Source organism: Canis lupus, chromosome 3 (genome assembly GCF_011100685.1).
Source record: "Canis lupus familiaris isolate Mischka breed German Shepherd chromosome 3, alternate assembly UU_Cfam_GSD_1.0, whole genome shotgun sequence".
Lineage (NCBI taxonomy): Eukaryota > Metazoa > Chordata > Mammalia > Carnivora > Canidae > Canis > Canis lupus.
The window spans coordinates 30,437,469-30,725,826 of record NC_049224.1 but is presented as its reverse complement, the minus strand read 5'-3'; the positions used below and the strand labels follow the sequence as shown (position 1 = coordinate 30,725,826).

The 288,358-nt window shown below is 42.1% G+C and overlaps 1 protein-coding gene, 2 long non-coding RNA genes and 1 pseudogene across 12 annotated transcripts; 3 read left to right on the top strand and 1 right to left on the bottom strand.

Moving 5' to 3' along the window:
- Positions 1 to 55,986: 55,986 nt before the first annotated feature.
- On the bottom strand, positions 55,987 to 72,077 carry LOC102154938. Of its 8 annotated transcripts, none has more exons than XR_005356863.1 (5): positions 71,069 to 71,193; positions 61,347 to 61,462; positions 58,792 to 58,999; positions 57,403 to 57,557; positions 55,987 to 56,196 (listed from the first exon to the last, which is right to left on the bottom strand). It is a non-coding gene; the product is annotated as an uncharacterized LOC102154938 (long non-coding RNA). The 8 variants fall into 8 exon arrangements; XR_005356865.1 differs by having other exon boundaries at positions 58,792 to 58,914; XR_005356867.1 differs by having other exon boundaries at positions 58,792 to 58,904.
- On the top strand, positions 71,282 to 78,952 carry LOC102154892. 2 transcript variants are annotated; one of them, XR_005356872.1, is made up of 3 exons: positions 71,282 to 74,739; positions 75,211 to 75,366; positions 78,705 to 78,952. It is a non-coding gene; the product is annotated as an uncharacterized LOC102154892 (long non-coding RNA). The 2 variants fall into 2 exon arrangements; XR_005356871.1 differs by lacking the exon at positions 78,705 to 78,952 and adding an exon at positions 75,649 to 76,095 and having other exon boundaries at positions 71,291 to 74,739.
- A 978-nt stretch (positions 78,953 to 79,930) lies between these two features.
- On the top strand, positions 79,931 to 288,149 carry SV2C (synaptic vesicle glycoprotein 2C). 2 transcript variants are annotated; one of them, XM_038532517.1, is made up of 13 exons: positions 79,931 to 80,060; positions 132,731 to 133,406; positions 182,971 to 183,151; positions 197,330 to 197,481; positions 257,214 to 257,347; positions 257,807 to 257,896; positions 261,434 to 261,544; positions 261,984 to 262,072; positions 266,161 to 266,319; positions 268,622 to 268,755; positions 270,886 to 271,089; positions 271,562 to 271,721; positions 287,329 to 287,512. In XM_038532517.1, the coding sequence occupies exons 2-13, from the start codon at positions 132,830 to 132,832 to the stop codon at positions 287,510 to 287,512; spliced, it is 2,175 nt and encodes a 724-aa protein (XP_038388445.1). In that variant the 5' UTR covers positions 79,931 to 80,060; positions 132,731 to 132,829. The 2 variants fall into 2 exon arrangements, with proteins under 2 accessions (XP_038388445.1, XP_038388446.1); XM_038532518.1 differs by lacking the exon at positions 79,931 to 80,060 and having other exon boundaries at positions 132,830 to 133,406; positions 287,329 to 288,149.
- On the top strand, positions 112,520 to 113,660 carry LOC100682641 (annotated as a pseudogene).
- Positions 288,150 to 288,358: the final 209 nt, after the last annotated feature.

Here is a 288,358-nt window from a genome sequence, read left to right as displayed (position 1 = left end):
AACAGAAGGCAGAGTGGGCAATAGTAAGTTGAGTGAAAATCCCCCAGCTCAGAGCAGATGGCAGGAAAAGGAAAGGCTGTTCACCCTGCTAAGAAAATAATGCCCACGAGACTGGCACTGGCCTAGAGGATGGATGTGTTACTACAGAGTTATGTGGGGACACTTCCCCCTCAAGAAGTTCCTTCCAGAAATGAAAATCACTATGACAAAGAGCTATCTGCACCACCATGTTCATTGCAGCCTTATTTACAACAGCCAGACATGGAAACAACCTACCTGTTCATCCACAGATGAATGGATAAAGAAAAGGAGTATTTATATAATGGAGTAGTAAAAAGAAGGTAAAAAGAAGGCAATCCTACCATTTGTGACAACATGAATGGACCTTGAGGGCATTATGCTAAGTGAAGTAAGCCAGCCACAGAATGACAAATACCGTAGGGTCTCACTTATATGTGCAGCCTAAAAAACAAACAAACAAACAAACAAACAAAAACAGAGCAAAACTGAACTCCCACTCATAAATACAGAGAACAGATTGTGACACCCAAGGTAGAGGGTAGAGGAGATGGAGGAAGGTGGTCAAAAGGTGCAAACTTCCAGTTTTACCTTCCAGTAAGGTAAATAAATACTAGGAGTATAATATACAACATGGTGACTGTAGTGAACACTGCCACATATGTGAAATTCACTAAGAAGTATAAATCCTAAAAGTTCTCATCATTAGGTAATTTTTTCCTTTTGTGTATATATGAGATGATGGATGTTAAATAAATTTATTGTGCAAATTATTTCACAGTGTATGTAAGTCCACTCATTATGTTGTACACCTCAAACTTATACAGCATTGTCTGTCAATTACATTACAATAAATGTGAAAGAAAAAAAAAAAGAACATTCTTCCCAATGATCAGTTTATTTAAATACAGTGCTTCTCTAAAGCTTTTGTTTATAAGAGTAGAAGGAATTTCTGGCCCTGATTTCCTGAGCGCACGTCCTTGCTTCCTTTCCTTCAGGAGTCAAGACTGTCCAGGTCAAAAATGTCTACTGTCTTAGTTGCGGTGTCAGGGAGGGTGATAGCTCTTATTCTAGTTCTTTCATATGAAGTCATCCTGGCCACTTAATCTTCCAGTGCCCTGACACAATGAAACCCTCTCAGCCTGATAGGTTCAAGCACATCTTTCCTGGGCTGATAGCCAGGAATGAATTGATGTGCAGGTTTGAAAGGAGAAGGAAAGCACAAAGAATTTTTCAAGCTAAGGAAGAAACCAGAGAAAGAAAGAAATACAGTTTCTGTCAATGGCCTTAAGTGAGGATTTTGCCTTAAAATCCCAATGATGCTCTACAACGCTGTGAGTGATTTATAAGGCCAGCAAGGACTGGCTGTGCTTAATGGGGTCATTGGATTTTAATACCTCAGATGGGACTGCTGCTACTTTTGGCCCAATAAATGAGTCTGCAGTGGTACACATGAGCACATTTTAAAAAGTAAATCACGTTTGTACTGTGATCAATTTAGAGGGAGAGAGTCTAAAGAAGAAAGCAGGACAGACAGTGAGATGTGAGATGTAATCTTAGATGAAATGTTTAACATTCCCTCATCTCTGGGGTACAGGTACACAAAAGACAGAGGCATCTGTATTTATAGATGGTCTGACGTCAGCTCTGAGATGTAATTTAAGTAATTCAAAGACCTGTCTCATTATATATATGTCCTTGCTAAGTTCCTGGACTTCTTCCTGCCTTTATCTCGACCTCTTAAGTCTTTATGGATCTACCTTTGCTTAGCAGTATGATCTTGAGCGAAGTATCTTTTCCAGCCTCACCCTCTTCACCTGTAAAGCAAGAGGATGGAAAGAGAAATCTACAGTGTCTTTCAGTTCGATAGCTTTGCGACTCTCTAAAGCTCTTCATGAGAAATAATTTTAATTGCAGGGGCAGTTTCTGTTAATAAATTAATTTTTAAATATGAATTAAACCCAGCCTTAGTCTACAGAGGATTTAAGGTGACTTGCTGTCACTTTATTTCTCTGGCTTGCATATATGGGGAAGTTCCTGTTCTTCCCAGCCCCACACATGGCTACCTTCAACTAAACTAAGGCATGGTCTGTGGTTTCAGAGGTTTTCAAGCAATATTTTGTTTAATTAATTAATTAATTAATTTTAAATATTTTATTTATTTATTCATGAGAGACACAGAGAGAGGCAGACACCTAGGCAGAGGGTGAAGTAGGCTCCCTGCAGAGAGCCCGATGTGGGACTCTGTCCTAGGCCCCTGGGATTATGACCTGATCCAAAGGCAGATGCTTAACCACTGAGCCCCCCAGGTACCCCTCAAGCAATATTTTATAGTACTTCTTAGACTGATTGGCAACACAAATTAGCACATTACTTTAGGCTATTAAGATTTCCCTATAAAAATGAATGATATTAAAAATATGGCATTATTCATACAATAGACAGTTAGAAATGCTATAAAGTAATTTTGTAACAAAATATGAAGAAATAGGGCAGTTGGGGTGGCTCAGTGGTTTAACACCGCCTTCGGCCCAGGGCCTGATCCTGGAGTTCCGGGACTGAGTCCCACGTCAGGCTCCCTGCGTAAAGCCTGCTTCTCCCTCTGCCTGCGTCTCTCTCTCTCTCTCTCTCTCTCTCTCTCTCTCTCTCTCTCCCTGCGTTTCTCATGAACAAATAAATAAAATCTTTTTTAAAAACGTGAAGAAATATACACACTTAGATACAATTTTATCTTTGTGCTCATTTTAAGAACATCAAGCACTGCCTATCTATCCTTTATTTTGATCTCTGATGTAGGTAAAAAACAAGTTTTGACCCATTGTAAATATCTTCTTATAATGAAAGTGAATTGATTACCTTCATAGCTTATATCTGGCTCAAAGACCTAGAGGCTTTAAGAACACCTGACATTATAAGCTCATTCAGGCTTTCCAAATTCTTGTAAAATAATGACTCCTTTAAGAACACCTGACATTATAAGCTCATTCAGGATTTCCAAATTCTTGTAAAATAATGACAAGACTCTCCATGTATATCACAAGGAGAATAAATGCAATAATCTGTAATTCAAGTCTACAACAATATGGGGTGACAAAAAATAATACAGTGTTCTTCAATTAATATGTAGTGGAGAAATGAAAACACAGCACAGCTAACTGGTGAGCTATGCCGAAGCAGTGAGTCGGGCAGAGACTAGCAGTAGAGGAATGAGGTCCACTCCTTCCAAAAGGATGTCTTCTAGTGAGTGGAGAAATACTAAGAACAATGTATGGCATCATGCCAGCACCTTTCATGTGATTGCCTTGCATTTTATGCCCCCTGAAGTCATGAAAGGAGGGTACTCAAAATCAGCTATGAGGCATCTTTGCTGTAAATGTTTGACCTCAATTGAATTCCAGGAAAGAGAAGAATCCAGAACACAGGATATTCTACAGACAACTGACCTGTGCTCTAAAGAGGACTCAACATCATGAAGAACCAAGGGAAGTAGAAAGATGGTTTCAGATTGGGGGGATAATGAGACATAATAACCAAACACAGTATGGGAATCCTACCTGCACCTTGGATGGGTACGCAGTTACACAGGCCCCTTAGCCCACGGGAGGGGAATTGCAGTACAACTGCATGTTGTGTGATGTTACTGAATGAATGTTGGTTTTTCAGATGTGGTAATGGTGATGTGGTTGTGTAGGAGAAAGTGCTTGTTCATGAGAGATGCACATTGGAGAATTTAGGGGTGAACTGTGCTGAGGTCTGGAGTTTACTTTCAATAGTTTGACCAAAGGGGAGTGCTTCTACATGCATGGAGGGGTGAGGTGGATGTGATGAGATCCTAGCAGCTGGTGGGCCTAGCAAGGGATATACTGTGGTCACCCGCTTTCTGTGGGCATAAATTTTTCCAAAAGAAAAAGAAAATTTTGGGCAGTTTTGTTTAAGCCTTTGAGACATTTAGTTATGTCCTGCACACTTTTGGTGATGTTTCCCAGGGACCTCTCCCTCTGTGTGTTTTTATCCTCCCCATGGCACACAGAGAAGAAAAAGACAAGGGGAGCTCCTATAGCCTGCAAGTTCCCAGTGACACCATACAACTGTTAGGTCTATCTGGAGTTTCTCTGGCCTGCTGTCTCTCAAAGTGTGGGAGTCTGCATTACACCGGGCCTGCCCCAGACCTGCTGGAGCTCTAGAGGTGGGCTTTGAGAATCAGATTTTAGCAGATTTCCTGTGATTCTTTTGCACTCTTAAGTTTGAGAAGCCTTGACCTAGCATCTGACTCTACCCTTATCACCACCAAACCCATCCCAATGGCCATTTAGTATGAACAGCACTTAGAATTGAAAATTATTTTTAGCAGGCTATGTTAGAATTTGAAAAATAAGACATTCAGAAAGCAATAGACAGGGATCCCTGGGTGGCGCAGCGGTTTGGCGCCTGCCTTTGGCCCAGGGCGCGATCCTGGAGACCCGGGATCGAATCCCACGTCAGGCTCCCGGTGCATGGAGCCTGCTTCTCCCTCTGCCTGTGTCTCTGCCTCATTCTCTCTCTCTCTCTGTGACTGTCACAAATAAATAAAAAAAAAAAAAATTTAAAAAAAAGAAAGCAATAGACAGCACATCCAAAGAGGTGATACTTTTTGATAAGGGAGTTGTTTCATGCACTGCTCTTCCCCAGATGTGCACTGTGGCCTCTGACGCAGATCTCTGACTCAAATATATTTAATTCCTAAAAGAATCACAGCTTCCTTCTCTTTCTCTACCTACTATCATTCCCCCAATACAATACAATTATTCAGAACATTGATTGTCATGTTTAAATAGAACAACAGCTCTCTTGACACTGAGTTAAGATTTTAAGTTAACAAGGAAGAGGACATATTAACCTTATACCATCCACTGCAATTTGACAAAACTAGTGCCTAGAGGAGATAAGAGAAGGGACTGTTAAGCTCTGATGGGGGTTGAGAATGGACAGGCAGAAAGAACCTAGTGGAAGTGGGGAATTATGTCTGAGTTTGGTGGCACACTAAAGTTGGACCCTCATCAGCTGGGGCCATGAGAGGGTCCAGCGTTTTGAAAGAGGCAACATTGGGACGCCTGAGTGGCTCAGCGGTGGAGTGTCTGCCTCCAGCTCAGGGGGTGGCCCCGGGATCCAGGATCAAGTCCCACATCAGGTTTCCCACAGGGAACCTGCTTCTCCCTCTGCCTGTGTCTCTGCCTCTCTCTCTCTCTCTCTCTCTTTCTCTGTGTATGTGTCTCTCGTGAATAAATACATAAAATCTTAAAAAGAAAAAAAGAAAGAGTGCAGCACTTTGAGAGAGCTAAAAGGGAAGAAGGGGTGCCAAGGATGGGCCAGAGGGTCGTGTCCTGGGAAAATTTTGTACAGAATTTTGGCAAGGAATTTGAACAAACAAAAAACCCCCCACCTCTTTTCCAGTTCAGAAATGGTTCCTGTAAAAAAGAAAAGTTTTTAATACTCTAGCTCCAAGAAATTGTGTCCATAAAGACAAGGTCTTGGTTACGGATCATGGTTGTGGCTACTGAAATGTCACCCTTAGCCATTTCACTAGAACTCCTCCTGATGCAGTTCCTTTGAGCCTCTTAGAAGAGAGCACTGCTCTCCCAACCCAATCAGGAGATTTGGGATTGAAAGCTGAACGAAATGCTAATCAAAGGTACAATACCATTTCCATAATTTCTGCTGTTCACTTAGGACAGGTGAGTTCCACTGGGAAGAAGAAGGGGAGGGAGTGACAATGGATGTGGGGTGTCTCTAGGAGTTAACAAAAGCTCTACAGTTGATTGTGGTGCTGGCTGCACAACCCTGTAAATATACTAAAAAACCAATCAGTTGTACCCTTTAAATGGGCAAATTGTATGGTATATAAATTATATCTTGGGCACCTGGATGGCTTAGTGGTTGAGCATCTGCCTTTGCCTCAGATCATGATCCCAGGGTTCTGGGATAGATTCCCACACTTACTATTTTTTTTAAGAATACAATGTATTTCAAGAGCTATTGGATTGAATTGAGTGGGATTGTTCATATACTATTATTATAATAATTGAATTTTCAGAAACAGAAATTCATAGGCAACCATGACTGCTAGCCAATATCCCATGCTGCTAGTTAATGTTTTAGAGAACTTAAAACCTTCTATGTTTGTTTGTTTGTGCTTGTAGGGCTGGGAGAGTAATGTCTTCTGTCTAAGCCTATCACCCAAACACTTCAGGGCTTAGAGGGTGGGAGAAGGAGTTAGAACAACAACAGAACGCCACTATCAAGTATGAACCTATTGGCCCTGCAAGCCTCAGAAATTGGAGCATGTAGTAAGCAAACCTTAGTGAAAAGTGGGGGCCAGCTGGGGTATGAAGTATGGGCAGCTGGGTCAGTATGTTCCATTTCTCAGGGCTGTGGGTGTAGAGGTGAAAGAACTGTGGGATGCCTTGGGAGAAAGCAAAGCAAAAATTGAGCAGAGTATTTAAGCGAGTTGCCCATCAGAAAAGGCCAGACCAAGAGAGAGAATTAAATGGCTCTCAAGAGAAACTACATGAGACAAGAGGGTTGAATTAGAATTGGAGGTGGGGCTAAAAGGCCATCTCAGTGGACCCATGGAGTACTGTAGGCTCCTACAGGTGGGATGAAGAGAGACAAAGAGGGGGAAGGAACTGTTAATGGCACTGCTATTCCTTGTTCCATCTCAACTCTTACGAGGGCTGGATCAAAGAATTACAGAACCTGGTAATTCCATCCACCACCCAAGCAGTCAGCAAAACCTCTAAGGATAAGAGTGTTTATGTTTAAGGACCTCCAGAGTGGTTGCCAGGTCCATTGTGAAACTCTCCTTACTACCAAAAAGTTGTGCCTTGCATCAAAATGCACAGTTGCCGCAAGGAGAACCCATTTCATACCTTGGCCGCTTATTGGCTGGGCATCAACCCGCGGCTGGTGAATGTGCGGGAAGCCATAGGCTCTCTAAGGGTTAGCCTCCTCATTTATAAAATTGGCATAATGATAGGGGCTGCCTTACAGGGTCGTTATGGAGATTGAATGAGCCGGCATTTATAAAGCACACAGATTAGTCTTGGCACAGGGGGTGCATTGCTTTCAGCATCATAATCAGTCTTGCTGTTAGTATTTGTCTTGCTCTTAGTACTATTAAGGCACATGTCCTGTGCTAATCAAAAAAGGCTCCTGTCTGACAAATAACAGTATCTGGAAGTTTCTTTAAAATGCTGGTAATCAAGAAATGTAGTTATTGGCTTATTGACTGCTCACTGTGTGATAGGCCTTCTGGTGTGTTTTGTTTAGGTGATCTCTTTTTATCTGCAGGATGACCCTGTGAATAAAAAGAACCTCATTTTACACATTAGAGAACAAGCTTGGAAAATTAAGTGACTTGCTCAAGATCTCCCAACTAGGAAGTTTGGAAGTGGAACTTGAATCTAGTTCTCTGTAACTCCAATGCCTCTTCTTAGAGTGACAGCAACCACAGGGGCATGAGGTCAATGTTTTGGTCTCACAGTAACATTGACAGCACCTTGTTAGGGCCTGAATAGTACAACCTAAATCTCAAGGTTAGGGCTGTACCAGTAATTCCTTCACTTTCCTTATAATCTGTCATAGGGTCTATAGGTTCGCCCTTAATGACTTCCAAAATCTTCTGGAAGCCTTTTGTTTTTGGTGTGTACTGGCCTTTATATTAACAAAGTCTCCAAGCCAGTAGGTTTTTAAATAGTGTGGGGTTTTTCTGAAGTGACCTGGGGCTGACACAGCCTCAGAGGAGGAGAAGACCAAGTAGGTGCCCTTTCTAGTCACACACCCTGTCCACTCCACTCTGAGTTGTTTCACTTTCATCTGCTTTGTACTTTAGGGTTCCACATAAGAAGATATCTTCGAAGGGAAAAACATGTTCTGCTGCTAAAAATATAAATGTTTGAAAACCAGAGCCTTAAAATAGTTTGGTAATACCTGTATTTGTCTGAAAACAGATTGTTCAAACATTTTCTTTTTTAAGACTTCAGGAATAATTGTCTTGTTTCTGCTATATATACCCTTCATGGTTTCCTAGATTTGTAGTAATTTCTGCATTAGGCATGTCGATTCTTTCCAGACTAATATGCTTTCTCTCTAATAATACAATGTACTTCTATGAGGGCTCCTTACCCAGCCTTGGCTGGTCATGCATCCCATCCCATAGGCAAACTGACTCATCCGGGAATCGACATGTGGCTAAAACAACAAATTGGAATCTTTTCCTAGATCAGTATCCAAAGCATTACTGGAAAATGAAATTATGCAGGAATGAGCAAAGCAGAGAATGGAGGAGAAAATCAGAATCCTAATGAAAAAATTGTTTGAGCTCCTGGATCCAGTTGGACCTGAAACCATGTTCATATCTGGATTCTCCCATTTTAATGAGCCAAGACTTCACCTCTTTCCTGGGTGTCTTCCAAGATTAATCCAGTTGATCTTGATTGCTTGTATGTCTCCCTCTCTGTCATTTAAGGCTTTTCATGTTACTTGTTTGTGCACATTGAGAGTGCTATTATAAAAAACTGTCCTTAAATTATTCCAAATGTATACCTAATCTGTTTCCTCAACCAGGAAGCAAGCTCCTCAAGCAAGGAAGGGGCCATTGTCTCAACATTTGTAGCCTCTGAGTGAGTTTTAATGATTGAGCATTTGACTTTTCCAGAGGGTAGTAGTGCTTTTTGTTTAGGGAAATCTGAACATTTTGCATTTTTCTTTTTAAATATATATAGAGAAACAGAGAATGCATGCAGGTGAGGGAGAGGAGAAGGGCAAAGGGAGAGGGAGAGAAAATCCTAAGCAGGCTCCATGTTCAGTGTAGAGCCCAACATGGGGCTTGATCTCACTACCCTGAGATCATGACCTGAGCCAAAATCAAGAGTCAGATGCTTACCTGGCTGGGCCACCCAGGCCCTCCATTGCCTTTTAATAATACAAACAATGACAGTCAGCCTTTGAAACCTCTGCCCAGTGGCCAGCTTCATGGATACATGTTGTAACCATGTCCTCAGTTCTGATCCTTACCATTTGCCTTCACATATGTATTGTTTCCATGATCTATTTTTGTCCACCAGGTCCTTTAACCTGCTTTCAGTGTGAGATGCTATATAAGAGATGAAATATTTTTGTCTTTTAGTTCCAGTGTAGTTAACGTACAGTCTTATATTAATTTCAGGTGTACAGTATAGTGATTCAACAATTCTATACATTACTCAGTGCTCATCATGATAAGTGTACTCTTTATCTTCACCTATTTCACCCATCCACTTCCTCTCTAGTAACCATCAGTTTTTTCTGTATAGTTAAGAGTCTGTTTTTTGGTTTGTATTTTTCCTTTGTTCATTTGTTTTGTTTCTTAAATTCCACCTATGAATGAAATCATACAGTATTTGTCTTTCTCTGACTTCCTTCACTTAGGATTATGCTCTCTAGATCTATCCATATTATTGCAAATGGCAAGATCTCATTCTTTCTTATGGCTGATGAATATTCCATTGTATATATACCACATGTTCTTTATCCATTCTTCCATCAGTGGACAATTGGACTGCTTCCATAATTTGGCTGTTGCAAATAATGTTGCAATAAGCTTAGGGATGCATATATCATGTTTTCATATTCTGGAGGTAAATATCTAGTAATGGAATTACTGGATCATATGGTAATTCTATTTTAAATTTTTTGACAAACCTCCATAGTGTTTTTCACAGTGGCCACACCAGTTTGTATTCCCACCAACGGTGCACAAGAGTTCCTTTATCTTCACAACCTTGCCAATATTTGTTGTTTCTTGTGTTTTTGATTCTAGGAATCCTGACAGGTGTGAAGTGATATCTCCTTGTGATTTTGATTTGCATTTCTCTGCATGATTAGTGATGGTGAGCATCTTTTCATGTGTCTGTTGGCTGACTCTGTCTTTAGAGGAATGTCTGTTAATGTCTTCTGGCCATTTTTTAGCTGGATTATTTGTTTTTTGGTGTTGAACTCTATAAATTCTTCATATGTTTTGTATGTCAACACTTTGTCAGTATGCCATTTGCAAATATCTTCTGTCATTCAGAAGGTTGTCTCGTAGTTTTGTTTAATGTTTCCTTTGTTGTGCAAAAGATTTTTATTTTGACATAGTCCCAATAGTTTATTTTTGCTTTTGTTTTCCTTCTTCAGGAGACATATATCAAAAAAGGTTGCTATGAGCAAAGTCAGAGAAATTACTGCCTGACCTGTCTTTTAGGATTTTTATGGTTTTAGGTTTCACATTTAGGTCCTGAATCCATTTTGAGTTTATTTTTATGTATGGTGTAACAAACTGTCCAGTTTCCTACTTTTGTGTGTAGCTGTCCAGTTTTCCCAATATGATTTGTTGAAGGGATTGTCTCTTTCTCATTACATACTCTGTTTTGTCAAAGATTAATAGACCATATAATCATGAGTTTATTTCTGAGCTTTCTATTCTGTTCTTTTGATCACTGTATCTGTTTTTATGCCATTACCATACCGTTTTGATTATTACAGCTTTGTAGTATAACTTGAAATCTGGGATTGTGATATCTCTGGCTTTGTTTTTCTCTTTCAAGATTACTTTGGCTATTCGAATCTAGTTCCCTACAAATTTTAGGATTGTTTGTTCTAGTTCTGTGAAAAATACTGTTGGTATCTTGATAAGGATCACATCAAATCTGTATGTAGATTGCTTTGGGTAGTAAAGACATTTTATCAATATTTGTTCTTCTAATCTATGAGCATGGAATGTCTTTCTATTTGTTTATGTTTGTTTTCAATTTCTTTCATCAGTGTTGTAGTTTCCAGAATTCAGATCTTTCACTTCCTTGGTTAAGTTTATTCCCTAGGTATTTTATGATTTTTTGTATAATTGTAAATGGGATTATTTTCTTAATTTCTTTTTCTGCTCCTTCATTATTAGTATATACAAATAAAACAGATGTCTTTACATTAATTTTGTGTCCTATAACCTTGCTGAATTCATTTATCAGTTCTAGTAGTTTTTTAGTATAGTCTTTGGGTTTTCTGTATATAGTATCATGTCATCTACAACAGTGAAAGGTTTACTCCTTCCTTACCAATTTTGATGCCTTTTATTTATTTTTCTTGTCTGATTGTTATGGCTAGGACTTGTACTATGTTGAATAAAAGTGGTAAGATTTGACATCCTTGTCTTGTTCCTGATCTTAGGGCGAAAGCTCAATTTTTCACTATTGAGTATGATGTAAACTGTGGGTTTTTCATATATGTTTCTGTTTATTGTGTTGAGGTATGTTCCTTCTAAACCTACTCTGTTGAGAGTTTTTATCATGAATGGATGCTGTACTTTTTCAAATGCTATTTCTGCATCTATTGAAATGATCATATGGTTTTTATCCTTTCTCTTGTGGTTGTGATGTAACACATCGATTGATTGCAAATATTGAATCACCCTTGCATCCTAGGAATAAATTCCAGTAGATTGTGGTGAATGATTTTTTAAAATGTATTATTAAGTCTGAGTTGCTAGTATTTTTTTTTGAGGATTTTTGCATCTACGTTCATCAGAGATATTGGCCTATACTTCTCTTTTCTCTCTCTCTCTCTCTTTTTTTTTGTAGCATCTTTATCTGGTTTTGGTATCATGTAATGCTGGACTCATAGAATGAACTTGGAAGCTTTCTTTCCTCTTCTATTTTTTTTTTTTTGGAATAGTTTGAGAAAAGGCATTAACTTTTAAAATGTTTGGTAGAATTTACCTGTGAAGCCATCTGGACCTGGACTTTTGTTTACTGAGAGTGTTTTGATTATTGATTCAATTTCATTGCTACATCAAATTTTCTATTTCTTCTTGCTTCAGTTTTGGAAGGTTATATGTTTCTAGGAGTTTATCCATTTCTGAGTTTTCCAGTTTGTTGGCATATATTTTTCATAACATTCTCTCATAATCCTTTGGTTTTCTATGGCATCAGTTATTTCTCCTCTTTCATTTCTGATTCTGTTTGAGTTCTCTGCCTCTTTCTTTCTCTCTCCCTCTCTTTTTTTTTTGGTTTCCACTTCATTTATTTCTGTTCTAATCTTTATTGTTTTCTTCCTTCTATTGGTTTGGGGGTTTTGTTTGGTTTTTTTTCTAATTCATTTTGGTGTAAGGTGAGATTGTTCAAGATTGTTTTTCTTGCAGTAGGCCTGTATTGTTATAAATTTCCCTCTTTAATTCACTTTTGCTGTGTTCCAAAGATTTTGGACTGTCATGTTTCATTTCTATTTGTCTCTATGTACTTTTTTATTTCCTCTTTGATTTCTTGGTTGACCTATTCATTATTTCATGCATGTTATTTAATTTCCATGTATTTGTGCTCTTTCCATATTTTTTCTTCTGGTTGGTTTCTAGTTTCATTACATTGTGAGCAGAAAAGTACACAGTATAGCTTCAATCTTTTTAAATTTGTTGAGACTTGTTTTGTGGCCTAATATATGATCTATTCTGGAGAATATTCCACATCCACTTGAAAGCAATGTATATTCTGCTGTTTTTGGATAGAAATTTCTGGCTATATCTGTTAGATCCATATGGCCCAATGCGTCATTCAAGAAAATGCCTATTTTCTTATTGATTTTCTGCTTAGATGATATATCCTTTGTTAAAAATGGGATATAAAGTCCCCTATTATGACTGTGTTACTATTGATTGCTTCCTTTATATTTCTTATTAGCTGCTTTATGTATTTGGGTGTATAAATATTTGCAATTGTTATATCCTCTTCTTGGATTGTTCCCTTTATGATTAGGTATGTCCTTCTTTGTCTCTTGTTACAATTTTTGTTTTAAAGTCTATTTTATCTGATATAAATATTGTTGCCTCAGTTTTCTTTTCATTTCCATTTGCACAATCTTGCAAATCACTTTCAATCTGTATGTGTCTTTAGGTCTGAAATGAGTGTCTTGTAGGCAAGATGGATCTTGCTTTTTAATCTGTTCCATCACCTATATTTCTGATTGGAGTGTTTAACCCATTTATATTCAAAATAATTATTAATAGATATGTACTTATTGCCATTGTATTACTTGCTTTGTGGGTTTTCTTTGTTGTCGTTCTCTGTTTCTTTCTTCTCTTCTTCTTTTCCTCATGATTTGTTGGCTTATTTAGTGATATACTTGAATTCCTTTTCCTTGACTTTTTGCATATCTATTACTGATTTTTTATTTGTGGTTTCCATTAGGTTTATACATAATATCTTATGCATATAGCAGTCTATATTAAGTTGATGGTTACCTAAATTGGTTTTTTTGTTGTTGTTTTCTGATAGTCACTTGAGTTTGAACCTATTCTTTACTCCTCTCCTTCCCGCCATGTTTTAAGTATATAGTATCATACTTTATAGCCTTTTATTTTGTGAATCCCTTGACTGATTTTTATAGATAGACTAATTTTTGCTGCTTTTGTGCTTCCTACTTTTCTTATTTTTACTTAGATCTTTCCTTTCCACTCAAAGAGTCCCCTTTAATATGTCTGATAGAGCTGGTTTAGTAGTCATGAATTCTTTTAACTTTTGTTCATCTGGGAAGCTATTTATCTCTCCTTCTCTTTTGAATGACGGCCTTGCTGGATAGAGTATTCTAGGCTCCAGATTTCTTCCTTTCAACTTTGCATGTATCATGTCACTTACTTCTGGCCTACAAAGTTTCTGCCAAAAAAATCAGCTGATAGCCTTATAAGATTTCCCTGGTTTGTGACTTTTTTTCTTTTTCCTTGCTGCTTTTAAAATACTGTTATTTTTTGTGATTTTAATTACTACTTGTCTTGGTGTGGATCTCCTTGGCTTGATTTTGTTGGTGGATCCCTTTGCTTCCTGGATCTGGATTTCTATTTCCTTCCCCAGATTCAGGAAGTTTTCAGATATTATTTCTTCAAATAAATTTTCTGCTCCTTTTTCTCCCTCTTCTTCTAGGATCCCTATAATGCAAATGTTGTGTTTGATGGAGTCACTGAGTTTTCTAACTTTATTATTATTATTTATTATTGTTTTTCTCTCACTTGTTCAGCTTGATTGCTTTCCATTACTCTCTCCAGCAGGTCACTAGTATGTTATTCTGTTTCCTCTGGTCTACTATTTGTCCCATTTTGTGTATTTTTAATTTCAGTTGAATTCTTCCTCTCTGACTGGTTCTCTTTTATGTTTTCTATCCCTTTGTTGAGGGTCTCACTGAGGCCCTCCACTTCTCTCAAGTCCAGTGAGTATCTTTATGACCAGTAGTTTAAATTCCCTCTCAGGCATATTCCTTATCTCCTTTTGATTTGGCTCTCTTGCTGTGATTTTGTCCTCTACTTTCCTTGGGACATATTCTTCTATCTCATCATTTTGTCTAACTCTCTGTGTTTGTTTATTTGTGTTAGGAAAGTCAACTATGTTCCCTGCTTTTGCAAGTAGTGGCCTTATGAAGAAGAGGTCCTGTAGTATCCAGCAGTGCAATGTCCCCTGTTCACCAGAACCTGGCACTTCAGGGCTGTGTTTGCCCTATGGTTGTGGCTGAGCTGCTTTTGCCTTCAGTCCAGCTATCTGCTGGCTCCCTTTGCCTTTTGTGAGTAAGGTTCGGTCCCTGTGTTGTTAGTGAGCCAGGCTAGAGCCACCTTGGGCTTGAGTTAAGTCAGCCCAGGCATCTGCCAGAGATGCAGTAGCATAAAACTACAGGGCACTTTCCCTGTGCTTTCCCCTGAGGGATTTTTATTGGTTAATGGGGCCTACAATCAAAACACATGTCTCTCCCCGCCCCAGTGCTAGGGCTGCAGTCAGATTGGTGTGAATGGTTATCTTCCCCTCTCCCAGGGCTGGAAATACTTTGTAGTGGTGCTGGCCCCTGATAAGGCTGCTTGCATGCCACCAGGCTTGTAGCACTGCTTTGGCTTGACTGTGGCCAATGGCATATTGGAGTGGACCTGCAGCTGCCCAGACAGGCCAGTCTGGCTGGAGGGGGAGTGTCTTTAGGAGAATGTGGGGGCGGGGCACACAGTTGGCAAGCTAAGAGAAGAGTGTTGGCACTCTGCTGGGTCCTGGAGGTGTCTAGGCTGGGGGGTGGGGAGAGAAAGGTGCCTTGTTCCTGGAGAAGTCTTTCAAAGTTCCCTGCCCCTCCATCACAGGTTCTGAGATTAGTAACCAAATCTCCCTCTTGTACACTGCAGGCAGTTTTCAAAATGCTTTTTCTATGCTGTATCTCTGCAGACGTCTTTGTTGTGCTGTATCTTTAAAGGTGAAGACTCCGTTTCTTCTCACTAACAACCCCCCCCTCCAACTCTCCCAGAACTGAGCTCACTGATTTTTAAAGTTCCAGGTGTTAATCCCCACCAATTGTAGGAACTCACAGAATTAGGCCCCTCTGGTTCTTGAAGCCAAATGTTTTCCCCATACAGGTACCTCAAGCCTGGGGTGCCCAGTAAGAGGATGTTTTTCTCTCCCCTCTCTACAACTGTCCCTCCAGTGGACAGCTCTCCAAGTCCCTCTTGGTGGCCTCTTCTGTATATGTAGCTGTGGACAGCATGTTCTGCCAATCTTTTGGGTCATTTTCGAGATTATTGATACTGACACAGGTGTTTTCCCGTTCTGTTGGTGGGCGGAGGCAAGCCTAGGACTTTCCCACACTGCCATCTTCCCCTCAGAATGGCTTTTGATTAAGTAATATACTTTCTTATACAATGTACAATATGAAACAGTTGATAATGTTGTTTTAGAATTGTGCATTTTCACATTTGGGAACATCTCTGATAATAGCACTCATTATCACAACTCTTCAGTAGTGAAAAGTAAGGCTCAACCCCTTGCCCTGGCATTAGGATTGCAATCTGACCCCCATCTGCCTTCCTCACTTCAGTCTCCTAATTGCTTATTCACTAGTTTTAAGAACTGGCAGTAGGGGTCACTTCCCTGGAAAGGGGCCAAATCACATCTCTGGCCTGGGGCTATAACTTAACAAAGCACACCTAGAACCCTTTATGCATGTAACTGCATGGAGATCACCACTCTGCACTCCAGTCAAACTCTGTGACTGTTTCTCCTGTGATATTCCCCAGTTTCCAAATCTTCTGTAATTCTAGTCTCTGTGTTTGGAGTTTCTCCTTAATTGTTACTAACCAAGTACTTCTTTCTTTCTTTCTTTCTTTCTTTCTTTCTTTCTTTCTTTCTTTCTTTCTTTCTTTCTTATTTTATTTATTCATGAAAGACACACAGAAAGAGACAGAGACACAGGCAGAAGGAAAAGCAGGCTCCATGCAGGGAGCCCGATGTGGGACTCAATCCCAGAACTCCAGGAACACGCTCTGGGCCAAAAGCAGGCACTAAACCATAGAGCCTCCCAGGTGGCCCAGTACTACCCTTTCTTATGTCATTTCTTCTTTGAAGCATTTCTAATACTCCTCATCATCAACAGCAACACATATATGTCACTTACTGTGTGTGTGTGTGTGTGTGTATATATACTCACTCAATTCTCACAATAACCCTACAAGTTAATTGCTATTAGTATTCCCATTTCACAAATGAGAAAATCAAAGTACAGCAAGGTTAACTAATTTTCCCAGGGCTGCACACCCAGTAAGTGGCAGAGAAAGGATTTGAATTTAAACTACTTGGCTCTAGAGTCTGTGTTCTGATTTCCTATGATTACTTGAACTTCTCATGGCTCTTCTTATACACTTATATTGTCATTATCTGTGTATTCCTTCCCTTTGCTAATCTGTAAATTCCTTGAGGATAAGGTGTAGTGAAATGTGCATAGCATTTGAAAGCAGACAGAATGAGCTTAAACATGTGATGTATGGAAATTAACTGTAATAGTACAAAGTGTAAGTATTAAGAACAGTAATGTTTTGCTTTCCTTACCTTTTGTTGGCAAAAAGATTCTGTTAAGACACGCTCATTGTTCACTTCAATGCGGAATCTAAAAAATCAAACTCATAGAAACAGATTGAATTGGTCGCTGCCAGAAGCAGAAGATGGAGTGTGGAGATTTGGTGAAGGTCGCCAAAGGTACAAACTTCTAGGTATAACACAAATACGTTCTGGGGTTGTAACGTGTAATGATGACTATAGTTCACAGTGCTATATTGTATATTTGAAAGTTGCTAAGAGAGTGGGTCTGAAGAGTTCTTATCACAATAAAACTTGGAACTATGCGAAGTGACTGATTTGATCTAAACACTGTGGTAATCATTTTATAATATATACATATATCAAATCATAGTACACATCTTAAACTTATACAATGTCATATGTCAATTATATCTCAATAAAACTGAGGAGAAAGTTACAAAAAAAAAAAAAAAGACTGCTGTTTCATGGGATATGGGGACAGGGAACCTGCCTGGTCCAGGCCAGTGAAGGAACCTCACCAGTGGCAAAAAGGTTATCCTTTAGGCAATCTTCTTGATTCTGGATTCTAGCAGGGTCAAGAGCTATCTGAATTTTCCCTACAGCAATAATGAAGAGAAACTGTCTTCTCTTAATCATATTATTTTTAAAATAATATATTTTATTTATTTATTTGAGAGAAGATAGCCACCAGTGGGGGAGGAACAGAGGAAGAAGTAGACTCCCTACTGAGCAGGGAGCCTGATGTGGGGTTCAATCCCAGGACTCCAGGATCATGACCTGAGCCCAAGGCAGACGCTTAACCAACTGAGCCACTCAGGTATCCGTCTTGGTCATATTTTTACAGAATGATTAAATGGCTTCATTTACTTCTTCTTCTTCTTCTTTTTTTTTTTTTAAAGAAAGCAGACATCTGAACTCGAATGTTCCCTTAGGGCGAAGTTGTAAAGACAATAGAGACTTCCAAGGTGAGCCCTTGTCTGTCTCAGCAGGGAAACCTGTGAAATTCAGACAGGCTGCATCCTATATAGCTGGTGTGGGACATTACTTTGTGTTGACCTGGCCTGTTGGCTCAGAAACTGTTCAACGAGCATTAGAAGCCTCTGAGGATACTGAAATATTTTTAACCTCTATCTACAGAGCCAAACGAATTCCAGGAATAACACACAAAACTGAATTGGAGACCATTCATTCTCTCAACCAGCCTAATGACTCACCGTTCCCAGCTCAAAACTTTGGAGTCATCATGGACTCTTCTATTGCACCCCATGTCCATACCATAGGAAGTCGTGCTGGCTCTACCATCAATAGAAGTCTAGATCTGAGTATCCTTCACCTCCTTCGCTGTTTTCACTCTGGTCCAAACCTCCATTATCTTCTACCTGAACTATTGTAGGAGCCTCCTGTGAGACTCCCTTCTCCCATCTTTGTCCTCATGCAAGTTGAAGATCAGAATATGCCACCCTAAAGCATGCCACTTTGGGAGGACTACTCGAAGCTAAAGGCATTGGAGAATCAACAGATGCAGAAAGAAGTCTTCCTGGAACTTTCCTTATCTGACTAAAAGAAAAGCAGAGACTCCTGAAAGAGGACTGCCCTCAATGCCCTCTCCTGGGGATGTTTTATGACCATGTAGAAGGTGGAAAATGGGCACCCAGATGGACCTTTACAAGCAAACCTCGCTAAGATAGCCCTTACCTCCCATCTCTACCATATACTACCTTCCCACAGTTTGCAACCCTGAAAAGCCTAAATAACCTTTCCCTTTGTCTTGTTATGTCTCTATGGCGTATTGATCTTTTTAAAAATGGTACATTAACTCTTAGGCTCAGCCACTTCTTTGAGTCTTCACCTTTTCCCTGTGTCTCCTAAAAATTAATATCAAGGAAAATTTGTATGCTTTTTGTCTCTTAATCTGTCTTTTGTCAGTAAAATTTGTAGGGCCAGAACCATTGAACTAAAAAAAGAATAGTGTAGAGGAAAAAGATTTTTTTTCGCTCCACTACACAGGCCATTCTCCAGCCAGAGTGATCCTTTTAAAACTTAATTCAAATCATGTCATGTCTTTAGTCAAAACTCTGCAGTGACTCCCTATCTCACTCTGAGTGAAAGCCAACATCCTTGGGATGGCCCACAGGCCCCATAGGATCTGGTGCCCAGACCTACCTGGCCTCCCCTCTACAACTCCTCTGCTTACCCCTTCTACCACACTAGACTCTGTGCTATTATTCAAACAGGTTTTCCACGGAAGCTTCCTTCTGCTTAGAATGTTCTTCCCCTAGAGATCTCCATGGTGCACAATCTCACCTCCTTCATATCTTTTTTCTGATGTCACCAACACAATGAGGCCCACCCTGTCCCTGCTACTAAGACGCATTCCACTCCCTGGCACTCCCAACAGCCTTCTTGCTTTTTCTATTAGGATTTATCATTTTCTAAAACATTATCAAATATACTAATATATTTTTCTTATTGACTGTCTTCTCCCACTGGATTATGAACTCTACCAAGGCAGGGGTTTGATTCTGTTTTGTTTTGGTTTGTATTGCTGTATCTCTAGTACCTAGAACAGTGCCTGTTATAGAGTAGATCAGTACAGATTTGTTGAAGAGACTGTTGTTCCCTCAGAAGGGATCAATTTGCAACCTAGCCTAGAGAGTGAGTGAGTTGAATCAGGCAGTCCCCAAGGTCTTCTCAGGGCTCAGAGTTCATGATCAGTGGGATCTCATCTGTGGGCTTGATCACACTTCATGCCTGCTTCTCAGGATCAGTGACCACCATATGCTCATCATTCAGGGGAAAGATGGCTGAAATATGGTATTGCTTGTAAAGTGCAGCAATTTTCTTAAAATTGGTTAATTGTGAGCATTAGAAATCTTAGAAAATGTCAGACATCATTGTTATGGGAGTTTATAGAAGAGCCTTCATGTAGAAAGAAAAATGAAATCCTAAATTCCTTTTAAAGAAATCATCTTTCTCCTCCCTCTTTTGATTTTTAAACCCTTTAATATTATGTTCGACTTCCTAGGGAAAAAATGGGAAATTAAACAAGTCAAAACAAGTGGTCAGTTTCAGTCATTTTGATGACATTGAGATTATTTGGGGGCTTTTTCTAATACTAAAATAGGATAAAAAATTAGAAGTTTCAGCTTCAATGTATTTTCTTTGGCATCAAATAGTTTCCCTTTCCTCGCTAGAGGGGAAGAATATCCCTAGGCAGTATATCTCAAGTCTGCGAAGGTCTGGGATAGGAGTTGAAAATGTCTCTTTTGGGGCATTTAACAGCCACACTGTGTAATGAAATTTAGGAATAGGTTGGAGGGGATTGTAAAGACATGGCCCAATTTAGTCTGGATAGCTAATCTTATAAAGCATATTTTACTGATGGAATCATCAACACCTTGTGTTATGTCTGACCCTAAAGCAAAGTAGAAACACATTTCCATCCTATAGGAGAACTGCCTGTTTTCAAAGAGCCAGCTCCAGAAGGCAGGTAAAAATAGAGCCATCCTTTCATACCCACCAAGATGGCAGCCTGTGTGGGTGGAAGGTGCATTGTTAGTTGATGGCATGCGCATAGATAAAGTAACTATTTGTTAAGAGGAAAAAGAAAGCAGAGAGATACTGACAAAAAAATCCAGGGGTTCCATGGAAATGCACTTTTACTGCTTCTATTTCTCAAACTGACTTGACAGGGCTTAGCTAGAAGTTGAGGAAATAGAAACCACGGCTCCGCCCCCGACCCAGGGGACTAGAGAAAAACAAAGCAAGCCATTTTGACAGTACCACGTAAGATCTCTAAGGTTCTGAGACTCAAGCTTCTGTATGTTTTATGCTGAATTTTAAACTGTATTTATAATAATAACTTAGAAATAATGGCCATAATTTATCTGTTGCTTGCTTGCTAAAGGGCAGGCAGGAAGCTAACCATCTATCTCCTTTAGCCGTCAAAATGACTAATGTAACAGGTAGTATTTCCATTCTAGAGATGAGAACCTCCTATCTGTTAAGGTTTAGAGCGGTTAGGTTATTTGCCTGAGGTTATATAATAGAACTAAGCTTGAGGGCAGATCTACTTACCTCTGAACTTCATGATTTTAAACATCATGCCATACTGCCTAACACATTGCTTCACAACCTTTTCAGATCCAATCCCTTTGTAGCAGAGAATTTAGATGTTCCTTTATTATCCTAAAATCAAATGTATAGGTATCACTACTGGCTACTTTATAATTTTGAAAAACACCCAGCCAGGAAGGGGGACCATAGCCCATCAAGTTCCTGACCTGGCTGGGCCCCTAGACTAGAGGGCAGAGGTAAATGAGTCCCTGCCCCTACCTCCAGTCCCTCCCTCACCAGCCTCGCCCAGTGGTGGGATTTTTAAGAGGATTTTAACTAGTTGTGGGGAGGGAAGAGAAGGAAGGACAGGGGTAGAGGGCATGGCATGAGGACCTCCTACCCCCTTGGCCCTCTCCCCTCCTACAGGCCTACACTCCTTCAACCCCTCCTCCCCTCCTGTGTCCCTTGTAAATAGAACCAGACCGACCTGTCTACTCCTCTTCCTTCCCTGCAACCGCTCCCCTCTGCCCCCGGTGTAAATAGATTGTTATAATTTTTTTCTTAAAAAAATGTCAATTCAAAAAAAAAAGTCAATTCACACTGTCCAACCTAGCCTGTCTCCCTTCTACAGCTGTGTCCCCCCTCCTGTCCTCTGCCCCTGAAGTCTCCTCCCTCCTCTCCCCACCCCGGAGGGCTGAGGGGGTTGGAGCAGGGAGCTCCTGATGTCTTGGTTTCCACAGTAAGGTTTGCCTGGGTACAGACCTCCATTCAATAAATTATTGGCATGAAAAAAAAAGTTACTCTTCAGGTGTCCCACTCCATCTTTCCTTACATCCAGTAAACTGAGGCAGATGAAGCAAGCATACTCATGTTCTCCTGAGACTGAGGATGGACGCTCGTGAAACACACATGCACACACACACATACACATACACACTTGCCCTTTATCAGCTTAGGCCATTCTGGCTGATTGATTAACTGACTAAAGGTATATTCACCCCAGTATAAGTTACCAGATGTAATAACTTATACTCCAGAGTCATTGATTACCTTAATGTCTACATCTGCTGCAGTCCATCTAATTGGTGTGGAAATTTGCTTTTTAAAAAGTCTAAAAGTAATAGATAAGTACAAGATAGACTTGTAAACATAATGTAGTTATAATACTAGCTAAGGGTCGAGGGAGCACCACTTCCATTCCATTCCTTTCTGTTATTGGATATCCTAGACAACATAGTTATTGCTCCTCAAATATTGTGTGTGATTCACTGTCATTTTTCAGCCTTTCTTTTAGCTAAAACTGGGGCTGTGTGACTAATTTTGCCTAAGGCTGGGAGCAGAAATGATGTACGTCACTTCTATTGTGAGTCTTGAACAACAGCTGTGAGTTCTACATTCTCTCTCTGCCGCAGCAGAGAAGGAAGCTGAGTATTCTAGATGGCTCGGCTACAAGGTGGCAGATGGAGCCTCCAACCCTGAGTGACAATGCAGCGGAGTCCCCGACCCACATTGCACATTTAGCATGAGCAAAGAAGAAAGTAGACAAAAATAAAACCTACTGAAATTTGGGATTTCGATTTTAACTTCCTGGCCCACCATGCCTGATATATGCACTTTGTTAATAATTAGAAGTAAGAAGGAGCTAGTGTCCTGGATCCCTTCTTCCCTACTGTACTTTAGTGCCTACTGCACCTTGCCTATCCTTCATATGATCTATGCTTTTGAGTCATGTTCTATGGAGAAATGTTAAAATTGACAGTAAATTTGATTTGAAATATCATCTTAAAGAAATATGTTTTATATTTATGGACTAATTATTAGTTTTACAAAGCATCTTAATTTATGCCATTTATTATTGGCTTTGATGGAAGGGGAAGGTACAATTCGTTTTTAAGAGGTTATTAATGTTTAATAGCCTGTCTTGAGAAAGGCTACAACATTTTCAAGTAATTTACCTTATGACAAAATTATTCAAGTCTCTTCAAACTCAAAATTTTTTCAGTGACTTTATTTATTTTTTTACACTTGTTTTTATTGGAGTTTGATTTGCCAACATATAACACCCAGTGCTCATCCCATCAAGTGCCCCCTTCAGTGCCCGTCACCCAGTCACCGCATCCCCCCACCCATCTCCCCTTCCACTACCTCCCAGAGGTAGGAGTCTCTCATGTTCCATCACCCTCACTGATATTTCCCACTCAGTTCCCCTCCTTTCACCTATAATTCCTTTCACTATTTTTTATATTCCCCATATGAGTGAAACCATGTGATGATGATTGTCCTTCACCGATTGACTTACTTCGCTCAGCATAATACCCTCCAGTTCCATCCACGTTGAAGCAAATGGTGAGTGTCCGTCCTTTCTGATGGTTGAGGAATATTCCACTGTATACACAGACCACAGCTTCCTTATCCATCATCTGTCGATGGACACCGAGGCTCCTTCCACCGATGCTATAAACATCGGGGTGCAGGCGTCCTGGAGTTTCACTGCATCTGTATCTTTGGGGTAAATCCCCAGCAGTGCAATCGCTGGGTGGTAGGGCAGATCTATTTTTAACTCTTCAAGGAGCCTCCGCACAGTTTTCCAGAGTGGCTTCACCAGTTCCCATTCCCACCAACAGTGCAAGAGGGTTCCCCTTTCTCCACATCCTCTCCAATACTTGATGTTTCCTGTCTTGTTAATTTTCACCCTTCTCACTGGTGTGAGGTGGGATCTCATTGTGGTTTTGGTTTGTATTTCCCTGATGGCAAGTGATGCGGAGCATTTTCTCATGTGCTCGGTGGCCATGTGTAGGTCTTCTTTGGTGAAATTTCTGTTCATCTGTTTTGCCCATTTCAGATTGGATTGTTTGTTTCCTGGGTGTTGAGTTTAATAAGTTCTTCATAGATCTTGGATACTAGCCCTTTATCTGATACGTCATTTGCAAAGATCTTCTCCCATTCTGTAGGTTGGCTTTTAGTTTTGTTGACTGTTTCTTTTGCTGTGCAGAAGCTTTTTATTTTGATTAAATCCCAATAATTCATTTTTGCTTTTGTTTCTCTTGCCTTCATAGATGTATCCTGCAAGATGTTGCTGTGGCCAAGTTCTAAAAGGGTATTGCCTGTGTTCTCCTCTAGGATTTTGATGGATTCTTGTCTCACATTTAGATCTTTCATCCATTTTGAGTTTATCTTTGTGTATGGTGTAAGAGAATGGTCTAGTTTCATTCTTCTGCATGTGGATGTCCAATTTTCCCAGCACCATTTGTTGAATATTAGTTGACTATAGAGTTGAGGGTTCATTTCTGGATTCTCTATTCTGTTCCATTGATCTATGTGTCTGTTTTGTGCCAGTACCACACCATCTTGATGATCACAGCTTCATAATATAGCTTGAATCTGGCATTGTGATGCCCCCAGCTCTGGTTTTCTTTTTCAATATTCCCCTGGCTATTCGGGGTCTTTTCTGATTCCACACAAATCTTAAGATGATTTGTTCCAACTCTCTGAAGAAAGTCCATGGTATTTTGATAGGGATTGCATTGAACGTGTAAATTGCCCTGGGTAGCATTGACATTTTCACAATATTAATTCTTCTAATCCATGAGCATGGAATATTTTTCCATCTCTTTGTGTCTTCCTCAATTTCTTTCAGAAGTGTTCTGTAGTTTTTAGGGTATAGATCCTTTACCTCTTTGTTACGTTGATTCCTAAGTATCTTATGCTTTTGGGTGCAACTGTAAATGGGATTGACTCCTTAATTTCTCTTTCTTCAATCTCATTGTTAGTGTAGAGAAATGCCACTGATTTCTGGCCATTGATTTTGTATCCTGCCACACTGCCAAATTGCTGTATGAGTTCTAGCAATCTTGGGGTGGAGTCTTTTGGGTTTTCTATGTACACTATCATGTCATCTGTGAAGAGGGAGAATTTGACTTCTTCTTTGCCAATTTGAATGCCTTCTATTTATTTTTGTTGCCTGATTGCTGAGGCTAGGACTTCTAGTATTATGGTGAATAGAGTGGTGAGAGTGGACATCCCTGTCTTGTTCCTGATCTTAGGGGAAAGGCTCTCAGTGTTTCCCCATCGAGAATGATATTGGCTGTAGGCTTTTCGTAGATGGCTTTTAAGATGCTGAGGAATGTTCCCTCTATCCCTACACTCTGAAGAGTTTTGATCAGGAATGGATGCTGTATTTTGTTAAATGCTTTCTCTGCATCTATTGAGGAGATCATATGGTTCTTGTTTTTTCTCTCGTTGATGTGCTCTATCATGTTGATTGCTTTGCAAGTGTTGAACCAACCTTGCATCCCAGGGATAAATCCTACTTGGTCATGATGAATAATCTTCTTAATGTATTGTTGCATCCTATTGGCTAGTATCTTGTTGAGAATTTTTGCATCTGTGTTCATCAGGGATATTACTCTATAATTCTCCTTTTTGGGGTCTTTGTCTGGTTTTGGAATCAAGGTAATGCTGGCCTCATAAAATGAGTTTGGGAGTATTCAATCCCTTTCTATCCTTCAGAACAGCTTTAGTAGAATAGGCATTGTTTCTTCTTTAAACGTTTGGTAGAATTCCCCTGGGAAGCCATCTGGCCCTGGACTTTTGTGTCTTGGGAGGTTTTGATGACTGCTTCAATTGCCTCCCTGGTTATCAGCCTGTTCAGGTTTTCTATTTTTTCCTGTTCCAGTTTTGGTAATTTGAGGTTTTCCAGAAATGCATTCATTTCTTCTAGATTTCCTAATTTGTTGGCATATAGCTGCTCATAATATGCTTTTAAATCTTTTGTATTTTTTTGGTTTTGGTTGTAATCTCTCCTCTTTCGTTTGTGATTTTTTTAAATTTGAGTCTTTTCTCTTTTGTTTTTAATAAGACTGTCTAGGGGTTTATTTATCTCATTACTTTTTTCAAAGAGCCAGCTCCTGGTTTTGCTGATCTGTCCTATAGTTCTTCTGGTCTCTATTTCATTGAGTTCTGCTTAAATTTTTATTGTCTCTCTTCTTCTGTTTGGTGTAGGCTTTACTTGCTGTTCTTTCTCCAGTTCCTTTAGGTTAGCTTGTGTATTTGAGTCTTTTCCAATTTTTTGAGGGAGGCTTGTACTGTGATGTATTTTCCTCTTACGGCTTTTGCCGTATCCCAAAGATTTTGAATGGTTGTGTCTTCATTTTCATTAGTTTCCATGGATCTTTTCAATTCTTCTCTACCTTCCTGGTTGGCCCATTCATCTTTTAGCAGGATGCTCTTTAACCTCCACGTGTTTGAGTTTCTTCCAAATTTCTTCTTGCGACTGAGTTCTAGTTTCAATGCATTATGGTCTGAAAATATGCAGGGGACAATCCCAATCTTTTGGTATTGGTTAAGACCTTATTTGTGACACAGTATGTGGTCTATTCTGGAGAAAGTTCCATGTGCACTTGAGAAGAATGTGTATTCAGTTGCATTGGGATGGAAAGTTCTGTAATATCTGTGAAATCCATCTTGTCCAATGTATCATTTAAGGCCTTTGTTTCTTTGGAGATATTGTGCTTAGAAGATCTGTCATTTGCAGACAGTGCAGTTTTGAAGTCTCCCAGTATAAGTGTATTATTATCTAAGTATGTCTTTATTTTGGCTATTAATTGACTGATATACTTGGCAGCTCCCACATTAGGGGCATAAATATTCATGATTGTAAGGTCCTCTTGGAGAGATCCTTTAAGTATGATATAGTGTCCCTCTTCATCTCTTACTACAGTCTTTGGGATCAACTTTAATTTATCTGATATGAGGATTGCTACCCCTGCTTTCTTTTGAGGACCTTTTGAATGGTAAATGGTTCTCCAACCTTTCGTTTTCAGGCTGGAGATGTCCTTGGGTTTAAAATGAGTCTCTTGTAGACAGCAAATAGATGGGTACTGCTTTTTTATCCAGTCCGATACCCTGGGTCTTTTGATAGGATCATTTAGCCCATTCACGTCCAGAGTTACTATTGAAAGATACGGATTTAATGTCATCGTAATACCTATTCATTCCCTGTTTTTGTGGATTATGTCTTTGGACTTTCTCTTTCTTTATGGGGTCCCCCTTAATATTTCTTACAGAGCTGGTTTGGTGGTCACATATTTTTTCAGTTTCTGCCTATCTTGGAAGCTCTTTATCTCTCCTTCCATTCTGAATGAGAACCTTGCTGGATAGAGTATTCTTGGCTGCATTTTCTTATCATTTAGGACCCGGAATATATCCTGCCAGCCCTTTCTGGCCTGCCAGGTCTCTGTGGAGAGGGCTGCTGTTAATCTAATATTTCTCCCCATGTAAGTTAGGGATCTCTTGTCTCTTGCTGCTTTAAGTATTTTCTCTTTATCTTTGGAATTTGCAAGTTTCACTATTAAATGTCGAGGTGTTGAATGGTTTTTACTGATTTTTGGGGGGATCTCTATTTCCTGGATCTGAATGCCTGTTTCCTTCCCAAATTAGGGAAGTTCTCAGCTATGATTTGTTCAAATATGCTTTCTGGTCCTCTGTCCCTCTTGGCGCCCTCTGGAGCCCCAATCAAACATAGATTTTTCCTTCTGAGGCTGTCATTTATTTCCCTTAGCCTTTCCTCATAGGCTCTTAATTGTTTTTCTCTTTTCTCCTCAGCTTCCTTCTTTGCCATCAACTTGTCTTCTATGTCACTCACTCTCTCTTCCACCTCATTAACCTTAGCAGTTAGAGCATCCAGTTTGGATTGCATCTCATTAAACCTATTTTTAATTTCGACCTGATTAGATCTCAAATCTGCTGTAACAAAGTCTCTAGCTTCCTTTATGCTTTTTTCCAGAACCACCAATAGCTTTATAATTATACTTCTGAATTGGCTTTCTGACATCGAATTGAAATCCAAATTCTGCAACTCTGTGGCAGAGAGTACTGTTTCTGGTTCTTTCTTTTGTGGTGAATTCTTCCTTCTAATCATTTTGTCCAGTGCAGAGTGGCTCTGTGAGTGGGCTGAGTCAAGAATATCAACCACTGGCCTAAGTAAATTCCACCCTAGATGATTCTGAGGAGTGTTCAGAGTCCAGAAAATAAATGAAAAAAGAAGAACAGAACAAAATAAAACAACCACTAAAGTGAAAACCAAATTTTAAAACAAAGTACTAAAAATAAAAAACCAAAATCCAAAATCAAAAAAGAAGAAAAAAGAAAAACAAAAAAATAGTAAAGAAAAATGAAAAAGAGAGAGAGAAAAAAAGAGGGGATTGGTGGTGGTGAGGAAGTGGTAGTGGAGGGAGAATGTAGTGTACCTGAGAGGTCCTGGAGGGTGATCCTCTTGGTTCTGAGTGTATTAAGTTCTGTATGTTAGAAGATCCTCAGTCCCAAATTTCTATAAACCAGCAATACTTGTAGAGAGCCCCAACAGTGACCACCAAAACATAAACAAGATAAAAGAGGGGGGCTGAATAGGAATGAAGGGAGAATATAATCTCACAGAATGGACCGGCAGGGTGTTCCACTTGGTTCGGGGTTCATGCTGGTCATGTTTTAGAAGGTATGAATTTCTGCCATTGTTGAACAAAACGACGCAGGGAAAACAACGAAAACAAAACAAAACAACAATATCTCATATATCTCCCAAAATTAAATTGAGTACATTGAAAGGAATCTAAAAGTGGAAAATATATCTAGGACCTGTAATTGTAGAAATATGGAAGTCAAAAAGGAAGAAATTTAAAAATGAAGAGGTGGTAAAATATTGTAGTTAAGGTGGGAAAAGAAAAAGAATACTAGAAATTTTTAGTCTGATATAAAAATGAGTTGCAACGGAAAAAGGGGAAAAATTTAAAAAAGAGGGGGACCCTCTAGTTCTATATACTATCAATCCCTCGACTTACCCTGGAGCTCTCCAGGGCTGCTTGGTGGAGAACTTGCTCTTCCCCTGTCCTTCCAGCCGGTCTGGGGGGAGGGGCTGCTGTGCTGATGCTCAGGTGTGTGCACCTGGGGGAGCTGCCTTGCCCACTGCTGGTGCCAGGCTCAGAGGGAGCTGTTGACCCCCTGAGGCCTCTGTCTCCTGGTGGCCCCCACTCCCAGGCAGACAGTGACACCAGGAGGAACAACAGTGGCTGCGGCCTGCTCTCCAGCCCTGGGGTCAGCTCCCCCAGTAACCACCGCAGCTCCCAGTCCACACTGGCCTGGGTGCTCCCGGGCTGCGGGGGCGCTGATCTGCACAGCCTGGGGGCGTCGGGAGGGTCCTCACCGTCCTGTGCCCTCCCCACTCCCCCTCCCCCTGGGGCGCCCTGAAGTAGGAGGGTCCTCGCTATCCGGTTCCCTCCTCCCTCTCCCCTCTCCTGGGGCGCCCCGGTGGTAGGAAGGTCCTCGCTGTCCCGAGCCCTCCCCTCTCCCCCCTCCCCTCTCCCCCCGGGGGTGTGGGGGCCGCGCAGGATCCTGGCTGTGTCCCTCGTGCCCTGGGATCCGCGGCCTGTGCTGCAGGACCCGCTCCTGGGCTGCCTCTCCGCGGGGATCGGGGCTCAGCCACCTCCGCCCGGAGGCCCCCTGACCCACCGGCTGCTCCCCGATGTTCCCGCTGAGCCCTTCTCTCTGGAGCGCGGGGCCGGCCTCCCTGCACATCACAGGTGGGAGTGGCGGGTGCCCGGGGGTGGGAGGAACCCGCTGGGCGCCAGCTTAAGCAGTATCTCTTCAGTGACTTTAATAACCAATTTTACACGTAAACTACAGAAATACCATAAAACTAGGTATATAGTTGTTTTTATGTGAGATCATTTTTATTTCCTTTTGGAGGTAGTTTTTTCTGTGATGCTTAAAACAGTGTGACCCGATGGAAAGAACATGAGCTTTGGAATCCGTATTAAATAGACGTTAGGAAGAAATAAATGAATTTTCTTTTTTAAAAGGATTTCTTTATTTATTTTAGAATGAAAGAGAGAGCATGAGCAGGAGGGTCAGAGGAAGAGGGAGACGGCCTCCAGGAGACTCTCTACACTCAGCATGGAGCCTGGTGCCAGGCCTGATCTCATGACCCTGAGATCACGACTTGAGCTAAACCAAGAGTGGCCCCTCACCTGATTGCACGCCCCAGACCCCCCTAATTTATTATATACCTGAAGAGTCCATGGGTTCTTTGGGTTCAGGGATGTCTGGATTTAGATACTTAAAGGACATCATTAAGACCAGTGTCTCCATCTCTCATCTCTGCTTTCTCCTCTGTCCAATGCCCTGTTAGTAGGCCCTCTCCTCTCGGTAGTAACAGGTTACCAGCCATTATGCCTTCAAATTCCCAGGGCAACAGAAAAGAGAAAAAAATTCCTTTTTATTTTCTCCTGGAAAAGCCATATATTTCTCTCTGATAGGCTGTGGCCATGTCATATGACGCCTCTGGCCCGCGTGCCCTGGAGGGCATGGCTGACTTGGTCAGTGTGCCTGGGTCCCTCCAGCCCCGGAGCCGCGGAGTCGGCCCAGCTACAAGAGGCACGAATGCTAGACCTGCAGTCACGTCGGAGTTTGCAGCCTCTCAGCACGTCACCATCTCACTGACCTTGGGTAAATTATTTATCTTTTCTGATCCTGAGGTTTTCCATCTGTACCCTGGGCTAAGTGGTGGAGAATGCTGGCTGTCCAGCGGCCTTGCAATGATGTACTGGACAGAACGATGCCAAATCCCTTATGCACTGGGACGGCAGAGGGGACGCAAGAAATGGCAGCCTGAATTCAGTTCTCTTGATATTAAATAACTGCGGGAAATATTGCACTGTTATGATTGCCAGTGTTGGGGAAAACCTTTAGGGCCTGGCTTTCTTCCTGCCCTGACTCTGCACACTTACAGGGAATCTCCTTGATCTTTCCGTCCCCGAGGCGATGGATGTCACTGACATTACTAACGTGCACACCTGCATTAACTGCGTCAGAGCAGCTGTGTTTATTATCATAATTCACCAACTTTTCCACAGTAATTTCTCGCTCATTATTGAGAGGTGGAGAATTCTGTTTTACTTGATTATAAATATACCTCTATAATTTCATCATGAAAAAATTAACTTGACATTAAACCCTCCAGAGCATTCACTGTCTTTCTCTCCCTCTGGCTCAACTGAAGGCTCTGTTGGCCTCCAGCTTTATCTTCAGCATTGTCTTGTTTTTCTACTGAATGTATAATTTGAGACCTAACCAGAAACTGCCATTCCACTGGGCCTGATAGTTTATTAATAATAATGAGCTAATTTTTATAAAGTTATCCCTATCACTGAATTTTTTAAAATAGGATTTTAGTAGTTCCTCTTTAATCTTCAAAGTGTAGATTAGAGTTTCTTCTGAAACTTCATAGCTATCCAATGCAAAAGCATTTAACTACATCCAACTACAGCCATTAATTTTTTTAAAAGATCTTATTTATTTATTTGAGGGAGAAAGAGCACCAGTTGGGGGGGGTTGGGGAGAGGGAGAAGCAGACTCCCTGCTGAGTGCAGAGCCTGAGGTAGGGCTCCATCCCAGGAATCGGACCTCATGACCTGAGCCCAATTCAGGTGCTTAACGTATTGGTCACCCAGGAGATACAATAACCATTCATTTTTAGGGACTTGCTTCCATCTCATCCTGCTGGGGTGGATAAGAGAACAAGGGTAAAACTACAGTCTACCTCCCTCCTATTTCCTCACAGCTAAGCTTCAAGATGTGATTCAGGTGCCAGTCAGCTGCACTCATGATTTGGGATATGGTAGTGAAGAGGATGCTACATTTCTGCTGCTTCTGATGGCAAGCTCAGGTTGGAGGGCTCATGGTCCCGGTGTCCAGTTAGAAGCTCCATGGGTTTGGGGAGGTAGGGCATGAGGCATCCATTTTTCTCACGTGCATGTGCATGGTCATGGTGGCAGCCTCACAATTTTAGATTATCATCTGATTGTGTCAGTGACAGCATTGCTCTGGAGCTGGTGGCTATCTGATTGTAGGAGAGACAGCAGATCTCGGGGGGCCCTATTGTATTGCGTGATTTGAAGAATCGCCCCTGAAAACTCATCCATGAGTCTCTTTAACCATCTCAAGGATTCTGAAGCCACTTAATAGATTGTAGTAAATTCCATCTTGCTTAAACTAGTAACAGAGGATATGTTCTCTGCAACTTAACTCTCAAATTTTATTAAAAATTTATCTTCAGTTCTCTCATTCTTTCAGCTATCATATTGCAGCTTGAGATAGGAATTGATATAGCTCTTTCTTAAAGAGTAAGAAAAATTTCTTATATAACTGTAATCACAAGTTCCCTTCTAATTTCAAAATTTCTGATCTTTGTAGAATTCTCTCTCTCTCTCTTTTTAAAGATTTTATTTATTTGAGAGAGAGTGAGAATCAGAGTATGAGCACACACAGAGGGAGAGGGAGGAGAGAAGCAGACTCCCTGCTGAGCAGGAGCCTAATGTGGGGCTTGATTCCAGTACCCTGGGATCATGACCTAAGCTGAAAGCAGATGCTTAACTGACTGAGCCACCTAGGGGCCCCTCTCTGTAGACTTCTTAATGATAATGTGAATGTATAGGAGTTTTTAAAGGAAAAAAAATAGATCAGTATGTTTGTGAAAAGGTGTTTGTGAAATGGCATTAATTAGAGGTGATCATGTCAGGTACTACTAAGATATTTGAATAAGATATTGAATTTTTAAGTCCAAATTCTACAATATTTAAATCATAAAGAATGAATCTATCATTTTTCAGTGCAATAGTTGACTTTCCAATAATGTGTCAATGGCAATAATGTGTCTAAAATTGGCAATTTTAATGATGTAACTAAACACGGCAAAGGTCAGAAGGAGGAAGTTCAGGGAAGGTTGTTGAAGAAATGTATTGATATGTATGTTTTTGCAAAAGCTCTGGGTATTAGTTCAAAGGAGAAATCCTATTTGTACATCAACCCTAAGAAGCTTTAAAACTGATAAATGATGCCCCCAAGACCAGACTAAGCTCCACACAGAAACTGGAGAGATAAAACTAATGCCATCCAATGCGTAGTCCCGTGTTGATAGTTCACCCTGAAATAGGAAAAGATTGAGGATTCTGAGCACTCTTCAGAATTTCTCATCTATAGCAAAGATCCTCTCTCATGTGGTATTAGGGGGTGTCATTTGATTATGATCTCACCCACTTGTGGGGAATTTCTCCCCACATTCATTCAGGCTAAAGAGACTAATAGAAAAGGAGAAAAGCAATTACCATTAGACAAAATCTAGTCACTAGCTGCCAACACTGTGTCAGCTCTGTAACGAGAGGAAAAGAGAGAAGCGGGATGAGGTTCTAGAAGCCAGGAAGAGAAGTGAATGCAGCAGTTCGCAGACCATTATGTGATCTTATGGGAAATTCAGTAGACATGTGAGAATCAGAAAAATAAGATGCCCTCCTTTCAAGAAGATGATAGTAAAAGCGTGATGGGGCAGTAGCTAAAGCACTGTGTTATGTAAATTTGAGCGTGTTCCTTCAGGGAGAAGAAGCAGTGAAGAAAGGGATAATAGACATACAAGTGCAATGAGGAAAAAAATTTTTCTATGAGAGTATTACTCTCTTTTTTTTTCACTCAACCTTCAGTGTCAAATGTGGGTGCGACCTGCTTCTTGTCCCTACTACTGCCACATATCTGGACCTTGTTATATAGGTTGGGCAAATTGGGTAGGAAAACTCAAGAAACTGGGGTGAGGGATTGTGTTTTGTATGCATGAATGAGAGAAAAAAGAGGGAGAAGAGAAGAAAACCATACAAATGGGGAAAACTAAAAGAATATTGGTAAAGAGCAGAGGGGAAAGGAGAAAGTTTAAAACACAGTATAGTGTGGGGGAAAGGAAGAGGGATTTCAAGAAAGATTGCCATGGATTGTATGTCCTTGCAAATTCTTTGATGGATACAAGTGAAGAGTGGAATTACTGCAAGCTTTTAGCGAAGGACTCTAGGACAGAGAATGTATGAGCCATGTCACTGAACTAAGTCTCTGGTAGTGTTCCAGTTACTAATGCAGTAAAACAGCCCGAAACTTAGTGGTATATGATAGTCAAAAATCTACTAAGGCTTTGTGGAAACTGTACTGCTGAAAAAACTATGAGCTTTGAACAAAGAAACCTTTGACTATTGCAGTTTTAAAACAACTCTGAGTCTCTAAGCTTATACTAGCTTGAAATGGGCTATCTGGCTTTCTAGGAGGGTATCATCCTTGATGCCTATTTCAGACGTGGCCATGGAAGATGATAGACAAGAAAGAACTTCCTAACTGAAAGATCCGGGGACCGTGAAGAATCATAGGTATAGGTGTGCTGATGATACTGACTTCACCTTTGGCCACGCATCTTACCCGTTTTCACTGGATGACCTCTTGGGGCTCCATGTTCCAGGCCCCTTGGAGATTAACACTGTACCTTAGAAATGTCTGCCAAGGCTGGGTTAGGGGGAGGTTTGCTCTGGCCTTCCATGAATCTATTAGAAATAACATGATCTTACCTCCACCCCACCCCCACCAACACACAGGTGGTACCATAGGCTCTAATTAAAGATTAGCTGTCAGGTGCATGCAAACCTGTTGATCTCACTAAAATGCCCTTCTGTGCATTCCCTTGTTCGATAAAATCTGTAGACAAAGGTCTGGACTTTGCAGACCTTTGAGAACAGCTGTGCAGCTGCTGTGGATCATCCTGTACCAGATGTCCCCTTAATAAGTTACCCTGAGTAACTCGTATACTGGATGGAGTAGCCTGCTTTGTTCTCTTATCTCCAAATGCCTTCTCAGTTGGCAGGGATGCCTTACTGTTCCTCCCCTACCTTCTAACAGTGGGCAAGGGAGATCCTTCCAGAATGCAGAATCTGGGTCAAATTAAGGGAAATAACCTAAGCCACAAGATATCTCACAGATATTTGTAGGATTTTATCATTGCTGTGAACCACAGACCACTGCATGTTTTCCACTCTTTTCTTTTCTGGATAGGAATTTTATTACAATTACTCTGTCCCTGATCAACTATTATATTTTGGGGAAGGGGAAATGGAGTGGCAGAAAGTCCGTCTTTTTAATTCAAAGGCAACCACCAACAAGAAAAACTAATATTGGACTGGAAAGTGAGCAAGAAATAAAATTTTAATGCGTCAGGCCACTAGAATTTTAGGATTTATTTGTTCAGCAGCTAATGTTAATTTAATTAATATAATGAGTACGGTAGACACATGAAGAAATCATTGATCTGTCTCTGTGATTGGTTTGGCTTTTCCACCTAATGGTCCAAGGCCAAAAAAAGACAGCAGTGTCTTTATATAAAATGAATATGAAGATTAATTAGATTTATTTGTTTGCAAGCTTTATTTCCCCCTGTAAACAATAATGCAACTTACATCAAATTGTTAAATTCTTAAATTCCTATATTCACATGATATACTCAATGACTTAATTTGTTCTATTTTATGAAACTTGAGTATGTGAATCATATGAGCTTAAAGCAACATTTCTAAGCACAAAATGAAGAAAATGTTTGATCATAACAAATGACTGTTCATTCTAGAAACAAATCTCATTTTGTTATTAGTAGCATCATTTCTATTCAATTACCATGATGCAGATTGATTTTTATCAATCCTTTTAGCTCCCTTCCTGGAAACTCTAATGTCCCATCTTTGGGCTGTTGCACATTTATCTACTTTTCCCGGTGCCTAACCAGACGCCTTACATATAGTAAGAGCCTAATTGATATTTTGGAAACTGAACTGATTTTGAAAGATAGGAAACTATAGGTGATATGGGACAAGAAATAGGAAAATAGAGGTAATAACAATTTTATTGCTTTCCTGGAAAAGTCATTTTAAAATTGAAAAGACATTTTTGCTGATGATTCATTTGAGACTTCTTTTCCATTTCATCCCATTAATCCGCTGGAAGTTTTTAGTTTCATAATTTAGTATTTACAAGTGCATGGATATTGAATAATGATGAAAGCTTTTAACTGGCCTTTTACTATATTAAGATCTTGTAGGTGAATAAAAGTTATTTGATTTTTAAAAATAAACATCATCATTAAAATCACTGAAAATACTAATACCACATTTTGTCTTCTTAGGCCATTTGGGGATCTTTTCTAGTCCTCATTCCTCAGAGCAGCCATTAACAATACCATTGAACAGAACAGGAAACCAAGGTTCAAATGATTTATTCCATGCCATTTTGCAGCCGCAGCAAGGTGAGGCTGAGAGATTGAGGCTCACTAGGGCAGCGTTCCTCTGCCTCCTCCTCTCCCCAGCGTCGCCTGATGCCTGACAGCTGCATTTACTCACGGGGTCTTTTAGTGCAGTGAAAGATGATTTGCATTTCTCAGCAGGCCTGGTGCATCAACAGCTGCCCTTTTGGCCTTAAAATTTCAAAGTACCTTGCAAGTACCTGCCTTCCTGTGAGCGGCAGGTGCTGGAAGAACAGAGCAGGACACATGTCTGCATTACAAGGCCCAGCCTCCCACCCACCTGCTCGGTATATTCTTTCAGCTAAGCCGTCTCCCATATTACAACAGAATGAGTCACCACTGCGGAGTGTTTTCACTATGCCCCATGCGAGGACTATCCCGTAACAATTCCTCTGTCTCTCCTTCACACAAGCTGAAATACTGTCTTCTGCCAAGAAACTTCATCTTGCCTCAAAGGGCAATCATGAAGTGACTGACCATGGCAAGGCCATTGCTGTAGACTCAGTGTTTGGGTCCTTCCCGGTTGCCAGTGTTGAAGCTCTAATCCTCAGGGTGGTGGTGGTATTTGGAGGTGGGGCTACTGAGAGGAAGTTACAGGTTAGAATGAGGTCATGGGGTGGAGCCCCTATGGTGGCTTTGGTGCCCTAGGAAGGGACGGAGGGCCTAGAGCTCGCTCATTCTGCCTTGTGAGGACCGAATGAGAATCTGTAACCTGCCTTCTGTTAGCATCATTCCCAGCGTTTAGGCTGCTGTGTTTGTCTACCAAGAGTATTATCCTGTAAAATAAGGTGATTGGGAGGGCCTCCATGGCAAGAGATACTGGGTAAGGCATTTAAATAGAAGGCAGCTCCCTCTTTTCTAAAGGATAATTTTGGAGGGAAAACTGAAAAGCTTTTGAAATTTTCAGATTCTTGGTGTTTGATGAAAGAAATCTGGAGTACGGCCAGGAAATAAAAACATTTCAAAAGCATCCCGTCTGATTCTGATCAGCCATCTGAAACCGAAGTATAGCACTCATGTGTCTCTGGTGCTCCCACTGTTACCAGTTTGGTATAACTGACTTCCAGGCTTTACACCATGCTAATGGGAATACATAGATAATTGTTTGGAGTTGTTTGTTAATATTTTTTAAAAATATAATATGATAAATTAGTCTTTTTTTAACTTAATATTTTCTCAGGGACTCACCTTCAGCATATTTACACACACACGCGCGTTTCTTAGTAGCAGCATTATTGATATTTGGGTCAGATAATTTTTTGTTTGGGGTGGCTATCCTGCGCATTGTAAGATGCTAAGTGAGCTCCTTGGCCTCTACCCACTAGATGTCAACAGTATGCAGCCTCCTGTTGTGACAATAAAAAATATCCCCAGATATTGCCCAAAGCCCTTTGGGGAACAAAATCATTCCTGGATGAAAACCAGTAATATGGACTAGTGTGTTCAACCATTCCTCCATCAGTGGCAATTCAGGTTATTTTCTGGCATGTGTCATCTCCCACTTGGCAATACAAATCCCCATACATGTGTTTTAAACAACATTGTTTATGTTTCTATAATAGGGTAGATTCCCGCAAACGAGATTACTGGCAGAGTTGATAGGCATTGTTAAATTACTTTCCTGGTTGCCTGCAGCAATTCACATTCCCACTCCAGTGTCTGCAAGTGTCCCTCTACCCTCCCCAGCACTAGATATTGCCCATTTTTTGTTTAATTTCCTATTTGCTAGTCAGACGCATAAAAACATGGTGCCCCAATGTTGCTTTGACTTTCCTGGCCACTTGTGAGCACGTTGTCACTTACTTCGTAATCTTTTGCTCTTCGTGTTCCATGAAACCTATCAAGGACTTGGACTATTTTTATGGATTATCTGTGTTTTTTTTTTTTATATTCACCAATTTGTTGGAGTTCTTTATTAAGGATAGTAGTTCTTTTCCATAAATCCCAGAATTGGTTTGTTTAGTTTGCATTTTTTTTTCCATTTCCCATTTAATGTAAGTAAAATAAAAGGTGGAAGTGCCTTGCTCAAAATAGCACCTCCAGTTCAAGGTAGAGCAGAGACAGTATAGGGATCTCCACCTGGGGTTTTCCCCTTACCCGAGTTGTTCTCAGGGAGCTCCTCTTCCCACTCTACACTTGTCCTTCCCCACTCCGTCTGTGCATGTTTACAACTAGTAGAATCAATTTGAAAACACAGGGCAGCCAAAGTATAATAAAATATCATAACACAGAAACAGCCCACGTGCCCTCAGCGCATAATAATTTTCCTAGGTTGCCCTTCTGTAGTTGTCCAAACACCTAAGCAGCATCTGGGGAGAGACTGCTCCCCCTGGCACGTGGGCAGGGTGCGAGAGCTGGAGCAGATGGCTGTGGGCATTCCTGGCTGGGAACTCCGCCAGCAAACTCTTGGGAAGGAGGCACATGGACAATCTGAGCAAGACAGCCGAGAGACTAATATGTTGGATGGCATAATGCCTTTTCACAAACTGCCGGGCTGTTTCTCCATGGCAGATGGGAGCAAGGCTTTTAGAAGCTCTGTTTACCACCTTAAGCATCATTTCATAGTGAAATCCATTCCCTGTAAGAGAATGAATGTATTAGGAAAACACTCCCTAAAATACTATCACATCTGGTAAAATTCTGTGGTTTTGAAAACCAAACAGCCAAATCTTTATTCTCTATATTGAGGCACTGAGCCTGTTCATTTCTACAGGCATTATTTGCTACACTGTTGAGTACATCCTTACAGCTGGCTACCTGGAGAGATGCAGTACGGTGACCCAGAGTTCGTGTGTTTAATGACACTTTGGGAAAAATGGAAGTCAGATGGCCCGTCTGCTGTCTCACTCCACTGGGCTTCCAGGTGGCTTTGGGGAAGCCAATCAGAATATTAATTCTTGTTCATGCCTGACTGTTAAAAACGTGTCGATACAAAAATGTATTCATTTTTGGTTGGTTATTACCAACTTTGGGAAATTTTAGTGAGAAGTGCTTCTTAGAAATTTGTGGGGATGATCAAGGCAGTGATTTCCAACCAGGATAGTGGGAGGTGGGTGGAGAAGGAATTTTAAAACCATACCTGTTGCCTGGGATTCCGATACATCCTTTTGCAAGGCATCCCACCCTCTCATCCCTTCCCCCCCACCATATAAAGTGACAATTAGGTAAGCCCGTTATGGCTGGGAATGATGAGGAACCTCAGGTGAATGGGCATGGAAAAAGATTGGTAATAATCTAAAAATTGATCTAAAAATTCAAAGATATTTCATCTAGATGTGGTCTATGTATACAATGGAATATGACTCAGCCATTAGAAACGACAAATACGCACCATTTGCTTCGACATGGATGGACCTGGAGGGTATTATGCTGAGTGAAATAAAATCAGAATAATAAATAAATAAATAAATAAATCAGAAAAGGACAAACATTATATGGTCTCATTCATTTGGGGAATATAAAAAATAGTGAAAGGGAATAAAGGGAAAGGAGAGAAAATGAGTGAAAATATCAGTGAGGATGACAAAAAATGAGAGACACCTAACTCTGGGAAACGAACAAGGGGTAGTGGAAGGGAGATGGGTGGGGGGTTGGGGTAACTGGGTGATGGGCACTGAGAGGGGCACTTGGCGGGATGAGCACTGGGTGTTATGCTTAATGTTGGCAAATTGAACTCCATTTTAAAAAATAGATATTTCTTCCAATAGGAATCAGTCTAGCAAATTCTCTCTCTCTCATACATATGCACACACACCAGTGCTACTATTAAAAGAGGTTGTAGGTGGTACTGTGCTAGGAGCAGTGAAGTGTACAAATGATTTTTTCCCATGTACATTTGTTTAAGATTTTATTTATTTATTTGAGAGAAAAAGAGAGAAATAGCACCCGAGCAGGGGTGAGCGGCAGAGGGAGAGGAAGAAGCACACTCCTTGCTGAGCAGGGAGCCGATCCCAGGACCCAGAGATCATGATCCTATCAGAAGGCAGACACTTAACCGACTGAGCCACCAGGCACTCCTCTATGTACATTTAGTCAACCTTCAGCCACAAACATTAATTAGCCCCACACAGTATCATCCCCATGCAAATAATTATTGAGGTTCTGTTAGGTGGGAGATTGTGTGCTAACGTGCTTCCTGTGCTCAAGAGGCTTACAGTCTAGTGGAGGCACTTAGCCAAGGACACAAAGAATGACAAGAGGAAGCAAACTCTGCAGCTGTATACAGAGTTTGGAATACACAAATACTGGCTAAACTGTGACAAAGAAAATATCCTTAAAGACAGCTGAATCCAAAAGAGTTGAAGAGCAATGATAGGCAGAAAAGTGAGACGAGATGGTGAAGCGATAGCAGTGCACAGATGCCTGCGGATGGGAAGGCGGGCCTGGATGCATGCTCTGGAGCCGGGGCTGGCCTTGAGGATGCGGCTGTAACAAGTACATGGGGAGGAGGAAGGTTGGTCTTGGGCCTTCCAAGGATGAAACTGTACCCAAGGCTGTTCACAGAGAGTGGGGGCCCTGGACAATGTCCCCTCAATGATAAAAAGCAATTCACATTCCACCAAGGCAGAGAAAAAGATAAGGAATTATGTCTTTTTCTAGGGCTTTCAAAGGAGAAAAAAGGTCCTGTGAGAAACCAAAACTTTAATTTTGTGTCTCAAAAAACAAAACCTCTTTCTAGGTGGATAAACCCTCTGTGGCCCTCAGCAGAATCAAAGCAAAAACTACAAAATGGAAAAACTTTCACAATTTAAATTTGACTCATAAAGAACAACAACAACAACAAAAACCCAGAAAGTGAGCTCATAAGCCAAAACTACAAACTACACAAAATAATGACCCATCAAAAGTGAGAGTCAGCGGAACAACAGATTGGAGGATTATACCCCTCAGGATCCTGGGATGAAGAAAATTTGGAAGGAGACCAGCTCAGAGAAGGGAGACATGAGGCAAAATATTGGGATGACCAGGGAAGAGCTGAGCACAGAGAAGGGGTGGCCTTGACGGGCAGAGTCAGAAAAGACAGCATTTTTTCCCATGAGAGACACAAGTGAAAGCTGGAAAATTTAGGGCATTTTAATGATGGTAATTAAGAGACGAGGTAGGATGAAGGCGGTTAGATTTAGCAAACAAGAATGCAGGACCCCCACTTGACTTTAATGTTAGGTGACATTTTCCTAGTACAAGTATATCCCATGAAATATTTGGGATGTACTTATACCAAACATTCTGTGCTTATCTGAGATCCAAACCTAACTACGTGTTCGGCCTATTAACCTGGTGGCCTAGCTAAGCGCCCCGACAAATTTCCGCTAAGAGTGAGGATCCAGGGAGGGGCTGGGGGGCTCAGTTAGTTAACTGTCTGCCTCGGGCTCAGGTCAGGATCTTGGGGTCTTTGAGTGAGCCTCATATTGTGCTCCCTGCTCGGCGGAGAGCCTGTTTCTCGCTGTCCCCCTGCCCCCCGCCCCACCCCCACTCATGCTCACTGACTTCTCAAGTAAATCAATAAATCTTTTAAGAGAGAGAGAGAGAGAGAGAGAGAAAGGGTTAGGATTCAGCTATTTGAGTTCTATTTAAGGTGTCACTCGTGTAGAACCTAAGGAAAGAACCCATCGATTGCAGCCATGGAAGAATACAAGAAGGGATAACACCAGAATGGTGACTTGTCCTGCCCAACTGGGGAATGGTGACTTGTCCTGCCCAATTGGGGAAGCAGATAAGCTTGCCAAAACGCAGATCAAGAATGGAAACTCTAGGGAAGAGACAGGGACCGGGAAAGGCCATTTAACTCTGGAGATGGGGAAGATGAGGGTAACCTTAGAGAGATTCATCAGTGGACTACGGCAGGTAGGAAATTGAGTTAGAGGCGTTTCAAGAGTAAGAGAGGGAAAGGGGTGGGGGTAAGAGTCTAAGTAATGTATTTATTCTGAAAGCTTAACATAAAGAAGATAAATAATGATGATATCTAAGAGAGACCGGAGCTGTTCATAGAAACAGCAGGAGGCCCTACAGAGGGGCTGATGGAGGTGGTGGGGTGGCAGGACCGCTGAGACGGGAGGTGGCCCAAGAGCCTGGTGGCTGCAGGGCACAGGCGGGCAGGCACTTCTTCTGGAGGCAGCGGCCCAGACACTGGCATTCAGCCCCCCTCTAAAAAAAGATTTGGGATCCCTGGGGGGCTCAGCGGTTTAGTGCCGCCTTCGGCCCAGGGTGTGATCCTGGGGTCCCCGGATCGAGTCCCACGTCAGGCTCCCTGCATGGAGCCTGCTGCTCCCTCTGTCTGTGTCTCTGCCTCTCTCTGTGTGTCTCTCTGTGTGTCTCTGCCTCTCTCTGTGTGTCTCTCAAATAAGTAAAATCTTAAAAAAAAAAAAAAAAGATATCAGTGAGACGTGACTACAGTAACCTGAACCTTTACAAAGCTTACATTTGATACATTGCAACATGTCACATCTGTGACCATCACCGCGAGATAAAGAAGAACCAATCTGTTGTCCCCCAGAATTTTGTGGTGCCCCTTTGTAATCACTCCTTCCTGCCTCTATCTGTACTACCCCTCCCCAGGCAACCTCTGATCTCCTTTTTATCTTTGTAGATTGGTTCGTATTTTTAAAATTTTGTATAAATGGAATTATATGATATTTACACCTTTTTCTAACCTGGCTTATTTCACTCAAAATAACTTAGGTTTATATACATTATCATGTTTACCCATAGTCCATTCCTTTTATTCCTTTTATTGCTGGGTGCTGTTGCGTTACATGGATGTGCTGAAGTTTGGTTATTCGTTGATGGACATGTGTTTTATTTCCAGCATTTGGCTTTTACACATAAAACTGCGATACGCATTCATGTACGAGTCTTTGCATGGCACGTACTTTCATTTCCCCAGATAAATATGAAAGAGGGGAATGACTAGATCATATGCTAAGTGTTTAACTTTTTAAAAAACTACCAACCACAAACAGACACATGGAAAGATGCTCAACATCACTCATCATCAGGGAAATGCAAATCGAAACCACAGTGAGACACCACCTTACACCGGTCAGAAGGGCTACAATCAAAAGGACAAGAAATAACAAGTGTTGGCGAGGGTGTGGAGGAAAAGGAGCCCCTGCCTCCCTTGGGAAATAAATGTCTTTATTAAAGTTTTCTTAAATCTTCTGCTCTTAGAAGAAACTGAGTTCTTTGCTTTCTTATTGAGTTTTGAAAATTCTTTGTGTATTCTAGATACACATCCTTTATGAAATATATGATTGTAAAATATTTTTTTGCCAGTTTTCTCATTTGCTTTTTCATTCTCTTGACAGTACATTTAGAAGCCTAAGTACTGAATTTTAATGAAATTCACTTTATCAATTTCTTCTTTTATGAATCATATTTTTGGTGTCATATCTAAGAAATCTTTGACCCAAGGTCACAAAAGATTTCTTGTGTTTAAGAATATTTACGACTTTAGGTTTTACATTTAGGTCTATGACCCATTTTGTGGTATTTGTTATACATGGTGTAAGATATGGGTTCATGTTCATTTTTTTGCTTACAGATATTCAATTGTTCAGATTTTCTAGGCAATTTTTTCTCCACTGATTTGCTTTTATGTCTTTTTCGAAAATGTTTTTCATATTTGGGCAACTCTATTTCTGGACTCTATTCACTGTCTTGAATACTGTGGCTTTATAATAAGTCTTATAGTCAAGTAGTGTTAGTTCTCACACTTTGGATTATACAAAATAAATACATAGATACTCTTTATGATCATGTCCTCAATGATAAAGGCGGTTTACTTCTTTTCTAATTTGAGTGCTTTTTATTTCTTTATTTTATTTATTTTTCATTCACTGGCTAGAGCCTTTATTCAGTACACTGTCAAATAGAAGTGGTGAGAATTGACTTGTTTCTGATCTTGGGGGAAATATTCATTGACTATGGTGTTAGCTGTAGGTTTTTCATAGAGGTCTTTCACATGGAGTTGAACAAGTTCCTTTCTAATCTTAGCTTGCTAAAAGTTATTTTCCTGAATACATATTGAATTTTTTTAATGATTTTGTTTGTGTGAATCGACATAATCAAATGGTTTTCATTTTAGTTTGTTAACATGGTGAATTTTGGTAATTGATTTTTCTTTTCCTTTTGTTTTTTTTTTTTTTTTTTTCAGAAAGAGGGAGCATGCCTGTGTGCATGTGAATGGGAGGGGGGTATGGGGGTGAGGAGGGGCAGAGGGAGAGAGAGAATCTTAAGCAGGCTCCATACCTAATGTGGAGCTCCATCTCACCACCTGAGATCATGACCTGAACTGAAATCAAGAGTTGGATGTTTAACCAACTAAGCCACCCAGGTGCCCCAACATTGATTGATTTTTAAATGATAAACCCACCTTGCATTTCTAAGAAAAACTATACTTGGTCATAATAACCATTCTTTTTGATATATTACTGCATAATTTCATTTATATCATCTGTAGCTCTACTTTTTGAGCATATGTGACACAATTATAGGAACTCTTTTCATTTCCTTGTCTACTCATTATCATATCTGTGTCAGTGAGTATTCTCAAACTTTGCTTGGGGATGCAGCTAAGTGCTTAGAAACCGTTTAATGCTTGTTGGAGGCTGCTTTTAAGACTTGTTAGGTGGGAGTAGTCCAGTGCTCATCCAGGGTGAATTATTCTTCAATACTGAGGAAAGATCCTCTGTATATCCGACCCTCCCTCCCATGAGGCTTTCCAGCTGACTACTGGGAACAGGCATTGTTCCATGTCAGTGTGAGCCTCAGGGGCTCTTACCTGTAATCCTCGCAGAGGGTTCTTTCCCTGGCCTCTGGTGGTTTCTCACATGCACGCGGTGATCAGTGCACAGCTCAATACTTGAGGAAATTCCTTTGCAGAGCTCTGCAGTTTCTCTGTGAGGCCTGCTCCTGTCTGGTACTCTTTCCTGCCCAGGGTAGCCACCTCGGCCTCCCTGAGCTCTGAGACCTCAATGCCAGAAGTCTGCCAGTGTCACATGCAGTTCCCTTCCCTGCATCACAGCTTAGAAACTCTCCAGGTAGCAAGCTGGAGGCAGGGTGCTCACCACATTTGTCTTTATCTCCCAGGATCACTGCCCTTTATTGCCTGATGTTCCCTGTCTTGAAACATTTTTTTTTCTTCATTTTTTCTGTGTTTTTGTTGTTCTTTCAGAAGGGAAGGTAAATCCAATTCCTGTCACGCCATCTTGGCTGTAAGTGGAAGTCCACAACATTTTTTTAAAGAAGGTGAATTGTCTATTAAATATCATCTGAACTATTGGTTATTTGAGCAATGTAGAGATAACCCAAAAACAGCTTGGCAATACATCTTTATTTGTGAAATCATGTCGTAGAGTAACCATATCATGTTGCTGGGGCCTTCTGTTGTTCACATGGAATCAGGAGTTGTTTACTTCTAGCATCTAATTATCAAGGCACACACATTTATGTTTCAGCTCCACTTTTGAATATAGATGCACATTTTTCTGCACAGTAATTTGTAGGATATGGGTTTTTGTAAAGCTTCTAGATGATTCTAATGATTGGCTGGCTAAATGAAACAGCATAGCACAAATCAGAGATTCTCACCATAAGCACTACTGACTTTTTAGGTTATAGATTATTTTTGTTTTGGCTGGGGAGAGCACTGTTCCATTCACTGTAGGATGTATGGTAGCTTCCTGGTCTCTACCCAGTAGATGCCACACCCCCATCCCCAAACAGGACAACCAAAAATGTTTCCAGAAATAGCCAACATTCCCTGGGGGGCAATATTGCCTCCAGTTGAGAAACACTAGAGCAAATTAAATCCAGACCTTAAACTACTGGAGAACATAAACTGTATTTTATTTATTTCTATATTCTTAGCACTCAGGTAAATGCATTCAGTAAATGCCTGTGGAGTGAACAAATGAGTGAATAACGTGAATGAATGAATGTTATCAGTCCCTGTCTTATAGAACAAGTATTCTCAAATCTCATTATTCTTGTTAAAAAGCAGATGTTCCAATTACACTCCCAGAGGGTCATTCGGTGTGTGGGGTGGGGCACAGGAATTTGCATTTTAACTCACATCATAGTGATTTCCCAACCAGAATCTGAGGGACCCCTGACTCTAAGTACAGTGCTAAAAGTATTTAGTAGAGGGAAATAAATCCCACACTATTTCCCTGTAATTGTGATGCCAATTACAAAGCCTCGGGCCATTTTTTTCCACCCTACTCAATAAGCATATGTAATTTCAGGGATAGGTAGACAAATATTTGGCCTTTCCACAGGTCTCAGAAGACTTTGCTTTAAAAATATTCTGCTTAACCTGTAACAATCCATTACAATGCCACTTACTATGTGATGTTTATTTTGAGATAAAAATCTGGAAGTCAGTTTAGAATTCAACCCGACATCTTTTAATGAACAAGACCATCAACCAGAGTCTTAATCAGAGCAAATTCTTGAATGGGTTCAGTCTCTGCATCTATCACTTCTGTTCAGAATCTGACCAGAACCCTTCAGTTCTAGAGACCTATTTTGATTCAGGAGACCTCAGACCCAGTTCTATGGTGATTATATCATTGGGTTGATGGGTCGGGGAAAGTACCTGAAAGGTAAGAATTCTAATGATTATCCGTTTCTTTTTAAAATTTAAGTGAATTCTAGGACATCTGGGTGGCTCAGCAGTTGAGTGGCTGCATTTGGCTCAGGCTCAGGGCGTGACACTGGGGTCCTGGGATCGAGTCCCACGTCAGGCTCCCGGCAGGGAGCCTGCTTCTCCCTCTGCTGTGTCTCTGCCTCTGTCTCTGTGTCTCTCATGAATAAATAAATAAATCTTTTAAAAAATTTCAAGTGAATTCCAACCAACTGAAAAAGGACTTTATTTCTTTTCTTTTTTTTTTTTTAAGATTTTATTTATTCATGAAAGACACAGAGAGAGAGAGAGGCAGAGACACAGGCAGAGGGAGAAGCAGGCTCCATGCAGGGAGCCCGACGTGGGACTCGATCCCGGGACCCCAGGATCAGGCCCTGGGCCAAAGGCAGCGCTAAACCACTGGGCCACCTGGGCTGCCCAGACTTTATTTCTTAATACATATGACTGTCAAGGGACCCTGTATAGGAAAGAATATGTATATATTTTGGTTTGGTTTAATAATTTTCCAGCAAGACAGACTGCTTTGGTCAGAGGCTTGGTTTCCTTTATTCCTGTAAAGTTCTTTTTGGAAAAATTTGCATCTTCCTTATCTAAGGAGTAAGATTGTTTGCCCATCCCTCCAAGAGCTTTCAGAGAAGAAAGGGGCCTTGGAGCACTTCACAGACTCGCTGGTTGCAGAGCATTCTAGAAGTAAAGGATCAAGGATTCAAAGAGGTAGCTGCCATCTGGGCATTGTTACCTTAGCAATGAAAGGGACCCATTGGAATAAGTACCGCTGATGTGCCCAAATATGACGTAATATGCATTCTTGATACATGTATGGCTCAGAGCCATCACTTTACACAATTCTAGGAGGCACCTTGCATGCGGTTAGTGCATTGGCTCTCTTGGGGCGGTCTAGCTTAGATCTGCGCCTCCTTCTGGAGTGGCGAGAGCCGCTGGACCTTTGGCTGGCCTTTCCATGGGTGTTATTCAAAATCCTCAACAATACTGAACAAGATAATATAAATTAATTAATAAATCAAACATTTAAAAAATTCTCTTGTATTCTCTAATTCATCTAAACAATATATAACTGCTCATTATGCAATTTTGCAAATTATTCTTTGAACTATTCTAATATTTTTGAAATGATTTGTTGAATTGTGAATATTTCCAGTGTGGTCTTCCATGTGACCTGTCACAGGCTAAGTGATACCCCTGAGCTACCTTTGGTGAAAGGATTACATCAAACTCTTCTGATACCTTTGCTGTTGGATTGCTCATCTTTCGGTGCCTGCGTCTGGGGCTGTCTTGCAGGCATGGTGCACATTGCCCACTCATCACTGCTAGGTTCACACTTGATGCCTGCGCTTTCCACACAATGCGGACTCAGAGAAACTGTATCTCGGATACTGCCAACAATGGCACCCCACTTCCCTTGTCACCAAAACCCCTGCCTGGGCTGCCACCCCAGTAGTGCTGGCAGGCTCTGGGGCAACAGACAAGCCCTCATCGTCCCCCACTGCCCCTGTCACCTTGATCTGCTCTGTGCCACCAGGGCTACTACTGGGCCCTGTGACTTGATTCTGCAGCTGGGCAGTGTCATTGGGTGAATCACAGTTTCGGGAAGTATGAAACTGCACTTCTCTTTCACAGTGCTGAATCCTCTGCAAGCATCTGCTGATCGAATAGCAGTTACATTCCAAAGTTGTCCAATCCATCAAAGCCGTCCTGAGATGTGAATGATGTGAATATACTCAATGTCTCTGTGTTACTTAGGTCACTCTGTAGCAGCAGGCCTGTTTGTTAGCGGTCAGAGTGACATTCAATGTCAATCGGCTTGAGTTAATGCATTGACATTAGAAATTATATTATTTAAAAAAAGAAATTATATTATTAATTATATCTGCTGCTCAGTTCAGCTGCTGTTAGATTCTTTACAGCCAGGCATAGAAGTTCTTTGGTAGTTTAGCATCTTACCCAGGCCTTTTCCCAACTCTTTGTTTCTCACCCTCCTAGAAGCTGACTTGCTGCCCTGGGTTCCCTGAGGTAGTGAGTATGTGTACTCTGTCCTCATAGTCCAGCCTGAGTAAGAAAGAAATTAGCTTATTTATCAGTTCATTAGACCCAAAGCAAATCTAGTGAAATGAGAAGTCTCTAAATAGATCTGTTGCCGGTTTTGAAGAGAGCCTTTTAAAGTCTTTCCTTTGGGATGAGATGGACTATAAGTACATATTATTAAGTTACATAATTAGTTATGAATATTTAATAAATTCAGCTATTTTATTATTAACTACTGCATAGAAGAAAATAAGGTGATTTCTCTAGGGGCAGGGACCATATCTTATTATTTATTCTTCTTCGTGCGCTGTGTATAAGACCTGATATACTACTAATTGTGCAAACCAGGTGTTTGAATGAATGGAGGAATAATAAATAAATAAAAGGCTCTTCATCACCCTGGATATAGGGGGCTTGAGGGCTATGGGAACCTTTTAGTATATGAAGGAAGACTATTTCCAATATACTCTGAACCAGTGGCCAAAAGTTGGATGGAGTGAAATCCTTTTATATTTCACATAATTCTTGGATAGCTTGTGAAATATCTGTGAGAAGATTAAAGCTTTCTGCAAGGCAGCTCAGACTACATCTGTCATCTCCCCTTTGTGTTAATGAAGAAGTCTGTAACAGCTCAGAGGAATCCCATAATTGAGTCAATATGCAGCTTTGCTTTGTAAACGCTCAGATAAGCACATGAGAAACTTCAATTAGGTTTCTTCTTTTGCAGAAGAAAAAGTAGCAGAGCTCAAGATTGTGTATGAAGCTTCATTTTTCAAGGGTTCATATTTCAGTATTTCTAAAGTGATAATGGCTATTTATTATTATTATATTATTATTATTAATTATTATTATCATCATCATCATAACTTGCTTTACACAGGGCTAGGAATTCAGGCCAGCAGAATAAATAGCCACACCCTGGAGAAAGAAATGAGACTGATGGGGCCCTAAATCTACTGCCCAGGTGTGGTCAGTACGGGCTCCTGCCTTGTCCTTCATTTCCTGATTAGCCTTCAACGATGGTGACTGGTTGTTGCCTGTGACATGGCTCACTTCTGGAGTCCTAGAGGGACTCACATCTCTTCTGTGGGGAGGTGGACCCTCCTGGAGCATGTTAGATGACCAAGCAGGAAAACCAGAGGTCCTCTCATTTACCTGCAATCTATGACCTTTCCTTGAGTAAGTTCCAGTGCATGGAATAGAAACATTATAACTGGTAGGGATCTTAGCTGGTCCAATGCCCTCCTTGTACAGATAAGCAAGCGGCTCATGTCAGTGATTAGAAGTATAGCCAGTCTCCCTGCCAGGTCATGTGGGTATATGCCTATTCTTCTATAGACTTTTAGAACTTAAAAGAAACTGAGAAAGAGAGAAAGGGTATCATTACCTAACTTATTGCTGCCAAAATTCACGCTACATATGCCCATAAAAGTTATTAATAGTGATGGCATCTTTTATACAAAAAAACAGCATAATAAAATAAGTATGTGTATACTTAGAAGTTTATTTACTTGTAATAAGCTGTATACATCTACCTTCTTGTAAAAAGAACCTAGCATTTAACACTAACGTAAAATACATATTCAATCAAATAGTTAAAAATAAAGGTGAAACTGAGCTTAGTAGCATATTGACTAAGAAACACATGAGATAATTGAATCAGGAAACTAGAACAAGGTAATTATTATGAATGTTATATTTAACTCTGAGATTCTTAGCAGCCAATATAAAAAGGAAAAATAATGGGTTAAAAAGTCAATTGTTTACAGGAATCATCCTAGTTCTTCCAAGTAAAACAAACTGTTTTCTGGTACTGAATTATGAAACACATCTGTTGCATGGGATTTTCTTCAAAGAATACTGAATAGTGCAACAGAAAAATACCTTTGACATTATCAAGTAGAATATGCAGAAATGGTATTCATGTGCAAATTTATTCACTTGCATCAAATTAAGATATTAAATTCTATGAAGGTCGGCCTGGGTGGCCCAGCAGTTTAGCGCCGCCTTCAGCCCGGGGTGTGATCCTGGGGACCCGGGATCGAGTCCCACGTCGGGCTCCCTGCATGGAGCCTGCTTCTCCCTCTGCCTCTCTCTCTCTCTCTCTCTCTCTCTGTGTCTGTCATGAATAAATAAATAAAATCTTTAAAAAAATTTTTTAAATAAATTCTATGAAGACTTTTTTTGAATTACATTTGTACGCTGATAAAGGGAGTTGGCACTAAGAAAGCACCCCTGGAGATAAAGAATGGTGTGATCCAGAGGTAACATTTTAAATTCTGGATGTTTCTTTCAAAGTGAATGGCATGAGTATGCACTTTTGCACACCTTAAGTGTGGAAGCCGTCTCCCTCAGTGCACGGTAAGTTGGAGGGGTAGGAGAGGTGTGGTGGAAACAGCAGAGTCCTTACTCAGAGTCTGTAGCCTTGCAGTGCTGGCTACCTTGAAAGGTTGCAGAGATTATCCTGAATGCTGCTGTTCTTGACATGTTTTCAAATTGAGAAACTAGGGATACAACACAGTTAAAAATCATCTGCTTTGGGACGGAGGCAAGTTACAGCAGTATAGGCTACAACATAGGCAGCATTCTACTTGTCTCCAGGCACATAGCCAAGAACTGCCATCATCAAGCCTGGGGAATTGGAGTGTGTGGTACTATCAGACAAAGCGTCCAGAAAGTCCAGCTAGATGGGAGGAGCAGGGTGGGGAAATCAGGTGTAGTCACATCCTCTTCAAGCTTGTACCAGAATCAGGATTTATAGGCCCTCTCCTGAGGCCTCTACTAAGGGTCTTGGGCAAGAATATAAATAGAGGGTCACAGTCTACAGGTCTAAATATTTAACGCTATAGACAGCTGACTGATGGTAGAGAAGATATACACCATCCTCCTACCTTTATAAGGTCAGGTTCAAATTTAGAATCTCCAATTCTGTGAGTTCTCCTCCAGGCCCTGGTCAGAACCCTTCTCTTCCTCATCTGGCTTTATCTCTCATTGCAAAGGGCCTCATGTATGTACATATGGACGCTCTAGCTTGCATATCACACTACTTCAAGATGCCCTTAAGTGGCTTGTAAAACGGCAGCTTCTTAGGCCACCCCTCAGCCCTACGGGTGCACAAAGCAGTGCCAGAGTTCACCCTAGGAAGGAAAGACCCAGATGAGATGGCTGTGGAGACCCTGAAAGTAAGCTCAGGACATCTGAGCAGGGAATTCTGGGATCCCAGATGTCCAGAGAGGGGGAATGGGTTTCAGGTGGGTACATTCTCTGGTCGGGCTCACTCCTCATCTCATGAAGAGAGGCATAGTCACAACAAGCCCTCTCATCTTGGCTTAAAAGTGGGGGGGAACAGTTAAGCACTAGCTGTAAGGACATTCTGGATGGAATACTCGTCACCGACACCTGCCTCCTGACTCCACTGGGCACCAGAGTTGATTTAGTTGATCCCGCTCTCTGATGTAGGTGTTGTCCGCCATCGGTGCTTTATACAAGTTCTTCCTAAAGCTGCATCATTAGTCAAAGCAGTTTCTGCTTTGACGTTCCCAGATAGAGGAGGGTCTAGGGTCTTCCCGCATGAGAACTCCCCTAATCTAGAGAGTTCCCCGGCTCTGCCTTCTCGTCCAGGGCCGCTCCTCAGCCCACGTGAATTCAGGCTGTGAGCCTGTGTCTCCCTCTCCCTCAGCCTGTGTGCATTCAGGTCCTCTGCCCATTTTTAAAATCAGATTATAATTTTTTTTTATGTCAAGTTGTATAAATTCCTTATATAGTTTGGATATTAACCCTTTATCAGGGATACCATTTGCTGGGTTGCCTTTTTGTTTTGATGATTGTTTCCTTTGCTGTGCAAAATCTTTTGATTGTGGTGTCATCCCAATAGTTTATTCTTGCTTTTGTTTCCTTTGCCTCAGGAGACATATCCAAAAATGTTGTTATGGCCTATGGCATGAATTATTGCCTATATTTTCTTCTAGGAGTTTAATGGTTTCAGGTCTCACCTTAGGTTTTTAATCCACTTTGAGTTTGTTTCTGTATATGGTGTGAGAAAATGGTCCAGTTTCATTCTTTTGCATGTGGCTGTCCAGTTTTCCCAACACCCTTTATTGATGAGACTGTCTTTTCCCTATTCTGTGTTCTTGTCTCCTTTGTCATAGATTAATTGACCAGATAAGCATGGGATTATTTCTTATCTAACTATTCTATTCCATTGATTGATGTGTCAGTGCCATATTGTTTTGATTACTACAGCTTTGTAGTGTATCTTGAAATCTAGGAATGTGATACCTCCAGTTTGGTTCTTCTTTTTCAGACTTGCTTTGGCCATTTGAGTCTTTTGTGGTTCCATACAAATTTTAGGATTATTTATTCCAGTTCTGTGAAAAATGTTGTTGGTATTTTGGTAGGGATTGCACTAGATATGTAAATTGCTTTGGGCAGTATGGACATTTGAACAATATTTGTTCCTTCTATCCATCAGCTTAGAATATCTCTCTGTGTTGTCTTCAATTTCTTTCTTCAATGTTTTATAGTTTTCAGAGTACAAGTCTTTTTTTTCTCTTTGGTTAAGTTTATTCTTATGTATTTTATTATTTTTGATGTAATTATAAATGGAATTGTTTTCTTAATTTCTCTTTCTGCTATTTCATTTTTAATATATAAAAATGCAACTGATTTCTATGTATTAATTTTGTATCCTACAAGTTCACTGAATTAATTTATTACTTCTAATAGTTTTTCCTTCAGCTTATGTTTGCACAGGCTTCTCTGTCCCATCTTGTGACTGTGTGACATGTACCCCACCCATTCATGGCATTGCCTGGTTCTTTCCACAGTGCTGCTCACATGGTCTTGTTGCCCTGGATGTTATGGCAGTCTTAACTCCAAAGCAGTCCCTTGGACTCACTTCAAGTCACTCTTCTTAATAACAGCCGAAAGATTTCTTTCTCTTGGAATTTTACAATGATAACACCTGAATGAATTGAGATTATGAGGTTTCAAACAGACCTGAGTTCAAAACCGATCTAGTACTTACTAGCTTTGAAAACTTTGCAAATTCCCTAAGCTTCAATTTCCTCATTTAAAAAAATGAAGAAGATAGATTTACCTTGTAGATTTGCTGTAAGAATTGGAGGGACTAATGTATGTGAAATATTAAGCCTGTGCCTGATACATGGTAAATGCTTCATAAATGTCAAGATCCTCCCCCTCAAAAGTATTCCTAAGGGCATCATTTCCTACGGAATCTATAGAGGCTCCTTCTAAGTGTAGGTTCTCAGTTTAGCATTCAGGGCCTTTTGGCAGTTGTCTCTGTCCTCATCTCTTGTCTGTCCCTGATGTGACTTTCCTATTCCTGCCAAGTAAATTTCCATACATCCCACAAGTGAGTCATACATTCTGGCCTCCATGGCTCTTCTCCTGTCATTACAACTGCATTGCATTTAGCCCCTGAATAGCTCTTGGCATCAGACCTCCTCTTTACAATCCTAGGTCTCAATTTATGTCAAAGCCTAGTTTTGTATTAACTTCTTCCAGAAAATCAATGCTACTCTTTTGTTTGCACTCTCCTTTATTACATGTGGTAGATTATTTCTAACCATACCTGTGACTGACCTCTCTGATCCAATACCCTGGGATGGGATAGAGTCTGTTTCTCCTGTCCTTGAAACTGGGTGGGCTCAGTGACTTCTTTGACCAATGAGATGTTGCCAGATGTAGTTTCCAGTATTTCTGACCCCAGGGCTTAGGAATATTGGCAGCTTCCATAGCTTACCTTAGAATGTTCATTCTGGGTAAGACAAATCATGTTGTTGGAAACCAGTCACCTTGAGACTTCCATGCAATAAGGAAGCCTAAGCTAGTTACGTGGAAGGTCCACTTGGAGACAGATACCCACAGAGCCCCCAGCTGTTTTGGCCATTTACAGTAGCCAGCCTCCAAGAGGAACCCTACCTGCCGGTGTTTATATTCTTGTGTAGTCTTCCTATATTGTACTAAGACTGGTCTGTATGGCCAATAACATATGGCAAGAAGAACTTGGCATGTCACTTTGTAGAGTAAGATTTTAAAAATTGCAGTTTCCATCTTTCTCATCACTTGCTCTGGAGAAATTTAGCTGTCATGGAGCTCAATTAAGTTGGAAAAATCACTCAAAGCTAGCAAGTGAAGGAACCCAGATTGAGGTTTGATTGCAGGATTTCAAAGCCCAGATAATTAAGAACAACCACTCTACCATCTACTTCTAGAATTCAGGAGAGCCTAGAATATACTTCTTTCTGCTTTGTAACAGTCTTCAAACCCCATCCCACTCTCGTACATAAGCCAATGCATATTTCATATTCTTTTTTTAAAGATTTTATTTATTTATTCATGACAGATACAGAGAAAGAGAGAGGCAGAGACACAGGCAGAGGGAGAAGCAGGCTCCATGCAGGGAGCCTGATGTGGGACTCGATCCCAGGTCCCCAGGATCACACCCTGGGCCAAAGGCAGGTGCTAAACTGCTGAGCCACCCAGGGATCCTGTATATTTCATATTCTAAATGAAACAGCATTAGATTAATTTTACTGTAAAACTTCATTTAGTGTTAGCCAAAATACCACAGAGTATAGTCACTTTAGTTATTTATTTTTATACTTTCCAGTACATTGTCCAAGCATTTTGTTTCATTTCTTTATATATATCTTCAGGCTATTTTACTTCTTCTGTAGTATTAAATAAGCAAACAAAGAATAAGAAGGGTTCATTTAAGAACACTAAGCAGTTCCCTCTTCTGACATTGATTTTTATGTCTTCTCTCACATTTCTATACTGATGTGTACTGAGTGGGTTGTGTGCAATCTTAAGCCAAACAACACATAATCTATTATGATCCAGAATGCTGCTTAGGCTAAGATGTTGATACTCTTTTGTGCTGTAAATGTCAAGGCTTTTTTACCCTTTATTGTTTAAATCTACTTTATATTGTTTCTACCTGTGAGTGATAATTCTATGGTAGCTTGCTGTTGACTTCTCAATAGGCTTATCCTGTTTACAAATCACTGTGTCATGTTCTGTGGAGGCTAGAAGAAGCTGCATGGAAGAGGATCCCTGCCCTTAAAAAACTTAAACCAAGAGATGGATAATAAATCTACCAGGCTTCCTGGGTGGGACAGTAGGGGTATTGAAGAGAAATTCATTCATTCATTCATTCATTCATTCATTCCCCAAATATTTTTGGAGTATTTACAGTGTTGCGGGCATTTATTTTAGGCATTTGGAATTCATCACTGAACAAAACCAACAATGAGTGTATAGAGCTTATGCTGTGATAGGTGATACAAGCTAGCAGAGACAAAAAGAGCAGGGTGAGGGGAAACGGAGCATCTTCTTTTGGATTTCTTCTATATCCCAGATATGTTACAGATGCTCTTGATCATCAAGATAACCCAGTCCTGGAAAAAATAAGAAAATCTGAACTCAGAGAAATTAGGAAACTTTGATCTTAATAATCCAAAGGCCACCATACCACTATACTATGTTATCTCCCTTTAGAAATGCTAACATAGTTCAATGGAAGAAAATGAGAAAGCAGTAAATTCTGGAGGACTTTGCAGAAGGCTTCAGGGAGGAGGTAGCATTTGAGATGGATCTTAAAAGATAAGCAGAAAGAAGAGGGGAGAAGATGATCATTGACGGAACTCCGAATACATGAGTATATATCTATTTCAGTTGGCTATTTAGCGCAAATCCATGTGACTGAAGGTTTTTGCTATCTCAAATATAAAACTCAAAAGGTTTTCCTACTAAATGAAAACTCGTTTTCTAAAAGCCAACTTGCACTCAGCATTAGAATAAAATGCAAAGACCAAAAAAAAAAAAAAAAGGTCTCTCATAATAAGGAAAGAAGCTGCCAAGTCAACATGTTAAAAAACAAAAAACAAACAAACAAACAAACAAACAAAACATAAACCAAATCTGTGGCTTTGAGTCAGAAAGACCTTTCCAGAAGAGGCAGCCAGACCCCCGGCTCCCCCAGTGGTACTATCTCAGATGGCCTCTTGCCAACTTAAGTCCTCAGAATCTTGGAAAGGTCTGAATGTGACCGTCCTTGTTCATTCATTTTATGTTGCAGTGTTCTGCCAGTGGTTTTTCCCATTACAGAAATTGGGGCTATTTTTTTTGCAGGACATATTTATTAACGGTAATGCTTTGGCTCTCTTCCATCTTCTAAACTGAGTGCTTATATGCATTCCACTGAAGGATGTGAACTGAATTTTTTCCAATATCTGACTCATGTTCTTCTTAAATCTGATGGAGTTTTTTTCTAATGTTTCTGATAATGGTTTTCTTTGTGTGGATTTTTTTCTTTGTATTTTTGATTGCAGTGTAATATACATATAGAGAAGTACAAAAATCTTGATTGTACAGCTGGATGAATTCTCACAAAGTAAACACATCCAAGTAGCCAGTATCCAGGTTAAGAAACAGAACCTCCCCAGCAGCCCAGAAGACCTCTCATGTCTCTCCCCATCACTATCCTCCAAGGGTAACCACAATCTGACTTCTAATAATAGTGATTAATTTTAACTGATTTGAACTTTACATAATTATAAATAGAATCCTGTAGTATATACTTTTTCTTGTCGGGCTGCTTTTACCTGTGAGATTCATCCATGTGATTGCTCTAAGGCATATAGAGAGAGTATCTCTACAGCATATCCATAGAGTGAACAGACTACCTTGTGTCCATCCATTCTGCTGTTGATGGTGTACCGATTATTCACAATGTGGGACCAACACATTTAGTTGATCGCTGTAAAAACAATTTATGGGACTTGCATGAGATTGATAAGAAAAAAAGAGTTATGCTTATTATATATGTTGATAGGTATGCTATCATTGCAAGCAAAATTCTAACTTAAAAAGATTGTAGTAGAGAGCAAGTTCCTTGAAAGTAAGGTGTGTATCTCAGTCCCTGGTGTATTCCCAGAGCTGGTTTCATGTTGGAATCAGATAGCAGAGGGGTTCAACAAACATTTGTTTAACATATAAATGACCTTTATAAATAGGCAAATTCTATCTTTAGGTAAGAAGACTACCACCTAAGAGGCCATCTTACTAATTGGTGAGCTATGTCAATGTGGGTATTCCATCAAGGGCTGAATGATTGTTAGCAGTACTACCGTAAAAGAATTTCTGTAGTGGGTGGGAGGCAGGTAGGACTAGATAACCTTAATTCTAAGTTGCTAGGATTCTATTTAACATGTGGTAATTACACAAATAATGTCACTCTGGGTGAAAGTCAGGAAGAATAAGGGGAAACAAATTGTTTTATTTTTTGTTTTGGGGTTATTGGTTTGGGGGGATTGTCTTTGTTTTCTGGTGGTTTGTTTGTGTGTGTGTGTTTTTCTGTATTAGATACTTTCCCAGGAGTACCAGAGGAAGCTGGTGTTTCAATAAGTAGCAGCTTTCACTGTACATTTATTTTGCTTAATTTTCATGTTTATTTTGTAACAAAGGCCTCAATAGTCATGTTACATGGCTTTAGTGGTATTATTGCTTTTATTCAAGGCAGAACAGCTTTTTTAGGCAAAACAAGACATCATACCATAAAGAGCAGAAACTCAGGAACAGACAGCTCGTGTTGAATTCTGGCTAATTCCACCATTTATTAACTGTGTAACCTTGAGCCATTTATCTAAACTTTGGTTTCCTTGTCTGCAAAATGTGGCCAGTAATGGTATCAAACTCATTGAGTCATCATCATAGGAATTAATATATGTAAGGCATTGAAATAATGCCTGACACATAGTAAGCAATCGATTAGTATTTGCTTTGTTTGTAAGAGCCATCACTCATATCATAGACATTGGTTAAATGCTACCCAACTTATTCAGTTAATATTCATTAAAATGTTTAGAGTTGATGACATGCTGTAAGTGTTATTTCTTTGGTCTTAACACAGGGCAAAGATGTGATTTCCCTTTTCTTCCATGATTAAATACATGGACCTTTGAAGCTAGAGATTCGGGAGAAGGAGTACATACATCTAGCAGGCAGACTTCATTCACAAGCAGAAGAGAGACTGTAGAAAACTCCTGGGGATCTCCACAGTGAGAGGCTTGAAGTCCCACATGAAAATAGAGTTCACCCCTGAGGACTAGAGAAGACTAAAATTTGCATAAATAAGGCAGTGTTCCTTCACTTGTTTGTTCATTAGCCATTCATCCATTTCTATACTCTTCTTTCTTTTCCCTATAAAGGAATTACAACCTTAGTATTCCTCCCCTAGTTCCTGATCAAAACCTTCCAGGGCATTTAAAACTCTGGCATTTAAATCTGTTTATGGGAAGCCTGGGTGGCTCAGTGGTTGGGCACCTTGCCTTCAGCTCCGGGCCTGATCTGGAGTCCCGGATCAAGTCCCACATCAAGTCCCACATTGGGCTCCCTACAGGGAGCCTGCTTCTCCCTCTGCCTGTGTCTCTGCATCTCTCTGTATGTCTCTCATGAATAAATAAATAAAATCTTTTTAAAAAAAATATTAAATAAATAATTTTGTTTGTATGAAAACCCTGTTCTCATCGATGGCTTTTTATTTGTATATGCTAGAACTAAAGCATCAAAAAAAGTGATCTCTAATAAATCAGAATTGTACCAAGTAGTAAATCCAAGATGAATCATAAGTTTAGAAAAAGTGATTTTCTTCCTGCTTATCAAATTTTGATAAGGTACTTTTGTAAGGAAAAGCCACTGAGAAGAAAGCATCTATACTTCCCTGCTACTTCTCTGGATTAAAAACAATAATAAACAAGCCAGATCACAGAGTGAAATATAAATACGTTTTCTACCTGCAAATTTCTACCTTAAAATGTTTGTAGTTTTAAAAATTAAAAGCATAATCAACACAAAGATAAATTAAACAATGGAAATTTGCAGCAACTATAACAAAGTATAAGTTTTTATAAAATAATCTCACAAATCATTGAGAAAAAATGTAGAAATGTTAAAAACAAAAAATCTATAAAAATCTAGGCCTCATACAAAAAGACAAATGAAATATATCGAAATAGCACATAAACAGTTGTTTCTGGGTGGTGGGACTATGTGCAAGGTTTTCTTCCTTTTGATTTATCCACAGTTGTATACATCATCCACACAATCTGCAATAAAGATGTTTATTATATTGGAAAAAATTTTGGTAATTGAAAATATAAACAAATGAGGAAAAGAAAATATGGGAACTTTCGTTTTATTTTCCCAGCAAAATAGAACAATTTGTTTTCTCTGAAAGGTGGCCACCCGTTCCGTTTGCGGAGTGTAGATGCTAAATCCGGTGTCCTGCCAGCCAAGGCTTTCTCCCTGCTATGGCATCTTGGCTTGCAAGATCAAGTCTTATAGCCATTTGAGGCACATTAAAAACTAAAAGGAAACCCCAAACATTTAGTGCTTGATTTTTTTGGAAATTTAATCTTCTTTCAGTTAAATCTGAGAAATTTTTAAAATTCTTTTTTTTAAACATTAAATCCAATTTTAATTGTATTACTGATTAAGTACCTTGTGATTTTTGAGATCACCATGCTTGTGAAAGCTTTAAACATATTCAGGGACTGTGAGCATAAGTAATACTCTCCTCCTTTCTCGTTTGTTGTGTCCTTACCAAGGACAGACTATCACCGAAAGGTAGATAAAGAAAGTACTGCAGTGTTCAAGCTTCTAAATGGCTAGTGACTCGCTTGCAGAAGGTTTCAGGCTGACCTCTATGGCATGATGGGCTCCGTGTGTCATCAAAACCTCCTAAGATTCTGAAGCCCTGGTTCCATGGCTACCAGGGACTTGGGACCCCGTATTAGGAAGAATATATATCTGTTGTGTTTTATCCTTGTGAGCCCATGTGACGGCCAGGACACTGGTCGGGTCAAGTGTCACCTGCATCCAGCACATCGTGCTGCTGACGTCTTGGACACTAAGTAGAGTTCCAAACAAGGCTGGTCTTTACCTCAAGAGGGTCCTTACTAAAGCTCAGTCCCTACAGTTTCTCCCATTTGCAGTCTTTTTTCCGATAGAGTCCAATTCTAAAGTAGCTATTACTTTAAAAGAAAATATAAGAAGTAAAAAAAAAAAAAAAAGAAAAAGAAAATATAAGAAGTAAATTTTGGCTTGTGTAATAATGCTTATTAACCTCTCTTGGAGGGTTTGTATTATTATAAATATTATACATATGCTATACTATTATAGTATTATATATTAATGCTATACTATTATAGTATTATATATTAATATCATACTGAACTATTATAATTGTGTTTAATATTATGAGAATTTTAAATATTAGTCCCAGAAAAGGAAAACATTTCAATGGAATTTCAGACATTGTTATTAACTAATGGGGGAGAGATTTTAGGAGTCTGGACTTCCCACATATTCCATATCCTACTCTAGTGATTATAAGGCTGGCTTAGGCTGAAGGCTGTAGCTGTACAAGATAATATAATTCCTAATTTTTCAACATGGGCCAAAAAAACAAAGGAACACTAAAAAATTTCAGATAACTATTGTGGATTCTAAAATCTCTAACAAGCATCCATGCCTAAAGAAAGCTGACCTTTTTTTGTCAGGTGTCATTTGTCTTTTCAGCTCAACACTTCAGGTCATGAGTATATGTCACATTGTTCAAAAAACTTCCTGATTGACAGAAGCTCTGTGAAACAATGTCAGTCTCTAGAATTGAAATGAGAAAAATATAGCTTTAGTCTGGACTGTACCAGCCATCAGATCAAAATAGCAGATATTTTGATTCTGTGGTTCAGAGGTCACATACCATTCAGCCCTCAGTTATGGACTGGGAGAAAGTTAATGGCTGGTGTATGATGGTTGGTCTCTTCCTATCTGGGCTCTTCTAGTCAAAGACCAAGTGTGGCATTTTCATTATCCAAAATCATTTTGCAGGAAATAATTTTATAATAGCTTTTTCTTTTATAATACAAAAAGAAATGGTTTCTATCTCCAGTTCTGGTCCAGAATTATCATTTTAGCAAACATCTACAGAGTATTTTGTTTTGTTTTGTAATATGTCTTAGGCAATTCAGTTGTGTTTCTTTAATATTCATTCTCTGTCAATTTTGAGAGATGCTTCAAGAAGGCAGTCTGTGTTATGGAAATATTACCTGGATGCTGTGGATCCAACTTTATAACTCTGGCAAGTCAAAATTTCTGAGCTTCAATTTCCCTTGTCCACAAAAAGAAGATCCCACCATCTGTCCTACAAATCTCTTAAGGTGTGGTGAGGATCAAATGTAATAATACAAGTTAAGGTACTGTAGAAATAGAAACTATTAATAATAATTAATTATAAAAAAAAGTTGAAGGAATTTTTTTAAAGATTTTATTTATTTATTCATGAGAGACACACACACAGAGAGAGAGAGAGAGAGAGAGAGAGAAGCAGACACAGGCAGAGGGAGAAGCAGGCTCTATGCAGGGAGCCCGATGTGGGACTCGATCCCGGGTCTCCAGGATCAGGCCCTGGGCTGAAGGTAAGGCTAAACCGCTGAGCCACCTGGGCTGCCCGAAGGAATATTTATATAAATTTATCTTTATAGTATGACCAGAGCTGCAGTCCTTCACTCATATGCTAAATATAGTAGGTTTCAATTTTGGTTCTGCTGCTAACTAGACATGTGACCTTGAACAAGCTATTTAACCTCTCAGACTCAGTTTCTTCCCCTGTAGTGCCTATTACTTAGGGTTTTTATAAGTATTATGGACTATAATGATGTCAAGTATAGAGCAATGTGTGTGACTGACTGCAATTACTATTATCACTCATCTGGGTTAAATAAAGTCTCACCAACTAGTTTAATAATTTTAATCACAGTCGACAGCCATTTTGGAAAATTATGGTAAACAAAAGTTTTTTTTAAATGTTCATGAGTAATTTGAATTATTCAGGAATTATTTTTGCTGTATCCTTTATTTGACTCGAGAAGTATTTATAAGGAGTGTTTAATGGTCATATCTTTATTTTAGAGAGAACATTTCTTTTAGGTATGACTCAAGTTTGTTCCACACAAAAGAACCATTGCAATGTATTTGATTTTTTTTCTCTTGTGTGAATTTATTTGATAAATCTCCTATGAGTCAGGCATTATGTCTGGATTAATGCCAGAAATGCAGATGCAGACTAGAAACTGGCTATGGTAGGAGGGAAGGTATCAAGGAGAGTCCTGAAACTGTCTCTTTGCCTAAGCTACTTCAGTTGATGTGACTATGAATAACTCAGGTGTAGTCTGGGTTGGAGGTGGGAATTATGCCCCGTTTGTTCCCAGGGCAGCCCATTTTAGGTCTTTGACCTCTCCAGGGGTTCCCAAACCTCCCCTCCCCCACATCATTCCAAGCTCTGCAACACTTGGGTAGCCTACTGCCAGGACGACTCCAACCTGTCTCCTGTCTGGTCCCACCTACACACCTAAAGCCAGTCCAGAATCAAGTCAGGCTTATTTGTTCCAACCATCACAGCTGATTAAATTTTCATTTCTATGGAGCAGCAGCTTAGAGTGAAGAGTAATAAATGTTGGCAAAGATGCACTTTAAAGTGCTCATTAGAATATAGACACAGACTGGGAACTTCCTAAGAACTGACGGAGAATATTCCAAGTACTGAACATTCTATTTTTTCATTATTGCAAAATTAAATTTAGAACAGAATAAATTGGGAGATGATTTGCCTCATAATGCGCGTGTGACTAGAAGTTGAAATTTGAAATTAGTATTACAAAGCAAATCTAATCAGAGTTTAAAATACAAGTAAGAATACTTCAAGATAACTTCAGAATGCTAAGATTAGTACATGTAGATTTTGTAAAACTCTACTATAATATTCTTTTATAGTAGTCTACCATGATCTTGTGCATCTATTAAAATTTGAAAGCCTGAGTGTGAATGTATTAAATCATTTCCAAAGTTTTCTAAGTGATCATACTGACGTCGGCTAAAGAATGGAATGTTGGGTTTCACTGCTTTTTATTATTAACCAAGTATTTTTCTATTGTTTCTATTACCAGACACAAATAACTAAAATCAATTCTCCATATTATTTTCTAATGATTTCTCGAAGTCTAGATCTGTCATATTTATTTCAGCAAGGAACCTAGTTTGGTTCAGGAGATAGTCCTGTAAGAAATGCGGTGATAAAGCACTGCCTACTGCCCACCTCAAATTGTATTCTGGGTAAGAGTTACATCTAAATGTGTGGAATAATAGACCAGCCCTTGTCCTTCCTATACTTTAATTTTGGGGATAGAGAATCATATATGATCATTCTTATCAGTTGATATGTACTGACGCCCTGCCATATGCAGAATTATATAAGATACAGACATAGAAACCCACCCCCTAAACTGTATGTTACTGTGTTCATTCCCTTCAAACTTTATTTCTAAAATGGGCATTTTGAAATAAATGTACATCAAGAGAATTGCAAAAAGGGCAAAGTAATCTACAGAATGATATTCATGTCAAGTGTAAGGCAAAGGTGTTATTTTCCTTACTGGGATCTGTGTACATTTTGGTTCATTTTTTTACTGTTTAATATACAAAATCAGGAAGGGATATTTAACTGAAATAGTTCAAATGTTCCTGAGTTTTCTTTATCCTTGAGGCTAGCAGCTTAGTGGTCTCTGAAATATTTATAAAAACTGCTGTCGGGATCCCTGGGTGGCGCAGCGGTTTGGCGCCTGCCTTTGGCCCAGGGCGCGATCCTGGAGACCCGGGATCGAATCCCACATCGGGCTCCCGGTGCATGGAGCCTGCTTCTCCCTCTGCCTATGTCTCTGCCTCTCTCTCTCTCTCTCTCTCTCTGTGACTATCATAAATAAATAAAAATTAAAAAAAAACTGCTGTCATCATTGCCTAATAAAAGCTGATTTTTAATTAGATACAATTTTTAGAATATGCAAAAAAAAGGAGGGAGTGAGAGATCTGATGGATAGTTATATGAATTTAGGTATTGGGATTTTATTGTACCCGAGGAAAAAAAGCTACATAATTTTCCTATGTTTGATTTCTATTATTTCTTTATAGTTCTTTACTCTGGTGAATTGGCAAAAAATACTGAGATGTAGACAAAGCTTTTTATTTAGGACCATATCATATCAATTTGAAGATAAAAGTATCAAAAGTAACATTATATTTCCTACCATGGCAGTCAAGTCATTGGAGTTTCTTTTAATCAAACCTTAATAAGCCAGAGGCCTAGGTGGCTCAGTGGTTGAGCTCTGCCTTTGGCTTAGGTCCTCAGCTCATGGATCTCGGGCTCCTGCATCGGGCTCCCTGGAGGGACCCCACCTCTCCCTCTGCCTATCTCTGCCTCTATCTGTATCTCTCATAAATAAATAAAATCTTTAGAAAAAAATAAAAAATAAACTCTAATATGCTCTTACAGAGGTACAGAGACCAAAACAATATCTCTTTTGAATTGGGTGGACTTTTTTGGCCACAAAGCAGACACGCAGATGGACACACTCAGACCCTGGACATAAAATGGAGCAAGACCATGCCTTCTGCAGGGCTCCTCCCAGGGTTCAGAAGCTTTCCTTGAAATAGAATCTTGCTGAAAACAAAACAACACACACACATACACACAAATCAACAATATGTGCATTACACCTATTATGTAAGCATCTGTTTCTTCCTGGAGTGAATCCCTTGGTTTAAGGATCTCTGCTTTAGTTTTGCACATTGCACGTCATTTTCTCCATCATCCCCCAAAGTCTATATCCAGTGCTCCTCTTCGTGGGCTATTTTGCTAGGTCCCACTCAGATCAAATCTGGAGGAAAGTGTTCCTGCCAATGAGGAGTTTACAATTCACATCTCAAGGAAGCCCCCCACCCCCCATCCCTCTCTTCTTTACCCTGATTGCTCATGGCAGAAACCCAGTTTATATTTTGTTTATATTTTGGCAAGAACTGGATCAAGATAGTCGGAGAGTTGAGAACAACCCTTCCTTAACATTTCCTTCCTTAAATACCAATGTTCTGAAAACATCAGAATGCTATTTCACTGTTAATATTTTCCTGTTGTTAATGTGATTTTAAGATGAAACTCAACAAAACTCTAAGAATAACATACATATGAATAATCAAAGGAACAACATTGAAAGCTATTTTCACCTCTTCGTTTTCCTCGTGTTAGATCTAAAAGAAACTTAAAAAGGAAAACAAACCTTGTAATTTATTACTATCTTTGATATGCAACAGATTGGTTTTGATGTTCATTGATCTAATATAATGACAAACTTTAAACTTCACTGGAAGCAAAGTTCTCTGAATGCTTTGATCCCCCAGAATTATTGCATAGAATAAAAAAAAAAAAAGATCTCAAGGAAGAACAAAATACTGATCTGAATATTCAGTCTATATAGCTTTAGAAAAATGAAAACATTTATGGATTTTAAAATATCCCTTGCCTAGTAAAATTTTCTTAGAATACATTACCTAACAGCCTGTGGCTAAAAATAGTGAACGGAATATTGTTTTTTAACAAATAGAGTGTTGAAGTGTCCTGCATCAAAACTCTAGTCCAGAGGAACAAACATCTGCCAGAAATCTTAAGAATCAAAGACTTATAATGAACATTTGTCCTATGAATTTATCTCATTTGTCCCATGAGTTCCCCACCCATGGAAATTGACAGGTATAGAGTTGGGTATACAAAACACAATCCTTCACATCTGTTTAATAAGCCATCTGTCTTCTACGAACTTTACAATTTATTCTTTCTGATTACAAAGAAATATCTCTTACTTTTTAAATGAAAAGTACAGAAAAATACAAAATAATTTGAAAATTTTAAATATTTCTTTCATGTGATTCTATTAGACATAGAGTACCTGCAGTTGAGATCAAACTGTATATACAATATTATATAATGTGTTTTTTCTTACTATAATGTAATGATTTCTCTGTGTGCGTGTCATTCTCTATGTAGTACACAAGGTACACCAGAGTGTGCTAAGCCAGTCTTCTGTCATTAGATATTTAGGTTGTTTATAGTTTATAAATAATACTGCATTGAACAGCTTTGTGGGTAAAGTTTCTGTTTTTTAGAGTTCCGCTTTAGGAAAGAGTCTGAGAAGGGATTACTGCATCAAATAGTAGGAGGCAGCCCCGGTGGCTCAGCGGTTTAGCGCACCTCCAGCCCAGGGCCTGATCCTGGAGACCCGGAATCGAGCCCCACATCCGGCTCCCTTCAGGGAGCCTGCTTCTCCCTCTGCCTGTGTCTCTGCCTGCCTCTCTCTCTCTCTCTCTCTCTCTCTCTCTCTCTCTCTCTCTCTGTGTGTCTCTAATAAATAAATAAAATCTTTAAAAATAATAGTAGGAATAGTGTCAGAGTTTTTGTCATGTACTGAAGATTCCTTCCTTACCACCCCCACCTCAAATAAATAAAATAAAATCTTTTTTAAAAGGAAAGAAAGTGAGTAATTACTTGCAATAAGTTACAAGAAAGACTGATAGCCTTACTACACAAAACTCTCTTACGAATTATCAAGGAAAAAATAAGCCTCAGGAAATAAATGGGCAAGGGAAATAAATCAGAAACTGCCAAAGTGGAACTACAAATAGTTGATAAATATTCAATAAAATACTATTTAAAGCAACAATATATATTCATCACCAGAAGATTCTTAAGTGAAAACTATTTGTATTTAATTTTTTTTAATTTATTTTAGAGAGAGAGTTGTGTGAGCAAGAGGGAGAAGCAGAGGGAGAAAGACTCTCAAGCAGACTTGTCACTGAATGCAGAGCCCGAGGCAGGACTCTATGTCACAATCCTGAGATAATGACGTGAGACAAAACCAAGAGTTGGTTGCTTACTGACTGAGCCTCTCAGGTGCCGCTTAAGTGAAAACTGTTTAATAATTAACTTAGATCACATTTATTTTCTTTAAGAATTTAAAGCAATTTGAAAATACAATTAATGACATAAACATTATTTTTAAGGTAAGAAAATAAAATCAAAGCCAAAATAAGTTCAAAGAATAAGCCTTCTAAAAAAACTACTGACACTAAATCAAAATAGATACTTCTGCACAGCAAAGAAAACAATCAACAAAACTAGAAGGCAACCTATGGAATGGGAGAAAGAATTTGCAATGTGTCTTTTGATAAAGGATTAGTATACAAAATATATAAAGAACTTATATAACTCACAAAAAAACCCCACAAATGATCCAGTTTAAAAAATGGGCAGAAGACATGAACATTTCTCTGAAGAAGGTATCCAGATGGCCAACAGACAAATGAAAAGATGCTTGATCAACATCACTCATCATCAGGGAAACAAATCAAAGCCACAATGAGATATCACCTCACAGGTGTCAGAATGACTAAAATTAAAAACAAGAAACAAGCGTTGGTGAAGATGTGGAGAAAAAGGAATTCTCTTGCACTTTTGGTGGGAATGCAAACTGGTGCAACCACTATGGATAACAGTATGGGTATTCTTCAAAAAATTAAAAATAGAAATATAATATAATCCCTCTACTGGGATTAGAGGGGCAGAGGAAGAGAGAGAAGGAGACTCCAATGAGCAGGGAGCCTGATGTGGGACTCAATCCCAGGACCCTGAGATCATGACCTGAGCAGAAGGCAGTCACTGAACCAACTGAGCCACCCAGATGCCCCACTAATTTTCTTTCTGATTTTGTATCATTTTTAACTTCATTATTTTCTTTTTATTTATTTGAGAGAAAGAGTGAGAGAGAGCACGAGCAGTGAGAGAGGGAGAGGGAGAAGCAGGATGTGGGACTTAATCCCGGGACCATGTGATCATGACTAGAGCCAAAGGCAGATGCTTAACTGACTGAGCTATGCAGGTAGGTGCCCCCATTTTTAACTTTAAAAAATTCCCTTGTTATTTCATCAGAGTCTCTACAACAGGCTTCAGAACCACGCAGTCCACAAACTATTCTATCAGTAGAATTGATAATAGTAGTATTATTTGTAATTTCTTTAAAACCACTTAAGGCCCATATTAGTCATCTGTGATACTCCATTGGCTTTACAAACTATTCTATGCCAGTGCCAAACTGAGTTAATTATTGTACCTTATTATGTTTAGAGAAGGGGTACTTAATTATTGTCCTTTTACCAAAACTACCTAAGCAATCCTTACCTTTTTATTTTTCTGGGTACACTTACAATTATTTTGATAACATCCCCCAAAATTTCTTCAGCATTATGTATTTTATTAAATCTGTAAATTGGCTTTGGAAGAATAGATAACCTTATAATATTCAGCTTTCCATCTAAGAATGTATCTCCCTGTATTCAACTTTTCTTTTAAGTATTTTAGCAAAACTTTATGATTTTATTCATATAGTTTCCACAATTCTCTGGCTAAGTTCACACTTGTGTATTTTATATCTCCTCTTGCTTTTGTGAATAGGATCTTTTGCCATTATTCTTTACAGTGATTGATGTCAATGTATAGAGTAGCTATGGCTCTATATTTAGCCATTTTTCTTAATTGTTTTCTGTTTATACATATAAAGCCTTAACAACTACATATAATAATAGTTCCTTCTACTTTTTTCCTGTGATTATTTCTCAAATATTTGGTTCATGTTTTTATTCCATTAGCCAATGCTTGTAAAGCCAAGGTAAGTGATGCTGATGATAATGGGCCTCTTTATTTCATTCCTGATTTTAATGGGATCCCCTCAAGTGTTTCCCCAATAATAATATGGCTGTTGGCTTGATATAAATGCATTTTTGAACATCCATTTTCCTATACCTAGATTTCTAATGAGTCAAGAGTGAGTGTGAAATTTTAAGGATTAACATTTCAACATATATTGGGATACAGTCATTGGACTTACTTATGTGACTGTATGATTATTATTAAAACATTTCTTAATACTAAACTATGCTTTCATCCTGATAAAACTAATGAGATGATGGTATACTCTTTTTCTTTTCATTGTGTCAAACTCAACTTGCTGGCATTTTACTCAAGATGTTTGCATCTGTATTTGGGATTGGGACTGGTCTTTAGTTTTCCTTCTTTTTGTATTACTGCACTGAGGTTTTTATATCATAGTTTTCTATCTTCATAATTAATTAGATAACTTCCAGAGTTTTATTACCCTTCAAAATAGTTAACATAGTAGCAATTATATGATCTAAAAAGATTGAAAAATAATAGTTTCTATTTATTTATATCCTGAAACAATCCAAGGAGAATGTTTTCCAAACCCTATGTAAGGGGATAAAGTATAACTAGGACAAAATAAAGCATTTGTAGAGATACTGATACTAAAAATGGAAAGAAAAATTCCCTTGAGATTACTTACAGGCTATGCTGCATGGTCTAGTCACCAAAGCCCTCACTACCACCCCACACTAATGAGGCTGTTTCTTTTTTTTAAATAATAATATCCTAATATGAAAGCTGAAGGCATAATATCAAAGTATAATTAATAAAACTGGCAATGTGAAAAAAAAAAGGAAAAGCATCTCAGGTATGTAGCAATCTCCCACATGATCTGCCACAGGTGTAACATTCAGAGTACCAAATGGATGTATTGCCTGTTCTTTGGGGCCTTCATCAATACTGTTTTAGTAACAACTGAGCTTTTTTTAAGGAATGAGCAGTAGAATGTTTGAAGTTATAATCACTCGACACCAAGAATCTAGGGTGCAGATTTTCAGTATAGACGCCATGGCTTTGAGCCTCAATGGCAGAGGAGTGGCACTGCCATCTTCTTGCAGGCCGCCTACCCGCCCGTGGCTACTCTGTGGGTCTGAGCAGTGCCCTCATTGCTGCGTCCACACACGGGATCTTCTGTGCCCCTAAGAACCTGTAGAATGACTTTTGCCTCAAATGGCCTTCTGCCTTGCACTCTCCCTTCCATTCAAGCCCTTGACACCTCTATTTGTCATTCAGCTGTGCCCTGAATTGAATATCGCTTTGCTTTGTCTTGCCCAGAACCACCCCACCCTTCCTCGGGGAGCCACGCCCTACCCTCCTGTTGCTAAGTGGCCCTTTCTCACAATCTCTGTGGTCCTGGTGGGCGTGTGCATCAGGGTGCCCTTCACCTACTCCTCCACTTGTCGTGTGCCCCAGCTGGGGCCATTCAGACTCTCTTGAGAATCCCAGGTTAGTCACACAAGGGTTAAAGGCAGAGGCAGCTGAATCATTCCAAAGACAGAGCCCTAAAACAGGCTACTCAGAGTTCAGCAATCTCCTGGCTCCTGTCTTTCCCAGGCCTGGTCTTCAGTTCTTCCTGCGGTTCTGGCTGACTCACTTTTCTTCCAGTCTCTCACCTTTTTTGGCCTTAGTCTCAGATTTATTTTCTGTTGTTTGCAGACTCTGCACTGTACAGGCTTTATAACTGGATTGAAGCTCTGTGTAGCCCCTTTGGATTGTTCTCCCAGTTGTACTGTCTGCTGGCTTGTCACCTTGGCTACATTCCTGGAATCTGTCTGTTAGGTCACACTCCATTCCTGCTTGGGATCCAGGCCCGCCCCACATCTAAGACCATCCCAGGGCCCTAAGGGCCCCAGCCCGTGCCTTTCATCCTGGCAAAGGAGACCAGGCACAGCGCCCTGAGTTTCTGGGGGATTTCACCAACCTGAACTTTTTTTTTTTTTTTTTAACTATTTATTTGGCAGAAGGTGGAGGGGGCAGGAGCAGGGCAGAGAGAGAAGCGGGCTCCCTGCTGAGGAGAAAGCCTGATGCGGGGCTCCATCTCAGGACTTTGCCTTCCTGACCTGAGCCAAAGGCAGATGCTTAACCGACAGCCACCCCGCCAACCCAAACCCCTATCACATCTCTGCTGTCCACTTGCCTGTGTTCTAAGCAGAGTTTTGCCAACTTGCTGCCCTTGCTCTAAGGATCTTCAGCAAGCACCTTGTTTATATGCAGACGTTTCCAGGTAAACGAGGAGGAGGTACCCACCACGGAGACAACTGTGCCTCTGGCCTGCTCTACCAGGAGAGTGTCTACTGGCCCTGGGACCAAGGCCCTCTGCAAGAACACATGTAGCAACTTGTGATGGTGGCACTTCAATATTATTTTTCCTGCTGAGAATCCTTTTGTTCTCTGTAAATAAGAATATGGAGCCCTGCCTTCTTTGGGACTCTGAGGTCTCCACATGACAACCTCTAAGACCACTGTCTGTACCCACTGACCTTTGTCCCAGGGGGTCTGAATCTTGTCTTCTTCTGGAAAGGTGCACGTATGGTGGCTGTTGAATTTCCATTTTGCCAAAGTGACATTAGGCCAGTGTGTTAAGTTGCAGCCATCCTCTGGTGTCTTACAAACTCTGTGTTCTGTGACTCTTAGCCTAACCTATCAGGATGATATACCAAGGAAATCTCTTCACTGAGCATTCTGAGAACCAATGATCTATGATATCGTCTACCCATTTCTGTGCGTTTTCTGCGTTGCCTCTAGGAAAACCTAAGGAAATGTGTTTTGGGAGTCTCTTTAATGGAAATTCTGGGCAACTTCTGTTCTTTGAAGGGGTCTCTGAACCTACATTCCCAGAAAGCCTTTAGAAATTAGTTCCTTCTTTTGGAAACAGGACTTTTGTGGCATTAAGGTGACCTTTGAGGTGTTGAGTCAGAGAGACAAGATGAAACCCACCATACTTTTAAGGGACCCCCTAGTAACCTGATTCTGCCTCTTGTGGGATGAATGAAAAGGAGGTGGGAGGAAGGAAAGAAGCTTCTTCCTCAGCAGGTCAGAAAGCAGACAATTACCTCACAGCCCCAAACACTGAACTTTTGGTAACCTATGGCTTAGTCCTCACGCCAAAATGAGACTTCCTACTCCCTCCCTGGGAATTCATAATAGCCTGGGATGAGCTTGAGTTTTCATCAGTAGTAGAGGTGGGAATCCACCTAAGCCTCACCTAATCCACCTGGCCCCGTTATCAAAGAACCCTTCATTCTGGGCTGCCACTCCACGTAGAAATGAGCTTAAGTTTTAGTAAGGGAGATATAGTGTCCATATAAGATGCATCATTATGCAGAAAATGGTTACTACAGCACCCAGAGAACTCTTCTTGGGACTGGGGATGGAATAAAGTCATGGATAGTTAAAATATATATATATAGCTTTAGTCTAAGTGTAAAGCAAGAGAAAACATGAATTAGACTTCTAAGACTAAATGTTTCCATCTTAACATTCATGGTGTTGCTACCTCTTCTTTTAAAAAAAAGATTTTATTTATTCATGAGACACAGAGAGAGATACACACAGACATAAGCGGAGGGAGAGGCAGGCTCTCTGCGGGGATTCTGATGTGGGACTCGATCCCAGGATCCCGGGATCACGACCTGAGCCAATTGAAGGCAGACGTTCAATCGCTGAGCCATCCAAGTGCCCCATGTTGCTACCTCTTGAAAGAAAAAGCAATTTGTGACCCAAAAGTTGGTCAGGACCAATATGTATGGATCATGCTAAAAATAGAAATAAACCTAACTTTCCGAGAGCTAACTACATGATAGTTAGATCATATGGGGAAATCAGCATGTCTATTATTAAAATAGAAAGCTGAGTGTTAGAACACAAATTTGGCACAGGTAGATCATGCAAGAAAAATTCTGAACATGAGAACAATAATTCTCCATTGAATAGGAAAATGATTTAATAGAATTTAATGTATTAACAAACCTGTAGTAGATTGTGAAAAAGGAAAATCCAGGCGGTGATAATATGAGAGACCCAATGGGAATATTCATATTTGAGCTATAAATCATTTAGATATAAATGATCCATAATACTTATTACAGAGCTTGGAGCAGCAACAGAAGTCACTGAAAGAAAAAGAGCAGGAAAAATTTCAAAGAGATTACTTTTGCCACAAAGTAGGTGTGTGTGTGTGTGTGTGTGTGTGTCTGTCTGTCTGTCTGCTTTAATCTAAATCAAATTAAAACTGTAGGAATGCTGGAGGTTTCTCAAGATGTTGTACTATTACCCCTCCAAAGAAGGCATTGCAAAATTTGAAGCTCCACATCCCTCATACAGAAACATTCTTGATAAGTCTCATTTTGGAAAGAGGAGTTCAAGAAGGAATGTAGAACATTAATTAAACGTTTGACTAAATATTCAAAATAATTCAAAATTATTCAAAACAATGGAAACCATTGTTAGAAGTCTATGGGCTTTCAAAGGCTATGGCGCTTCAGGAAATGAGGCCGGACACTGTATAACCAAGCTGATAAGTAATAAGGCCATATACAAAGTAGAACCTAAAAGCTATCAAGAGTATGGAGCTGATTATGTCTGGCTTTGCACAATGGTTGTCTCAGTTTGGGTTTAGGGTTTGATTACATGTGGTTTACTAGAGAATTGATCATGTGAGGTACAGTAAGCAGGTGAAGAAGCGAGATAAGGAAGGGAGGAAAGTCAGTAGTTTGTTGACTAAAAAATTGGTCACCACTATGGCCAAATGGGCACTATCCTATCGAAACCCCTCTGAGAGACTGTATAGAATGTTCTCAGAATTGTCCCTCCGTGGGGCAGTACATATCTACCAACTGCCATCCTTCACTGACAGTTCCCCGGGCCCACTATGCAAGCACCGGGATGGGATGGCTGAGGTCAGAGAACGGCCAAGTCATCCCATCCCGGCCACCTGGTGATTCAATGCTTCCCTTGTGAGCAGGCCGAGGCATTTACACTTTACTCAGAGACCCGACCCGGTCATCGAGAGACTGGAGCAAGTGAGACGCCTACCCACAGCCGTGCTTTCTCCCGGGCATCTCTAAACTAATGGCCAGGCACCACATGTCGCGTGAGGTGGCTCCAGTTTGCTCTGCCACCATTCAGGTGTCGGGAGCTCCTCTTCCCGGAACTGAGACCTCAGGAACACGGCGCCCCTTCTGCGTCTTATCAGTAGTCACACGCACGGAGGTTAGACATGGTCTGGATGACAAATCTACTTTCTTCTAGATACCCAGACACAGGGAGCAATCTATATAGAGAGGTATGATTATGGGCCCGCAGAGTACACCCAGGGTGCAGCCCTGAACAGATTCATTTTCTTTAATTCATCTCTCTCCTTCTTAGCAGGAAAGTTTTCCAGACATGAAATTCTGCTTCTTTTTTGCCAACGAGTGTCTCTTGTGGATATTTCTACTCCCTTCCCCATCTCTGCCCGAGCACAGACTCCCAAGTGACATGTTACCTTTCCCTCTGAGCCACCAGTGGAAGCTAGAGACCTCTTCAGATTCTTGTTTCCTGACCCTGTCTGGTGCAGTTTCTTCCCTGGCAGTTTGAGCAGAAGGATTCTTCCAGAATCTGAGTTTTCACTGAGCTTCTTTTTTTTTTTTTTTTTTTTTTTTTTTTCATTTTCAGCCTTCCATCTGGACCCTAAAAGCTTTCCTTTTGCTTACTAAGATCCTGAAGCCATTCTGGCTTTAAGAAAATATTTGCCAAACACCTTCTATGATTTCAGGACCAACAGATGAAGACATCCTTCTTGTTTTCTCAGCGGAAATGAACTCAACACACAGCTCGGTTTAAATCAGTAGACATTTGTGGAGAATCTACTATGTACCAGATACTCTTTTTAGAGTTCGTGGATAATGTACGTGGAAGAATGTGTTCAGCTGTGAGTAAAAGAAGTCTACCCAGAGGGATCCCTGGGTGGTGCAGCGGTTTGGGCGCCTGCCTTTGGCCCAGGGCGCGATCCTGGAGACCCGGGATCGAATCCCACGTCGGGCTCCCGGTGCATGGAGCCTGCTTCTCCCTCTGCCTGTGTCTCTGCCTCTCTTTCTCTCTCTCTCTCTCTATGTGACTATCAAACAAAAAAACAAAAAAACAAAAAAAAGAAGTCTACCCAGAAGCTAGAAAGAAAGGCATACACTTATATCTTATAATTGTTTTTTCATAGATCTTAAAAGACCCTGCCAGGGAGTAAAGGAGATTGATAGCATGATGTCTGGCAGCAAGGGAAGGGACTGATAATTCACAACCCTGCAGTCACAGAAGTTCCAAAGAGGACATTATTTGGACATAGCAAATACTCCTCCAAATACTGCACCTCCCTCAGGGCATATGAGATTGAATTAAACTTAATTCACTATTTCTTGAATATATTTTGCAGTCAGTAATTATTATTAATCATAATAATGATTATTGACATTAAGGCTTTAAACTCTAAACAAAATGTAATCAATCTAGTTAGGAGTTAGATTTGGTACTGCAATGACATGAATTTCAAGCCCTTCTGTAAAATATGAAGAAATGTGCTCTTAGCATTCTGTGTAAAATAATTTTGTTAAATATATGGTACAATAATAAAAAAAAGACTGATCCCTAAATAAAATCAAGGTTCTTTAAGGAGGGAGGAAGGTGTGTTATATGTGTGTGGAAGCTGGATTTGATGTTGGTAAGACAACCAGTAGAGTTGGATAGGTTGATTTGGTACCTTTTCAAATATGGTTGGTTATTCCTTATAGTTTCCTATCACCTGCAAATATTTATAAACTTGTCTCTAATTTTCTTCAAGTAAAGAAAGAATCGTGACTAGTAATTCCAACACCTGAAGTTTTTTTCTTGAGGAAGGACTGATGTTTCTTCTGTTATATCTGCTGACTCTTCTTCATGGTGTCGTCCTTCCTTGTGTGTTTAGTTGTTTTGTGTGCTTCATTTTCTAGATTTCTTTAAAAGCTTACTTGAGGGAATATTTTTTGAAGTCTAGGATAAAGGAGAGCTCTTCCAGAAAGTATTTTCTTCTGCCACAGTACTGGGAAATTACCAGCCCAAAGTTAAACTGAATTCATAGTTTCAGGGAAATTTGGGGCTGCAAACACAGCCACCAAAGGGGGACTTAAAATGTTTTAATAAGGCATTCTAAAGTCCAGGTGCAGAACCCTTCTTGCTTAGGACTAAGGGTAGTGCTGGTTGCAATGAAATCTTCATGTGCATTAAATTTGTGAGGATTAAGGTAGGGTTACTGTTTAGGAAGTGACCTTGAATTAGGAGCTAATATTGTCAGGAAAGGTGCAGGGTGCTGTGGAGGTCTGAGCATAGCAGCAACAGTATAAATCAACCCAAAGAAGGAAGATCCAAAGCTATAGGTTTTAGTGAGAAGCAATGAACAACGTCCTGAAAGCAGCACCGAGGAACAAGACACTACCTTCTTATCTCCTGATAGAGTGATACAAGAGCTGGAGAGGGAAAAACCAGCCATCATTTGCCAGGGGTGTGGAAGCAGCCTCTCTAGGGAGAGAATCAGGCTTCCATTAGAGCAGGAAGTGAAGGGAACCTTCGGAGATGAGGCTGAAGACATAGGGCATTTTGCTAATGGTGGAATGTGCCTTCCAGAAGGCCAAAACAGGAGGTTTCAGGAGCTGGATAGGGAGAAAGGGACATGTAGGATGTGTTCAGTCTTATGAGTGTTAAAATGCAAGAGATAAGAAATGCGCTTGAGATTCCCCAGCTGCTTGTGGTAACCCACATAAATAGGCATTAAGGGCTTCATGAGATTAACGTTGACTGACTCAAGATATAGAGTGTTGGGGAGGCTGTGAGCATTAGGGGTGAGAAGGGTGTCGGCCTCCTTATTAACCCTTGATGATGAAGGTGAGGAAAACTGGAGCTGTGTAGCCTTGGTCCAAGTGTATGAGGCTCCCTTGAGGTCTCTGTTCTGGAAGCCTGCTGCCAGTTACCCTGAGCTTGCAGAAACATAGGACTAGCACTCGGAGGCACAAACTTGGGAAAACCTCACTCTGGCTACTAGAAGGGGTGGGGCATTAGCATTTAATCTACGCCCACTATGTGCTAGGCTGTGCTTCTCGTGTATGTTATCAAATGTAATCACTACAGCATCTGTACTTAGCAGATGTGAAGACACATCTTTGATGCTCCATAGGTGTGTTTAATGGCTTATTTTCCAACCATGCTCAGCAGATTCTGCACTGTGGAATAGAATTCCAGATTGGTAGGAGGGTAGTGACATCAGAGCTCTAGGATTTTGTGGGAACAGTGCAGGTGTACCCTTTACCCTCCATCAGCTCCTATAAGACAAGTGTTTTTAGGACCCTAAAATGAGAGCGGTTTTGGTGGGCAGGCTGAAGAATCTATGTGTCCCATCATCATGACAAAATATTTGTTGTCCTCCAAAGGTACAGCCTTAAAATACCCTCCTCCAACACAAGCCGGTCTTAAAAAATCAGACGTTTCTCAAAAATACACAATCGGGAATTTTCCTGTAGGAGCTGTTATCTTCAAGTGCATCAAGACATGGAAACTTGGCAGCTAGAAAAATTTATATACTTTTTAAAGTATATTCCATGGACAGCACAAGGAAATGATTGAAGCAAAAGAGAGCATAGCACAGGGCACATTGATCATTTGTGGTTTTCTGAACTTCTCTTGTTGGAGAAATAATCCATTGTCATGTGACATTTGGGGGGAAGGTTCTCAGGAGGGTGTCTGTCCATTTGGGAACGCAGTGGATCACCGGCATATTTTGCAGCTGAAAGCACAAAGTTTCATATGTAATATGCAGGCAATCTGGATAAGATTTATGATTTTTTTAAAATTTCTCAATTTCATTTCCAATGCTAGATTTGTAGGCATTCCTATGGGATATATTTCTCTTCTCAATGTAACAGCACAATAATTTTAGCCTAAATAATTATTCAATTTAAATAATTTGCTTATGCAGAGGGATCGATGAAATGCAAATAAGCATGTTCCCTAATTTTCATGTTCCCTGTCCACCTTCACCTTAGGGCACTACATATAGTTGCAAACTGCAAAGCCTTTCATCGAAACAAGCCCCAAGCAGGTTTTCAAAGGTCGATGTAGTAAAGCAGGTGTAGGTTCAACAGGACGTTGGGGTGGGGGGGGGGGGATCATAACTTAGAGTTCAGGAGTGCCTGAAATGGCGACAAGGGGAAATTACAGGCAAGGACTGTTTCTATCTTCCTCTCTCCACAGTTATCCCGCAGAGTGACACAGAGCAAGCCAGGGAGCTCACGTTCCGACACCGCGCGGAACCGAACCGCCTCCTTCCCGACCCTCTTCTCTGGGCGGGAGGCCGCCTGAGCGGCCCCGTAGCTCTTCGCCGCCGCGCAAGTGCGCGTAAAGTCGTATTTCCATCTACACGCTGATCCGTTCACCCATCCAGGCGTATTTACACGGTCAGGGCACACCGGCCGAAAAGCTGTGCGCGTGTGCCTGTGCGCGGCCCCCGCTGCCCCGCGCCCCGGCGCTGCGCTGGGTCGGCTTCGGGTCCCCACGGCGGGAGCGCATCTCGGGGCGACACCTGCCGCCCGGCCGCCCCGGCCCCGCCCGGCCCGCGCGGGCGCCTCGGAGCGACCTGGGGACGCCGGCTCCTCGCGGCACCCGGGTGGCAGCACGCGGGGGGGGGGGGGGGGGGGAGGGCGGCGCCGCCAGCCGCCTCCACTGGGGGAGCTCAGCCGGGGCCTCGAGGGGGGAGACAAAATCACGGAGCCTCCCTCCCCTTTTTAGATATTCAATAGTTCCCCCTAAAAGAGCCACCTGCCCTGTCCGCCTGTGGATCCGCTGTCTGGGCGCACCTGGCCCTAGGGAGCCCTCAGACGCCCAGCAAAGTTTGCTCCCCACGTGTCCACTCGACTCGTCTGCCAGTGTGGACGGGAGGGGGGTGGCTGGTCAGCTCGGCGGCCAGGTGCGCCGCGGAGCCCGCTGGCGTCAACGGGTCGGGTCGGCCCGGGCCCGGAGGGGGCAAACCTGGGTGCCGGGCGACCGCGAGGTCAGCGCGCAGGACTCCCGGTGGTGTCGCGGGGCCACGGTGGGGCGCCGCCCCCAGGAGCACGCAGAGTTACAGCTAGGGACCAGTTAAGGAACCCCCCGCTGAGTCTTCCGAGGGTCCTGGCCACTGGTGGGGACTGCAGTCCCCCCCTCCCGGCCCCCCCGGGCCCGTCGGCCCGTCCTGCCATGCGCCCCCGGACCCGTCCCCGCCCCCACGCCCCCCGCCCCCATACCCCCCGGGCCCGCCCCTCGCCCCCCCGCCCCCCATACCCCCCCGGGCCCGCCCCTCGCCCCCCATGCCCCCCCGGGCCCGTCGGCCCGCCCCCCGCCCCCCCGCGCGGCGCCCCGACTCCCGCCCCGCGGCGGCCGGCACTGCAGCACGGCGGGGGCGGGGGCGGGAGCGGGCGGGGGGGCCGCGGCGCGCCCGCCCGAGCACTTTCCCGCCCCTCCCTTCGCCGCTGACACGCTCGGCGGAGTCGCCAGTCCGCGCGCTGCCGGCGAGAGGGGCGGACGGAGGCGGCCCGGGGAGCGAGCGGGGCCGGGATCCCGGCGGCGGGAGCGGTGAGTGGGGCCCGCGGCGGCCGTGCGGGGCGGGGAGCCGGGAGCCGGGAGCCGGGCGCCCGGCGGGAACTTCCGCAGCCTCGTGGAGCGCACGTTCGCCCGCGTGCCCCGAGGAGGCGGCTGCAGGCGCCTGGCGGGGCCCGCGGGCGCTTGCTGGGGCGGGACCGGGAGGTCGGGGTGAAGCAGAGCGGGGCCCGGGGGCCCTCCCGGGTGCTCGGCGGCCGCGGTCGCACGGGAGCCGGGGCCGGAGTCCCTTCGAGCCGCTCCAGCCCCGCCGGGCGTGCGACCGGCGTCCGCGCCGCAGCTGCGGGCTCAGCTCCCGGGCTGGATCCCGCTGCGGGCGCGCGGCCGGTGGGGAGCAGAGGCGGGCGGCCCCGCGCCCAGCCAGCCCGACCGACACCCCGGGGTCAGGGGCCGTCGCGCGTCCGCGGGGCCGCGTCCGGGGTGTGCGCGGGCCGGGGCCGGGGCCGGGGCCGGGGGCGGAGCACAGCACCGGGAGTCCCGTGGCCGGGCCGCCCCGGGACCCGGGGCTCCCTCCCGCCGAGCGCCCCCGCGTCCCTCGGGGCCGTCGGCCGCTCCCGCTCCGCCCGGGCTCTGCGGCTGGGCCCTGCGGCTCGCGGCCGTCCTGCGGGATGCGCAGCGCGCTGACGGACTTCGGCAGCGGTGCCCCCGGCCGGCGCACAACCCCGGCACCTGGGGCGCCCGCGGGCGGCGCGGGGGGGAGTCACGGGGGGCGGCGGCGGGAGGGGCGCTCGCGTCACCGCTGCGTGGGCCCGAGTGCGGGGCGGGGCGGGGCGGCGGGGGTCGGGGCGCGCGTGCGTCAGGGGCTGCGGGTGGCGGGGAGGCCCAGGGCGGCCGCGCGGTGCTCCGCGGGGGGGGCCCGGGGCAGGCCGGGGGGGGGGGGTCCGGGGGAAGCCCGGGGAGGGGTCCGGGGGCGGCCGCGCGGTGCTCTCGGGGGGGGTCCGGGGGAGGCCGTTGGGGGGGCCCGAGGGAGGCCGGAGGTCCGGGGGAAGCCGAGGGGGGCGGTCCGGGGGAGGCCGCGAGGTACTCCGCGGGGGGGGGGGGCCGGGGGAAGCCCGGGGGAGGCCGCGAGGTGCTCCGCGGGGGGGGGCCCGGGGGAGGCCGGGGGGGGGTCCGGGGGAAGCCCGAGGGGGGTCCGGGGGAGGCAGCGAGGTGCTCCGCGGGGGGGGCCCGGGGGCGGCCGCGCGGTGCTGGGGGGGCGGCGGTCCGGGGGAAGCCCGGGGGGGGGCCCGAGGGAGGCCGGGGGAAGCCCGGGGAGGGGTCCGGGGGCGGCCGCGCGGTGCTCCGCAGTGCGCAGCAGCGGGGCGCCGTGTCAGCCGCCCCCGCAGGGGCGCCGCGATGGCCTCGGCCGCGCCCCCTCCTGAGCGCCTGGCTGGCGGCTCCAGCCGAATTCCCGGTCTTATCCCGGAGCAGAGCCTGCGTGGGTCTCCCGGGCCGCCAGCTCTCTCGGCACGCCCCGAAGGGCCTCGCTCCCGGGACCCGTCTGCTGTGAAAGCTGCGGGGCTGGGGTCCCCGAGACTCGGCGGGGCGCCCCTTCCTCGCCAGGAGGCCCGCCCGGGGCGGCCAGGTGGGGCGGCCAGGTGGGCCTGCGGAGCCGGCGCTGCACGCCTCTCTCCTGCCACGAAATGTGTGCTGAGAGCGCTTCCCGGTAGAAAATAAAAAGCCCAATCCACGCGTTAGTTTTTGGAAGGAACCCCGCCTTCTGGAAGCCTCCGGGCATAGACTTCTCCATTGGCTTTGCTGAATGAGTCCAAAGCTGCATGATGTGTGGCGGAAGGATTGGAAGGGGGAGGTGGAGGGAAGGCAGGAAGGCCAGAGGGAAGGCAGTCATGGGAGAGCCCAGAGACAAAGATTCTCACCCCCCGCCCAGGCATTAGTGACTTGCCCTCTGGGGTTCATTCCCCACATTTGGCAAATGTGGAAAAGAGCTCAGACGAGTTTTTATTACAAAGTTTTTTTTTTAAATTTTTTATTGGAGTTCGATTTGCCAGCATATAGCATAACACCCAGTGCTCATCCCGCCAAGTGCCCCCCTCAGTGCCCATCACCCAGTGACCCCCAGCCCCCGCCCACCTCTCCTTCCACCACCCCTTGTTCGTGTCCCAGAGTTAGGAGTCTCATGTTTACAAAGTTGTTTTGAAGACAAAAGATGATGGTCTCAGCTTTGTGCCTACAAATTATCTATGAATGGAAAAGATTATGAAACACAGTCCCTTTAAGGGAAAAAGAAAACAGTTTTACCTTTTAAAAAATTCTGGAGACATACACCAGTGCTGTTCCTTTAATGAAATTTAGCCTTCAATGTCAGCAAATGCAGACAATAGACTTTTCCTAACAGCCTTATATAGAATCAGATGCCATTAAGCTGCTGTCTGGAGGAGGTGGGGGGGCGGGGGAAGCTCTGGATTACATCTGAGTGTTTTTGGTCATGTAGTAGAGAAAGCAAATTCATTTTTCATGACCTGATGACAGTCCAAGTTGCTTCTCTGGTGCGAGCAGCAGCCTAGCCTCAGAGCTTTTAGGTAAAAATTCTTCTCATTATTAACCCAGTCATATTCCTTAAGTGTGGAGGGTGCCTCAGAAAACAGGGTACAGTTTCCAGCCTTAAGGAGAGTACCACAAAGGGTATCATAATGTGCCAGATATCACGGGACCACTCAAGGCAGATTTGTCAAACTGCCTTGCTACCACTCAGCGTCGCTCCTCCTGCACGGTGGCAGGTAGTCTATGAATGGTTAAAGTTAGGACACCCTTTGAATCCTGTGCGGCTGTCTCAGGGGACAGCCTACCCTGCAGCCGTGCTGCTTCTCCGTGTTGCGGTGCCTTTTGTCTGACCCACGGTTCACAATAGTATATCCTTGTGCACACTTAACACGAACTCATCTAGGTCAGGTCTGCAGTAAACCTAAGAGAGACAGTCCCCTGTCTGTGTGTGGTTTTGGCACAATATTGCCAAATTGCCTTTGCTTTTGCTTTGCTTTTTCAATTCTGCCCTATGGAGCAACCAGTGTAAATGTTGTGGTGAATTGATTTTGGAGCTCCTTTCTTTATTTGACACAGATGAAAGAACAGTGGGAGGTCAAGTTACTATTTTAATTCTTGCTGGAAATATGGTCCTAGTGGTGTATAAAGGCACCACTTATTTTTATCACAAACACCCCTTGTAATTAGGGACACTTGGTACTAGTTGCGTATCATCATGGGTTCCCCTGGTGGGAAGAATTGAACCAGATGAAATAAAGGGAGGGCAATGGACTGGATGGTTTGGTACCTTCTGGTTCTAATATTCGTTCCCTCCATGAAATACAGGAATATATGATGAGCTATATTTAATTTTATTTTTTAAAATTATAATTCCAGTATAGTTCATATTCAAGGTATATTAGCTTCAGGTGTACAATATAGTGATTCAACAGTTCTATACGTTACTCAGTCTCCTCATGATAAGTGTGCTCTTTGTCTCCATCACCTTTCACTCACCTTCCACCCGCCTGTCCTCTGGTAACCACTAGTTTGTTCTAGACAAACTAGACTGTAAATTCAAATTAAACTCTGTAAATTCAAGAGTCCACTTTTTGTCTCTTTTTTTCTTTATTCGTTTTGTTTCTTAAATTCCACATATGAGTGAAATCATATGATATTTATCTTTCTCTGACTGACTTATTTAACTTAGCATTATATACTCTAGCTCCACCCACGTTGTTGCAGATGGCAAGATTTTATTCTTTTTATGGCTGCATAATATTCCATTGTATATATACTACATCTTCTTTATTCATTGATGGGTTATATTTTAAATTTGAACTTTGCTGATAGGTAGAATATAAGAAGTGTTTTTTATTAACTCATTTTGTAATTATACATGGAACTATGGGCTCTGTTTTTGTAGAATAATAGATCTGTTAGATTTTGTATTATGTCATTATGATTATGGATTGAAACATTTTTAAAAGACCAAATTTGAAAAATAATAATCTCAGTTTGCTAATCTCAGTTAAAATAGATATGCAGATGAATTTAACATGACTATTTTATTTTATAAGTTGTCATTTTTAAAATATTTTACTTACTTATTCATGAGAGACACAGAGAGAGGGGCAGAGACACAGGCAGAGGGAGAAGCAGGGTCCCTGTGGGGAGCCCTATGCAGGACTCAGTCCCAGGACCCCGGGATCATACCCTGAGCTGAAGGCGGACGCTCAGCCACTGAACCACCCAGGTGTCCCTTATAAGATGTTATTTTTAAGTAATCTCTATATCCAATGTGGGGCTCAGACTTACAACCCCAAGATCAAGAGTTGCATGGTCTACTGACTGAGCCAGACGGGTGCCTCAACCTGACAAATTTTGAATGCTTTCTGTTGAGCACCCAGTATACACCATGGCTGTTATATCATTTCCTGTGCCCAGTATGTACTGCAAATGATTAAGGCTGGAAACTAAGAACTACATTAATGGGCTTTAGTCTTCTCATAGCACTTGGGCCCTCTTATAACACAAGAGCACAGTGAGATTTATGACTAATTAGACAAAGTGCTTTTTCTTGTTATTTGTTATTCTTTGAAAATATTATGAATTAGACTCTTAGTATAGCCGAATCCTTGGATGGTTCTTAGTAGTCCTGTGTATCATACTTTCCTGGGGAGCTTATTCAAATAGAGATGTCTGAGCTTCACGCTAGGTATTCTAAATGAGTAGTTCCATGGGTGAGCCCAGAATATGCTGTTTATCAAGCTCTGCCAAGTAAGTTATATGTCATCATTAGTGGTCTACACTTGCAAGAGTACTTGAACTAGCACTTGAAGCGTGACAGGGACCCAGAACACATGAGCTCTCTAGGCTGTGTTGCTCTCTTCACTATTTATTGAGTCTCTACTTGAAGCTCTCAGAGAAGTCATCTTCCAACTGGCAAGACAGACATAACGACGACTAAGTTCTGTGGTAGGAGTCAGGGGGCCGAGTGAGTGAGATAGGTGGTTGGAAAGAACCCTGTGGAGACAGTTATGGAGATGGTATCACAGAAGGAAGGGCATAGGCAGAAGGAGCAGCATTTACAACACGTTGCTCTGGCAGCAGAAAGGCTGAAAACCTTAGCATGGCCTTCAGAGCTCTGAATGGTCTGGCCCCTGCTCACTTCTGTAGCTTCATTTTGTTTAACCTCCAAACCGTTCCCATCCTAGCAACCTTCAAACATCAGCCCTGTCCTGCTACAGCAACCTCATCACCCGCTTCACCCTACCACCACCGTATTAACTCCCGATGCTCTTTGTCCTTCGCTCATCTTCCCTTTCTGGGGCAGCTTCCCAACCCTCTGAGGTGAAAATTCTTTCTTTTCTCACAGTGTTCTTTTCTTTATAAATGAGGCTGTTGGAGAAAAATGGGATACTCCATAAACTTGAATTCAGGTTAATAAAACATTTCATAATCTATGTATGTCTCATATATTACATGGGACATACTTATATTAAAATGTTATTTGTTGTTTGTATGAAATTTAAATTTATCCAGGCATCCTGTATTTTCATTTGCTGAATGTGGAAACTCTGTTTTTAAAGCTCATTTTACCATTTTTTTAAAAAGTAAGATTGTTTCATTTCTATCTTTCTATCCTGACTGAACTAATACTCCAAGAGGCCAAGGACAGAATTAGAGATAGGTTATTGTTTTCTCTTGCTGTTTATCCCTAGTGCCTAAAACAGTACTTGGAGCATAGTAAGAGCTCAGTAAATTTCATCAGATGGATGAGCTGTTTGAGAAAAATGGTGTAACCATGGGCAAGTTTCTTAATCTCTTAGAGTCTTAATTTCTTCAGCTGTAGAAAGATGATTTTTATATCTACTTTTAAGATTATGTGAAAAGGGTAATAGAGAAATAGAGAAAACATAACATTCCTAACGTGTTGCTTTGCAGGCACTGTACTGTAAAAGATGTCTTTTCTCTTTAATCAGTATTTGTTTTATTTTTTTTTCTTTTTTTTTTCAGTATTTGTTTTATAACATGAAGGGATTCCTTCCTTAATATAAGACACCCTGCTTCCTTTTCATTATAATGCAGTCCTGTAAGTAGTCAAATGTTTCCTGAATATTTGTCAAATGCAAGGTACTCTGGAGATTGAGCTGTGTAGTCACAGAGGTCCTGTTCTCAAGGAACACCAATCTGTGGGATGATAACACTGAGGGCTGGTTCATGGGCCTTCGATGTGCACGGCCTCACCGGTCCTGACGTTTAGAAGAAAGACCTCGTGTTTGGTTTATGCCCTGCCCTCACATCTTGACATTTTTTGAGCTAAGGGGCCCCACATTTTCCTTTTGTCAGTTATTGGCGAATCCTGGGAACCTATGCATGTTTGTACATAGCGTGTGCATGTAGCTTATTATATAGTCTTTATAATGACACTAGGCCTTTCATTACTCAGAGAACTTGTGACTTTCCATTACATGGCTTATAATTGACTGAACCAAGATCAATGTCTTTTCCAGTATACCATGATGGCCTACACCTGATTACAGCCATCCAGTGTGGTCTAGATCGGGAGCTTTGAAAGAACTAGGGTTAGTTCTCCTACTCTTGGGCCATTTCCGTGGACCTTCCCTCCCTGTCACTGCTCCTGGGATTGCTGAGAGACTGCAGCTTTAAACTTCTTTGTAGGAACACCAGGAACACTAGTGATGTATTTTAGACTCTGTGCCAGTATTCTGGTTTTTAAATCTGCAGATCCACACAAGATAGTGATCTCGGGGGTGGGGGTTGAAATTTTTCTAGCAGAAATATCTGCAATGTTTGTTCTTTGCTTTAAGTTACCCAGCTGAGTCATGCAGCATAGGAACCTCTGCAGCAGGGAACAGCCATGCATTTTGGCTGTGGGTAGAGAAGGTGACCCACTTTGTCATTTCAAGCTCTGACTAGCTTGCTTTGAAATCTCATTTTAATATTACTCTTTAGTAATGCTAAGTATGCCATTTTTTCTTTTTAAAAAATCTTTGTGCTTATGTGTGTTTGCATTTAAGAAGTGACATTCCAATAATTCCATTGGGGCTTTCTCATATTTGCCTTCACACTATTATTATTTTCAACATGTGACAGTATGCTCCAGTTAATGCACACTAAACACATTATAAGCTGTATTGAACACAAAAGTAATTTAAGTATCCAGTATTATTTTTTGAAGTAACCCACTAAATTGGCAGCCAGGGTTTCCTGTTGGCCACATATGCAGACCCAGACTGGTGTCCACAGTCATTTCCCTGGTTCTGTTCCTACCTCAATTGTGGATCCCCAGTCTGCTGCTAAGATTCTTCACTATTTCTTTGAGCTTGCAGGGATAATTCCTGTGGTCCTTGCCTCTACTTCCCTGCAGCAGCATCCCACAGTGTTTTAGAGCATGCTTCCCATTGCCCAGAATGCCCCGGGCTCCAGTATTGTAGAACCTCCCTGTGCTACTGTGTGCTCTTACTGTCCCTAGAGAGTTTAGGGGATGTATGAATGTTTGGGGCTGGTGAGAATCACTTCAAGCGACACAACATCCTGTATTCACAATCATTTGTCCCTTCCGACTCTAGCCCATTATCTTAACACCATAAATAGGGGCTCTCAGATTGTCTTCTGCTTGGACTGAGCTCTTCACTGGGAGATTTCTTGGTCTCTCCCTTCCAGACATGCTCAGAAGGATCAGAATATTAAGATAAATCAGGAGAATTTTTCACAGGATGTTCTGTGCATGTTATTGGTGGTAGCAAAAAATTAAAAATAATCTAAATGTCCATCAGAGGGTAATCAGATCAATTATGGCTTATCTAAATAATGAAATACTACACAGATATTGTATGTACTGACATGGAAATATCTTGAAGGTAAGTTATTAATTAAAAATACAAAAAAATACAACATTTATTGACCAGAATATGTCATATGTCTCTATTAAAAAATTAAATTACATTAAAAAGTCTGGAAGGACAAAGACCAAACTCTTATCTTTTGAGGATAAGATGGAGAGGACCTGACACTATTTACCTTACATATTTCTGAATTATTTGAGTTTTCAACAATAATTGCATACTACTTTTATAATTAAGGCATTAGTAAATTTGGTAAAAATTAGTTTCAAGTTGCCTATGTGATGATGTTTCTCAATATGTGTAGATATGAATGTTTTAGTGGCTAAAATGCCGTGCCAGTTTTTCCCATGGATATTTTTTTAGCTCACAGCTCTGGAAGGTAATTGAGGTTGTAAGAACATAAATTATTGTGGTGCTCAATAAAGCTGTTTTCATTTTGAATGAAAAAGAAAGGAACTCACCTATAAACATCCAGTACAGCGGACCCTGAGAAGAACTGTGCATTGCTGACTTAGGTTGTTAAAGTCCAGGATCTCTTCTCCATCTCCCATCTCTGTTCTCAATAAATCTTATATGTCTAGTGGCTGTCAAAAGCCTGTATTGCTACTCAGAATGTTTTGCTTTTAGGGACATTTTTCATCCTATGGCTGTGGACTTGAGGAGATTGGAGATGGACAATTTTTATCTTCTCTTCCATTGGTCTGCAATGTTCTCCCTCCCAACACTCTTCCTCCCCCCCCCCCCCCCCCACTCTCAGCATATGCTCACTCAGGGGAAAGGCCCCTACCTGCCTGTCAAACCCCAGCTTAAAACCTCACACACCACCACAGCAGAATTTGGGCTCCTTTGTTTCCCCCAACCCCCTTGCAGCCACCACCATCATAGTGCTTCTCACACTTTGATGTTGTGGCTCTCTACACGTTTCCCCACTAGATTCTGAGTCCCTTGAGCCTTAAGGGGAAGAGGCCAAGTCACTGAGATCTTTATAACTCCCAAGTGCTGGACACATCAGGGCTGAACACGTTAAATATTTATTAAGCCTTTTTCATGGAAGTATAATATACAGAGATAAAAAGTGTACATGTTAAAAAAGGTGTAGCTGAGTTGACTTTCACAAAGTGAACACATCTCTTTAACCAACACCCAGACCATGACAGGGATTCTAGTATTCTAGAAGCACTTTTTGTGTGTCTGCTAGTCATAGCCTCCTTCTGGAGGTGCCTAACAGTTCTCCTTGTCCTGCTCAGATGCCTATTTTTTTCATGCCCAGTGTCTGGGAAACTGCTTGTCAGAGCCTCCTCACTGTTGATGGTCAGAGCATCATGACCATTCCCAGACAGGCTGCTACCTCCAGGCGGCCAAACTCTCAGTCCACACAATGCCAGGAGGAGAAAACAGTCCCCCACTCTTCTGGGTTCCACTTATGACTTGAGTCTAAGTCCCTCATGAGCAATTCTGTCATTTGACCTCCACTTTTATCAGATTGGATAAGTTTCCTTGTTTATGATTGGCTAAAATTTTTTATGAATGTGTATAGAATTTCAACCAATGCTCTTAAGTCTCTGATTCATCACAAAATAATTTATTTTTAATAAAGGCCAAGAATTTTATTTCTTCCTATGTCAATTTTAGTAAGCTGTGTTTTAAAAAAAAAAGAAATTTGTCAATTTTAATCCAGGTTGTCAAATATAATGCATAGTTATTTAAGATCACTGGTTTTTATTTTGTGAACTCTGTGATTCTTGTATTTAATTGTATTTTCTTCATTGCTTTGGATACTTAGTTCAGTCAATTTTGTATATAGATTCTAGAAACTTCAGAGTCGGGATTCCTGGGTGGCTCAGCAGTTTGGACCAGAGCCTGATCCTGGAGACCCGGGATCGAGTCCCACATCAGGCTCCCTGCATGGAACCTGCTTCTCCCTCTGCCTGTGTCTCTGCCTCTCTCTCTCTCTCTCTCTCTCTCTCTCTCTCTCTCTCTGTGTGTGTCTCTCATGAATAAATAAATAAAATCTTAAAAAAAAGAAACTTCAAAGTAATGTGGCATTATCTGTAGATCATTTAAAAATGTATATGAATTATTTAAAATGTATTCCTATCTCATTAGAATGTGGAATCATTGCCTCTGGTTATTTGCAAACTTTTAAACTCATTATTTCTTTTATTTGCCATTAAACCAGCCCTCAAAATATCAGAACATTAGTAACTAGATAGAATGACATATATTTAGTTACTTTTACAAACATCTGTATGATAGGCAGGTTTATAGAGGATTCCAGTTTCTTTGAAAGCAAGTGTCGATAAAAATGAATTACTCATGGGCTTACTGTGGATCTACTGGTTATTTAATGTATATGTGTTTGTAATCTGAACAGATAAATGAACCATGATTTGAATTTTGATGACAAGGTTTTTTTTAATAATAAATTTATTTTTTTATTGGTGTTCAATTTGCCAACATACAGAATAACACCCAGTGCTCATCCCGTCAAGTGCCCCCCTCAATGCCCATCACCCGTTCACCCCCACCCCTCGCCCTCCTCCCCTTCCACCACCCCTAGTTCATTTCCCAGAGTTAGGAGTCTTTATGTTCTGTCTCCCTTTCTGATATTTCCTACCCATTTCTTCTCCCTTCCATTCTATTCCCTTTCACTATTATTTATATTCCCCAAATGAATGAGAACATATAATGTTTGTCCTTCTCCGATTGACTCATTTCACTCAGCATAATACTCTCCAGTTCCATCCACATTGAAGCAAATGGTGGGTATTTGTCATTTCTAATGGCTGAGTAATATTCCATTGTATACATAAACCACATCTTCTTTATCCATTCATCTTTCGATGGACACCGAGGCTCCTTCCACAGTTTGGCTATTGTGGACATTGCTGCTAGAAACATCGGTGGGGGGGGCGGGCAGGTGTCCTGGCGTTTCATTGCATCTGTATCTTTGGGGTAAATCCCCAACAGTGCAATTGCTGGGTCATAGGGCAGCTCTATTTTTAACTCTTTGAGGACCCTCCACACAGTTTTCCAGAGTGGCTGCACCAGTTCACATTCCCACCAACAGTGTAAAAGGGTTCCCTTTTCTCTGCATCCTCTCCAATATTTGTGGTCCTGCCTTGTTAATTTTCCCCAATCTCACTGGTGTGAGGTGGGATCTCATTGTGGTTTTGATTTGTATTTCCCTGATGGCAAGTGATGCAGAGCATTTTCTCATGTGCTTGTTGGCCATGTCTATGTCTTCCTCTGTGAGATTTCTGTTCATGTCTTTTGCCCATTTCATGATTGGATTGTTTGTTTCTTTGGTGTTGAGTTTAATAAGTTCTTTATAGATCTTGGAAACTAGCCCTTTATCTGATACGTTATTTGCAAATGTCTTCTCCCATTCTGTAGGTTGTCTTTGAGTTTTGTTGACTGTATCCTTTGCTGTGCAAAAGCTTCTTATCTTGATGAAGTCCCAATAGTTCATTTTTGCTTTTGTTTCTTTTGCCTTCGTGGATGTGTCTTGCAAGAAGTTACTGTGGCCAAGTTCAAAAAGGGTGTTGCCTGTGTTCTCCTGTAGGATTTTGATGGAATCTTGTCTCACATTTAGATCTTTCATCCATTTTGAGTTTATCTTTGTGTATGGTGAAAGAGAGTGGTCTAGTTTCCTTCTTCTGCATGTGGATGTCCAATTTTTCCAGCACCATTTACTGAAGAGACTGTCTTTCTTCCAGTGGATAGTTTTTCCTCCTTTGTCAAATATTAGTTGACCATAAAGTTGAGGGTCCACTTCTGGATTCTCTATTCTGTTCCATTGATCTATGTGTCTGTTTTTGTGCCAGGACCACACTGGATGACAAGGGTTTTATTTTGTGAAAACCTGTGAACCTTATTCAAGTCTTATTATATCTTTGCCTGTCTTTACATGGATCTGTCAGACTATGGCAGACGTTGCAGATTCCATCCTTTAAGTTGGTTGTGGAGGAGCAAGCTCATGAAATACACACTGTCATGGTTTGTTGCAGGGCTTCTCTATACCCCGGCAACTCATAGAGCTAGTGACTTAGCATTGTTTGTTTTATAGTGCTGTTTAACTTCTAACTTCTCCCTAGATCCCACCCATTCCTTCTTTTTCATAATATCCATCCATTCCCTGTCCAACGTCATGAATTTCTTACTGATTTTTCTATTCTCCCTTTAACCATACTTGCCTGTGTTATGCTGGGAGGGAAAAAAAAAGAAAATCTCATTCGATACATCAGACGTTTATTGCTACATCGTGGTGCCTAACTGGCTACTCCAAAAGTTAGTAACCTAAAGCAATTTCTTTTTGCCCATGCATCTGTGGATTGGAAGACTAATTTACATTGAGCTTTGCTAGATTTTCTCCAAATTACAGATTAGATTCAGGTCTTTAATCCTACTTGGAATAATTGGCTACCCAGTTCATATATTTTGCATGGAGATGATAGAAATACAAGAAAAGTGGATGGACACTTAAACCTAGGCTCAAAGCCCCGTGCATGTCATTTCAGCCCATGTTCCAAAAACATATAATACATAGGACAGTTCCACATAACAAAGCATTGTCTCACACACTGCATAATTTACCCATGTCCTATTAGACATCCATTCAAGTGAAAATTTCATTTCTAATAATTTAAGTCTAGAACTACTGTTAAATACAAGTATTTTTGCATAATTTTCATATGTAACATATTTTCCTTGAAGGAAACAACTTATAAATAAATCAAGGGAAGACTGTACTTTGTTTTATTTAAAATCTTACCAAGTGTTGCTCATCATTTCCAACAGTCATGTCACCAGTGGTAACACACACTAGTTATGATGTTTAAATTGCTAATAAGTACTATTTGCCTCCATGGGTGTTTGTTACATTCATGCTGATTGTACATTTAGAAACAAGGGTTTCATGTCTTCATTTTGTATTTTAGAGTTGTTACACCAGAATATTTATATATTTAAAAATGTATTTTATTATTTCTTCTGGTTCTCCTTTTCCTCTGTTAGGGCATTATATAGGTATTCTAAGTTTAGCTGCAGATGGGTTATTTTATCTATGAAAATTATTTGACAAGACACTGAAAAATGGATGTTATTACTAGGTGGTGTTGGATTCCTCTAAATTCTACTTTTTAGTACCACGGGTAGTAAGCTGATTTATCTTTGGGGATGTGAGGGGGCAATCTGTAACACAGGGAGGGCTCTTCCATTTTGTCATTGTCTCTGAAAGGAGCATAATCTTTCTGTGAAGATTGCCACATTACTCTCTCTCTAGCAGTAGTTGCGAAGGGGGTAGTGTATGAGCTGGACTTGCTTACAGAAATAGTGTGTCTGTAGGAAATATACAAGCCTTTATCGTAATTCTACTTCCAGGGTTCACCCAAAACACAAGCAGTGTGGAAACTTGGGCAGCGACATGCTGCTCTAATCTTGATTAGTGATGGCTAAGGACAGGGCAAGCGTAGAGGACTCAAGAAACAGATATTTTCAAAGATGGATGCTCTAATAACTAGGGGAGATGCCCAGTAAGAGTCTGGTGGTTTCTTTCTAACCCTTCTTTTCAAATAACAATTTCTTGTTATTCTCTGAGGTCATTGCTAGACAATGTTCCCTAGGGATTCCCCTCCCTGTCTTCTGTGTATGAGAGTTGCAGCCATCTGACTTGCTTCCACAAGAGACTGACAAAACAGAGAATGAAAGGTTGATGATTTGTCTTGGTCTGTGGTTCAAGGATAAGAATATTTTTCTTATCAACAGAAACTGATGTAAGGGTAATTCAAAAGGAATACACCAGAAGACACTGAAGGAGTGACCCAGGAGTGAATAATGCATCCAATTTGTGTGCCTTTTAATCCAAAGTTGAAGTATTGATAAGGGCATCACTCTTTATCTATGGTGTGCAGAGGACATTTATTGGGGCAGAGCTGCAAACATCCATTACTGTGAACCTGAATATGTAATGATTGGGCCTGCCTTTTGGGATACAGGTGTATGTGCACAAGAAGGCTTGATTATATTCAAAGTCAGTGAATTAAAAAAAAAAAACCACAAAACACCCACCAAACCCATAAAGGTTAATATCTACTTCCCAGCAAGCCTGAGGAGAAAAGCCAGTGATTAATATAATTGATTGTGAGACAGGAATACAGGCCATCTTAAACTTCCAGCTTTATTTAACATCAGGAGAATGATATGATTCTCCTTTAAGGATGAGATCAGTGAAACCTAGTGGTCGTGGAAGATTTGGAGGCATTTGAACTCTACCTAAATTATATACCAACGGGATGTGAGCCAAAGTCAGAGGGATTTTATGCAGTAGACAACTAATTCATTTACTCTCAACTTTTGACCTTATGCACACCCTTATTATTACCATATTACTCAGTTGCTATGTTGATTACCACATCAGACATTTGGTGTAACATCATATTGCGTTTAATAAAGCATCTAAAAAATAATTAAGCTCCTAAATAGGATAGAAAATAAGAGTTCATGCTATGTCCAATTGTTGGCTTAGAAATTTTTTTCACTCAGTAAAAGATTTTGAAATGGGGTAACTCAAAATTTAAAAAATCATATGATGAACTATCTTTGCCTAAAATTAAAGTGCAATAAAGTGTGACTGAGCTCTTGGGACTCCCAGTGATGCTTCTGAAGTTACTTCTGTACCTCCTCCTTACCATATTAGTGCTTTCCTTTGCTGGTATGTGTGTGTTGGGCTATTCTGTGTGTGTGTGTGTGTGTGTGTGTGTGTGTGTCTTCATTTCCTCTGCTGGTAGTGATGGGTTGTGATATCTTCACTCAGGAAACAGTGATGATGTTAAATTCTTCTCAGGGTCTTTTGATTGCGTTCTGCTTCTCTGCTTGGAGGAGTTTCCTCCTTCCCTTGATGGATAACTAACCATTGATTTTGGGTCTGGCTGACATAGGTCAACACAAAATTCCTTCATAACAGTTTCCACTGTCCCTGACTGACAGCGTTGGGAATCAGGATGCCTAGCTTCTCAGTGTAACAGCTTCTCAAGTGAGCCACTGCATGTGTTCTCAGCCTGAAGGCCGTTTGGATTTATAGTCATGAGGATTCAGCCTACCTTCTGGTAATGATGAAGGAATTTATGATGATCTTGTCTAATATCAGATTTTCCTTCTTTTCGCCAAGCCAAATTTTTAATGCAAAATTCCAAATTTAATTCTCTAAGGACTAGCATGCATCTGTGTCTGTATATTCCTCAGGATAATCAATTCTTATATCAGAAGAGATAAAATTAGGAGTGGATGGTCACATGTGAATTTTCACCCTTAGTTGAATTTTGTAAATATGTCAAAAGCCTCTACATGTACAGCCCTGTCAGGGAAATGGCCAAAATATTTTATGTGTAAATTGCTCAGAGACTATGATGTTGATGAACTATAAAATTAGCAAATATTTGTTAACTTTATTAAGTATTAGGATTATAAGAAAAGGAGGTACTTTAGATGAATCATGGCACGTATTACTTGGTCCTGACTCATGTAAAGCCGCCTTTTAACTTAGCTGAGGTTCAAGGTTGGCTGCTCAATTACCTCTTTGTTTATTAGTTCAAAAGTTACAGGTATGGTAAATGAAAAAATACAGCTGCGGAGTACGTGATGAAAACTAGCATCCAAATGGCAGTTAATCCAATATAGCACCGTTATTGCCCTAAATGGACACTGTTTCCTATGAAAGCATAAAAGGTAACAGAATTTATCTTAAGGATTTAAAGATTCAGTGCACAACATGGTGTCTACCTTTTCTTTTCTTCTTAACAGGACACAGGAGAAAATAGACTTGACTAGATAATTGAAGTATTTTTTAAGAACAAAATCAAAATTTCAGTTCAATTTCAGTTCACAAATTGATTGTCTCCTTTGTGCAAGGCATAGGCTATGTTCATTAGGAAAAATGAGATTTGTAGGATTCAGCCTGTGATCTCGAGCACACAGACCTGTGAGGGAAGGCTCAGATGAATTATATAAATATTGTCCAACAGAGAGTGGGCGTGCGGTATATGCACTCCAAAACTGCAGTGGTTTGAAGGTGGCAATGGGACATTTGCTTGAGGCAGGTCTTCTGGATTCTCAGCACTATTGACATTTGGGCCAGATAATTCCTTGTTGTAGGGGGCTGTGCTGTGCATCATAGGGTAGTTAATGGCATCCCTGACTGATACCCACTAGATGCCAGTAGTATTTTCCCCTCCAGTAATCACCTCCAAAAATGTCTCCAAATATTGCCAAATGTCTCCAAGGTAGTAGAGAACATGCAAGTTCACCCCCAGCTGAGAACCACTGATTTAAGGTGTAAAGAGAAACTTCAAAAGCAATCATTTTTGAGGTGAACCTTACATTGCAGATGGGATTTTTTCAGGCAGGCAGGGAGATGTAGGGTATTTGAGGTGGAGCATACGGGGGCAGTTGGGAAATGCAAGTTATCCTGTAGATGGGGTAAGAAGTGGTGTGAGCTCTGGGACTTGGCAAGGGTGGGAGATTGAGCTGCTGCAGTGGATGGGAGTCCTTGAAGGTCAGATGTGGCGGTTTGAGCTCAGTTTGAGCAAGGAGAGGAATTTGAAATCAAGTGTGCAATGGCTATGGGTGGGGGGGGCTTGAAGTAAAGATACCAGTTAGGAGTGGCTAATTTGAGTTACTTCACATAGACGGCCCCCTGGTCTTCACTCATTCTGTGAAGTACTTAGCCCACACATATTTATTGTGCCTCTGTTAAGCACTAAGCACTGCTCCAGCTGCTGGAGAGAGAACGGAGAACAAGACAGGTAAAGTCCCTATTTTCATGGAGAGTATATTCTAGGGGCGGGGGAGACAAACAATAAACATATAAAATGAAACTATCAAAATAATTTTAAAATAGGGCTTGAGGGGCACCTGGGGGCTCAGTTAGTTAAGCATCTGACTCCTGATTTTGATCTCAGAATCTTGAGATTGAGCCTCGCATCCAGCTCCACGATCAGTGGAGTCTGCTTGAGATTCTCTTCCTCCCTCTCCCTCTGCCCCTCCCCCTGCTCATGCATGCACACACTCTTTCTAAAATAAATAATAAAATCTTGAAAAAAAATAAAACAGTATTTAAACTCCAAACAGTAAACCAGTTATGTGATCTTTACTGACTAGAGAGGTTGCTAATATTAATGATATTATTTAGTGAGCTTAATTAGTGAACTTATTGTAATTAAGACATTGAAACAATTTTGTTGCAATAAAATTGCATGTACATCAACATTTTTTTAGAAATCTCATCACTTGGTAGCCAAAAATGGAGAGGTAAAATAGATTGTATTTCTTCCCTTTTGACATATAGAAGTATTTGTTATGAAGAATATTTCTTTGTAAAGTTATTCATTGGAAAGAGGTTTTACTTGTATGGCTACTTGGGACATTTGGACAATTCCTTTTATTTTATTTTATTTTATTTTTAAAAAATATTTTATTTATTCATTCATGATAGACAGAGAGAGAGAGGCAGAGACACAGGCAGAGGGAGAAGCAGGCTCCATGCAGGGAGCCCGATGTGGGACTCGATCTCGGGACTCCAGGATCACGCCCTGGGCCAAAGGCAGGCACTGAACGCTGAGCCACCCAGGGATCCCTGGAAAATTCCTTTTAAAACAGTGGCACCGATTACAAGAGAAGAAGAACAAAGGCATCTAACATGTGCTGGGTTCCTAACACAGGCCAGCTGTTCTTCTGGGCACCTGTTCTTAGTTTTTATCACATCTGAGTCCAGGCCACCATCATCTCTCGCAACAGCCTTTACCAGGGCCTTTGACCTTCAGTTTTGTCCCTCTTCAATACACTATAGGTTTGTTAAACAAAAAGACTGTGTCTATTTTCTTAGTTAAAAATCAGCAATGGCTCCACATTGCCTTATGATCAAGGATCAATTCCTAACTAGGGCCACAGAGAATTTCTTCAGGTCCTTGATGGGACCGTGCTCTCTTCTTGCCTCCTCTGAGCCTTTCTGCCTGCCTGGAGGCTCTCCCCTTCATTCTTCACTCCACAGCTCACCTAGTTAACTCCCATTCATTCTTCAGAATTTACCTAACAGTGATTTCCTTAGGGGAGTCCTACCTGATTTTCCCAGGTCCAATTTAGACACCATTGTAATGTGCAAGTGATACACTTTCTTCTTGTACAGTGGTAACACTGGTTACTCTGTTTCATGAATGCTCACTTCTCTGTCTGGATTCTTGAAGGTTTGCCCTCATGGGCTCAGCAGGTGACACAGGGCCTAGCATAATCACGAAATATTTGTGGGGTGGATCAGTAGGCAATAATGCATTTTAGAAATTAAAAGTCTGGCGCAGAAAGAGCCTGCATTGCTTGCTCAAGGTCACAGAACTATAAATAGTGGATCTGTACCTGTGGGGCTTCAAAACCTAGGTTCTCTCTATACACCAAGGGAATCTGTGTATTCTGCGGAGCTCTGTGAGAGCATTAGAGAGACTTGACTTAGACAGTTTCCATGTAGCCTTGCTGAGAGGCGTTCGATAAATATTCATTATTTATCCAACAGGAAACAAGACCCTGACTTTAGCATTCTCTTTCATTAATGTACCTCTGTGATGATCACCAGCCTTGAATCATCAAGGCTCGAGTCCTCTCTGTTCATAGCGAATGAAGCCTTCGCATTTGCAAGATCTAGATTTTGTTTTTCACTTGCTTGCTTCATTAATATTCCATTAGACCCTTATACAAGCTTTTGGTATGCTTCACTGCCTTCCTCCACCCCCATTCTGTTATAATGTCAGTCTGCAAATCCATATAGGGATAAATAAAAAGCTATGCAGTAAGTAATAATGCATAATTGAAATTGCTAAAATATTCAGTATGTTGTTTAATGGATTTCTAAAATTACAATACCTTTTATTCATTATTTACCATTCATTTAGTCCTCATGTGTTTTTTGTAGTCACTAAAATGCAAAGTAGTTATATAGAGGAATTTTGTCCTATTATTTACCTGCATTCCTAATTTTTTTTTGAGAGAGAGAGACAGAGACAGAGAGACAGACACACACACAGAGAAAATGCATGAACAGGAGTGTGAGTGGGGTGGGGAAGAGGAACAGAGGAAGAAGGAGAGAAAATCTCAAGCAGGTTCCATGCCCAGCACAGAGCCTGACCTGAGGCTTGATCTCATGACCCTGAGATCATGACCTGAGCTGAAATCAAAAGTGGGATGCTTAACTGAGTGAGCCACCCAGGTACGCCACCTGCATTCCAAAATTTAAGCTCATTCCTAATTTTATGACTTGTAATAAATAGCAACATGGGTTTTTTTTTGCACATATAGAAATTTAAAGGACAATTATGAAACAAAATGTTTCAAATAGTATAATGCTGAAACTCTTTAAAAATATTAATGGCCCTTCACAATGGGTGTATATTGATTGTATCAAAGAAATCTAAAGTTTTTTTTCCTTCATGTCTTGGGCTTTTAATATGATCAGTTATGGCCAGTGTACCTGGGTTTGCATGCTAGTCTCTGGTGTATAATCTTCACTGGGAAGATGCATGCTCTTATACTAACTACCTATATTAAGTTGGATTAGTAGACGTAATAATAATGGCAAATATTTGTTATTGCCTGGGTTCTGCTTGTTACAGTACCTAGGCTATTTTCATACACTGTCTCATTTACTCTTCACAATTTTTAAATTAGTACAATTAAGTTTTAGTGTGTTTTCTGATGAATTTTATTAAACATTTAAGGAAGACATAATACTGATTCCACATAAGCTCTTTCAGAATATAGCAAAGATAGATACCCCTTCCAACTCATTTCATGAGAGCATAATTACCCTACTCCTAAAACTAGACAAAGATGTTACAAGAAAAGACCCTCAACCAATACCCGTCATGAACATACATGAAAATATCTTCAACACAATACTAGCAAATTGAATTAAAAAAACTTATAAAAGCCATAATACATAATAACCAACTTTATCCTGGGAATGCAAAGCTGTTTCAACATTTGCAAATCAATAAATGTAATGTATCCTATCAGTAATCTAACAGATAGAGAAAATCCATATTATAAAATTTTGCACTTACTTTTGATTTTTTACACACTCTAAGCAGTCAGAATAAAAGGGAACTTCTTATAAAGAGCATCTCCAAAAACCTTATAACTAAAATAATATTTAATGTTAAATAGTTTAATGCTTTCCCCTTAATACTGGGAACTAAGCAAGGATTTCTACTTTAACCATTCCTATTCAAAATTATTTTAGAAACCATGTCCAATGTAATAAAGCAAGAAAAAAAGTGAAAGTCTTCCATATTGAAAAGAAAAAACAGAACTGTCTTTATTAATGGATTACATAGTCACATAGTTGGAAAGTCCCAAAGAATCCACACAAAAATTTGCTAAAACTAATATACAAAAGTCAAATTCTTATGTGCTAGCAATAAATAGTTGGAATTCAAATTTTAAAAATAACCAATTTCAATAGCACACAAAAAGAAATACTTATAAATCTAGCAAAATGTACAATATTTTTATTTTGAAACCTATAAAGCACTGATGAAGGAAATGTAAAAATCTAAATAAATGGAGAGCTATCCTGTGTTCATAGATTGGAATACTCAGTATTATAATGATATCAATTTCCCTCAAACTAATTTGTGAATTCAGTGCATCCTGATCAAAATACCAGCTGATTTAAATATGTGTGTGTGTGTGTATATATGAATCAACAAGCTGACTCTAAAATGTTTATGAAAAGACAAGGAACTAGGATAGCCAGAACTCTGAAAAAGAAAAGCTGGAAGATTCACATTTACTTTATTTCAAAATTGACTCTAAAGCTACAGGAATCAAAACAAAGTCGTATTGGCAAGAAGATAAACATATAGAAGATGGAAAAGAATAAATATTCTAGAAATAGACCTATATATATATGGCCAATTGATTTTTGGAAAAGGTTCAGAGGCAACTCAATGGAGAAAGAACAGTCTTTTTCACAAATGGTACTCAGATCTTTGGATATCCAGAGCAAAAACAAAACAAATAAAAACAAAACAGTTCCCCCAAAACCAAAAAATTCTTGATCCATACCTTTATACTGTATGCAAAAATTAACTCCAAATGAATCTTAGAAGTAATTGTAAAACGTAATACTATAAATCTCCTGGAAGGAAATATAAGAGAAAATACTTGTGAAAAGATTTCTTAAATATGAAATCAAAAGAATGTTCCCTAAAAGAAAAACTTGACAAATTGTACCTTGTTAAAATTAAGACCTCATGATTAGACACCAGTAAGAAAGTGAAAATCAAGCCAAAAACTGGGAGCAAGTATTTACAAAATCCTTATTCAATAAGGGACTTGAGTGCATAATATATGGATAAGTCTCAAAACTCACAAAGTAGAAAACAACCCAGTAACAAATGGACAAGATATTTGAATAGCCACTTCATCAAAGAAGGTATATGAATGACAAATGAGCAGAAGAAAAGATACTCAACATAATTCCTTATTAGGGCAATGGAAATTAAAGCTACAAGTGTGTTTGTTGTCCATTTCACTCATGTAGATGGGAATCTATTGTATAGTGGGTTCGTTTATGGGGGATTAAAACAGGAATGGACTGAAGATTACTCCCACTAGAGTAGTAAAATAAAAAACACACTGACAATGCCAAATGCTGACAAAGATATGGAATACTGGAACTACATTGCTGGTGGAAATGCAAAATGGTACTTTGGAAGACACTTTGGCAGTTTCTTATAAAGTTTAACATCTATTCATCATTGATCTTGATCCTAGATATTTGCCCAAGTGAAGTGAAAACCCATGTTTACACAAAAACCTGTATGTGAATGTTTCTGTGGGCCTTATTCATATCTCCAAAAGTTGAAAGCATCCCAATGTCTTCCACCTGGTGAATGAATAAACAAATTGTGGTTCATTTATACAGTGGAATTATACTCAATAATAAAAAAGGAACAAACTACTGATAAATGCAACAAGGATTAATTTTAAATGCATTATGCTAAGTGAAAGCAGCCAGATACAGAAACTACATACTGTATGGTTATATTTCCATGACATCTGGAAATAGCAAAAAAAAAAAAAAAAAAAAAAAAAAAAAGTGTTGCTGGGCCTACAGTCAGGGGAAGGGTTGATGGCAGCTAGGCCTGGGGAATTTTGGGAGTGGGAGAAATTGTTCTGTATCCTGACTGTGATGTGTTGATGTTTGCCAAACTTGCAGAATTACACACCAAAAAGGGTGAATTTTACTGGACGCAAGTTAAACCTTAACAAAAGATTTTAAAAGAATTTAATGTGTTGCCTCTCCAGGTTACTTTTCCACATCATCTAGATTTGTTTCTGACTTGGTTTCCCTGCCTTGGCAACCCCTACACTTGTCTTCAGTAACTGGCTCTTCTTCAGCTCCCCCCATTGGTCTCTGAATGGGCTCTAGCTCCTAGTAATTGACTCTGGCTCCACTAGGTGCTGTCCTCCTCTGATCAAATGGGCAGAATTGACTTCCCCAGAGCCAAACACTAGCAAACCCTATGTTTTGATCTCATTATACTCTGCACCACAGCCAGTGAACGGCAGTTTCTTACATTTTTCTTGTTTACCTACAACAGGGTAGATGCCGTCCACCTTTCTTCTTGCATTTGTTTGCTTCCACAGGCTCACCCTTGCCACTGAATGATGATGTCTAGTTTTCTTGTTCTTTCTCTAGGTTTTTAGTGTACACAGTGTGCCCATTGTCCATTTGGGGCATGCAGATGGAAAGTTTATTGAGTGGTGTTTTCAATCATGGGAGACTAAAGTTGTGATTCTCTGAACAGTTCTGGTACTTGGAAGTCATGGTGCTCTTTCTGGAACGCTGTAAACATATTGATATATTAAGCTTAAGATAAATAAACATGTAGGTTTGTTCTAAGTCAGGCCCTATACCAGATTCTAGTAATGATAAACTGTATTAAATACTAGTGGTATAAGAAAAAAAAATAGTAAAAAGTTAAAATGAGAAGATTACGACCACTACTTTTTTTTCTTCTGTGACATGAAAAACCATTGCCTTGCTGTTTTAGTAGGGAATGTTTCCGTCCACTATGAAACTACTGTTTCATAGGAGCAGAATTTGGTGACTAGTGAAGCCTGAAAACCATATATTCTGACAACTGCATCTTCTTTTGGGAAAGCAGATTATGATTAGAGCCAGACTTTTTAGGTAAAAAAAAGTTATTAAAAGGTGGTGGGGTACTAATAATAACTATTCCAGGATATCAGGTATAAACTAAAACCATTCCAGGAACATAGGCTATATGATGATCCTAGTTACATGGCACAGGTAGGATATACAGATATTCAGTAATCATTCATATTCACTCTTAAAAATGTGTAAGCAGTTCATCCATTTTTCTTCATGAATTGCATGGCACACTGCTATGAGCATACATGGCCGTAATTCCTAGTCAACATCTATAATTTTGCTCTTTTTTTCCTATTCAGGCTCTAACAATGCAAATGAATATGAGTTGATACTTCTCAAGTATTTTACTGTGCATGTAAATCACCTCAGGATCCTGTTAAACTGCAAATTCTGGTTCGGTTGGTCTGGGGTGGGACCTGAGCTTCTGCATTTCTAGCAAGTTCCCAAGTAATGCCAATACCAGTCTTTGAAAAGCAAGGCTCAAGAGGAAACCTTTGAAAGTCACTGGCCAGTTTGGGAACTTGGATTGTTGGTAACACAAAGCACCTGATTGTTCATATGGCAATGGCATATGGCTAGACAAGTACTGAGGCACTAAAATAGATATCTGTTGATTTGTAATAATTATATGTTTTGATCCAACAAAGAGTGAGAAAAAATTCACTCTACATTTCTTGATATCTATGCATCCAAGGTCAGGTAAGACCATTCACTGTTTCTCTTTAGTGTAAGAAAGCTTGAAGCAAATAGTTATATTCACACACACACACACACACACACACACACACACGAAAGGAAGAAAGAATGAATGGGTTATTTTGTGAGGTTTCTCTTAGAGTAATTCTGTTTATTTATTTATTTTGAAAGATTTATTTATTTATTCATAGAGAGATAAAGAGAGAGAGGCAGAGACACAGGAAGAGGGAGAAGCAGGCTCCATTCAGGGAACTGGATGTGGGACTCAATCCTGGAACCCCAGGATCATGCCCTGAGCCAAAGGCAGATGCTCAAACACTAAGCCCAGGGCGTCCCATCTCTTAGAGCAATTTTAAAGAAAATGTTTTTCTGCTTCAGATATTAAATGAGAATATTAGTTCTAGTATAACTTTATGTTGCAGGTTGATAACTATGACCAAATGAAAATTGTGACTTTAAACACACACAGACACACATATTGACAGAGACACAAACAGACACAGACAGACAGACACACACACATATACCCTAGAACAACAGAAATATGTTCTACAGGAATTCTAGTTAGATCAAACTTCCCCGCATCTTCTGCATTTAGCACAGTGTAGAGGAAGTTCTGCTGGATGGTTTTGGAATCTGAAAAATGAATCACAAATGTAACAAGTCAAATTGCTGTACATACAGAAACCCCACACAGAGAAGTGAGGACTGTGCTAAATTACATTAATGACCTGTCCTACACTGAATTATTATGTGCATTCTTCATATTGTTATCCCCTTTTATCAGTTTTAGACACATGCAGTTATATGCTAAGTGCTTCCTGGTTCTGTTTTACTATGACTTTAGGCATACTAACTAGTTAATTCCTAAGAAAGAAGAAAAGGTAGTGATGTCAAATAAATAACAAGTAACAGTGAAAGACAGTTGAATCATTTTCTTGGAAATGTGACTTTCAGTGTCTTAGTTTCCTATCAGTTTATACATTTGCTCAGCCCTGCCACTTTTCCATTAAAATGCAAACCCTTTTATAGAAGACAAAAGGAGTGATTTAGATATTGAAGTAAAATCTTTAAACTAAATTCCACAATCAAAATTCACGGTAATTGCGCAATAACACTGGTAACCATACATGCTACGTCTAGTAGTTAGGTAAAACAAGTCCAAGGCTGACAGCTTTTTTTTTTTTTTTAAGATTTTCTTTATTTATTCATGAGAGACACACACACAGAGAGAGAGAGGCAGAGACACAGGCAGAGGGAGAAGCAGGCTCCATGCAGGGAGCCCGACGTGGGACTCGATCCCGGGTCTTCAGGATCACGCCCTGGACTGAAGGCAGCGCTAAACTGCTGAGCCACCCGGGTCCCCGGCTGATTAGTTTTTAAAGATCTTTTATGACAGATTTTTAATTAATAGATGAAAACAATAGACCAAAGCTGTTAAAATACTAGCCTAACTATAAACTAGTTAGTGACAAAGGTAGTCTTGAAATCCAAGTTTCTTCATTCCTAGTTCAATATTGTTTTTATATTGTTTCCTCGTTGTTTATATTTTACATTGCATATTTTTAACATTTTCAGAACATCAGTAAGTTTTAAAATTTTAATTTAAAGAAGAGCAGAAAATATTTTCATAATAATCAGTGAGGTACTAAGAATGCAACTAGATCTCCAAAACGTGTATTGAATTTGCTCCAGATTTACTACAACAATTTCTTTTTTTTTCTGAGTATAACATAACTCAATAATTATATACATTACAAAATGCTCACCATAGTAAGTGTAGTTACCATCTGTTACCTTACAAACTTATTACTAGATTATTCAGTATATTCCCTGTACTGTACTTCTCTCATCTTTATGATTTATTTATTGTATAAATGGAAGTTTGTAGCTTTTAATCCTCTTCACCTATTTCACTCATCCCTTCTCCCCCCCTTTCCCTTAGGTAACCACCAGTTTGTTCTCTGTATTCATGAATCTGTTTCTGTTTGCTTGTTCATTTGTACTGTTTTTTAGATTCCACACTTTAAGTGAAATTACATGGTATTTGTCTTTCTCTGACTTCTTTTATTTAGCGTAATACTCTGTAGGTTCATCTATATTTTTGTGAATGTCAAAATTTCTTTTTTTTTAGGCTGAGTAATATTTCATTTTGTGTGTGTGTGTGTGTGTGTAACCTTATCTATTCATCAATTGATGGGCATGCATGTTCTTCCATATCTTGCCTATTGTAAATAATGCTGCAATAAACATAAGGGTACATATATCTTCAAATTAATGTTTTCATTTTCTTTGGATAAATATCCAGAAATGGAATTACTGGGTCACATGGTATTTCTATTTGTAATTTTTTGAGGAACCTGCATGCTGTTTTTCATAGTGGCTGCATCAATTGACATTCCCACCAGCAGTGCATGAGGGCTCCCTTCTCTTTACATCCTCACTGACACTTGTTATTTCTTGTCTTTTTGATACTAGCCATTCTGACAAAATTGTTTCTTTCTACTACTTTGACCAGCTCTGTCACCCTCCAAAGAAATAGACTAGGGGAATATTGACACCTGCTTTCAATCGTCCATGGACTTTTTATTACAGAAGTAGAGGAAAGAGGAAAGGAGCTGAATTTTCATTTTATTGTAGATCTGTTGCCTAATTTTCTTTGAGAGGCCCTGTATGCAGTCTATGGACAACTCTAGGGATATGTTCATTTCCAAGGTGACTTTAACTCGTGTGAAAATGTTGAAATACAACTTGGCAGAGGGGAGTGACACGGTATATGGTGGCTGTGGGTAGCGCTGTGAACCTTTTGTAGATGACGGCCTGTACATGATGTATATATCACTGTTCTAATTATATTGGTCATAGTTGGCTCAACCCTATTGAAAAGGAGCTGGCCAAAGTGCTGAAAAGCCTGGCTGGTCCAACAGAAAGCTCTGGAATAGCACTTCTTGAACTTATTTGATCATGGAGCAATTAAAGCTAAATCCAGTGGACAATGATCAATTCTCATCTTTTTAGTTCCCTGTCAGCAACTTTTTGACATGATTGATCATTAGCTCCTTGTGGTAATTGCTAAGATAATTGTCTCTCAGCTCCAAGATTACTTTTCTATATTCTGCTTGTATTGATATTGATGGGACTACAAACTAGATTTCTGAGATGGCTCCATGTTAGGTTCTGCCAATAGGAGATGCTAGAGGGAGACTGAGAGTCTGGTGGAAGAAGAATGGGCTTGCTCCTCCTGAGTCACTTCCTATTGGCTTTCTGTCCACATGTGGTTCTCATGAGTGTCATGACTTAGTGAAACATCTTCACTCCAGAAGTGACCATTCCCTCCTGTTGCCACATATTATTACAGTTGGCAGTTGTTTCAATACTTGCAGGACCTGCCTATACTGGATTGAATAGTGTCCCTTTAAAATTCATGTCTTGCCAGAACCTTAGTATGTGACCTTATTTGAAAATACAGTTTTTGCAGATGTAATTAGTTGAGATGAGGTTTTACTGGTTTGGCCCTAAACCCAATGACTGCTCTCTTTATAAGAAGACCATGTGAAGATAGAGCCTGGGATCAGAATAATGTGTCTTCAGGGCCAAGGAATGCCAAGGATTCCTGGCAACAACCAGAAATTAGGAGAGAGGCATGGAATAGATCCCCTTCAGAGCCTTCATGGGGAGCATGGCCCAGCTGACCCCTTAATTTCAGGCTTCAAGTCTCCAGACTGTAAGAGGATGAATTTCTGTTGTCTTAAGCCACCAGGTTTGTGGTAATTTATATGGCAGCCCTGGGAAACCAATACACTGCCTCATCATAGCATCCTCAGAGACCTAATACCAGGTGGCTGACAGCATCTTATTAGGAAAATGTTCCCAGACCCACAAAGTCCCTCCTTTGAACTCAGAAACACTAGCACCAGTTGAGCAGCACCTGCTTATCTGGAGTCTGAGCTCAGCTCAGTGGGGCCCTGCCTCTAAGTTTATTTGAGAATTGAAACACCATTCCTTTGGTCCCCCAGACCTAGAGGTCATAGTTTTTTTCTTGCAATTCCTTATAGTTCTATTTTCCCCTTTTATTACCTGGTTAACAATTTCATACTTGATAAATATTTATCAAGAATTCAAGAATTTATCAAGAATTCAATTGAATTCTCTCAATTGAGTCTCCTCACTGGTTCTTGACTGACACATACCTCCCTGAAACTCTCCTCATTAAATCTCAGTGAAATCACTGTCTTGGGCCCCTCCTGCTTCTCCATCTACTCTACTAGTTTATCCTCTTTTCTCCAACCTCTTAACCTTTCAGTTATCCAGAGTTCAATCCCCCCCTCCCTTCTCTCCACTCTTCTTTATTCTCTTCTCTGCCTACATTAAGTCCCTTGGTGATCTCATACATGCTTATTACTTAAAAATCTCCTGTACTGTTGACTTTCAAATGTATATAACTTTGACTGAGACCTCTGGCCCCTTTACTTCAACTACATACTCAGCATCTCTATTGGATGTCTAATCAGTAGCTAAAATTTAATGTGTCCAAAACCTGAACTCTTGATCCCCCGCTATCCAAACTTGCTGCTTCTGCACCCACCCCCATTGCAGTTGATTAAAAAAAAAAAAATCCATCCTTCCCCTTCCTCTCTGCCCTCTCACACTCCACATCAGGAAGTCTTTGTGCCTCCACTTGCAAGTCCTATCTGGAATCTGATCATTTCTCACCACCTCTACTACTGCCCCCAACCCCTGTCTGAACCTCCTGATTTACTAAAGTAGTTTCCTGCCTGGTATCTGGTTCTATTCTGGTTCTCTAGGATCTATCCCAGCAGGGCAGCCGGAAAAAATATCTTAAACTGAAGTCAGATCATGTCCCTTCTCTGCTCAGATCCCTGCGCAGTTCCTCTCATACTCAGAGTAAGGCTGAAGTCCTTACTAATGTCCATGAGGCTTTACATCAACTGATCCTTGTTACACTTCTGAGTTTATCTTCCACTTTTCCCTATTACCACTCTATTACAACCATTCTGGCCTCCTTGTTTGTTGTTCCTTGAATATGCCAAGAATGATCTTGACTTGGGGATTGAGTTCTGTCTGCTGCCCCGAACATTCTTTCTCCATTTATCCTCTTGGATGATTCTCATCTCCTTTAAGTCATTGCCCCAATCTTATCTCAATGAAGCCTAACCTGAATTCCCTAATTATTAGTACAGCCCATCCCTTTCCCATTCTCTATCCTCCTTGCTTTACTATTTATCTTTCATGGCATAGATTATCTTCTAATAAACTAGGTTATTTATTTTAGTATGTTTATAATTTATTGTCTTTCTCCCCCTGCTAGCATGAAAACTCCACAAGGCAGGGATCTTGCTTGTCATTGTTGCATCTTGGGTGCCTAGAATAGTGGCTGACACATAGCCGAAAGGCTTAAAATAAATATCTTTTGTTATGTTAAAAGCATGAATGTATTTGCAGATCACTAATAGATGCTCAAGAAATGAGCTAAACACTTGAGTTAAAGTAGTTCAGAAAAATGAATACATAAAGGAATTAATACTGCCAGAGATGACCAAATAATCCAAAGGAAAAATAAACACTTATAACAGTAGGTTTCTTATGAAAATCAGTAAGTGATCCAAAAATGGAATAATTAATGTTTCAAAGTACTCTAACTTGAGTGCAACAGAATGTTGCAAAATGTGAAGATTACAAACTTTTTGCCTAATTCCAACAACTTGAGAGTAATGAGGTCTTGTTGCTTTTGTGAATTCTACATGTTTAATATACAACAACACCTATTAATATTTCTTCAACCTCTATTCCACTGAACATGGTTTATGAAATGCTGCCATCAAATAATGGGTTGGCACAGAAGTCCACTTGCTATTTAGACATAACAAGGCAAATAACACCTCAAGCACTCAGTTTTCAGTAACATTTTCATTCGCTACTATGGCAGTTAAGAATTGATTACATAAAATATGTGAGGAGTATTTGAAAATCCATAAAGGCAGCAATTTTATCAAAAGAATGAATTTTTACAGTGTTTTGTTAAGATCAGCCATTTAAAAATAATGTTTAATTCTTGAAAAACATAAAATATCTGCAGATCCCTTTAAACTTTACATCATGTGCAAAAAAAACACATTCTCAGGAAAGGTCATGCACATTTAGCCTACACAACTCAGTAGGCAAGTGTTGAAGATATTTGGTTTTCAAGATACTTTTTTGGAGGTATTTTTGTCTACATTGAATGTAGAAAGCCTTTTTTTAAATTAAAGAGCCAGTGACCCATGATCAACAGAAGGCAGGGTACTGACAGAAGATTATGTGACGTGAAAGCAGCTTAAGGATTTTTTTAAGCATTAGGAAAGCATCTTTAAGAATTCTTGCTTTTGAAAAAGTACTAAAAGACACGAAAGTAAACAACAATATGAAAATAATAAATTGACTTCTGTTCTATAATGTGGTCCATAAAGAGGGCTAACATGAGAATGAGGTCCTCTATGTTGGTACAAAGAGGGATGTAAAAAGAGGGATTGAGGCAAAAGAATTGAAAAGAGATGCATGGAAGGGCAATGAAAGGAATATGAGAACAGAGAGTGTGGTTCAGACACTAAGCTTATCGGAAATGAAAGACATGGGCAACATTTGCAGAACTTGCTCTAAAGACTTATTTTAATTTCTTTAATTTTACATGATTTTTTTTAAAGCACAGGGGCGCCTGAGTGGCTCACTTAGTTGAGCATTGGGCTCTTGCTTTTGGTTCAAGTCATGATCTCTGGGCCCTGGTATTGAGCCCCATGTCGGCTTGTGCTCAGAGGGGAGTCTGCTTAAGGATACCCTCTCTTCCTCTCCTTCTGCCCCCCTCCATGCTCGCTCGCTCTCTCTCTCTTTCTCTCTCTGCCTTTCTCTCTCTCTCTCTCTCAAATAAATAAATATTGCAAAAAAAAATTTTAAGCACAAGTGTCCTTGAAATTCTGTTTTTCACCATAGTAGAGGGAAAAACCTTTCTGCTCTGGAAGAATGATATATCTATATCCTGTAGAGTAAAAAAGGTTTCTTTTCATTGGATAACCTTAAAATCATTTAACATTTTGGGCATAAAAGGCATATTTTGATTTTAAGCTGAAGCTTTAAATCATCTGTTGCTACCTGACCTAGGGATCAACTAGAAATAAAATGTGGGTTGAGTATTCCATCTTAAAGCAAACAGAGAAAATTTGTTACCTGGGGGAATTGAAGTGAAAAAAATTCATTTGGTTGTCTGTCATTTTGTAGACAGAGAAGAGGTTGACTAACTAATGAGCTATGTGTTTGTGTTGGCTTCTTGTTTTCACCATTGTCCTGTTGACTTTAGAGACAAAGCAATTAACCCTAGGAAATTAATAGACCTTGAATCTATCGATTAGGTGTGTGTGTGTGTGTGTGTGTGTGTGGAGTTCTTAGGGTTTTCTATATCTAATATATAGGAAACAAATACAATGGTTTGTGCCTAGATATTTCAAGACAGGATGTCTATTTTCCATAGAAATAGAATAATAATTAGAGATTATAGCTTATTACTGACTATTCTTCTGGGAAACCACTGCCCACAGCATTTTAAACCACCTAACATCTGTAAATGGTGTCTCCAAGTACCAAATAGTGAAGCATTTTCTAACGTGCACACCATAAAAGACCTCCTTTTATGTTTCTCGAGATCCTTCAACAGAGAATGCTGTTGAACAGAAAGCAGCTGTGTGAGCATGTCAGTGCAGCCGGAAGGGCCAGTGGGGAGCAGAGGAGGACATCAGGGGCATGGAGTATCCCTAATAGGCCCTTTCAGAGCCTGCAGGAAGTGGGGCATGGAAGTCTGTGGCAGCACAGCTTGCATAGGAATACACGCGGGTAGAATTTCTGTGTTTGCACGCCAAGTGAGTAGGCAGGCTGCCTTTCAAGTCAAGGCATGATCCCAAAGGATCTATTAATCTAACTCAGCAGACCTTCAAGGTTTGTGAAGTTAACATTTGGGACTGGACAATAAAAAGCAGTCCTGCAAGCCTCTAGTAACCATGCTGGTGGATCAGAGAGCTGCGAGGCTGTCGTGCAGAAGTGCCCTCTGGGGGTGTGAGCAGCGCGGCAGCCCGCTGGTACTGATGCTGGTAAGGAGCTCCCTTGATCTCCATTTGCCTCTTAATATGCATTGGGTGGAGAAATAGAAACCGAGTTCAGGAATTTGGGATGGGCTGAAGCACACTGGAAAGCAGGCACAGTGTTGCCCGCTGCCATAAAGATGCCAAGACCATGAGTGTTTGGAGTTCAGCCCCACTGGGCAGCTGAAAGAGAACAGACTTCCTCAGTTTCACATGAGTTGGGACTGGCCTTCTGTGACTCTGGGCCATCCCGACACATCTCCATTTCTTTGTCTATGAAATCCGCTCTAAGCACAAGGGAGGACCCTAGGAGGTCACGTGTGTGAAATGACTTTCAAACGTTAACGTCCTCTACAGGGGACGTGGCAGGACGCGACGCCATCCGGCACGCAGGGGATGGAATCCCGCCTGTGTTGCGATTTCTGTATTCCGTACCAAGAGAGGAAACAAGCACCGAGGGAGGGACAAAGAGAACAGATAAACCTTATTGATTCCATCGACATTTAGAAAACCTTTTAGGATCTTTTAAGTCATTGGGGCCAGGTGACGTCTGGAGCCAAGATGGCGGCGCGCAGCGACCCCGGGAAACGCCGCTTCCGGCCGCGGCTCGGTGGAGCCCCCTGCGGGCCTGTGGGCGCCGCTCCCCGGATCAAGAGGTGTGCGGTCCACCGGCGGGACCCAGGCAGGGCTGCAGACACGCCTCATATGCAGACTCATGAAATGGATTGAATAAAGGTGGTCCTACGGTGTGGGGTGCTTTAACCAAGATTTAGAATGAAATTGACGCTACCTTGACCTTCCGAAGACCACGCAGAGGAGGCATCTGTGGCTCCTGTGCCACGGACACCAACGGAGGCAACACGCTGCTTGCACCCGCAGGACCCACACCAACCTCAGCAAAGTCTCCAAAATCCACCCTCTGCCGCATGTGCATGTGATAAAGGATCTCGTTCCTGACTTGAGCAACTTCTATGCTCAGCACAAATCCATTGAGCCATTTATTTATTTATTTATTTAAAATTTTTATTTATTTATGATAGTCACACACACACACACACACACACACACACACACACACACACAGAGGCAGAGACATAGGCAGAGGGAGAAGCAGGCTTCATGCACCAGGAGCCCAATGTGGGATTCTATCCGGGGTCTCCAGGATCGCGCCCTGGGCCAAAGGCAGGCGCCAAACCGCTGCGCCACCCAGGGATCCCCATTGGGCCTTATTTGAAGAAGAAGGATGAATCCCAGGAGAGCAAGCGGCAGCATCTCAGCCCGCAGAAGACCGCAGAAACTGGACGGGCTGTGCGAGTGCATCCTCTGTGCTTGCTGCAGCCCCAGCGCCCAGCTACTGGCGGATGGAGACCCACACCTGGGGCCTGCGGCTCTCAGCTCTCGCGCAGGCCCGCCGCTGGGTGACCGACCCCAGAGACGACTTAACCGAGCAGCGCCTGGCCAAGCTGCAGGGCCCGTTCTCTCTGTACCGCTGCCACACCATCATGAACTGCACAAGGACCTGCCCCAAGGGGCTGAATCCAGGCAAAGCTATTGCTGAAATGAAGAAAATGACGGCCACCTATAAGGGGAAGAAAGCGTCAGTGTGATGCTGAGCGTGAAGTAGCCGGCTCGGCTGGACACACTTTACATCCAACTTGAGTCCCTTCATAGGCCTTGATTTTCCATGAGCACAGCATGTATAATAAACATTTTAAGAAATAAATAAATGTTATTCTATTAACAACAACAACAACAAAATCATTAGGACCAAAAGCTCAATTTATAATATGAAACCATTTCAGCCAGGAGAAACATAATCCACTTTACTGCGTTTTTTGTAGTTATCATCGTTTGTCCTTGCAGACATGATGAGCTAGTCATCAAAGCCCAGATGTCCCAAATACTCTGTTAAAGCCCAAGACATTGGTCATTTCATAATGGGTCTTTCAAAATCTGGTTCAGATTGCTTCACTGGCATTGCTTCAAAATAGAATCAGCTCTAAGGGAGAGCCCACCCTCGCCCTGTGGACCTTTCTGCCTTCTAGCAGGCTAGAGAATGGACCCCTTCCCTCCTCCTCCTGCCCTGGCTCCGGATGCACACGCCATGCCCCACTGTGTATTCCAGCTAATTGTCATGAGGGTGGAGTCCCACCAGAGCGTGACTTCCGAGGGAGCAGGCTGCTCTTCCACCCGGCTCCTACCACCCGTTCTCCCACTGCTTAGCTTCTGCAGGCCATAGGCACTCAGAAATGTGGACTGGATTGAATGGTACCATGGCCCAGGAATTACTTTTTTAATTTTTTTTTTTTTTTTTTTTTTTTTTATGATAGTCACAGAGAGAGAGAGAGGCAGAGACACAGGCAGAGGGAGAAGCAGGCTCCATGCACCGGGAGCCCGACGTGGGATTCGATCCCGGGTCTCCAGGATCGCGCCCTGGGCCAAAGGCAGGCGCCAAACCGCTGTGCCACCCAGGGATCCTGGAGTTACTTTTTTAAATGGTCCTTTGAATGACAAGTTCTTTCACTATTTTTTATTTTCCTAGACCTTTCTTAAAGAATCACATGTGATTTCCTTAGGACTATAGCAGAGGTAATTATTAATGATGAATACTTAAAATGATTACATGCAAATTATATGAAAGAGATGGAGAGAGGGTAAAGTAAAGCGCATTTCCAATAAGGAAATGTATTTTGTCCTCCTTCCTCTACCCTGAATATTTCCAGTGAGTATTTCCATATGAAGAGTGGCCTGCGGGGCTGTTACAGATTCCATTCTGCTGATGGAGACAAGACAGAGGGGGCGTCTTTCTGCAGACCTAACTGGCCAGGACAGGAACAGGCGACTACTCAGTGGCAGCATCAAACTAATTTGCCTCCCCAAAATTAGACCAAGAAACATCAGAATTAATTTGCTTCTGGGTTCATACTGAGAGGCAGTGGTGTTCATCCTACTCCCGTATTGGAGGAATTGCATTGATCACAAGAGAAGGCCTCTGTCTTTCTTGAGGGAACCTTCCCTTGTGGCAACACCAGGAAAATGTTTTCACCCCTGTTGCATCTCACTCCTGGTGAGGATACCCTAATACGTGTCCTGAGAATGCTTGTCACGTAAGATATTTTGGGCTGCAGGGTCAGATAAGCATGGGTGATGTTGTTTTTTCCCCTTAATGGAGGAAAGATGCACACAAAGCATGAGTAGTATGTCAAAGGTCCTGAGAAGGCCTGTAAAAGCAGTAACAACAATCAAAAGATTCAGTTTTGCTTAATTTAGTGTTCCATTCAGGCATTTGTTTTACAGATAATTTTAGAAAGTGTCAGACATTTTTTAGAAAGTACTGGGAATTTAGCCAAGAACCAAATACGAGTTCCTTTTCTCATGGAGTTTACATTTTCTGGGGATAATCAAATGATAAACAAGTAAAAATATATATATAACATGTTATCAGATAATGGAAGATGATAATAAAAACAGCATAGAATCAGAATGTGATGATGTGGGGGCACTGTTTTAGATAGTGCGATCTAGGGCTCTGCATAGAGGTGGCATTTGTGAAGGAACCAAAAGGAAGTAAGGGAGGGCTGTCAGTTATGAGGAAGGGAGGAGAGCATTCTAAGCAGAGAGAATAGCAAGTGCAAAAGCCCTGAGGCAAAAGAGTACTGGCATGTTGTAGTAGACTGGGGTGGAATGAGGGAGTGTGGTGGAAGATGAGAGAAGAGAGGACATGGGCCAGGCGCTGTAGGGACAGAGGGGCTGGGGAGAAGCCCCTGAGTGATATTATCTGCCCTATCTTTGGAAAGGATTACTCTGCCTGCTGTTTGGAGAAGAGCCTGTAAGGTAGAGGTAGAACTGGGAAGACCACTGCAATGTCCAGGTGAGACAAGATGGTGACTTGGACCACGTGGTGAGCAGTGGAGATCGTGAGAAAGTGACATCTGTATTCCCATCTTAATCATCCATGAACTTTCTTTTTGATGAACACTTATTGATATCTCTTGGAGTGCCTTTTAGAATACACTGCTGTATGTAATCAGGTGTGATCATGTATTTCTGTCAAGTGGTGAAAGTGCATTTATACCCTCCTCCTTGGTGCTAATCTGTAGTGGATGACAATGTCAGAGAGGTGACACACCCAAAAGCTAATGGAAGAAATTGAACAATTTAACTTCAGCACGTATGGTCAAGTTTGAGTTTGACTGTTGGCTCTGGTGGTGTGACAGTTATAGAAGCCATTGGAAATCCATTCGTGTTATTGCTTTTGTTTATTTTGTTCTGATGCTGGCACAGTTGTGCCAAAGGCTCTCGTGCACTACGTGTTTATTTTTATTTCAGTGTGTACTGAGTTCCTGCTCTGGCCTTAATAAGCTAATTCCTTAGTCTATGAATGCTTTACTTGTCCACCTTTTGCCAGGTCAAGTCAGTTTAGATCCCAGTCTATCTCAGATTACCATAATAACATGTGCCAGTACATAGCTTTTATTACATTATAAAATAATTATCTGATTAGTGCTTGGATGCTCCATTGAATGGAAAATTTCTTGATGGCGAGGAACTGTGCCTTGAATTTCTGTACGCACAGAGTCTAGGGAGAGTCCTACTATTAAGTAGGTAAAAATAGCTGTTAGTTGAATGAGTGACCAAGATTACCTTGGGGACTAAGGATATGAGATGAACTCAAACCCAGTCTCTTCCTTTAAAGAACTACTAGTCTGGATGGATGAAATCTGACATCCTCGTGACTTGCTTTAGGCCCAGATCTGTTCTCATATATTGGTGGAATATTCAATAGTATACTTGGGAGGTTTTAAACCAAGAAGTCCCTCTTGTCCCCCAGTATTTAACTTATCAACCCAATTACTGAGCCTGGAATTCCACAATTTCCATGTTTTCTTGAACTAAAGAGTTAAGAGAGATCTCAGGGAAGGGAGGAATACTTTAGGAACTCCTTGGCCGTCCGTCTATGTATATGCCTGTGTGAATCATTGAGCAGCTCCTTTCCATAATGGCAGTAAAGGAGGAAAGTTTTGTTGGAAAAAAAAGGGGGAAGGGCACCCATTCTTCCATGGCTGCCTTGATTACACAGAATTATCCTGTAGTAAGAGAGCCCTAGACTCGTAACTGTAGAGAACACACCGATGGTCACCAGAGGGGAGGCAGGCAGGGCGATGGGTGAGATAGGTGATGGAGATTCAGGAATGCACTTGTGATGAGCACTGGGTGACGTATGGAAGTGTTGGGTTGGGTCCCTATATCATCCACTTGAAACCGAATACAACACTGTATGTTAACTAACTGGCATTTAGATAAAAACAAAGCAAAACTTAAAAAGAAAAAAAATAACTAGTTGGGGGGAAAAAACCCCTTATGCAGCAGCAGGTGGAACACTGAATCAATGAACACTCCATTCTTTTGCTTTGTGAGTCACACTTTGAGCCACGAAAATACTGGTCTCCAAGCTGCCCCTACATTTACCCACAGCACCAGTGGAAGCATTGAGGAAGTCTCTGGGGCCTGCCTCCTAGAGGCCACAAGCAAAGGGAACAATGAGAAGAGCATCCCTGGGGGTGATGCTCTGGGGGTTTTATCATGTGCTCAGAGGTGCTGAAGTAAACAAAGGCAGCTGCTTTTGTAGCCATTGCCCTAGGCAGTTCGCGCAGGGAAATATTTACATAGTAGAACATGGACAAAGCAAAAAGAGAAAATAAGCCATTTGCAGACATTAAGGGGAGAAGAGTGCAAGCCTGGGGGAGCCTGCTTCTTTCCCCGTTGACATCAAGGGAGTTATCTGAGGTCCAGGAGAAAGTGGGTTTCTGTTATCCGTGTAACATGAGCAACATGAATGAGGCAGGTTTGATAAACCTGGCTCTGCCTTTAAATTGCATTAAAACTGCCTAACTCTGGGAAACAAACTAGGGGTGGTGGAAGGGGAGGAGGGCGGGGGGTGAGGGTGACTGGGTGACGGGCACTGAGGGGGGCACTTGACAGGATGAGCACTGGGTGTTATTCTGTATGTTGGCAAATTGAACACCAATAAAAATAAATTTATTATTTTTAAAAAATGTGAGTATGCTAATCACATTGCCTGACTAGCTCAGAAAAGACAAGCAGCTGACTAGACATCCGCTGGGAGCCTTCCTTGCAGCCAGACCTCAGGGTGTGTATCGCAGCAACAGCCTCCACGAAGAGTGCCGTGCTTCCTGCCTCCCAGTCTGGCTCTGGCCAGGGAAGCGCACCACCAACCTATGTCTAATGATCATTTTTCCTTTCAAAGATGGAAATTGCCAGCACTATCGCTGCTGGACTGTGAATCATACTTATAAATGACATCCCTTTACACATCTTTAAGTTCACTGGCACTTACTGAGGAGGCACCAAGTGTTGTCTTTGATGTTCTTTTATGTAATCCTCTGGACAGGGCTTTTATTTCCCATTTTACAAATAATGTAATTGAGAACTGAAGACTGTAAATGATTTGCCTAGTGTTGCAAAGCTAACACATGGCAAAAAGCAGGATTGGAAGCCTGGTGCATGTCTGACTTATAAACGGGACTGCTGTTTATGTCTAATCATTTAGGTCATTTTAATATGTTGAGGACACCTGTTTGCTCAAGGGATGTTGTGAAGTTTCTATACCAATGAAGGAATAACGAGGTGTTTATTTCCCTGAGATAGTGTGTGCATTACGTGACTCTTTTAGTGTTCTCTATTTGCGTTTAAGTAATTGCCCGACACCCAGTGTTTGGCTCCTTAGCCAATTTTTAAATATGCAGGAGGTGACTATCTAAGTTATAAATTGCCTACGTCCTCTTCTTTCTCTTCTGATCCCAGTGATGGGCAAGCAGAGGAAAGGGAAACGTCTTATTTTGTAGTAGCTCTGATGTGAGATTGAGTGAATATGGAGAAGATGGGTAACTGATCACAGGTCCTTGGTAAGTGCCTATTTGGTACATTGGAGGGTTAGATTTTTCTCTTGATTGCTCTGTATGTTCTGAGGAACTTTTCTTCCAACTGTCCTCCTCCTTCTTCAAAACCTGTCTTTAAAAACATTTAATAAATGCTGCTTTTATTTTGAAGCTGTCTTATTCATTATCAGATGATTATAGTCAGAACAAAGATGGGAACATGTGTGAAAAGCAGGGCTTAATAAGATACAGTCAAAGCAAAGAAAGCATTTCCAATGTTTACATAAATAGGGTTTTATGAAGCCCTATTCTTCATTCTTTTAGATCTCCTACCTTAAACCCATCCCACTTAGAGTAAAACCAAAGCCCTTATGTGGCCCCAAAGTCCTTGATGATCTGTCCCCAGTCAGTTCCCTTGTCCCCGCCCTGCCCCCACTACTCAGTTCCCTGGCCTCCTTGCCTCTCTCCACCTGAGGCCCTTTTCTTGCTGCTCCATGTGTCTGGAAAGCTCTGAGCCCCTGGAGAGCAGTATGGCTTATGCCCTAGCCTTAATCAGGCTTCTCTCCAATTTTCCTCTATTCAGAGGCTCTCACCCAGGCCACTCCTCTTAGAATAATAGCCCCCCCTGCACACTCTAACCCTACCCTGTGCAATAGGCTAGCTACCAGCCAGGTGTGGTTATTTAGATTAAAGTTTTGCCTTCATTTTATTAGATAGCACAGATCTAGAACATGTCCATCATCACAGAGAGTTCTGTGGGACAGTGCTGCTCCAGCCTCCCACCCTGCTTTATTTGTAACACTTACCATTACATGAAATCCTGTATTTATTTGTTTTGTTCCCTGCCCCATCACTAGGAAGAAAGATCCCTTCCGCCAGGGACTTCGTGTATTTTGTTCTGTCTCTTATTTTCAGCTCCTACATGAGTGTCTGGCATATAGTAGGTGCTTAATAAATACTTCTTGAATGAATGATTGGCTATTTGGGGGGAATCTTAATCCCAGAGGAGATGAGAAGAATTGTTGAGGGAAGTTGCTCTTCCTTCCACTCATCCCAGCCTTTGAAAGGTTTTTTGTCAACCCATGTGCTTCTGGGAAGGAATTCAGTTCCTGGCTTTGTTTCTCTTCAAGTTTCCTCCTTTACATGATTCATAAGTCCTAGTGAAAGGAGCAGAACTGACCGCATTCACTCTGAGTGGTTATCACCACATCCCCAGATGGTCCCTTTCCAATCTGGCAGGCTCTGTTTGATGCCAAGGAGACTCATCTACCAGAATGTCTTTGATCATTTGGGGGAAGAAAATATCTCACTCTTATTTAAGAGTAGGAATTGGGGCAGCCCGGGTGGCTCAGCGATTTAGCACCTGCCTTCGGCCCAGGGTGTAATCTTGGAGTCCCGGGATCGAGTCTCATGTCGGGCTCCCTGCGTGGAGCCTGCTTCTCCCTCTCCACAGAGCCTGTGTCTCTGCCTCTCTCTCTCTCTCTCTCTCTCTCATGAATAAATAAATAAAATCTTAAAATAAAAAGAGTACAAATTGTGTACCACAAATTTGTAGATGATTATGTCCAATAACAGATTGTTTTGATGCTCCTTAGGCATCTGGCTTCCCCAAAGGGTGACAGCAATGTGGTAACTACTTAGGGACAGGAATCCAGGATACTGTACTCTTTCTTGGCTCCACTGAAGACACTGAGTCGACTTGCCAGTTCTTCTGCAATGTTCCTCCTTTTAACACTGGACCAGAGATGGGCCCAGGTACATAGAAAGTTCTAGAGAGGACAACTGAACTAGAACTGTCAGGATGGTTCGGAGGTTTCCCTTTCTGAAGTCTCTATAAGCAAGTTCGCCCCAGCACTTAGAGCTCATCTGCTCTACTCCATGACTGAAATTCAGTGAGTTCCCTTCCCACAAAGGCCAATGTTTTACTGTGAGGGAGAGCACACTTCCTGGCCCACTGAATGGATCTGATGGACACTAAACTTTGTGGCCAGAATATATGAGAAATATCTGAGAAACAAATATATGAGAAATAACATATATATGAAAAAACAGAATATATGAGAAATATCTGAGAAACAAATAGACAAATACACAAATGAATAAAAAATTTTAAAATATATATATTGGACAGCCCCGGTGGCGCAGCGGTTTAGCGCCGCCTGCAGCCCGGGGTGTGATCCTGGAGACCCAAGATCGAGTCCCACGTCGGGCTCCCTGCAGGGAGCCTGCTTCTCCCTCTGCCTGTGTCTCTGCCTCTCTCTTCGCTCTCTCTGAATGAATAAATAGATAAATCTTTTAAAAAAAATAAAATAAATAAAAAATATATATTTGTGTGTATGCATCCTGTTCATTAAATAACTGACACAGTATGAAAAAGATATCTAAACTTCACTGAGGGGATCCCTGGGTGGCGCAGCGGTTTGGCGCCTGCCTTTGGCCCAGGGCGCGATCCTGGAGTCCCAGGATCGAGTCCCGCGTCAGGCTCCGGGCATGGAGCCTGCTTCTCCCTCCTGTGTCTCTGCCTCTCTCTCTCTCTTTCTCTATCTTTAATAAATAAAATCTTTACAAAAAAAAAAAAAAACTTCACTGAGTTACATAAAAGAAGACTTGAATAAATATAAAGATATATTTTTGGACAGGATGACTATTTTAAGACTTTTAGTTCTCCTGAAATTGATTTGCAAACTTATTACAATTCTAGTTAAAATTCTAATAAAAATTTTCTTGGAAAATGACTAAGCAATTCTTTAAGTTCATTTACAAGACAAATTAGATGAGATGCAAATAAATATTTGCGAAGGATGAGTTCTGAGGGGTACATATACTGATAGACATTAAATTTATAACAAAGTGATAAAAATTAAAGCCAAATGGTATGAGAGCAAGAGGAGGTAAACATTATCAATGTAGCAGAATTCAAAACTGAAGAGAGACTAATATACTTAGGAATTTTTGTCTCTCATAAAAGAAGCATTTTAATAAATGTTTCTGGGACATTTGTTTATTCATTTGTAAAAATCTCTTCCTTGTACAATATAACAAAATAAATTCCAGAACTAAACATTAAACAATGAAATTAAAATGAATTAGAACAAATGTAGACGAATATTTTGGAACTTTAGGAGGGCCTTAATAAACTACTGAAGACAAAAAACATGAAAGAAGAACATTTTAAACAGTCTATAAAAATAGTTAATAAAAAAAGAGAAAAAAATAGTTAATAGCTTTATATGGCAAAAACACCATAGATGAGGCCATCTGAGAAAAGTCTTTACATCAATGACAAAAGAGTTTATATATAAATAGTTGTTAAAATTCAATAAGAAACAGATCCAGTGTTCTTTTCTTGGGGGTACTTAACAAATTATCACATTGGGTGGCTTAAAACACAGAAACTTATTTTCTCACAGTTCAAGATGTTGCAGGGCTGCACTCTCTCCAAAGGGGAGAATCCCTTCTTGTCACTTTCAGTTTCTGGTGATTCTGGGCATTCTTTAGTTGTGACTGCGTAATCTATGCCTCAGTTTTCTCATGGCTTTACCTCTATGTCTGTGTCTTCTCTCTTCTAGTTTTCAAAGGACACTTACAGTTGGATTTAGGGCCCACCCAGATAATCCAGGATGATCTCATTTCAAGATCCTAAGTTTAATTGCAATTACTCTTTTACAAAAAGGTCACATTCATGGGGCTTGGGGGTTAGGACATGGTTGTATCTTTTGGGGGTCACATTAAACCCACTGTATAAACCTCAATACAAAAATTGGCAAAAGAGGGATGTCTCGGTGGTTCGTGGTTGAGCATCTGCCTTTGGCTTAGGTTGTGATCCCAGGGTCCTGGGGTCGAGTCCCGCATTGGGCTTCCTGCAGGGAGCTGCTTCTCCCTCTGCCTATGTCTTTGCCTCTCTTTCAGTGTCTCTCGTGAATACATAAATAAATCTTCTAAAAAATGGGCAAAAGATCAAAGATTTCACAAGGAGAAAGATGCTCAATTTCACTGGTAATCACATGCAACTTAATTTTTTTTTTTTTTTATTTATTTATGATAGTCACAGAGAGAGAGAGAGAGAGAGGCAGAGACATAGGCAGAGGGAGAAGCAGGCTCCATGCACCGGGAGCCTGATGTGGGATTCGATCCCGGGTCTCCAGGATCGCGCCCTGGGCCAAAGGCAGGCGCCAAACCGCTGCGCCACCCAGGGATCCCCTCACATGCAACTTAAAATGATAAAACACCATTTTTCTGTAATTTGGCAGAAATCTCAACTACTAATTTTCAATATAGGTGGGAACACAAGGAAATAGGGGCTCTCCCTTATGCTTCTGGAAGTTACAAATTGCCACAGCCTTTCTGAAGGACAGTGTGATATTATATGTAAAAATCATTAGAACTAGGTTCTTCCTTGACCTCTTGAATTTTCAGTAAGATCTACCACGAGGGGGTGCCTCACCACATTATTAATAATACTGAAATAGTAGAAATAACCTAAATGTCCAATGACAGAAGACAGGCTAAATGAATTATGGTATATCATAAATAAAAGTGCTGGAAGAATATTTAAAAGTATGGGAAAATTTAAATATAAAATGTATGATTATAGCAGGTTATGAAAGTGCCATCCTATGGGTCAAGAGGGTAGATTGAGCATATGCTAAGCCCTATTTCATATACATGGATGATATATCAAAATATATCAAAATATTATTTTGGTAATAAATAGCTGACCTCAAAAGAAAGAAAAAGAAATTGTTGGGTCCCAGAAATGGAAAGTGCGGACATAGTAGTGTGTGGGAGATGACACTGTGCCTTTGAGTTGTGACCAGGACATGGTCAGCAGGTAAGCTGCGTGTCGGGAGCACACTGCCCATCCCCACCGGAAAGAAAAACTAGTTCAGACTTCTGTGAACCCTTTGGAGCTTAAACAGGGGCAAACCCTGCTGTAAAAAAAACTGTAAAGGAAAACCTCTACAACTCCAAATTCAAGCAAGAGAGGATTCCTTTAAAGCCATAATTCTGAATTTTGCCTGGCCTCAATGACCATTTTTCACTCTTAAAATTATCAAAAACAAAATAACTTTCATTTTAATTGGTTATATCTATTGATACTTATTACCATTTTAGAAACTAGATCCGAGGAACTTAATTTTAAGACACAAGGAATTCCAAATACACATTTCATTAACTCTTAGATCAATGATGTCACCACACATGTAGCCTCTGGAAAATGCCACTGTACGCTCATGAAAAAAATGAGAGTGAAAACCTCACATAACATTTTTTCTATTATGAAAATTATTTTGACTTCACAGATTCCTGGACTGGTTGTTGGGGTTTGCTGGTGAACCCTAGAACACTCTTCAAGAACCACTGCTATAGAAGATATGCTCGTAGCCAAGAATTACTAAACCTATAGTGAAGGCCTTTACTATTTGAGATAGTCTACTAACCCAGTGAATGGGAAAATTCACACTCAAAGACTTAGAGATAATAGAATAGTCTGAGAAAGGCTTTAAATCCAAATGTACAGCATGATCTAAAGGAGTAATATGCAGAAGCATCTGCATAGCCTAGAGATTGGAATTAGAATTGCTGATTGGTAAAAATAGGGATCTCTGTGTGGTAGAGATAATTATGGTTTCTATTTTATCCATTGTAACTTTCTGAATTTTCAATTATTTCTTAAGGATGTTTAGTTTTATAATCAGAGAGAATATTGCTATACATACAGAATATTGCTCTCTTTGACTCGCTTGAGAATAGTGTTCTAAGACTTTCAGAAAAGTTCTATGTGTAATCAGTTTTGTTATTTTAAGAAGGCCTTTAGACTTGACTTCACTGATATGAAGTTTGTAGAGATTTCAACAATTGCTGAGCCTTGGTTACCCTGGTTTAGGAGAGTTGTTCTTCATAGAGCAAATTAATTGTGCCAAAATTGCATTAAAAGAATGTTAATATACTTAAAATCAAAATTTCCAGGCTCTCTAAATGACTTACTACTTAAAAATATGCAGATATGCTAAAAACTCTTTATTTTCATAGCAAATATCTCATAAGAGATTACATTTTATAAACTTAATTTCAATTTTTGATAGACCTGAAGTATTATATTTCATTTTTTAAAAAGATTTTATTTATTTATTCATGAGAGACACACACACACACAGAGACACAGGCAGAGCGAGAAACAGGCTCCATGCAGGAAGCCCAATGTGGGACCCGATCCTGGGACTCCAGAATCATGCCCTGGGCTGAAGGCAGATGCCAAACTGCTGAGTCACCCAGGCATCCCTATATTTCATTTTTAAAATATATTTTAATGTAGAATATCTGCCTTTCATTCTGCTTCTCTCAATTAATTCTGATTAGTGAGTCTTATGGTATTTTTTAGTAGACATGTCAAAATTTGAAAGGATCTTGACATTTATTTTAATATAGGACTGCTCGTCAGTGTCCTGTTGAGAGTGGGGACATTTTTTGTTAGGAAAGTTTGGGAAATGGTTGGATAACAACCATTTCAACAAAGGTCTTTACAAAAAGCTTGAACTGTGACACTTCTAGAGAAGGACCTATATAGCATATAAATGAAGCTATAAACTTCATAAAGTTTATGCTTCATAGCATAAACTTCACAAATTTATTTGACTATAGAACTTTTCCACTCAGAGCACCTGGAGGACCACATATTACAGACTGCACTTTGGGGAAATGCCGATCAAGCAAGTCCTTCATGAAGAAAGGGGCAATCAGATGGTTGGCCCCCTTACAGTGCTTATGTCTTCCCCTCCCTTCCAAAAGCTACTTTTCAGAATGCTGTCTCACTGCAAACGTGCATTTCTGCATTTTCACTCCGATCACCTTCAAATGGTGTCTACTGTACAAGACTAGGCTATATGAAGTAGCAGGTGTAGACATTCTTATGTAGTAGTTAGAGCTCCTATGAGGCCATGCCCATTGTTTCATCTTTCTCCACCAAAGTCCAGAGCTCAGATATGCTAATCTCTTTTGTTGACAGTTAATATAAGGTTCAGAAGTTTCAAACCGGTGCTGAATAAGCATTTCAATCAATGTTTTCTGCCAGAATAAGCATCTTCATAATCTAGCTGGTGTTCTGCACCTTATCTGTTGGACTATGTTCTTTTAATAACCACCAGAGCATTTCATTCAATGTGAATTATACCTCAACAAAATTGATTTTAAGCCTTTAAAAAAATGGTCTTTAGACAGTGAAACAGCCTTAATAAAGAGGTATCTAGTTGTTTACAGTCAGCTCTACTTGCAATGTGGGTGGTAAATACTGAGTATTGCTTTTCTTTTTTATATGAATCATAGACTAAAGTGTATGTTAGTTTGGACTAATGCATTATAGAGTCCCTCAAATATTTCTGGACTTTTTGCAAATTTTAATGTTCATGTCATTGTCTTTTTATTTTAATGAAGCTCTATTTTGTGGCATTACAATAATGTCATCACAAATAATTAGTTTTATGTTCTAGTGGATAAGAGATGGAAAGTGATAAGGCTCTCATTGGGGTGGCTGGCATGCTCTATTACAGTCCTGACCAAATTGTATAGCGTCAACTTAGGGTGATGTGCTATTCCCCACTTCCCAAAGTCCGCTGTTCCCCAGGAGAGCCAGATATGGGAAAAACACTTGCAGCGGCTTGCTTTCCCACCTATGCACATACCCTCACTCCTCCCTAGGAAGGAAGGAGCAATTTCTCTGGCAAATTGGGGGAAGATCTTGGCCTGCCGGCCTCAGCCCCATGGAGGTGCTTGCCCAGATCTGCTACTCCGGCAGCATGGAAAGCTCCCTGTACAGCCTTCCTTCCAGGAAGAAGTCCTGCGTGCCGCCCAGTTCCAGGACTGGGAAGAGGTGTGGCATCAGGGATGAAGTGCGGGCAGAACTCTGCATCAGCTCTAACTGATCACCATTTATCTCCTCTGCTGAATGTCTCCTTTAGATCTAAACTTAAGAGGGAAAGGTGGTTGTTAGATAATGAGCCTCTCTCCCTAAACCCAACATGCTACAGGTCTGCAAGTACTTTTGAGGGTGTCTATCACCTAGATGTGGGAGGAGGGGCTGTCTTCTGCCCCAGCTTTGCAATTTCCGATCTCTGTTGCCCTCATGGGCTCCCATTTCTACTAGGAGCTGGTAGTTGTAGCATAAGTGATTGGGCTTTGGAGTAGGCTTAGGAAGGTGTGGATTCTTACTGGGCACGTTTTGCTTTTCCCACCCAGAAAATGGAAATTTAAAAAGCATACTACTGCTGTCAAGATTCTTGTTGTGTGATAATACCTCTGAAGTGCCTAGCACAGGGCCAATGTAATAATGGGGAAGCTATTATTATTGCTGATATTACTCTGTGTGTGCACAGTGGCTTCAGAGCTGCATAATCAGTTATTCAATTGATGAACTCTCCCAGCATCCAGAAGATTCCAGAACATATTGGTGAGGAGGACCTATCCCATATCTTTTGATAATGGTGGTGATGAGAGGTAAAGCAGAAGGGAAGACTGGAGGTTTGGAGACAGCATGGGGACATGAGAGAAACATTTGTGTGTGTGTTGGGGAGGGTTATGTGTGATGGGAACATGTATAGGATGGCTTTGATGTAGTGTGTGGTGTTAGTGAATATATACTGTGTGGCATGAATCATCAAAGAGAAAAAAAAGAACTGAACTCTCTCTTGCCAGAATAACTCTCATTTATGTGTATAAATCATTATTTGTGAAAAATGATTATCACACACATGCAAATAGAGCTGATTGTGCATGTCATTAAGTATATCAGATAAACTGTGCTGTAAATATTATTTGGTTGTAACAGCCCCTTCTATAAATATAGGTTTTAATCAGCTGTGGGTCCTACTGTCTAGCATGATTAGCAGGGCATCTAAACAAGTAATTATTAAACCCTTACTGAAGGGGATACGGTTAATGCTCTGCCTAGATACTCTTGCATCCCCTTCATTGTCTCTGCTCTCCTCTCCTGGCTCCAGGGTGCATCTGCCTCCACTAACCAGCATCTGTTCCCCTCCAAAGGACCGTCCTTGGGCCTCTAGAGCTGCCTTGCTTTTTGGTGTAGGGGGCTGGAAGTGTCTGGAGCCCAACCTCACCTTGGTGGCCCTTAGGTAATGATGGGGGTAGGATTGTGAAAGCCTTGCACCTTTGCCTTGAGTAGGAATAACTCTGAGGGGAGGCTGAAGCTCGCCCCCCACCCCCAGGACCCTGCCTAAGACTACAGTCCTGCCTCAATTGTCCTTTACCGCCGCCCTTAACAGATGATTTGCCCCTGATTCCTTATCACAGATTCTGCTTCTGGGGAACCTGAATCAAAGTCACTTACTATATGTCAAATATTCTCCTCGATACAGTGTAAATACTGCTTATTGATCCCCACAACACTTTAAGGTGATTATATCATTATCCTTATTTCATTGAGAAATATACTGTCTTAAGGAGAGCGGACAGCGGCAATTCACTGGAGGTGGTTGGAGGTTCATTGCTTTGCCTTCTTTCCTGTCCTTCTTGCCCACTGACATCTTATTTAGCATGACTACAGGATTATCTTTTGAGGTACAGCTACCATGTTAAGATGGTTTATCTGAGCAAACAAGACCAAATTTTGGAATTATCTATATAAAGCCCATCACCAATGAAGATATCACAATAATTCACCTTGTTTCAGGACTTATAAATGATGATGTAACCAAGAGGCTATAAAACATTCTTTTGCATAGGAAAAACAAGCTATCCTAATGACCAGGAGAATGCTTCTGCATTTACTAAGACCTTAGCAAGAGCACTGGGTAAAGCCCATAAGGGTAAGGGGCAAGTCTTTGGGGTCAGACACATCTGGCTGGAGTCTCAGCATCTCTGCTGACAAGCATTGTGACCCTGGGCCAGTTATTTAATCTCATTAAACCTTAATCTTCCCACATGTAAAATGGAGACTATAATACCTATTTTGGATAATTGAAATAAGGATTAAATAAAAGAATTAAAAATGTGTATAAAGTTCTTGGCACAATGTCTGGCATAGAGTACACATGAAATCAAACCTTTGGCTTTTTAGATTTTATTGATTTATTTGAGAGAGAGGGAGAGAGCAAGGGCAGGGAGAAGGGCAGAGGGAGAAGTAGGCTCCCCACTGAGCAGGGAACCCGACTTGGGGCTCCATCCCAGGACCCCAGGATCATGACCCATGCCAAAGGCAGACGCTTAACCGACTGAACCACCCAGGCACCACAGATCCTGTCTTTTCAGCAGGGATGCCTGTGCTCCCACACCATTTTACCAGTCTGTTGTCCTGATGGCACGGTTTCCCAAGCTGGATCCTGTGAAGTATTAAAGTCTTTACCAGAGGACTTTCGCTGCCTTTAATATGCAAAGTTGAGACAAATAACTCAACATTTCCAAAGTGACTCGGCTGTAAAACCCTTTATTTCATGGAGCACTTATTCATACTTCAGTGAACCACTCAGGCGCCCCTCAAACCATTTTTTATTAAAATGATGTCCGGCACATATTATGTGGCGTAACTCAGTGATTCAGCCCGAAACAGAAGTACATCATTTGCAGACCTTGATGGTGCAATAATACGCAGCTGCTCATGGACCTCCTCATAGGCCGTAGGCAGGCCACATCTTGAAAACTCTGCATTAATGCAGACTTGACCTTCTGACATAGATGCCGATATACCATTTTCCATTTACCGGAGAGAGGAATGCCATAGACAACTGTGCCCCCTGAATAATCTGCCCACTAGCCCGCTGCCTTGCACATTTCCCAAGATTGCTTAGGAAAGACGATACAGACTTGTTCTCTTGTTCAACATTTAATTTTGGGATCGATGTAAATTCACATGTAGTGGTTAGAAATAATACAGATCCCCTATACCAGTTTCCTCCAGTGGCAACATCTATAAACATCTGATTTTAAACATATTTTTTGAGTAAGTATTCATACCTTCCCTGACATAGGCAAAAACACTGAAAAATCTTCTTTGTTTTAGGGAGAATGCAAACCACAAGACCCAGTCTCTTTTGTCAAGAATCTGAAAATCAACTGGAGTCTTGATTTTTGGCATCAGGAACTTTGAGTCACAAAGGAAAACTTATATATATACACATCCTTTATTTTGCCTCAGAAATAAAACTAAAGACTTTTACATGCATTTTTTTTTCAAAACCATAATGTTTGCGAAGTTCTTTTTTCTTTTTTTCATTGCTCGCATGACTAGATTGCATAGAAGGTGAGAATTACCTATCTTGCGGTCAGAGCCGGGCCTTTCGAGGCAGCGAGCATGTTTCCTGACCGAGAGGTGGTGGCTTCCACACAAGGACCTTTAGGGGGGTTCTTCGAGCATGTGGTAAAAATATTGGGGGCTGGGAACAAAAGCAGAAAAGCCAAATACAGTCAATTTCGTTACCAGTTTCGAAAAGCAGCTATTGCAGAAACTTCCAGGCACTGACAAGCGCAGCGGCCGCGGTAGCACCCCCGGGAGCCAGGCTCGTGCCCTGCCCGCCCCGCGCCCCCCTGCCCTGCCCTGCCCTGCCTGCCCCGCACCCCCCTGCCCTGCCCTGCCCGCCCCGCGCCCCCCCTGCCCTGCCTGCCCCGCCCGCCCCGCGCCCCCTGCCCTATCCTGCCCGCCCCGCGCCCCCCTGCCCTGCCTGCCCCGCCCGCCCCGCGCCCCCCTGCCCTGCCCTGCCCACCCCGCGCCCCCTCTGCCCTGCCTGCCCCGCCCGCCCCGCGCCCCCCCTGCCCTGCCCTGCCCGCCCCGCACCCCCCTGCCCTACCTGCCCCGCCCGCCCCGCGCCCCCCTGCCCTGCCCCGCCCGCCCCGCGCCCCCCTGCCCTGCCCTGCCCGCCCCGCACCCCCCTGCCCTGCCTGCCCCGCCCGCCCCGCGCCCCCCTGCCCTGCCCTGCCCGCCCCGCGCCCGCCCACCCCCGGAGAGCAGGGCCGCAGGCCTTAGTCACCGCGTGAAGGGCGCTGGGCTTGTCCAGTTCTGCACTGGAGTTCAGTTCGCCGACACCTAGCACCTAGCATACGACCCAGCGCCCATCCCGCCGAGCGCCCCCCTCGGTGCCGGCACCCATCACCCCCACCCCCCGCGCCCCCCCTTCCGCCCCCCTTGTTCGTTTCCCAGGGTGAGGGGTCTCTCGTGTGCGGTCACCGATATTTCCCGCTCATTTCCTCTCCTTTCCCCTTTATTGTGTGAAGTGTTTCCAAGTTGCTTCTCATTTTTAAAGTGGGAAACGTCTCTGGGTCCCCACATCGTTTATCCTCCTTCCACCTCCTTCGCTCTTCTTTCCTGCTCCTCCTCGAGTCCTTGAGCCTCCATCCTCCACCTCTTTTTCAACTGCCTTCCCGTCTTTTCTTACCCAGCTCATGGATCCTCCCATCTCTCCCTCCCCCTGCCTCTCAACTCTCCAAAAAAGGAGAGCAAGCACAAAAACCCTCCATTGAGACATTTGGCAAAAAGCCTTGTAATCATATGTTTATTTTAATTTCATTTTGTCGTCTTCCAAAACAGGCCTGTGCAGAACCACGTTTCTGTTTGCCTCCTAAGCATGTGAAGTTATTCAGGGGTAACGATACACAGTCCATTTGTAAACAAACATCTTTTTGTCTTTTTTTGCTGTTTTGTGTGTGTGTGTGTGTGTGTGATATCTGAATGAGCAATTTAAGTGTATGTTTGTATAGCTACTTACCAAGTATTTTATACTGGGTTACAAAAAGGAGGAGGTATGGGTGGTTATCTTGTAACTCATGGTTTGCAACGCTGCAACAGAGTGGAGCTTGGGGAGTAAATGAGGGAGGAGTACACTCTCTCATCTTTATGTCATCTGTCTACAATGGTGGGCCGCCAGAGGAGACAGCTCAGTGGACAGGTGAAAGATCACTTGCCATGAGTTCAGCCCAAATGTGAGCCAAGACCCAGGGTGCTCTTGGTGAGAAAGAAACCCAGATGTTAGGTCATGGGAGACCCATGACTCTGATACAGCAGTTCAGATGGAGTGGCAGCAGGACAAGGGGCGTATGTGTGTCCGGGGAGGGAGAAGTTAGAGACAAAGCCTAGAGCGCATACAGGGTAGGGTTGGGAAGGGACACGGACTATGGCTTACTTGTCCCTGTTGGCCTGGGAGTGACTCCTGAAAGGACAGATCCTGACCAGACAAACTGTATGTTCTAATTCCATGTTTTTCAAAGGTATCTGTGAAATCATTTGACGAACTCTGCCCATTTTCTACCAATATGACGGTTACATTAGGGAGAAATGCCCAATTGCAGTTTTGGGTGCCATGTGAGTCTTTGTTATTTATTGGAAGGAGATATAATGAAAGTAGAAGGGCAATACATTTTACACACACACACACACACACACACACGATTCAATAGTATCATGTATAGAGCTGCCTGCCTGCCATTTTGTTTTTTTCCTTTCAATATTAGGAAATAAGGTCAGACAGGATTCTCCTCATATTCTGGTTTTGCCTTTGCAGTGTGTGCATATGTCTCTGAGCAATACTATTTTTCTCAATCAGAATGTGTTAGATGTACTTTTAGAGGTGTCAGATGTCCTGTTTTACTCTCAGGGGAATGTCTGTATATTCTATGCAAAGATCCCAGGGGACAGAGTTCCTTAAACACCAAATAATAATAATAACAAAAGTAAAACCCATAAATATTCCGAGTGCTGATCACACCTGAGCAAAGAACCAGCATCTGATGTGCATGTGGACAGTAAGATTAAAGAAAGGAAAAGCTAATTCTGTGTCTTAGTCTGAGGGGGCAGTGAAAGGAGACCGAGAAATAGATGATGAAAAAGACAAGCAAGGAATAATAAATATCTTGTGTGGTTTTTCTTCTTTCGCAGTTCTGTTTTGACCCCAAAGTGGATGATGCAGTCAGGGCTGAACCACTAATCAGAGTCTGAAAATTTCCCATCTTCGTGTTGGCCATCGGTTGAGATAAGATGGAAGATTCTTACAAGGATAGGACTTCACTGATGAAGGGTGCCAAGGACATCGCCCGAGAGGTGAAGAAACAAACAGTGAAGAAGGTGAATCAGGCCGTGGACCGGGCCCAGGATGAATACACGCAGAGGTCCTACAGTCGGTTCCAAGATGAAGAAGACGATGACGCTTACCCACCAGGAGAGACCTATGATGGGGAGGCTAATGATGATGAAGGCTCCAGTGAAGCTACTGAGGGTCATGATGAAGATGATGAAATCTATGAGGGGGAGTATCAGGGCATCCCCAGCATGAACCAAGGGAAGGACAGCATTGTGTCAGTGGGGCAGCCCAAAGGGGATGTGCACAAGGATCGGCAGGAGCTGGAGTCAGAGAGGAAAGCTGAGGAGGAGGAGCTAGCCCAGCAGTATGAGCTAATAATCCAAGAGTGTGGTCACGGGCGTTTCCAGTGGGCCCTTTTCTTTGTCCTGGGCATGGCCCTTATGGCGGATGGTGTGGAGGTGTTTGTTGTTGGCTTCGTGTTGCCCAGCGCTGAGACAGACCTGTGCATTCCAAATTCAGGATCCGGATGGCTAGGTGAGTGCACCATGTCCATGAGACAGATTCTGAACCCAGATTATTTGTGAGCATAGTCGACAACTAGAATAAATACATTTCATCTAGAATGCTATGTTAGTTAATATCTAACACCATATTTTCTCTATCATCTGTCCATCAATCAATCCAACTTACATCTTTATGCATTTCAAAGTGTTAGAGTAATATATTTTAACCTACATTATAAGTGTTTCATTGGTTTCTCCTTTATTAACTTCCAAAGATATGCCATTAGAAGTAAATAAAGCTATTACATGAAAGCCCATTTGAGTACTTCTCTAAGTATAAAGGTTAATTCTGTAAAACAGACAGATGTGATTTCAAATTTTATGTGTAATACTATGATTTGAATGCTTTGGGGACCCTGCTAATTTTATTTTTTTTGTATAATCTATGTGTATGTTTGCTTGTTTATTTCTTCAGTTAGTCTTATTCATAGAATTTTCTCTAGATGACTTTTTCTGTTTTTCAAAGTTCATGCCTTTGTGCCTACAGTGGAAAAGCTTCCTCATATGATTTAAAAATCTCTTTCAAGTGATATTAATACCTAAATTATATGTATAAAAATAATATGACCTCTCTATAAAATATCTAGATAGCAGATCTGATTTTTGTTTTAAAGTTATCATGGGGCATCTGGGTGTCTCAATCAGTTAAGCATCTGACACTTGATTTTGGCTTAGGTCATGATCTTGGGGTTGTGATATTGAGCCCCACATCGGGCTCTGTGCTGGACATGGAACCTGCTTGGGATTCTCTCCTTCTCTCTTCCTCTGCTCCTCCCCCTGCTCATGTTCCCACACACTCTCTAAAATAAATAGGTAAATAAACAAATAAAAATGCAACAAAAATAAAGTTACCATGCACTCAAGGTTCATGTTATTACAAAGTCTCAATTAACATTCCCACTTACTTCCCTTGTGGAAGGGAAAATTAGAAGGCCAAGAAGCATGCATACAGCTACATATTGCTAACAACTTAAGAGTCCACCTCAAACATTTGGCATATTAAGTCATGAGGACTTTCAAACTCCTTTGCTAATAAGCACATCTCAGAGAACATGTTCATGTGCATAAGAAATCTTTATGTGTCTCAGAGTCTGCGAGAGAGAGTAGAAATATTCGGTATCTATATTTCCAAGGGACTTCATTAAACTAAGTTTGAAAAACAAAAGTAGGCAGACAGCCTGGGTGGCTCAGCGGGTTAGTGCCACCTTCAGCTCAGGGTGTGATCCTGGAGACCCGGGATAGAGTCCCATGTCGGGCTCCCTGCATGGAGCCTGCTCCTCCCTCTGCCTGTGTCTCTGCCTCTCTCTCTCTCTCTCTCTCTCTCTGTGTGTGTCTCATGAATAAATAAATAAAATCCTTAAAAGAAAAACAAAAGGCAACTTTTTTTGTGGAAACCTAGTAACTTTATTGAGTAATGTTATAATCATGGATGCTAATGATGGGATGAGCACTGGGTGTTATTCTGTATGTTGGCAAATTGAACACCAATAAAAAATAAATTTATTTTAAAAAAGTTTTCTGTGTTGAAAAAAAGTAAATACCATTTTTTAATAATAAATTTATTTTTTATTGGTGTTCAATTTGCCAACATACAGAATAACACTCAGTGCTCATACCGTCAAGTGCCCCCCTCAGTGCCCCCATTCACCCCCACCCCACACCCTCCTCCCTTTCCATCACCTCTAGTTCGTTTCCCAGAGTTAGGAAGTCTTTATGTTCTGTCTCCCTTTCTGATATTTCCTACCCATTTCTTCTCCCTTCCCTTCTATTCTCTTTCACTATTGTTTATATTCCCCAAATAAATGAGAACATATGTTTGTCCTTCTCCTGATAATACCATTTTTTAAAAAATATTTTATTTTTAAATATTTTTTCTTTTTTATTTACATATTTTTAACTTTTTAAATATTTTTAAATGTCTATTTATTTATTTATTTATTTGAGAGAGAGAGAGAGCACGCGTAGCAGGAAGGTGGAGGCAGGGGAGAGGGAGGGAGACAATCTCAAGCAGACTCCCCACTGAGTGTAGAGCCTGGTATAAGGCTCAGTCTCACCACCCTGATCATGACCTGAGCTGAAATCAAGAGTCAGACTCTTAACCGAGTCACCCAGGTGCCCCAAAATCCCATTTTCATAACCTGCTCTGTGACATTGCAAGAGAGATAATCATGAATGAGAAAAAATTTTACATCTTATTCCTTTAACACTTGTTTCTTTATATGACTTCCTCCTAGCATCTATTTTTTTTAAATCACAACTCAAAGAGATAGATCCGTGGAAGCAGACTGTGAGGGAGAGTGGGTGGGAATGGGACATATTTTGCATGCTTTTGGTGATAAACTCATCTGTGTGTTCAGCCATCAAAATGCAAAACAGGATTCTGAGGAAGGTCCTTCTTCACTCGTCAGATTGATCATTTCAATGCATCGCTTGTGTATCTAGCTCTGTATTTTATCTTTGTTTTCTTTTCTTTTGGTGAGCAGATATATCTACTGTAAGCCTGGGCATGAAAATATTTATTAAGATTTTGCAAAAGGAATACATCAGCAGAACATTTTAAGAAGATAGATCCTTAGAAATACATCCACACACATATTTAATAATTGCAAACTTAATTTTAGTATAGAAATCTTTTCAAGTTGTGATCCTAGCTTTTATACTGGAAACATTTCAGGAAAATCTAAGCTAAGCTTGCCCTTGTGCCTTTATCTTTTCGGTGGTGAATGGAACCACAGTACCACCCATGGTACCCTGGTCTATTCCAGAAACCCATTAATGCTGATGATGTTACACACCGCAAGGTAGCATTCAGAAGTGTAGGTAATGCTGTAGAACAATCGGAGCACAGATATTTTCATCTTTTCATAAGTGTTGACTGCTTTAGCGAATTAAAAATGTGTCCCCAAGAGTGTATGGTTTCACTCAATGTTTTGAGTCCTCAGCAGAAGCATCTTAATGGTTTCATAACTGTGCCTTCCAGAGTTGCATTTCAATTATTTTGCCATCGTAATTTCACTTAGAATTTCATTCTAATGGAGTTTTTTTAGACAATCATTTAAATTGTGTTGCTATTTTCATTTCATTGAATAATAGCTTTGTAATATAATTACCACACTGAGTCACAGCAGCAGGATCAAAATGCAAAAAAGATGTATGACCCATGTTTGGTGGTACTTTGGGGATATAGAGTTGCAAAATAATTTCTCTTTTGCTACTGGGCACTGTGTCATTTTCTCAAGGAAGACTGGGAACAAAAAATATGAACCAATTTATGTCTCAATTATTTGGGAGGTAGATATCTCTTGGCATTTGCTAGGAGGTTGACTTAAAGGTACTTAAGAGCATCCTGTGTGTGCATGTGTCTATGTGTATGTCTGTGTGTATATATAACATTGTAATAGGCTGGGAAAAAGTTAGAGTAAATATTTAATTATTTAGCAAGCTGCTCTTTGAAGGAATAAGTTCAGTCACTTTAAGATAATCCATGCTTTATTGCCGAAGTCTATTTATTGAGCACACTTATTATGTGCAATGCACAGTGTTACCACAAGGGATAATTGGACAAATAAGGGCCAGCTTTTACATCCAAAGAAGTTATAGTCTGGTATGGAGAAATCGCAAATGTCTGCATGTTAGTGCATGCATGGTATATACCATATACTGCATGGTATAAAGAAGCAAGTATCAATAGCTGGAGGAGAGGCGTAAAGAGAGAGACTTGAGTCTGAGAGATCACATAAGGGGCTAGGACCTCACCAAGGCAGTGAGGAAAGGGCAAGGATTTGAGAGCTGTTCCAGGGGTAGAGTCAGCAGAAATTGGTTCTCAATTAATTTGGATGGTGAAACAAATGGATAGTTGATGAAGAGAAGACAAATCATCAAATTAAGTAATGCAGAGGACAGATTTTAACATGAGGAAGAAGGATGAAGAGTTTATTTTAGAATTTTCACTATGAGATCCTTGGGGGGAGGTGTCCGAAGAGCCCCATAGGCTACTGTTCATTTGGGTTGAAGCATGGTTGGTTTGTGAGCAATCTCATTTAAGATGACACTGCCAGTGACCTTAACCAGGGGGACGGTGGGGTTCTGCAGAATGCTGTTTATGGGGGTGGCTTTGAGGAGGACTGAGAAAGAGAAGCCGGAGCAAGAAGAGCAGCCAGGAGAGTGAGTAGACCTGGAAGTTTCTGGGAAAGGAAGAGATGTGTAACTGTCTTAGGTGCTGTCAAGACTTGCAGGAAAGGTTGCAAAGGGTCTCTCGATTCAGGCACTTAAAAAGTTCTCGGCTATGCAAACGGCTCTTTCGATGAACACAGTGAGGAGGGCTAGGTGAATAAAAGGTTCAATACCTGAAGACAACCCACATTTTTAAACAGCATATGTGGAATATCAGTGACTTCAGCTGCCACTCTGGTGTTCCAATAGATTCTGTGTTGGTAAAAAAAAAAAAAAAAAAAAAAAAAGGGATCCCTGGGTGGCGCAGCGGTTTGGCGCCTGCCTTTGGCCCAGGGCGCGATCCTGGAGACCCGGGATCGAGTCCCACGTCGGGCTCCCGGTGCATGGAGCCTGCTTCTCCCTCTGCCTGTGTCTCTGCCTCTCTCTCTCTCTCTCTGTGACTATCATAAATAAAAAAAAAAAAAAAAAAAGATTCTGTGTTGGACTAAGTGGTGTTTAAGCAGTGGCTTCAGTGTGGGGCATAGCCCAAGGCCTACGAGGGAGATTGAGATGAGTAAGGATTGGTTCCTGTTACCAAGGGAAATCATGGAATTTCCCAGCTGTTGGTGTCTTAGTGATTTAGGGAGACCCTGTCATCTTAAAAGTGAGGGGAGGAGCTTTGTGAGTGTGGGCAACTTGCCTGGTCCAGGGCTGAGTACTAAGAGAGGCAGACTGTGGAACACACATCCCATGTTCCTTTCCAGTTCTCTAACATTTTCATTTAAAGTCCTGTTGATTGAGTGTACTTCTAGGAGAATACAATAATGTCAATTACTGGCAGAAATATATCTGGTATCTCAAGGGATGGTCTAAAATCATTTTTTGTTCATGGACGCCACAGTATAACCACCAGTCGGCATTAGATCTTTTTCTTCTTTTTCCAAAACCCTAATAGAAGGTATTGTCTGATTTTGTTTTTTGTTTTCTTTTTTTTTTTTTTGTATATATAGACAGCACATTATGGCAACAGTCACAAATAAGGAATATAATTTTCTCTGAAAATTAGCATGTGAAATGAGCCCGTAGTACAAAGTCATCTTAAAGAGGCAGAGTAGTAGAAGTAAAAATAGAGGGAATGTAAGCCCCATGGGACCACGGGTTTTGGTCTGTATTGTTAACCACCGTCTTCCCCATACCCACATCAGTTCCAGTACATAATAGAATCTAACAAATATTTGAGATGACAGTCTCTGAGATCATTAACACTTTGAGACCTCATTGAAGATACTGATATATCTAAAGTAAGCATGTGTTATTTCGAATGAGACTTCATTAGCTGTGGAGGCCGATCAGGAGGGAGTCATAGATGCAGATGTTGGAGTGCCCTTCTAAATGCTGTCAGGGTTGGTATGCCCTGACCTAAAAATTTTAACCTATGTGTTTTTGGGACCATGTGTATCCCTATTATAAGGAAGGCTACATCAGCCTGGAGTCTGTGAAGACATGAATCCTGCAGCAAAGACCTTTCCTTCTAATTCCATGCACCAAAGTACTTTAAAGATTTCAGACTCAGCTTTCTTTAGAGTTTGCCCATCGGGAATGTGCTTGCCAAACAATTCCAGTCTTCTTGGCAATTATGGGGTTTTTTGTTTTGTTTTGTTTTAATTACTAATTGTCTGCTCTGTTTTGTTCTGTTTTGTTTTGTTTTTCCATCTATCTTGGCAAGGTTGACTACTTGGGATCTACTCAGAGAGATGGATCTGTTCAGGGTGTGTTGATAGGTCCAGTTTCAGAACGTAGGACCCAGGTCCAGATCAGGACTGGGTGAAGTAGCTACCACCAAGAAGGTCTATCTGGGTGGTCTCTTGGGTTTCCCAGAGAAATGTCCTAGCAGTATGTATTAGTTTTCCTTTAGAACATCTACAGTATTAGCTGGTAGATTGGCACATTGGGCAAAAACAGAGGTAGACCATGAACAACACCAAGGCATTAAGAATATATTCGTACAGGGATGCCTGGGTGGCTCAGCAGTTGAGGTCTGCCTTTGGCTCAGAGAGTGATCCCAGGATCCGGGTACTGAGTCCTGTGCTGGGCTCCCTGCAGGGAGTCTGCGTCTCCTTCTGCCTCTCTCTCTCTCTGTGTCTCTCATGAATAAATAAATAAAATCTTTTTTAAAAAAGAAGACTATATTTGTACATATGAATGGAATTTTACTTCTTTTTCATTTTTGGAAACTCTTGAAAGTTTGAAAAGGATTTGTAAATAATTCTAGAATAAATACAAATTTTTCTGAGTTTAGGATATATTTTTGACTAGAAATAGAACAATGATTTTTTATTTTACTCAATACTTGGCTATCAAGTCAGACTGTCTGGCATTCATATATCTTCTCTTGACAATTACAATGTTCACACAACAAAAATTTAGTGAGCACTTACTATGTGACAAGCATGATTTTAGACTCTAGGAATACAATGGTAAATAAAACAAACGAATCTCTAGTAGACCCAAAGCATGTCTTTTAACCTTTCTTTCTATAGTTTCTACCTAGGTGGTGGAATTCCTTGGAACACACGGAGTTTCTCTCTCTCTCTCTCTCTCTCTCTCTTTTACTTTGTTGCACTTATAAAAAAGGTGATTTCCTTGAAGGCTGAGCTGGATGGATATGACCTGAATCGTTTCTAATTTGTCTTTCTCCATTCCTCCATATGCTCCCTTATTCTTTTAGGCATTAACAAAAGAAGCTATATTCTTTTGAGATTTCTAGATCCTTTATCTTTAGCTGTTTGTATTTAAAAAACAAAACAAGCTTCAAGTTTCTGAGATATCTTTTGCTTTAGTCCTATTGACTGCTGATTGCCACTAAACTACAGGCAGAGTATAGAAACTGGCTCACTGTTCATTGAACCAGGCCTTTCATTCAGTGTGTGTCACCCACTCCCAGTGCTGCCAGGTAGACCAGTAATGTCCAGGCTGATAACAAAGTGATGCAGTCTTAGCTTTATTCTAAGTTTTGATCTTTTAGCATCTGGGTGTACCTTATATATATTTTTCATTTTTATTGGAAAATAATTGGCATGCATCACTGTATAATTTTAAGGTATACAGCATGATGGTTTGATTTACATATACTGTGAAATGATTACCACACTGGGTTCAGCTAATGTCCATCTTCTCATAGATACAATAAAAAGAAAAGAGAAAAAAAGGCAAAGATTTTTTTTCCTCATCATGAGAATTCTCAGAAATAAGAACCCTCTTAGCAACCTCCCCACTGTAGTTGACTCTTGAACAACCATGGGGATTAGGGGCACAACCCTCTACATAGTCAGAACTCCCCCTGTAAGGTTTCACTCCCCAAAAACTTAACTACTAATAGCCTGTTGTTGATAGGAAGCCCTACTGGTAACATAAACAGTCTATTGACACATAATTTGTATATTACATGTGTTATATACCATATTCTTATAATAAGGTAAGCTAGAGAAAAGAAACTCATAAGAAAGAGAAAATACATTTACTATACTGTATTTATCAAAGCAAATCTGTGTATAACCCACATGGTTTGAATCCGTATAGTTCAAACCTGTGTTGCTCAGGGGTCATCTGTATAGGTATTGTCTATAATTGTCATTTTGTACATTACATCTAGTACTTACTTACAGCTGGAGATTTGCACCATTTGACTACCGTCCTCCATTTCTCCCTAGATCACCCTCTCTCCCCTCTGCCTCTGGTAACCACAGGTTTGGTCTCTTTTTCTATGAATTTTTTTTTTGGCTTTTGGATATTTGTTTTTGTTGTTTTACATTCCACATAAGTGAGATCATACAGTGTTTCTCTTTCACCATCTGTCTTATTTCACTTAGCATAACGCCTTCAAGGTCCAAACATGTTGTTGCAAATGGTAGGATTTCCTTGTTTTTTTTAAATGGCTGAGTAATATTCCAGTGTATGCACATGTGTGCGCATTTGTGTGCACACATGCATGCATGTCCCATAACTTTTTCTTCCATTCACCCATCAATAGACATTTAGATTGTTTCCATGTCTTGGCTATTGAAATAATGCTGCTATGAACATGGGAGTATAGGTATCTTTTCAATTAGAACTTTTGTTTCCTTTGGATATATTCCCAGAAGTGGAATTGCTAGATCATATGGTAGTTCTATTTTTTTATTTTATGAGAATCCTTCATGCTATTTTCCCCAGGGGTTGTATCCATTTATAATGCTACCAACAGTGCACAAAGGTTCCCTTTTCTCTACATGCATGCTAGCACTTGTTATCTCTTGTCCTCTTGGTGATGGCCATTCTGACGGGGGTGAGGTGATAGCTTATTGTGACTTTAATTTGCATTTCCATAATGATTACTGATGTTGAGTTTCTTTTCATATCCATGTTGGCTTTTCATGTCTCTTTTTTGGAGAAATGTCTATTTGGCTCCTTTGCTCATTTTTAAATTGGGTTGTTTTTTGCTATTGAGTTGTGTAAGTTCTTTAAATATTTTGAATATTGACCCCTTATCAGATATATCATTTACCAATATTGTTTTTGCAGTCCAAAGGTATTCTTTTCACTTTGTTCTTGGCTTCTTTTGCAGTCCAAAAACTTCTGTAGTTTGATGTAGTCCCACTTGTTTATTTTTTATTTTGTTGCTTGTGCTTTAGGTGTCATATCCCAAAACTCACTACCAAAAGCCATGTCGAGGAGCTTTTATTCATATTTCTTCTAGAGTTTCATGGTTTCAGGTCTTGCATTTAAGTCTTTAATCTATTTTGAGTTCATTTTCATGAGTGTTAAAAGTTATGGGTATAGTTTTATGATTTTACATGTAAATATCCAATTATCCCAACACCATTTATTAAGAAGACTCTCTTTTCTCCATTGAGTATTCTTTGCTACCTTGTCAAATATTAGTTGGTCATATATGCTTGAGTTTATTTCTGGGCTTTTGATTCTCTTCCATCAGTTTGTCTTTTTTTATGCCAATACCATACCGTTTTTGATGACTAAAGCTGTATAGTATACCTTGAAATCAGGGAATGTGATGCCTCCTTCTTTGTTCTCCTTTCTCATTATTTATTTGGCTATTCGGGGTCTTTTATGGTTTCACATGAATTTAAGGAGTATTTTTCTTACTTCTGTAAACGTGTTCTAAATTTTTAAAATGAAGGGCTTTGTGCTCTAAAAGTGTAGGCTGCAGATTTCAGTATCAGCAGCTGTGTACCCTGTCTAATCTCTTTGTCATTGACATCTGCCTTGGTGTCTTGAAGGAGGTTTGATACCCACTCTGTGTGTGTGTGTGTGTCTGTGTGCGCGCACCCTCTGGTTCTGTTTAGCCTCTAAACTGTCACAGTGATTCTAATTGGAATTAAAAAGTTATTGGCTTCTAGAGAACATCCTGTCCACCAACACTAGCAAAATCTTATTTGGATTCATTATTGCCCAAATTGGAAAAGAAGACTCAATAATTTGTTGCCATTATATTCCTGGGTCTTATTTCCTCTGGTCATTCATATTCTCCTGAGAGAAGTGAAGTTTCTTAACATCCTTGTGGAGCTGGCCCGAAAGAAGAAAAGATTCCTCCATCCAGAGAGTCTGGGATCCATTTTCACTGGATAGGAGTAAACAGAAACTCCATGCACCATTCCTGAAACTGGCCAATAAGCAGTATTCTGGGATGATGAGAGTGTGAGAGTAAATGCCTTTCTGTTACCTGGAGGCTCTTTGGGGATTTTCCCACAATACAGCTTTGAATCTGAAGACTCATCCTTGCATCCTGACTCTCTATATCTTTACATCCTAGAATACTCCTGAAAGAGGATTCTAATTCCATTGGTGGACCTGGCCTTAGGTATCCTGATTCAGTCTGGAACTCTCCCTGAAATCACTGTAGAACTTGCTGATCTGTTGTCAGTTTAGAGAATTTGTTAATTGCAGGTTGGTTTAAATAAGGCGATCTGAAGTGTTAATCACCTAATAACTACAAATAATTTGGGTTTGTAGATTTGAATTCCAAACTTGAAGATGTAATCTCTCCCTTTCATGGGAAATATAACCTCTCATATTTTCACATAATAAGAGTTTTTATAGGACCTAAGCTTCCTGCAGAATGCTCCAGAGAGTAGGAAATGATTTGATTACATTCATCTTGAAGAGTTAATCTGATAAATTACTGAAGTAAGTATTCCCAACCCACATCTTTGCAAAATGACATTCCTACCTTAAACTTAGAAATTTCTGATTGGCCTTTTTAAGGTTGTGAGAGAAAAAGTAAAAGAGGTCCTTGGGTATAGTTCTTATCTTCAATTTCAAAATTGAGATCTCTTATCAAATATAAAATGATGAGGACACAAGGAGTTTTTCCAATTAAATTTTTTAATGTAAGTAATTTGCTTAAAAAGTGAATATGATAATCTTTAAACTATTTTCACATCTCTCTATTATCTAAATGCTGAAGATGATAAATTTTGTTATGTGTTTTGCTACATTAAAAATGCAATCTTCCAATGCATATTAGAAATGAACAAATATTTCTAAATGTTGGAATATTGCGTATTTTTTAAAGATTTTGTTTATTTATTTGACAGAGAGAGAGAGAGAGACCGACAACACAAGCAGGGGGAGGGGCACAGGGAGAGGGAGAAAAAACTCTCTACTGAACAGGGAATCTGATGTGGGGCTCAATCCCAGGACTCTGGGTTCATGACCTGAGCTGAAGGCAGACGCTTAATCGCCTGAGCCACAAAGGTGCCCCAAGAATATTGCTTATTTTTGCCATTAATTTTATTTTTGGAAAAGCCTGGAAACAGAGAAGCTGACAGCTGAGAAACTGCTCAACATCCTAGTACAAACACTTTGCGTAGCCAGCTTACAGTGTGGGGCTGCTATGTACAGTTGTGCAAGTTGTAACCTGCACAAAGGCACCTGACTGCTGCTGGAATTTAGCCCTCCTTCTACTCACCAAGCCATTCACCCTGGCTTGAGGCAGCTTCCACCTGCCTGTAGAAAAAGGCGACTTTTGCAAGTTCTTCTACTCCAAGGAGGCCCTTTTTTGTTATTCATTCACCTAGCTGAGCACCTTTCCCCAGTTAACACAGAGGAGCCTACTATGCCAAGAGGCTCCATTACTTGGGGGTCTAGGCCAGGTAGTGGGGAGCCTGAGGAGATTCAAAAGGAGGAAGGAGGTAAGAAACCAAGGTCTTACCCTTCCAAGAACATATGGCAGATTTGGATTATTCAGAAGAGGGGAAAGATGAAAGGAAAAGCATAACTGAGGTGCAAATATAATTCAGTAAATATTCACCTAAGCAGTTATAGTTGTTGGGTGCTAAGTGTAGTCAAATGGGGTTTATTTTCATACATTGTGTGCCTAGTCTCACCAGCTTAAAATACTTCCAAAATGTTGAGAAGTGAGAGACTTTGTGTTTGTAAATGCACTGCATTCTAATGACCTGGAACAACAGAAGTGGAGAGAGTAGATCTGGGACACCAGGTCTATGAAAAGTGCTTTCAGCAGAGGGCTCTAATCCCTCTCCCAGCCAGGGGCAGGCATGTATTTATTGCCTAGAAATTGCTGAGTTTTGTTTTGGGGGGAAAAATGGCATAATTTCCACCAATCAGAGATTTCATTGTCTTAAGTTTCTTGCTTTAATCATTCCAAAATCTGACATGAGGATACTTCTCTCTAAGGAATAGGGTGAAAACCCCTTTTACTGTCAGACAGTATGATTGAGTCCCTTCCACCTGGGGCTTCCGTTGGGCGCTTGGGTTCTGTAGAGCTACCATCTAGCTCCGTGTGCTGAGCTGCGTGAAAGAGCAGAAGCCTCCTCTCCTGCCCTTTGGAGGCAGGCTGGTGCCTGGGTGGAGATGAGAGAAGCCTTGAGGCTCAGAGCCCTAAGACAGTAGGAGGAGCTTTTCAGATTTGCCCTGATCTTGGTCATAGCTGAGGCTTCCTGCCAACGCTACCTATGTGTCTGGCACCTCAAGGGCAGGAAGTACAGCCAAAGCTAAAATTAGCAGAGAGGGCATATTAAAGAAGTGCCGCGGATGGAAGGTCCCCAGGCAGAGGTCAGAATGGGGTGCCCTTTGTGGTGGGGAATGGAGCATGTGACAGGCTTCATACTTTGTCCACTTTATCTACCTATCTCACAGTCTTTTGTTCACCCTGCCTCTTCTAGTAACTTTGCACCATTGTCCTTAGTAAATGACTTCAATAGAATTAACATTAAAAATAAAAGAGAAGACCTTGCTTTAGGACAATGGACTCCGCTAGTTATGCCTCTGGGGAGGGAGTTCTCAACCAAACAGAAGGCCTCCTATCCTGCACTGTGGCTAGGCCGGGGCTGGGTGGAGTGGTCAGCATGCATCTGTGCCATCAGGGCAGCCAAGCAACATCAGAGAAAGTTGGGGTGGGAGAGGAAGGAGAGAATCTTCTTTCCTGACACCCAGGGAAGAGCTCAAGAAGAGCAGGATGGAGCCACACCACCTGGGACTTCCATAGGGCAAACTGTCTTGGAGTTGCTAGGATGCACTTTGCATCCACATAGCACCCTTGGTTCATGCCTGGGAGAGTTCTGTTTAGAGGCATAGCAGAGGATTAGGCTCTTAGAGGGGAAGTTAAAGGCGCTGCTTAACATTCAGTCAGGAAGAGAAGATGAGAACGTTTGGCATTGCTCTACCTAAGATAGGATGGTAATAAGGTGCTTTCAAGTAAGTGCTGGAGCACAGATTTCTTCTAGGAGACTTAGATAAGATTTCTGTTGTTCTTCAGAGAAATAAGCATTTTGGGAATAGTTTGCAGCATATGAATTACCAAAGATCAATACACAAAAGAAATTGTATTCCTGATGTCTTTTGGCATTTAAATTTAGGTATTTGTAATGTTGAGAGAGAAGAGAAAAAGTTGTTTTAAGTAAAATCATTACCAAGAATACCTCCATCCTTGGGTGGGATTTGCATGAACCAAAGTGAGACGGGATGCCTGGGTGGCTCAGTGATTGAGCATCTGCCTTCAGCTCAGGGCATGATCCCCGTCTGGAGATCTAGTCCCACATCGGGCTCCCTGCGAGGAGCCTGCTTCTCCCTCTCTCTATGTCTTTGCCTTCCTCTGTGTCTCTCATGAATAGATAAATAAAATCTTAAAAAAAAAACAAAAAAAAAATGAGAACGAAATGTGTGGCCCCTTTTCTGCAAAGAGGCTGTGGCCAGATTAGCAGAGAGACCTGCAGTTAACCCAGTCTATATGGATATCATGTGCCTCCTGGAAGGAAAGAACCCATGGTGAGAGGCCAGGGTCGAGGCTACTGGGTAAGATTTTAGATGGGGGAGGTGGTTGGGTGCTTGAAGTTGTCTTCAGAGCTGGAGGGAGTTCACCTGTCTCCCGCATTTGAGGAGATGCCAGGATGAACAGTGAGCTCTGCACACAAACAAAAGTCTTCCCGCAGTGGCTTCTCCTGCCCTGTTTCCTGAGTTTTCCTGGGAATCAGGGCCCTGATGGGGCTCCAGGTCTTAGTAGCAGCTGCTCCTGCAGGTAGCTTTCTTCCTGACAGATTCCAGACTATTTCTGGGCATGGAGTTTGCCATAATGGCCTCTCATATAAGAATAATCTAGACTGCTGAATTCTTGTTAAGCTTCTTGGGGGATATTTGAGAATGAAGGAAGGGATTTGGGTATGGATGAATTATGCTACTTAAAAGCCAGAGGGAACAAATAATATAACCTAGAGTATTCTGTAGGCAGGTTTTTCAGTAAACTTGGAGTCAAGATAATCATTAGATTAAAATGTGTGACTTCACTATGTAACTTGTGTGAGAAGTGAGGTGTTTATTTTATGTAAATAAATAAAGTTTACCTCCTTATAAGTCAAAGCTCTTCTTATTTAAGCCAATTTCTTAAACAGAAATCAAAGGTGTTTTATATTATTTCTAAATTTATCTTATATTTTTTTAAACGTGTCCTTATGGTTCAGGATATCGATCTTTATTCTTTATGTAATACTTTAGTTTTGCTTCACCCCTTTCTATCATCCCATCTCTGCTGCCACTTTAACTGTCTCTAATTCATCCTCCGATGTTTCTGTGGATTAGGAAACTAGGTAACTAAGGTTGTTAAGAATTATTTGTTAAATAAAAGTAAATAGACAATGAGAAAGAACTGAATTATTAGGCAATTGCTTGACTTTATAAGTGAACCTTTGTACCCAATAAATGGGACGTCCACAAGCCAAGCTCAAGGTTCTGGAAGAGTAGGCATTGGAAGAACATTGGAAGTTTGACTTTTGGTGTGTTACTATATATCTTTTTTTTTTTTTTCAATTGCAAATAGCTCTGTAAATAAAGCTAGGGCTCAGCTGTGTACCAGGTATTCTGGTGAAAAGTCAAGTAGCTGGCTTAAATTATTTTATGGGTGGAATTTAAATAAATGCTTTAAGAGTTTAGAACTAATGCAAAATAAACAAGTCTTTGAAATGTTAACTTCCCTATTCTTGGTGATGTGGTCACTGGCCATGACTATGACCTCTTGATGCTCTGCATTCCCCCCCTAAATGGTTTTTGGGATGGGTACTTTTTCATATAGCAGCCTACTTGCCATTGCTCTTCAGATCATTCCTGAGGGAAGAGGGTGGAGGATTCAGGTCACATCACATCCCTGATCAAAATGTTTGCTGGTTAGTATTTAGATCGCCTGAAATTCCTGAGTATGGTGTTCAAAGCTCTCTTCATAACCTGGGCCTAATCTATTTTTCCTATCTTGTCTGCCACTCACTCCTCTCCCTCAAATATTCCAAAATCAGGATATATATAGAGTTACCAGATAAAATACAGGGTGCCTAGGTAAATTTGAATTAGAAATAAATAACAAGAAAATGATATTTTTATAAAAGTGTGTCTCATGCAACATTTGGGATACACTTAAAATATGACTTGTTTATCTGAAATTCCAATTTAACTGGTCATCATTAGTTGCCAACTGGTCATCTGGCAACCCTACTGGTAGTGGTGATAACAGCAGGAGGGATTCCAGTTTGTTCTTTGCCTTCTGTATGTCGGGCATCCCATCAGTCATTCAATTCACTACCTCATTTAATCACAATCACATCCAATCTCAGACTTTGTGAATCAGTGCTGAGGAACAGCCTCTGGGAACTGTATATATGTTTTATAAGCATCCCGAATGCTTGTCGTTCAAAGGAAAGTTTTAGAAACACTATGATCTAGGCCACTGCTTCTCAGACACTGTATGCAGCCATCACCTAAGGATGCAAGTTTTGGTACAGCAGACCTGGGGTTGGCTCGAGGTTCATCACGCTACAGCGAGCTGGGATCACCCGGGAGGCTGAAGCCGGTGGTTATGAGCCACTGTGAGTAGCACTGTCTTCAGCCCCTACGCCCAGCCAGGCGCAGCAGCATCCTCAATATTCGTGATAGTGAAGGTTCTAGTGCTGCTGTGATTTTAGACAATGGGACGTGTGATAGTGTAAGTCGGAGCGTTTTCCTTGTTCACCAATATACAACAACATGCATTACAGAAGAATCTCATGAACCATTTTTGAGGAAAAATTCTCTTTCCAAACAGTCCATCTCTTATTGAGAGCAGAGGGTTGCACCTGTTTTCTCTCCACTGAAATGGCTACTGACTTCTTTACACTGGTGGGGCATTGCTGCCTGAACAGCCCTTTTAGGGATGTGACTTAATTTGGAGCCTTTGCAGGAGAGCAGGTTCCCTGGTCCACCTTTGGAACCTCTAGGCCTGACATCGGGCTTCCTTGAGGATCAGTACAGGGTAAGGCCTTAGGCTCCGTGGGGTCCCAGAAGTCTCAGGAGGGAAGGGACTTACTCATCCCTTGCCCCTTCCACTCTGCCCTGCCTGTCCTGCCTGTGCCTGCCTAGCTCCATTTTCTGAAGTCTGGAATAAAGCTTTTGTGATCTCGGGGAGCTCTCCGTCAGAGAAATGGGGCAAAGCCCCTCCGAGTGGGAATTTTTTTTTTTTATCTTCCCTTTCGTCCAAGTGGCTTCTTTATTTTGAGGGCAGAAAGAAAAAAAAAAAACCCAACTGTCATTTGGGCAGCTGCTCCAGTTTTGTCCAAAATAATTTATTTACCAGCCTTACAAAACAATATGTTGGCAAGAGAAAAATAACAGTCCCGTAGGTACAGGCAAGCCCCTCCTGCCTTCTGGCGGCTCCCCGGAGACCCTGCCAGGGAGCTGGAAGTCGGGTGAGGGGTCCCCAAGCCCAGGGTGGCTGCAGGAGGAAAAGATCTGGAAGTGGAGGACTGTCCTGAGTCCTCCCTGCCGTGGGGCCGACCCAGCGGGCACCGAGGCACTTGTAGGCAAAGGCTGGGGGACTCCACCCCTGGGAAGGGCAGGGCTGTGTCCAGGCGGACAGATGGGAGGGACAGGATGCTGGGGGCTGTCGCTTCTTTACACTTTCTCCTACACGGTGGGGGCGCATCACAGTCCCTAACCACACTTACAGCCACGCCTCCCAGAAGGGGCCCCAAGTGTGCAGGGCATGATGTGACTCAGCTTTGTGGAAACACAGTTTCTCAGTACCAGAACGATGGCGGTAAAACTATAATATGAATCTTTCAGGTTTTTCCCACCTCCCATGTAACATGAAATTAAATGACTTTTCTGAGTGTCACTTAGTTTTCTCCTCGGAACCTAGTTAAATCAGAATCGTGAAAAGCACTACTGTGTCAAAAAAATGATTGAAAACTGGTAAGACTTAGCCAGACTGCTCACGGGCACAAAGGAAGGGCCTGCAGTGGGCCTCAGTCCAGCCGTAAGCACAGCCCCAAGAAGGGGCACATTCCGGGTGTGAGCAGTGGTTGGCTTCTCAGCGGTCTCTGTTCGTGTAGTTATCCCCTCATTTTTCTAATTAATAGGTCAGAGATGCCTTTGTGGAATGTGACCTTTCAAAATTCAGCAGTTCTCACACGGAGGACACCAGCACGGCTCCTCCAGCCATTCGTTCTTCAAATTCTTGCTGAATTTCTTTCCGTAGTCCCAGCTTACCCTCGGCACCAGCACAGAGCTTGGCTGGTACGTGGTGCCCAGGGAATTTTTGTTGAGATTGAGGTGCCAGCCAGACTCAGGAGACGCTGTCCAGGAGGGCATTTGGAAGTGGGTGCTGAGACTTCACGGAGAAGCCAGCCCGAGAGATGGGCATCGCAGGCATCTTTGAACAGAGATGCAGAGCCCACGGGAGAGGATGCGCGCTGAAGGGAAGAGCCCGAGGGGGAGACAGGGCCAGCAACTGGTCTTCCGCGAATGCTTCTGCGTTGGAGGGGAAAAGTCATGAATAAATGATAGGAGAAGCCTCAGCTGCCTAGAAGCCAAGAGCCACAGGGGTCCCGGGAGGGAGTGCTACGGGTGGGGCAGTGGCAGACGGACAACAGTGGCTGTGGTCACGAGAAAACCATTCCAGAGGATGGAAAGGATGATGTCAGGTTAATCTCTAAACTGAATTTTAATGTCTATTTTTAAAGAGAAGGAAAACAAATCGGTATTTAAAAATTGGTGCTAAGGCACTGTGGTGTATTTGTTTTGGATAATACTTCTAGCAACATAATTATATCATAGATTGGAGCAGCTGAAAAAATATTAATCCTCTTTGGCAAGGGGAAATTGCACATTTGTAGCCATTATCTAGTGCTCCTGTGTCATTATGTGCCAATAATCACATCCAGACCATATACAGGAGAGAAACTGGCAGACCTGGAAAGAAGTGCATTAGCTGCTGCAACCTCCTTTTATTTATTTTTCCAAAATCAGAACCGAGTCAGTCAGTTACCTGTACCTCTGGATTAAACAATAAAGTAAACTTTGTTGAAATGTTCATATTTGTGTAGTCAAATAGAAATGATACAGGGTAGAGAACTGCCCAGGAGCGAGGCAGCCCTGGTTGACCACTCCCTCGGGGTGAGCGCCCACTCAGGGAGAGGGTCCCCACTACAACTACGGGGGACAACTTTGCCCCCTGGCTTTCTGCTGGATCGGTGAAGAAGCCTCCTGTCCCCCACCCCTCCCCACACTGGACACACCGCATTTATAGTGGATGGTGGCTCCTGCAGACTCCTATACGTCACATCACATGGTGTGTAGGATCCCTGATCATATTTTCCCAGAGTCACACAGTGACTCATTGTTCCCCAGAAATGTGATTTCCCTCTTCTGGGAGAAATAAATTCTTATAGGTATGACACAGAAATGTATCCCGGAGGGACCAGTGTGAAGCCAGGGGAGGTGAGGAAAGCCAAGGGGTCACCAGGTTCTTCCCAGTATGGGGGAGGTGCTTCCTCTAACCCCTGGGGGCCTCCTGAGCTGTTCCTGTTTGGTAGAGACCCCAGCACTTCCCCCAACTTGGATCCTGAAAGGAGTGTCCAAGAAGAGCCTCTTCCTAGGTTTCTTCATGTCACATGAACTGAGTCTGGAGGCCAAGACTGCCTCCAGACTGCCTCCAACCCTAATAAAATGTTAACCAGCCCCCTCCTTCCTGAAATGACATCTGCCTTAGGCTCCTTCTGGAGTCTCTCCTCTCTCCTACTACTCATTCTGCATTCTTATCTCTGCTCCCTAGAGGGTCTTCCCAAGACTCAGCCCTTGAGGCTTTGTTGTCTGTGTGTGTGTTGTGATTCAATTGCCTTTCTTTATGCAATCATCCAGGCAAACACTTCCTTAGTGTCTTCTCTGCCCAGGGACCAAGACATGGTCCCTACTCTCAGGTGCTTACAGGCCAGAGAGGAAGACAGACTCCTGGCAGGTGAGGGCATCCAAATGTTATAGATGCTGTAACAGGGAGATCCCAAAAGAAGGAACGGCTAGTGCTTTGAGAGGGCAGCACTGGAAGGATTTAAGGCAATGTCAGGCATTTTCTGATGATTTCCAGACCCATGTCTTCAAATACCTAGTAATGTATTCCTACTAGGGGAAGCAGCAAAGAACCATAGGATGGACAAAGGCTTTGAGGCAGAGCTGAATTTGAATCCTAGATCTGTCATTTAGGAGTTGGGTCACTTTGGGCAAGTTTCTCTGAGATTCAGGAAACTAATCAGGAAATAGAAAATAAATAGTATCTTTAGCTTGTATATTTTTAAAAATCACTTTTCAGGAGCCTCTCATCCTTTGTTTCTGATAACCTACAGCCTGTTGTAATTAAAACATCACCTTGGAGAGTATCTGGGAGGACTAAAGACAGTGTATAAAAGCTCTTAGTAGTAGATGGGGTGCCTGGGTGGCTCAGTTAGTTAAGCGTCCAACTCTTGGTTTCTTCTCAAGTCACGGTATCAGGGTCCTGGGCTCAGTGCTTAGCGTGAGTCTAGTGATTTTTTCATTCTTCCCCTCTCTCCTCCTCTGCTCCTTACCCTGCCTGTACTCTCTCTCTTTCTCTCAAAGAAAGAAATAAAAATTTTTTTTAAAAAGTCCCTAGTCCTAAAAAAAAAAAAAAAAGTCCCTAGTCCTAGAACAGAACTAATAAATACATCGCCTGTCATCATCAATACATTTTTAGGTATGCGATATGTAACTGTGCACCGTGCCTTACAGTAGATCTCTAGGATTTACTCATCTTAGGTAAATGAAGCTGTGTACCCTTTGATCAATGCCTCTTGGTTCTTCTCTCCACAGCTGCTGGTAACCACTGGTCTACTCTCTAATTTTCATTGTTCTCTTCTCTGACTATTTTAGGTTCCTGAAATAGTGGGGTCAGGTAGTATTTGATTTTTTTGTGTGTGTCTGACTTATTTTACCTTTCAAGTAAAATGCCTTTCAAGTTCTTCCATGTTGTGGCAAATAGCATGCTTGAATTCTTTTTTAGGCTGAATAAAATTTCATGTTATGTGTACGTACCACATTTTTAAAATCCATTCATCTATCAATGGACGTATAGAGTATTCCATGACTTTGCCATATAAATAATGCTGCAGTGAACATGAGAGTGCAGATATCTCTTAGAAATACTGATTTCAGTTCTTTGGGGTATGTACCAAGAAATAGGACTCTGGATCGTATGTAGTTTTATTTTTTTTTGTTTATTTTTTTTTGAGGAATTTCCATTATGTTTATCATAGTGACCATACCAAATACATTCCCACCAACAGGGTGTAAGGCTTCCCTTTTCTCTACATCCTTACCAACATTTGTTATCTCTTGTTCTTTTGAGAATAGCCATCCTAACAAGTCTGAGACAATATCTCATTGTAGTTTTAATTTGTGCCACCATCATAATTAGTAGTGTTAAACACTATTTCATGTACCTATTTGTATGTATTTTTGGGTAAATGTCTATTCAGGTATTTTGTGCATTTTTTAAATCTGCTTACTTAATTTTGTTTTTGTCTTTTTGCTACTGAGTTGGAGCTCCTTATATGTTTTGGATATGAATGCTTTATTAGATATATGATTTGCAAACATTTGAAAAATCTTGAAAGCAGCAAAACAACCCACCACTCATAAGGAAGAAGTCACTAAGGAAATAATTTTGAAATGTAGTAAGGAATCATTAAAAAAATTTAAATTAGCTTAATGAAAAAGAAGGCAAGGAAGGTGGAATGGGGGAGACATGATATGTAAAAAACAAAAAATAAGAGTGGATGTAAATTCGACTGTATCAATGATATTAAATATTTATGAATTAAATAATCCAATCAAAAGGCAGAGATGGTGAGACTTGATAATAAAACAAGATCCATATTGGCAGCTGACTTTATATCAGAAACAGTGGAGGCCATAGACAATGGAATAATGTATTCAAAGAGCAGAAAGGAAAAAATAAAACCTATTAACCAAAAATCTTATATCCAGAAAAGCTATCTTTCAGAAATGAAAGCAAAATGATAGCCCTGGATAAACAAAACTGCACAGGGATTTATTGATAACAGGTTTGCTTTACAAGAAATACCAAAGGGAGTTCTTCAGGATGAAAACAAGTGACTTCACCCAGTAATTTGAATCCACATGAAAAAAAACAAAAAGCATTGTAAAATTTTAAGAAATAGAATAAATGGATGTGTCTTCTCCCTTCTTCTGTAAACTGACTTAGAAAGCAATTGAATTCATATATATTCATATATACAAATTGCATATATGCAATTAAATATATATTTATAATAATGTTGAGCCTATAATTTATAGGAATATAACATGTTTGCCAATAGCACAAAAGATATACACGTAGCAAAACTGTACTGGGTTAAGAAAATAACTCCAGATGGTAAACTCAAACTCACAGAAACAAACATTTTTTTACAGAATGAAATCTTTTTGTCAAAAACAAAACAAAACTCTTAAAATATTTGGTAGAATTCAGCAGTGAAGCCATCTGAGCCTGGGATTTTCCTTGTGAGTGGTTTTTTTTTTTTTATTACTAACTTAATATCTTTTGTTTTTTAGACTTCTTCATGGTGTCTTTTGCTTCTTGAGTCAGTTTTGATCACTTGGGCTAGAATTAGGTTTACATTAGCTTAACTCCTCTGAGGCAGAAATGTTACCCCTATACAGCTCTATTCCTTTCCCCATCTTGATATTCTTAAACATGTTACAAGTGTAAAAAAATCCAACATTACCTTTTTACAATTATTTATTATAGAATTTTATACTGGAGCTTCTAGCTAAGTTGATTAAATTAGAAAACGAAAAGGCATCCATATTGAAAGAAGTAAACTATTTGTAGATGATATGACCTTGTATATAGAAAATCTTAAGGACTTCACTAAAAATACTATTAAAACTAATAAGCAAACTTAGCAAATACATTAGTTTTTAAGAGCTATTGTAACAAAGTACCACAATCTGCGTGGCTTAAAATAATAGAAATATATTTTTGCACAGTTATGGAAGCTAGAAGTCCAAAATCAAAGTGTTGACAGTCCCTCTGAGACTCTGAATAGTATCCTTCCTTGCTTCTGCTTATGTTCGTCGGCAGTCTTTGGTATTTCCTGGTTTGTCAATGCATCACTCCAGTCTCTACCTTCGTCATCACATGGCCATCTTTGTCCTGTGTGTCTGTCTCCTTTTTTTTATAATGAGACTAATCATATGGGATCAAGGACCTATCCTTCTCCAGTATAATGTCACATTAACTCATTACATCTGCAATGCCCCTATTTCTAAAGAAGGTCACATTCTGAGGTATTAAGGGACTTCTGAATATCCTTTTTTCAATATATCTTTTTTTAGGAGGGAAAGGACACAATTCAATCTATAATAGCAAGGTTGCAGGATATAAAATTCATATACTAAAATTAATTTTATTTCTATACACTAGCTATGAACAATCTGAGAATGATAATTAAGAAAACAATTCCATTTATATAATTTAACCAAAATGAATAAAATAGTTAGGAAAAAATTAAGTAAATGTAAAAGTTGTACTCTAAGAACTAAAAAAAAAAAAAAAAATGCTACAAAATGAAAGAAGACCTAAAAAAATGGAAAGATATCCCATGTTCATAGATTCGAAGACACTAGTGCTGAGATGGCAGTATTTTCAAATCTATTCTACAAATTCAGCAACAAAACAATCCAGCTAGCTTCCCTATAGAAATTGGTGTACCAATTCTAGAATTTGTATGAATTTCCGGGGACCCAGAATAGACAATCTCAAAAAAGGACAAGTTAATTAATGAACTGTTATTTAAAATTTAGAAGGATTTACAATTTCAAAACTTACTACAAAGCATGCCTGATCAAAACTGGTGATACTGGCATGAAGTTAGACATACATATCAGTGAAATAGAATTAGGAGTCCAAAAATAAACATATATCTATGGTTAACTGATTTTAACAAGTGTCCAAGACCATCCAATGTGGAAAGAATGGTCTTTTCAACACATGGTGCTGGGTCAACTGGATAGCTGCATGAAATAGAGCCTACCTCATGCCAAATGCAAAATTTAACACAAAATTGATCAAAGACTTAAATGTAAGAGGTATAATTATAAAACTCTTAGAAGAAAATGAAACCTTCATGACCTTTGTTTCGACAAAGATTCTTAGACATGAGACCAAAACACAAGCAACAAAAGAAAAAAATAAACAAATTAGACTATGAAAATTAAAAACATTTGTACTTCCAGGCACATCATGAAAATGAAAAGACAACTCATAAAATGGGAGAAAATAGGGGATCCCTGGGTGGCGCAGCGGTTTGGCGCCTGCCTTTGGCCCAGGGCGCGATCCTGGAGACCCGGAATTGAATCCCACATCGGGCTCCCGGTGCATGGAGCCTGCTTCTCCCTCTGCCTGTGTCTCTGCCTCTCACTCTCTCTCTCTGACTATCATAAATAAATACAAATTTTTAAAAATGGGAGAAAATATTTTAAATCATTTATGTGTTAAAGGAATTGTGTCACAATATGTAAAGAACTCTTACAACTCAGTAATGAAAAGACAACCCAAATAATAAATGAACAAAGGATTTACATAGACATTTCTCCAAAGAAGATTTCCAAATGGCCAATAAGCACATGAAAGACTCTCAACATCATAAGTCATTAGGAAATCCACATCAAAACAAGATGAGATATCATTTCACACCCACTTAGGTTGGCTAAAAAAACTCAGATAATAAGTATTGACAAGGATTTGAGGAAATTGGAACCCTCATTACTAGGGGAGATTTTAAATGCAGACACTTTGGGGGCACCTGGGTGATTCAGTCAGTTAAGCGTCTTCCTTTGGCTCCAGTCATGATCCCAGGGTCCTGGGGATCAAGCCCCACATCAGGCTCCCTGCTTCTGCCTCTCCCTCTGCCTGCTACTCCTCCTGCTTGTGCCCTTTCGCTCTCTGTGTCAAATAAATAAATAAAAATTTTAAAAGAAGAAGAAAAAAAATGCAGACACTTGGTAAAATGTTGCAATTCCTCACATAGTTAATAAATGTGATAAATAAATATCATATGATTCAGCAATTCTACTTTTAAGGTATATGCCCAAGAGAAGTGAAAACCAAAGTCTACATGAAAGCTTGTATATGAAAGTTTATAGTAATGTTATTGGTTATAAAAGGTGGAAACAACTCAAATATCTATAAACTAATGAATGAATAAATAAAATTTGTTGTGTGCACATGATGGAGTATTATGTGACAATAAAAAGGAATGAAGTACTGTTACAAGCTACAATCTAGCTTGTACATCTAGCTAGATGAACCATGAAAATATTATGCTAAATGAATAAACCCATCACAAAGACCATATATTATAGCATTCCATTTATATAAAATGTCCAGAATAGGCAAATTTATAGGTACAGAAAGTAGATTATTTGTTGTTTAAGGCTAAAGAGGATTAGGGCAATAGCAAAAGACTACAAGGGTTTTTTGTTTTTGTTTTTGTTTTTTTGAGATGAGGACATATTCTAAAGTCAACTGTGGTGATGGTTAGTTATATAAACCTGTGAATGTACTAAAAACCATTGAGTGTTATACTTTAAATAGAAGAGTTGAATAATATGTGAATTATATCTCAATAAAGCTGTTTTTTAGAAAGAATAGACATGTAAGGTTGTTTGGCAAATTGGTTTGTCTTGTAAAGTTAGGTCAAGTATGTGTGCAGTGCCATTTTAAAGACTGTATAAAATGCAGGACCTAAACAAGGAAGTGGTGTGATCTCTTCACCTGGCTCTCCAGTTATAAATTAAATTATGTTACTCAGTTCTATTGGCTATAGCCTACATTTTCATGTCATTGATTATTTTACTTAAGCTCTTTGCAGTCTAGATGGATGCTCTTGGATAATTTGGTCTAGAAGGAAGAGAAAATATCTTTTCAGACTAATAAGCTCTATGAGCCAGTAGGTTAATAAGATTATAGCAACACTGAAGATATAAGAAAATCTCATTGACATGGCAATGGGAAGAGGCACCATCAGATAATGATATTTTTGAGGCCCTGCTGATCCTTTATCCCTAGTAATACTTTCTATCTTTTTTATCCGAAATGTTTAATGCTGGTTTCCAAGGAAATGGCTATACATTGTATTATTGCTTTTATTTTCATATAGTGGCTTAGTGATTGTTTTTTTTTTTTAGCACCCACAGTACATACCTGCTATATTGAGCACATGAAAGGCAGGTACTTATTCATTAAGACCCTTGGGCTGGGAATCAGAGCCCACAGTTTCTCCAGTGTCAGGCCACTGATTGGTTTTGTCCAGACCAATCTGTGGAATGGGAGGATTGTATCAGAGGTTTCCCAACAATCTTATCACCTCTGGCCTCCTAAGATGCTGAAATTCTATGAATGATAAATTATCTCTTTGTATCTTAAGCAAAAGAAAGTTGATAAAAATACTGCATATACATTACATGGCATCCTAGCAGATATTTGGGTAGCAGTGACATTTCTGGACAGTGAGCTGCTTATGTGGATTGAGCCTTGAAACCTTTCATGGGACACAAAGTGTGACTTGCTTGATCCTGTCTTTTTTTTTTTTTTTTTTTTTTTGAGAGAGAGAGAGAGAGAGAGAAAGCAAGAATGAGCAGTGGGGAGGAACAGAGGGAGAGGGAGAAGCAGACCTCTTGCTGAGCATGGAGCCCAACACGGGGCTCGATCCCAGGACCCCAGGATCATGACCCGAGCCTAAGGCAGACACTTAACCTACTGAGCCACCCAGGTGCCCCTGATCGTGTCTCTTTTTTGAGGTGCCATGTTTTCTTTAAATACTCTAGTCTTAGTTAGAAGTATTGAGAATTGTTTCACTGGCTTCTTTGATACTTCTCAGGAACTCCTGAATTGTCAGACAATTGCCCCGTTCCTTTTTCAGATAGTCTCAAGATCATATTCCATGCAACAGCCATGTACGCCAGGGACTGCTGTTCATGTCAAGAAGAAACTGCAATCTGCACATTAGAATAAGAACCATATTGTAGAAAATAATTGCCAGAAGAAAAAACAACCAGATTTGTTGATGCGACACATTTAATTTGCAGGTCACCTCCGTTTTACATGCCCACTGTTTGAGTTGTGCCAGCTGGAGACATATCACAGGTTAAGTCATGTGGTTTATCCAGTTTTCTTTTGTTTTTCGACACCAAGCCTTTTTAAACTTGACACTAAATTCCATATGATCTTTTTCACTAAGGATGCAATGGAAGTGAGTTATAGTTTCGGCTCTCTGCATGTCGTTTTTTGTCCTTTCTTGGGACATCCTGCAGCTGAGAATGGAAGTCACAACATTACTATTGAGGAGATATACATATTTATGAATCATTTCGAAGTTAGGTCACAATTTGTAAGAAGTTGCAAAAGTAGTACAAGTTCCTGTTTACCCTTCACCCAGTTTCCCTGAATATAACATTGTACAGAAGCTTAGTGTACTGGAAATTGATACCGCTGTGATCCTGTTAACTCAAATACAGTCCTCATTGAGACTTTACCTAGGCCTCCAGTTTGGTTTGGTTTTGTTTTTTACATCTGTTCTTTATTTTGTGTTTGTGTGAGGGTATAGTTGTAAGAAATTTTATCGCGTAGGTAGATTTGTGTGACCTCACCACACAATAGAGTCCAAGACTGTTTGTCACCCAAACTGCCTCATGCTACCCCATTCTAGTCAGTCACACCATCTCCCCTGCCCAAGTCCTGCAAACCCACGGATCTGTTCTGCATCCCGATAGTTTCATCATTTTGAGAGTGTCATAGAAATGGAATCACAAAGTATGTCTTTGGAAATTCCTTTCTTTTTTTTCCCACTCAGCATAATGCCCTTGACATCCATCACTGGTCACGTGTATTAATCACTTGTGCCTATTTATTGCTGAGTAGTAGGAGTCATACCTGTTGAGCTGGGGGGGGGGGGTGTGTTTGGGTTTTTTAGGTCAAGACCAAAGTCAGGGGTGCCTGGGTGACTCAGTCAGTCGGGAGTCTGCCTTCAGTTCAGGTCATGATCCTGGGGTCCTGGGATCGAACCCCACATCAGGCAGGCTCCCTGCACATCAGGGAGCTTGCTTCTCCCTCTCATCCCTGCTCATGCTCTCTCTCATTATCTCTGTCTCTCTCTTTCTCAAAAAGATACATAATCTTTTTTAAAAGGATTGTAGTTATTTATTCATGAGAGACAGAGAGAGAGAGAGGCAGAGACACAGGCAGAAGGAGAAGCAGAGGGAGAAGCAGGCTCTATGCAGGGAGCCTGACGTGGGACTTGATCCCCAGTCTCCAGGATCAGGCCCTGGGCTGAAGGCTGTGCTAAACCACTGAGCCACCTGGGCTACCCCTAAATACATAATTTTTAAAAAAAATTTAAAAGACCAATCCAGTAGCTGAGTAGATTCAGGGACTGAAAGCCAGTGCAGTGAGGTTAAGGCCAGGTGAGAGGCAGCAGGACTGACCAGGGCAAAAGCTGGGACAGAATCAAGGTTTACAGTGAGAGGAATAAGGCCTTGCTGCCAAGCCCTGACCAGGAAAGTGATACCTGCTGCAGAGATGTGCCAAAATCAAATCACAGTCTAGAACCAGGGGTGGCCAGAAGGAAAGATTGGTGGGGGGCAGGGTGGGAGTGGGTAATAAATGCCCTCTCTCCTCCACCTGTCCTTGGCTAACCCAGGGCCTCATGGCCACTATTCTCCCCAAGTCTCCTGATTTGGTTTCTGCTCTGAAATATCTTGTGTTAATATCATACCCAGAACAGAAATGAAGGTAAGGGGTAGGGTGCAAATACCCGCATGGGTTAGAGTTTGAGGCATTATTTCAAAATAAAGGAAATTTTTATCAGTTGACTTAGCACACAATAACACAGCAGAATTCCACATTCTTGCAGTGTGGAATCTGAGGTGTTTTGGCTCAAATTCCAAAACCTTTTAGAGGCAGGAAAGAGGAAAGAAGTAGAAACTGGGTTTCTTAACTCCAAGTTTATAATTAGAATCAACACACCCCTGTTCGAGCCATTAGATATCTTTGCTTAGTGCAGATCTGATAGTAAAGTAATGAAAGAAATGGGACTTGCAACAAATGAAAATAAAAGACACCTTTGTAGAAATCATCACTTGATATTATGGTAAATAAGTCCTGCAAGTATCTGTGAACTGGGGTCAAACCAATAGACAGCTGCTTGTATTGAATGCTGCCTTAGAAAGTGTTTCACTGAGGGGCGCCCATGTGGCTCAGTTGGTTAAGTGCCTGACTCTTGATTTCAGCTCCGGTCAAGATCTCAGGGTGCTGAGATGGAGCCCTGCGCTGGGCTCTGTGCTGGGTGCAGAGACTGCTTGGGATTCTCTCTCTGCCTCTCCCTCTGCCCCTTCCCCCTCTCTAAAAAAGAAAAGGAGAAAGTGTTTCAATGAGTTATTTTCCCTTCACCTTCAAGTTTGGGGATGTGGCAGTATGTGTACCCCCTTGTATGTTGCTTCCACAAAATGATAGAAATGATTTGGATTTTGTTGGCAAATGACAGAGCCCTTGTTTTAGGCATCCATAAACCTTAGTTTTCTTTAACACCACGGGCCAAGTCTCATCCAGTGGAGCTCTTTTCCCACGTAAATAGAATATAGGGTTCAAGGTCAAGTTTGCCAATGTAAAGGTTCTTCTAAAAGGAGATGATCAGGGATTGGGTTCATATCATAGGAAGTCTCTTCCTTACTTGCTATACATGATGCAGAATTAGTACCTTGGAAGGAAGTCAAACCGCATCGATTTTATTTGAATGAGCTGTACATCATAATATTTTGATTGTGTCCCATGCTTAGCCAACCCCTACATAATTCTGTAGTGACCTTCTCCTATAAAGCTTGAGACATTTCAAACGTTTGATCCTCCTACAAAAAGGACAACAGACGAGGCTGTCAATAAATAGTGGTAATATTGACCTGACAGGTACCTGCTATTAATATGTGAACCTATACCTTCAGAGGCTGGCAAATTTACTTTATTGAATTCTGTTCCTGGTTCTGTTGCCAAACTGACTCTTGGACCACAGAAAGTTTTAGCTGTAAGTTTTCACTTGCAAAATTAGTGTTTGGCTTAATATCTTATGTCCCTTCTAGTTCTCTGTCCTCCTAGACTTTGTGTCTTGGTGGCCTTGAATGTGACACTGATTAGTATGAGGAGAAAAGTTCCATGTCACCATGACTCTTTCAGAGTTGAATGTATGCATTGACATTATTTTTGTGAAGACAAAATAGGAAGACAGCATTAGCTTTTTTACAAATGAGGAAATAGGATATATAGCTATAATAATAGTAGCAAATACTTCTCTAGGTTTTACTATGTGCCAGAGTGTTCTGAGCACTGTACTAGATTTAACTTGTTTTATCTTATTTAGTAACCCTATGAAGAGCCTCCTATTATTATCCCTATTTTACAAACAGTGAAACTGATGCCCAGAGAAATTAGCTTGTCCAAGGTCACATGGCTAGTAAGTGTCAGAGTCTAGATAAAAGGCATGCAGTCCTTCCTGCTCCACTGAGTGGCTGAGGGTGAAGAATCTTCAGACACAGGCATTGGAATCAGAATCTGTATCAATTGAGTTATTCTTAAGTTTTATTAAAAATCACAACATAGGGGATCCCTGGGTGGCACAGCGGTTTAGCGCCTGCCTTTGGCCCAGGGCGCGATCCTGGAGACCCAGGATCGAATCCCACGTCAGGCTCCCGGTGCATGGAGCCTGCTTCTCCCTCTGCCTATGTCTCTGCCTCTCTCTCTCTCTCTCTCTCTCTCTGTGTGTGTGTGACTATAATAAATTTTTTAAAAAAAATTTTTTTAAATCACAACATAGACAATGCACTTCACACCACTTTTTGGTCCTAAAAAGATACATGGAAGATAAGAGCTCAGTGTGTAGGACAGAGGAATCTGCTTCTGTTCTGGGGACAGAATTCATGGGATCTAGACCCATTGTCTGTGTATGCCTATTATCTAGCCTCTGATTGCTTCCTCCTTGCAATGATAGGCAATCATTTGTAAGTGTCCTGGTTAGGACATTATTGGTGAAAGGGTCCCTAAGTTTCCTGCTTAAATGCATGTGTCCACATGCACTTGGCCCTCTTGACCCTGTACATAAACTGTGGACTTCTGCACTAAAATCCCTGGGTCCAGAGGCACCTACTCTCAGGTCTGACCATCTTTGCTAGAGAGTTCCTGCCAATGCAGTCATTGCTGGCTCCCCCTGACCTCCAGGACTCTATATCCCGTGGCCCTCTCTGACGCCCTCTGCTTTAGCTGACTCACCCCCTAGCATGCCCAGCTGTCAGATCCCTCCTGTCCACCAGAACTACTCACCCTGGATCTCACCCATACCTTGGATCTAGCTCAACAATGATAGGTAAAACTGTCTCACCACCTGTAATCACACTGGCCAAAAACAGAAGCAGGCACAAAAAAAGCAGGAAGTGTAAAATGATTCTATAAAATTTGGGGCATGTTCGTGTACGACAGATCCACAAACAGTAATTAAGTGAAAAAGTATTTACTAAACTCCTAATCTCATTTTGGGAATGCTATCACAGTAGGTAGTAGCACTCTCTGACCAAATGCCCTGGCGCCCTAGCGCCCCATCAGCAGGTCTCCCTAGGAAGCAACTGGCTCTATCTGTACTGCACACCACTGTTTTTGCTGTCCTGATGCCTTTAGGTGAGTATATCTCCCCTTCTTTGGCAGCCCTCACCTTTCTCTCCTAAATTACATTCTAATAGGTGTGCGTTGTAAAGTTCAGAGATCAAAGGTCCTCACAGATTTTCCCATAAAACATAAAACAATCTTCCTTTTGTGAAAATATGTAGGCTCTGGGAGTTTGGTAGTTCTGGAATGATGTTCCAGTGATGAATTTAATCTCAAAGAGAAAACCCCCTGCTATGCTCCTTTGTTGCTAAGACTACCCTAGGGACACCATTGCCTAATTTATTCTGATGTAACATTAATCTTGAGGAGATCCTTTGGTGCTAAGGTAGCTTTGGTGGGTACTCTAGCAAGCATCCCCCTATTTTTCACTATTCACTCTTTCACTATTTAAAGTATTGCTGGCTTCCCTGGGTTCCCACATCAGGTATTTCTACCAACTAGGCATGAAAAGAAACATAACAAAATAAAAGCATAAAACATTTTATTGGACAGAGTAGATGAAAAATGAACAATTGTTCCATCTGATTTTGAATGTATGGGGGAGAATTTTGAATATATGTTAAAAATGAATTAATCCAGGAACATTGGATGGCTAGTCGTTGGTGAGATTCAGTTAGTGATTCCACATAGAAGTATTGTGATCCCAGAGCAACTATGGAAACATCCTGGCTATCTCTCCGATTTACTGGTGTGACAGTACTGGCTCAGATCTCTGTGACCAGTGCACACTGTACTTTGCATTTAGACATGACATGATATTCAGAGAAACCTTCTTAGTTGTAGCTAAAAACTGTGGCAGGCGGTGAGAAACTAGGAATTAAAGGTATTACAAAGGCTTAAGTAGATGTAGTTTATCTGAGGCTTGTCAGTTAAGATTTTGTTCCTAAAGCTGAGAGGACTACTGCATCAAAGAAGATAGAACAAAAACTGATTGAATCCCTCAGTGCTAGCAGGGGTATCCATCCACTGTATCATACCATCACACAGTTAGCAAAAGTTGGCATAAATCCTGTGTCAATTGGAAGTTGCCAGTAGTAATGTTATTAGTTGGTTCCTTTACATGGAACCCGTTGATGAAGCTACTAGACAGGCTGATGCTGCTTGCAAAGCAGTCTTAGCACCAAGAGCACACAGCATTTGAGGGGCTTGAGAAAGGTGACACTAGGTGAACCTACTTGCTGGGTAGGGATACAATTTGGCTGGCTGCAAAAACCGTGCTGCTGGAATAGTGGTGCCAGCTTATGGAGAAATATCATGGTTGATGGGAAAGAAGTCATTTTCCAAAAGGGAGTCAGGGATGTGTTCTAAGGGCTGGGTGGCTGTTGGAAATCAGCTACATAAGAAGATTGCTGGTCACCAAGCCCTTGCCCACAAAGATGTTGATGTGATAATCAGTCATCATTTCAACCCCATTTTATGAAAGAAATCTACCTGCCTCTGGTATTTATGCTGGGAATGGGAGATAATAATGGAAGATAATTTCATAATGCACGTGTTCCATCAGGCCTGCCACGTGTGCCTCTAATGGAACAAGGAAGAGAAGAGAGAGATCCTGAATCCTGTGTGTGCCTACTGCTTCCCTTCCCCACTCCCTGACAGTGCCCCCAGAACGGAGGATGCTGGAGAGCAGGAATCAGCAACGTTTTTCTATGAAGGGCCAGATAACAAATACTTTAGGCTTCTTGGGCCACCTACGATCTGGTCTTCTTTATTATATTTTTCTTTATTATAATCCTTTTAAAACATAAAAACTATTCTTAACTCCACAAAAACATAATTTGTTGATCCCTTGTATAGACCTGTACACCCTTGGTTACTAGCTGAGAACATGTCTTCATATTTTGTGTCCTTAACCTGCATCCATGAGACAGATGAGGAAGTTACCATCTCAGGCAAGGTAAAATCTCAGTTCCTGAGGGAAGCTAGAGGCAGAGCAACCAGAAGGGAAGGTTGTGTTGGGGCAAGAGATGATACAAGAGCAAACTTTACATGGAATAGAGATGATCCAAATGACAAGATTATTTTCCACCCCAACTGGCCTCATTTTTAAGTCTCCAAAGTTTTCCATTTTGTCCTTCACAGAATCAGAACTCTTCCTCCTTGCTGGGTGAAAGGAGGGGGAGTCTTTGGGCTCCCTCTAGAGGTGAGAGTTGGCCAACAACAGTAGGGTCCCTAAAACACAAACCAATCTCTAGCACTCTTGAAAAACAAAAGGAAATCTGACCATGACTAGATTTTATTCACATGGCCTAGGGATTAGGTATAATTCAATTAAAAAAACAATTTACGGGCTTCCCTCAGGGAGCCTGCTTCTCCTTCTGCCTATGTCTCTGCCTCTCTCCCTGTGTCTCTATGAATAAATAAATTTTTAAAAATCTTTAAAAGACCATTTATCCTTTAAATTAGGAGGATATATATATATATGTAGTTAGATAGATATAGTTAGATATCATTTATGATTCCTAAAATATATATATATAATTTAGCATCATAACTATTATAGATAACTATGACTATCATTTATAACAAATATATAAATTTAGTTAAATATGTGCATATATAATATATATATTTAGTTACAAAGAAAAATTGATAGTGGATATAATTGTGAATGCTTAGACATTATTGGTAGTCGACAACTGTTGAAGTGTAGAGAGACCATAGGATCTAACACCCACCGGTTAAATAGTGCTGACATTCGGCCCACGGCCTTGACTGCCTTGTGCGTGCAGCTTGATTTGCTGATGGGATGTGCTTGGCCCTGGTCCTGAGTGTGCTGGACTTTAGAAAAATTATCTGTGATTCATCTTGAGATCGCTAAACAATTAACACAAGAGGTCTAGAAACCCACATAAAATCGATTATTCCCCAAAACTGAACTTGGAACTTTCGAAAGAAATCTAGCCGTCCAACTCCGAGGCCGCTGAAGCAGATGCTCCCGGGGCAGCCGGGGTGTGGCCCAAGGGGGACAAGACTGACTCCCGCCGGCCCAAGGGCCTCGTCCTTTAGGACAACCACCTGCACGCGGGCCACCCCTCCGTGCCCGTCCTAAGTCGGGGTTTAACGTGCTTAAATCAAGGTCAAATCGAGGCGGGGGTCTAGGTGCCCACCGATGTGCCATATTGTGGGGCGCCTCCAGATGGCAGAGGGGGCCTGGGTGCAGAGAACAGTCCGATGGCAAGTCTGGTGCGGGTTTCCCAGGGACAGCAGTGGCTCTGTCCCCGCGGGCAAGCTCCAGAGCACCTGCAAGTTAGGTCTCCAGGATCTTTTCTCCTGGAGTTAATGTACATATTATTGTGGGGAGAGAGAGCTCGCTGTGGGGTCATGACCCGATCTCCCATCCTAAACCAAACCACCCACAAAACCCCCTCTGCTTCAGTCCTGCTTGACATTTGCCTCAGTCCTCTCCCCCGACCCCCGCTTTAAAATTTACTCACTATAACAAAATAAAACTCCCAAAATCTTTCCTGGAAAAAGACTTGATAGGAGCCAGAAGGAGAACTTCCTATCTTCATTTCTGGTCCCTGACTCACTATTCGTGGCTGGAAGTTGGGGGGGGGGGGGGGCGGGTATTCCCTTAATAGATTTGCTTATTATGTTATTTTGAAATGATTTGCAGTAAGAAAAGAAATATTAATAATTAAACTATTTTGATCATCCTTAAAACTTTTTTTTAAGGTTTTATTTATTCATTCATGAGGGTCAGAGAGAGAGAAAGGCAGAGACACAGGCAGAGGGAGAAGCAGGCTCCATGCAGGGAGCCGGACGCAGGACTCGAACCGGATCTCCAGGATCATGCCCTGAGCCGAAGGCGGACACTCAACCACTGAGCCCCCCAGGCGTTCTGATCTTCCTTAAAACTTAAAGTAGAAAACTGTTTTCCTTATAGTCTGGGTATCCTAGTGAAGAAATGTTTTTAGAAGTGTAGGGACTGTGCTATTCCAGGTATGTGTTACTGTGTAACAAACTACCAAAAACTTAATGCCTTTAAACAATACCTATTTTATTATATCTAACATTTTAAATTATATCGTGTTTTATGGGTTAGGAATTGGATAGGGCCTGGCTGGGTGATCCTTCTGTTTTTCACGATGCCATCAGAGGTTAGTCGGTGGTGTTTAGTTGGCAGATGGACGGTTCTGGAGGGTCCCAGGTGGTTGATCCTTCGTCAGGGCCAAGCTGGACTGTAGAGGATAGAGCCAGCATGGTGTTCTCAGGGTAGTCAGACTTCTTGGGTGGTAGCTTGGGGATCCAAAAGCAAGTGTTCTAAGTAAGCAAGGGGGACGCTGCATGGCCTTTTATGACCCAGTCTTAGAAATCAAATAGCATCACTTCTGTCATAGTCTGTTGGTCAGGTGGTTGCCCAGAATCCAGGAGAGGCAACGTAGGCTCCACCTCCTCATAGGAGGAGTATTGAGAGATTTGTAGCCACGTTCTATAAATCATCTTTACATGCATGATGGGACAGTTTATGAGCCATGGTTTAGTACATTAATTTTCCTCTGTTAGCCCTTTTTCAGAGTGCAGGATTTCCAAAATATTGTTCCTACCATTTTAAGTTTTATACTAGTGACTCCCAGATTAGGGGATTTTAAAGTCCAATTTAAAAAACAATGAAGAGGATTGGCCACCTTTTTATTTTACTAAGGAAAATCATTTTGAAATAATAATTATGGAGGGAAGCCCAGGTGGCTCAGCGGTTTAGCACTGCCTTCAGCCCACGGCGTGATCCTGGAGACCCGGGATCGAGTCCTGCATCAGGCTCCCTGCGAGCAGCCTGCTTCTCCCTCTGCCTGTGTCTCTGCCTCTCTCTCTCTCCCTCTCTCTCTCTGTCTCTCATGAATAAATAAATAAAATTCTTAAAATATTTTAAATAATTGTGGAGTGCCTGGGTGGCACAGTCCATTAAGTGGCTGACTCTTGGTTTCAGCTCAGGTCATGACCTCAGGTCCTTGAATTGAGTCCTGCCTCTGGCTCCGTACTCAGCAGGGAGTCTGCTTGATGATTTCTTTTCTCCCTCTGCCCCTATCCCTGCTCTAACTAACTGCTAGCCTAACTGCTCATGCTAGACACAAATCATTTATAATCATACTAAGAATAATAAGATGCTAAATAACAGCTTCAGCTTCTCTTTCAAACAAATTTTTTAAGATTTAATAAATCTTTAAAAATAATAATAATTGCAACAAAACACACCACTCTTTATGCTCACTATCAATTCATAAACAAAAGGCAAGTTCACATTAAAATACTAGGATTATTATCCTTAGAATAAAAGATCTTTACATTAAATAAATTTATCCTGACGAAATGGCATGTATTCTTTTTCTTGTTTTTTTTTTTTTTTTTTCATTTCACTATTGGCTGGTGGAAACTTTCTCACAAAGCGTGTTCTGTAGATGTACGCATTTGGGCATCACTCTTACAGACGAAAGGTCTCAACGATGCGATTTATCACACTTACTTGGGACACTCAAGATCTTGTGGTCAGGATTTCAGATGTACATTAGTTCCCTCATCTGCATAGCTGTAATATGACTGTACTAGGGTTTAGGTTAAACCTCCTGTGTGAAATTCATATCACACTAGCTAGGTTTTTTTTTTTTTTAAAGATTTTCATTTATTTATTCATGAGAGACAGAGAGAGAGAGAGAGAGAGAGAGAAGCAGAGGCACAGGCAGAGGGAGAAACAGACTCCATGCAGGCAGCCTGATGTGGGCCTCGATCCCGAGACTCCAGGGTCACACCCTGGGCCGAAAGCAGGTGCTAAACCGCTGAGCCACCCAGGGATCCCCAGGTTTTATTGATTGTTTGAAATGTGCCTAGAACAACGTAGTCTGGTGTAGTTTCAGAATAAGCTGTCCACGATATGGTGCCTACCAGGGGTCAGATCACAAGTTGGTTGTAGAGCTAAAAAATGCATATGAAATACTGACAAAGAATGCAAATCAGACTGTGGGTGAGAATATAGAGAAGTTGCTCATGAAAACCAGAGTAGTCTGGGTGTGCTCACAAAAAATGTAGAGGTAACGTTCAAGGAACAGGTTTTGGATGACAGGCAAGAGGATGCTTCTGAGAAGGTTCACTGGGTGAGGGTTCAAAGAAAAGAATGTCTTTAAGAAACATTGAGGCATTTGGGACCAGGTCAATTTTTAGCATATCTTTCTTGGGTTCTAGATTACAAAACAAAATGAATTCAACATTGTTGTTTTGTTTTGTTTTTGAGCCATAATATAGTAATTGATTAAAGTTCCTGCTATTTTCTCTCAAAGTGGTCCCATTTTTTCCTTCCACTACTAAGCAGATGGCTAACTGCTCATGCTAGACACAAAACATTCATAATCATACTAAGAATAATAAGCCGCTAAATAACAGCTTCAGTCCTGTGGGTCAGTACCTGAATATTTGCGTGACCTTCTCTGAAATACCTAAATGTACTTCTGACAGTTTGCGATTGAGGAGCCCTTGTGTGGCATTTCATTGCTAATGACAAAATAAATCTCAAGTGTCAGGAAGTGCTGCCCTGGGTTCACCTTGGCTTGGCCAGCAGTAATGGATTAGGACCAACATCCATTTAGTGCAAGGCCGATCCTGGTATTTATTCACTCACTGCTCTGGGATGACAGCGTAGGTGTCTGCCAATTTGGGGAAACAAAAGGTCCTGTTGGAGCATCCGAGATGGATTTCTGAATTCTCTCTTTAGACATTTACTGGAATCTACTATGATCTAGTCTAGTTTTCAGTATGATATCTTGCCCCTAAACTTAAAACGAACAAACGAACAAACAAAACACCCATCAGCAACAAAGAAACTTCCACGTAGTTTTCCGAAAAGGGTCTGGAAGGACGCGTGTGATCGTTTCCCAGGCAGGCTCCATCAACCCCGGTGTGATCTTGGAATCTGTTTTCAGACGTCCTTTCCCACGCGCAGTGGCAGTGGCATCCCTGGCGTCTGGAGGTGGCCCGAGCTGAGCCGCAGAAGCCCTCCCCCGCCGCGCATTCCAGAGGCTTAAAGTGTCAAAAGGTATCCATCCTGGGACGCAGCTCGGGATCAGGTTTCTGTTCTGACCTTCTCCCGTACCCCTCCGTGGGATGTCCAGGCCTCGTGCACTGCGATCCTATCAAAGAGGCTTCTCTGGGAGAAAGAGCCTTTCATTGTTGAAGGCGGACTTGAGGAGATGAAGGCTGGTTTTGGCCCCGTTTCTGGGAGGCCCGGGAGCGCCCTGCTCTTGCCCAGCAGCCCGCTCTCCCGAGCAGAGGCCTTGCAGGGCGAGCCCGGGCTCCTGAGCCGCCTGCCCCGCGCCCGCCCCGCGCCCGCCCCGCGTCTGCGGCGGCTCGTCCAGGCCTGCGCCCCCGCCCTCCTCCCCGCCTGCGGCGCTGCCCGCTTCCAGCCCCTCCGCTTGCCCTCGCTCTCGCTCGCGCGCCTGCGGCGGCTCAAGCGTCAACCCTACGGGCCTGTCCTCCCCTTCCTTCCTCCTCGTCGAGGACCCCGCCCCGGGCGGCCGCGCACCTGCTCGCTCACACCTGCGCACACCTGCGCGCACCTGCTCGCTCACAGCCTGCGCACACCTGCGCCCGGCGCCGCACGCTTCTCCTCCGCCGAGCTTGCAGGTCACCTTGGCCAAACCGGCCGGTCCTTTGCGGCTTCTGCAAAGACTTATTAGGACACAGCCGTGCCCATTTGCTTACGTATTTTCTGCGGCTGCTTTCATGCTGCAACCGCGCAGTGGAACCGTCGTGACGGAGCCTGTAGAGCCTGCAACGTCTACACTGCAGTCTTTCCTGCCGGGCCCTTTACAGAAGAGGGTTTGCAATCTTGCTGGAAATGTGCTGGTCTTTTCGCATGACGGCTTTCATTGCCTTATTTCCCCGATCAGAAACACATCAGCGGCTCTTACTGTCTGTGCAAGTCCTTGAATTCGGAGGAGGGGGCCCCTGGGTGGCTCAGCGGCTGAGCTGCCGCCTTTGGCCCAGGGCGGGACCCCGGGGTTCAGGGATTGATTCCGCCACGGGCCCCCCGCAGGGAGCCTGCTGCTCCCTCTGCCTGTGTCTCTGCCTCTCTCTCTCTCTGTCTCTCATGGATAAATAAATAAAATCTTTAAAAATAATAATTTGGAGGAGGGGCTTGTTATTTAAGGATTCTTATCTCACTGATCCTGCTTGTGTGTACTTCTCCACACCCCCAACCCAGCTCCTCTAACCAGGTTCCATATCCTCGCTTACCTGCCCAGCCTTCCCTGCCCTTTCCCACTCCAGACCCTTCCCCTTGTTGTTGTGTATGTCTAAGGGGTTGCCAAAGGCCATCCTGCCTCTCCTCTTGCTCATGTTCTCCTTTTTCTTTTGATGCTCAACTCAAGCCCTGCTCCTTTCCTGAAGTGTTCCTGAAGTTGAGCTATCCTGGTCATGGCCTTATTGGTTTGTGTGTGTCGCCAGTACTGCCCCGTTTGGCGCTGCTTGCAGGTAGTGTAGTGAAGGTTACCGATGTGGACTTCCTCCACACCTGGTTAAGATGCCGACCTGTCAGGCCTACTCTGCTCTGTATTCCCTCTTTACGAATTTTCTTATGACCCATCCCATGCCAGTCTACTCTTCCTTGCCTCACCCTTCAGTTTCCTATGGGTTTTGCCCACTAAAAATACCTGCAGCCTTGTGAGCCTTCTAAGCCCTCTGCCGGTGTCGTAGATCAGATTGCCATCGTTCCTTCCCAGGCCTACTTCTCAGCCATATTCCTGAAGCTGGTCTTTTTTCCTGTTGGTGGGAGCACAGATGTAAGGAAGCATTCACTCTTAGGGTCACACAAGTACCGAGTCGACACCTGAGCGTTAGTATTTCCTTCTAACGCTCAGTTGTACTCCAGGACCTTCAGGCTTCAGATGTCATACTCTGGGCTGGATCTTCCCCTCCATCCTTTCCCGCTGCAGGCTGTCCTCCCTGCGGTTTCTGGAATGTTCTTTTCAGGCACCTATGATGGCCAGTCCATTTTTCAGTTTCCCAAAGGTTAAAGGCTAACTCCTTGGACTTAATCTGAATTGTCTTCCATCCTGGGCTCTTCCCCTCTTTTCCCCAAGCATGAACTCTACATTCCATCCATCCTCAACTACCAGGAGTCCTCTTCTTGTGCTGTGCTCTGACATACCCCCAGGCCTTTTACCTGAGTCTCCTTCAATCTCTTGCAACTTTCCTTGCTTACTTGGAAAATTCTTACTCACTGGTCAGAACTCAGCACGATCTACCATTATTCTTTGGGAAGTTTTCCAGAATCCTGTTGGACTAATTAAGTCGCTCCTTCCTTTTTTCCCCTTAAGCATAATGTACTCACCTTAATTACAGCATGTGTTTCATTTAATGGTAATTAATTTTCTGAATGTTTTTAATCTCTCAGGAAACCAAAGGTTCAAAGCCCCAGCTTTATATTTGAATGTTTGGGAAGTTTTTCAAAGTACTGTTGCCTAGGCCCTACCCCAGAACCAGAGTCTCTGGTGTGGCCTGAGCATCAGCATTCTTTTTCTTGAAGCTCCGCAGATGATTCTGATGTGTAGCTATCATCTGACACCACTGCACTAGGCTGTAAGCTGCTCAAGAGTGAGGACCATGCCAGTGTCATCTCTGGACCTCTCCTCTTCCCTTCCTCTGTCCTCATATCTCGAAAGATGCCTGGCTTACAGGAGAAACTCAGTGAAGAGTTGTGGGATTAGTGACCGCCTGTTCATTGTTGACTCAGTGATTGGGATCTTTTTCTCTTTAAAAAAGATTTTATTTATTTATTTATGAGAGACACAGAGAGAGAGAGAGAGAGAGAGAGAGAGAGAGAAGCAGGCTCCCTGCAGAGAGCCCAATATAGGTAGGACTCCAGGATCACAACCTGAGCTGAAGGCAGATGCTCAACCACTGAGCCACCCAGGCATCTCTAGTGATTAGGATTTTTTTAAAGATTTTATTCATTCATTCATTCATTCATTCATTCATTCATTCATTCATGAGAGGCAGAGAGAGAGAGAGAGAGGCAGAGACACAGGCAGAGGGAGAAGCAGGCTCCATGCAGGGAGCCTGACGTGGGACTCAATCCCAGGTCTCCGGGATCATGCCCTGGGCTGAGGGCGGCGCTAAACCACTGAGCCACCTGGGCTGCCCGTGAACGGGATTTTTTTTGGGGGGGGGAGGGGGGATTTTTGAAACAAGGGATCACTTAGTTACCACTTCTGTCCCTCAGCACAGGCATAGAGTGGGGGAAGTTTCCAGAGAGAGAGGCCCCATTGCTGTGGAACTGATAGGTTCAGACGTCATGGTGTACCATAAAATGACTTTCTATAATTCTCTTCATTCCTAAGACCTGTATCTTTAATGCTTTGAACACCCAAGGGGCTGTAATTGCCTTTTGGGGAGTTTCCAGAGCTATTCATGTAAAATATATTTGAAAATCTCTTCCCCTATCTGGTGGGCATGCTGCATACTAGCCATTTGAGGAAGGATATTAGAGAAGTCTGGGCCTCCTTATTAGGGTTCTGCTGCTGCACTCGGCTCTCTGGGTTCCATGAGAGTGTCTTTGGATCTTCAGAAGCTGTGTAGTGCCAGGGAGACTTAGGTGACAAGTGGTAAATGCTGCTTGATGTGGGGTTATCTGCCTATACAAGCAATGGCATCCATCTCTGCCTGGATCAGAGGACTTAAATGTCAGACTTCCCAGATGTAAAAGTCAGAGATGTGCTATAGACTACATCTGATATTTACTGTTCTTGCTAGCAAAGGTGAGCTGACTTTTGTTGCAGATGTTCTCCATTGCAAATTAGAAAGATCTAAAAAAAAAAAAAAATTAGAAAAATCTTTCTTTTTCATTTGTACATATGCCCTATATATCATCACTTTTTTCCTTGTGTTTGATTTTGAACCAATGCATTTGAACACACAATGGACCTTCCCAGTAATTGGAAAAAGTAAAAGGTTGGTTAAGAGAATTTTATTAATTATTTACTAAGTATTTAAATTAATTAAATTTAAGTAATCATTATTTTTTTCATTTGAATAGTTTCAAATTGCAAAAAAAAAAAAATAAGTCTTTGAGACTTAAAAAATTAGTTAACTCTTTCAGGACTGTTTTAGGTGGTATCTTTTCAGAACTTGAGCCCAGGGCGGCCAAAAGCTATAATTAACTTTGTACAGCAGCCCAGAGCTCCTCTTTTTTTTCCTCTTATCTCTTTTCCATCGTTTCCTTCCCTTCTTTTCTCTCCCTCCCTCATACTAATAGTAATATTAACATGTCAGTACTTTACACAAAAAGGAACCCTGCTCAAAATCCCAAAGGTTCACTCACTTTACTAGACTAGAGAAGATTCGTATGTGTCCTCCTCTTGAGATCACCATTCAGTGTTAGAGGCCATAGACACTTTCCCTTGAGTCGGTCTGGCCAGAGAGGATTCAAGGATTTTTCAGTGTAAGAAATATTAGGCCAAATCCTGTTCTATTAACATGCTCCTCTTTGGTAAGTGGTACTTTCTGGAAGATGGACTTCACCAAAAAATTAGTGTATCAGCGAGTTTATGTCTAGAGCTGTTTTTCATCCAAAGTGTGGCACCCAGAAAAAAAAAAAAAAAAGACTCTAAAACTTGTTCATAGCCTTCAGAAAAAGCCGGAATTATCTGCATAAGTATCCAAATAATAACAATCTGGAATCTTGCCCTTTCAAGTGTATCACTAGAGATCTTATCACTTGGGGGTATCTATGGCCCATCAGTCTTCCTTTCAGCATAGCTTTACATTTTTCTTTTTAATTGAAGTGTAGTTGACACACAATGTTACACTAGTTTCGGGTATACAGCATAGTGACTTGACAACTCTTTATATTTCTGCCCTGCTCACCACAAGAGTAGCTAGCATACATCACTATCCAGCACCATTACCGCACCACTGACTGTGTTCCCCGTGCTGTACCCTTCATCACCATGACTTATTCATTCCATAAGCAGAAGCCTGTGTCTTTGACGTCTCTACACCCATCTTGCCAGTCTCCCCACCTCCCTGCCCCTGGCAACCACCAGTTTGTTCTCTGTTTTATGGATCTGTTTCTGCTGCTTGTTTGTTTTATTTTGTTGATTCTACATATGAGTGAAATCATATGGTATTTGTCTTTCTCTGTTTGACTTATTTCACAGAGCATAATACCCTCTAGGTCTATCCATGTTGTTGCGAATGGTGCGATCTTATTCTTTTTATGGCTGCATAATAGACCTGTGTTTGTGTGTATCGTATCTTCCTTATCTATTTGTGTATCAATGGACATGTAGTTTGCTTCTGTATCTTGGTTATTGTGAATAATGCTGCAATAAACATAAGGGGTACATATATGAAATTAGTGCTTATTTTTATTTTTCTTTGACTTAGACATTTGTTCTATCCTACTAAAATTCCATTATAAAGGGTGAATATGATCATGACCTTATGGAGATTATTTATCATTGAATTCAGAATACTGCCACAGAATGATTTTTGTAGGAATCCAATTTGTAAATAAATGGTGCAATGAATTATAGAGTAATGCATTAGCCATGGATAACTGAAGTGTTTAAGACAAATTATAAAAACCTACTGGTTAAAATTTTCTATGAGAAAAATACTATATACATTTCTTAAAATTGTTCTGTTTAGCTTAAATGTGTTTTAAAACGGTGCTGGGGGGAAAGATGTGCCCCCTTATGTACTGTCAGAAAGAATCAGAAGCAGCTTATTAGCAAAGAAACAGAAATAGAAATGTAATATTCATCAGGGGAAATGAGAGTATGATTAAATAAATGGAATCAGCCCCCTTGTTAGAAAATACTTTAAGGAGAAAGTCACACTTGAGGCCTCTTTTGGTCTCCTGAAAGACGGAGGGGCTGGGCTCCCCAGCGCGGCCTGAGCCCGACTGTGGTAGGAAGAGTAGAGCAAGCCTTAGGTCGGGTTCAACCTCCCAAGAGCCCAGCTGAATTAGAATCTTCATTCAACTCGTGAAAGGATTTGAGAGTCCTAGCCTCACCTCTTTCAACATCAGATATCTGCCTCTAGCTAGTCCTGAGGAGACAGGTCCTAGGGGAGGCACAGAGTTTCTGCTTGCCCTTTACACATCGGGAGCTCGTGTAGGGGAGATCTTTTTTGTTCTGTGTCTTTGGAATTAAAAATATTCCATAGGCTGCATGTCCTTCCATCAAATATGTATTAGACAAATACAGACTTTAAGTAAAAAAAAATATGTATTAGAGAGATTAAGTGTTTTAGTGGAAAGCACACGGGACTAAAAGTGCTTTCAGATTCTAAGGTGCACACAGATCCGTGGGACTCTCGTTCAGATGCAGCTTCTGACTTCTGCAGGTGTGGCATGGAGCCTTCGCCTCCGAATTTCTAGCAGGTTTTCCCAGGGTGCTGGTACTTTTGTTCCAGAGGTCATAGTCTGAGGAGCAAAGATCTAGAAGACCTGATTTCAAGTACTAGTTTCTCATACTATCAGTTTTCTTGTCCCTAAAATAAGGGACTTGGGACTAACATACCTTTGAATTCTGAGCAGCAGCAGCAGCAGCAGCAGCGTGAGGAGTGGAGAGCCGAAGGCTGGTCTGTGTCAAGAACACATCCCTGCTCTGAGTTTTCCGGGAATCCCCTCAGCACACAGAGAAAACAAAATGGAAACATGGAAACAAGTCAGGAAATACAGTCTGTATTCGCACAATCCCTGAGTGTTTCCACCTTCGTTCACTCCATGCCTTTGCTAACTTTCGAAGGTTTGGTTTTAATTAGGTCACATAATCAGCAAATGAATCTTCCCACTGTGCTATTTGTCTCAAGTTATTGTGGAGGCCGAATCCTGGCCCTGGCATGCCCAGTAGGACAATCTAATCACCAGTAATACGCAATCTAGGCTCGAAAGATTGTTGTCTTTAAATCTGAAATATAGTCTTAGCCAGCATAGAGGTGAAGATACAACTTGATACTACATTTTGTTTTGCTAAACCTACACTTGTGGCAGAATTTAATACCATCTTGAAATCTTTCTTATGCTTCAGAATCCTCTCAGGTATCCCCTTCTCAGTGAAACGTTCCCAGAGGCCATTGTCAGAATTACTAGCCACTTCTTGTCCTCCTGCTTCCACTGGAGCACACGTCTCATGGCTGGGCTCCTGCTGTTTTGTGCCTGATGTCTCCCTCCCTGAATTATGAGCTCCTTAAGCCATCTTGATGGAATAGAAAGAGTTCAGGGACTTGGAACTGAGTCCCTGAGTGTGCACTTCAGTATTGTTCTTTCCTGGTCACATGTCCCCAGGAGGCTACAGGCTTTGACCTGGATGTTCCACTCGGTAGTGGCCATAATCAGATGGCTTGTTGGGCGATTGTGTGAATGGGTGTGTAACTACCTCCCTCTTCTTCTGCTAGGAGAAGGCATCAGATAAAGGCTTGCTAAGGTTTTCCTTCTGTAAGCTCGGGATCATGACTTATCAATCCTTGTATTTCCTCTGCAGGAAAAGTCAGGCAGAGTGGGTGCTCAGTAAACTCTTTACAATTGAATTTAATATTCTCTCTTTTAAAAGATTGAGCTATGTTTATTTTAGGCATATAAAAAAGTGCAAGATGGATAAATAAGTGTTTGGCTTTCCCCTAATAGCTGATAGTGTATGCTTTTCTGAAATATACGAAATGTATCTTGAAGTAATTATTAAAGTTCTGACAGATTTATTTCTGGTTTGTTAAGTTTAGAAATCCTAAACACAACCGGAGAAAAAAATAAATATTACACAGGAACAAAAAAAAAACTGTTTTTAACAGGCAATTCCTAAAGGTTACCCATTTTTCCTGGTTTATAGGTATAAATTTTCTGGAAGAATTAGAAAAATTGATAATAGCTACTTTTGGGAAGAAGGTCAAGTGCAAGGGAGAATGAGCCTTTTAGTTTCATTTCATGTATTTCCATGTGCTTTGAATTTTTGATCATGTAGGCATATTTGGATTTTAAATAGACATATATAAATATATAGAGACATACACACATATATATGCACATACATATACATATGTGTGTGTGTTAAGGATACCTGAAGGAATTGAAGGATGAGCCATTTTTATTTTACTCTTTTATATATTAAAACCTCTAATGATGTGACGAGTACTGGGTGTTATATGCAACTGATGAATTATTTAACACTACATCGGAAACTAAGCACACACTATATGTTGGATAATTGAATTTAAATTTAAAAAACACCTCTAATGAGTATTATTTTTGGCAGCTTAAGTACAAAGTGCTAATGGTAAATGGAGGTGATCTGCCCCTTGTCAAGTCACTGAGCCATCTCCATCACAGAAGTCAGGGGCAAGCTCAGCTCACTCAGCCTTTACCGAACGTTAAGAAATCCAAGGGTGAGCCTGTGTTTTCACACTACTGACATTTGGGAAAATCTAATGACCAGTTAGGAGTCCTTAAAGTTCTGGAATCATCACTTCATAAATCTATGGTCTGGCTTAGTGAAGATGAAGCTACAGGCGACTGCTCAGAATAAGGAGAAATGATAGGATATAGAGCCCTGTCCAGCAGGAGCATCATGCCTCCTACAACCAGAAACACGAAGGAGTTGCCCTCCTTTGGAACATAGCATGTTCTTTTTTTTTTTTTTTTTTCTTTTTTCTTTTCCCTAGGGCAGAGGGAGGAGCAGAAGGAGAAGAAGGGAGAGAATCTTAAGCAGGCTCTATGCCCAGCATGGGGCTCATCACGGGGCTTAAACTCACAATCCTGAGATCATGGCCTGAGCCAAAATCAAGTCGGATGCTCAACCAACTGAGCCATCCGGGCGCCTCTATAGATGTTCTTTTTAGCAAGATACTGAATTTTCATTTTTCCTTGGCACCACCAATGTATTCAACATTGACCCCCTTACCTCCCACCAGTGGTCAGGAATGTGCCCATTTGGAATGTACGCTTGGGTAGAATGAAGCAGCATTTCCCCCTGGATCTTGTCTATCGTATTCTCCTACCTTGGACTTAACTCTAATTTTGTGAGTTAAGGAGAAGACACCTCAGACGTTTCAAAGGGTGCTTTCAGGTCTGGGTGGTACTTCCACATAGGCGCCTGGACAAACTGGGATGTTTTCCTAGGAGGGCAGCTGGACTTGTTGAGGAATTGTAACCGTGTTGCACAAAGAACTGCTGATGGGCCGAAATGTCACCACTCACTTTTCTATGATCAGATCATTCACTTCTCTGCTAGTGAACTGGATTCCACAGTATTAACCTCAAAGGATTGTCATGAGGAGCAAATACCTTAATTCATGCAAACACTTAGAACTGGTAAAGGTTCAGCAATTGCTACTGGCTGGCTTTTGTCCTTGGGGCTGAAGCTGCAAGAAAGACTCCCACATCTTTAGACTGCAGCAGCCACAGGCCCCTCCTAATCTATAGAAGCTCACCTTTCGGCTTTTAAAGTTATGGATATTATTATTTTGAAAAGCTGAGCTACTGATTATCCTGAGAGGCATGTGTAGCCAACTTGAGCCCCTGATGCTATAAATAAGAGAGTTGCTGCCTATGCATTTCCCTGAGTGAATCTGTCTCCTTTGGGAATTCCTTTGCCTTGTGCTGATACATTATATATATATATATATATATATATATATATATATATATATATATTTTTTTTTTTAAAGATTTTATTTATTTATTCATAGAGATGCAGAGAGAGAGGCAGAGACACAGGCAGAGGGAGAAGCAGGCTCCATGCAGAGAGCCTGACATGGGACTCCATCCAGGGTCTCCAGATCACGCCCTGGGCTGCAGGCGGCGCTAAACCGCTGCGCCGCCGGGGCTGCCCTATGTATATATATATATATATTTGATACATTATTTAAATTGTCTTGTAACCATGCCCTGCCCTGGGCTTCATGATACGAGTCTTTTGAGTCTTTTTTTTTTTTTTTTTTTTTTGAGAAGGATGCTCTGTGTATGGTTAGCTCCGTGATACAGAGAAAAATATGTCATCCCCACCAAGGCAAAGGATATCCATTCCCCCTTTGCAGTACCCCAGTCCGAATAAAAATGCCTTCTGTTTTGTCTTATTGTACAACTGCTCCGCCATTCGCCATTCACTATAGCTGCCTGTATTCAGCTATATGCAAAGCAGCGTCCGTATGTCATTGATGTCAAGGTCATCAGACTTTGCCAGGTGTCCTCCTTCTAAGTCTCGTATTGATCCATTAGCTGTGTATTAAGCAAATGAATTCAGGGTGAGTGTTTAAATAGGATATATCCCAAACTAATCTAAAGCAATAAATCAATGTTTTGTGTTTTTTTTTAAGATTTTATTTATTTATTCAAGACACACACACACACACACACACACACACAGAGAGAAGCAGAGGTAGAGGGAGAAGCAGGCTCCCTGCAAGGAGCCCAATGTGAGACTTGATCCCGGGGCCCCAGGATCATTACCGCCCCCCCCTCTCCCCGCTGAAGGTAGCACCAAACCGCTGGGCCATGAGGGCTGCCCTTGTGTTTTTTTTTTTTAACTTGTTACTTAGATACTGCTGAGTATCTTGACTGTGCCTTTGAAAAGGAACTATTCAAGTGCTGATTTGGGGAAGCAGGGAAAAGCAGGAATGGATGAGAGATGTAGTAGTAGCTTTGTAAAATGCCACATCCAGATATAACAGATTTTCATTTATTAATTATGTCATTTCCCCTAGACGTTGCATACTCTTTTCTTTCATCCCGAGACAGATTCTGTTCAGGGCTTCTGGGGGCCTGGTTTTTTAGAAGAAGCAAGTGAGTTAGAAAATTAGAGGACTCGTGGGGCATCTGGGTGGCTCAGTCAATTAAGCATCCAACTCTCAATCTCAGTTCAGGTCATGATCTCAGAGTCATGAGTTCAAGCCCCCATCCCCTGTCCTGTTGGATTCCATGCTGGGCATGGAGCCTACTAAAAGAAAGGGAAGGAAGGAAGGAAGGAAGGAAGGAAGGAAGGAAGGAAGGAAGGAAGGAAGGAAGGAAGGAAGGAAGGAAGGAAGGAAGGAAGGAAGGAAGGAAGAAAGGAAGAAAAGAAAAATACAAATGTGTACTCATAGTGACGCCAAGAGGGACATTGATCTAACTCTTGATTTTCCATTTGTTTGCACTATGAAAGTAAAGCCACCTATGATAAGTTACTAATTCCCAAACTGCAACAGCCATTTTTCTTCTCCTTAGGCTTCTTAAGTTTCTGACTCCAAGAGAAAGTTTTTCTTTATGAGCAGAGTTTGAGCCTATTTTAAGATTAACTCTTATGATCTCTAAACCCGCCTTCCCTAGCTTCCCTTTGCTTCCCAAGGAAGGGCCAGGGCTTTTAGAAGACACTAGAGAGAAAGAACCTGTGGAATCCTCTAGAGAGTCCCTAGGAGTCCAGCCTTGGCCTAGTCATCTGCTATAGGCAGAGATTTGAAACAAGCTGGGGGATCTATTTTGACCAGGGAGCCCTTGACTCAGTCTTCCATCTTGTCACGTGGCCTTGTCATGTGCTAAGCTGGGCATTTGGACCAAAAGCAACATGCGCATGAGTCAAACTCCAGGATTGTCCTGTGTGGAGACTCCTTGTGCCTGCCCACCGTGTACCATTCTCATGAACTTAAAAAGAATGTCACTGTTTTGTCTTTTTGCCTTTATCATTGGTCATGACAGCTAAAGGTGACCCACGGAGCTTATTTTCCAACTTGAAAGGTGATTCGTATATATTGAGGAATGTATTTTTCCCCCACGCAAAATGCTGAAATGTATTTAGTCTCTTATTCATTTGTTCTTACATGTGTCATTTACTCCCAGTCTCTAATATGTTTCTTTGTCTCCTGTGTGTTGCAGGCAGCATAGTGTACCTGGGGATGATGGCAGGGGCTTTCTTCTGGGGAGGACTGGCGGACAAAATAGGAAGAAAGCAGTCTCTTCTGATTTGCATGTCTATCAACGGATTCTTCGCCTTCCTCTCTTCGTTTGTCCAAGGTTATGGGTTCTTTCTCTTCTGTCGTTTACTTTCTGGATTCGGGTAAGGTTTTTTTCCTTCATATTTCACAGTAATGTATTTATTCTTCATGACTGTCCATGTTCTCCACTCTAGAGGACCTCACTCCTGAGAAATTACCTCTTAACACACTTCTTCCCCTACCTTCATGTTGGCCTTAGAAACTGCAATGCTGGCTCTTAGAGATAAAATTATCCAGAAGACGGAACACACGTCTGTATTCTTGGGGCTGATTCTTGCAGTATTATACTTCTAGGAAATGGGTTTTATTTTAAGTGGAATCTTGTTTCTATGGCAGAAGGCATTCATAAATGTATTTTTCTTCTGAAAATTTAATTTAAGCAAGAAATAGCCCTAGTCCTACCTATTATGGGCTAGTAAAGGTTCAAACTATCCAAGCTTGCTCTTAAATCCAGGATGAGTGTGTCTCAAGAAATGTTATTTTATTGATCTATGTTGACAACATATTTAACTTGGTAGGAAGCCTACTTCTTGAGATGTAATATGTTCTTTTTTGTAAGTTCCTGATTTTTGTTGAATTAACAGAAGTTGTGCCATTGGCCATGTAAATGGAATAGTACCATACTCCCCTCCCCCTTATCTACAGGGGATGTATTCCAAAACCCCCAGTTGATGCCTGAAACTGTAGATAGTACCGAGCCCTATATAAACTACGCTTTTTCCTATGTATACATACCTATGAAAAAGTTTGATTTATAAATTAGGCACAGTAAGATATCAACAATAACTAATAATAAAATAGGACAATTATAAAAATATAATGTAATGAAAGTTATGTGAGTGCGGTCTCTCTCAAAATATCCTACTGTACTATACTCACTCCTTGTGATGATGGGTGATGATAAAATGCTTATGTGATGAGATGACATGAGATGAATGACATAGGCATAGTGACGTAGTGTTAGGTTATTACTGACCTTCTGATATTGACTTAGAAGGAGGATCATCTGCTTCTGGACCACAATTGACAGGAGAGAATTGAAACCACAGGAACTGAAACTCGGGAAAGCAGAACTGCAGAAAACAGAGGACTGCTGTATATAGCCAATGCTATAGTCATTGTCTGCAAAGAGCTTGAAGCACCTGTTACTATACTAAATGAATCCATCGCTGAGGAAAATCCAATAGCTTAATTAGGAGAGTTCAAGATACTCTGCTTTGATAAGGAAAAAATTAGTAAAAATATAAAATTTGTGTTTGAGAACTTTCTTTTCATTAGAGATGTTCTTTCTGAGGTATCATGAGATGAATCTATAGGAATAATATAACATAAAAGTAAATACATAAAGAAAGGAAAGGAAACAATCCTGGGTTATGAATTTGAGAAGCATATCAGGTGTGATTGCTGAGAGTGGTATTCACATAGCAAAACACAGTTTTGCCAGAAGGAAAGGTCAGAGAACTACAACATGCCTTCCTTAATTATATGTGGTAGTACTTTTTTTTTTAATTTTTATTTATTTATGATAATCACACACACACACACACACACAGAGAGAGAGAGAGAGAGAGGCAGAGACACAGGCAGAGGGAGAAGCAGGCTCCATGCACCGGGAGCCCGACGTGGGACTCGATCCCGGGTCTCCAGGATCGCGCCCTGGGCCAAAGGCAGGCGCTAAACCGCTGCACCACCTAGGGATCCCTGTGGTAGTACTTTAAAATCAGAACTAAGGTTAAAGGGAATCTAAGGCATCGTGGAGAAAGACTGTATAGTCTGATTACTTTAAGGGTACAAAGATTCCCGCATGCAAACTAATGGATCACTTTTATAATTCATTCAAAACATTTTTTGAAGGATGCCTGGGTGGCTCAGCTGTTGAGCGTCTGCCTTCGGCCCAGGGCCTGATCCCAGGATTTGGGATCGAGTCCTGCATCAGGCTCCCTGTGTGGAGCCTGCTTCTCCCTCTGCCTCTCTCTCTCTGTGTCTCTCATGAATAAATAAATAAAATCTTTAAAATATATATATTTTTTGAAAACTTTATTTCATTTTATGCCACAAGATGTATGTGCATACTGAGATTGGTGGACTGTCCACAGATTTTTTTCTGATGTGCTTTCTCATCTTTTTATTATAGCCCTTCATATGGAATTCATATTCCACAAACAGTGGGCACTTGGCAAATATGTGACTGAGTCGCAGAAATCAGGAGCTTTCCTTAGAGTGGAGATATTCTAGTAGACCATTCCAATAAACCAGGAAGGTCAGAAACTTTGGGAAAATGTAAAAATACTTTTTACCTGGGGAAAAAAATGATCAAAATCAATCATTTGCTTTGTAATGAATGATGGAGAAAGGAAGCTTTCCCTTGGTGCTCAAAGGGCTGCGCGAGATTGGCGAAATACACGGGAGGTAATTTGGATCATGGATTCAAGTGGCTGCAGCAGACCTAATGCTGGGCAAATTTGGGTACCGGAGGAAGAACGTGTGTTGTTTGGGCCTCTTTGTTAAAGGACCTTCTCAGGGTCCACAGGATAAGACATTCTTGCCACCAGGAAAGGCCAAGGCTTCCTTTTGCTTTCTCTTACCTACGTAATACCGCTAGCCTGTCAGGAAAAGGCTAACGGCCTGAGTTCTGAGCTTTCCTGTCCTTCCATTTACAATCTTATCAAGGAAATTTCACTGATATCCACAGATTCAAAAGTACCTGACTGTGGTCAAATTCTTATGGCAGTTTTAATCACCAGTTCTAGATTGTGATGTGGTCAACCCAATTGACTACAGAGAAAAGGGCCATTATGGTGGTTGCAGGATGCTCCAAACTAATGGACTGTCTGGAAGTTAATTCAAGGGCAGGACAGAAGTGGGGACTGCCTGGCCTATTCATGATATCATCATCCTCCTCCCTGTTGCAGACAAATCATTCTTTAGCCTATACCTCAGTGATGCTGACTTCTAAATAACAGAATTTACCTGGCAAAGCACAGGCTGTTGTATTGCTAACTCAGCTAGGCTCCATAAATCGTGATAGCAGAGGTTAATGCGCTGTGCCTTTGCCAAGTTGGCACAGGATTGAGAGTCCAGAAATCCCAGTCCACCTTACCCGTGCCCTTTACTGGGGACCCTGGGAGAGTCATTCAGGCTTTCCAGGCTGATTCTTCTTTTGTTTTTTGTTTTGTTTTTATTTTTATTTATTTTTGTTTTATTTTATTTTAGCATAATATACTCTAGTTCCATCCATGTCATTTCAAATGGCAATATTTCATTTTTCATGGCTGAGTAATACTCCATTGTATGTATATACCACATCTTCCTTATCCATTCATAAATAGATGGATATTTGGGCTCTTTCCATAATTTGGTTGTTGTTGATGCTATAAACATTGGGGTGCATGTGTCCCTTTGAATTACTATTTTTGTATCCTTTGGGTAAATACCCAGTAGTGCAGTTGCTGGGTCATAGGATAGCTCTATTTCTAACTTTTTGAGGAAGCTCCATACTATTTTCCAGAGTAGCTGCACCAGTTCCCATCAACAGTGTAAGACGGTTCCCCTTTCTCTGCACCCTCACCAACATCTGTTGTTTGATTTTAGTCATTCTGACTGGTGTAAGGTGGTATTTCATTGTGGTTTGGACTTGTATTTCCCTGATGATGGGTGATGTTGAGGATTTTTTCATGTGTCTGTTAGCCTGATTCTTCTTTTGTGAGAAGAAATGAAGATTCCCTTGGCTTGGGGTGGGGCTGAATGGGATCCCTGGCAGCAAAACAACCAGAGTTTTGTGGGATCCAGCCCCTGAGGGGGCCTGAGAAATGAAGTTATTAAGGAAAACAAAGAAAGTTATCTTTCTTTCTCCTCAGCTGAGTTTGCAGGCATGTCACCTGTATATAACATGTGAGCCACTACCTCCTTGATAGAGGGCTTTTCTCTAGAGTTCCATTTGGACACCCTGTCTCTGAATCTCTGCGTCATCTCAGTGAAGACTCTGCTTTCTCCAGAGATCTTGTTTTTTTCTGCTTTAGTTAGGAGCTCCATCTGATCAGGTTTTAAATTAAGTAAAACTAAATGACCAAGGAAATAAAGCTTCAGAGTGTTGGGATTTTTCTGTCGCGGGCCTCTGGTGCTCAGAGCCATCAATGCTCCATGTGTTTCTTAGGAGTGTTGCTCTTGCTGTCTTTTCTGCTTCCAAGGTTCTTCTCTCAGAGACCTTGGAGTTCAGGGTCTCAGAGAGGCCCATCCTGAGACCTGCCCTCCCTGCAAATAGTTGCCTTTCATGTGTTTATTCCTCTCCTTCTCCAGATAGCAAATTCCAAGAGGCTGGGGCTTGTCAGCTCAAAGCAAGGCAGGTTTGGTTACCACAAAGAACACAAGTCCTGCCAGTGGTGGAGTTTGGCATTGGCCAGTTGATCGTGGTGTTGCCACAAGTGAAATAGGTAGTTTGCTAAAGTCTTCTTGATCTGTAGAAGCAGAAATTCTAGGTCAAGTGAATGAAAGTTTAACTTGAATCATAAAAAGTCATGAGGCCCATGAAAGAGTCACGGAGCATCAGTGAATTCCCAGACCTGAGCCAGTTTGCAGATCCAGAACACCTCAAATGAAGGGGAGACTGGGTCACTTGAAGAAAGACCCCAGTACACTACTGAGACTATATACCATTAATATTCCACTCAACCTTCCCCCAAGGGATTTATATCCTTTTACTAGGGTAGCAATGCTTTCCCTGAGGGGAAAGGAGTCAAACAGACTCTGGGGGGCTTACCAGGCACTGGCTCTGAACTGACACCAATTCCAGGAGACCCAAGATGTCACTGAGGTCCACCCATGTAGGAGTTCATGGAGGTTGGGTGATTATAGAGTTGTAGCTCACACCTATCTCAAAGTGGGTCCGATGGGCCCCTGAATCCATCCTGTGATTATTTCCCAGTTCCAGAATGCATAATTGGAGTAGATATGGTTACTGATAGACTCTTCATGTTCTACCAGTTTCACACGCTAGGAATTTTAGAGGAGGAAGAGAATTTCTGGGTCACAGGCAGAGCCTTCATTTTGCAGATTAAGGTTCAGTGATGGATCCAGGAAGACACAGCTAGGATGTAAGTCAAAACTGAGTCCTTTTGAGCTAGCAACTCTGCATGCAAGTAAATTGCATTCTGAATCCAGGGTTGAGATGCCTTTGTGTCAGTTTTACTGCAAATGCCACAGGTTTCCAGCTGTTCTGTCTTGTTTCATTGCTGAAGCGTCCTTAGCAGCGCTGTGCCATATTCCTGTTTTCTGCATATAAGGGAGACTGCGAAGGAGGGCTTCATTTAGCCTGAGGTCTACCTGGGTTTATGGTTCCATTGCCTCTAAATGTGCTTTCCTCTTAATTTCCCACACCAAGCCATGAGTATATTTTGCTAGAAACATAAATATATCCAGCTGCCGTATTCTGTGGGACTTTAAATATTTATTCGGTAAATATTTTCTAAAGAATGATTTTCCAGCTGGAGACGACTGTGAGTGAGGAATAGGGGATTACCAATTATTAATCTGTTTCTCACTTTCCTAAGTGAATCTCACACCAGGGAACAGACACTTCCCTCTCCTCTTGTGTTATAGAAAATTAGAAAGATGGGAAATGGAGTTGACACCACTGATTCATTTTCATTTGCCCCAGAATTAAATTGTTTCCAGTCACTGTTAATTATGGGAATGATAATGCGTCAGATGCTGGGCAATGTCAGAGACGGGAACTTTTCACCGAGGGCCTGGCACTGCTAAGCATAAAGGTCAGGGGAAAAAAATATAACAGCAACAGAAATTAAAATGAAATTTCTATGTATCTAGGATATCATCGTGAACAAATAGTCATTTCTCCCTCTGCAGATGGAGTCTCACAAATGCATGCTTCATGGGTATTTGCCATATCCCTCTATTAACTGCGTTATACCCAGAATACCTAGGCTTTGCAGAAATGATCCCCGCTAACTGGAATTCTTCAGTGTTTTATATTTAGCATTCTTATTCCCACAACATTTTTTATAAATAAGTATGCAAAAATATTATGTCTTTCTTTTTCCTAAGTAGGATCCATGCCCACTGTGGAACCTAATGTGGGGCTTGAACTCATGACTGTGAAATCAAGACCTGAGCTGAGATCAAAAGTCAGATGCTTGACTGACTGAGCCACCCAGGTGCCCCATTATGCTTTTTATGATAGAGGCACAGATTGATTAAGTCAAATGTTGAATTGACCCTCTGGTCTTCTGAGTTTTAGTCTAACTCTGAACTATAAGGTTCTCCCTTCAAAGTAATCTTTCTTGGGCAACCGGTGACTCAGCAGTTGAGCATCTGCCTTTGGCTCAGGGTATAATCCCGGGGTCCTGGGATTGAGTCTTACATCAGACTCCCTGCATGGAGCCTGCTTCTCTCTCTGCCTATGTGTCTGCATCTTTCTTTGCACCTCTCATGAATAAATAAATTAAAAATCTTAAAAAAAAACAACAACAAAGTAGTCTTTCTCTTAGGGTATGTTTTACTTCCTTATCATATTTGAAAAATGTAGAATCATTTCAAAATCTTCAAAACTTTAAAAATATGTTTTATCCAACACCTATATATGCTTGCCCTGAGAGATGCTAAGCACCTGATGATACTGACTCCTCTAAACCTCATGATGACCCTTTAAAGATAAAGCTATTCTTTATTCTACCTATTTAATAGATGAGGAAACTGAGGCACAGAGAGGTTAGATAACTGTTCAAGGTCACATAATAAATTCTGTAGTCATACACAGACAGCCTGGTGCCAGAACCCATGCTCAGACCACCAGGCTGTGCTATCTCAGATCCAATGAGAAGTATCTCTGATTTCACAGAGATTAATTTCAATGCCCAATACATGATAGGCACTAAAGGAACATTTTGAACAGATCAATTCAGGAAGCTTCTGACCCAGAGAATCAGGATGGATAGGTCCTCAGTATGAAAGATGAGGCAACAGACTACATTATTTTTAATCCAGAAATAATCACAAACTCAAATTGTAAACAGTAGGTCATTGTTTCCTTAGGCCTGTATTGTCCAATAGGCAGCATGCAGCTACCAAGCACTTGAAATGTAGCCAATTGACATGTCCTATAAGTGCAAAATACCTAACACTGGTTTCAAAGATTTAGCACATACAAAAGAGTGCAAAATACCTCATTGATAATTTGTATATTGATTACATGTTAACATGACAATATTTTAATATATTGAGTTCAATGAATATGTATTAAAACTAACATCACTTAGGTTTTTTTGCGGTGTCTTAGTATCTTTTCTAGAAAATTTAAAGTTATACATGTGGCTCACAGGGTACTTCTATTAAAAGCACTATCCAAGACAATGCCTTTTATGAGATTTTCCAACAGAAAGGTTGACCTTTGGGGCACCCTTTATTTCCCAGTATGCCCTTTGCCAAAGGTGCTGTTGATCCCAAGAGAGAAGTTACAAAGCAAAAGATCTTACAATGTATAATTGTGGAAAAATTAGCCATATGCACCCTTTAGAAAAGACTCTGTGAGCTTCTTAAGGGCAAGAACTTCTGTTCTTCATGCCTGGACTTCCAGCAACTATGATGTGCCTCGCCCAGAGTTTGGCTGGAGAGGGCGGGGATGGGAGCTAATAGATGACTAGGTAAATGGTGGGTTGGTGAAAGGGTGAGTGGAGGAATGGATAAGTACATACATACAGCACAAGGCTGGAAAAGTCTACGGGTTTTTGTCATCTTTTCTTGCAACCCGTCTTAACAACCATCTCCATCTTTACTCATGACACCATTTAGATGCTGTGGGAATGCATTTTTCCAGCTCTCCCAAGAGCTCAATTAATTTTTTTTCAAGACAGCATTAGAATCCTGATCTGTGACTATGCTTTTTTCCTGTGGCATACTGTGCTGCTGTGGATACTACAGGTTTGGGGGCTTAGGGCACCAACCTGATTGCAAACAAGGGCTAGGGAAGTTGTATTGAAGCTCTTTTCTTAGAAACACACTTTTACCCAAATGGTATATTTACATCTCAGTATTTTTAAATAGTCAAGTTTCTACCTATTATTCAATCCATTGTTTATACAATATTGGAAAATAACAACTACCCATATCAAAGAATATGATTTTTTAATCTGTGGCTTCAGACAGTGGGAAACTAAAGCTACCCAAACAACACATCCTTTTAGCACTACCACTGGGTATAGGAGATTTGCATCTTGATTTGATGATTGGTTCAGTTACCAGTAAGTATTCTTCTATTTCTGCCTTGAGTGCTCATCATGAACAAGTACCTTCTAATCAATACAGCAATATCATTTTCTGTGCCAACCCAGCCCATTCAGAGACCATTAGATCTGTGGCCTTTTGTCTAAGCCTCTGTGATCGTGTTTGCTTCTCTGAGAAGGAAGTCACTGAAAAGTTCTTCTTTGGGACTGCTACTTTAATTGTTTATTTCGGGGTCCAATTTAAAATGTAATGAATTGGTTCTGAATTGCTATGCAATTTGCCCGGCAGTTCATTGTCCTTGATTTTCTTTTTTGTTGATTCTGAGTGAGGACTAAAATGATATGTTCATGCAACTTTTTTTGTAATTGTGATTCCCAGTATAGACTACACCATTCAGTGTTCTTTTTATAAACCCATAATACCCATCTTAATAAAAGCTGTCAGAGTCAGCTCTGGGTAGACTTGGCCCTCTGCCTATTATCAGTATAGAACACGTGACTTTACAACGCACATTCAACTTCCTTCTTAATTCTGTCCTCGTATAATGCCCCACTTCCCCATGGAAATGGGAGATGGAAGATTGATGTGAAAGACTGTTTGACAATCACATGGTGAAATAAGTTCAAATGAAAGTATTCTTTGTTACATGCTTACCAGGGAATTGTAGCAGAACAGAAATACTCAGGAGATTCCTCCTCAGGACAAGAAGTCATTAGACATTCCATAATTTCTTCTCTAAACTGTCACATTTCAAGCCATTTCAAGTACAATAATTCTTTCTGTCCAAAGCCTCCCTCTTTCATTGCAGAACCCTGAATCCTTTCCTATCTTTGCCTCAATAGCCAGCATAAATCAGTACAGTGAGGTATAGGGACAAACATAATCCACCAGAGTCACCACCTGAACTGGAGTAATGAGTAATATGAGAGGTGGCTGTGAAGTTTGTGCAGATGGTAATATTTGGCCTTCTCTTTCATCCCGCTATGCTAAACAGACCTAAACTTATGTGTCTCATGTTCCCAATAGAGAAAAATTTGTGTCTGTATAGCTGACACACCCTTTGCCTTGCACAATATTCCACTTGTGAATTTGCTTTAGATTACTGAGGCGGATAAATACGTTTCATGTTATTCAGCAGACAACTATATTGAGTCATATGTAGACCTCTTGAGGTGGCCTGGTGTGTGTGTGCACGTGCACATGTGGGTGCACATACATGTAGAATGGGGCTGGAGAGTGGTCACAACTTATTCTACAGTGTGTTTTAATACATTTTTTAGTCTCTTTATATTTCTATAATTAAATTGTAAAAATGTCACATTAATATTACTGAAGAATGACTTCAACTTTGAGATTTCAGATATCTATGTTCTATTTCAGTCGTATCAATCCAGTCATTTTGAATCGGGCTGATCTTCTATCTATATAGTGTGGATTTCAGTTATTATTCCCTCTTTGACTCCTGTTACCAAATATAACTAAAATTTGACCCTTTTGACAGTTACTGAAATAGACTTAATATCTAATCCTGAGAAAAATTCTTTACAAATCCCTCTGATCTGATTGCTTCATTTATGTAAATGTTCCATCAAAAGTGAACTTGAGAAAATTTCAACAGTAGCTGACCGATCATTATAAAATGGACAATAAAAAAGTGTCCATGTTAACTGGATTCAGAGATGTATTACCTAACAGGTAATATAAAAGATAACCATTTCATGCCTTATGTTATGGATTTTTAGTATAAAACAAGTTATATTTTCCATATTAAGTCTCCATTATTAAGTTTCTCAACCTCAGCACTATTAATATTTTGGGATGGATATTCTTTGTTGTGAGGAGCTGTCTTGTGTATTTTAGGATTTTTAGCAGCATCCCCGGCCTCCACTTACTATATGCTAGTAGCACTTCCTGAGTTGTGACAGCTAAAAATGTACCCAGGCATTGCCAAATGTCTGTTGGGAGAGGAGAACACAACTGTGTTTAAGAACCACTGATACGTGGGACTTTGAGAACTGCCGTTCAAATATTTGTTATCATATCACTTCATGTATTCTCAGAAATTTTACCTTGATACAATAAAACAAATAAGGAAACATGTCCCTCACACAAAATAATGAACTATTGATGTAAAATAATAATGAGAAATTTTCTTTTTTTTTTTTTTACTAAAAATTGGGGGACAGTGTTTTCTTGTCTTCGATACTTACAGGAACTAAATCATATTATGAGACATGAAAACTTACCTAAATTGTTATTGTTGTTGATAATTATAACATTCTGCAGCACTTTTCTGAAAGGTACCAAGATATTTTAGAAGTTCTTAGAGTGCCCAAGAGGATTGCATAGTTTCTTATAATCAAAGATTTCTCTCTTTTTTTTTGTATATTTTTTATTGGAGTTTAATTTGCCAACATATGGTATAACCCCCAGTGCTCATCCTGTCAATTCCCCCCACCTCGGCTCCCGTCACCCAGTCACCCCATCCCCCCCACCCACCTCCCCTTCCACTACCGCTGTTCATTTCCCAGTTAGGAGTCTCTCATGTTCTGTCTCCCTCTCTATTTCCCACTCATTTCCCTCCTTTCCCCTTTAATCCCTTTCACTATTTCTTATATTCCCTGAATGAATGGAACCATATCATGTTTGTCCTTCTCTGACTGACTTACTTCAGCATAATACCCTCCAGTTCTATCCACGTTGAAGCAAATGGTGGGTATTTGTCGTTTCTAATGGGATTTCAATGAACTCTTTTCACCTAGGCACCTGGTCAAGAGGTGACCATGGGAACTCAGACATAAAGTAATTTCAAGAACTCTTTGGGGGCTCTTTTGCTATCAGAACTTCCATTCCAGTACCCACGACTTCTTTTATTACACTGATCCAGAACATAAGATGTATATTTTCATTTGCAGGAGACGTTTAGGTCATTGGAACAAATTACTGCAGGGGTACCTGAGTGGATCAGTTGATTAGCCTTTGGCTCAGGTCATGATCTCAGGGTCCTGGGATGAAGCCCGTAGTCAGGGTCCCTGCTCTACGGGCAATCTGCTTCTCCCTCTGCCCCTCTTCCCACTCAGGTGCTCTCTCTGTCTCTCAAATAAATAAATAAAATCTTTAAATTAAAAAAAAAAAAGACCAACTTACTCTAGTACATTTGGAGTGGCACCTCCATCAGCAGAGAAATACAGCTCTTTTGAGGAACACTTAGTGGATGTCCAGTGGGCCAGGTAATGGGAATTCAGAGATAAATGGGATATAGTTCTCATGTTCAAGGAGCCTTCAGTCTAGTGTAAACAATGTTTAAGACCTCTGCTAGAGGATGAAACAAGTAATAGTCAATGTTATGGCATCTGTAATGTTTTTTTTTTTTGATTTAAAGTTCATCACAGTAACACAAGGAGTAATGTTTTCCCTAAAATGGATCAACAGCCCACAATAAGACATATGAATGCTTGCATTGTTTTGTAGGTCTCTGTTTCTGAAGAGCTTTGAAAGGATTTGAATAGACTCCCCCACTCATTCTTCACTGATATTGGAGTTCTTTGCAGTCTGCTTTGCAAACAGATATTGTGAGACATCCATGCAAAAATAACCACCTTGTAAAAGAGGCATTGAATCAGAACCAGCTGGATTGCTTATATGCCCCTAAAAGTTGGTATTCTCTTATGCAACAATAATTTGTTTAAGGCCAAGTCTACAGTCTTCCACTTGCCATTTTAGCCTCCCCAGAGTACATTTATCTCAGTTCTTAGTTGCCTGGCATATCTTTCATACTATTGTGCCTTCATGAAATGTATTATAGCTCTTACATAAGGAATGTCCAGAATCCTGACAAAACATTAATTAGGATGTGAAAAGTCATTAAAAACAGGGACTTTTTTTTCTGCATTTAGAAGTGAAGGCCTTGATTAGGGATCTGGGGCTTTATGGTACCGAGAAACAGATTCTTCACATCAAATGAAAAAAGCAGTAACACTAACTGATGTATGGCACGGCCATTTTATTTCCTATTAGAATTATGTGTTGTAATAAAACCACTTTAAATTTCTTCAGAACTTTGTTGAATTTTAAAATTCAGGTAGCTGTCCATGGTTTCTGGTCCTTGAGAAGCCAAGTGGAGAGTCTGATATGGTGTGCTATAGAGCCAGTTCTGACTGCCCATCACATGCATTTGTTTCTTGTGTGGGGCTTCTGCTTGATGAACTTGGACTGGTTGGCTGCCCCTAGTGTGATGGCGCCAAATCAACATGTGCTGCATCTGAAATCACGTGGAGTCTAGGAATTTTAGGTAGAACTGCTGTTCGTGGTGCAGGGAAACAGATATAGATGCTTCAAACCACTATTTTTTCAAGACTTTGAAAAGCAGTTTTTTTTAGCAGTTCCCCCAAGAAACACATTGCAATCCAATATACATTTACATACATATTTATTTGTTTATATATAAATGTATATATAGACACACATATCTACATATATGCATATGCATATGAACTCCTTACATTATAAATATGTTAGTAAAGAAGACAAAAGTTTTATGAAATCATATTTATCCTTATGACTTGAGTTGTACTTATTTCCACCTCTGTTTAATTTTTAAAATTCTGTTTATAGCTACTAGATGAATTTCATAGCCTGCAGATTAAAAAGCAATGGCCTAAAAAAAAAAAAAAAGCAGTGGCCTAGGTGATCTGCACATATCTAGCAATAAATAACATTGTATCACTTTAAGCAGGGGCAAATGCATGAGGTGGTGCTATATTTTGACCTATCATTTGATGCAAAATGACATTATGAATCCTGCAATTCGACTGGTACATCAAGTTTGCTACAGAAAAGGCCTTTCTCTAAATTTCATTTGCTAAGGTCACTGCCAATACTTCTTTATCATATTAAAGCCTCTGCGAAGCCAGTTATTGCTAACTGGATAAATACGTATTTTACTTCTTGATATGAAATGTCAGTAGCAATTTACCTTACAGAAATCTGAACATAAAGGAATTGGCACATATTTTTAAAACTGTATTGCAAAGTGTTTTCTCTGCAACTAGTTTATGTATATTGTACATTTTTCCAAAAAATATTTAAGAATTCATATACTGTTTGGAATGATAGTAAGTAATGTTTTCTCATACTCTCCTAATTTTCGAGACAGTGGTTTTTAAGACTTGGGGATCAAGACCTATTTGAAATTTGGATGAGATCTATGGCCCAGCTCCCTAGAATGAACAAAATATTTATTCCATAGACCCTCACTGGAGAACCCTTAACCTGAATGAAAGTCACTGTTCATGTCATTTCTCCAGAACTCATCAACATCTCTCATAATTACCCTACTGGAAGAAGGCATCATGCTCCATTCTATCGGTATCAAAACCAGCAGCGCCTTATTTGATTCTACCAGTGTGCATACACATGTACTCATGAAGCAATGAGATCTACTGGGTTGAAACCAGAACAGTCTAAGAAGCAACTCCGTTGGGCCTGTGTCCATCAACACAGCAGCCAGATTGGGCTGTAGGACCAGCTGCTGCAGGGTAGCAGAGAGGAAGCACAACTGCGGACAGCCTCTCACAAGTGTTTAAAGCTCTTACCAGAGTCACCATGTCATGAGTAGGGCATACCATGGTATCTCTTCTTAAAAATGTGTAAAGTAAAATATTTACTAGATTGTACCCAATGCTGTAATTTTTGCAAATACGTAGAACATTCAACACTGAGCAGAAAACCCAACAGATTCTAAAGCAAGGTAAAACACTATAAACCACACGACTAGGGCACTACTGCCACCTTTTGGTAACATCACTTAATTGCAGGTTCTGGAGAGAGAAACTTGTATTAAAGAGAGATTATAATATTAAAGTTATGAAATGATAGAGAATATACATCCCTTGATCTGCTGAGATAGAGGGCATGTGTTGTTAGAGCTTGCTTTGGTTCTGCCCTGTGCATCTCACATAGCTGTCCTGGCTTTGATTTCATGGGTTCTCTGTACCTCTTGGCAGGATCGGGGGAGCCATTCCCACTGTGTTCCCCTACTTTGCTGAAGTGCTGGCCCGAGAGAAGCGTGGTGAGCATCTGAGCTGGCTCTGCATGTTCTGGATGATTGGTGGCATCTACGCCTCTGCCATGGCCTGGGCCATCATCCCGCATTACGGTAAGAGCCTGGCTTTACACGAGCCCGGCAGTCACCTTATTTTACTTCAGCCTCCATTCTATCCCCTTCCTGTTTGTAAATGCTGGTTTGAGAACAACACTGTCATAATCTAGTTTTTCCCTTTTGTCATATCTAAGTTTTTCCCCCTAGTACAGAAATCTGTATAAGGCAAGACTGTGCCAGTGGTCTTGTAGGAAATATTATTGCATTTTGCTGTTTTTAAAAAGTGATCACTTTCATTTGCTTTTTATGTGCTATCAACTCTGGGGTCCCCACCAAGATGGACGTGAAAGACACAGATCATAATCGGCATGTGAGGCAACATGACTTACTATTGTTTTGAGGACCATTATCCACATCAGACACACACAAGAACCTCGACTCGTCCCCTCTGGGTGCCGTCCAAAACTCGCCCCCACGCCAGCCCCCCTCCTCTGGCGGCTCAGAACAGGATTAGAGCAGCAGGAAGCCTGTCTTGGCATGGGCCCTGTGTCTGCAGAACTGAGGAGGTGATTCTGCTGTCCTTGCTGCCAGGATCCCTCCTCGGTTTCTTCTATGACTTTTTGTTCCTGCCACCTCTGAACACTTAAAGGTCTCATGTTTCTGAGCAGGAAGTATTGTCCTGCTTAGAAGCCAAAAACTTCCAGTTGCTTTACCCACAAACAGTGAAATGCAGGGAGAGGTTCACAGAACCCAGACATCAAATTCGATATATAAGGGGAAGGGGAGAGAAGGTGGTGTGTGTGTGTGTGTGTGTGTGTGTGTGAGAGAGAGAGAGAGAGAGAGAGAGCGCGCAAGCAAACATGTTGAAGTTTGCAAATTATGAATTCTGTGTAAATTAGAACCACATGTGGACTTCAAAAACTCACTCTTTGTTCAACCTAAAATCTAATTGAATAGTCGGGGTGAAAAATTAGATTTCAAAAATTCACTTTTGGATCACTTTTTTTTTTTTTTCTGCTTTTGGGTTAGAACAGCAAATTTACTATAAAGCCTAGTTTTGTTAGGAAACAACCTTCAGTGAATTTGACTCGTTGCTAAAATTAAAGACAAGACGTAGACTTTAGTATTCGAAGACACTGTTACATGTTTTACCGTACTGAGTTACAAAATTCATGTTTGTCACACTCTCTTTTAATAAATCTAGAAAATGAGGTGCCTGGGTGGCTCAGTTGGTTAAGCATCTGACTCTGGGTTTCAGGTCATGTCATGACTCAGAGTCCTGAGATCCAGCCTCTCCCACCCCTGACCCCCACCCTGTAGTTGGGCTCCCTGCTCAGCAAGGAGTCTGCTTCTTCCTCTCCCTCTACCCTTCCCCCAACTCGTGCACTCTCTCTCTCCCAAATAAATAAATCTATCTTTAAAAAAATAAACGTAAAAGTTACTGCAAATCAAAATTGTATATAACAATAACAAGGAAGACATAAGGAATTGGTTACTTGGCCTAAAGGGCCAAGTTTCTTTGCCAAACACTTGAGTGGGACATGCCAAGCTCAAGTGATGGGTTTTCCTTTTTTTTAAGACTCTGGTCAGTTCAGGGCCGGAGATACCCTCACACAGGCAGTTACTCAGGCCCGCCGTAAGGCTGGTTTTGGGCCACCATCTGAGGAACTACAGGTGATTCTCCTGCTTTGTCTGGGCCCTAAGGACCTCAGCCACCCTCAGAACTTGCTCCTGCCCCCCTGGGCTGGCTGTTTTGAATGGAAATGCTACTTAGCTTCTCAGGAACACTGTAAGGAGACAAAAAGGAGAGATGCCGAGCCTGGGCAAAGTCCAGCTGTAGTCCGCATTGCTCCTGGGACTGCCCTAGTCCAGATGCAACCTTTGTACACAGTAAAATCAGGAGCCCGTCCGGGCGGACGCGGTTGCAGTTGCTGTGGCCGCTGCAGGGCAGCCCGAGTCCCCCCAGGCCAGCCTCCTTGGCTCCTGGGGCTCACCCTCTCCTTCCTGGTGCCCTTCCCATCACATGTCAGAATTTCTCCTGCTGGTCTTCCTAAGCTCCTAAATCGGATTGGCTTCTGCAGTCTGCACATTTCCACCAGGCTGGGTGTGATTGCTTTTGTTTTTGTTTTTGTTTTGGTTTTTGTTTTTCCTCACTAGGTATTTAGTTCCTCAGATTCCTGCTTCACACATCCCTACCCTCAAGCTGTGGCAGGCTCTGGATTTTGTCTCTGGACTTATCAACCGGTGGCTGACCGCCCCCCCCCCAAAAAAAAAAATGAGTGTAATTCCACCTCTAGTTCTCTCAAGCACACATAGGGTATCCTTTTTTACAGCAAAAAGGGCCGCCTCATCCATATGTCACTAGAAAGAGCTGAGGCTGTGAATCATAAACAGTACATAAAAAGTTACCAAAATACCAATAACAGTATAACAGAATAAAGTGTGTCTGAGGCTGATATTAATTTATATGTTAAAGGAACCTTGAGGAATAATGACCTGGTTAAGAAATCAGTAAGGGAATATTAAAACCTTATGCCCATGCCTTATTGAAGGCTTTCCATGGCCAGAAATGTGGCAAAAGCAACAATTATTGCAAACAAGCCTGTCTAGATATTAAAATCAATAAGGGGGGATTTTTAAATACCCTTGCCAAGTTCATTGTTATACTCTTGCAACTTGAAGAGTTTTAGTTATTTCAAAATAAAAGAAGTTAGTTTTAAAAATCCTCTCTTGAGGCTTCTAGGGGGTTATCATGTTTTGTATGTTCATGAGGGGGAGGGTGTTTTGAGGGTATTCATTTATAAAAATTCATTGAGCTGGATACTTAAAATTTGTGTATGTCACTATACAGAAGTTATACTTTTTAAATAAATAGTTTTTTAAAAAAGCTTACCACTTCCCTTACCTCCTGAAAATACACATGCTTGGGGTCTGCCCCTGGTCAATCGAATCTGGTTATCTGGGTTGAGGACTCAGCATGGATTTTTTTTAAAGATTATTTATTGGGATCCCTGGGTGGCGCAGCGGTTTGGCGCCTGCCTTTGGCCCAGGGCGCGATCCTGGAGACCTGGGATCGAATCCCACATCGGGCATCCCGGTGCATGGAGCCTGCTTATCCCTCTGCCTATGTCTCTGCCTCTCTCTCTCTCTCTCTATCATAAATAAATGAAAATTGAAAAAAAAAATTTAAAAATAAATAAATAAATAAGTAAAAATAAAGATTATTTATTTATTTACTTACTTATTTACCTATTCATTCATTCATTCATTCATTCATGAGCAACACAGAGACACAGGCAGAGGGAGAAGCAGGCTCTATGCAGGGAGCCCAATGTGGGACTCGATCCCAGGACTCCAGGATCATGCCCTGAGTGGAAGGCAGACACTCAACCACTGAGCCACTCAGGCAACCTGCATGTTTTTAAAGCCATTTAAAGCTGGTTCTCTGCAGCAAAGTTTGAGACTCCAGTTTCCTACCTCTCCCAGGGGGGCGATCTGATCTGGGAAGCCCCTGGGACTTCATCGTGTATGTATAAGGAAGGCTGTAACTGGAAGCAAAGAGAAGAGTGAGCCTGGCTGTCATGGTTGACTTATTCAGTGGGGCTTTAGCCTTCCATATTGTTGGTTTCATCCTAGCTAAAGGACTTTCCTGCTCATGTGGCTTAGAATGACTTAAAAAGTTATTTGACATCTTGCTATGTCTTCTTCTCAATGCCACATCTTTTTACTTTACTTAAGGTAGACGAGGGCTGTTAAGTCCATCCTCTTTCCGTGCAGCTTCTAAAAAAGTGAAAAGGTTTCTCTTTTCCTCTGAAATTCTGCATTGTATAAATGATGTCACAGCCCACTGACAACTGAGAGTCCTGGGTCCTGGACCCCCATCCTGTTTCATTCAAGAGGCCTCTGGGCAGGACAACCAGCACAGCCCGTGGAGTTTTCATCCAGCAGGGGAGGAATTGGGGAGCATTATGAAGTGACTCAGAGCTGGGTACTGACCCTTCTCACACCAGTAACAGGATTTGTGCTAGAGGGAAAGAATCCAGAACTGGCATCCACACTGCAAGCAAGTCAAATGGTAAGTGATGCAGAGAAGAAGGTGTTTGTGGCGTTGCCTATCGGCTTCTGTGGCACAGCAGTCAGTGCATGAAGCCTTGCGCCTAGTGCCGAGAGACTTGAATTCTGACTCCAGACAAGCTTCTTACACAAAGGAGATCATGAGGCATCACTAAGGGAGGGAAAGATCTGGAATGATCCTTACAGAATTAGGCAAAGCCAGGAAGGGAGTTTGGATGGCTGCCAGAACTCCTGAGTTAACCTGTGGGCTGTGGCCAGGGTTTGCTGATGGACGGGGATGGCTCAGCCTGCCCAGGCCTCGTTTCTGTGCTGGCCTCGGACCATGATGGCGCTTTACCTTCACAGACCATCACCAGCATCCTAAGGTGCCCAACATCACGCTACGTCGCCCTCTCTGACGAGGCCCTAGGAGGAGGCAGTTTGACTGTCGTCACCTTTCCTGCTGGCCACTGCCGCCACCTGCCCTGGGATCCCGGTGAGGGAGGAGACAGCGGGGAGGAGCGGCTTCCTTCAGCCTTCCTCCTCTCGAGACCGGTGGCTGCCCATAGCACTTCCCCTCGGGGCTGACAGCTGCCCTGGGGTCGCGGCGTCCACTCCCCTAAGCCCTCCAGTGCCATCCTGTCCTTCCAATTCACACCGCCTCGTCCCAGCCCGTGGGACCCGCTTCCTGGCCTCCATCCCCCCCCGCACACTGCCCGAGTGGGGGCACCCCGAAGCCCAGGTCTCCCCGACCCCCTTCAGCTTAAAAGCTTACATATTCCCGAGATTCCAACACCCAAGATGTCCTGCTCCCCTCGGTCCCGAGGTGTGCGACGCCGTGCACAGGCCGGCCCAGGCCCAGCGGCTGGGGGTCCAAGAAGCAAGCAGAGCCAGTCCCTTCCAAAGCGCTGGGGCCAAGGAGGGGGGGCAGTGAGTGCTGCTCTGCAGTCCCCACCGCCCCAGTCTGGGTGGGAGCTTGGCCTAGTTTTCAGTCGCCTCCCACCCCATTTTCTGACCGGCATCATGGTGGGGCTTAAGTGTGACAGGCGTGTTGGAACACATGTCTGATTAGTGCTCAAAACATGGTAGCTCCACGTGCTGCAGTTTCCTCTGAGTCAGATACCCAGGCCGTCAGCACAGCCCAGCGAGAGCTCAGAGCTACAGGGAAACAAGGAGAACGTCAGAAGGTAAACCTCACGAGAGGGTGAAGAGATCAGAGGAGTCAGAAGAAAGAAAAAACAGGAAAAAACTAAGATAATGAGAGAGATTCAAGGAAAAAAATAACACCGTAAAGCCTGGATTACCTGGAACCCAATGAATCCACATCTTCCATTCATATATTTATTGGGTGAATTAAGAGTCTAAGGGCACATACTATACAAAGACCCACCTTAAGGGCCGCGGGGCCACTCTCACCAGGTAGGAAGAACAAGAACCTGACTGCCCCAGCCTGCTGGCAGCACTGCCCACCAGCCCCGTGGGTCGCAGGGACAGCGGCAGAGCCATTTCTGTCCTGGCAGTAAGGTGTGGACATCAACACCAGCAGCGAGCAGAGTGGTTACTGGCGCGGGATTAGGTGTAAGACATGCCCTCGTTCCAAGCTGGCCCTGCCAGCCCGTTACCTTCAGGACAGTTATGTGGGCTGTCTGGTCCTCAGTTTCCCTGTCTGTAAAACAGGCATGATACCTCATAGTCCTGCTGCACTGGAGGACTGTGCACAAAAGTGGTTACACAGTGCCTGATATACATGGCCATTAAGTGCAGTCTTTTCTTTCCACAGATGGGGCTGACACTGAGGTAAGGATAGGAGGAAGGAACTAGAATAATAAGACCTTACTCCCCTTTTCCTAACTATCTTCTCCCAGCTGTGTGCTTACCATTCAAAGGTTGTGGGGGTGAATAAGAGGGGGCAGGGTGCAGGAACAGAGCTTGCAAGGCATGCCAAGCATTCTGCACCCACTCCAGGGGAGCAGGGGAGGGCTACAGTGACCGCTGGGTCCCACTTACCAGCCCAGCCAAGTGGCCTCAAACCCCGCCACCCACCTGTGTCATACTTCACCGAATGTCTCAGCACTGAAGACTTTATGTTCAAGTATCTGAGTAAGACATTGCAAGGGGAATCAACTGGGGACATCAATGTGCACCAGCATTATTTCTTAATTTGTCCATGTTAGGATCAATCTGACATTTGATTTCAACAAAATGACTCTTGGGCTCAGATTTCCTTCACTCTTCCCCAAGCATTAATAAGCTACATCAGCCCCCAAAATAATAATGACAAAGTCTTTCTTTATTTAAGGACTTAGGAAATGGATATGAGGCATGCTTCTAGTTTAGGTATGCAGCTATTTTTTTAGTGCATGTGTTTTATTGTTCATGGGTTTTGGAAGCCTCACATTCTTAGGTGGAGCCACAAGCTCTCCCACCCCTGCCCTCCTGCTGCTCCCTTCATGTTAAGTGCATCACCTGGGGAAACATGTTTGTCAGCTAGGGTGCATGTAGCTCCCCCACCTGCACCCATCTCATCCCCTGCCAGTTCTGCACAGATCTGGGAAGTGCTTTTCAGCATTCTCACTCTGATCTTCGAGGTGTGGAGGTATGCATGATGAACTCAGAGGAGCTACTTCTATTGTGCATGAAGCCAATTACCTTGGTGCTCAGGCCTTCCCACTTCCATTCTAGCTCCTCAGAAAGGGAGGGACATCAGTCACTTGTTGAGAGCTTTCTATGTCCAGACGTTGTGCCGGGCACATTGATCTTACACAGTCTAAAAATAGAGATATGACCTTTAAAAATATGGCAGTTTCCCTGCTCACATTTGTGCATGAAGAATGGCAAGTGTGTATGCTGCTGATGCTGTTGGGTGGCCCTGTAGCACTGGGCTTCTCATCCATCCCCTGGCCAGCCAGGTGAAGCCTACACACATCCACTCAGAATAATGCTTTTAAATGCAGAAAATGAAATAAGATTATAAATGAAACCAATTGTTAGCAAAACGTATTAGCATATTAAGTAACTACACCTAGTATCAGAGCTAATAGCAACCTTTATTTTTAAGTAGATATGGACATAGAAGTTGGAAGTCAACACATTCTTTCTCATGAATCCTAGGAAACCATTGGATATGAGGTTCTCCCAGAATCCCACATTCCATTCCTTACTATCTATTAGCTAAGATTAGGGTTGACTGAGGGAAAAAAAAAATTAGGGATATAAGAGGAAAAAAAACTAATTAACAGAGACATGAACAAGGTACAAGCTTATTTTATATTAAAAGAAGCCTGGATGGGGGCTGTCCAATGCTGGAATGGTACTTCCACCCATGAAAAGCCCAATTCCTTTTATCTCAAAATTCCTTTTATCCACCATTCTTAGCACATTTCAACCAGTAGGTCCACGTTCTAGGCAGGACAAAGCAGGAAGGATATATAAGGGTGTACATGCACTGCTGTTAAAAATCTCCCTGGAAGTCCCACACAAATCCACTTAAATCTCATTAGCCAGAACTTCAGCACATGACCATACCCTAGCTGCATGGGAGTCTTGGAAATTTTGTCTTCTATACCAAGCAGCAAAGAGAACACAGATCAGATAGAGTAGATATTGGGAGACAACTAGCCATCCCTGGGAAAATCTTTTAGAAATGTTCATGTGGTTCATAATCTAAAATTTAGTATGGTCCTAAGCCTGGTATTAGGTTTTGGATGCAAATAATGGAAAGCAATTCTAGCTTACTTAACCAGAACAAGCATTCATTAGAAGGCTATTAAGTGGCTCACAGAATGGCCATTTAAGGCTAGAGAACCAGGCTCAGGAAATGGCAGGAGCCAAGGGAATTCTACCTTAGATGGCTGGCATGACCTGTCAACGAACTCAAAATTTCAGCACCCAGACCCCAAAACCCCACATACAGTCTAAGAGAAATTAGCTCAAAGTACACAGCTTCAGTTTCTACTGCACCAAAGAGCTTTGGTGGTTTAATTGTTCTTCAAAGATGGTCGGGAGAGTTTTCTATGCAAGATACAATCCTCAGGGATGCCATCTGCTGTTAGAAAGTCATGATTATCAATGTGACATTATAGACCAGGTATCTTAAGGCCTTAATTAGGATAAGGCACTTAGCATACAATAATGTGTGCCAGGGAGGAGAATCTGGGTCCATATGAGGGTGAGTAGAGTTTGGGCGAGTATAGCCTTTACATGTCAGTTACAGAAAATAAGTTTCAACATTCTAGAGAGCCCTAGCCACTGTGAATCCTCTGCAGCATTTCAGCAGACCAGACATCCTCATCTCAGATTATAGCTGGCTAGACCCCTGGGTCCTTCCCAAAGCAAATGTGAATCCCAGCCTAATCACTGAATTGGATCTTCCATGAATCCTGGGGAACTTGATCTCCAGTAGAGATAAAAGTACCTATTTTACAATAAATAAAACCAGAAAATTAGCTTCAATTACTATAGATAGAGATGCCTACTCCAAGAGCTATTGACATTAAGGCTTGCCTTAAGAACCAATAGTGAAAACAATTGATAGTATACAAAATTTATTTAACAAATTAATGGCAATACCAAATACTGATTAGAATGCAAAGAAACCACATGTCTCATACATTGCTGGCTGCAAAATACTTCAGCCATTCTGGAAAATAGTTTGGCAATTTCTTAAAAAAAAAAAAAAAACTTAAATGCACCTAACATATGACCCACAATTGCACTCCTAGGCACTTACCATCACCCAGAAAAATGAAAATTTATCTCTACACAAAAATTTACACATAACTATTCATAACATCTATTTTGCAATAGCTCCAAACCAGAAACAACTAAAATGTCTTAGGGTACCACAGAATGCTATTACTCATCAACAAAAGGAATTTGATACAACAGCTTGAATAGGCCTCAAGCACATTTTGCTGAGTGAAAAAGCCAATCTCAAAAGGTATATGTACATCGTATTCTGGAAATGACAAATATCAAACTGGAGAAAAACTTAATGGTTAGCAGAGGTTGGGGGATGAAGAGAAGGGGAGCAAGTGTGACTACAGTGGGCTGGCCCCTGGGAGATCTTTGAGTTGATGGAATGGTGTCTTTTTTTTTTTTTTTTTTAAGATTTTATTTATTTTTTCATGAGAGACACACAGAGAGGCAGAGACCCAGGCAGAGGGAGAAGCAGGCTCCCTGAAGGGAGCCCGATGCAGGACTTGATCCCAGGACCCTGGGGTCACGCCCTGGGCCGAAGGCGGTGCTGAACCACTGAGACCCCTGGGCTGGCCTGTTTGTTTAAAGATTTTATTTATTCATGAGAGACACAGAGAGAGAAAGAGAGAGAGAGAGGCAGAGACACAGGCAGAGGGAGACACAGGCCCCCTGAAGGGAGCCCGATGCGGGACTCCATCCTAGGACCTGGGGATCACCACCTGAGCCGAAGGCAGATGCTCAACCACTAAGCCGAGGTGCCCCGGAATAGTGTCTGTCTTGATTATGGAGGTGGTTGCATAAATCCGCATGTAGGATGAAATGACATAGAACTGTACACACACATGATCACACTGTCAGTTTTCTACTTTTGATATATAGTTATTTAAGATCTACTCATTTCTAACCATTGAGAAAAACTGGATGAAGAGTACATGGGATCTCTGTGTATTATCTTGCAAGTGTCTGTGATCCTAGTTACTTCAAAATAAAAAGGAGAAAACAAAATTAGTAATGTCTTTTTTGAAAGGCATTTTTATATCTATCAGCTTATTTATTATAATTATGTTAACAAAAGCAGCAGTAAGTATTATTCCCATGTTTTTTGAATGGTGAACCTGTTGCATGGAAAGTTTATCATTTCCCAAAGTGACAAAGAAAATAGATTAGAAATTAGAACCAGTCTTCTGATCCTCATTTCTTCAGAATGTCCTCCAGACATGACAAAGCTAAGAAACGCTCTCAAAGAGCAGCCCACAGGGTTGTTTGGAGCCAGAAAGGGAGACCTTGGTGGTCTCTGCAGTGTGCATATACAGCCCGTATGGCAACTACTGGTCCCCTCCCCTCTCCGAATAAAGCTGTCACAGCCCTTTGGCATGCATCACAAGACTTATGCCTCCATCCTTTGCCATAGAGAAAACCACTGAAACCCAGAATTCAGTCACTTAAAAACTACCTTGCTGGGGCATCTGGGTGGCTCCGTGGTTGAGCGTCTGCCTTCAGCTTGGGTCATGATCCCAGGGTCCTGGGATTGAGTCCCGGGTCATGCTCCCCGCAGGGAGCCTGCTTCTCCCTCTGCCTATGTCTCTGCCTATCTCTTTGTGTCTCTCATGAATAAATAAATATTATCTTAAAAATAAAATAAAAACTACCTTGCTGAAAATGTCATAAAAGAAGAAGTTTTTACATCACATGTTTTATAGCCCACAACTTCATCAGTCTTTGTTTGGTATTTGGGTTCCTTTCAAAGACTACATTACATCTTCCCTCTCCCCGTCCCCCACAGCACGCGGCTTCACTGGCTGGTCTCTCTCCTTCAGGAACCTAACTGCAATGCCTCCCCACTCTCCTTGCTTATGCAGAGAAATTCAGCTCTGCCCAGCTTCTAGCTCTAAACTTACATACCCCACCTGTGTAGGTCTGCTCGGGCTACCATAGCAAAATACCACCAACTGCGTGGCTTAAACAACAGAAGTGTATTTTCTCACAGTTCTCAAGGTTGGGAAGTCTAAGATCAAGGCGGCAGTTGATTTGGTTTCTGATTGAGGGCTGTCTTCCTGGCCATCTTCTTGCTGTGTCATCAACGTGACAAAGAAACAGAGATCTGTTTTTTTTTCTTAAGTTTGATTAGGGCCCCATCTTTATGACCTCAATTACTTCCTAGAAACCTTATCTCCAGATATAGTCACATTGGGTATTAGAAATTTAACATACAAATTTTGGGGAGTCACAGTTCATTTCATGGCACCACTAACGGTGGTTTTAGCAAACGGAGGACCTTTTAGTCATCAGAAGCACACCTTTACCCACCTACACTTTGAAGGCATTGAAAATTAAGAATTTTTTCTAATCATTTTCTTGTTAGACCCTACTGCAAACTTAACTCTGAAACATTGATCTTTTTTCTCTCTTAAATAAGGTCTTAGGATATATCCTTATGATTCCATAAGAACTGCCTATCTCATTTCTCTAAACATTTGTATATTCTGAATGTGACACAATGCATGTGTGTGTGTGTGTGTGTGTGTGTGTGTGTGTGTGTTTCCTTGAAAAGAACTGTTCTGAAAATACCCTTGCTGGGCTGAATTCGTCATTAACCTAATTAGATCCTTTATCCAAAGCTTACAATTAGCATCATTACCAAGTCTTGATAACTAATTATAGTACTTCTAAATTAACTTCAAATGGAGGGACATAAAGATTGTAATCTTCTAAAATGTTCCTTATTTGAAGATGTGACCACTCCCAGATTTCCACCACTAGTACTGAACTGGCTTAGAGGGCAAGCGATATTCAGTGTTGTGGAGAGATAGAGGCTTCCCTGATATCTTAGGGTATAAGCTAGAGAACCTGGACATCACTTTTCTTCCGTATGCATAGTGAGGTCCCCAAAAGGTGTGCTCCCTCCACTTGCCCAGATGGTTAGATGAAAGATTGTAGAGCTGCCCATCTGTTTCTGAACAAGTGCAGTATTCCTTTGTTTATAAGAAGTAAACCAAACTTTAATTTTTACATCAGAGGCATTGATGCCGAATGACCTGGAAGTTCCTATTCTCTTATAGGCTAAATTAGTATCTATATTTTACATAGCTGTGTCTGTCAAAATCGAGTTTGGATTTGCTCTGAACTGCTTTTAGAGGGTCCCAAGGCAATCCCCATGAAAGACCAAGAGTGTGGCATCTTAGCAAATGTGTCCATTCAGCGCAACTGGACCACACAGAGGATACCTATATAATTAATTCCATAAGATGCACAATTGATGCCTCGAATGGAGCCATAGAAAAAAGAATGATTAAATAGGACAGAATTTGAGGTTGACAGCATGGCGGGGGGAATCTAATTATGCAAGTAAGTAATTCCTGAAGGGATCCCTCTCAAGTTTGGGAAGCGCTTCTTCTTTAGGAACTGCAGGATCTTTTATGTAACATTAGAACATATCTCCACTTGATGACAAGGAATTATATTGTCCACTGTTCCTCACTCTCATGCTCACCCCTCAGTGAGCTCTTTGGCTGTGCTGCTCATCACACTGTATAACTTATAAGACAAATGGCGGTCATGAAGCTTGAGCAGGATACCTGCAAAGAGGTTGGAAAATAGCCTGAGAACTGTGTGCAGGGAGGTGGCGGGGACCAGGCTCTAATTTGGCAAAACTAAAGGAGGCAAAATATGGCAAAAGAAAATGTGGGCAGGGCAGAGTGGGCTGGTTACCATAGATGTGAATCAAATGAACTGTCTATTAATAAGAAGATGCTCTTGCTGGTTGTGTGATTCAGTTATGAAGAGATGAGCTGTCTCAGCCATTTGTACATTCCTTTACCTAGTCTTTTCAACAACTGGAAGCATATCTTAATGAGGTGACTGGCAAGGGTTGGGAAATTGATTAAAGGTCATGGAACCAATATATTTTTTCTTAAGTCTAAATTATCCCACAAAGAAGTGGATCCTAGAAGTGGATCCTCATTACTGCTAAATTAACAGATCGAGCCTTCATTTAAATTACTTCATGAGATGTAACACTGCACTGTGGGTGTAGCAAACATTTAGGGGGCATCTACTCTGTGACTGGCCCTATGTTAGAAGCTAGAGAAGCTTCTAAGCTAAGTGGGAAACTTCTGGTCTTGGATAACAAAGAAGAACCTTGAAATCAAGCTTTGCTTCTCATCTTTCTTGTTTCAGTCAATGGGTTCAAAGCACCCCTTTCTCAGATATTTGGGAGTTCAGCCTGCCTGGGCCTCTTTGAATTCCATACGTTCTTTAACATACAGATGGTGTTACAATTTAGTTAGAGGGAACCCATCAGCCTGATGGGTTAGGTGGAAGGCTGGGGAAAACAGGCAAGAAGGGAAGATGGGTTGCAAAAAGTCAGAGTCCTGGTTTCATTTGAATCAACAGTTTAAGACTGAGGTGACCAATTTAAATATCACAGTGCCCAGGCAGGTGATGTGTAAGAATGAAGCGACCAGAAAGGGACCTGAAGCAAATGAGAGTCGATGTGGTCGGATAAGGGTCGGCAGCTACTGAGCTGCAACAGAGTTAGCCATGCAACTATTGACATCTGGTGTGGCCAGATTTACTGGAAGAAAGCAGACTCCTGGATAGTTATAGGAAGTCTTTCCAATTTTTTTTTTTTTTTTTAATTTATGATAGTCACACACAGAGAGAGAGAGAGAGAGAGGCAGAGACATAGGCAGAGGAAGAAGCAGGCTCCATGCACCGGGAGCCCGACGTGGGATTCGATCCCGGGTGTCCAGGATCGCGCCCTGGGCCAAAGGCAGGCACCAAACCGCTGCGCCACCCAGGGATCCCCTCCAATTTTTAATCTGTCATTTTTTAAAATTTATTTTTATAGAGGTATAATTTACATGCATGGTAGGCAGAATGATGGTCCCCAAAGATGTCCACACCCTAACCCTCAGAACCCATGAATGTAACAGGTTCTATGGCAAAGGCTAATTAAGGTTGCAGATGAAATTAAGGTTGCTAATCAGCCGACCCTCAAATAGGAAGATTATCCTGCATTTTTCCAGTGGGCTCAATCTAATCACAAGGGCCTTTAAAAGCAGAAGATGGGGCAGCCCCAGTGGCGCAGCGGTTTAGCGCCGCCTGCAGCCCGGGGTGTGATCCTGGAGACTCAGGATCGAGTCCCGCATCGGGCTCCCTGCATGGAGCCTGCTTCTCCCTCTGCCTGTGTCTCTGCCTCTCTCTTGGCTCTCTCTGAATGAATAAATAAATAAACCAAAAAAAAAAAAAAAAGCAGAAGATGGAGTGGGGGAAGAGAGAATCAGAGAAGTCACAGTGTGGGCAGACTCAGTTTGATTTACTTGCTTTAAAGATAGAGGAAGGGGGCCATGAGTCAAGGAATGTGGGAAGCTTCAGGAAGCTAGGCAAAGTAAGGAACCATTCCATAAAGAAGGAGTCTCCATAAAGAAGGCAGACCTGCTGAAACCTTGCTTCTCGGGCAGTGAGGTCCATTTCGGACTTCTGACCTGCAGGACTGCAAGATAATACATTCATGTGGCATTTAAGACAATGAGTATGCAGTGATTTGTTACAGAACAATAGGAAATGAATCTAACATACAATAAAATTAATCCACTTTAGGTGATGAGAGTTGACAAAGGTTTACAGTTGTGTAACTACTACCTAAATAGAGATATAAAACACTGCCATCACCAGAAAGACCCCTTGTACTCCCTTGCAGTCTAGGTCCTCACACCGTCTCTGGTAAGCAATGATATGCTTTCTGTCTTTTATAAAATTTCTTATGAATGAAATCATACAGCACATAATTTTTGTGTTTGGATTCTGCTTAAGCATATTGCCCTTGAGAGTCTTCCTTGTAGTTGGGTGTTTGGTGGTTCCTTCCTTGTTACTGAATGGTATCCCATGGTATATGGATGGCTCACAGCTGCTTCATCCTTGCCCCAGTTGATGGGCCTTTTTGGTTGTTTACAGTTTGGCTATTATGATCAATTATGTACATTTGAGTACAAGTCATTGTGTGAATGAAGTTTTTGTTTCTCTTCGGTGAATATCTGAGGGGAATTGCTGGACTCTTTTGGTAAGCGTATCTTTAAGTTGATGAAAAAATGCCAAGTTGTTTTCCTTTTTTTTTAAGATTTTATTTATTTATTCAAAAGAGAGAGAGAGAGAGAAGCAGGCTCCATGCAGGGAGCCCGATGTGGGACTCGATCCCAGGACCCCCAGGATCACACCCTGGACCAAAGGCAGACGCTTAACCACTGAGCCACCCAGGTATCCCACCAAGTTGTTTTCCTAACTGGCTTTATCACAATTACCTAATCTTTTCAAAAAGTCTTCAAAACATGGTGTGGACCAATCAACATGCTTTTAGGCTAGGTGCTAAATTTGGCACAAAAGGAGCCACTTTTACGACAAAGGGAGCTAAACTGACCAGGAGGAGAGAAGACCAATAATCAGCATTTGCTGATGGAGAAATGGTGCCTCTCTGGGAGCCAGAGTGGGAGGAAGATCTCCTCTTCAGGAGAAAGGCAGGTGGGACTCCTGGTCATCGAGTACATACAGGGCAGCCGTGCCGGTTAACCAGAAGAAATGGGGCTGTGCGTTGGGTTGGAGTCCCAGTGACCAGAGAGAGCAGTAGCTTAGTTTTGGTCATGGGTTGGACGTGAGCTAGTGCCCCCAGAAGGGCAGGGCCTCAGCAGTGGTTGCTGAAGGGCAAAGGACCTTCTGATAACCCGGGGGAGGCAACATGACTGATCGACAGGTGTCCTCCTCCTACATGAAAATTGCCCTTAGTAGTTTATGAAGATTTTTCAGCATCATCTCATAACCCAGATGAAAGTCAAGCTATGTGACAGCCTGTCCTGCACAGGAACTGGCCAGGCCCAAGACACCAGGCACGCAATGGGACCAGCTCTTTTCATGACCGTCTTCTCTCTGCTATGTGTGGTTTGTACTGAGGATGTCCCGGGCCAGTGGTAAAGTCTCCTCCTTGCAGTGGATAGAGGGGAGAGGACCACTGCAGAAGAGAAAGGAAAGACAGTAGAAGACCATTTCCCCCTTTCTGCCCCAGAGGTGGTACCCATGGAACCAAATGGGAGGAACCAGGACCCCGGCCATCACGGGGGCCTCACACACTCTTGATACCCCAGGCACAGCTCTGCTTTATTCTCAGGGCCATAATTTATAGGTTGAAGAAGAAATGATAAGTACCCTAAGCATTTTCTGGACTCTTTAAAGCCAGAGATCAAATCTTAGTCATCTTTATTATCTCCATGGTACCAGAATGCAGTGCCTGACGCAGACTGACTCACAGTGAGTGTTGTGTTGAACCGAATCACCAAATGACCTGGACAGGGATGTCAGACCCCTCCACACATCTGATCCAACATAACTGTTCCCAGTTCTAGTTAGTTTTATTTAAATAAGCTTGTGCTATGAGGTCATTTTTTTTCCTTTGTGAATCAGCATTTTTAGGAGTGAGTTCCCATCCTGGTTGATGGTTGGGGCTGATGTGGCTTAAAAGGGAGCAATTGGCTGATTTCATCTTGGCTCACTTAGCTGAAGCCTCTGCAGGAGCAACGACTTAGAACAGCAGAGTTGGAAATAGCTCTCCATTGCCTGAGGTCCTGTCATTACTGAGCCGCTGCTACCTTACTCTAATGTAAAGTGGTTCTCAAGCTTCTGGGTTGTTTGTTGGGGGGGACACCCTACTCTGTCCCTCCTTTTAACTTCTGTTCTGTGACTCCCATTTGGACTCTAAAGCTCTGTCTCAGTGGCCTTTGCCGGCTGCCCGGGGGATCTACAACGTTGCATTTATTTACAGTGTCAGGCATTCATCAGGCACTGTGCCGTCAGGGACACTTGCCCTGCTACTAACTGCACTCCAGTCAAATCAGTCCACTGGGGCACTTCCCAGAGAGAAGCCTGTGCACGCAGTAATGGTTTGAAGAGCAGGGAGTGCCTGATGGAAGAGCGGCAGGGTGGAAGATGGGCAATGCTGACCTAAGAGTTGGTGGCTCCCAGCAGAGGAAACTCACAGTGGAGAGGCTTTGGAAAATGAGAAATTGGACTGTCACACTAAGGAGAGCCATCTCGTTCTGCACCCCAGGAAGACCTGGCAGGAAGGTGGAGAGCGTGGAAAAACCCAGAACTGAGCGGCTAGAAAGTTAAGGCAGGAAGATTCTAAGTTTGCCCTCTAAATTTCCCCGGTTTTGTGTTAGAGGCTGAGACGACTGTCCAAGAGGAGGAATCAGGAGGAACTGTAGGTGGGGGAAGGAAGGAAACAGCCCCCACTCAGCCCCTAAAAATAGTTTTGTGTCTGTATCTTCAGTATCATTTATTGAGCACTTACTGTGTACCATACGCCGTTGAGAGCACGGAACATATACTAATTCTCTAATTTTTACCACTATCCCATGAATAGGTACCAGTACTTTCTAGTTCTTACAAGTGAGGGAGCTGAGACCCAGAGAAGTTAAGTGACTTGTGCACATCACCCAGCTAGTAAAATGGAGGAATTGAGAACCATGCAGCATGCCTCCAGACCCCATACTTTTAGTGGCTTCACAGTATCACTTCCCATCCTACTGGGCTGACACCTAAGAAGCCTCTTGTACCCACTCAGACCCATGCCCACTTTTCCATCTGAGACTCCAAGTTCAGGAGCAATGCCCTTCTTCCTCCTCCGGGACAGGTATAGAAAACAGGTGGGTGTCTCCTAGCCGGGAGAGCAGGGAAGGTTCTAGAACCAATGCTTGTATAAACTGGCTGAAAATAGAAACCCCACTGACACCTGCCTTGCCTACCTTCCACCCATATGTCTGCCCCATATTTTGGGAAGAGAAGGCAATTCAGCCATCCACAGGTCTCTGTACCCCATCCAACTTGGGAGAGCCACTTGTTGCTTCAGATAGATGCAACATCTCCTCTGGATAGATGAGGTTTGCTCCTGGCCAGCGGATGGTAACCACACTTACTATGGTGAGCATTGCATATTGTATACAGTTGTCGAGAGACTATGTTGTGCTCCATGATATGTCAATTATATTTCAATAATAAAGATTTATTTAAAAACCCGCAATGGCTATGGGGATGTTGGTTGATCACCAAGAGAGTGAGGAATGTTGATAAAAGGGGGAAATAAATATGCAAATGATTTGCACGATGCTGTTGATTGTGTGGTGGTTGGAGGGTAATTAATTCAACCCCCTGTACCTAAGGTTGAAAAAAATATCAAGAGCTTTATTGAAGTTTATTTAGTTAATCAATTAAAACATTTTTCTCAATGTAGGATAAGCAAGGAACAGAGCTAAAGTAGCACAGAGTCCTAGAGTAAGAATCAGGTGACGTCTTTTCTTAAACTCCCATGCCCTTCGGTTCCCCAAGCCTCAGTCCCCAACACATGTGCACTAGAAAATGTGTACTTCCTCTTAATTCCGACATGACATTCTGAGGTCCTGTGGCAAGTAATTTATAAAGGCTGAGGAATGGATAAGGAGATCTCTAAGGGAAATTTCTGTCCAGTGCAGGAATCTGCAGAATTAATTAACACCTGTGAATATAGTATAGTCAGAATTTTTGCCAAGGTTCCCAAACACCTGCCTTTAGTTCAGCTGTTTGTCTTCTGGTCGCAAATACAGAGGTGTTAATGTAGTGGCACTGTTGCAGCTCGCGGCTGATTTTCTTCTGTTCCTGGGAAGATTGTTAATGAAATCATTCTTATGTCACAACAGTGAAACTGCATTAATTCACAGTATGGAGGGACAAGTTTTATTAGGAAGGCTTCCATATGTATAATTCTTCTAAACAAATGCTGTTTTGTTTAAAGTATTGTGCATTGTTACATGCCAGTATATAAATAGGTTTGTCAGTTTGATTTGTATGACATAACAGGTTAGTCAATAAATACTTAAATTTAATGGAACTAGTAATTTGTTTTTTTTTTTAATTTATTTATGATAGTCACACAGGGGGGTGGGGGCAGAGACATAGGCAGAGGGAGAAGCAGGCTCCATGCACCAGGAGCCCGATGTGGGATTCGATCCCAGGACTCCAGGATCACACCCTGGGCCAAAGGCAGGCGCTAAACTGCTGCACCACCCAGGGATCCCTGGAACTAGTAATTTGAAGCACCTACTCTATTCTTCTAGAACTATCTAGCTAGAGTAACTCAAAATGCATCTTTTTTGCCACCAACAAAATTAAGTGTATGTATCAAAAATTCACAATAAGGGATCCCTGGGTGGCGCAGCGGTTTGGCGCCTGCCTTTGGCCCAGGGCGTGATACTGGAGACCCGGGATCGAATCCCACATCGGGCTCCCGGTGCATGGAGCCTGCTTCTCCCTCTGCCTGTGTCTCTGCCTCTCTCTCTCTCTCTCTCTCTGTAACTATCATAAATAAATAAAAAAAAGCAAAAATTCACAATAAGTGGTATAGTCACTATTATACCGGTCCATACATGTTTCTGAAGAAAATTATTCAAATTTTAAAGCACAATTCCAAATAACTCACCCATTTTATCAAACCCAGGACAGCATATTCAAGGTCTGCCTGCAGTGGTCTTATATGAAAGGTACACTACATTTTCAGAGGAAGTTATTTGGGGTTTTTAACTTCAAGAACCAAATACTTTGTGCCTGTGGTACTGTAATTTCCAAATTGGAGGGTTCCAAAGAGACAAGGCTTTATTATGATACATCATCTGGTTCCTCAGTAAAGCAGCGATTTGAGCAGCAAGTAGCAACCTCATTTCAGGCTTCTGTTTTCATTGGTTGCCTGCAGCATCACTGCCACCCCCCTCGGAAACAAGCGTCCTGGCACCTCTCTAAGAGCATTATAAATCATAGTTTCATTTTAGGGAAAAGGTTATTGATTTGCTCATTTTTTCCCTTCTCCCTCTGGTTCAGACTCGAGTGGGAAATTGAAACTTCCTTTATGCAGTATATTATAGCCAGTCCAAAGGGCAGTCTGGGCTTACCTGATTTGTAATGAAAGGTGATAACAGTGAGCGATTTCACAAGGCGCATCCTGCAGTAGCTATAATCGAGAGATAGAAGCTGAGGCAACTACACGTGCTGGCTAGACTTCATCAGAATTACTTACTGCGTTTCCTAAGACCAAGCTGTTTGATCAGTTGAGATGGAAGAACTAACATAGGTAAATGGCAAGACATTCATTTTTCATTTTTCACTTTGCTTTTAAGGCCAGCCAACATTCTCATTTTCCTATGGTTATTAATCTGGCCTTTCAGGATCAAATCACCTAAGTGAGATTAATTTAGGTGATATTTTTCCACAAAAGGATCAGAAAAAGACAAAGGGAGATTTATACAAGGAGCAAAAAGAAAAAGTAAGAAAATGGTGATGAGACATTTTATGATACTTTAAAAGACACGAAGTCAAGGAATAAATGGGTATCCTTAGTAAAATGCAGAAATGCCATGAAGTGCTTGACGAGGCAAACAAGGCTTAGATAGATTTTTTTTCCTCTTAAGGATTTGTCTAAGATGTGGTCTACATGTTTGTATCAGGAGACGCAGCACGGCTTTCTGTGTGCAGGGCTGAGAGCATTTCTAAGTTGGGACGATTGTAATATGTCAACCATATATGGAAGGGAAGATAGAAATTATAGAGAAAAATCATAAAAATCCCATCAGTATAAAATCTTATATATTAGCAGTACTACAGTGCTACTGTTTGAACATGGCAGAAACCCAGGACCTTAAAATCTTGTCCTTGAAGTGTCACTGAAGTGTCCTTGAAGTGTCATTGGAAACCTCAGACTATCAATTTCACATGGGATTTGCTTGGTGCAAAAGATGAGTAAAGATTAAAAAAATAAACATAAAATGTCATCTGATGCACTTTCAAATCCAGAGAAAAACCTTGTTTTACAAAATCTGCATGTTTCTTTTGTACTTAGCGTACAGATATATTTTGTATTATTTCATTAATTGTGTCTGCTATCGAGGACTCTTCTGGCATCTAAATGATGAAAGTGGAGAAGAAACAATCGCTGATGTGAGCTATCTCCCCCAGCCCCATCCTGTACAAAATTAAAGGATCTGTATATTTTAAAAGACAGAAAGATCTTAATCTAGAAATTGCATGCTGCAGAGTTGAGTGATAAGACCCACGTTTTCCTACAGAGAAACAAATCCCTTGTCTCAGCTGAACCGTATTTTTTTCTCTAGGATGAAAGTTTTTGTAGCAGATGTTCCACTCACCATGTCAGCAGCAAGCCCAAAAACATTTACTATAACCTAGTAATCTAGTGTAGCACACAAAAGTCACTTCCTAGCTTTAGAATACATTTTCTTTTTTAGCTAATTTTTAAAAATCAAAGTAACATTTGTCCATTGTCCTAAAAATCAAACACCACTAAAAGAACTATTTTTTATTACATAGTTGTCCTGCTGCTCCCCACCCTCCATTCCTTCCCTTCAGAAGCAACTTCTTTCAACAATTAGAGTTGTTTACTCTGTATTCGGCTCATTTTTTCTGAGATATATAAATACACTGTTTTCCCCTTAATAAGTCTATTACACATTATCTGTTGACTAGCATGGAAAGTAAGAATTGGTGTTTTTATGCCTACCCCCAAATTCTTTTTCTCCTATGCTGTCAATATAGTAAATTCATAACATTTGGTTAAATCAGTAATCAGAATTTATATCATTATGATTTCTGCAGAGCCAAGCAGTGTTCCAGATGATCTCCTTCTTATGTAACTTTTGCTTTTCCCAGAGTTAATAATTACATTGTAATTTGTCTGGCTTTCTATGTTTGAGGAAGTCTTTCTACATATACGACCTCTCGACCTCTCGATATAGTCTTCAACATAGTCAAACATATTAGATGACCTTTCATTTCCAGTACTTAATACTGAAGACCTTTCTCCTGGAGTTCTTTGGTCATTGGTTTCTGGGGTCTGCTACATACTTGTCATCCTGGGACTTGCCTTCACAGCTCTCCTGAATGGATAGTTCCTACTTCTGGGACTCATAGACTTTTTGACTTACACCATCTTTTTTCTTTCTTTCTTTTCTTTATCTTCCTTCCTCCCTACCTTCCTTCCTTCCATCTGTCCATCCGTCCAGCCACCCTTATCATACCAAGTACCAGATTGTCAGTATGGCTGGGAATAGAGTTCTTGGTTAAAAATCATTTTGCCTTAGAATTTTTGAGGACATTCCTCCATCATCATCCGGCATCCGGTGTTGCTGATAAATCTGATGTCTTTCTGATTCCCTTTGCCCTAAATACAAGCTGTATTTTCTGTCTGCAAGTTCTTTTCTTTACTCATGGTGTCATGGTCATAATATGTCTTCACTTCTCTCTCTTTTTCGCTTTTTCTCACTTTCCTAGGACTTACTGAGCCATTTCAATTTGAACACTTATGTTCTTCAGTTTGGAGAAATTCTCTCATATAATTTTCCCCCCTGTGATTACTTTCCACCACATTTTTTTTTAATTTTTAATTTTTTATTTTTTATTTATGATAGGCACACAGTGAGAGAGAGAGAGAGAGAGGCAGAGACACAGGCAGAGGGAGAAGCAGGCTCCATGCACCAGGAGCCCGACGTGGGATTCGATCCCGGGTCTCCAGGATCACGCCCTGGGCCAAAGGCAGGCGCTAAACCGCTGCGCCACCCAGGGATCCCCCACCACATTTTTCTGTTTTGACATTCTAGAATGTCTGTATATTGGGCGTGGAATTACCTAGATTGATTGTCTAATATTTTGATTTCCTCTTTTGTTCATCTTTTTGTCCTTTTATTCTACTTTCTAGGCACTTTCTTCAACTCTACCTTCCAACCATTCTATTGAGTTTTCATGTCTTCTCTTAAAAAAAAAAAAAAACAACCCTAAGAGTTCTGTGTTATTTGCCCTTTTCTATGCAACCTTTTCTTATTGCATGACTACATTATGTTCTCTTACATCTCTGAGGGCATTGGCTATGGGATTTGATGGGTTGGAGTAGGCAGTGTTTTTTTCCTTGCATTGTCTATTTTTCTGAGTTTATTTCTTCTGTTTTGATCTCTTTAATGTTGGAACTTTTCTTAAGTATCTGGAGATCTTTAGCTGTTTATATTTAAGAGTGAAGCACCAGAAATCTGACTGAAAATTTGGGGAGCAAGAGGAGCTTGTTGACAAAATGTGATGAGTGGAGGTGGCTTGGAGTAGCACTTCCTGGAAATGGGTAGTCTGTTTCATCAGAAGACCCCCCTACATGTTAGAATCTGTTTGCCTTTTTTCTTTAAGACTCTATTTTCTGCAGAGATGATTTGGTAGCTCCACCACAGCATAAAAGTGTGGCATGTGTGGGGAGGAATATGCTCTTGTTTCTGTGCCAGCCAATGTATTTCCTGGTCCTCTACCCCAAATTGAGAAATTAAGTGGCAATTGTGTGATGAATTCTGCCCGAAGCAGATGTATTTTGTTCCCTGGTGCGCATCCCCAGTACCCTTATATGACTGCAATGTAGACAGTTGTGTAGACCTCACCAGTGTTCCATCAGGCACTTGCTAAGGGGCTTTCTGATTTTGGGGGCTCAGGGCTCTTTCCAAAGACCTCTAGACCCCACACAGATTCAGCTGTAAAATGCAATGGACTTTGCTCCCAAGGGTCAACTCACAGCTTGTAGTTAAAAGGAGGTGGTGGGTAATTGCCTTAGCTTCACCTCTTATGGAGAGATCATTCTGGGATCATTCTGTGACACATTCTCCATGGTGCTTACAGAGCCCCAGTCAGCCTGTTGCCTCCAACAGAAACCACTTCAGTGGGGCATCCTTTATGCATTTCCCTCCTTCCCTCTCACTCTGCTTTTTCCTTCATACCTGTGTCCTGGGCTCACCTCCCAAAGTCTTTGTCTCAGGCTCTTTTCAGGTCACACCAAATTGTGACACTGCCTGTCAAAGTGTAGAAAGCTTTTGTGACATTCCATGTATCCCAGAAAAGTAATATATGAATATAAAAGGACTTATTTTTTAAAGTATATTAATTCTACGCTACAAGTAGATGCTAAATAAATAATATACTGATTAAATATCTGTACTGCTTGTTGAAAATGCAGACTCTAGACCAACCCCCATTTGTACTCTAATAAGGACCCCTGGAGATTTTGATATAGGTGGACCTTAGACCATACTTTAAGGAACACTGGCCTTGTGACTTCAAGTTGGACACACTTTTTTTTTTTAACTGATGGGGAAACAAAATGCTCTGAGGTTATACAGATAGTGGGTATGGAGCTGAAATTCAAATCCAGGTACTGTTCACTTGAAGTCACTCCCTGCACTGACCATCTGCAATACCTTGGACCATTTTGTTTGTTCAAGAAAATGAAGATAGTGACATCCACTCATTGGGTAATTAGTAAAATTAAATAAGATGACTCAAATAAAATGCTTGGTGCAGTGCAAGGCACCAGAGCAAGTGTTCAATAAATGGTAGCAATGTGTGTGTGTGTGTGTGTGTGTGTGTGTGTGTAGGTATGTTTGCACTACAGAAAAGCACTGAATTGAAAACAATACATGTTTTTTTAAACCATAATTAGCCTGTCAGCCACCTGCAAACGTCCAATGAAAGATCCACAGGGACTCCCAGGTCAGTTGTACAATCGATAAATACTAAAGGGTTCTTACTACGTGACATAGCTGAAATTCTTCTTCTGACATTTCCTCAGCTGAGTCTAAGACTAGGAGCAAAGAGACAGCCCTGCGCGACACACTGTGGGTTCACTTTGACACTGTTGACAAAAGAGTGACTTTTTAAAAAGATGGCTTTTTTAGGGACACTTGGGTGGCTCAATGATTGAGCGTCTGCCTTCGGCTTGGGTCATGATCCTGGGATTCTGGGATTGAGTGCCATATCGGGCTCCCTGCATGGAGCCTGCTTCTCCCTCTGCCTGTGTCTCTGCCTCTCTCTCTCTCTCTCTCTCTCTGTGTCTCTCATGAATAAATAAATAAAATCTTGAAAAAAATAAGATGGCTTTTTAAAAGATGATTGTTTTCAACTTCTAGTAAGATACTCAGGAGAGTTCCATATTTCATTTGTCCTCATTTCCTATTGCATGTACCCTGAGATGTTCAATAAATTGCTATTGATCAGTGCCAAAGCCTCCTAACTGTCTGATTCTGCCTTAGTACTCTCCAGTGTATTCTCAGTAAGGGAACCAGAATGTTCCTAAAAATGTAGGTCCATCCTGCCATTTCCTGCTTTCAGCCTGAGTGTCTTCCCATCACACTTGGAAGTCCTTGCCTTGGCCTCTCTGACCCTATGCTATTGGGTCTCCAGCTTACCTGATATCCTCATGCTCTCTCTCTCACTCATGGCACTCCAGCCACACTGGCCTTGCTCTGCTCAGTACATGCCAAACACGCTTCTTTCTCAGTGTCTTTGCATGAGTTGTCCCCATCTTCTGGGATGCTCTTCCCTCAGATAGGGACTGGCTTCTCACCACACTTAAAAGGTTTTCAGTTGAAAATAGATTCACACTCAAGTTGTTTGAGACATACTTAACAGTTTTCAAACAATGGAATCGAGCATCAGTGTCTATATGTAAATTTATTAAAATTAAGTAGATTCCTAATTCACTTCCTCAGGCACTCTAGCCACTTTCAAGAGCCCAACAGCCACATGTGGCTATTGGTGCCACATTAGCCAGCATAGGTCTAGTGGGATAGGTAAGGCATATAAACATACCACATGGTCACACTCATGAACAGTTCATATAAAGAAGAGACACCAGGGCTGAACACTATCTTGGCACATCATTTTCCTGATAAGGATATGTCATTCTCAGGACTTAATTGACATATCGACTTTTCCAGAAAGCCTTTCCTGATATTCTCCAGTGGAAATGGGCCCTTTCAGAGCACCCTAAATGCCCTCTGTCTTCAGTTTGTCATGCGTTGTTCTAACTGCTGTCTTTATAGTTATATCTGTGTATTTCCCTTATTTGTAAATTCCACATGGCTAGGAAGCTGCCATTGTTGATTCTCCAGCACTTGGCCCTCAATACATATTTGTGGAGTGAATAAATTCATTATGAATGAATTAATTGAATAGCCAAAACCTAGAATAAAAGGAGGTTACGACTAACCCTGTTGACACAGAGATGCCAGGGTGTCACAGGGGACACAGATGTCCCTGATTTAAGAATGGTATATTTTTTAAATGTTTTAAATGTTGTGAGTAGATTGGGTCTGCCTATTGCCCAGTCTTGAATGCCAGGTCAGCTGTGCTCCTTCCACTTACTGCAGTCTCCAGTAATGGCAGCTGTTAAATCTGTATGCTAATGGAAATTGTGAGCAATTCATAGCAGGCTCGGCATGCTACGTGATTTATGGGCTTCTGATCTAAAGATACTTAAAAGATGGAATTATTGGAGCCAGGAAGAGAGATGTGATTAATCAGAGCAGACACTTTACTAAATGGCCCCACTAAAACACTGCAGTGAAAAGCAGAAAAGAACTCTGGTTCCATCCATGAGGCAAGAAGGGTATGTGTGTGAATGTGTACACACAGGTGTTAAAGGATGATTTTCCAGCTTGTAAGAGATTGGAATTGAGGGATTTTTTAAAGGACGTATATTTATCTTTTAAGTTTTGTATCACCACTCACAGATGTAGAGCTTTGGACTCCTTTTTGGCATCACAAAAGCTCCTGGGTGTTTGGAGAATGGCTGCAAAAAACAACACAAAGAATTATTTATATTCTTACGGTTGCAGTGTTAGTCTAAGCCTTTCTATTTCCCTGAGGATTCCTTTACTTTTATTGCACTATAAGGGGCTGTGGTTCCCTTTGCCATGTGGCTGACACCAAGAAACCAGGATGCAGGTGAAAATATCTTAGTACTCATCTAAATAGAAAAATGACAATAACATAAGTAATTGTCTTGAATAATTGTTGATTTATTTTTTTAAGATATTTACTCATGAGACACAGAGAGGCAGAGACACAGGCAGAGGGAAAAGCAGGCTCCATGCAGGGAGCCTGACGTGGGACCTGATCCCAGGACCCCAGGATCACACCCTGGGCTGAAGGCAGGCACTACACCGCTGAGCCACCCAGGTGCTCCTAATTGATGATTTATTAACATCAGAATTAAGTGAGTCTGGTTTGTCCTACCTATTGTACTGTCTTACTTATTGTTGAACCCTTGACTCCAACAGACACCTAGACATATTTTTTCAGTCGCTACAGACTGTCAGAACAGCTGGTCAGGATCAGTCCTTTCAGGAGAAAAAGCTGTCTGACTCATTGCTGAGACCATGCAGACATCTTCCGGGTGCATGCCCCACGAATCCTAGACAGTGACACCCCCGACCCACCCCTCCATCTGCTCCTTAACTGCAATTCTGGCAGGATGGAAAAACTTCTGGAATGCAGAAGGAGCACTGCTGAAAAACTCGAGAACGAAGAGGAGGGGAGCAAGGGAGTACTTTGAAGTACTTGGTAGGAACCCCAGATACCCAGCTAAGCAAGATGTAGTGATACTGCTCCCTTCCCACTGAGACTCAACATCCGCACTGTTGCCAAGCTTCCCAGCCCCAGTAAATACACATGGATGAACAAACACTTCTATTTTCTGCTCTAATGCCACATTCTTGTACAAGCAAAATGGCTTTAAGAATTGGATCCTGAGTTAGTGAAATACTGACAGATTTAGGACCCATGGATGATGGTAAGGGCAAAGGCAGCAGGGAGAGTCACGGGAAGTCCTTGCTTTTCCTTTGAAGCTATCTAGCAAGGAAGTGATTTGAAATGATTTGCTGAGAGGTGTATCAGTGACCTCTGCTGAGTGGAATGGGAAGAACCAGACCTGAAGACTCATAAACTCAGAATCCCTAAGTGCTGCTGTCCCAGTTTCCTCACGGGGGAGGTGGGAGCCAAAGATATTGCCACACCCTGAAAAGAGATTCGCTTATAGAGTGCAGAGTGACCTAGAATGCGCTGACACTGAGAGGAAGTGGCCAGGCTGGAACAGTGATTGTGCCTATGCCCTGCCGTGTGCAGTGGTTGTGACCCGAAAAATCTGTCGGTGTATGTTTTAATGGAGTAGTGTTATTCTGTGGGCATATGCTGATTATTTTTGTGTGCTCCTGTTCCCTCACCACGTTCACTCCTTATCAGTTGGTGATTGTCACTCAAAACCAACTTTCCTTTCACAGGTAAGGATGGAAGTGGATACGTGAACTGTGCGCAGGAAGCAGAAAAAAATTACCTTTCTTGAGCACAGCTCATGTTTTCCTGTGAGGTGATTATTTATTATCTGTGTACTTATTTCAGATAATGAGGTATTACTGCTGGTAATGCCTAGTCCTTCTTCCATTTGCTGGGCACTGGCACATGGAAGTTGATCTTTAAAATTGCTCCATACCAAGGGGAGGACACGAACAGCATCTAGGAGCTAGTTCTATTCTAACAATCTATGGAGAATAAAGTACATTTGAATTTTCAATTTGAGTTTGAGTTGTACAAAATTGTGGACCTGAAGTGCTTTTTCTTTTTTTATGATAAAATTGAAAACTATTAAACTGCCCAAAGTCCCAACAAGGCCATTATCATTAGTTTGTAAAGATAAATTTGAAAGTCAAGGCACCTTGGTGGCTCAGTGGTTGAGCGTCTGCCTTCGGTTTGGGTCGTGATCCCAGGGTCCAGGGATCAAGTCCTGGTATCAGGCTCCCCAAAGGGATCCTGCTTCTTCCTCTGCCTGTGTCTCTGCCTGTCTCTGTGTCTCAAATGAATGAACGAATGAATGAATGATAAACAAATAAATAAATAAATAAATCTTTTGAAAAAGGAGCACCTTTAAAAAATAAAAAATAAAAATAAAAGTCAAAGACTACATGTCTGTTGGTACTTTATAAATAAGTAGATGATAAAGCAATAAATTCAAGGCAGGTCTCAGCCAGTCCCTCCCCACCTGCAGAGACATTTGATGCCAGTTTATTACATGCCTGGAAGAAGAGAAGAAAGGCCCTCTTAAAGAGAGAAAATGGCCCAGACCTCTAGACTTCTGAAGACCAAGTTACATACATGCTGCATTGACCTTAAAAATGCAGCAGGACAGGTGATGGTCTTAAGAACACATCATTGAGTACTTTGGCCTTCCACATTCATATTCTACGGAGTGATCATCTGCAGTCATTCAGGAGCATAGCAGTGGTCTGCTAGGGCTGCCAGAACCAAATGCCACAGACCAGGTGGCTCAAGTAACACAAGGTACTTCCTCACAGTTCTGGAGTCTGAAGCCTGAGGTCAAGGTCTTGGGATGTTTGGTTTTTCCTGAGCACTCCTTCCTTGGCTTCCAGATGGCCTTCCTCTGTGTCCTCACACCATCATCCCTCTGTGTTTTCAGCATCCCAATCTCCTTTTCCCTGAAGGACACCAATCCTATTGGATTAGGACACGCCTCAATGACTTCATTTTAACTCCATTACATCTTTAAAAGGCCCTGTATCTTAATACAGTCACATTCTAGGGTACTGGGTGTTGGGGCTTCAACATAGGAGTTTGTGGGGAACACATTTGAGCCCTGGGCAGTAAGTGTCGAATGGCTGAAATGAAGTATGAAGTGAGTGGAGGCTGCAGAGATTTATATGCCCCAAGTGCCTGTGCTGAGAGGAAGGAGTGGGTGTTAGGAGAAAAAGTAAAGCAGTGCTGTGGCTGCAACTAGATCACTCATAAAATAGCTGTCAGTTCTTTAAAATAGTTATACCATTATTAAACCTGAAGAAAAATAAAATTCTGGATCAGCTTTGAGGAGACAAGGAGATGGGACCTGGAGAGGCTCTCTTTGAGGGAGGCAGGCAATCTCTAATATGACTTCCATTGTGCGTATGACTCCAAGCTGAGGCAAGCAATTAACAGCTGTTCTGAGTTCATGAAACATTAGGTTGGAAGCCCCTGTAGTGGGTTTTGCCTACTCTGGAGTCCTTTGTTATTTTTAATGCACTCACACAAACAGGAGAGGTCTATGCCAAATGCAAAACATTTATCAATTTTATGCTCCCCTCAAGTTAAAAAGAAAACATGGGAAATAAATTGAAAAGATGCATGATGCAGTCCCATTACCCATTAAATATTCAATGTTGGTTTTGAAAAATATTGTACCATTATAACTTAAAGCCAATTTGGGTAGCATTTGAATATGATCTGGGGCTTTTAAAAAAAAAAAAACTGTCTTTTTAAAAAAGCAGCAGCTGCTTTTATTTGGTTGGAAAAGTAACTAATTTTATAAGTGATATCTTTAATGAAAATATACCGAAAAAAGATTCATCTGGTTATTAAGATGTCCATTTGTACAGATTTCTTTTTGATGTGATAAGACAGTGTGACGAAGTTACTGCCTCACTCTGCTGTTACGATACTGATGACAGGTATGTCGCTGATGCGCACAGCTGTGTTTTTGTATGGTGTCCGTGGTAGCACCACGCTAGACACTTGGGGCATATAAATCTCTGCAGCCTCCACTCACTCAACCATATAGCAGCTCAATTTCTTTTGTCACAATCCTCACAATGAGATTTTTTTCAATGGCATCGGCTTAATATTAACCCTCAGTGGTGCTACAGAACTGGAACCTTTTATTCTGAATTCCTGGTTTGTGGTGTGGTCTCTCCATTCTCTTTCAAAGTCACTTTCTCTGAAATGCAGAAATCAGCTGTGAAAACCAAATGTTTGATGATTTTGATTCTGCTTATATATCCAAGTCTCAGATATTCCCTTATGGTAAAGGAAAGTCAACAGATGCCTCATCTTTGTCTCATTTCCCATTCCATGTTATTATGGTTGTTATTTTGTTTCAGGTCCTGCTTTTCCAGAAATATTAAGAAAAATCCAAGCCTAACTAGTATTAAAAATAAAATGGTGGGACACCTGGGTGGCTCGGTCAGTTAAGCATCTGACACTTGATTTTGGCTCAAGTCCTGATCTCAGGGTGGTGGGATTGAGCCCCATATCAGCCTCTGTGCTGAGCAAGGAGCTTGCTTAAGATTCTCTCTCTGCCTCTCCCTCTGCCCCTCCCCTGCATGTTCTATCTCTAAAAAAAAATAAAATTTAAAAAAATGGCTAACAAAAAAAAATAAAAAAATAATAATAAAAAAATAATAATAAAAAAATGGCTAACATACTCTCATATTCTATAACTTGATTTTTGTTTCTTACACATGCTGACAACAGAAACACTCCTTGTATTTTAAAAGTCCTATATCTTGTTTCCCCATTGGAAAAAAACAACAGCAACAACAACCAAAAACACCTATTCAGGTCTTTCATTCCCCATCAAAAAAATTTAAAAGTAAAATAAAAGTCCTATATGAAAGTCAACCCAGGGAACCCTGGGTGGCGCAGCAGTTTAGCGCCTGCCTTTGGCCCAGGGCATGATCCTGGAGACCCGGGATCGAATCCCACGTCGGGCTCCCAGTGCATGGAGCCTGCTTCTCCCTCTGCCTATGTCTCTGTCTCTCTCTCTCTCACTCTCTCTGTGTGACTATCATAAATAAATAAAAAACTTTTAAAAAATGAAAGTCAACCCATCTGAGATACTGTGAGTGAAAGCTTGCTTCTCTTCTTGAGTACACTGTGGTTTCAGAGTTGTTGCTGCTATTTTACTTTATTTTGTTTGTGTTAAATAAGCACCCTGCGGGAACAGCGTCCAAACCCCATTAGCATCAGTAGTTCTGAACTACCTCATTCAATTTGTTTTCTAGATGCATTAAATATCCTGTATTGGGAGAAGGTTGCTATATGTCCACTTGTCCAGCCGCATTCTTCCTGTGTGAGCCATCCTGGATTGGGCCCCATCTGTGCGTGTGATTGAGGTTGTCTGACGGCAGACTTCCTTGGTCAGTGTTAGGAGCCTCGAGATGGATGGAGGAGGGCCCAGCTGTCCTGGCACAGCACTGAAATTGAACACAGTACTGTCAAGAGCAAAACGCAGTTCTTTGTAGCCAGGTGGGCACAGCTACATCGGCCGTAAAACCCCATGGCTGTTTTTCTTCTGATTCTGCTTTTTTCTTTTTAAAAGGAAAGCCAAAAGGACTTCTTGTCTTTGCCCACAAGAGAAGCAGCCATTAGCTTATGTATTTTGAGAGGTCTTAGGTTATGCTCTGAAAATCTTATTGACATCAATTCTCCTTTTCTGGTGGTCCTGGTGTTTACCTTGACCAATTGAGGCATATGCATCACCTGTAAAATGAAAGAGCACTTCCCACCTCTGTGAAATTTGGTGGCATGTTGATACAGAACTAATTCACTCTAAACGCCTCTTCCTGTCTTCTCATGCCACCCATTATTCTGGGTCATCCAGTCTGGTTCTTCACACCTAAATCATCCTGAACAGCAGTGTTCTCAGACTTTGGCATGTAACATAGTCACCTAGAGGGCTTATTAAACACAAGATGCTGGGCCCCCGCCCCAGAGTTTCTGATTCTGTGGGTCTGTGGAACTGGAGAATGTGCATCTCTAACAAGTTCTCAGATGATGCTCAGGCTGCTGGTTCAGAGACCACGCTTTGAGAACTAGTGTTAACCAGTGTTGGAACTACCCTTGCTCCGTTCATTATCATTCCAGGTTCAGGAGACAGGTGTTTTGAACTTGTTAACAAGGTTTTCTTATTTCTGGGATTGATATCACTTGTCCTTGTACGTGTATCACTTGTACATGATCCCTGGTCCTAGTTTGTTAAACTTGAATCACTGGTATGAAAAATAGTAACGAAAACAGTATCTAACATTGACGTAGAATTTTATATCTTTACTAACATTATCTCATTCGGGCCTCCAGACAACCCCAAGTCTGCTAATGATAATAATTATTATTGTTATTATTGAAAAGTGAGGTTCAGAAAGAGCAAGTGACTTCCTTAATGTCAGTGAGAGAGTAGAATTAGGACTGTTACCAAGCTAACTCCAGAGATTTTGATCTTTACAGTAGGATATGTGAATTCAGTGTCCAAGGAGGGCATAGCGGCAGTAATAGTTTTTAAAAAGCTAATTTTAAGAAGTTCCACTTTCAGAAGCAGCCCTCCCTTAAGCTGATACCTGAGAACATACTCTTCTCCTACTCTGCAAGAGAGGTGTAGTGCTCAGCACCTCATGATTCTGAATAAGGGGTAATTCAAAATGTTGGTATAGGAGGTCAAAAAATGATTCTACTGAGCAAGTAATAAATCCTTTTGCAGTCAAGTGGTTTCTAATTCTTTGCTTTGCTTTTCACAAGATTGAAGAAAGATCTAATCAAAGGAGCAGGTACGTCATTAACAATGTTTGATAAAAACTGGGAGACCTGAGAGTACCCAGAATTGAACCATGTTGCTGGAAGTCAGAATCCCTCCATTCACATTTACTTATTCACATGAAGAAGAATTAATGATAAACTCTCTCGTTGTAGCAATAAATAATATTCACCCATAGATACAGGAGCCATTTTGGCAGAAAAAAAAAAAAAAACCTTCCATTTCATGTTATTGCAAGATACACTTCCAATAAAACTTTATTTCTGAGTTTAAAAAATGTCAGATTTAGGGGTGCCTGGGTGGCTCAATGAGTTAAGTGTCTGACTCTTGGTTTCAACTTAGGTTGTGATCTCAGGGTCGTCAGGGTCTCTCTCTCCCCCCTCCCTCCTTTTGCCCCTTCCCTCCTGCCTTGCCCCCCCACCCCACCCTCTCTTTCTCTCTCTCTCTCAAATTAGCAAATCTTTTAAATAAATCAAACATGAAAACTATATTTGGTTATACTGATCAATTGTGTAATAATAGCTCAGTCAGCGTAACGTTCTTTATCATTTAAAAAGCTTGTGGTCAGGATAGTGCTTTGTATTTTAAATTTAGAACATGTGTTTGTAGAGAAGTGTAATGCTTTGGTCAGTCAAATCATAAATGCATGATTTATGCATAACTATATACTTAAATGAGGTCAGGACTCTGTGGGGTAAGTGAAATGGAATTTTCAGTTCAAGGAGAAAAGGAGATCATGTAAAATTCCCTTTTACTCAAGGACTTGATCCTGTGATGACCGTTCTAAATTGCTGTGGCATTGAGATTCCATTGGCTCCATTTTTAAGAGTGACATCTTGGTTTTATATAAGGTTTCCATTACTTACAATATGCCAGAAATTTTACCCATAGTAATAGATACATCCAGAGTTAAGATGAAAATGTAAATGTCAATTTAGAAATGTTGGTGGGAGGGGGGATGGTTTTTCAAAATTCTGTTGGCTCAAATGAGCATGATGTTTGGTTCCATGTCCAGCTCTGATTCTCTGACACAGAACCAGCTGCACACATCCCCAGAGAGATCAATGTCTCTGGGACTATTCTCTTCCTTTCCCGCCTCATCTCCCTTCACCCTCCCTGAAAATTTTACAGTTCTACAATGACGATTTCATCTCTGTGAAATAAATGTTTGTCATTCATTGAGTGATAACTGAGATTTATGATAAGAAATAGATATTTGGTCTTCCACTGGGTTCCTGGCACAGAGGTTCTGTAACCCTTAAAATGTCCTTGTTGGTGACAGTAGTGTCTTTTGTTATGTTAATGAAGCGACTTGGAAACCACTTAAGGAAAGGGGCTGGTTACCAGTAGAGCTAAACTAGTGAATAGATCTTTGAGCCCCCTGACCTCTGGGGAAGAAGGGGAAGGGATTGGAGATTGAGTTGAAACACCAAAGACTAATGATTTAACCAGTCATGCCCTGTAATGTAGCCTTTATAAAAACCTGAAAGGATGTGGCTTGGAGAGCTTCTGATTGGTGCACACATGGAGATTCAGGCTCCCACAGCCTGCCCTATGCATCTCCTCCACTGAGCTGTTCCTGAGTTGCATCCTTTACAACAAACCCATAATCCAGTGAGTAGAATGTTTCTCTGAGTTCAGTGATCCACTCTTGCAAAATATTTGAACCCAAGGAAAGGGGTCATTGGAGCCTCCAATCTCTGGCCTGGGTCAGAAGCACAGGTACAACCTGGGCTTGCAATTGGTGTCTGAAAGGGCACAAGGCAGGGGACAGACAGTATTGTGGGACTGCCCTTAACCTATGGAATTTGATGCTGTCTCCAGGTAGATAGTGTCAGAATTGAACTGAATTATAGGACACCCAGATCCTGTCAGAATTGCTCTGGTGTGTGCGGAAACACCCCCCCCCCCCCCCCCCCCCCCGTTGGAAGTGGTATCAGAATTCTTCACAGGAAGTGAAAATCTTTAAGCGTTACCTACAGGCATGATTTAATTTACAAACAGGTCTTTCCAAGTATTATAAGAGGTGAAAAAAACACTTTCTTCTTCTCTGAAGATGAGAAACCACTGCAAAATATTCTCATTGATTTTTTTTTTAAATCTGAGCTTTCCTCATCAGACTTGGCACGAGGTAGAAATGTGATTCTTCTACAAATCTAGGCAGGCAGCTGGGCAGCCTCGCACTAGAGTGCCACTCCTTCTTCTCAGGCCCTCCGAGTGGTGGTGGAAGCCGGTTTTGAGCACCTCAACTGGAATGAGACATAATGCAAGCATTACTCCAACCTCCATATTTGGCTTTATGATGTGTCTCTTGATCTCGTTCCTTCAGCCCTCATGACCTGCCTGTTCTCTACAGAAGTGTCCAGGTTATAAGGCAATTTCTGGTGCAGATAGGTCCAAATATTCATTGTGAAGTATGCAGATTGCCTCCAACAGAGTGTGAACCAAGATTCCTATATCAAAAATCCTAGTGAATGAAACTCCTCCTTTCCCCCAGACTCACGCTACATCTTCTTATGCCTTAATTAAATCCTAATAATGGTCCTAAACCCAAAATGGTAATTATATTTATCTCGGGGTGCTAAAACCCAGGTGATAGGTTTTCTTTTAAATTTTATTTCACATTGTTTGAATTGCCACATAAGGATAGATTTTTATAGCTAGAAAACAATGACAGTAAAAGACTGCTATCTGAGGGTAAAGAAAAATGATCAAAAGAATCCTAAGCAGGAGAGGTGAGTCAAGTTCACTACCTTTCCAGGTCATACCAGACAAATGAGATACTCGGGGTTGCTTTGTCTCTTCTTATAAGACCATTCCCTCACCCCAATGGATTTTATTTTGTCTACAGTTTTTAATGCTCACTGTCAGGAAATTCTCAACTAACCATAAATTTCAAGCTTTTCCCTGCTATTCTAGCCTATGGAAAGAGGAAAAACAGCTGTTTGATATAATGCTAATCATTCTTAATAGCATTAAGAGATTCTTCTTCAGTTCTGTGATATTCTATACTAATTCCTAAAAAGTCAAATTGACCAGAGGTTTTTTTTCCTTAGATACAAAAAAAAGGGTTTTTTTGGTTTGTTTTTGTTTTTGTTTTTTTGCTCCCAGGAATACTCGGAATCACTAATACTTGACCTTTTAAGATATGTTTCTAGCTCAATCTTTTCTGTGCAGACAAGGATTTGTGGATGTATTCTGCTGTCCTGTGGTTACCATCATGTCAAGTGGTTTGAACACAGGATCAGTGGGGCTTGAGACTGTCTTCCCATGTGGTCTGTTTCTCCCATGCTGGGGCTCTGCCCTCTGGCCCTGCATGTCCGTGGTGCCCCTTTCCCTCGCCCCTGGTTTTAGAGTCCTGTCCTCATAACCGTCCTCCCAGACCCCCATTGCTTTCTTTACTGTCATCCCAGAGTTGCCGTGGGCCCCAGGGTCCTAGCTTGGATCTCTGTGAAGCTAGGCGTTCCTTTGCTGTCAGACTTTTCCTTTCCAAATCCAGATAGGTTGGTTTCAGAAGACCCTTAGGTCTGCCGCCCACACCGGTTAAGAGCAAACACCCGTGTCCAATGAAACGTGTCCTCGTGGGCTTGCCAGGCCACCCCAGCGCCGCCGCAGGGCCACCGTGGGACCCACTGCCCCTGGGCCCGGCTCCGCTAGGCCGCCTCGCCCCCACACCCGAGTCCTCTGGCCCTTCCGCCCCCTTTCCACTCTGGCTCCCATCTGGGCCCTTCCAGAAGGAAAGAGTGCTCGGGTTCTCTTGTAAACTTGGTACAAGAATTCTTAGGGTTTTTTCCCCCAAATGAAGGGCGGAGAAATTAAAAAAAACGGCAGAGGCAGGCAGTAGGTTGGAGGGTGCTTTAATGGGGAGTGACGGGGAGGGGCTGGAGTCGGGGAGCCCACCCAGGTAAACGGCAGGGGGTCTAGAAAGAGTTTTGGGGGAAGATGGGGGCAGGGCGGCATTCCGATTAGGGCAAGGGTTACAGGTCTTGGTGAGCTAAGTTAGGGTAGGGAGTCAGGTGGTGTGGGCAGGAAGATGGGGGCAGGGCGGCGGTGCAGTCGGGCAAGGGTTCGGGGCTGGGGCCTGGGCGCTAAGGTGGGGCGGGCGGGGAGGCGGCCTTACGGGGGGGGGGGGGGGGGGGCGGGGCTGCCGGTCTGGGGTCGCCGTTTTGAGGTCCCCAGTCTCGCCAGCCCAACAATGAAATGCCCTATTAGGTCACTTTTCCTAATCCGTTTTTTTTTTTTTTAAACGCACACCCTAGGACACCTGGGTGGCTCGGTTGGTTAAGCCCCTGTGCTCGGCTCAGGTCAGGACCCCGGGGTCCTGGGCTCGAGACCCGCACGGGGCTCCCCGCCAGCTGGGCGCCTGCTTCTCCCTCTGCACCCCGCCCCCCTCCTGTGCTCTCTTTCTCTCAAGCGAATAGATTATATCTTAAAAAGAAAACAAAAAATCTCACAACTTTGACAAAAGGGGGCAGGTGCAGAACATGTCCCCGGGTGTTTTCGCAAAACGGTGGGCAAGGATCTCCTCTTGAAACACGCGGGATCCTCCGCCCTCGCTTCAGGGGCCGCGGCCCTGGGCCTGGGTCTCCGGGGCTGCTGGGCTGTGGCTCTTGCGCGGCGCGGAGCTGGTGGGGCCGGGAGGCGGCGTCCGAGAGGGTGGCGGGGGCCGCGGGGGCCTGCACCCTGGGGCGGGGGGACGGGGCGGGGGGCTGGTGGGGCCTGCACCCTGGGGCGGGGGGACGGGGCGGGGGCTGGCGGGGGCCTGCACCCTTGGGGGGGGCCGGGGGGCTGGTGGGGCCTGCACCCTGGGGCGGGGGGATGGGGGGAGCTGGTGGGGCCTGCACCATGGGGCGGGGGGAGCTGGCGGGGGGCCTGCACCCTGGGGCGGGGGGACTGGGGGCTGGCGGGGGCCTGCACCCTGGGGCGGGGGGACTGGGGGCTGGCGGGGGCCTGCACCCTGGGCCGGGGGGACTAGGGGCTGGCGGGGGCCTGCACCCTGGGGCGGGGGCTAGTGAGGCCTGCACCCTGGGCCGGGGGGGCCGGGGGGCTGGCGAGAGACCCGGGCCTGAGCGCGGCGGGCGGATGGCGGATGGCGGATGGCGAGCGCCTGCGCGGGGAGCCTGCGGGCCGGGTGCCCCGGGCGCGTGCCTTGGAGTCTGCGGGTTCGTGGCCGCCCTCCTTTCCCGCCAGATGCTTTTCTCGTGTTTGTCACTTCGGCAGGTTCGGCCTCTGGGGGTTCAGGAGGCGACTCGCGGGCCGACTGCGCTCCGGCCGAGGAGCGGCGGCTTCCACGGAAACTCCTCTCCTCACTGCATCTCTCCCGCTCCAAGTCTTTTTTTAACGTGCCCCCCCCCTTTTTAAATTTTTTTAAAAGATTGTATGTATTTATTCATGAGAGGCAGAGACCCAGGCCGAGGGAGCAGCAGGCTGCACGCCGGGAGCCCGAAGCAGGCCTCGATCCCTGGACCCTGGGGTCACGCCCTGGGCCGCAGGCGGCGCTCCAGTGCTGAGCCCCCCGGATCCCCCATGTGCCTCCTTTTTAAAATGTCAATGTACGATCTTCTTGAGCCATCCATAAAACTAAGCAACCAGCCAGTTCCGCCCTCTCCTTGGCTTGCAGAAGGCAATGTCCACACAGACCTGACCAACAACTTTCTTCTCCTTGATGGGAATTTTAAGTCTCTAGATGGCACTTGAACTTTTCCTACCAGCCCGCACCCAAACAAGAAGGATTTCTAAACTGCTACAGACCTTCTCCATCTTCCTTAATCTTCCACTGTGTCAAGCCTGCCTCCCATTTTGTCTAATGGGCAACGGCTGGACTTGCCAGCACACAACTCCAGGCGCCTGCACTGGTTAGGGACCCGCAGAAGGGTCCCGCACGCCGGACTTCTAGAGCCCCTGGGTTAAGAGAAGAAATTCCTTGCTTTTCCTACGTGTTCAGGAATTTTGTTAATTAAAATATGATCTTATCCATTGATCTCACAATTATTGCTGCCTCTGGGGCTAAATATTATCTCTAGCTCAAGCAGGTGTGCGTGTGTGTGTGTGTGTGTGTAAGCAGGGTGGTTGTGAGGGGTATAGTGGGAGGCAAAGAACTCATCCAGACACAAAAGTCAGAACTACCTGTTTCTGTGCCCTGAATCCTTAGAAACTAATTCTGCTGCCTCCCGCTTTTGAGCGTGTGATGCTGAAGCAGATGCAGTTTCTATCTGATTCACCTGGATGACTGCTGAAGCCCCCGTCTGGCAGCGCGACCCTGGTCAGACTGTCACAACCTCCAGAAACCTCCCTTCCGCGAGGAGGAATGGCCGAGCTTCCTTAGTTCTCTAGGGTCGGGAACTCACTCTTCAGGGATTACCTTAAGTCCAGGAAAGCTTCAGTAGGGAACCTGAGCCCTGCCTGATCTTTGTCCCCTCTGCTGTGAAAAGCAAAAAGAATGTTGTCTGTTAAAAAGCAACCCGTTGAGATAGTACTAAACCCAAAGTAATACAATTTGAATGCTTCCAAATCAGATTAGTTGATAAGGGATCTAGAGCTTTGCCTAGAGCTTTGGTATATCACCAGTACTGCAATCTTGCTGTTGTCCTGAGATGGTTCTGGTTTAAATTGAGGTTATAATTTACATACAAAAGATGCAAGAGGCTTCAATGTAGATTTTGATCATTGTATCCACCCACATAAACACCACTGGATCAAGATAACACAACATTTCCATCTCCCCAGAAAGTTGCCTCATGGCCTGCCTCTTGATGACCCAGCCTGGAGGCAACTACTGTTCTGATTTCTATCACCAAGAGTTAGTTCTTCCTGTTTTGATTTTAATATAAACACAATGTGGAACCTTCTGGCTTTTTCAGTCAACAATCCTGTTTTAAAAATACCTCCATGTTGTTGCAGGTATCAGCAGTTCATTGTTTCATTATGAAATAGTACCATTAGATAGGTACTCCACACTGTGCTCTTCCTTCTCAGGTCGGTAGACGTTTGGGTTGCTTCCAGTTTTTTGTGGGATTTTATGCGTGTGTGGAGGGAGAGGGGTCAATTTTAGTTATCTTAAAGGCTGCCTGCTGGTCTTTTTTTTTTTTTTTCAAGCTTGTATGTATTTATTCATGAGAGACACAGAGAGAGAGAGAGAGAGAGAGAGAGAGAGGCAGAGGGAGAACTGGGCTCCCCGCAGGGAGCCGGATGCAGAGAGAGGCAGAGGGAGAACTGGGCTCCCCGCAGGGAGCCGGATGCAGGCCTCAATCCCAGAGCCAAAGGCAGATGCTCAAACTAGTGAGCCACCCAGTGCCCCTTTGGCCATTCTTATACAAGTCTTTTGAGCAGTCTCAGTTCTGCTTAGGTTTTCATTTCTCTTGGGTAAATACCCAGAAGTAGGGTTTCTGGGTCATATGATAGATGTGTGTTTAACTTTATAAGAAACTGCCACTTCCCAAAGTTGTACCATTATACACTCCCACCACCCCACCACCGATGTGTGAGAGTTCTGCTGTCCCCACATCCTTGCCAGCACCGCGTGGTGCATGTGGGATGGCTATCATTGTTTTAATTTGCATTTCTCTGAAGACTAATGATGTTGAACAATGGTAATTCAAAGTTAAGGCTGTTTTTTTTTTTTTTTTAATCTTCCCTTTTTTAACCTACAGTGTGGGATGCAGCACTGGCAATGGCCGACGGGTGCCTAAGCTGAGTGTGTTATCTTGAGCACATCTGAGAGGTGGGTCCTGGTGGGCCTATAAGGACTGTAACTACCTGGGGGAGGAGGAACCACCTGGGGGAGGAGGACACGGAGTAAAAAGAGACAAACCTGGCCCAGTGGCCCAGTCAAAGACACGGACATGTAGAGATGGTGCACCTTCTGTTCCCTTAGGGTTCAGCTCATCCTTTTTCAGTATGAGCACCCATGAGAGGGAACTGCAAGTAAACTATAAAAGATGTCCTTGAAGGAGTCATTTGGGCCTAATGGAGCTCAACCGAGGAAAAGGGGGATTTTGGTACTGGGTGAAGGAGCCTTTGGATCCAGGCCTATGAGTAATGATGGCAGGAGCAAGTCTGGCCACAGAGCAGCTTTGGCACCACACAGCACTGATTGTAATCCCATCAGACTAATCCTTACAACAGCCCCATTATACAAAGAACCTGAGTCAAACAATTAAGCCAGTATGGCAGTTCCTCAAAAAACTAAACACAGAATTATCATACAGTCCAGCAATCCCACATTTGGGTCTAAACCCAAATGAACTGAAGATAGGAACTTGAGAAATATTTGTACACCAGTGCTCATGGTAGCTTTATTAACAATAGCTGAAAGATAGAAACAATTTGTGCCACTGATGTGTGAACGGATAAACAAATGTGCTATATACATACAATAGAATATCATTCAACCTCCAAAAGGAATGGAATTCTGACGTATGATATAACACGTACCGACCTTGAGGGCGTCAACGTAAGTGAAATAAACAAGATACGGGAGGACAAATAAATACTGTGAGATTCCACTTAGACCAGGTACCTATGAAGTTCATAGACAGAGAGAGTGAAATGGGAGTTGCCCGGGGCTGAGAGTGGAAGTGAGGAATGTGTGGTTACTGTTTAATGGGAATAGAACTTATGAGATGAAAAAAGTTCAGAGGATGGATGCTGATGATATTTGCACAATAATGTGTATGTGTCTAATGTCACCAAATTGTATATTAAAAATGGTTAAGGGGCTCGGTTGGAAAAGTGTGCTACTCTTGATCTCGGGTTTGTGAGCTCGAGCCCCACCTTGGGAATAGAGATTATTTAAAAATCTTTAAAAAGATAAAGAAGGTAAAAATGTTAAATTTTTATGTTGTATATATTTTACCACAATGAAAATCCATAAGAAAACAATTAAGTAGCTTGCTCAAAGCCTTACAGCTAGTAACCACAGAATGAGGATTCCAATTTAAGTGATCTGATTCCCAATCTGAATTGTCCACCCCTTTTCAGAGATGCTTCAGAGTTGGGCAGTGGCAAACGTGAGGAGGGAATCCTAGGGCTGTGTTGGATATTGAAACCCTATATATATCTGTCAGTAGATTCTCAAAAGACATTGAGGGATCCCTGGGTGGCTCAGGGGTTTAGCGCCGCCTTCTGCCCAGGGCGTGATCCTGGAGTCCCAGGATCGAGTCCCATGTCGGGCTCCCTGCATGGAGCCTGCTTCTCCCTCTGCCTGTGTCTCTGCCTCTGTGTGTGTGTGTGTGTCTCTCTCATGAATAAATAAATAAAATATTTATTAAAAAGATTCCCAAAAGACAGAAACAAAAGACATCACAGGGTGATGAGAGGGATAGCATTCATGTGTACATAGGAGATGTTCCCTGGCATCACCAGATATAGCGGCAGAGGAGCTAGACTGGTCTCAGTAACAGGTAGAGATAAGTGATTGATAAGATTACTGTAAACCAGTTTTTAAAAATCTGGTGTAACAAATAATACTTTTGGAAACAAAACTTGACAAATGTGTGATTTATAAGAGGACATATATGTGAAATCCAAGTACAGTAAGATTTTTTTAATTACTTGGAGAACTCTACTTGGCATCCCTTTCTGGCTATGGAAGTGATATCAAAATCTAAAGTACCCTTTTGTTTATTCCTTTCCGCTTCACATGATTCAACAGATTAAATGTTCAGCTTCTGAAATATGGCAGAGAACATACTATAAACAAATATGTGGAACATGTGATAATGCTGGACGAGGCAGGGCATGTAAATCACTGTAGGAATACCAGAGACAAAGCTGTTAATTCTGGGCAAGTCAGTTGCATCCATGGAAAGGTCTAGAGAGGTGATGTTGGAGTGGGCCCTGAAGTGTGGATAGGAATTTTGCAAGCAGATAGCAAGGGTGGAAAGAGAGAGCCAGGCTCTTTCTCAAAGGATGTCTGTCACAGGTTGGTGTGAGCAAGAGAAGGTAATAGGGTGAGACTGGAGTTGGTTTTCTTTCTTTCTTTGTTTTTTGTATATTTTTTTATTGAAGTTCGATTTGCCAATGCATAGTATAACACCCAGTGTTCATCCCGTCAGTGCCCCTCTCAGTGCCCGACACCCAGTCACCCCAAACCCCCGCCCACCTCCCCTTCCACGACCCCTTGTTCGTTTCCCAGAGTTAGGAGTCTCTCATGGTTTGTCTCTCCCTCTGATGTTTCCCACTCAGTTCCCCTCCTTTCCCCTATACTCCTTTTCACTATTTCTTATATTCCCCATATGAGTGAAACCATATGATGATTGTCCTTCTCTGACTGACTTACTTCACTCAGCACAATACCCTCCAGGTCCATCCATGTGGAAGCAAATGGTGGGTGTTCGTCCTTTCTGATGGAGTTGGTTGTCTTATGAAGAACACCTGCACGAGAACCACCTGGGTACTGTTTTAGATGCAAGTTTTTGGGACCCACCCCCAGCCCTCCTAATTGTGGATTTTTCCAGTAGCAGAGGCTAGGAATGTGCGTTTTTCGTACCATTCTTGGTGATTGCGTTGCACATAAAAGTCGGCGGAGCCCTTCTCTGAGCCGAAGTGGGAGGCATGGTGGGGGGGGGGGTGTAGAGCAGCCTGGGGCCAGGCTGAAGAAGCCCTTGTACTGCGGTCAGTGGTATTTGGCAGGTGGACAGAGGGCAAATAACTCAGGGACAGTGTCTGGAAAAAAAGGGAGAAGGAAAGAAACATGAATTAAGCCCTTCCTTGCTGCCGTGGTTTCATGGAGCCGTGGTCCAGGGATGGGGCCCCGCGTGGCAGGAGTGAGTGGAGGGGTGACCCACAGGGGAGCAGAGGTGAGCTGTGGGGCTGGTGGGCCTGAGCGCTTGAAGCCCAGGCGGTGACTTAAGCACTTCTTTGCTTTTCTTACTGTATCCCACCTTTACCTGTTCATTCAGATGCACTTAAAAGTGTGTAAAAATGACAACCCCTATAGATTGATTTTTATAGCAAAAAGAGCTTATAACTTAATAACAAAAACTAACATAAAACAAAATGCCTTCATCAGGAATGGAATCTAAAGTCTTCTGGAAGTTGGCTTCCCAACATCTGTTTGAAAACAAGTTTCAAACTACCTTCGTTAGCTCTGTTAACTCTGAGTCCTGGTAACATAGACAAAAACAGTGACTAATTTACAGCCAGATCTCTTATCCTGGGCAATACTGGTATTTTTGGGCTGGATAGTTGTTTGGCGGCGGAGGAGCTGTCCTGTGCATTGTAAGATACTTAGCAGCATCTCTGGCCTCTGTACCTCTAAATGCCAGTAGTAACTCCTCCTCCAAGATCTTGACAATCAAAACTGTTTCCAGATAGGGTCACCTGGGTGGCTCAGTTGGTTAAGCATCTTACTTTGGCTCATGTCATGATCCCAGGGTCCTGGGATCACTCCCTGCTCAGTGGAGAGTCTGCTTCTCCCTCTCCCGCTGCCCCCTACTCACGCTTGCTTTTTCTAGTATGCACTTGTGTACTCTCTCTCTCTCCCTTTCTTTCATAAATAAATAAATAAATAAATAATAAATAAATAAATAAATAAAATCTTTTTAAAAATGTCTTCAGACATTGCCAAATGTCTCCTGGGGTATAGTTACCAGAATTACCAAAAAAATACAAGGTTCTTAGTTAACTGTCAGATAAACAACAAATAGATTTTTTTAGTATATCTCAAATATTGCATGGGCCATACTTATCCTAGAAATTTTTTTAAATCAAATTTAACTGGTGGCCTATTTACCCTGTAGGGAGAGGGAGTTTGAGCAACAGAATTGTTGATGTATTAAACATGATGACGCGTGTGAGGTGCCCAGCAAATGGTGGTTATGCTGTAAATATTCTGGGAATACACTATAGGCCATGAATCTGCTCCACCTATGTCCCTCTTAGCGACCACAGCTGGTACTCAGGTCTTTCTGTCTTTTACCAAAACTGTACTCAGAGTGGGTACACTGTCAGCAGAAAGGGAGCTCACGTGTGAATCTCTGAGTACTGGGAACTAGCATCCCAGTGAAAGCTGATTTCATAGCCTCCTGTGCTGGAGCAGCCATCTGCTTGGACTCTGATGCTGTGTCACTGTGGGCTCACTGACTTATTAGATCATTTCTCCTAAGCAGCAGCCAAAGAAGGTGATAGTGAATGAAAAACTGCTGCATTTGTCCCAGACTCAGTCACTCTGGGTTTGATTTTTCTGGCGCCATAGCCCTAGAAAACCATTCTGTGGGATACACCAGGACCAATTATTTTCACAGTCGGTAGCAGCTAGGAGCCTCTTTCTGGTCCAAGATTAATGACCCAAGTAGACAGCCTTTCCAGAGAGCAGAGGTGAAATTTAACTCTGGGTAGATGCCTGACATTTTGAACAAAGGGGTAAGGGCGAGTGAGGAGAAACAGCATTTGTATGTCTCCCACAGGGTTATAAATCAAGGATGGGCAAAAGTGAATTGGGTCTCTGCCAACAGTTGGACTGGTCTGGGCTCCTATGTTCTGTTTTTAGACAATCTGAATGAAACATGCTTTAAAGATGGATTGTCAGAAGTGTCCCTTTGAGTTAAATACCAGCTTATTAATCCCTGAGAATTTTATTTTTTTCTGAAGGAAATCTAGTTTGTGTGTGGGATTATTAAGTTTGTCCATGAGAAAATACACTCATTGCTATAAGGGGAAGCCCCCCTTTCCTATCTGGCAGTGGGTGAGATATATCATTGGAAGCTGGGGAAATGGGTCAAAGAGTATACATGCTTTGAGTTATAAGATGAATACGTTCTAGGGATCTAATGCATCTATAGTTCTCTGTGTATCATAGTGACTATGGCTAATAATTCTATATTGTATACTTGAAATTTGCTAAGAGGTTGATCTTATGAATTGCCTCCACAACCCACCCTGCACAAAAGGTAAGGTGATGTATGTGTGATTTAACTTATTTGTGGTAATCATTTCACAAGGTACATATATCAAATCATCACAATGTACACTTAAAATATATACAATTTTTGTCAGTCATACCTTAAAAAGCTGGAAAACAAAAACAAGAATGGATCATCACTCTGGGCACCAAAAAGCAAGTTCCACCATATATCAAAAAACCACCAGGCATGTGCTCTTACCGCAAGGACATTAAGTTAGAAATCAGTTATGAAAAGAAAACAAAAACAAAAAACCTCCTATATTTAGAAATTAGGAAATAGATATGTTTTTAGAAAGTCATTTAGGAATGTACTAGGCAAACTGATTACAAAGAAATCCAAGAATGGGTTCTTCATGAGTTGATTAAATAAACATCAGTGACTACTCTTTACCACATTTTGTAATGAAGAGGAATAAGACATGGCCCCCAGCTTCAAGGAACAGACTTGCAGATAAATAATCACTCTCTCCTGTGGCTTTTCTGTTGGTCACTGTGCTAAGCACCACAGGAATTCACAAGATACCAAGAAAGCTCACTGGGAGAAGTGAATGCCTTTTAGAGTGTCCCGATGAATTTACAGAGGACGTTTCCCTCTACTTGGTCAATAGAAGACTAAAGTCTAGGAGTTCTCCAAATTGACAAGGGAGTGGTGAAGATGCAAAAGTATTTGCAGGCAACAGGGTGGAAGGAGGGATCCATGAGGGATGAGGATGCAGACAGATGCAAGAGCCAGGTCTTGGAGGGCCTGTGGTCACACTGAAGAATCTGGGCTCTATCGGGGAGGGCCGACACAGAACCACTGGACAGGTTTTATGCCAGTGAGTGATATGATCTGATTTTTATTACAGAAAGATCTCTTTAAATATGTCAAAAACAGACTAGACTAGGCAAGTTGGAAGCGGGAGCTCTATTATATGGAGAAGGTATTAAAATTATTTAGCCAACAAGGCTGTGGTCAGTCAGAAGAGAGAAAAGCCAAAATGCTGGAGCCGGGTCCCTGAGGCCCACTGATAGGCTGGTCCTGCCCCTGTGTTACTGGACCATGGAAAGGTCTGGAGTGCCAGAGCTCAGGGCAGTCCCCATGATGTACATACTCAGTACTTCAGCAGTGGGCACGGCCATCCGGATCCATGCCAGCTGCAGATCAGCCCTAAGAGGGTGACCCAGGCGAGGGAATCAAGGGCCTCAACCAAAGCAGGGATGGAGAGAATGGGAGAGGTTTGGGCAAAATACAGAAAATAGAGTTCCATATCTCAGTCGTTGAGTAGACATAGAGGATGAGAGTAGAGGTTGACTGTCCCACTTCTGGTGTGGAAGGCTGGGAGGAAGGTTGAGTGCCTCCACTTGAGCCGGGAGCCTTTCAGGAAGCATCTGGTGTCAGTAAGCATAGGAACCTGCAACAACATGAAATGAAGTTGGTTCTCTCAGTGGCATTAAGTTGTATACAAGTGAACAAAGCTGGGATGCGGCTACTAGGGTGGGCCTCTCCAGAGCTGTACTGCCATCCACTGCACTTGGAAGGGGCCGGTGACGTCCCCTTCCTTGAGGCACCGGCCTGGGACCTGGAGCTCCCAGATCATGTGGTTGCATGTATTTCCCAGCCCATTAGAATGGAATTTCTTTGACACAAATGACAAAGCTCTAAGGATCATTTTGGGCCTGAGTCATGAGCTAAGCAGCTGTTTCACTTGTCAAGTGTTAAATGATTTGTTCTGGATCAGAGACTGCAAGGCAAGAACTGGGGCTAGATAAAAGAAGCAGGTAGGCAGGTCAACAGTCACGACGAAGTAGGAGTGTAACCTTTGGCATCAGCGATGAAGGCACTCAGGCTGACCTCTGCCGTCGTAACTCTGGAAATATTATGGCCCTCTCCTTACCCTCACCCTGGGGAAACATCTGTCACCTCAGAATGGATTCCATTAGTATTTTTGTGCCACATCATCAAAAATCTCCAGGGAGTGGACAGAGAACTTTGGCTGATCTCGAGCAAGGTATTGCTGAGACCATGTGCAAAGAACAAAAAGAAATCCTGATCCTGATAAAATAGGGGCCATGACATTATCTGGAGCTCTGTTTAGAAAAAAAATATTTTACTTACGCCAAATACAAAAATAAACTCAAAATGGATTAAAGACCCAACTATGAGGCCTGAAACCATAAAAACGCCTAGAAGAAAACATAGGCAGTAATCTCTTTGTCATGGAGCATAGAAACATTTTTCTAGATGTGTCTCCTGAGGCAAGGGAAACAAAAATAAAAATAAACTACTGGGACTAGTACAAAATAAAAAAGTTTTGCACAGCAAAAGAAACTGCCAATAAAATGAAAAAAAAGGCAGCCTGCAAAATGGGAGAAGATATTTGCAAATGATATATCTAATCAGAAATCGATACCTAAAATATATAGAGAACTTAAACAGCTCAAAACTGAAAAAAGAACAACCAATTAAAAAAATGGGCAGAGGACCCGAAAGACATTTTTCCCAAAAGGACATTGAGATGACCAACAGACACATGAAAAGACACTCAGCGTCACTCAGCATCAGGGTAATGCAAATCACAGCCATGGTGAGACACCACTTCACACCTGTCAGATGGCTAGTATCAAGAAGACAAGAAAGTAACAGGTGATGGCGAGGATGTGGAGGAAAGGAACCCTTGTGTGCTGTTGGTGCATGTGGAAATGGTACCACCACTTGGAAAAAAATAAGGAGTTTCCTCAAAAAATTAAAAATAGAAATACCATACCCAATAATTCCCCTATGAGGTAATTTACCAAAGAAAACAAAAACACAAATTCAGAAAGATATGTGTACCCTTGTATTTATTGAAGCATTATTTACAACAGCCAAGGAGACAATTCTAGTGTGCATCAACTGATGAATGGATAAAGAAATGTAGAATATGCATATGATGGAATATTACTCGGCCATAAAAAAGAATAAGATTGTTCCATTTGCAACAACATGGATGGGCCTAGAGGGCATTATGCTAAGTACAATAAGTCTTGGAAATACAAATTCCACATGATTTCATGTATGTGTAATCTAACAAACCAAATAAAAAAAAGACCCATATTTAATGGGTCAAGGAACAAACTCATGGTTGCCAAAGGGGAAGGGAGTGCAGAGACGAGCAAAACAGTTGAAGGAAGAGGGAGATACAGGTTTCTGTTTATCAAATGAGTATGTCATGGGGATAAAAGGGACAGCACAGGGAATGTAGTCGATGGTGTTGTAATAATGTTATAAGGTGACACATGGTAGCTACGCTTGTGGTAAGCACAGCATAATGAGCAGACTTGTCAAATCACAATGTTGTACACCTGAACCTAATGTATATAACATTGTGTGGTTACTATCTTCAGTTAAAAAATAACTAAAAAGTATTTTTAAGGACAGCTACTTTAAAAGCAAATTGACTGGGTCGCTCATATACAGTATAAGTATCATTATTTTGCATGAGTCATGACCAACTTTTGGGCATTTGTGTCAAAACTAACTGCAGTTCACATGTTTATTTAGTTTTACTTTGTTAAGTTTTGAAAGTGTTCCATTTCTTTTTTTATTTTTTTTAAAGATTTAATTCACTTGAGAGAGGGGGAGGGGCACATGAGCAGGAAGGACAGAGGCAGAGGGAGAGGGAGGAGCAGACTCCCCACTGAGTAGGGAGTGTGACAAGGGACTCAATTCCAGGACCCTGAGATCATGATTTGAGCTGAATGCAGATGGTCAACCAACTGAGCCACCCAAGTGCCCCCAAAAGTGCCCCAAGTGTCCCATTTCTTATCACAGATCTATGCTGCAGAGAGAATTTCTTATGGCTTCATCTGTTCCAGACACAAGATCTTAGAAACAGAGGAACTTAGCCCTAAAATGACCTTTAGAGTCTGTTAGTCCAGCTTTCTACCCAATGTAAGAATTCTGAGTACTTAGTTATGTTTGCTTTTCAGTTTCCTGAGCCTGGACATCAGCTTCTCTAAGAGTTTATATATTAATATAAACCTGCAAACATATTCAGTTGATTTTAAGTAAATACTTATGTGAGTAAAATAGAGGGGGAAAGTCACTGTGTACCTAGGCAAGGAAAGTCACTGTATGCCTGTATATGCTATAAGATAATAAATATGAATATATAAAATGTGCATTTACAAAGTAATGAGCAGCCTTACATGCATTTATGATACTAGCTTCATTTGTATGTGGTCAAAATTTGCCAATTCAATAGACTACTATGGTATATAGTTACATAAAAATCTTTGATAAAATTTTAATAGACCTACATTACCATAATATTAATATTGTATTACTGTCTGTCTACAAAGGAAAATCACAAAGCATCTTTGGTTAAAACAAAACACACACACACACATTTTATGCTATTAGCTTTTTGCAAACCCTTAGGCTCCTTCTTTCTTGCAGTGGAACTTGGGAAACACTATGCTTGAATGAGTCACATACGCTTGCACCCAGAACTCTTTCTGGAAGGGATACTTTCATATTTGAAGCACTCACATATTTCATATTTTCATATTTGAAGCACTCACAGAAGGTACCCCAGAAAAATAACCTTCAAAAATAAGCTCATGAATTTCTCACTTTCAAAAGCTGCCAGGAACTTTGCTTCTTTGAAAGCATAGTGAGGGTGACAAGTCACATTCAGGAACCTGAGGCATACTGTGACCTCCTTCTGCTGTTGACCACTCTCTTGGTGCATTCCTAATAGTAGGAACAGAACTTAGAGACAGAAATAGAGAAACCAGGGATCCCTGGGTGGCACAGCAGTTTAGCGCCTGCCTTTGGCCCAGGGAGCGATCCTGGAGACCCGGGATCGAATCCCATGTCAGGCTCCCGGTGCATGGAGCCTGCTTCTCCCTCTGCCTATGTCTCTGCCTCTCTCTCTCTCTCTCTCTCTCTCTCTCTCTGTGACTATCATAAATAAATAAAAAATTAAAAAAAAAAAGAAATAGAGAAACCAGCAGAAAAGATTAGCTTGTTGCAGGGCCTGCTCCCTGGAGTGTATAATTCCAGTTGAGTTGACTCTCACTTTTTAAAGGCATGGTTATGTGCTCTAGGCAGATCTCTGCCAGTTTTTTTTAAAGATGTATTTATTGGGAAAGAGAGAGAGAGAGAGAGAGGAGGCACACAGAGAGGCAGAGGGAGAGTGAGGGAGGCAGTCTCCCCACCGAGTGAGGAGCCCGACACAGGGCTCCATCTCACAACCCCGAGATCATGACCTGAGCCGAAATCAAGAGTTGGGTGCTTAACCAACTGAGCCACCCAGGTGCCCCCTGCCAGTGTTTAAAATTATGATTGCTTTGTGTACGGATGTTGGCAGTAGTATTACCTGATAGAGGATCAAATGCAACTGGCCTCTGCCCCAGGAATCCAAAACTAGAAGTTGACTAGAGTTGCCGCTTTAAAGATCACAGGTCTGTGAATATTGTTGTCTTTGTGACCAGGAGACACTAGGGCAGTCGATGGCACTTTCTCATTGCTATCCATCAATGAGCACTAGTGTCAATGTTTAGATTCATTGCAATCAGAACGAACATTACTTTAGTTGAGAATGGTATGGATGCTGAATAGTGTCAAAATGATCATTCCCCTTTCCTTCTCCTTTCTTCACGTCAGACCTTGTACTTTAGAAATATCAAAGGCTTACAACTCTTGGAAAAGTTTTTTTGTCCTTTTGAATAAAAAGTATTATAAGGTGATAAAATACTCAATAAACAAACAATGCCAAAAGTGAAAGTCTCCTGTTAGTACCCACTCCTGACCCTGAGTAGCCATTTAAAATAGTTTAGTGTATTCCTCCTCTCCCTTGTTTATAAGATTTAATATGTTTTATGTATATATAAAAATGAAAATGCACTGTTTGGAAAAGAACTTTTTAACTGAGTAGTGTAACTTGGACATTTTCCAAATCAGTTCAGAAAGATCCACCTCGTTCTTTGCCTGTAGTTACATGGTGTGCTTTTGCATGGCTGTCCCATAGTTGATTTAAGTTTTCCCCTCGCCCTTGCTTCTTTTTTCTTTCTTTCTCTCTCTCTTTCGTCTTTTTTAACAGACGAGGAGGAGGTAAAAAGTCTCTGCTCTCAGCAACAGGGACTGTCCAACTACATCTGGTTCTAAAGTCACAGATGACACTAGATACATGACAACCTGAGTTTCTAGCCAAGTGTTAATGTTTCATGGTGATTAGATAGTATTTATATTGTAAACCAGTGACCTGTTGAGGGCATAAAATCTTATTTCTGTAGGAGTGAAATCAGAAATTCATCTGATCATTGTTCTCTTAAGTTCATTGCCACTTGAGAAAATGGATTTTGAGCTACTCTCCCAAAGAGAACTTTAGTTGTCTCTGTGCCTTGTGAGTGAAGACCACTGACAAATAAATACAATTTACTTCTTAGCTTTTAAAAACTCATCTCACATATATTTATTTGTTTTAATACTGATTTCTAATGTTTAAGAACATTGAATCTGTGCCTTATACCTAAAATCTGCCTTCTTACCGAAGACTGTGTCCTACTGGTATCACGTAACTGGCACCCAGATATACATCAGTAAAGTAGGTGCTCATTCACGAGTGCATCAGCAGCTAAGCCCAAGAAAGAACGTGAAAGCCAGCATTCTTCCTCCACGTGTGTCACATACTTCTGCCTTGGCACCCTGAAAGATTTCAGACAGTCATGCACCTGGGGTGGCAGCTGGTTTCTGCAGTCTCAGAGCACATTGGCTTGAGGCTTGTAAATGGCCTTGATTATTATGCAAGACACATAATGCTCTTATTAGCACCACACAATTAGCGCTGTGCGGTAAAACTGCTTTCTGTAATACCCTAATTGAGGTCCTTTCTTGCATGGAATTTACATTATATGTAGATAAATCCCTCAGCATGACATTTTAATGAGTATTTTTTAACAAAGTCCAAAGGACAATTAGAACCACCACCCACACAAGAAACACTTTTTTTTTTTAAGACAAAAAAGGCGTGGTGCCAACAGAGAGGGCTCATTCAAGACAATTCTGTTTTGTTTTGTTTTGTTTTTACTCATGAGAGACACACAGAGAGAGAGCAGAGACACAGGCAGAGGGAGAAGCAGACTCCCCATAGGGATCCCTGATGTGGGACTCGATCCAGGACCCAGGGATTCACACCCTGAGCTGAAGACAGACGCCCAACCACCGAGCCACCCAGGTGCCCCTAGACAATCCATTTTTCTAAGCGCAGAGGAGTATCCGAATGCAACAACCCACTTTCCCAGTTGCATGTGGCGTGGTTTCATATTCTGGTCCTTCACTCCTATTGATGTCTCCCCACTTCCTGATATTTCAGTTTAGGTTTTGTATCATTCTCAAATTCAAATTTTTTAAAAAGATTTTATTTCTTTATTCATGAGAGACGACACAGAGAGAGAAACAGAGACACAGGCAGAGGAAGAAGCAGGCTCCCTGCGGGGAGCCCCATGTAGGACTGGACTGGTGGACCACTGAGCGACCCAGGCATCCCTCAAATTCAAATTTAAGCTATATTGAAATCCAAATGGAGAAGGGTCCCAGGAATTCATGGCTGAATAGTTAGAGTGGTCAGTATTTTAACACTGCATTCTTTTATTCATTTTGAATCCAGATAATGGTATTTCAGTTTAACAAAGTATATGCAGGGCCATTTCTCAAGACTCACTGTGTCTATCCCTCATTCGGGCCACAGAATATCATCCATCCAGTCTTTAAGCCCCCTCTCTGGGCGCATGTCCTAAAAGGGAGAGTAGCATTGGTCTGCCCCCAAGGCCTGTCTTCCCTCTCTTCGGGTTAGATGTTTGCAATATTGAAGAAAAAAGTTAGGGACCAGGCATGGCACAGCCTGTCTTAGCAGCCTCATCTACTTCTTAAGTATTGATTTGAATTGTATCTCTAACTTGAATGTTAGAAATTTAAGAATTAGTTCTTTGTTCAGGACCCAAATCAGAAAAGAAATTTAGCTGGGGCTCTGGAGAAAATACTCTCGGGCAGATAGCTCAGCCTCTTCTGTACTCCGACCACACTCTTCATCACCTGTTCCAGAACATGGGAACTGTTTATCGCGTCTGTGAACTACTCTGCTTTTCTTCTAGACTAGAACTCTGCAAGGGTAGAAAAGATGTCTTAGTAGCCTCCACATGGTGGGCGTTATGACTGGCAGATATAGGCACTCAATGGAAATATGAATGAATAAACAAAGTAAATTAAGGTGATCACTAGGCAGTAGGGAAATGCAAATTAAAACCATGATGACGGGGCACCTGGGTGGCTCAGTCAGTTAAACATCTGCCTTTGACTTAGGTCGTGATCCCAGGGTCCTGGGATGGAGCCCCGCATCAGGCTTCCTGCTCGTTGGGGAGTCTGCTTCTCCCTCTGCTCCTCTTCCTGTTGGTGCTCCCTTTCCCAGCCCCCCACAAATAAATACATAAAAATCTTTAAAAATAACACACAATGAAATACCACTGCACACCTATTAGAATGGCCAAAAAGGACACCTGGGTGGCTCAGTGGTTGAGCGTCTGCTTTCAGCTCAGGTCGTGATCCTGGAGTCCTGGGATTGAGTTCCGCATCAGGCTCCCTGCATGGAGCCTGCTTCTCCCTCTGCCTGTGTCTCTGTCTCTCTCTGTGTGTCTCTCATGAATAAATAAATAAAATCTTAAAAAGAAAAAAGAATGGCAAAAAAAAAAAAAAAAAACCAAAATCACAAATAAGTGGCAGGAAGGATGTGAAGGAGCTAACACCCTCACACACAACTGGGGGAACCTAAAATGATACAGCCATTGTGGAAAATGGTTTGGCACTTTCTTATCAAACTAAACATAAACTTACCCTATGACTCAACTAACCTACTCCTTGGTATTTACCCAAGAAAAAAGGAAAACTTTGGGACACAAAAAAACCTGATGGAAATGTTCACAGCTACTTTATTGAAAATCACCTAAAACTGAAAACAATTGACCTGTCCTTCAGCTGGCGAGTGGGTAAACAAACTATGATCTATCCACCCAAGACAGTTATACTCAGCGGTGAAGAGACACTACTGATATGTGTGGTGATCTGCATGAATGCATTATTCTAAGGGTATAAAGCTGGATTCAAAAAGCTGTGTACAGTGTGATTCCATTTAGATGACATTCTGAAAAAGGCAAAACTATAGGGATAGGGAACAGACCAGTGAATATCAGTGGTGAGGAAGGGTTGCCTGCAGAAGAGGGGCAAGAAGGAATGTTTTGAGGTGATAGAACTGGCCTGCCTCTCGATTATGATGGTGGCTACATGATTGTTCATTCATCAAATTCATAGAAATGGATAGGGACACCTGGGTGGCCCAGGAGTTGAGTGTCTGCTCAGGTGTGATCCTGGGGTCCAGGGATCAACTCCGCATTGGGCTTCCCACAGGGAACCTGCTTCTCTCTCTGCCTGTGTCTCTGCCTCTCCCTCTGTGTCCCTCATGAATAAATAAATAAAATCTAAAACAAACAAAACAAAACTGGAAAACTGAAAAGGTAAGAAATTACTAACTTAATTTGAAAAAATAAATCAAGGTTGTTTAGCTGTTGGTGTGAATTGATAAAACATCAAAAGAAAAGTAGCCTTATTAGCCTGCAGTGATTTGTGATGTGCTCATATTCACACATGTGTAGTGAGCAGAAAAAGAGGAATCAAGGACGAGCAGCATGAATATCTGGATGGCTGGCAGAAACAGGAGCATTAAAGGAAAAACAAGTTTTATTTGGTAGCAGAGCAAGAAATCAAAAGTTCCATTTTGTTTTTGTTTTGTTTTTTGTAAGTTCCATTTTGGACACGATACTTTGAGATGCCCATTAGACACCCCTGTGAAGATGTAAACAGGCAGGTGGAGATGGGTTTCTGGAGCTCTAGAGAGAAAACAGGCCATGTTTCAGAGACAGTGGCATAGAGATGGTGCTTGAAGTCGTGGAAATACACGAGTCAGCCTAGAAAGAACCTGTAGCCAGAGAACAGAACCGACAACCACTAGTTAGGGTATTAGCTCCACCTTTGGGAGCTAGTCAGGGAGTCAACTAAGAAAACTGAAGGAGAGCCAATGAAGTGGGAAAGAAACTAGCACATGTAGTGATGAGGAAGACAATGGAAAAAGTTCTTCAAGGGAAGAGGATGATCAGCTGTATGGGAGGATTTAGACTGTTCAAGTAAGAGGACAGAGGAGTGCCTATTAGATTTGGCGAGACAGATGACTGACTGGCATAGCTTGTGTGGACTTTGGGGGCAGGAGGTTTGGGGTGAGGAAGTGGAGATAGTTGCTATAGTCCATTCTTTGGAGAATGGGGACAGAGGAATAACAGCAACTGGAGAGGCATGTGGAGGTCAAGGTAGGGGTTTTTTTTTTCTTAGATGGGGAAGATGGGTGTGCTGATGAAATCACCCATGGAGTAAGGTGAGAGAACACCATGAGGAGGGCCGGAGAAAAGGAATAGATAATTACTGGAGTTCTGTCCTTGAAAGAGAGAAGGCTAGGCTCTAGAGCCACATGACAGGTTGGCCTTGGATTGGTTACAACAGAACAACTGCCAGTGCTCCTAAGGGGAAGGTAGAGGCGCAGGTGGGTGGGGAGATTCAGGAGTGAGGAGAGGACATGCATGGAGTTCCCTCTGTGTTGGTTTTCTCCAAGAAAACTGAAGGTGGGGGTCAAGTGCAAGGAGTAGATTAGACTGCTAGAGATTTGAAAAGAGCCAGAAAAAGAGTACAACGGGTTTTAGAGGCTGAAGAAAGGCTTATTGCAAAAAATGGAGAGACAAATGAGAGGATCACACACCCTTTATATAAAGCAAGGCCACAGTGCATGTGTGCGCACACACACACACACACACACACACACACACCAAGCAAGGGCCAAAAGACCAACCCCACAGTAAATGAAGTGGAGAAGGATGTGAACCACAGTGATTAGGCTAAACTCAGAAGAATCTACGCAAAAAAAAAAAAAAAAAGAGGAAGAGTCTACGCCTGAAGAAACTGCATTTTAAGCTGAGGAGAGGGGGGCTCTGGAGCAGCTGGCTCTACCCAGGATTAGATCCTATCCGTAGTCCAGTTTCCTCTGTAGGCTGAAGACCACTCCATTGGAATCACATTGCAATCAGCCTCTTCCCCCACTGATGTGATGTTCAGGAGCAGTGTGAGTGAAGGGCAGTATTTCTACAACCAGTTGTCAAAAAGGAGAGTGAAGTCCCGGCAGAGGCATCCGGAGAAGTCCAAGCAAAAGCAAGGGGTCTGAGCTTTCACAGAGCTAAAATTCTTCAGTGTAATTGCTGTCAGTCGTGTAAGCAACAGAGCTGTAACTGCAAATGCCAGGTGCGTGGCGTTCTTAATGCTGATGTAAGAAAGCACCATACACTTACCAGTTTTAAACACCACAAGCCTATCCTAAAATTCTGGAGGTTGGCAGTCTAAATGAGGTGGCAGGGCTTCTGGAGGCCACAGGGGAGAATACATGCCTTGCCTTTTCCAGCTTCTGCAAGCCACCTACATTCTTTGGCTTATGGCCCCTTGTACATCTGCAAAGCCAGCACTAGAGCACTTGCAGCTCCCTCTCCAAGCTGACCTCTGACCTCCCTCATCGCATCTCCTTCTTTCTTTCTCCTATGAAAAGGCTCTTCTACTCATGTGGGTCGGGCCACGCCCTAGGACATAATCACTCTACCTCAAGATCCTAACCTGAATCCCACTTGCAAGGTCCCTTTGACATGTCGGGTAACATAGTGACAGGTCTGGGCACGGGGATAGGACCTCCTTGGGCAGGGAGGGAGCTCTGTTCTGGCGCAAGAAGCCTCTGCACTATCCGCTACTGTCATGTAGTCCTGAGCCATAGCCTGATGTCAAGAGCACTGCATTCGCTTCACTCGGTCCTTGAAAGCTTTTCTCCATCCAATGCGTAAAGTGATAGGCTCTAGAGCTTTGAAAAAAGATATTCTTTATAAGAAGATCTCAGATGAAATGTGAAGTGAACAAGGTATGTTTTTTTTTCTGTTCCATCATAGAAGTTTTTCTGTGTTTTGCATATTTGAGACTTTTGAACTTCTGCTACATAAAACCCTGAGGGTAGACGTCCTCTCCTAAGGTTTATGATGTGGTTAGTTTCCCACTCCACATGACCCGCGTGTATTAAATACGCAGGTAATGTTGATTGACCTAAGACTGATAGAGCATGTCATTGACGCTTATATCCTTTGTCCACACAGTCTGTGTTTATGAGTAAGTGTGCATAGACCTGAGGCTGGCTGTGGCATACGATTCTGCGGCCGATCCTGGTGGAGACGATTCTGATATGTAACTTCATCTTTGTGACCCTGAGGAAATCACCCTCAGAGTCTCACTTGGCTCCCATGTAAATAATAAGTACACTGCTCTCCTGGGATGGGGTGTAAAATACCTGACTTCTGTTCACAAAATGAACAGTATTATAAATGCCAAGTATTGCCAGAAACTACAATTGTGCCTCATGTAATTCATCTATGTCTCTATAAATTTTCTGTTTTCAAATAGATGTGGTATCCTTCATTATTTGTCATTTAGAATGTTTGAATTTAGCTTTCAACCATTTTATATTCTTTCAAATATTGGCTCCCTTTTGGTTTTTAAGGAGATTTCTGTTTGTATCCCATTACACTTGTTTTTGCTATAGTAAAAACACTATTTGAAGATTTAAAATTCTCTTGATCTATTTTGTAACACGTGCATATGGAAAGATACTACACTGCCATTTAGTACTTGTACTGGTCAAGGTGCTGGCAGGAAACCACTCTCACAAGGGATCACTAAAGAGTCACATGGAAACAGTGAAAAGAAACCAATAGGGAAGGATACAGCACCTAGGAGCTACTAGCAGGAGAGCATCTTCTGCCCCAAAGGCACCAGGAGGGAGGGCTTGCCAGAGCTGACAATAGCTATGGCTGTCAGAGCAGGTCCTGGCAGACGAGCACACCCACTGCCAAATCTGCACGCAGCCAAGGGAAGGGAGAACTCCGCTCCCACCCTCCCAGGCCCAGAGGAAGCCAATGGGCAAGGGAGCCAGGTGATTGCCCTCCATAGCAATCCATTTCCTGTCACTTCCAGGGTGGAGAGAAGGGGGGCAGGATCTAGAGGAGCAAACAGAACATGCCCCAGCACAGAGGTCTGTTGGAAAAAGCATTCCAAATTAATTTATCATGGCCTTTAGAATTCGGTTGTATGGAAACACACATGTACCCCCATCCCTAAGTCCTGAGCCCTCCAGTTTCTTTCTCTCACCACTGCAGTCAGTGGTTGTAAAGTTGAGCTGGTCACTGTGGCTAATGCCTAGATTGGCTTCTTCTTCTGTGGGAATTAAGACTTAGCTAAGGGGGATCCGTGGGTGGCTCAGCGGTTTAGCGCCTGCCTTTGGCCCAGGGCACGATCCTAGAGTCCCAGGATCAAGTCCCACATTGGGCTCCCAGCATGGAGCCTGCTTCTCCCTCCTCCTGTGTCTCTGCCTCTCTCTCTCTCTCTCTGTGTGTATCATAAATAAATAAATAAGTAAATAAACAAATAAATCTTAAAAAAAAAAAAGCCTTAAAAATAAAAAAGTCTTAGCTAATACAGGGATGCCTGGATGGCTCAGTGGTTGAGTGTCTGCTCTTGGCTCAGGGCGTGATCCCATGGTCCTGGGATTGAGTCCTGCATCAGGCTCCTTGTGGGGAGCCTGTTTCTCCCTCTGCCTACATCTCTGTGTCTCTCATGAATAAATAAATAAAATCTTTTTTAAGAAGACAGCTAATATATTTGCTGTGTAGACCCCCACAGTGATGGCAGAGAGGAGGTCCTCGCTTTCCTAGCAGGCCATCTGAGAGGCGCTCTCCTTCATTCTTCCCTTCTTTCTTTTCTAGGGTGGAGCTTCAGCATGGGGTCAGCTTACCAGTTTCACAGCTGGCGTGTGTTTGTGATAGTCTGTGCACTCCCCTGTGTCTCCTCAGTGGTGGCCCTCACGTTCATGCCTGAAAGCCCGCGGTTCTTGTTGGAGGTAATGTGGATTACTATGAATATTCAAGGGAGCCACACACATTGGAAAGAGTTCCCCGTTAATGCCAAGGAAATGTGTTGGCCTCTCTGAGAGATAACTTTCCCCTTGCTACTAGGGAACCATGGGGTGTTGGTTTCATGGAGACATGCTTTAAACGACGAGTGTGTGAAAAAGCTGCCTCATGGCCAAAAGCACTAATGTTCCTCCTCAAGCAACTTTTCACTCAATGAAGAGACTTTGTCTTACTTTTTTATACAAAAAAATGTTAGCAGCCACAGATGCTCTTTCTTGTTATAGGCACATCCATTGAACTGCTAACGTACTTAAGGCTATCCAGTGGGATACCCCATTTGCACAATTATAGCCAATTTGATCTGACAACACAAGATAGACATTGGAAAATCAGGGAGTGTAAGTTTTGTGCCTTTTAGCCTTTCACCATCTATTTGCATTTCTTAGGTTGGAAAACATGATGAAGCGTGGATGATCCTTAAGTTAATTCATGACACAAACATGAGAGCACGGGGTCAGCCTGAGAAAGTCTTCTCGGTGAGTACCTGCTTCTCAGTGAACCTTCTATACCAGGGGCCAGGAAGCCTTTTCTGAAAAGGCCAGATTATAAATTTTTCTCTCTGCACCAGCTACTCTCGTCTTTTAGTTCCTTTTATTTCCGCTGCACATGTTGTACTCACCGCCTCTGTATGTGCCGTTCACTCTGCATGGAATGTTCTTACATCCTCTAGTTACAAAGTTTATTCTCAATGGGGAAAGCCAATCTAAATTAATGAAAGTTAGATGGATGGAAGTTTTTGGAAGGAACAATGGCTTAAATGTTTTTACCTAGGCAGTCCTACAATTAGACTAATAAATGTTTTGTCTGAAATAGGTTTAGGCAGACCTACAGTAAGACATAGGGAGGCATAAAAAAGATCTTCAGTGTCTTATAAATAAAATCAACTATAGGTGTTAAAACATATTAAACAATCCACTGACATGTGATTTACTTATTTCATTTTTATTTAGAAGACAAATTTTTCATAATGTACATATAGACTTCAGTTTGGCCTTTATCTAAATTATCACACATTCTTCATTAGCAAAGTTCTTTGTGCAATGTATGGAGAAATGAATATCAGTAATGGATGGCCCTCCATTGAGTACCTGGAAGCCTTTGAATAGGCCCTTCTTCTTTTAAGCAGATGCTCATCAGAGGAAGAATTTTTTTAAGTGAAAGGATCATAAGGCTGGAGGAATCTTGAGGCATCATCCAAATACTCAATGTCACTCAACCCTTCTTAGCCAGATGAGGATAAACCCTATAACAAAGGGATTTTCTGAGAAAATGAGAATCTCCAGGGCCTCACCATGCTACTCACCTGCTTTTTCTTCCAGAAGGTTTGAGTTACCAAATTCACATATGGTCATCCATGTTTTTTAGTAGATAAGGTGAGAACAGGGGGGAATACCCCCAAAATAATAGGTAACCTCAGAGTCATTTATTGGGTGACTTTCAAAGTCATTACATGATCCTGTCATGACAAATTTGTCTTTTTCCTTGTTATGCCTATAATACAACGAATCTGCATGCATTGCTCCAAAGCCTCCTTTTTAGACCCTTCTTCTTATGCCCTTACCTTAAATAATGTTTTCCACAACTCCACAATTTTTTTAGCTAATTCTGTTTTAACCTCGTATGCTTTCCTTAGCTGACTCCTATTCTCTATCTCCTAACGGACAATTCTTCTGAGCTCCAGACATACATGTTGAAGGGCTTTGTGGAAGTCCTTCTATGTCCTTTCAAATCTGAGTTTCCTTTTTTAAAAAAAAATATTTTATTTATTTATTTGAGACAGAGAGAGTGAGAGAGAACAAGCAGGGGGAGCTGCAGAAGGAGAGGAAGAGGGAGAAGCAGGCAACCCGTTGAGCAGGGAGCCCGACACAGGACTTGATCCCAGGACCCTGGGATCATGACCTGAGCCAAAGGCAGATGCCCAACCGACTGAGCCACCCAGGTGCCCCTCAAATCTTAGTTTCTAAGTCTGAACTTACCACCTCGAGTCTTCAAGCATCTTCTTTTTACTAAGTTCTACCAGAAAATACCACCAAACTGGAAACCTTAAAACTACTCTATTTCTTTATTCCCTTATTCCCATAATATTCAAGAAATCACTCTGTCTTATTATTTGCATCCTAAATATCACTGCACATTGCTCTTTACTTTTTACCCTACTGCCACTGATTTCTTTTGGCCCTCATCACTCACTGCCCTCTGCCCTTGAACTATTCTTCAGGAATCTCAAACTCTTTGTAGTTGGCCAATATTTTGTTTTCTCTCACAGCTCAGGATGTTTGCACATGGTATCTCTCACACTTAGAATGGCCTCCAAGTGGTTTACATACATGGCAAATAACATACTTCTCCATGAGCCCCAGCTCCAATTTAGTCCATGAAGGCTTCTCTCATTCCCAAGTCAACTTGGGTGTTCTGTAAAATACATCTCTCCCATCCAAAATAGATCTCTATTAGAGATTTTTTTCTTTGTATGGTAATTGCTTAGAGGATGTGATATTTTATGTGTGCATCTCTGTAGTCTAGTGCTGGACCTAGTACCCAGGGGATGCTTGTGGATGAATAAACAAATATTGATGAATAGAAAAGAGGAAGCCTCCCAAAAGTAATATGTTGAGTGATAAGAACACCTCTGTGATTTAAAAAAAAAAATCTAGGCAGACCTACAGAATCCATGCCTACATGGATTATTTTGAGCTGACTCTATTGGGAATCCCACACTTAACTCAGACATTATTTTCATTAAATACATGCCTCTTGGGATCCGTGGGTGGCACAGCGGTTTAGCGCCAGCCTTTGGCCCAGGGCGCGATCCTGGAGACCCGGGATCGAATCCCACGTCGGGCTCCCGGTGCATGGAGCCTGTTTCTCCCTCTGCCTATGTCTCTGCCTCTCTCTCTCTCTCTCTCTCTCTCTCTCTCTCTCTCTGTGTGTGTGTGACTATCATAAATAAATAAAAAAATTAAAAAAAAATACATGCCTCTTTGCTTACATAGCCAGGAACAGGCTACCGCTTACTTTGTATAATTTGGAAGTTGCTGAGAGTCCCCAAATCACCACTGTCAAAAAGACAATAGACCTGTCTATTGGTACCTGGATTCTCACAATAGAAGTGCTGTTTTGGATGTAGGCAGAGCACCAGAAAAAGGTGTTCAAAAGTTATCCCTGGCAGGGGTGACACTGGGGCAGATTTCTGTGTCCTCTCTCAGAAGCTAAGTAAACTTTGACTAACAGGAGAAGATGGGACAAGTCCACAAAAGGAACCATTCTTTTTTTTATTTTTATTTTTTCTCTTTTCAGGCTTCATTCTCTGTGTTGAAAGCATTGCCTCTGCGGTGCCTAGGTTCTTTTCCCAAGCAAAAGAGGCTCATTTAATTCCTAGATGCAGCTTTTCACAGTGAACTCCCATCATTTATTTCCCTTCTGTCACTGAAGAATCCATGTTAATGCTTGCAAAGCTCATTCCCTCGACTTTGCACCATGGTTGCCTGGGGGTTATTTGCTGACCAGCCACTGTGGGTTAGGCTACAGGAAAAGGAAGAAAGAGCCATAAAATATAAAGATAACTTTTAAGAACACAAGTTGCATGAGGAAGCTTTAAGAACTATGTCGAGGGACCAAATTCATCGAATCAGTCAGCTCCAAAGTAAAGTATGTACAATCACTTCAGTCCAAGCAAAATAATTCTTACTCCAGAAGCTAATCTCTCTGAATGTTTTATTGGCTAATGTGTGCCTTTATGGTCATGCTTCATAGAAGGGCATTTCAGTTTCGTATTATTCCATCGTTCCTGTTCTTCTCCCTTTGCTCCATGGTATTCTCTCCTATTCATTGCTCTGCAGTTCTTTTAAGTGATGTCGGGATCTGTATACTCATTCCCATGGTCTCATATAGGAATGGAATGATTATCAAATATCTGCTTACTTTTGTGGGAGTTGGGTTTTGCTCCCTTAAAAACAAACCCTAGGCCTTCAGAGAAGAGAACTCAGCACTGTGCACTGTGTTGCTCTTTACAGGTAAACAGAATCAAAACCCCAAAACAAATAGATGAACTGATTGAAATTGAGAGTGACACAGGAACATGGTACAGGAGATGTTTTGTTCGGATCCGCACAGAACTCTATGGAGTAAGTAACCAACCTGCCCTGACTGCCGGCCAACTTGTTGCATTCTAAGCTGGTCAGAGGCAGGGTTGATTGTCACAGTTCCCTGCTGTCCAGGACACCTGAGTCCTGCACGAGGACCAGGTAAAAGGACCCCCCCCCCCCCCGGAAGAGCGGCCTAGCCAAGACATTCCATCTTTGGGAAGGGAAGGTGCTAGGTGAGGGGTCTTGGCAGGGGCGGGGCACACTGAGGTTTTTGGCTACTCTGTCCATCGGCTTCCAGGAAGCTACAAAGTGAAACTTGCAGGATTTGGTTTCCGATAGCCTTCAGCCTTTACATTGTAAGTTCAAATGAATCTGGTTGAAAGAAAACTCAGGGTTGTTTTTATAACTGGTGAAGGGGATTGGGGAGTGGGGTCACTGGATAGCCGCACAAGAAAACTAACTCTTCAATATTTCACAGATTTGGTTGACTTTCATGAGATGTTTCAACTACCCCGTCAGGGAAAATACAATAAAGCTTACAATTGTTTGGTTCACCCTGTCCTTCGGGTAAGTAATATTTAAGTTCTCGGGGAGTGAAATCTTTACATTTCCACCCAGTCACATGGCTTTCCTTTCTTACACTGTTTGACGCTGTTAAGATGTCAGGAAAGATTTTTTCTTCAGTTTAGGTTTGCTGACCATTATAGTTTTATAAGCGACTTACCTTAGTTCATCATAACGCTGGGTGGTGAAACCCATAGTCCTTGGAAAGCCCCATGGGGCCTTGACCATGGCCAACGGCTCCCTGCTCAGGCCACTGCCTTGGCACTGCCTCCAGACACTGCGCGGCTCATTTCCTCACCTCGTCGGAGGCTTTGCTCAGATGTCACCCTCTCAGGGTCACTGCCCTCAGCCCTCTCTGCACCCTTCTCAGCCTTATGAGTCCCTCAGAGCACCTTCCACCTTCTTTATTCTGTAGAGAATAAAGCTGTGTCTCCCCCTCTGTGGGAGCTCTGTGAGAACAGGATTTTAAACTGTTTTGTTCACTGCTATGTGCCCCTGGCATGTGGTAAGCACTCAATAAGGCGTTACTAAATGAATAAAACCACCATATATGTGGTGGTTTTCCTTTTCTAAGGAAAGAGGAGGTAGGAAGAACATATCGGGATTTTATTTGCTAACAGCTTTAGAATATTTGTGTCCAACTCTAGTTTGCGTAATTTACCGTTTTTTTTCAAAGAGGCAGTTAGGTAATACCCTACACTTTCAGTTCAGTAGGCTCTTAATGCCCTAGTAGAGCCCAGCATCTACAATGCAGGTTCCATCTGGAAATATCCCTAAATTAAAATGGGAGAGTGGTTAAAGATGCCTGATCTTCCACAGTGCCATGAGATGTAGTAAAGGGGAAGACCAGGAAAGTGTGGATCAGGAGACCTAATACCTCATCATGTTCTGTGACTTGGAGACGCTACCAAGTTCTCTGTCCTGATTTCTGACTTAAGAGGGTTGATTGAGAATATGTAAAGTAACTCCCACTCAAGCTCTAAAACATGCATTAATCAATGAAGGCAGAGAAGGCTGAAAATGAACATGTATTAGTGCCCACTACATGCTAAACACTCAGCTGGGTACAAAGATAAGCCACTCGGAAGTTCTCCCCTTGATGTGGAGACTTACCTCATAATACCTGGTTTGCTCACATTTCGTTATTTATTACTGACCACATTTTAAGCTTTATGGTTTCCTTGTAATATCCCTGAAATGTCAAACAGTGCCTAGCATTGGGTCGCTATCCAGTAAGTGTTCACTGAATAAATGAAAAATTAGCTGAAACTCCTCCACATCATTGATGTCCCAGGCTAGCGTGCTTCCCTCATTGTTGCCATTTTCAAAGATTGTTGTCCTCAATATATGCGGAGAGAGAAGTGTGATAGACGTTGCATCCCTGAATCATTTCTGATTTAGTGGCCACCATTTACACCCCCACAGTAGTTCATTCATGGTGTGTGAAAAGAAGGGGCTGGAGATCTATGGAATCCTGAGGCAGAGATGTTTTAGAAATCCTGATGACAGTGACGATGATAAACACTGAATAGTCTTTTGAGCGCTCACTATGTGCACTTTGCACTTTGCATCCCGTTTAACCAGAGTAAGGAAAGGGGGCATTGTCATCTCTCTGGTATTAGAGGTAGGGCACCTCAAGCTGACATGAGTGCGTCTGAAGCATCACCTGAGGGCACCTGGGTGGCTCAGTTGGTTAAGCGTCTGCCTTCCGCTCAGGTCATGATTCTGGCGTCCTGGGATTGAGCCCCCCAGCTCTCTGATCAGCAGAGAGTCTGCTTCTCCCTCTCCCTCTCCCCCTCCCCACCCCACTTGTGTTCTCTCTCTCTCTCTCTCCTCACTCTCAAATAAATAAATAAATCTTAAAAAAGAAGAAAAATCACCCAAAGGACTCCATTGCCAGAATTTCTGATGCAGCCATTCTGGGTAGCATCTGAGACTTTGCATTTGTAACAAGTTTCAGGTGATGCTGATGCTGCTGGTCCAAAGACCCTACTTTGGGAACCACCAACTTAGAGCAGTACTCTCTAATAGAAATAAAATGTGAGCTGCATATGTCATTTTAAATCTCCTAGCGGCCACACTAAAGAAAATAAAAGGAAACAGATGAAATTAATTTTAATAATGTATATTTTTTAACTCATTATGTCCAAAATAGCATAGTTTCAACATTTAATCAATATAAAAGTGATTATGACTTATATTACATTCTTTTTTTCTTAAGTCCCTAAATTTGGTATTTTAAACTTAGAGCACATCTCATTTGGACGAGCCACATTTCTTTTTCTTTTTTAAGTTTCTATTCAAATTCCAGTTAGTTAACATGCAATATAAAATTAGTTTCAGGTGTACAACATAGTGATCCCACACTTCTATACAATACCCGATGCTCATCACAACAAGCACGCTCCTTCATCCCCATCACCTATTTCACCTGTCCTCTGCCCCCCTCCCCTCTGGCAACCATCAGTTCTCTATAGTTAAGGGTCTATTTCTTAGTTCGTATCTTTCTCTGTTTTTTTGCTTTGCTCATTTGTTTTGTTTTTTAAATTCCATGCAAGTGAAATCATACAGTGTTTGTCTTTCTCTGACTTATTTCACTTAGCATAATACACTCTAGCTCTATCCACATTGTTGCAAATGGCAAGATTTCATTCTTTTTTATGGCCAAGTAATATTCCATGTACGTATACACACACACACACACACACACACACACACACACACACACACATACACACACCCGTATCTTCTTTTCCATTCATCAGTCGATAGACACTTGGGCTGCTTCCACAGTTTAGCTATTATAGATAATGCTGCTATAAATATCAGGGTGCATGTTTCCCTTTGAATTAGTACTTTTGTATTATGTGGGTAAATACTCCAATTGCTGGATCATAGGCATTATTTTTCCAAAGAAGACCTACAGATGGCCAACAGACACATGAAAATGTACTGTCACTGATCATCAGGGAATGCAAATCAAAACTACAATGAGATATCACCTCAAAGCTGTTAGAATGGCTAAAATCAGCATAAGAAACAACAGATGTGGGATCCCTGGGTGGCGCAGCGGTTTAGCGCCTGCCTTTGGCCCAGGGCGCGATCCTGGAGACCCGGGATCGAATCCCACGTCAGGCTCCCGGTGCATGGAGCCTGCTTCTCCCTCTGCCTGTGTCTCTGCCTCTCCTTCTGCCTGTGTCTCTGCCTCTCTCTCTCTGTGTGTGACTATCATAAATAAATAAAAATTTTAAAAAAAAAGCTTTCTTCCTTTGAGATTTGATGACTTTCTTTAAAAAAAAGAAACAACAGATGTTGGCGAGGATACGGAGAAAGAGGAACCCTCCTACTCTTGGTAAGATTGCAAATTGGAGCAGCTGTTGGTGAAAAACTACATAGAGGTTCCTCAAAAAGCTAAAAATAGAGCTACCCCATGATGCAGCGATTGCACTTGCCACATTTCACCTGCTCAGGAGCCACATGTGGTTACTACACAGCACAGCAGCACGACTGAGCTGTTGCCTGCTAGAAAAATACATTAGAGGGTAAGGCAGAAAGTGGAAATAACCTAGATTTTCAGATAATAACCTGAATAATGCTCTTCCCAGCCTTGAACCACTTGAGAAATGGGTCTCTGCCCTTGAGCTAAGAGTATCACAGTAGTGTAGGAACCAAGAAATATTCCCTATTAGTAAAGAGGTCATTCTTTAATGACACAGTTCTTGGACACCAGGAGTTTGTACCAGCAGACTAGGAGATGGGGTTCCTCAGGAAGCCTGGGTTAAAGAGAAAAACATCAGGGCCAGGAAGCCTTGTGTTGAGAGAGAATGCAGGTCCCTTCCCAAAGGCGGAGTGCAGGAATCACATACCTGGGGTTTCCTGGGCCATCTCTCCTGGCGTGATTTTTGCAAACTTCAGCATGGGACAGAGGGGGCAGTACAGATTACTGTTGGGTGATTCCTAATATTGCAGGGAGCCAGTCAGAATCAGAAGTGTTTCTCCAGGAACTACTACCTCTCTGAAGATGTCAGGGGGGCAGTCACTGGCACCAGTGTGCTGGTACCTTTACGTACTCACATTTCTTTTCTTTGCAGGTACTATGGCTTATCTGTGTGGTTCCCTGATGTCATTAAACATCTGCAGTCGAATGTGTTGCCAATTCAAAAGATAGAGAGAGAGAAAATTTCAAACTTCAGTGTTAACTTTACAATGGCAAATCAGCTTCACCTTGGAGCGGAATACGAGAATGGCAGGTCCAGAAGCTTTGACATAACTTACTTTGCTGTGTGTTCTGAGAAATGTATTTCTTCTTAACCTTCGTTGCACAGAAGCATGCACAGTTGTTTGGTTGTTTTGTTTGAGTCTGTACGTTAGTCATTCTCAAACTGAAACTGAACACTCCCAAATGGGCTTTAAAAAGGTACATGTGTATCAGTACTTGACTTAAAACCACTTCTGAAATAGCCATTTCACATTTGTTAAATAGTGGAATTGACTACTATGAAAAGAAAATTTAGAGAGACACTGGAGAGGCCACAGAAACAAGACATGGAAGAGAAGAGTGAGGAGTACGAGGAAACAAGTTGGGTTATAGTGTTAGTTAATCCAGAGAAGAAATCCAAGTGTGATTTGATGCCTGCCTCCCTCCCCTGAAAGAGGGGACAGCTTTTCAGAAGCCCTTCCTTCTCCACTAGGCTGGTCAAGAATTGGCATCATGTTGTATCAGGAGGACTTGTCACCACAGAACAGGAATGATTCCCCAAAGTGCAGGGTTTTGAAAATATAAAGTAAGTTAGCAAAGGACATTTTTGAAGATGGCATCTGGAATGCATCTTGACAAGGAGAGAGAATGGGCTCAGGAAGGCAGTTCCGATACATTCTTTCAGGGCAGATAAGGGATAGACGAGGCCGTTTGTTTCTCTCGATTAGCTGTTGTCTGAACAAATAATGGCTGGTGTGATGGTTTGCATCATTCTTAGGAAATTGTCCCAGATGCAGAAATGGTAAAATTAAAAATTTTTTAAAAACTGAACAAAGTTCTCCAGGGGAAAACCACTTGGAAGGCTGAAAAAGAATTCTGTAGGATACTTTTGGTTTATATAACGAAAGGGAGAATTAGGAAGTAGAAGAAATTGTTTAAATCGGCAATCCCGAGAGGGGCCTAATCCTTATGCAAGCCACGTAGGATCACCATCCCTCTCCCACATGAAACACCAACCCAAGTCTGCACTTGTTTTTCCATGGAAACCTTAGAATCACGTGCTCTTGTAATTGCAGGGTAAAAATTTACTTCCTTTATTTTTTAAAGTATTGTTGCTCCATTAGAAATGCCTGAGCTATTTGTGCCTCTGACATATTTTAAATGATGCTTGTTAAAGTTCTAAGCTGATTATTCAGTCACCACTAGTAGCTGTTTTACATTAGCAATATAAAGATTAATCATTTGAATAGTATCAGAATCTCGGTAAAACATATATATTTATTTGGAAGGTGATCGAACATTTATCGTTGATTATCAATCCATGTCTCCTGGAAGTCCTTCTCATACAAGCAGATCTGAGTTGTAGGCTCTTTTAAGGTGTTAGGATCATCACGACTGTTACCATCCTCACCATCTAGAATCCCCCACCTGGCAGCACCCAAAAGGTTTCATCATTGTACATTGTATATTTTTCTAAAAATAAGCAGAGCTCTCTCATTGCTCTGCTTGGTTCAAGGAATACTTGTTGGCTGTGAGAAAAAAAACGTTCATGGGAATGAGAGTGGCCTATGAGCTGCTTTCTTTCTGTGAGCCCAGAGTCAATGTTCTCTCTTCAGAATAACTGGGAATCTCTATATGAAAATGAAGAAACCTTGAGTTTTTAGCTTAGGAAACAGACTTTCATTAAAAGTGAGCTTGCGGGATCCCTGGGTGGCGCAGCGGTTTGGCGCCTGCCTTTGGCCCAGGGCGCGATCCTGGAGACCCAGGATCAAATCCCGTGTTGGGCTCCCGGTGCATGGAGCCTGTTTCTCCCTCTGCCTGTGTCTCTGCCTCTCTCTCTCTCTCTCTCTGTGACTATCATAAATTAAAAAAAAAAAAAAAAGTGAGCTTGGGAGGGGCAGCCCTGGTGTCCCAGAGATTTTAGCGCCACCTTGGGCCCGGGGTGTGATCCTGGAGACCCGGGATTGAGTCCCACGTCGGGCTCCCTGCATGGAGCCTGCTTCTCCCTCTGCCTGGGTCTTTCCTCTCTCTCAGTAGCCATCAGTCTCCAAACTCTCTACCTTCAATAGCATACTCTACAAAATCTGTTACCAACATTGCAAAAGCTAAGTGAAGTTACCATGATGGCCATCTCTTCTGCTGGAAAATAATATCAGTGAGCCAAGAGATAACCAAAGGACAGGCTGCATGAGGAAGAGTGAGGAAAGCTAAGAGCTTAGAAGATCCAGAGGCCCTGCTTGTCGGAGCCTCCATAGTAGGGCATCAGATCTCTAAACCTGTTTGACTTCGCTTCAAATCGTGATGGACACAGTCATTGATAAGAATTTGTGTGTGTGTGTGTGTGTTTTGGGCAGATTTCTAGGGATGAAGTTCAAATCGATAACTTTCAAAGATTCAGTTTTTAAGGCCTGTACCTTTGAGGATGTGACTTCAGTCAACACCTACTTCAAGAACTGCACATTTGTTAACACCATTTTTGACAACACAGGTAAGTGTGCTACTTAGCCCTGTCTGGGGCCTCTTCAAATGGCCCAGTTCTTGGCGGAAATGAGATACCCCTGTGATAGTGGAGGCAGAGGCTTAGGGGGACAGTGGAAATTAAAGGAATGGATTTCCGGGGATCCCGGGTGGCTCAGCGGTTTAGCGCCTGCCTTTGGCCCAGGGCGCAATGCTGGAGTCCTGGGATCAAGTCCCACGTCGGGCTCCCAGCATGGAGCCTGCTTCTCCCTCCTCCGGTGTCTCTGCCTCTCTCTCTCTCTCTATGTCTAAATAAATAAATAAATAAATAAATAAATCTTAAACAAAAATTTTTTAAAAAGGAATGGGTTTCCTTAATCAGATTGGATCATAGTTAAGCTTTTATTATTTGTCTCTGTTAAATTTAATGCAAATAGGACTTGTTGAAGTTCCAAGTTAAACACAAAATCCTTGGAGCGCCTAAGTGGCTCACTCGGTTGAGTGTCTGGCTCTTGATATTGGCTCAGATCATGATCCCAGGGTCTTGAGATCAAGCCTGGTGTCAGACTCCACACTGAGCATGGAGCCTGCTTAAGATTCTCTTTCTCTCCTTCTGCTCCACCCCCACCCACCCTGCTCACATGTGTGCACACTTTCTCTCTCTCTCTAAAAAAAAAAGAAGAAAAAATCCTTTGAGTAATTTTTTTTTAAAGATTTTATTTATCTGAGAGAGAGAGAGCACACAGATGGGTGGAGCGGCAGAGGGAGAGGGAGAAATGGACTCCCCGCCAAACAAGGAGCGTGATCTTGTATCTATCAAAGGCAGATACTTAAGTCACTGAGCCACCCAGTGCCCCTCCTTTGAGTCATTTTTGAAGAAAAAAATTACCCTGTAGTTTATTTTGGTTTATTTTTTTTTTTTTTATGATCTTGGTTTCAAAATTTGATGTCCACTTAAGTGATCATGCCTGAACTGCAGTGAACAGAGATGGATAACATACAGCTATACTTACTGAGACAGTTTTTTAGTCCAATCCATGTGATGGAGTTTGGAAAACTTTCCAGGGGAAAAGAGGATTGGGGATGGGAGGAGGGGACAACTGATTGAGCATCTACTGTCTGCTGGTTCCTACTCTCTGTCTTTAGACATTCATTATCTCATTTGGTGAGATAATAGTGGAGGCTTGAAAAAATTAAGTAATTTGGCCATGTTCTTAGACCTGGTAACAGCTAACATTTGAGCTAACATCAGTTTGATCTGATTGCAGAGCCCATGCTTTCCCACCTCTACCCTCTGGTGTGTCTGCCCTGAGTCCAAAATAACAGCCCGGCACTGGCAGGAGTATAGCGCTGCCTTGTTACCAGCCCTGCCTTCCTGGTGCTCAGATAGGAAGCAGCTCTCCCCAGCTCCAAATGACAGTGGCATTAGGTGTCTTCAGGTGTTTTTAAACAGTGCTGTCACTTTCTTCTAACTCATTCTGCCTCAGAAGACCAGCTTTTTAGGTAGATCTTGATCAGCATGGACAATAACAGTTTTGATTCCCACTGCCTGTTAGCAGAACCCACCATTCATCTGCAACCCCTCCTTGGATACATCCAAGTTCAAGTCAAAAAAAAAAAAAAAAATCAGCAGCATATGCTAATGACCTTCTAATAAGGGCAAATCTTACTCCTTTGTGAGTTCTTCTGCTTTGACCTCAACTTCTGCATTCAGCTTCAAGGGCCCAACAAAGTCCTGTTGCTTCTCTTTGCCTCAGAGTCCCATAAAATAGCAATGATGAGATTGATTCACGCGCATTTTGAAACATACTGTTTTTGTAATCCTAGTTTGGAAGCTAGTAGTACTCTAATGATAGTACTTATGTAACATGATAATTAGAACAAAGTAACATTACAAAGGACTAAGCAAGTAATATAATTAGCACTGGCCAAACATAAGAAATCAGAAGATAACTGGACTCTTTATTCCTTTATTCAACAAAGGTATCCTTCATTCAGCTACTGTGTAATGTGAGGTTCTAGACTAGCCCCGGTGCTTGGGCCAGGCCCTGAAGTCCTCAAGGAGCTTACAACACCGTGATTCTTTCCTGAATTCTTGACAAGCTTTCTTATACTGGTGCACAACCATAACGAGCTTGATGAATGGTCTTTGTGTCCACAGATTTTGAGCCATATAAATTCATTGATAGCGAATTTCAAAACTGCTCATTTTATCACAACAAGACGGGATGCCAGATTACCTTTGATGATGACTATAGTGCCTATTGGATTTATTTTGTCAACTTCCTGGGGACATTGGCAGTGTTGCCAGGGAACATTGTGTCTGCTCTGCTGATGGACAGAATTGGGCGCTTAACGATGCTAGGTATGTACTTGGTTTCATGTAAAATAAAAGAGCTGCCCTTGCGATCTACGGGGAGCCTGGTTCCCACTGTACCCCCTACGCCTTCAGGGATTTGCATCCCGCAGAGATGAGGAGAAATCCCTTAAGACCTTTCATTAGGGCTAAGTTTTAATGAAAATTATGTCTAATTACATTTCGTTGAGCAGCTTCCATGAGTTAACAGACTGAAGAACTAATTATGTGTGACTAATGTATATTTTTCCACTTAAGTAGCTGAGTAATTGGTGATATGCATTTCATGCTTGCTGTGTTTAGAAGGCAGTCGGAGAGGCAAGCCTTTATACAGGTGAGCCGACCTGTACCTGAGCTTTTGGAGTCCAGGCCACAGCTTCCCCTTGGGATTCAGTTTTGCTGAGAGATGTCAAAGACCCAAGGATCATTCTCTACTAAGACGATGGGAAACATTGCAGCCTTTTGTCTCTTTCATTGGCAGGTGGCTCCATGGTGCTTTCGGGGATCAGCTGCTTCTTCCTGTGGCTAGGCAGCAGTGAATCCATGATGGTAGGCGTGCTGTGTCTGTATAACGGATTGACTATCTCGGCCTGGAACTCTCTTGATGTGGTCACTGTGGAGCTGTACCCCACAGACCGGAGGTATGTAGAAGTGGGCCTCTGGGAAGAGGCACTCTAAGCTTCATGCGACCACTGAAAACTCAGAAAAATAAGCCAAGCTGTCATTTCCAAAGAAAGTGAAAATCTAAAAAAATACCTGGGTTATGAGGTTGTAGTTTTCACTCATACCTTTTAAAAAGGAAGTGTCAGGGCAGATAGTTGCTAGCAGGAATAAGTAATAAGGCAGCGGAACTTGTGAAGGAATTTTATTGTGTTCATGACTTGGTTTGTTGGATAACAACATGAGCAACCTATTGAAGTCATGAGATGTAGGACATAAGAACCTCTCTTGGACCACATTTTGAGCTGCTAATCAGTCCTCCGAGGGCTCTTACCTTCCTTTGCAAGTGTCTGCACAAGCTCTGTATTAAGCAACCACAGAGAAGTACCATATCTCTTGACCTTCCTGGTCTGTTGGAGGAAAACCCAACACATTTCCAGGTACAACAACAATAGCAAAGATTGCTATTAGAAGGAAATTCTGGGGGCACCTGGGTGGCTTAGTTGGTTAAGTGTCTGCTTTTATTTATTTTTTTAAAGATTATTTATTTATTCATTCATGAGATACACGCACACACAGAGGCAGAGACACAGGCAGAGGGAGAAGCAGGCTCCATGCAGGGAGCCCGACGTGGGACTCGATCCCGGGTCTCCATGATCACGCCCTGGGCCGCAGGCAGGTGCTAAACTGCTGAGCCACCCGGGGATCCCTAAGTGTCTGCTTTTAGTTCGGATTATGATCCAGGGGTCCTGGGATTAAGCCCCGAGTCTGGCTCCCTGTACAGTGGGGAATCTGCTTCTCCCCATCCTTGCCCCTACCCCCAACTAATTTTCTCTCCCTTTCTCAAACTAAATAAATGAAATCTTAAAAAAAAGAAGAAGAAGAAAATTCTGCATTGGTCCCAAAGTGGAAACAAAAAAACTTTCCATCTTATATCAGAGAAAGGGCTAAAAGACAGTTTTTGGGTAGAGCTGGAGTAGCTGAATAATTAAAAGAATAGAAGCCCTGTTTTTCCATTTGACATGAGCAAAGACAAATGGCCTTTGCCTTCTTTTTTTCACATACGCTTTGTCACCATGGAAGTTCTCTCTGCTGGAGGATGGGGCCAGTATTTTCTGAACTTTGAAACAGAGGAGGGATTTTTCTAGGACTATGCAGAGACATATGGGATAATAATTTTCAACAACATCTATTACTGAGCTTATAGGAACATTATGGGAACTATATAACCTTCTCCTGTAGCAAATTGCAAACTCTTGTGTATGTCTGCTTATCACGTGTTCTACTAGACTTTCAGCAACCTCCTATTGAATGTTAAGGTTCCAAAAGGAACCATATATTCCACATACAGCATCTCCTTCATTCATTCAATAAACATTAGTTCTCTATTATGAGTGAGTTTCTGGTGTAGATGCTACAGGTCTTAGGATAAGGGTGCTGCCAGAAAAAAAAAAGAAACAAAGAAACAAAAAAAAAACAAAGAAAAGATTAAGACTCTGCAGTATCCAGTGGGCATTGTTTTATCAAGCCCCCTTCCTGCAAACAGGGCCCAGATGTAGATTAAATTATACATTTAAAATAAACCCCTTAATGTTAAAGCAAGGCTATGGCATAGCTGGATGGATACCTTTTTGTTATACGTGTAAGGGTTTGATACTATTTTAGATGAATCAGCTGCTCATCCCTCTACCATAAGGGATGGAAGGATGAGTATTCTTCTATGGCAAAATCTAACTTAAAAAAACAACTTGGGAAGTTCCTCAGGTGAGAAACATGGACCTGCTGTGATTCTATTGTTGGAATTTTACTAAATTTGATGGTAAAGAACAGAAATTGCTACTTGTGTTTGCTACTTGTGGTTGTCTTTGAAGCAGAGAACTATGCATGTGCAGATTTTCATAGGAGATAGGGCTGTGCAAGAGCAAGTGGGGCGGGCAGTGAAGTCTGGAAGAGCTGCAGTGAAGCCTGAGCCCAAGGGAAGCAGTGAGGAAGGAGAGTGCACTGCCCTGACCTCCGACCTCCGCAGCCTCAGGAAGCTTGGCAAGAAGGCCGTTGGGGGTAGGGGGGGACGAGGGGGGGGGGGGGGGGGGAGTGGCGACAGTGTCGGCTTCAGACACGTCCTGTCTGTCCTGGGAGCCAGCCTGCGGTACATGTTCAGTCATGGGAGCAGCAGAACATGGGGGTGCCTTTCAGGACACAGCAGCTGGGGCAGCCTTGTGGATGGCCACAACCTGTATTTTTACCACAGTCACACCCTTGTGTGTGGACATTCTCCTCCTTAGACAGATGTCATTAGATACTCATTACACTCATTACACCTGACAAGAATTCTGACTAGAGGCTGTGATACTTTGTATTAAAACTTTAGCATTGCCAACTCCTTGCCCAGTTTCTAGAATCTGTCCTTAATGATCAGAATAAGACACTCTGATTCCAGGCCCTGAGCCAAAAAAAAGTAGCTTCTGGAGCCATTTAACAGGCAATTCCTATCAGAATCTCCATCAGGGATACCACGGTAGCTCAGTTGGAGTGGAGTGTCCAAGTCTTGATCTGGGCTCAGGTCTTGATCTCAAGGTGGTGAGCTCAAGCCCCACACTGCGTTCCATGCTGGGCATGGAGTCTAGTTAAAAATAAAAATCAAAAATCCCAATCAAAATGACTCTATTTGGGGAACATGATATAAGGTATAGTCTAAGGGATGCCTGGGTGGCTCAGCTGTTGAATGTCTGCCTTAGATTCAGGTCGTGATCCCGGGGTCCTGGGATCGAGTCCCACATCGGGCTCCCCATAGGACACCTGCTTCTCCCTCTGCCTGTGTCTCCTACTTATCTCCATGTCTCCTCTGGTGTATCATGTAAACAAATAATCTTTAAAAGGGGGGGTGTCTAAGGCTACAGCAGCTAACACAGAATCCTTGTCAAGGATGTAACATTTACTTTTATTTTTTTAGATTTACTTTAAGTACACCTTTGACTTTATAGGGTGGACATTTGCCTCTTAGACAGAAAACACCAGTAAGGACAGGATACCACTCATTACAGTGCACCCTTCCTTCTGTGCAGAGTCTGCTCTCCAACATGCAGGGAGCTCTAGCACCCCTTTCTGAGAAGTTGCTCTGTCTCTTCATTTCATGTGATAAAAATTGGTAATTCTTCACATTTCATTCTCTGTTATGCGAGGAAGAGGACTGTCTCTGCTAAATCTGCATGGTCCAGTTATTTGCTTTGTTCCTTCTCATTCTGATTTTCCCTCCTTTATTCCTACCTTATTAGTTTTGGGGTTTTTATAAGCTACCCTAAATCATTTCATAGAGAGGCAGGAAAATTCCAAACTAAAATTATACATATTTATGGAATAGCACTTTTCTGTGCCTAAAAAAAAAAAATGAAATAAAATGACAACCACAAGCTCTCTTTGTAATGGAAAGCCCTATTTTTCCCCCTCTGCACTCAATATTTTACTTCTGGCTACCAGATATGGGGAGTTTTCTTAATTTTCTATGATTCACAGCAAACACCAACGGGATGTCCTACAATCTAACTTAATTCTGACACCATCTACCTGGAGATAGTATCAGATCCCACAGGTTAAGGGCTCAGTTCCCACAAGTTCTCATGACCCCTTCCTTGGGTTTGATCATTTGACTGGCTCACAGAACTCAAGGGAACATTGACTTACATTTACCGATTTTTTTATAAAAAGATGCAACTGAGGAAGAGCCAGATGGAAGAGATGTATCGGGTGAGGTATGAGGGAAGGGTGAGGACTTCCATGCTTCTCCGGCTATGTTACCTTACCAACACTTCCAGCGTTGGCCACCCTGGAAGCTCAACATCTTGTCATTCAAGACTTTTTATAGCCCACCCAGCCCACCCCTCCCACTGCTTCCCAGGTCCGACCCTCTGATCACTTGCTCCTGAAAGATCTACCCTCTTCTGAGGCTTTCTAGGGGCCCCACTCTAAGTTACCTCATTCACATAAATTCAGGCAGGTTGAGATGGGTGCATGATAAATAACTGGAGGCATGCCTATCACGTTTTAGGAGCTAGGAACCTGGATAGAGACCACATATATTTCTTAGATCACACCTCTCCATGGTCTAAGTGTCACTGTAATTCTTTTATCCTCAAAATCTCAGCACCAAAGGTAAGCCTAACATAATTGCCTGATGACATTTCAGCTTTTCTCCCAGGTTAGAAAGATCATGGGCAGGAATGTCACGTGATAATTTGAGAGACATAGAAGGCAGTAGAAGGACCCTCACAAACACACATTTTTGCAGAGTCCTTATAAGATGCAATTTGTTTGTGGAGATGTAAGGGAATCCATTTTTTGGAATAGAAGCTTAGGGAAACGTTTTTAGTATGTTCTTTAATACTCTCTCACACCAAGTGTATGGTATCTTTTCCAACACTGATCAATTCTCCAATTCTCACACCACGTGGAGTTGGTATCAAATCCGACAAGTTAAAGGGCTCAGCCCCACAAAACCACCCCTATTTCATATGCGAGCTGCAAAGAGGGTGTCCAGCCACCTATCCAGGTTCCTAGAACTCACACTTCTGCCCAGCCAACTACAAATTTGTGAATTTCCACAACTCCGAGCAGGTTTGATAAGTGACTAGATAAAGAAGTATATAGGTTAAGGTGCAGAGGACTCCCAAGTGCATGAGCCTCCGTTTCCATGGAGTCAGTTAGGGCATACCACCCCCCTCCTAATGTGTGAATGTATTCATTGGTCTGGAAGCTCTCCAGATTTATGGAAGTTTCATTATATTGGCTTGATTGAAGCCTTCATTAATGATAACTGAATTTTATCTCCAGCATCTCTCCTCTCCCTAGAAGTTGAGAGAGGGGTGGGGAGGTGAAAATTTCAACTCTCTATTCACATGGCTGGCTATTACTAGAGACCAGCCCCCATCCAGAAGCTATCTAGCAGCCCTTCAAATTAAAACAGATGATATGTAGTTTTCTGTTATTTTGCAAAAAAGCTAAGCTTTTAGAGCATCTGGGTGGCTCAGTGGGTTGAGGATCTGCCTTCGGCTCAGGTCATGATCTCAGGACCTAGGATCCTAAACTCCTAAGTCCTGGGTATTAGGATGGTAAGAGGTAGTAGGTCAGAGGAGACACAAAGGTAACTTTGATCTTCATGGAAATCCATTGGAGTGTTTGGGGCAGAGTAGCGACATAATCTCATGTATATTTAAAAGGAGAATTGGCTTCTTTGTTTAAAATATACTACAGATGATCTGAAGTGGAATCAGGGAGACCCATTAGGAGTGCACTGCAACAATCGTGGCCGGTGGACATGGTAAGAATGGTTAGATTCCACAAATATGTCGAAGACCAATAGGCATTGCTAAAATATCAGATGTGAGTATGAGGAGTAGGCGCATGGGGAGATACTCAGGATGACTTCAGGGTTTTTGACCAGAGCCTGTGAAAGCCTGGGATTGCTGTTACTGTAGGGACGATTAAGGAAGGAGAAAGTTAAGGAGAAAGAATCAGGAGCTCAATTTTGTTCCTGTTAAGTCTGAGATGCTATGATATATCCAGATGGAGATGTCAATTAGGCAGTTGCACATATGAGACCAGAGTTCAGGGAAGAGGCCTAGGTAGGAGGTAAAAATTTGAGCCCTTTAAGTGTCTAGATGAAATTTAAAGTCATGATGTGAGATGACGCCATCAAAGGACGAGGTCTAGGTAGAGAAGAGGGGAGTTCTGAGGACTCAATCTAGAGACACGAGAGAATCCAGAGGTCCAGCTGATGGGAGAAATCAGGAAGGGAGACTGAACAGGAGCTTGGCGTGAGCTGTTGGCACTTCTGTGTCCTCATGGCTCAGTGGACACTTTTACCCCTGCTTCGTGGAGCTCAGAGCAAGGAGCTCCCACCTTATAAACGATGAAACGCAAGCTGTCCCTGAGCCAGCAGACCTATCTCCTGGGTAATTCGTCCAGCAATGTGCTCCGGCCTTTCTCTAGCCACTGGCCACCTCCTTTCTTCCACCTTTACACATACACAGTTTTCGGCGACCTCAGAAAGCATTTGAAAGTAAACCCCTGATTGTTCCCACCTGCTATTTATTCCCTGCTCATCCTGGGCAGCTGCTGTTGTCACCAGCACTGTGGGATGGCCCTTTACCTCCAAGAGCTAAACCCAAGCATATGCCCAGTTAACCAACCTAAGCCCCTCCCCCTGAGGACTGTTCCTGTTTACACAGAGGAGTTCCCCCATTCATTCCCCCTGCTCGATCCTGAAGGTCTTTATTCTTGGATCTCTTACTGACCAGCTGTGTGGCCTCAGTGAGACCACTCAGCATAACTATGCCTCATTTGTTTGAGATACAAAATGAGGACATGCTCCATCTGTGGTTATGAATATAAAGACCTCACTTCATTTTTTTTTGAAGGTTTTGAGATGAAGTATTCTTTCATGCAACTATCTTTTCTAACCAATCTACATTCTGTGTCCCTTCATTCTACCTTATTTTTCTTTATAGACCTTGTCACCATATTATATGTGTCTATGTTTTATGTGACCCGAGTCTTTTTGGCCATTCAGGCAATGTCAGACCTTTTGTGTCTCTGGCAGCTAGGAGTGAAGTATGAGGGGCTGGGAAGTACATGTATCCTTCCCCCACCGCCTCTCTCCTAGGTGGCGTATTACAATGGCAGCAGATCCAACCAAATGTGCAGATGGGCACAGAAACAGTCAGACAGCCTGCTCTTGACTCCAGGGAAGTCCATCTCCCTCCCCTTGCATACTAACAGGCCCTTATTGGAAAGAGCTATGGGAACATCATGATACACTGAGAGGAGGACCATCAGATTTGGGCTACTCACCTTGAAGTGTTGGGGTGTAGGACCAGTGGACTCTAGAATCTAGAGTTTCAGCCAAGGATACCATTCCACCAGTTTAAAGTTGCTGGCTTGGAGGGTGCTTCTTCATCCATGGAGCTAAGGGCAGAACATTCCTTCCAATCAGCTGCACATCAACTGTTCATATCATCAATGAAAAACTATCTCTTTGTTCATTAACAAACTTTTCTCATGCAGATTTCTAAAATGATGTGTAAAGTCCTAAATAACTATCTCTGGCCTGTTGGTTCCTGATTAACATGTTTTACAGTCTAGAGTATAGAACAACTTCTTTGTGTATCGAGGTAGTTCTACTTTTTTTTTTTTTTTTTTTTAGATTTTATTTATTTATTCATGATAGACATAGAGAGAGAGAGGCGGAGACACAGGCAGAGGGAGAAGCAGGCTCCATGCAGGGAGCCTGACACGGGACTCGATCCTGGGATTCCAGGATCGCGCCCTGGACCAAAGGCAGACACCAAACCACTGGGCCACCCAGGGATCCCCAGTAGTTCTACTTTTTAAAAAAAGATTTTATTTATTCAAGAGACAGTGAGCAAGAGAGAGAGCACATGAGCGGGGGCAGAGGCAGAGGGAGAAGCAGGCTCCCTGCTGAGCAGGGAGCCTGATGCAGGGTTCAATCCCAGGACCCCAATCGTGACCTGAGCCAGAGGCAGGCACTTAACCAACTGAGCCACCCAGGCGCCCGTATACCAAAGTACTTTTAAAGTAATTACCACTTGGACCATATGATGATAGCATGTTAAGGTGTGTGTTTGTTTAGCATCTGTCACCCACCATGTGAGCTCCTTCAGGGCAGAACTTTGTTTTCCTTATTTATTATGTAGCTCTAGGTGAATGGGAGGAGGGTAAGATTTAATTTTTTAAATTGAGCTAGTTCTGGGCTATAGTTTTCCTTCTCGTGTGGGATCTAGCACCACACCCTCCCTCTGCCATCTAGGTAAGCTGGTTAGGCCTGTTGTGAGTGGGGGGCATTCCTCTCCCCTCCTCTCTGGCTCCCTCTGCACCCCTTTCCACTTGAGCCATCCAGAGCCTGTGACCTCCCAGTGCATCAGCTGCCAGCAACCCTTGGCCACAGAGCACTGCCTACTGAAAACCCTCCTCCTCCTTCATCGCCTCTCTCCATCAGTAGTTGGGAGGAGACCTGGCACTGCCAGAAAAAAAGCAGGTTACTTAGGTCAGTCCTAAAGGACTGACCTAAGTAACCTGGACCTAGCCTTTCTGGACCTTGGTTTTCTCATTTGAAAAATGGTGGTGAGGGATGCCTGGGTGGCTCAGCAGTCAAGCATCTGCCTTCGGTTCAGGTCGGGATCCCAGGGTCCTGAGATCGAGTCCTGCATCGGGCTCCCTGCAGTAAGCCTACTTCTCCCTCTGCCTGTGTCTCTGCCTCTCTCTGTCTCGTGAATAAATAAATAAATAAAATCTTTTTTAAAAAACAGAGGTGAGTCAGGCTCTGTGCCGAGGATTTAGGTCACCTCAGTGACAATATCTAATCGTCACTCCAAGCCTACAAGAGTAAGGAGCCTTACTCTGTTTTCTAGAGAGGAAAACGAGGCACAGAGAGGGAAAGTAACTTGCCCTGGGTCACTGAGACTCAAACCGGCTCTGTGACTCTGCAGTGCTGCTCCCAGCACAGACACACCTGCCCCTCTTCTAGCAGGTCTGGGGTGGAGCTCTGGGAATTGGCTCCTAGGAAGCTCAGCTGGTAATTGGGATATACAGTTGTGCTCAGGAATCCTGGCCTTACATGAACTCCAAGTTGCCTCCCAGTGCTTGCTTTTGTAGCATTATCTACTCTGACCCAGGCACTCAACCTACTTCTACCTAGCTTCATCAGATACAGGGTAAGCCACAAAGACTTCCGTCGTCATTGCCTGACCATGACTATTTGCATAGTGACAGCACAAGCAATAGGAAGACCCTGGATGGGGATGGGGATGGGGATGGGAGGGGGATGGAGGGCTGCTTTGGGCCCAGGGATCCTCTTGGCTCACAAACCATAGGTTGTCCTTCTCCACTTGTATGTAAGGCAAGCCCTGCTTGCAGTGGTATAGGATGCCATCTTCCCGAGTTAAGGAGGACACATACTACTTACTTGGACAAAGCAAACTTTCTCTTTCCTTGAAGATCAGAAAGCAATTGGATTCAGTTTTTTCCAGCTTACGAATATGAAATTGTACCTCTGAGAAAGCACGATGATAGACGGACATCAGTAAACACACATGACCTGACTGATGCCCCTGAGGATGCCCTTGATAGAAATCTACCTCCAACGTATTTTGAAGATGTCAGGAAATTCCTTAGTTCCTTCTGCAAGTGTCCGTGTGTCCATGCGCCCATCCTGAGGGTGGTCATGAATGAACAGAAAGACTCCACAGTCTTGCCCTAACAATTAGGCTGAATCCAGACAGAAGAGCCTGGTGTTTCCTGATGAACAATCCAAATGAAGGAGATCTTACGTAGGACAGTGTTCACTGCAATACCTCATGTCTCCCCTGTTTGGAGAGCCCCTAATTATCCAAGGGTATGGTCACAGAAATAATGGCCATATGCCTCATCATTTTGTCTTAAAACATGAACATGGGATGGTCTTATTAATGATTGGGGGGAAGCAGAAGCAAAATTGTATGAATCCTGTGGTTTGTAATAATAGGGATGTGACTAGAAGCACACTAAAAGGAATTCAGAAATGAAAACCATTTTTTGGAGGGGTGGAGTGGATGTTTGCTTTTGTAAGTTCCTTTGGCATGTGATAGTAAATTCAAATCAATTAAAAATGCAGTTATCTCTGGAAGAATCCAGGGTTCTCAGCCCTGGATACACCTTAGATTAACACAAGGCTTCAAAAAAAAAAAAAAAAATACCAATGCTTGGGCTCCAGCAGAGCAATAAAGTCAGAATTTCTGTGAGTGTGGCCCTGGGCATCAGTATTGCCACCCCACTGTGTTATAGAAGTTCCCCGGGTGATAGTGGGCACCAGACTTGAGCAGCCCTGGGTGAGGCTATGGTCATGCATGTCCATGTACCCTAGTTCAGCCACATTGCTCTTCAGACCCCACACTGAAACAGCTGCATGAGCAAGTGGGACACTTGTTTGAGGACTGGGGTTAAGCGGTCATTTGGCACTCAAGAGGCCTTTGTGGGAGTGTCTAAGACACACTGAGTAGGGTACCATGGAGATAACTTAGATATGAGGATGTTTTGAGAGTCAGAGAGCACCTTTGTCCACATCCCATCCTTCACCTGGAGAGCTGAACTGCTTCCAGATGAACTCTGTTCTCATCCACCCCCTCTGACAAGCCTTTCTTCAGTTCCCCCATGCCCAACCTAAGATCCCCTCCACCCCCTTCTCTCCTGTAGGACCCTGTGGCTATATATATTAAATTCTTAGCAAGCTGTACTCTCATGATCTTTTTGCATCTGTCTTAATGCAAAAGGGGACTTTATCTTACTCATTTTGGGCTCCCTGGTGCCTAGGGTAGAGCTTGGCACATCATGCTTAATGAATGATTATTAAATGAATACATGCATAGAAGAATGCATAGATTAGAACTATATTAAGAACCATTTTGCCTCTTAGATTAATATTCAGTGGGTTTCTAGTGCTCTCAGCACTGTAGCCCAGTAGCTCAGATGGATTCAAGTGGTGAAATAGCTTTTTTACATAAGTCTGGGAAACTTGCCATCATTTGTAATGCTGTTTCCATGAGAAAAAAATGAAATTCATTTTGTGCTTTAAAGAGCCAGCTTCTGGATGAATCCCTAGATCACGATGCACAGTAGCCCCCCCTTATCTGAGGTTTCCCTTTATACAGTTTTGGTGATTCATGTCACCTCAGGTCTGGAGGCAGCTGAGCCTCCTGACACAGCGCCAGAAGGTCAGTAGTAGCCTGACAGCATGTCACAGCACCTGCGTCACTCACCTCATGTCATCTCCTCGTATAGGCACCTCCTCATCTCACGTCATCATGGGAAGAATGAGTGAGTACAAGGGGTGCCTGGCTGGCTCAGTCGGTGGAGCATGGAACTCTTAATCTCAGGGTCATGAGTTCAGGCTCCACAATGGGTATAGAGATGACTTAAAATCTTTAAAAAAAATAAAATTTAAAAAGGCAAATGAAAAAATAAATATATAAATAAAATTAAAAAAAAAAAAAAAAGGTGGGCAGCCCCCGTGGCACAGCGGTTTAGTGCCACCTACAGCCTGGGGTGTGATCCTGGAGACCCAGGATCAAGTCCCACGTCGGGCTCCCTGCATGGAGCCTGCTTCTCCCTCTGCCTGTGCCTCTGCCTCTCTCTCTCTCTCTCTGTCTCTATGAATAAATAAATAAAAAATCTTTAAAAAAAATTTTTAAATAAAAATAAAAAAAAAGGCAAGTGAGCACAGTATAGTAAGATATTTTGAGAGAGAGACCACAATCACCTAACTTTTATTATGGTGTATTGTTGTGATTGTTCTACTTTATTGTTCTAGTTATTGTTAATCTGTGCCTAATTCATAAATTAAGCTTTATCACAAATAAGTATGTATAGGAAAAAACAAAACAGGGTTTGGTATTACCTCTAGTTTCAGGCATCCACTGGGGGTCTTGAACATCTCCCCTGTAGATGAGAGAGAGCTATGCTATCACTAATTTAAGGACTGTCTGTGCTTTGCAAAATGCACTTTGTTGAGTCCTTTTCTAACTTCTAGCAGCGATTTGACTGCTAGATAAGTTGTCCAGAAAAAGCTTTTTCCAGAAGTTTACATTAAGCAAAGAGAATGCTTACATTTTATCCCTAAACAGGTAAATTCCATGAACTGAATCTGGATCTACCCCATGTCAGGCCTTTTCAAAATGAGCATTTAGTTCATTTCCCTGATTTCAGCAGTCAGTGGGACAGATTCTTGAGTCAGCGTTCAAAGCAACGGCCAACAGTGGCAAGGCGCCTACCATGTGCCGGACGCTGCCCAAGTGCTACTATTATTCTGCATCCCTTGCTTCTTCCCAGGAGCCCCCTAAAACCCATGGCTGACCCTGCCCTGAAGGCTGACCCTCACTAAATAAGGTAGAGGCTGACGGTGAGGGCGACACTTGGCTCTCTCTATCTGGAATGGTGCCGGCAGTGTCCTTTTCCCAGCCTCTAATCAAAGCTAGTAATGACATCCATGAGCTGGAACCCACTCCATTGGGAAGGCCCTGGGGAAGCCGCAGTCCAGCTGCAGTGAGGGGGTGCTCTGGCGGCCACCCCCCCACCCCCCAGGCGGCTGAGCCTGAGCACCACAGTAAGCCTCTCGCAAGAGCAGCAGCAGGCTCAGACCTGGACACTCGGATTAACGGTGCAGGGCCACAGCCACCGTGAGGACCTGCTGTGATCCCAGGGTGCTGTTTGGGGAAAGAATCTCCATTTAAAAGATTTAAGTAGCAAGAATTGCAAACAAGGGATTCTGGCTGGAGAGGTAGGGGCACAAGGGATGGAGTTTATAGGAAGATAATAGATCGTTTCATTCTTTCTCCGTGGTCCTTGCTTGTTAGGAGAAGGAACATCTTTGGTCTGAAAAAAAAATTCTGTAGTGGGTGTAGTGGGTGGCTCAGGGCGCGATCCTGGAGTCCCGGGATCGAGTCCCGGGATCGAGTCCTGCGTCGGGCTCCCGGTATGGAGCCTGCTTCTCCCTCCTCCTGTGTCTCTGCCTCTCTCTCACTCTCTCTCTCTCTGTCTATCATAAATAAATAAATAAATCTTAAAAAAAAATTATGTAGCTTGTCCTGCGTTGAGGAGTCAGCTGGTCAAACTCTCTGAGCTCCCCACCCTCCAAAGACTTATGAGCATGAGGTGACGCGTACGTTGTGTGTCTATAGAAGTCCATGGCTTTCCTTGAAGGAAGAGCAAGGAAATAAACGAACTGAAAGCTTATTTCCTTTATAAACAGATAACCAGCAAGGGCGAGATACCTTGAGAATGGTTTTTGTAGCCCAGCTGTGTGTCCAGTGCATGGGAAATCATACCCTCTGTCTCGCAAGTATTAGAAGAAATAATTTACTTATCTAAGGAAAGAACGGTTACATTTTCTCGAATGCCAGTGCTAATTTAAGGAGGCTGTATGCTTTATATCCATACGAGACTTTCATGTGAAGAACTGCCCCTGCTCTGTCAATGAAAATGGAGAGTCATACGATAGGAAAGATTTGATCATTTGTGGTTTTTTAGAAGCTTCCGACACCAGATGCTCCCAGTGCCGTCTCTTCAGTGCTGTCCAGGAACCTTCGGGAGCTGTCCGTACCATGAGGAGAGAGTCACCTGTATTCTATACCTTTGTTCAGAGTTACAGCTTGGGAAAATACAGTTATTTCAACCCAGCTGTAAACTCTCCTGGGGTCATTCTGCAGGTTCAGGGTGGAGATACTTCTTCCTACGGAAAGAATGTTTTTCTCTTATCAGCAACATACTCACTAGCCAGTTTTCCCAGAACGATAGAGTTTATCTTACTACCATAAGATGTATTTGGTCATTTATGACCCTTGCTTCTAGAAACTAAAATGCGGTTTTAAAAAAGTGAAGGGCGTCAATCTGAGAGGCTACTACTCTAGTATTTCAGCTCTCTGACTTTCTGGAAAAGGGAAAATTAGAGACAGCAAAAAAGTGGTGGCATGAGGTTACTAGGGAAAGAGGAGGAATAAATTGGAGGAGCCCAGGGGATTTTAGGGCACTGAAACTGTTACTCCATATGATCCTCTGATGGATACATGTCATTATCCATTGGTCAAAGCCCATGAAATACAAAACACACAATGAATCGTGACATAAGCTATGGATGTAAGTTAATAGCAACGTACTAACATTGGTTCATCAGTTGTAAAGGTATGTACCATACTAAGATGTGAATAACAGGGGTGCGGAGTGAAGGGAGTACATGGGAACCCTCTTTGCTTTTCACCCAATTTTTTTGAAAGCCTCAAACTGCTTGAGAAAATGTTAATGAAAGAAAAAAGGAGTTCATGGGTGACGGACACTGGGTGTTATTCTGTATGTTAGTAAATTGAACACCAATAAAAAATAAATTAAAAAAAAATAAAAAATAAATAAATAAGAAAAAAGGAGTTCAGCCTCATGGCATCTCCACGGAGGTGGGGGAGGCAGTACATGATGTCATTGTACTTAAGTCCTCTGTGGTACCTGACATGTGGCCTCCAGCAATTTCATTTAAAAATAGTTATCAGGGGCGCCTGGGTGGCTCAGGGCATGATCCTGGAGTCCCGGATTGAGTCCCACATTGGGCTCCCCGCAGGGAGCCTGCTGCTCCCTCTGCCTGTGTCTCTGCCTCTCTCTGTGTCTCTCAGGAATAAATAAATAAAATCTTAAAAAAAAAAAAAAAGGAAATAGTTTCAGCCTATTAAATCTTATCTTTCTAGTGGTTGTTGCTATCAGCAGTCTCTTTATTTAAAAACAAACCAAAAAGAAGAAGCGTACAAAATTAGCTTGCTATCTTCTCAAGAAGTTCCTGTTTTTCTGTCAGAGATCCTGCTACACCCCTTCCACAGTCCACACAGTTGGTGATGTCGCCACACTGCTCAGGCTTGCTTACTCGACTTCCCCGGTGTCCTGGCCAAAAAGAAAGTTGGTGTTTTGCTCCCTCCTCTGTTTTGACCCAGGAACTCACTGGTCCTGGACAAATTCACAGGCTTAGCTCCTACAGAAGCTGTCGTTCTCTCTGTGATGTGGGAAGGAGGGGCTGGTTAGATAATAACCACAATAAATGTCTCCGCTTTGTAGAAAATGTCACTAGGGACAGCTCCTGATAGTGATGAGTAGTTCTTGTGACTGGCCGAAGGCAGGCCCACACTTACACATTTACAGATCAAAGAGACGTGTACTTGATGCTGCACTTTCACAGCAAATAAAATACACTTCCCTCTGGAGGGAGGGGAAATGCATCCAACAATTATCCTGCATTCAATTTGCCTTTAATACACAGGTGGGTCCAGTGACAGACAGGAAACCGAACTGGCATAAAGGCCGAGAAGAGTCATATTGTGTCATGATGTCAGTGGTGTCAGGATGCTCTCATACAAATCATTTCCTACCTAGAAGTGCACAGTCAAACCACATTCAAACGCCAGCAGAGTGAACAGGATCTTCTCTAGGGCTGTGATCTGCTCCTCTCCTGGACATGATTTTCCACGCAGAACTCTGAGGAGGATGGAAGAAGGGCCAGGAGCTCATTTGTGGGCCCTCAGCCTGGCATTCAGTGTTTGCCTGGGGCCAAAACATGGGTGAAGAGAGCGTGGGGATCCACCTCTGTGGCACCAGAAAGATGAGGAATGCAAGCCAGTCACCCCTAATTTTCCCTGAAAATCCCATGGCTTTAGTTATTTAAAACCTCACACACTAACTAAGCTATGAGGAAAGGGAGGGAAACAAAGGCTAAAGAAATACATGGTCCAATATTTTAATTTAACTCTGGAAGAGAGAAGAGACTTGTTTTCCCGAAATTTCCTTTTTCTTTCTGTTCATGATGAACTGGGACTGCTGGGAAGGGTAAGAATCAGTCGAGGTGATGAGAAATGCGCTCGCGCTGAAGGAACGGTGCCCACAGCAGGGTCCCGGCCCCCAGATGTGCTATCGAGCACGTCATTACTCGCCTTAATGATACACATCCAGGGCATTTTTGGCTCAGGTTGCATCTGGGCAGTCACTTGGTCAACCTCATCTTGTGTCTTCCCCTTGCAGGGCGACAGGCTTCGGCTTCTTGAACGCCCTGTGCAAAGCAGCGGCCGTGCTCGGGAACTTGATATTCGGCTCCCTGGTCAGCTTCACCAAGTCGATCCCCATCCTGCTGGCGTCCACTGTGCTCGTGTGTGGAGGACTCGTGGGCTTGCGCCTGCCGGACACACGAACCCAGGTCCTGATGTAAGGGGAGCAAGCCGCCCGCAGGCGTCTGTCTCCTGCCCTGCTCGACACTCCGGACTGACCCAAGGCTTCAGATTTTTTCAGATCTCAAAAGGTGGAAAATACCAGAACACTAACTCTTGCTGCGACTAAGATGTAGATGCCAGGCCCCCCACTTAGGTGTGATTGCGGCATTTTCCCTGCATCCTCACCCGCCCTGGGCCGCTTGGGCTCCGGCTCCGCAGTCTGAGGAGCGGCTCTGCGGCGTCCTGCTGGGCCAGGCTGCCTACGGCTGTGCTCACCGGGTGCTCCGGGGAGCTCGCGGGGTGCTCACGGGGTGCTTCAGGGTGCTCCGGGGAGCTGGTGGGTTGCTCAGGGGTGCTCCGGGGAGCTCGCGGGGTGCTCCGGGGTGCTCTTGGGGTGCTCCGGGGTGCTCATGGGGTGCTCTCGGGGTACTGCGGGGTGCTCAGGGGCGCGGGGGGCGGCCTGCTTCTGACCCACGGGGGCATGTTACTGCATCTGTGCCGGGACGGGATTCTTTTTTCTTTTTTTTTTTTTTCTTTGAAACAGTGATATTTCCTTTTTACTTAGAAAAGGACGCCCAGCAATCCTCGCCCTTACCGCAGGACCTTTCAGAGGCACCGGTGCGGCGCGGGGGGGTGGGGGGGGGGGGGGGGTGGGGCTCCCAGAGGCCTGACGGCGGAGGTGGCCCTGCCCACGAGAGAGACAGGCCGCGCGGGGCGGCGGGGGTCAGGGTGGACCGCGTGGCCGGACCTCTGCCGGCGCGGAGGGGCCGCGTGGTGTCCCGGCGGCGGCGCGCGGCCCGCGACATCGGGAACCCGGAGACCGCCCTTGGCCCCGCGCGCCCCGC

Excerpts from the sequence above, each read along its gene's own strand:
- SV2C (XM_038532518.1), top strand. The coding sequence starts at position 132,830 with ATGGAAGATTCTTACAAGGATAGGACTTCACTGATGAAGGGTGCCAAG. Across the intron at positions 257,348-257,806 it reads GCCCGCGGTTCTTGTTGGAG|GTTGGAAAACATGATGAAGC; the intron begins GTAATGTGGATT and ends TGCATTTCTTAG. Across the intron at positions 262,073-266,160 it reads TGGTTCACCCTGTCCTTCGG|GTACTATGGCTTATCTGTGT; the intron begins GTAAGTAATATT and ends TTTTCTTTGCAG.